A 284,810-nucleotide genomic window follows, 5' to 3' on the forward strand; every position below is an offset into this window, starting at 1 on the left:
CTAATCTGTAACAATATCTTCTGCTGAAGAAAATATATAAACAATCTTCAGATTTTTTCCCTTGAAATTATTTATCAGCAAGTAAACATTTATAAAAATCAAATTAGATGACTGCTCCTTAAAAAAAAAATCATAAATAAAAAGACTTCCAGGGACACCGCTATCCTGTTAACTTACTGATGCCCTGCCAGGGCTGCTAATTTTTTGGGTTTCATTTTGTTTTGTTTTTTATGGTATTTGTTAAGTGATTACTATGTGCCAGGCACTGTACTGAGGTAGATACAACAGCACGGTTCAGTGGAAAGAGCCCGGGCTTGGGAGTCAGAGGTCATGGGTTCGAATCCCAGCTCTGTGGCTGTGGGCAAGTCACTTCACTTTTTGGTGCCTCAGTTACCTCATCTGTAAAATGGGGATTAAAACTGTGAGCCCCACGTGGGTCAACCTGATCACCTTGTATCCCCCAGCACTTAGAACAGTGCTTTGCACATAGTAAGCGCTTAACAAATACCACCATTTATTTTATTTTACAAGGTTAGTCAGATTGGATACAGTCTATGTCCCACATGCGGCTCACTTTACATGTCCCCATTTTACAGATGAGGTAACTGAACCACAGTCTAAATAGGAAGGAGTAGGATTTAATCCCCTTTTAACATCTGAGGAAACTGAAGCACAGAGAAGTGAAATGATTTGCCCAAGATCACACAGCAGATAAGCGGTAGATCCAGGATTAGAACCCAAGTCCTCCGACTCCCAGGCTCTTACTCTTTCCATTGCATTTGAGTTGATTCTGTAGAATGAAAATTTGTAAACTGGATGGCTTTTCACTTGGGTAATCTCAAGCATTCTATAAATTTAGGAACAGCAATTTTTTAATAGTTTGGGGATCTTCAAACTAAAGATATAGCAGCAATAAGATAATACTGAAAAACATTGATTTATCATCATTGACATAAATAGGCCTACTAAATAACCTTATCTGGCTTTGACATAACCTGGACCCTTTGTGTATAGTTTTAGAAAATAAAAACGGCATCATTTATAACAAGAATGTTACGTTGTTAATGTTCATCAATACTGGAGTGAGGAACTCCAATTTTTGAAGGTTTTTATGCTTTGTTCAGTACCTACTACGTGTCGATCATTGCTCTATATCACTGGGGGAAGATAGAAGTATCTCAAGTTGCACACAGTCCCTGTCCTTCTTGGGGCTCACAGTCTAAATGGGAGCGAGTAGGATTTCATCCCCTTTTTACAGTTGAGGAAACCGAAGCACAGAGAAGTTAAGTGACTTACGCAATGTCACACAGCAAGCAGTTGGCAGAGCCGGAATTAGAACCCAGGTCCACTGACTCCCAGGCCCGTGCTCTTTCCACTAGGCCGGGCTTCTTCTCTTGGAAATACATCCCAATTTAATCAGAAGTATTAAAGGATTTCTGTAGGCTAACTGGGCAATTTTGGAAAAGTATACAAATATCCCAGAATTTGATTAAATTGATTAGCTTTCCTTATGCCCTCAAGGAACTCTGTTCTATTTAAATACCTGGATCATCTTCGTCATTATGATAATAATAATGATAATAATATTCATTCATTCAATCCTAATTACTGAGCGCTTACTGTGTGCAGAGCACTGTACTAATAATAATGTTGGTATTTGTTAAGCGCTTACTATGTGCAGAGCACTGTTGTAAGCACTGGGGCAGATACAGGGTCATCAGGTTGCCCCTCGTGAGGCTCACAGTCTTAATGTCCATTTTACAGATGAGGCAACTGAGGAACAGAGAAGTGAAGTGACTTGCCCACAGTCACACGGCTGACAAGTGGCGGAGTCGGGATTCGAACCCATGACCTCTGACTCCCAAGCCCGGGCTCTTTCCACTGAGCCACGCTGCTTCCCTGCTACTAAGCGCTTGGAAAGTACAGTTCGGCAACAGACACAATCCCTACCCGACAATGGGCTCACAGTCTAGAAGGGGGGAGACACAGCACAACAAAACAAAACAAGTAGACGTGGCTCAGCGGAAAGAGCCCGGGCTTGGGAGTCAGAGGTCATGAGTTCGAATCCCGGCTCCGCCACTTGTCAGCTGTGTGACTGTGGGCAAGTCACTTCACTTCTCTGGGCCTCAGTTACCTCATTTGTAAAATGGGGATTAACTGTGAGCCTCACGTGGGACAACCTCATTACCCTGTATCTACCCCAGCGCTTAGAACGGTGCTCGGCACAGAGTAAGCGCTTAACAAATACCAACATTATTATAAGGATGGCATTTGTTAAGCGCTTACTAGGTGCCAAGCACTGTTCTGAGCACTGCGTTAGATACAAGTTAACCAGGCTGGCCGCAGTCCCTGTCCCACAGGGGCCTCGCAATCTAAGAGGGAGGGACAACAGGTATTGGATCCCCATTTGACAGTTGAGGAAACTGAGGCCCAGAGAAGTTAAGGTCACACAGACGCAGAGCAGAACTGGGATTAGAACCCAGGTCCGCTTGAGGCCCAGCCTCACGTTCTCTCCACTAGGCCGTGCTGCTTCTCTGACCGCCGCTCTCCCCTCCTTCAAAGCTTTACTACAATTCCAGCTCCTCCGAGAGGCCTTCCCTGACTAAAACCTCATTTCTCTTGCTCCCCCTTCCTTCCATCTCCCCTCCCCTTAGACTGTAGGCTCGTGGCGGGCAGGGAACTTTTCTGTTTATTGTTGTATCGTACTTCCCCAACCGCTCTGCACACCGTAAGCGCTCAAAAAATACGACTGAATGAAGGAATGAATGAAATTATCCTTGGAGCTGTACCCTTTAAGCACTTGCTATTCACCCCTTCCTTGGCCCCGCAGCACTTATTTGCACATCCATATTTATGCGGGTTTTTTAAGAAATAAATAATGGCATTTAGTAAGCACTTACTGTGCGCCAAGCACTGTTCTACTCCCTCTCTCCCCCACTAGACTGTAAGCTCTGGAGGGCAGGGATCGTATCTATCAACTCTGACGTATTGTACTCTTGCAAGCACCCAGTGCAGTCCTTCGCCTAGGGTGAGCGTTCAATAAATGGCACCGATTGCTTGCATTCATTCGTTCAATCGTATTTATTGAGGGCTCACTGTGGGCAGAGCACTGTACTAAGCGCTTGGAAAGTACAATTCGGCAACGGATAGAGACGATCCCTCCCCAACGACGGGCTCACGGTCTAGAAGGGGGGAGACAGGCAACAAAACAAGTAGATGGGCATCAATAAGCATCAAAATAAATAAATAGAATTATAGATATATATACTATATATATATATACATATACACACACAAGAATTACACATATAATTATATATTATAATCATGATATAGTATATAATGATATATTGTATATAATATATTAATAGTGAGTGTATTTATAAATAATATATTTATATGTGTGTTATAATAATATATTATATTTTCATAGTATATAATTATATATAATATATACACTTGCTATACGTAGATATATATTGCATGTTTAGGTAAGGTCCCGTGGCATTCCGGGACTTGTGTAGTAAGGTCACTCCAGTTAGCCGGGAGATTTTACAGCCAAATCTGAAGCAGCGTTGCCTTGGGGAAAGATCACAGGCCTGGGAGTAAGAGTAGCACGTTTCCCATCCCCGACTCCTCCATTTGTCTGCTGTGTGACCTCGGGCAAGTCACTTCACTTCTCTGTTCCTCAGTTACCTCCTCTGTAAAATGGGGATTGAGACTGAGAGAGCCAGTCCAACCTGGTTAGCTTGTATCTACCGCAGCGCTTAGCGGAGTGCTTGCCACGTCACTGGCTCAGCGGCAAGAGCTCGAGTTTGGGTTCTAATCCCCGCTCTGCCACTTGTCTGCTGTGTGCCCTTGGGCAAGTCACTTCACTTCTCTGGGCCTCGGTGACCTCATCTGGAAAAATGGAGATTTAAAACTGTGCGCCCCACGGGGGACAACCTGATGACCCTGTATCTACCCCAGAGCTTAGAACAGTGCTCAGCTCTTAGTAAGCGCTTAACAAATACCATAGTTACTATTCATTCATTCATTCATTCAATAGTATTTATTGAGCGGTTACTATGTGCAGAGCACTGTACTGAGTGCTTGGGATGTACAATTCGGCAACAGATGGAGACACAATCCCTGCGCCATGACGGGCTTTATTATTAAATGTCATAATTATCTCCTCCCCATTTGGCTCTCCTGAGAAGAGGAATACCCAAAAGTTTGGAATGATGCCTTCAAGACCGACTTTCCGGCAAACAAAAAAGAAAAAAAAATCCTATGATCACCATCTCCGAATAGGAAAATTAATTCTTTCATTCAGTAGTATTTATTGAGCGCTTACTATGTACAGAGCACTGTACCAAGCGCTTGGAATGTACAATTCGGCAACAGAGAGAGACAATCCCTGCCCAATGACGGGCATAAATCTTCCTCTTAGACTAACTACTTTCCAGGACTCTTCCCATTCAGGAGTAGTTTTAAAATCTAAATTCAGGAAGAGGACTCTTGTGCTAACTTCAGGTTCACTTTGAAATAAACATTTTCCCATCAAAATGCCAATGGGAGACTTCGCTTCGAAACAACGAAAGCCCATGTGGAGAGCACAGTTCAATTCCCACCGATACACCCCGCGCATCGGGCCAACCAGGGAATTCATCGGCAGCATTTTTGAGTGATTAGCCGTTCAGTCAACTGACCTCCCCATTCAGGCTCATTTGCTCTTAAACAATGAATTAAGCCCTTCTCTCATCAAGTCAAACTATACCGTGATATTTTCCACCTCCTCCCTCTGGCCTGGAACTCCCTCTCCCTCTATATTTATGCCAGACCACCGGTCTCTCTACCTTCAGGGAAGCAGCGTGGCTCAGTGGAAAGAGCCCGGGCTTGGGAGTCAGAGGTCATGGGTTTGAATCCCGGCTCTGCCATTTGTCAGCTGTGTGACTGTGGGCAAGTCACTTCGCTTCTCTGGGCCTCAGTTCCCTCATCTGTAAAATGGAGAGTAAGACTGTGAGCCTCATGTGGGACCCTGTATCTATCTCGGTGCTTAGAACAGTGCTCTGCACATAGTAAGAGCTTGACAAACTCCAATATTATTATTATTATTATTATTATTGTCACATCCCTCTCCCTTCCATGTCACTTATACACTTGGATCTCTTCCCTTTGAGCACTTAACAATAATAATAATAATAGCATTTATTAAGCGCTTACTATGTGCAAAGCACCGTTCTAAGTGCTGGGGAGAATACATGTTCATCAGGTTGTCCCACGTGGGGCTCACAGTCTTAATCCCCACTTTACAGATGGGGTAACTGAGGCCCAGAGAAGTGAAGTGACTTGCCCAAAGTCACACAGCCAAGTGGCTGGGCCGGGATTCGAACCCATGACCTCTGACTCCCAAGCCCGGGCTCTTTCCACTGAGCCAGGCTGCTTCTCTAGTCACGCCACAGCACTTATGTCCATATCCCAAACTTAAAATTTATTCATTTATATTACTGCCTGTCTCTCCCTCTAGACTGTAAGTTCATTTTCTTAATGGTATTTAAGTGCTTACTATGTGCCAGGCACCTTTCTAAGCACCGGAATAAATAGAAGGCAATCCGGTTGGACACCATCCATGTCATGGGGCTCATAATCTTAATCCTCATTTTTCAGATGAGGGAACTGAGGCCCAGAGAAGTGAAGTGACTTGCCCAAGGTCACACAGCAGACAAGTGGCAGAGATGGGATGAGAAGCCAGGTCCTCCTGACTCCCAGGCCTGGGCTTTCACTGCTAGGCCCCGCTTCTTCTCACTTCAATAGTATTTATTGAGCGCTTACTACGTGCAGAGCACTGTACTAAGCGCTTGGAATGGACAAGTCGGCAACAGATGGAGACGATCCCTGCTCACTGACGGGCTCACAGTCTAATCGGGGGAGACGGACAGACAAAAACAATAGCAGTAGATAGAATCAAGGGGATGTACATCTCATTAACAAAATAAATAGGGTATTAAAAATATATACAAATGAGCAGACGAGCACAGTGCCGAGGGGAGGGGAAGGGAGAGGGGGAGGAGCAGAGGGAAAGGGGGGAAAAGGGGGCTTAGCTGAGGGGAGGTGAAAGGGGGGTAGAGAGGGAGCAGAGGGAAAAGGGGGAGGTCAGTCTGGGAAGGCCTCTCGGAGGAGGTGAGCTCTCAGGAGGGTTTTGAAGAGGGGAAGAGAGTTTGGCGGAGGCGAGGAGGGAGGGCGTTCCGGGACAGCGGGAGGACGCGGGCCGGGGGTCGACGGCGGGACGGGCGAGACCGAGGGACGGCGAGGAGGTGGGCGGCCGAGGAGCGGACCGTGCGGGGTGGGTGGTGGAAAGAGAGAAGGGAGCTGCTTCTCACGGTGGGCGGTGCATTTGTCTATGGATTCTGTTATACTGTGCTCTCCCAAGTGCTAAGTACACTACTTTGTAATCAATCAATGGTATCTGCAGAGTGCTTACTCTGTACAGAATACTGTACTATTTATCTGCTATTGTTTTAATGAGCTGTTCTTCCCCTCGATTCTATTTATCGCCATTGTCCTCGTCTGCCCGTCTCCCCCGATTAGACCGTAGGCCCGTCAGAGGGCAGGGACTGTCTCCATCTGTTACCGAGTTGTCCATTCCAAGCGCTTAGTACAGTGCTCTGCACATAGTGAGCGCTCAATAAATACTATTGAATGAATGAACGAATGTACTAAGCGCTTGGGGGAAGTATGGCAGAATTGACAGGCACTTTTCCTGCACTTACACTCAATAAATACCATTGATGGATTGATGTAACTTCAACGCCAATTTCCACATCCTCAATCTCTGCCGTAACGCAGGTTTTCACCGCCCTGTGTTCATATAATACCGCGAGCCTGACTACGGCACGGGACGGGTGCTTTTTTATGGTCTCTGTTAAGCGCTTGCTATGTGACGAACACTGTCCTAAGCACTGGGTAGATAAAAGTGAATTAGGTTAGACACAGTCCCTGCCAGTCACCCACAGGGCTCACGGACGTCTTGTTTTGTTCCGTTCTGCTTTGTCGTCGGTCTCCCCGGGTGAGACCGTGAGCCCGTCGTTGGGCAGGGATGGTCTCCGTTGCCAAATTGTCCATTCTTAGTGCTTAGTTCAGTGCTCTGCACACAGTAAGCGCTCAATAAGTACTATGAAATGAATGGATGAGCCCAAGGAGAACAGAACTGAGGCCCAGAGAAGTGAAGCGACTGCCCCAGGTCACCCAGCAGGCATTTGGCAGAGCTGGAATTAGAACTCAGGTCGTCTGAGTCTCCAGCCCCCGTCTGGTTGGGCACCCACATCTGTATCAAGCAGCAGCGTGGCTCCGTGGAAAGAGCGCGGGCTTGGGAGTCAGAGGTCACGGGTTCTAATCCCGGCTCTGCGGCTTGTCAGCTGCGTGACTTCGGGCAAGTCACTCACCTTCTCTGTGCCTCAGTGACCTCATCCGTAAAACGGGGATTAGGACTGTGAGTCCCACGTGGGACAACCTGATTATCTTGCATCTACCCCAGCGCTTAGAACAGCGCATCGTAAGCACTTAACAAATACCCTTATTACTATTATTGAGTACTACAGCTTGGGTTTCCTTAACATGGGATTTTATTTTGCAAGAATACAACCTCGAGCAACAGTCAGTCGTATTACCTGAGTGCTTATTGTTTCGCAGAGCGCTGTATGAAGTACTTAGGAGAGTACAGTGAGAAGCAGAGTGGCCTAGCGGATAGAGTACGGGCTCGGGAGTCAGAAGGACCTGGGTTCAAATCCCGGCTCTACCACTTGTCTGCTGGGAGACACTGGGCAAGTCACTTCGTTTCTCTGTGCCTGAGTCACCTCGTCTGCAAAACGGGATTCAAATGGTGAACCCCATGTGGGACAGGGACTGTGTCCAACCCGATTAACTTGTAATTATAATAATGTTGGTATTTGTTAAGCGCTTACTAGGTGCCGAGCACTGTTCTAAGCGCTGGGGTAGATACGGGGTCATCAGGTTGTCCCATGTGAAGCTCACGGTCTTCATCCCCATTTTGCAGATGAGGTAACTGAGGCACAGAGAAGTTAAGTGACTTGCCCAGAGTCACACAGCTGACAAACGGCAGAGCCGGGAATCAAACCCATGACCTCGGACTCCCAAGCCCGGGCTCTTTCCACCGAGCCACGCTGCTTCGACCTACCCCAGCGCTTAGGACAGTAAGAACTTAAGTACCATTATCATTATTACTGTTATTAGATAACAAGATAACAGACACATTCTCTACCCACAATGAACAAGAGAACTAGGCGGGCCCGTTTTCTCTAGGATGAGTGGAAAGTTCGCCTCTTCGAAAGAAAAAAGCAAAGGGTCTTAGAATTCTATTTTATTGAAACCTAGCAGCAAACGACGGAAAACAAATGATACGTCCGTCCAATTTCACGAAATATAGGTTAAGTGCTCAAACAACCTCTCTCTATAAAAATATTTCGACTTGATAGGGAGAAAAAACCACGACAATTATATTTCAAAAAATTATATTTCAATGCTTCTTCTTAAAAGGACGCAGTAAGCTTCGGTATAAAAACCGAGGTGCGAACCCAATTCTTGTTTCGATCCAGAGGACACGGAAACTTTCTCTCCATGCCGCCCCGTTCCGTCTGGAGATAGGCGAAAGGCTCAGAAAGACGTTTGAGGCCCCGCGGAAACCCAGAGGAGTCTCGGCCACCGTCTCGGTCCCAAAGATGATCACTCTCCCAGCAGAGCTTCTTCATCTGGCTGTCTTAGCTCGTAGGCGGTGCATACGGCGAGAAGCGTTCCGCGGAGAGGCCGGCAGTGAAGATCTCAGATAGAACAAGAGACTCCAACTGACTCCGGAGCCAAAAAAATCAAGCTTTTTCAAGGCACTTGCCAGAGCGCCAACGTTCCCGGTCGGTTAAGGTTTTAAGTCGCCCGACGAGTGCCATCTTCGGCTCATAATCTTGTGGCCGGGACCCTGTGGGCCAGAGAACGGAGAAAGATGACAGGCTATCGGTGCTTCCGGCTGACGTTTCCTTTCCCAGGCTCCAGGAAGAGGTGGCCGGGGACAAGCGGTCGGCCGATCCAGATTCGGATTAGGAAGGTAGATGCGGACCTTTGGGAGCCTGGAGTCCAGAGGGGTAGGTCGGGTTACCTCGTCACTCCTACCCCTACTAGTCCTTCATGCCCGCTCCCTAATCCCCCATCAATCAATCAATTGATCAATTGTATTTATTAAGCGCTTAATGAGCGCAGAGCACCGTACCGAGCGCCAGGGAGAGTATTGTATAACAATTCAGCAGGCACATTCTCTGCCCACAGTGAGCTTAAAGATTCGCTCTCTTCACTCGCCAAGATTCTACCTCTTAGAGAGCAGCAGCCAAACAAGGCCATTTTGAACAAGTCTTTCCCCGATCGCCATAATCCTCCCAGAAAGTCTGCCTAAATCAGTGCTGCCTTTTCATTTTTAATTTCCCCAAACATCGGGCCTTTTTTGAGATTCTATTGAAAGGTTCTGTGCACATATGAGGATTTAGAAGCTCGCTGTGGGCAGGGAACCTATCTACCAACTCTGTCGCGTGGTCCTCTCCCAACCGCGTAGTACAGTGCTCTGCACACAGCAAGCCCTCGATAAGTAACCATCGACTGACTGATTACAACTATTGCCTGGCAGTTGTGCGAGGCTGAAACCTTGCCGAGCTGAAGGGTGAGGGAGTTAGAGGGTGGCGACGGGCAAAGACACGCTTTTTATTACCCTATTTATTTTGTTAATGAGGTGTACATCCCCTTGATTCTATTTATCGCGATTAAGTTGTCTTGCTTTTGTCCGTCTGTCTCCCCCGATTAGACTGTGAGCCCGTCGATGGGCAGGGATCATCTCTGTTGCCGAACTGTACAGTGCTCTGCACATAGTAAGCGCTCAATAAATACTACTGAATGACCTGAAGTGCATAAGTAGGGGATGAGTATCCCAAAGTGAGACGGACAAGCACCGTGGCCCGGTGGCTAGAGCCCGGGCCTGGGAGTCAGAAGAATCTAATCCCGTCTCTGCCACTTGTCTGCCGTGTGACCTTGGGAAAGTCACTTTTATTCGTTCATCCAATCGTATCTATTGAGCATTTACTGTGTGCAGAGCACTGTACTAAGCGCTTGGGAGAGTACAACAATAAATGGACACATTACAAAACCAGCTTACAGTCTAGAGGCGGGGAGAGAGTCATCAATACAAATAAATAAAATTACAGATAAATATATAAGTGCTGAGGGGTGAGGAGGGGGAAGGGGCAGAGGGAGCGGGTCAGGGTGACATGGAAGGGAGTGGGAGATGAGGAAAGGCGGGGCTCAATCCGGGAAGGCCTCTTGGAGGAGACGGGCCTTCAGTAAGGCTTGGAAGACGGGGAGAGTCATCGGCTGTCGGATTTGAGGAGGGAGGACGATCCAGGCCAGAGGCAGGATGTGGGCGAGGGGTCCGCGGCGAGATAGGGAGATGGAGGCCCAGTGCGAAGGTTAGCACCAGAGGAGCAAAGTGTGCGGGTTGGGTTGTAGAAGGAGAAAAGTGAGGCGAGGTAGGAGGGGGCAAGATGGCGGACGGCTTTAAAACCAATGGTGAGGAGCTTTTGTTGGAAGCGGAGGTGGATGGGCAACCGCGGGAGTTTCTTGAGGAGCGGGCTGACGTGTCCTGAACGTTTCTGTAGAGAGATGATCCGGGCAGCGGAGTGAAGTACGGACAAGAGTGGGGAGAGACAGGAGGCCGGGAGGTCAGCCAGGAGGCTGACGCAGTCATCCGGGCGGGACAGGACGAGTGATCGTATTAACGTGGTAGCGGTTCGGATGGAGAGGAAAGGGAGGATTTTAGCTACGTTACACGGGTGGGACCGTCAGGATTTAGTGATGGATTGAATGCGTGGGTTGAATGACAGACGTTTCTCTGCCTCAGTTACCTCATCGGTAAAGTGGGGATTAAGACTGAGAGTCCCATGTGGGACAGGGACCGTATCTGATCTGATTAGCTTGTATCTTTCTACCGCAGCACTCGGTACAGGGGTTGGCACATATTAAGAGCTTAAAAGACTTTTTTTTTTTAAAACTAACTCCACGTGGGTAGTTTTTCTGGCTCCATTATTCACTCGGATATAAAGCACCCACCATTTCAAACACAAACGGGCCAGAGAGGACGCCGGGGTACTAGAGAAGCAGCTCGGCATAGCGGATAGAACACGGGCTTGGGAGTCAGAAGGTCGTGGGTTCTAATCCCGGCTCCACTTGTCTGCTGTGTGACCTTGGGAAAGCCACTTGGCTTCTCGGGGCCTCAGTTACGTCATCCGTCAAACGGAGATTGAGACCGTGAGCCCCACCTGGGACGGGGACCGTGTCCGGCTCGATTTGCTTGTATCCACCCCAGCGCGTCGTACGGTAGCGCTTAACAAACACCATCGTTACGATTATTATTCTCGACCTGATTTCTATCCCGCCGCTTGCTTAGAAACTGCCTCGGGGGGCACGAGGCTGTCCAGTTGCTGCCGATGTCCTGTGTCGATCAGCCATTCGTTAAACTTGTTCTCCACCAGCACCTGGAACTCCTTTCTTTGATCCCTGAAATGCAGAAGGTTATTCTGAGAACAGTCGAAGACGAGACAGGAGGCATCTCAAGTAGTAGCATCTATGACTTTACCACCTTCGCACGCCACGGATGTGGTCTCATCATCCTTCCCATTCTTGAAAAAATAATCCCATCCCTTGACCTTTTCCTCTTTTCCAAAACACCGACCCTTTGCGTTCTCTGGCCCTCTGGAAATGCCTGCATACTTTTCTTAAACTACAGAATCTCAATCCGGACATTACGCTGCAATTCAATTTCCCCAGTGCCCTATAAAGTAAGGAGCCTGCTTTCTCCCGCATCTACAAATTGTGTTGCTACCCAAACATCAAAACTTTTTGTGTGTGAAATAATGTACTGAATAAGAACACAGCGCATCCCAAAGGTTTTTTTATGGGAAGCGCACGGTGTAGTGAATAGAGCAAGGACCTGAGAGTCAGAAGGTCGTGGGTTCTAATCCCAGCTCCGCCACTTGTCTGCTGTGTGACCTTGGGCATTTCTCTGTGCCTCAGTTACCTCACCTGTAAAATGGGGATTAACTGTGAGCCTCGCGTGGGACAACCTGATGACCCTGTCACGACTATGTGCAGAACAGTGCTCTGCACATAGTAAGCGCTTAACAAATACCAACATTATTATCATGACGACGACGACGGTCCCCGACCCGAACCGTGCTTCGACTGCAGCCCTCCGATCATCTGCAAACCCACCTGACGGGAACCTGAACCGGATTCTAGCATCAGCGTCCGCGGTTAAGACCGTCGCTCGTGACCGACAGGCCACCGAAGTAGAAATTCCAAGCCCAAAAGCGAACTAGAACTCGGCTCTGGAAACGGACGCCCAGAACTTGCAAAACGTTCCCGCCCGCCCAGCGCCACTTACTTTGTCAGTCCCGCCTCCTTCACCATTTTCTGCCAAATCCGGATCTGTCGTTCGCGCTGACCCAGGGCCTTCTGATAGGCCGGCGGCAGGCCGCCCGGGATCTCGGTCGTGTCCCCTTCCATCTCGAAGGGAACGACGAACACGTAGAACTCACTGGGAGCTAGGAGTCGGAAGTCCCCGGCGCCGTCCTGGCCGTTCTCTCGGCAGACGGTCATTGGGCGGTCCCAGCGGTTGGGCAGCGTGGCGAGGCCCGTCCTGCCCATGTGGTCTTCCAGCATGGGGTAGTGGGTGTGGAAAGGGGCGAAGGTCACGCCCCGGTTACCCGCGAGGATGAGGGGCCGCGTCGGGGTGAGGATGTGAAAGGTGCAGTCCGTCGTGGAAGAGACGGACAGGCGACGGCAGACGGCGATGACTCTGACGTCGTCGCAGCCGTGAAGGTGGACGGCCGTCTCCACGGGGCCCAGGACGAAGGTGCTATTCCTGCACTTCTCGATGGTGACGGATCTGAATGACAATGTTGGCATCTGTTAAGCGCTTACTACGCGCAGAGCACTGTTCTAAGCGCTGGGGGAGATACGGGGCGATCGGGTTGTCCCACGTGAGGCTCACGGTTAATCCCCATTTTACAGATGAGGGAACTGAGGCCCAGAGAAGTGAAGGGACTTGTCCACAGTCACACAGCTGACGAGTGGCAGAGCCGGGAATCGAACCCATGACCTCTGACTCCCGAGCCCGGGCTCTTTCCACTGAGCCACGCTGGAAAGACGGGGAGGACGCGGGCGGTGCTTGGATGAGTCGCCTCGCGGGTCGGAGCTGGCGGAACGGGCTATCGTCCATTCACTCGTTCATTTATTTCATCGTATTTACTGAGTGCTTACTGTGTGAACTGCACCAAGCGCTCGGGAGAGTAGGTTATAACGATTATCGGCCACGTTCCCTGCCCACAACGAGCTTACGGTCTAGAGGGGGAGCTGGACATTAATAGAAATTACCATCTAAAAATAGAAGAAAAACAAAAATGGAAAATAAAATATAAAAATAAAATAGAAATAAATTACAGATGTGGACGTAATGCCGTGCAACTGGCGTGGGGGGAAGAATACAGGGAGCGAGTCAGGGCGCCGCAGAAGGGAGCGGGAGAAGAGGAAAGGGGGGGGGGGCGTAGTCAGGGAAGGCCTCTTGGAGGAGATGGGCCTTCAGTAAGGCTTCGAAGGGGGCGGGGAGAGTCACTGTCGGATCTGGGGAGGGAGAGGAAAACGGCGCAACCAAGAAAAGATCAACACCCCCAAGGAGCTTACCGTAGCGCAGCGCTTACCGTAAAGGGGAGAGCAGGTATATAAAAGACTCGTTGCAGCGGTGGATCTTCACGTGTGCCCCGACGAGGGTATCGGAGCTCTTGGCTAACGTCTGTTTGTACACCTGACTCATCACCACCATCCGCGGCACCTTGGGAACCGCACGGGCACTGCAGGCAATCCTGGCTCTCTTGGTAGCTCCTTCGACTATAAAAAAAAAAGATGATTCAAAAATCAATAAATCAGTGGGATTTCTCGAGGGCTTAAGTGTGTGCAGAGTGAGAAAGCCCTCGGCAGAGTAACGTATAAAATGTAAAGGCATCGAAAGACAGCAGCAGATATCCGTATAGGCAGGGGCGCGTCTGTCTCATGCCGTCGCGTCGTCACGCCACGGACGCGCCTCTCCCGCCACGCCCCGCTCTCCGTCTGCAATCGTTCCGGTAGCGGATCCGGGGACTTTTCTTGGTCAAAGTCCGGAAGCGGTTGACCGCTGCCGCCTTCCGCACTTGGGTCTCCGCCCTCGACTCTCTCCCGTGCCGCCGCCGCCCGGCACAGCGGAGTTTTGACCCGTGGCAGACGGCCTGCCGCTCGCCAGCCACTGGCCGAGCCAGGAACGGAACGGACGGGCCTCGGCTTGGCTCTCCCTCCCCAAGTCGAGACTGGTGGAGGACTGGAAACGCTCCAGGTGCGACCCCGAGAAGGAACACGAGCACATACGTACTCGAAAATGTAAAAACGAGCAGCAGCGTCTTTGGGGCAGTTTCCTCGAGTGAAGGAGATGGGGGAAGAGAACACATCTAGAGGTGACTGGCCGCAGATCAAGCAGTGGTATTTATCGAGCTCTTACGCTGTGCAGAACGCGGCACTAAGTTCGCGGGAGAGTACGATACACCGAGTTGGTAGAAATGTACAGTCTATCGATCGATCGGTGGGATTTACTGAGCGCTTACTGTGTGCAGAATACTGTATTAACCACTTGGGAGAGTACAACAGAACGGAGTTAGCAGGCGCATAGAGTCTATCGATCAACCAGTGGCATTTATTGAGCATTTACTGTGTGCCGAGCACTGTGATGACACTCGGGAGAGTACGAAATAACGGAGTTGGTAATGATAATAATGACGATGGCATTTTTTAAGCATTTACTATGTGCAAAGCACTGTTCTAAGCGCTGGGGAGGATACAAGGTGATCGGGTGGTCTCGTGTGGGGTTCACAGTCTTAATCCTCATTTTACAGATGAGGGAACTGAGGTCCAGAGAAGTGAAGTGACTTGCCCAAAGTCACGCAGCTGACAAGCCGCCGAGCCGGGATTTGAACCCATGACCTCTGACTCCCCAGCCCGGGCTCCTTCCACTGAGCCACGCTCCTTCTCGTGGTAGGAACATATTTAAACAAAAATATTGGACTACGTCTGATGTTGAAGCTGCTTTGGAGGAAAAGCCAGCTATCAAAAAATCCCAATATAACTAATGATGATGATAACTGTGGTATTGGTTGAGCGGTTACTGCGAGCCAGGCTGCAGTGGTACAAACAAATCGGGTGGGACACCGTCCCTGTCCCACATGGGGCTCGCAGTCTCAATCTCCAGTTTACAGACGAGGTCACCGAGGCCCAGAGGATTGACGTGACTTGCCCAGAGCCGCCCAGCAGACAAGTAGCAGAGCAGGGATTAGAACCCACGACCTTCCGACTCCCAGGCCCCTGCTCCATCCACTACGCGACGCTGCTTCTCCGGCACCGGGCCCGCGGGAGCCGCGGCCCCGAACCCTCACCCTCAAGGCCTTTACAACTAAGGGAGGCCCGGGAACTCACGAGACCGCTGAATGCAGGGCCGACAGAAGAACTCACACACAGAATCGGACTACGTAACGCCAACCGTGCCTTCAGCAGGAGGCTCCCAAGTAGCCTGCTGAGTTCCCCGCTGGCTCCGAGGGGCAACGACAGATCCACTTGGGCCGCGGCTTCCGATACGGCCAGTCCCCTCCCCTCCAACCCACCAAACCGACCAGAAGGGGTTTTTTCTCCCACCGGCCAAGCCGTACCGGGCGGCCCCTCTCCTCAAGAGGCCTTCCCTAAACCTTCCTCTTCTCCCCCTCCCTTCTGCGTCCTCCCGACTTGCTCCTTTCATTCGAGGCCCACCGCCATCCCCGCCGCCCAGCCCCATGGCATTCATTTCCCAATCCGTAATTTCTTCGTTTATATTAACGTCCGTCTCCCCCTCTAAACTCACCGTGGGCGGGGAACTCTTATCTACCAACTCTTATCTCGGACTCGCCCGAGGGCGTAGTATGGTGCTCTGCACACAGTCGGCGCTGCCTAAATATGATCGGTAAGGAGGACGATAACGACGGTATTTGTTAAGCGCTTACTGTGTGCCAGGTACATAGGGTGGGGTGGGTCCAAGCAGCGTGGTTCAGTGGAAAGAGCCCGGGCTTGGGACTCAGAGGTCAGGGTTCGAATCCCTGCTCCGCCACCTTTCAGCTGTGGGACACGTCACTTCACTTCTCTGGGCCTCAGTTCCCTCATGTGTAAAATGGAGATTGAGACTGTGAGTCCCATATGGGACAACCTGATTACCTCGTATCACCCCAGTGCTTAGAACAGTCCTTGGCACATTGTAAGTGCTTAACAAATGCCATTATTATTTGTGAAGTGCTTACTATGCGCAAGGCACCGTACTAAGCCTGGGGGGTGGATCCAAGCGCATCAGGTTGGACCCAGTCGCCGTCCCGCGTGGGGCTCGCAGTCTCAGTCCCCATTTTCCAGATGAGGTAACTGAGGCGCAGAGAAGTGACACCCAGCAGGCAAGTGGATTAGAACCCACGACCCCCGCAGCGCTCAGAACAGTGCTCTGCACATAGTAAGCGCTTGACAAATCCCAACATCATTATTATTATCATTATCACAAGCAAACAGGGCTGGGCCCTGTCCCACGTGAGGCTGACGATCTCAGTCATCACGGCCCCGAGAAATGAAGCTATTTGCCTAAAAAAGGTCACCCGGGAGACGAGCGGCGGAGCCGGGATCGGGGCCCCCGACCCCCTGCCGGGCCCGCACTCTAATAATAATAATGTTGGTATTTGTTAAGCGCTTCTATGTGCAGAGCGCTGTTCTAAGCAGTGGGGGAGATCCAGGGTCATCAGGTCGTCCCACGTGAGGCTCACGGTTAATCCCCATTTCACAGATGAGGTCACTGCGGCCCAGAGAAGTGAAGTGACCCGCCCACGGTCACCCAGCTGCCGAGCGGCAGAGCTGGGATTCGATCTCATGACCCCTGACTCCCAAGCCCGGGCCCTCTCCACCGAGCCAGGCTGCTTCTCTCTCCAGCGCCGCTCCACGCTGATCGATTCGGTCGCTAGAAGGCCGGGGGGGGGGGGGGGCGGGCGAAGGAGACCCACCTTGCTGAGCCCAGGCCAGTTTCTTTCCAGACCTGAGACAGGCGGAAATGCCGAAAGGGTTCCCCGTCAGGCAGGCGCGCAGCCAGGTCTCGAGCTTGGCGAAGGAGAAGGTCTCGGTCCTCTTGGAGAAGCCGCTCTCCGCCTGCAGCGGAGACCACAGGGCGAGCTCGTGGAGGGAGTAGATCTTCCCGGCTTGGCCCACCGTCCCCTCGATGAGGAAGCTCAGGGCCCGGACCGCTTCCGGAGAGACCCGACCGGTCTGGGCGCAGTGGGCGGAGGCGCTCAGCTGGTCGGGATCCAGGAGCAGCTCCAGCATATCCGACAGGTGGTTCCGGACGAACTCTCGATGGCTGCAGTCATTCCAGTTCTTGGGGAAAGAACAAGACACACGACAATTAATAATGACGACGACGACGATGTTGGGATTTAAGTTGTCGTTTTTGTCCGTCCGTCTCCCCCGATTAGCCCGTCGACGGGCAGGGATCGTCCCTATCTGTCGCCGAATCGTCCGTTCCAAGCGCTGGGTACAGTGCGCTGCGCAGAGTAAGCGCTCGATAAATACTATTGAATGAATCTGTTAAGTGCTTACTCTGCGCAGCGCACTGTTCTAAGCGCTGGGGTGGATGCGGGGTCGTCAGGTTGTCCCACGTGAGGCTCACCGGCTTCATCCCCCGTTGGACAGATGAGGTCGCTGAGGTCCGGAGAAGGGACGTGACTTGCCCACAGCCACCCAGCTGACGAGTGGCGGAGCAGGGATTCGAACCCATGACCTCGGACTCCAAAGCCCGGGCCCTTTCCACTGAGCCGCGCTGCCTCGTATTCACACGCGCATCGACGCGTGACCCACCTTCGCACCTGCACGGACACATCTTAATCGAGGAATACTCCGCGGGGAGGGGTAAACACGCTGCTAACCCTCTGCCGGGAAGACCGCTCAGCGGGAGACGGCACAGTGTGCGGATACGTCAGCTGCCGCCCGAAGATTTCCGGAGAGGCTCCGATTAGACGCTCTTTACCGCGGAAGGGGACGCAGGGGGATCTAGGGGAAAGAGCCCGGGCCTGGGAGTCGGACGACTGGGGTTTTCGTCCCGGCTTCGCCGCCCGTCTGCCGTGCGGCCTTGGGTGAGTCGTTTCACCTCTCTGAGCCTCAGTTCCCTCGTCTGTAAAATGGGGATCAGGACGGTGAGCCCCATGTGGTACCCGGATTGTGTCCAACCTGATTAGCTTGCATCCGCCTTGGCGCTTGATACAGTGCTTGGCACATAGTAAGTGCTGAACGAAGACCATTTAAAAAAAAATAAATCAGAAATCAATCGTCGCAGCAGACCCCAGCCCGTCTCGCCGAACACGAGGCCTCGACTGCCCATCTTCCCGAATGGCTAAGGATCGGTACGTCGACTTCCGGGGGTTGGATGAGTATCTGTAATCATCACGGCATCGATCAAGGACACGGATTCTCAGGGGGCCCCAGATTCGAGGTTTGAGGGAATTTACCAGCCCGCCGGTCTGCACGTATTTCGGTTCTATTTGCTCAAACGATTCCCCCAGAAAGAAAATAATATTTCTGGATAACGGGCATCCTGAAAGCCTCCGAATCCGTTTCTACAAAGTGGAGAGAGTTGGAGGAGGCGGGATTTGGGACTCTTATTATGTCTCGGACTAAAGCGGGGGATTGAACGACCCGGCTCCGGAGATGAATTCAATAGATTTTTCTCTATCGGGACCGTGGCCACAATGAGACGTTTAGAGAGCGATTTTGCCGCTAGGGCCCAGAGAGCTTTCCCGATACGGTTTCAATCTCCCGAACGGTATTATTTGCAAATGAGGAGGGGGGCGGGTTCCATTTTAGAGAAGGAGCGCGGCTCAGTGGAATGAGCCCGGGCTTGGGAGTCAGAGGTCATGGGTTCGAATCCCGGCTCTGCCACTTGGCAGCTGGGTGACTGCGGGCAAGTCACTTACTTAAATTCTCTGGGCCTCAGTTCCCTCATCTGTCAAACGGGGATGAAGACTGTGAGCCTCACGTGGGACAATCTGATGTCCCCGTATCTACCCCGGCGCTTAGAACGGTGCTCGGGACATAGTAGGCGCTTAACAGATACCAACATCATCATTATTATTATTTTAAAGGCGGAGATGCAGAGCGCACAAGAGGCAGCATGACTTATTGGAGAGAGCCCGGGTCCGAGAGTCAGGAGGACCTGGGTTCTAATCCCAGCTCCGCCACCCGTCTGCCGGGTGACCTCGGGCAGGTCGCTTCACTTCTCCGTGCCTCGGTTCCCTCGTCCGTAAAATGGGGATAAGAGCGCGAGCCCCACGTGGGACGGGGACTACGTCCAGCCTGATTAATCTCTATCTACCCCAGGCCTTAGAAAGGTGCTTAGCACAGAGTAAGCGCTTAACAATTACCATTTAATCCTGGCTGAAGCAAGAGAGTGGGGGAAGGGCACTGCTTCTCATTCCCACTCTGGTTCTCCACCCCAATCGCTTTTGCTTTATTCTTCTATTTTAACAATGTAATGAGAATTTTCTTATATATATATATTCTTATAGATATAAATATATATATATTTATATGACTCTGAAAGAATGTCTCTCTCTCTCTCTCCTTCCCTCTCTCCCTCAGAAACAGTCCTTCCCACAGAGGAGAACACTGGTCTCCAATCCCCGTACCTTATTACGACCGTTTGATCTTCCAATTAGGTCAGGGGATTGAACTGTGCTTCTGGGACATGGCCACTCTTCTCCGATCAGAGATGTCCTCAAAGAAATTTTATTTAACTGCTGAATGAACAGAAACAGCAGGAACTGCAGGGTGTCGACCGAAAGCTGTGAAAGGTAGAAATAAGGACACGTTATTAAGTTTTAAGCGGAAACACCACCCGTAACTTCAACCAAGAGCCCGGGCCTGGAGGTCAGAGGACCTGGGTTCTGCTAATAATAATAATAATGATGCTGGTATCTGTTAAGCGCTTACTATGCGCACAGCACTGTTCTAAGCGCTGGGGGAGGTACAGGATAATTAGGTTGTCCCTCGTGAGGCTCACGGTCTTCATCCCCGTTTTACAGATGAGGTCACTGAGGCACCGAGAAGTGAAGTGACTCGCCCACAGTCACCCAGCTGACGAGCGGCAGAGCCGGGAGTCGAACCCATGACCTCTGACTCCCAAGCCCGGGCTCTTTCCACCGAGCCACGCTGCCCGGCTCCGCCGCTTGTCTGCCGCGTACCTCGGTTTCCTCACCCGTAAAACGGGGAGTCGGTACCCGTTCTCCCTCTTACTTAGACGGTGAGCCCCGTGTGGGACAGAGACTGTGTCCGACCTGATGATCTTGTAATTACCTCAGTGCTTAGTACAGTGCCTGGCCCGGAGTAAACATTCATTCATTCAATAGTATTTACTGAGCGCTTACTATGTGCAGAGCACCGTACTAAGCGCTTGGAACGGACAAGTCGGCGACGGATAGAGACGGTCCCTGCCCTCTGACGGGCTTTTGGTCTAATCGGGGGAGACGGGCAGACGAGAACGATGGCAGTAAACAGAATCTACTACTATGGTATTACAGTCCTCTAGACCGTAAGCTCGCTGTGGGCAGGGAATGTGTCTGTTTATCGTGATATTTTTTAATAATCGTAAGTGTAATTGTAAATATAATAATAATGCTGGTGTTTGTTAAGCGCTTACTCTGTGCAGAGCGCCGTTCTAAGCGCTGGGGGAGAGACAGGGTCCCACGTGGGACAATCTGATGACCCTGTCTCGCCCCCGGCGCCTAGAACGGCGCTCTGCACAGAGTAAGCGCTTGACAGATACCATCGTTATTCTATCCCAGGATGCAACCGTCCATTCTAGAATCGCCGTGGGCTACGGTGTAGATGTTTGATGCCTCGTCCAGGCTTACATCCAATCACCCCGAACTTCTGGCCAACCGCTCCGGGTAAATGAGCTCCCTGCCCCACCTGGGTTTGAGATTAAGCAATTAACAATGACCGGCCCGGAACGTCCTCCCTCCCCCTACCCTCATCAAACTCTCTTCCCCCCTTCAAAGCCCTACTGAGAGCTCACCTCCTCCAGGAGGCCTTCCCAGACCGAGCCCTCCCTTTCCCTCCGCTCCTCCTCCCCTCCCCATCGCCCCTTCTCCCTCCCTCTGCTCTTCCCCCTTCCCCTCCCCACAGCACTTGTGCATATCTGTACATATTCTTTTTTCCTCTATTTTGTTAACGATGCGTCTCTATCTCTGATTCTCTTTATCTACGGGGATGGTATTGATGCCCGACTACTTGTTTCAGGAGAAGCAGCGTGGCTCAGTGGAAAGAGCCCGGGCTTGGGAGTCCGAGGTCACGGGTCCGAATCCCGGCTCGGCCACTCGGCAGCTGTGTGACTGTGGGCGAGTCACTTCTCTGTGCCTCAGCGACCTCATCTGGAAAATGGGGATGAAGACTGTGAGCCTCACGTGGCACAACCTGCTGACCCTGTATCTACGCCAGCGCTTAGAACAGTGCTCTGCACCTAGTGAGCGCTTAACAGATACCGACATTATCATTGGCACGGTACAGTGGAAAGAGTCCGGGCTTGGGAGTCCGAGGTCACGGGTCCGAATCCCGGCTCCGCCCCCGTCAGCTGGATGACGGTGGGCAAGTCACTTCGCTTCTCTGGGCCTCAGCGACCTCATCTGTCAAATGGGGATGAAGACCGTGAGCCTCACGAGGGACCACCTGATGACCCTGTATCTCCCCCAGCGCTCAGAACAGTGCTCGGCACACAGTAAGCGCTTAACGAATACCAACATCATTATTAGTAACGGGCAATCCGAAATTAAACACAGGGAGGCAACGGGGCCAAGTGGAGAAAGCATAATCGTAATCATAATGATGGCATTTGTTAAGCGCTTACTATGTGCAAAGCACTGTTCTGAGCGCTGGGGGGAACAAGGTCATCAGGTTGTCCCACGTGGGGCTCACGGTCTTCATCCCCATTTGACAGACGGCAGGATGGGTCAGGAGACCCGGGTTCTGGATCCCTGTTTCGTAACTTGCCCGCTCTGTGATCTTGGACAGTTCACTTAACTTCGCTGTACCCGTACTTTCGCTTTCAAAACGGGGATGAAAAGACCCATCCTCCCTCCGCTTTACACGGGACGAGGGACCCGGACGTGACCGGTTTTATGACTTTCTACCCGCCCCGGCGCCGGGCACAGAGTAAACACTTCCTACTCGGAGAGGCAGCGTGACCCAGCGGGAAGGACGCGGGCCCGGGAGGCAGAGGACCTGGGTCCTAACCCAGCTCCGCCGCGGGTCCGCGTCGCCCCGATTCGCTCCCGTCGTTCGGCCCCTTCCTCAGCCCCACGGCATTAATGGGCTTATCTGTAATTTATCTATTTATTTATATTAATTTCTCTCTCCCCGTCTACACCGGAAGCTCGCTGGGGGCGGGGAACGTGTCCACCGACCCCGTCGTAGTGTACTTTCCCAAGCCCTTAGCACGGTGTTCCGCACACAGTATCTGCTCGATAAATAATGATAATGTCGGGATTTGTTAAGCGCTTACTATGTGCAGAGCACGGTTCTAAGCGCTGGGGTAGATACAGGGTAATAAGGTCGTCCCACGTGAGGCTCACAGATAATCCCCATTTTAGAGATGAGGTCACGGAGGCCCAGAGAAGTGAAGTGACTCGCCCACGGTCACCCAGCTGACGAGGGGCAGAGCCGGCATTCGAACCCATGACCTCTGACTCCCAAGCCCGGGCTCTTGCCACTGAGCCACGCTGCTTCTCTAATATGACTGATCACTCTGCGTCCTAAAGGGTCCAATCATAAGGATAGTTAATAATGACGATGATGGCAGTTGTTGAGCACTTAGTACGTGCCAAGCACTGTTCTAAGCGCTGGGGGGGGCTACAAGGTGATCGGGTTGTCCCATGTGGGGCTTACAGTTTTAATGCCCATCTTACAGATAATAATAATATCGGTATTTGTTAAGTGCTCACTAATAATAATAACGTTGGTATTTGTTAAGCGCTTACTATGTGCCGAGCACCGTTCTAAGCGCTGGGGGGGGGGGGGGGGGGGGCTACGAGGTGATCAAGTTGTCCCACGTGGGGCTCGGTCTTCATCCCCATTTTCCAGATGAGGTCGCCGAGGCCCAGAGGGGTGAAGAGACTCGCCCAAAGTCACCCAGCCGACAAGTGGCGGAGCCGGGATTCGAACCCGTGACCCCTGACTCCCAAGCCCGGGCTCTCGCCACCGAGCCACGCTGCTTCTCCTACGTTATAACTGTGGTATTTCCTCAGGGCTTAAGATGTGCCAAGCACCGTCCTAAGCACTGGGGTCGATCTAAGATAATCTCTAGGAGGGAGAGGCCGCAAGCTCGTCGTGGGCAGGGAACGTGTCCGTCTGTCGCTCTACCGTCCTCTCCCGAGCGCTTAGTACAGCGTTCCGCCCCCAGTGAGCGCTCGACAAACACGACCCGGCCCCCCCGTCTGCCGTGTGACCTCGGGCAAGTCGCTTCGCTTCTCCGGGCCTCAGTCGCCTCGTCTGGAAGACGGGGATTAAAGCCGTGAGCCCCACGTGGGACAACCCGATCACCCTCTATCTACGCCAGCGCTTAGAACAGTGCTCGGCACACAGTGAGCGCTTAGCAGATGCCATCGGGGAAGCGGCCGGGCTCAGTGGAGAGGGCAGGGGCCGGGGATCAGAGGGCAGGGGCGCCACTCCCGGCTCCGCCGCGTGTCGGCTGTGTGACTTTGGACGAGTCGCTTCACTTCTCTGGGCCTCAGTCTCCTCATCCGTAAAAACGGGGATCAAACGTGAGCCCCACACGGGACAACCTGATTACCGTGTATCCCCCGCCCCGGCCCTCGGCTCTTAGGACGGTGCCTGGCACGTAGTAAGCGCTCAGAAGCAGCGTGTCTCAGCGGAAAGGGCACGGTCTTAGGAGTCAGGGGTCACGGGTTCGAATGTCAGCCCTGCCGCTCGTCAGCTGCGTGACGGTGGGCAGGTCACTTCACTTCTCTGTGCCTCAGTCACCTCATCTGTAAAATGGGGGGTCAGGACCGTGAGCCTCACGTGGGACGACCCGATGACCCTGTGAAGCAGCGCGGCTCAGCGGAAAGAGCCCGGGCCTTGGAGTCGGAGGTCATGGATTCGAGTCCCGGCTCTGCCACTTGTCAGCCGTGTGACTGTGGGCAGGTGCTCCGCACGCGGTAAGCGCTTAACGAATACCAACGTTATTAAGTCGCTTCTCTGTGCCTCAGTTCTCTCATCCGTAAAACGGGGATTGAGACCGTGAGCCCCACGTGGGACAACCCGATTCCCCCGTGTCTACCCCGGCGCTTAGAACGGTGGTCTGCACATAGTAAGCGCTTACCAAATACCAACATTATCATCCGAAGGCACGCCGGCCTAGCGGACGGACCGGTCGGGGCTGGAGAGGGTCGACGAAACCCACCTTATCCCTCTGCTTCTCCAGCTCGTCTTCGGACGCGCAGCCGGACTCCACCTCCGCCCGCTCCAGACGTTCTTCCGGGGACCTCGGCACCAGACCGTCGAACATTTCAAAATAAAGCCAGGCCAGGTCCCGGCCCACCTGCAGCTTCCCACAGGCGATCCGGCGCCACGCGGGCCAGGAGAGACGCGGGAAGCCGCCCTCGCCCGCCCGGGTCCGCGCGTAGGCGGAGACCCTCCGGAGGTAGCGAAGGCCGAACCTGGCGGGAGGCGGGATCGCCAGCGTCCCCACGACGAAAGGTTCCGTTTTCACCCAGAGGCGCACGGCCGCCTCGTCCATTTCCCGAAGTCCCGAGGTCGCTTCCTCCTCCTTTCCAAATCGAGAGCGCCACGTTCCTTTCTACGTTAATCTGAAACCAGAGAGAGAGAGAGAGAGAGAGAGAGATTCCTTCCAAACCTGAAAGACAGAAAGGAGAAAGGTCCCCCAGAGGCACGACGCCAGGAAGCCGCGCACGGTTCAAAATGGAGTACGGCCGTAAAGGTCGGCGGCCCGTCGTCCGCCGATATTTTTCAGGTCCGTCAGCCTAGGGGCGAGTCAGAAATGAACAAAGATAACGCGCCGTCTCGTTGGCGGTGACTCTCCGGGGAGCTGGGAGGGGATTTATTTGCTATCGTTTTAATGAGATGTTCATCCCCTTGATTCTATTTATTGCTACTGTTCTCGTCCGTCTCCCCCGACCAGACCGTAAGCCCCTCGAAGGGCAGGGACCGTCTCTATCTGTGGCCGACCTGTCCGTTGCGGGCGCTCAGTACGGTGCTCTGCGCATAGGAAGCGCTCACTAAATACTACTGAACGAATGAACGCTCTGCACATAGGAAGCGCTCACTAAATGCTATTGAATGAATTGAATGAATGAATGATGAGAAAAACGGGCAGATCTAGAGGATTTCTCAGCGCGGGGTGCCCGGCGTTGGATGACCGTCCGCCGATTCCGTCGCTGGACCGTCCTCTCCCGGGTGCCTGGCACGGTACTCTGCACAGAGTAAGCGCGCCGTCAATCCCTGGGCTGACGGCAGCTGCACTCTGCTCCTCCTCCCAGCCCTTCCCCCTCTCCGGGTGGAGAGTTTTTCCTTTACCTCCGGCTTTTTAAGGGGGGATGAGAGCGACTCCAAGGTGTGGGATTCTCCCGGAGGCGACTCCCCCAGCCCCCCGGGACCGGGGCGGTTGGGCTCAGGTCTCGCCCTGCACGGGCTGGCTCCCTCCCAGGAAGAGGTCAGTCAGTCGATCCATCAGACGTATTTATTGAGCGCTCAGCGTGTGCGGAGCACTGTACTAAGCGCCTGGAACGTACAATCGGGCAACGGATAGAGACCATCCCTACCCGACGACGGGCCCACGGTCTAGAAGGGGGGAGACGGCAAACCGGAATAAGTAGGCATCGACGCCATCCAAATAGATAAACAGAATTACAGATCTACGCACGTCATTAATAAAATCGGGCAGCGTGGCTTAGCGGAAAGAGCACGGGCTTGGGAGTCGGAGGTCGTGGGTTCTAATCCCTGCCCCGCCACGTCTCTGGGCCTCGGTTACCTCATCTGTAAAAATGGGGATGAAGACCGTGCGCCCCACGTGGGACGCTCTGCTGACCCTGTATCTCCCCCAGCGCTCAGAACGGCGCTCGGCACATAGTAAGCGCTTAAACACCATCATCATTATATACAGATACAGAGAGGCGCTGTGGGGAGGGGAAGGGGGTGGGGCAGAGGGAGGGAGTCGGGGCGATGGGGAGGGGAGGAGGGGCGGAGGGAAAGGGGGGCTCGGCCCCCTTCCCCGCTCTAGGTGGAAAGTTCCTTGTTTAGCGATACTGATAATCATTCATTCATTCAATTCATTCATTCAACGGCATTTACTGGGTGCTTACCGGGTGCAGAGCACCGTACCAGGCGCTTGGAGTGTTCAATTCGGCAACGGATAGAGACCGTCCCCGCCCAATGATGGGCTCACCGGTAGTAATGATAGATAACGGATAATCACGACGATAATAACAATAATAATAACAGTCATGATAACGATAGGCAATAATAACAGACAGTCATGATAATAATAATAGATAATAAAAGATAATCCTGATGATGATAGGCGATAATAATAATCACGATAAAATAATAATAGATAGCCACCGTGATCACGATCGGTAATATAATAGATAACGGTGATGGCAATCGAGAATAATAACAGACAATCGCGATAATAATCAGTAATAATAATAGTAGTAACAGATAACTGTGGTTATGATAGGCAATAATAATAATAATCTTGATAACAACAGACAATCGTGATCCCAAATGGATAATAGTTGATCCCGATAATAGAGAATGACAGATAATCACGATGATCGATAACGACATATAATCACGACAATCGCTAATAACAGATGATCCTGACCGTAACAGATCATAATACTAGATAATCACGATATTAATAATAGACAACCGTGATCATAATAGACAACAGTACTAGATCATAACGGATAATCACGATCATAAGAACCGATCATGATAAAGCTAGGCGTTAAGCGCTTATTACGGGCCAAGCGCTGGCCTTCCAGCGACCAGCACCCCCGGGCCCTGTGTTTTCTCCTCCCCGGGGGGTGAGGAAAGGGCTCAGGTCCGTACCCCCGCCCCGGGGGGGGGAAAGGGGTATTTATCGCACACCTACAGTGGGATCTTTAGAGAAGCAGCGTGGCTCAGCGGCAAGAGCCCGGGCTGGGGGGTCAGAGGTCGCGGGTTCGAATCCCGGCTCCGCCGCTTGTCAGCTGTGCGACTGTGGCCAAGTCACTTCACTTCTCTGGGCCTCAGTTCCCTCATCTGGAAAATGGGGATCAACTGTGAGCCTCACGTGGGACAACCTGATGACCCTGTATCTCCCCCGGCGCTGAGAACGGTGCTCTGCACATAATAAGTCCTTAACCCATCACAACGTTATCATCATCTCCCCCAGCGCTCAGAACAGTGCTCTGCACCTAGGAAGCGCCTGACAAATACCATCTTCATTATTATCTCCCTCAGCGCTTAGAACAGCGCTCTGCACCTAGGAAGCGCTTAACCAATCACAACATTATCATCATCTACTCCAGCGCGCTCAGCACAGTGCTCTGCACCTAGGAAGCACTTAACAGATACCAACATCATCATCATCTACTCCAGCACTTAGAACAACGCTCTGCACCTAGGAAGCACTTAAATACCATCAGCATTATTATCCCCCCCAGCGCTTAGAACAGTGCTCTGCACCTAGGAAGCGCTTAACAAATACCAATATCATTATTATCTCCTCCAGCGCTCAGAACAGGGCTCTGCACCTAGGAAGCGCTCAACAAGTACCAACGTTATTATTAACGTGGCTCTGCACCTAGTAAACGCTTAACAAATACCAACATCATTATTATTATCTCCTCCAGCGCTTAGAACAGTGCTCTGCACCTAGGAAGCGCCTAACAAATATCATTATTAATACCTCCAGCGCTTAAAACAGTGCTCTGCACCTAGTAAGCACCTAACAAATACCAACATCATTATTATTATCTCCTCCAGCGCTTAGAACAGTGCTCTGCACCTAGGAAGCGCCTAACAAATACCAACATAATTATTATTATCTCCTCCAGCGCTTAGAACAGTGCTCTGCACCTAGTAAGCACCTAACAAATACCAACATCATCATTATTATCTCCTCCAGCGCTTAGAACAGTGCTCTGCACCTAGGAAGCGCCTAACAAATACCAACATCATTATTATCTCCTCCAGCGCTTAGAACAGTGCTCTGCACCTAGGAAGCGCCTAACAAATACCGACATCATTATTATTATCTCCTCCAGCGCTTAGAACAGTGCTCTGCACCTAGGAAGCGCCTAACAAATACCGACATCATTATTATTATCTCCTCCAGCGCTTAGAACAGGGCTCTGCACCTAGGAAGCGCCTAACAAATACCAACATCATTATTATTATCTCCTCCAGCGCTCAGAACAGGGCTCTGCACCTAGTAGGCGCTTAACACATACCAACATCATTAATATTATCTCCCCCAGCGCTCAGAACAGGGCTCTGCACCTAGTAGGCGCTTAACACATACCAACATCATTAGTATTATCTCCCCCAGCGCTCAGAACAGGGCTCCGCACCTCGGAAGCGTTTAACAAATACCAACGTTGCTGTTAGCGTGGCTCTGCTCTGCACCTAGTCGGCGCTCAACAAATACTACCATTATTATCAGTATCATCTCCCCCAGCGCTTAGAGCAGTGCCGTGCACCTAGGAGGCGCTTACCCCATCGCAACCTGATCAGCACTGCAGTGCCAGGAGGAGAGAGGGAGGGAGGAGAAGGGATCCCGGGGTTGCTTCGCACCTGGGGGGCGGCCCGTCCCGCCAGGCCCGGCGCCTCCTCTTCCTCCCCCGCCGTTTGAAAGCTGCGCTCCCTCCGGGCCGCAGCCAGACACCGCGCATGCGCGCCCCCCCCAACCATAGAGGCCGGCCGCCCCGCGCCGCTAGAGCGTACCGGAAGTGTACCACCGAGGCGGCCCGGCTAGAGCGTCGCCTCCCCGGCCCCCCTCGCGGGAGATTGCCTCGGTCGAGCGCCCTCACCCGCCGTGGTGCTGCCGCCTCTGCTGCTCAGGCCATCGTTCAAGCTTAGTGATGGGGAGCTTACTGAGGGCAGAGCATTCTTCTTTTCTTTTCTTTTCTTTTCTTTTCTTTTCTTTTCTTTTCTTCTCTTCTCTTCTCTTCTCTTCTCTTCTCTTCTCTTCTCTTCTCTTCTCTTCTCTTCTCTTCTCTTCTCTTCTCTTCTCTTCCCTTCCTTCCTTTTCCCTTTCTTTCCTTTCCCTTCCTTTCCCTTCCTTCCTTCCTTCCTTCCTTCCTTCCTTCCTTCCTTCCTTCCTTCCTTCCTTCCTTCCTTCCTTCCTTCCTTCCTTCCTTCCTTCCTTCCTTCCTTCCTTTCTTTCTTTTCCCTTCCTTTCCCTTCCTTTCCCTTCCTTTCCCTTCCTTTCCCTTCCTTTCCCTTCCTTTCCCTTCCTTTCCCTTCCTTTCCTTTCCTTTCCTTTCCTTTCCTTTCCTTTCCTTTCCTTTCCTTTCCTTTCCTTCCTCCTTTCTTTCTTTTCCCTTTCTTTTCCCTTTCTTTCTCCCTTTCTTTCCTTCTTTCTTTCTCCCTTTCTTTCTTTCTTTCTTTCTTTCTTTCTTTCTTTCTTTCTTTCTTTCTTTCTTTCTTTCTTTCTTTCTTTCTTTCTTTCTTTCTTTCTTTCTTTCTTTCTTTCTTTCTTTCTTTCTTTCTTTCTTTCTTTCTTTCTTTCTTTCTTCCCTGCCCCGCCCTGCCCTGCCCTGCCCTTTCCTTCCTTCCTTCCTTCTTTTCTCTTACTATGTGCAGAGCACTGGACTAAGCGCTTGGAAGGGACAATTAGGCAACAGATAGAGACCATCCCTGCCCATGGACAGGATTACAGTCTAATCTTTTCAATAGTATTTATTGAGCACTTACTATGTGCAGAGCACTGGACTAAGCGCTTGGAAGGGACGATTGGGCAACAGACAGAGACCATCCCTGCTCATCGACGGGCTTACGGTCTGATCTATTCAATAGTATTTATTGAGCGCTTACTATGTACAGAGCACTGGATTAAGAGCTTGGAAAGGACAACTGGGCAACAGATAGAGACCATCCCTGCCCCAAGACAGGCTTACAGTCTGATCGATTCAATAGTATTTAATAATAATAATAATAATGTTGGTATCTGTTAAGCGCTTACTATGTGCAGAGCACTGTTCTAAGCACTGGGGAAGATACAGGGTCAGCAGGTTGCCCCACGTGAGGCTCACAGTCTTCATCCCCATTTTACAGATGAGGTCGCTGAGGCCCAGAGAAGTGAAGTGACTTGCCCATAGTCACACAGCTGACAAGTGGCAGGGGCGGGATTCAAACCCATGACCTCTGACTCCCAAGCTCGGGCTCTTTCCATTGCGCCACACTGCTTCTCCACTTACTATGTGCAGATTACAGATTATTACAGATTGCAGATTATGTGCCGATTAGACCGAACCTTGCCCACAACCTCTCCCCGTCCTGGAACTCCCTCCCCTTCACGCCCAACAGACCACCACTCCCCCCTAAAATATCATCTCTCCTCCAAGAAACCTCATCGGCCTCGTCCTTCATTTCCCCCACCCTCTTCTCCTTCCCTTTCTGCCTCGCCTACGCCCTTGAGAGATGACGACGGCGATGACGACTGTGGTATTTGTTAAGCGCCCACTGTGTGCCCGGCACCGTGCTAAGCAAATCAGATCGGACGCAATTCGTGTCCCACGTGGGGCTCACGGGCTTAATCCCTGTTTTACAGAAAAAGTAACTGAGGCCCGGAGCCGTGAAGTGACTCCCCCAAGGCCCCACAGCTGACAAGCGGCGGAGCCTGGATTTGAACCCAGTTCCTTCTGACTCCCAGGCCCGTGCTCTCTCCACTAGCCCACGCCAGGCACTTAAATACTCGCCCCACCGCAAGCAGCGTGCTTTAGCGGCAAGAGCCCGGGCTCGGGAGCCAGAGGACGTGGGTTCCAATCCCGGCTCCGCCACTTGTCTGCTGTGTGATCTTGGGCAAGCCACTTCACTTCTCTGGGCCCCAGTTGCCTCCTCTGTAAAACGAGGATTAAAAGTGGGACAACCCGAGACCCTGTAACTACCCTAGCTCTTAGAACAGTCCTTGGCACATAATAAGCGCTTAACAAATACCAGCGTCGTTATTATTATTTACATACACATCCTTATACTCTATCATTTCCCCTACCTCTAATTTATTTTACTGTCTCCCCCCCCCTAAACTGTAAATTCCTTGAGGGCCAGGGATCGTGACTTCCAACTCTCATCTGTACCGCATTTTCCAAATCATTTAATACAGTGAGCCACGCACAGGGCTCCATAAATACAGGATTGATTGATAGTAATGATAATGATGTTGGTATTTGTTAAGCGCTTACTATGTGCAGAGCACTGTTCTAAGCGCTGGGGTAGACACAGGGGAATCAGGTGGTCCCACGTGGGGCTCACAGTCTTCATCCCCGTTTTACAGATGAGGGAACTGAGGCACAGAGAAGTGAAGTGACTCGCCCACAGTCACACAGCTGACAAGTGGCAGAGCTGGGATTCGAACTCATGACCTCTGACTCCAAAGCCCGGGCTCTTTCCACCGAGCCACGCTGCTTCACTAAACTCTTCAATTTCAACCAGATTTTTTTTAGACAACCAAATGGGACGGATAGGAGGAGAAAGACTCAAAGCAATGATGATGATATTTACTAACCTGTTACTATGCGCTAAGAGATGGGGTGGATATTAAATGCTGTGTTTGCCCCCCCCGTCCCCCTCCCACAGCTCACAGGGGGAGGGTGAACGGGTATTTTTGAACCCCATTTTACAGACGAGGAAAGTGAGTCTCAGAGAAGGTAAGTCGTCTGGCTCCACTCGGCCTCTCTGCCTTCTTTGGAAGACCTGGTAACTATAACTTGGGCCTGGACTGTCACGTGGTTGAAGGGTGTGGAGACGTGTCAGCTCCAGGAAATGCGAAAAAAGAATCATCAGGCTTAGCGTGAATGAATCCGTGACATGATTCACAGAAATAGAGAACGAGGATAGGAAGGGTCTAATCGGTCCTAATTTACCTCTCCCAAAATAGGTTACTTCTCCCATTCGTTCATTCGTATTTATTGAGCACTTACTGTGTGCAGAGCACTGTACTAAGCGCTTGGAAAGTACAATTCAGCAACAGAGACATTCCCTGCCCAACGACGTAAATATATATTTAAGTTGAAACTATTCTCACCTTTCCCCGTCAGAGCATCTTCTACTTAATCTTTTAAAATGGAGGTTGATTTTATGTTTCTATATTATTCTTAATAATAGTGGTGTTTGTTTAGCACCTTACGTGTCAAGCCCTGGGGCAAGTTACAAACCAATTAGCTAGAGTCCCTGTTCCATATGTCGAAGAGAGAGAGAGAACTGACATTTATCCCCATTTTACAGATGAGGAAACCGAGGCGGTACGTAAGTTGCGTGATTATCGTCACTCAGGAGGAAGGTGGCCGAGTCGGGATGAAGACCCAGTTCCGACTCCCAGCCTTGTGTTCGTTCCACTAGGTCACACTGCCGAGGGAAGCAGCGCGGCTCAGTGGAAAGAGCCCGGGCTTGGGAGTCAGAGGTCGTGGGTTCGAATCCCGGCTCGGCCACTTGTCAGCCGGGTGACGGTGGGCGAGTCACTTCAGTTGTCTGGGCCTCAGTGACCTCATCTGTAAAATGGGGATGAAGACTGTGAGCCTCTCGAGCGACAACCTGATGACCCTGTATCTCCCCCAGCGCTTAGAACAGGGCTCGGCACGTAGTAAGCCCTTAACACATACCAACATTATTGATTATATACTGCGTAAACTCAGTCCTGAACGTTTGCCAATCCCCAGCGCTGAGTCTGAAAGTTAAAAGCGGGGAAGGCTCCTGTCCTCCTTTGCTCCGCGGTCGTTATTGTTTTAGGCCGTCGAGTCGTGTCCGACCCATAGCGACGCCACGGACCCAGCTCTCCCCCAACGCCCCACCTCCATCCGCAATCGTTCCGGTAGCGGATCCACAGAGTTTCCTCGGTCAAAATCCAGAAACGGTTGACCACCGCCTTCTTCCGAGTGGTAAACTTGAGTCCCCGCCCTCGACTCTCTCCCGTGCCGCTGCTGCCCGGCACGGGGTGAGTTTTGACTCGTAGCCGATTGCCTGCCCCTCGCTAGCCACTGGCCAAGCGAGGGAGGGAACGGACAGGCCTCCGCTTGACTCTCCCTCCCGTAGTCGAGACCGGTAGAGGACTGGAAACTCTCCGGGTGCCACCCCGAGCGGCGTTTGCCGTGTTAACGTGCTTAGATTCCTTCAGTATCTGTCAGAGGGCTGAATTCTCCTCGAAGATATTTCTGAGTCGTAATATTTTCACCCCGAACTCTGCAGAAATTCACAGAGCTTCCTGAGTTCGGGTTAGGGCATGGCCTATTTTTTCCTAAATGACTCGGGGAATGCGTCTCCCGAACCTGGCGCGCTCTCCCGAGCGTTTAGTACAGTGCTCTGTAAATGTTCAGTGAAAACCAATGATTGGTTAGGTGAACTCTAGGAGACTGTAACTGCAAAGTGAGGAGGAACTGACAGGCTTGTGGGCCAGTACGTTCTCTTGAATCATCATCAGCCTCCTCATCGAAAAGCATTCATTCGCCCTTTGCCGATGCCTGCATTATGTAATAATAATAATGACGTTGGTATTTGTTAAGCGCTGACTGTGTGCAGAGCGCTGTTCTAAGCGCTGGGGGAGATACAGGGTCATCAGGTCGTCCCACGTGAGGCTCGCGGTCTTCATCCCCATTTTACAGATGAGGTAACCAGGCACAGAGAAGTGAAGTGACTTGCCCACGGTCACCCGGCTGCCAAGCGGCAGAGCCGGGATTCGAACCCGTGACTTCCGACTCCCAAGCCCGGGCTCTTTCCACCGAGCCACGCTGCTTCCCTTATTATATCTGAAAAGGACGCCGCAGCATTGGCAAAGGGAAATGAGAACTGGCAGTGGTGATCCTACACAAAAAGCTGAATCTTTTTACTATAATAATAATAATGTCGGTATTTGTTAAGCGCTTACTACGTGCCGGGCACTGTTCTAAGCGCTGGGGTAGACACAGGGGAATCAGGTTGTCCCACGAGGGGCTCACAGTCTTAATCCCCATTTTACAGATGAGGTCACTGAGGCACCGAGAAGTTAAGCGACTTGCCCAAAGTCACACAGCCGACAAGTGGCCGAGCCGGGCTTTAACCGTGTGTCAGACACTATACTGAGCACAGGGATAGAGGCGGGATAAGCAGGCCGATATAGTCCGTGCCCCACATGGGCTCACAGTCTTAATCCCCATTTTTCAGTTGAGGGAACGGTGGCCCAGAGGAGGGAAATGACTTCTCCAAGGCCACACAGCAGACACGTGCCGGAGCCAGGATTAGTTAGAACCCAGATCCTTCTGACTCCCAGGCCCGTGCTCTATCTACTTGGCCACGCTGCTTCTCCCTGTAGGGGCCTGGGTAATAATAATAACAAAAATAGGAATAATAATCATAGCGATACTTTTAAACGGCATTTGGGGAGTGCTTACTATGTGCCAGGCTCTGAACTAAGCACCGGCTTAGATACGAACTAATCTGTCTGGACACGGACCGTGTCCCACGTGGGGCTCACGGTCTTAATCTCCATTTTACAGTTGAGGTAACTGAGGCACAGAGAAGTTAAATGACTCGCCCACGGTCATGCAGCAGATAAGCGGCAGAACCAGGATTATTCATTCTATTGTATTTATTGATTAATATTATTAGGACCCAATTAGGCTAACAACAATAGAATTCTTTGTTATTTGCCAAGTACCGAACGAAGGGCTGGGGTAGATACAAGATAATTAAGTCCCATTTGGGGTTCAGAGTCTAAGGAGGAGGGAGGACAGGGATTGAATCCTCTCGACTCTCTAGACTCTAGTCCTCTAGACTACTCGTTGTGGGCGGGGAATGTGTCTGTTATACTCTTTTATTGTCCTCTCCCAAGCGCTTAGTACAGTGTTCTGCACACAGTAAGTGCTCCATAAATATGACCGATTGATCGAATCCCCTTTATTGCACAAGAGGAAATTTAGGCACAGAGGAGTTAAGCGACTGGCCGGGTGACTTAAGGTCACACAGCAGGTACAGGGCAGAGTGGGGATTAAGCAGCACGGCGTAGTGGATCGAGCACGGATCTGGGAGTCAGAAGGTCATGGGTTCCAATCCCGGCTCCGCCACTTGTCTGCTGTATGACCTTGGGCAAGTCACTTCACTTGCCCAAGTGGGCAACACCCACAAAGAGAGGGACTTTTAAGTATATATCTATAATTGTATTTATTTATATAGCTACAATTTCATTTATCCGTACTGCGGCCCGTGTCCCCCTGCCCAGGATATGAGCTCGTTGTGGGCAGGGAATGTGTCTGCGCTTGCTTTTGTTCATCCAGTCGTATTTATTGAGCGCTTACTGCGCGCAGAGCACCGTACTAAGCGTTTGGAATGTACAGTTCGGCAACAGGTAGAGACAATCCCCGCCCAGTGATGGACTCACAGTCGAAAAGTGGGTTAAAAGACCGTGCCTCCGTCTCTCCCGTGTCGCCGTCCACCCCCGGCCCACCTTCTGCCTCCGGCCTGGGACGCCCTCCCTCCTCAAATCCGACACTGACTCTTCCCCCCATCGAAGCCCTCCTGAAGCCTCACCTCCTCCAAGAGGCCTTCCCACCTCACGCCCCACTTTTCCTCGTCTCCCCCTCCCTTCTGCGTCGCCCTGTCTTGCTGCTCCTTTTGCTCTTCCCCCCTCCCAGCCCCACAGCACTTATTATCCCCTCGATTTTATTTATCGCCATCGTTCTCGTCCGCCCGTCTCCCCCGATCGGACCGTAAGCCCGTCAGAGGGCAGGGACCGTCTCTCTCTGTTACCGATTTGTCCACTCCAAGCGCTCAGTCCGGTGCTCTGCACATAGTGAGCGCTCAATAAATACTATTGAATGAATGAATGAAGGTATATAGCTGTCGTTTTATTTATTGATCTGCAGGTCTGTTTATTTGCCACCCCCCACCACACCCCAGACTGTGAGCTCACTGTAGGCAGGGATCGTCACTTTTCTGTTGCACTGCACTTTCCCAAGCGCTTAGTACAGCGCTCCGCACCCAATAGCTGCTAAATAAACACGACAATGAATGAATAAACGTCGCTCCTCTGGAGCTAACCTCCTCACTGTGCCTCGGTCTCGCCTGTCTCGCCCACATCCCGCCTCCGGCCCGGAACGCCCTCCCTCCTCAAATCCGACAGACATTGACTCTCCCCCCGCTTCGAAGGCTCACCTCCTCCAAGAGGCCTTCCCAGACTAAGCCCCACTCTTCCTCGGCTCCCACTCCCTTCTGCATCACCCCGACCTGTCCCCTTTGCTCTCCCCCCCCCCGTCCCAGCCCCACCGCACTTGGGTACCCTGCTGCCATTTCATTTATTGATATCGTCGTCTGTTTATTTGTATCGATGCCTGTCTCCCCGCAAGGCCCCAGACCGTGAGCTCGTTGTGGGCAGGGATTGTCACTTTTATTGCTGTAGCGTACTTTCCCAAGCGCTTAGGACGGTGCTCTGGAGCCAATAATCGCTGAAAAAGACGATCGAAGGAATGGACGAACGACACGCCTCTGCCGCTACCCTCCTCACGGTGCCCGGTTCTCGCCCGTCCCGCCGTCGAACCCCGGCCCCCGGCCCCCCGCCGTCCCGGAACGCCCTCCCTCCTCACCTCCGCCAAACTCACTCTCTTCCCCTCTTCAAAGCCCTACTGAGAGCTCACCTCCTCCGAGAGGCCTTCCCAGACTAGGCCCCCTTTTCCTCTGCTCCCCCTCCCTTCCGCGTCACCTCCCCTCTCTCCCATTGCTCTTCCTCTCTTTTCCCTGGCCCACACCGCTTAGGGGGGGCTAGCTATAATTCTATCTATTTACATCGATGCCGGTTTACTCGTTTTGATGTCTGTCTCCCCCACTCTAGGCTGTAAGCCCGGTCTGTCTCTCTTTGTTGCCGTATTGTACTTTCCAAGAGCTCTGCACGCCTTAAGCGCTCAGTAAATACGATGGACTGAATGAACGAACGAACGAACGAATGAATGGGATTGTCTCTGTTGCTGAATTGTGCTTCCCAAGTGCTTAGCACCAAGGGCTTAGTACAGTGCTCTGCACCCAGTAAGTCCTGAATAAACACGAATGAATGGGATTGTCGCTATCTGTTGCCGAGTCGTACTTTCCAAGCACTTAGTACAGTGCTCGGCACACAGTAAGTGCTCAATAAAGATGACTGAATGAACGGGATTGTCGCTATCTGTTGCCGAACTGTACTTTCCAAGCACTTAGTACAGTGCTCGGCACAAAGTAAGTGCTCAATAAAGATGACTGATTGACTGACTGACTGACTGAATGAATGGGATTGTCTCTATCTGTTGCTGAATTGTGCTTTCCAAGTGCTTAGTACAGCGCTCTGCACACAGGAAGTGCTCAATAAGCATTGCTGAATTGTCCTCTCCCAAGTGCTTAGTACAGTGATCTGAGCAAAATAAGTGCTAAGCAAGAAAAGGAAGGAAGGAAGGAAGGAAGGAAGGAAGGAAGGAAGGAAGGAAGGAAGGAAGGAAGGAAGGAAGGAAGGAAGGAAGGAAGGAAGGAAGGAAGGAAGGAAGGAAGGAAGGAAGGAAGGAAGGAAGGAAGGAAGGAAGGAAGAAAAGGGAAGGGAAGGGAAGGGAAGGGAAGGGAAGGAAGGAAGGAAGGAAGGAAGGAAGGAAGGAAGGAAGGAAGGAAGGAAGGAAGGAAGGAAGGAAGGGAAGAGAAGGAAGGAAGGAAGGAAGGAAGGAAGGAAGGAAGGAAGGAAAGGAAGGAAAAAGAGGGAAGTGAAGAGAAGGAAGGAAGGGAAGAGAATGAAGGAAAGAAAGAGAAGGAAGGAAGGAGAAGGAAGGGAAGAGAAGGAAGAAAGGGAGAAGGAGGGGGGAGGAGGAAGACAAGAGAAGGAAGGAAAAGGAAGGAAGGAAGAGAAGAAAGAGAAAGAAGGCAAGAAAAAGAAGGAAGGAACGAGAAGGAAGGAAAGAGAAGGAAGGGAAGAGAAGGAAGGGAAGAGAAGAAAGGAAAGAAAGAGATGGAAGGGAAGAGAAGGAAGGAAAGAAAGAGAAGGAAGGGAAGAGAAGGAAGGGAAGAGAAGGAAGGGAAGAGAAGAAAGGAAAGAAAGAGATGGAAGGGAAGAGAAGGAAGGAAAGAAAGAGGAGGAAGGGAAGAGAGGAAGGGAGGAAGGAACGAGAAGGAAGGAAAGAGAAGGAAGGGAAGAGAAGGAAGGGAAGAGAGAAGGAAGGAAAGAAAGAGGAGGAAGGGAAGAGAAGGAAGGAGAAGGAAAGCAAGGGTGGGGGGGAGGAGGAGGGAGGGGGAGGGGGAGGAGGGAGCAGGAGGCGGCAGGTCCCGCCCCCCCCCCCCCCCCCCCGCGCCCCGATCGGCCGCCCGGCGGGAGCGATTGGCGGGCGGCGATTGGCGGGCGGCGTCGGGCGGGCGGTGAAGTGTTCGGCGGCGATTGGCGGGGCGCGCGTGACGTGTCGCGCCCCCATTGGCGGCGCCCGGCTGTCCCTCCTCCCCCGCCCCCCCCCCCCCAGCTCTGCCGGCGGCCGGCCACCCGGGCCCGGCGCTAAACCCTGCGCCCTGCGCTCTGCGCCCTGCGCCCTGCACGGGGGCGGCTGGGAGCGGCTGGGAGCCGAGCGGAGCCGAGCCGAGCCGAGCCGAGCCGAGCGGAACATGGCCCCGCACGGACTGGGCGCCCTCGCCCTCCTCCTCCTCTACCTGGTCGGGGCCGTCGGCGGCGGCGGGTGAGACCGGGCCCCGGGGGGAGGGAGGGGAGGGGGGAGGAGCGAGCGACACCCTGAGCTGCACGTTGGGCCGGGCCGTTCCCTCCTCGTGGCCCCGGGACTGAGCCGTGGCTGGGCCGGGGAGTCCCGGGTCGTGGGTTCGCATCCCGCCCCCGCCGCCGGCCGGCCGGGTGACCCGCCCAAGGTCACTTCGCTCCTCGGGGCCTCGGCGGCCCCATCTGGAAAATGGGGATGGAGACGGGGAGCCCCCACGTGGGACCGCCTCCTCACCCTGGATCGCCCCCCAGCGCTTAGAACGGCGCCTGGCACCCACGAAGCGCTTAGTAAATACCGACATCATCAGTATCATCTCCCCCAGCGCTCACAACAGGGCTCCGCACCTAGCGAGCGCTTAGTAAATACCGACATCATCAGTATCATCTCCCCCAGCGCTCACAACAGGGCTCCGCACCTAGCGAGCGCTTAGTAAATACCGACATCATCAGTATCATCTCCCCCAGCGCTTACAACAGGGCTCCGCACCTAGGAAGCGCTTAACAAATACCAACTTCATCAGTATCATCTCCCCCAGCGCTTACAACAGGGCTCCGCACCGAGGAAGCGCTTAGTAAATACCGACATCATCAGTATCATCTCCCCCAGCGCTCACAACAGGGCTCCGCACCGAGGAAGCGCTTAGTAAATACCGACATCATCAGTATCATCTCCCCCAGCGCTCACAACAGGGCTCCGCACCGAGGAAGCGCTTAGTAAATACCGACATCATCAGTATCATCTCCCCCAGCGCTCAGAACAGTGCTCTGCACCGAGCGAGCGCTTAGTAAATACCGACATCATCAGTATCATCTCCCCCAGCGCTTACAACAGGGCTCCGCACCGAGGAAGCGCTTAACAAATACCGACATCATCAGTATCATCTCCTCCAGCGCTTAGAACAGGGCTCTGCACCTAGGAAACGCTTAACAAATACCAACATCATCAGTATTATTAACAAATACCAACAACATCATCACTATGATCTCCCCCAGCGCTTAGAACGGTGCTCAGCACCTAGTCGGCGCTTAACAAATACCAACAACATCATCACTATGATCTCCCCCAGCGCTTAGAACGGCGCTCCGCACCTAGGAAGCGCTTAACAAATACCAGCATCATCACTGTGATCTCCCCCAGCGCTTAGAACAGTGCCTTGCACCTAGTCAACACTTAATAACAATGTGGGCGTCCATTAAGCGCTTACTATGTGCCGAGCACTGTTCTAGGCGCTGGGGTAGACTCAGGGGAATCAGGTCGCCCCACGTGGGGCTCCCAGTCTTCATCCCCATTTTCCAGATGAGGGAACTGAGGCCCGGAGAAGTGAAGTGACTTGCCCAAAGTCATCCGGCTGACAAGTGGCCGAACTGGGATTCGAACCCGTCATCTCTGACTCCAAAGCCCGGGCCCTTTCCACTGAGCCACTCAATTTCTTACCGTTAGCTACTCCGGCGCTTAGAACAGTGCCCTGCACCTAATAAGCGCTTAACAGATACCAACGTTATTATTAGGATTCTCCCGCAGCGCTTGGAACAGTGCTCTGCACCTAGGAAGCGCTTAGATGCCAACATCATTATCTCCCCCGGCGCTTAGAACAGCGCTCTGCACCTAGGAAGCGCTCAACAAATACCAACATCATCGTTATTATTATTGTCTCACCCTCCCCCCCCCCCCCCCGGCGCTCAGTACGGTGCCCCGCACGGAATAAGCGCACGATAGATGCCGCTGACCGCGCCGAGGTGTGGGGGAGGGGGAAGGGGCTCCGATGAGCCTGCCCCTTGGATCGCCCTCGCCCGGGCGCTCAGTACGGAGCCCCGCACGGAGTAAGCGCCCGACGGCTCCCACCGAGAGCCCTGGGGGAGGCGCCTAAGAGCCGGGCCTCCGGGATCGTCCTCTCCCGGGCGCTCAGTACGGTGCCCCGCGCGGAGTAAGCGCCCGCTAACGGCCGTTGATCGTGCCGAGACCCCGGGGGGAGGGGGAAAGGGGCCGACGGGAGCCGGGCCTCTTGGATCGTCCTCTCCCCGGCGCTCAGTACGGTGCCCCGCGCACGGTCAGCGCCCAGTGACCGCCATCGACTGTGCCCGAGCCGTGCTTCTCGGCTCGTCCTCTCCCCGGCGCTCGGTACAGCGCTCCGCACGCAGTAGGCGCCCGGCGACTGCCGTCGACTGGGCCGAGATCTGAGGGGGCGGTTTAGAACTGTGCCTCGTGCGTTGACCTCTCCCAGGTGCTTAGTACAGTGCTCTGCACGCGGCGAGCGCTCAGTAAGTACCGCCGACGATGCCGAGACCGGAGGGAGCCGGTCGGAGCTGTGCCTCTTTTACCGTATCCTCCCCGGCTCCTCGCGGGCGGGGGGACGTCTCGGCTCGTCCCGTTTCCCTCTCCCCGGCGCTCAGCACGGTCATGGGTTCGAATGCCGGCCCCCCCGCCACGCGTCAGCTGTGTGACTGTGGGCGAGTCACTTCTCTGGGCCTCAGCGACCTCATCTCTAAAATGGGGATGAAGACTGGGAGCCCCACGTGGGACCGCCTGATTCCCTTGCGTCTCCCCCAGCGCTCAGAACCTAGTAAGTGCTCAGCGAATACCGACATGCCCGTCATTATTATCGCCCTCTCCCAAGCGTTCAGTACAGTGCTCCGCCCGGAGTAGCCGCCCCCAAATTGCCGTCGACCTCGCCGGGACCCGGGGGGAGGGGCCGGGTGGAACTGCGCCTCTTGTATTGAACTCTCCCGAGGGCTTAGTACAGTGCCCTGCACACGGTAAGCGCCCAATAAACGCCCGTGGCTGTGCCGAGCCCCGGGGGAGGGGGCCGATGGGAGCCGTTCTCTCGGATCGTCCCGTCCAAGCGCTCGGTACAGTGCCCCGCACGGAGTAGGCGCCCACGAACGGCCACCGACTGTCCCGAGATCCGGGGGGACCGCGCCTCTCGCGTTGAGCTCTCTCGCGGGCGCTTAGTACGGCGATCCGCGCGCGGTAAGCGCTCAACAGATACCATCGATCGTACCGGGCGGTCGGGGGCCTTCCCTCCGGACGGCCTGCTCCTTCGCGGCAGGAAACCTCTCTGCTCGTTCCGTTTCCCTCCCCCGGGCGCTCAGTACAGTGCTCTGCACGTGGTAAGCGCTCAGCATATGCCCCTCCATGGGAGTCAGAGGTCACGGGTTCGAATCCCGGCTCCGCCGCGCGTCAGCCGTGCGACCGTGGGCAAGTCGCTTCGCTTCTCTGGGCCTCAGGTCCCTCATCTGTCAAAGGGGGATGAAAAGCGCGAGCCCCACGTGGGACAGCCCGATCGCCTCGTATCCCCCCGGCGCTTAGGAAAGTGCTTTGCACATAGTAGGCGCTTAACAAACACCACCCTCCTCTCCCCGCGGGCACGGAGGACTCTGGGACGGTAGCGAGCGCTCGCCGTGTGCGTCCGGTACGTCCCAGCCGTGGGGTGGGGACGGCCGCTCGATCGGCGGCATCGACCGGACGGCTCACCGCGTGCGAGACACTGCGCCGAGCGCTCCGTGGACACGTTCCCCGGCCCGTATATATATATATATATGGTGGTATTTGTTAAGCGCTTACTATGTGCAAAGCACTGTTCTAAGCACTGGGGGATACAAGGTGATCGGGTCGCCCCACCTGGGGCTCACGGTTTTAATCCCCATTTTACAGATGAGGTCACTGAGGCCCAGAGAAGCGAAGTGACTTGCCCAGAGTCCCACAGCTGGCCAGCGGTGGAGCCGGGATCGGAACCCGCGACCTCCGACTCCCAAGCCCGCGCCCTCTCCACCGAGCCGCGCCGCCTCTCTAGCTCTAGGGAGCTTCCGGGCTCGGAGGGGGAGCCCCCCGGGTCAGACCCCGGTCCCCGTCCCGCGGGGGACCGACGGGACGGAGGGAGGGCGGTTATTCAATCCCCATTTTTCCGGTCGGGGAAACCGAGGCGCGGAGCGGTCGAGCGACTCGGCCGAGGCCCCCCGGCGGGCGGCAGAGGCGAGATCAGAACCCGAGGCCTCCGACTCGCCGGCCCGCGCCTCGCCTCCGGCCCGAACCCTGAGAGGAAGCTCTTCCTACCTCTGAGCCGGGGTGACGTCCGGCTCCCCCGGCGGATTAGAATGAAGGAGATAATGATGTCGGTATTTGTTAAGCGCTTACTAGGTGCCGAGCACTGTTCTGAGCGCTGGGGGAGATACGGGGGAATGAGGTTGTCCCACGTGAGGCTCCTGGTGCTCAGCCCGGAAATAATAGAGTTCTTTGGCGGTCGTGGTTGAAAACGCTTTTTCGAGGGGCAGTCGCAGCGGGGAGACGTCGAAGAATCCGTCGTGGGCAGGGAGTGCGGAAAGAGCCCGGGCTCGGGGGTCGGGGGTTCGAATCCCGGCTCCGCCACTTAGCTGTGTGACGGCGGGCGAGTCGTTTCGCTTCTCTGGGCCTCGGTGACCTCATCTGGAAAATGGGGATCAGCCGTGAGCCTCACGTGGGACCACCTGATTGCCCTGTATCTCCCCCGCCAGCGCTTGGAACGGTGCTCGGCGCATAGAGAAGCAGCGTGGCTCAGCGGAAAGAGCCCGGGCTTGGGAGTCGGAGCTCGTGGGTTCGAATCCCGGCCCTGCCACTTGTCAGCTGGGTGACCGTGGGCGAGTCGCTTCGCTTCTCTGGGCCCCAGTTCCCTCTTCTGGAAAATGGGGATCGATTGTGAGTCTCGCCTGCGACAACCCGATGACCCTGTATCTCCCCCAGCGCTTAGAACAGCGCTCTGCACATAGTAAGCGCTAAACAAATACCAACATCATCGTTATTATTAGTCACGCAGCTGACAAGTGGCAGAGCCGGGATTCGAACTCACGACCTCCGACTCCCAAGCCCGGCCTCTTTCCGCTGAGCCACGCTGCTTCTCTTTAGTGAGCGCTCAATAAATATTATTGAACGAGCAGTGCTCTGCACAAAGCAAGCGCTTGAATATCTGAGAAGCGGCGTGGCTCATGGGAAAGAGCCCGGGCCTGGGAGTCGGAGGTCACGGGTTCGAATCTCGGCTCCGCCGCTTGCCAGCTGTGCGACTTCGGGCAAGTCACCTCACTTCTCTGGGCCTCAGTTCCCTCATCTGGAAAATGGGGATGAAGACCGTGAGCCCCACGTGGGACGAGCTGTTCACCTTGTATCCCCCCAGCGCTTAGAACAGTGATTGGCACACAGTAAGCGCTTAACAGAGACCAACGTTCTCATTATTATTATTTAGGGGCCGTGTCCCTTCCCTTCAGAGTCACTTTTTAGAGGCAGGGAGGATGCCTACCCGCTCTCCTGTTGTTTTTAAAAAAAGTGGTATTTGTGAAGCACTTCCTATGTGCCAGGCACCGTACTAAGGACGAGGCAGGGCACGGTGGATAGAGCACGGGCCTGGAAGTCGAAAGGGCATGGGTTCTGATCCCGGCTCCGCCTCTCATCTGCCGGGTGACTTCGGGCAAGTCACTTTCGTGCCATCGTATTTATCGAGCGCTCACCATGTGCGGAGCACTGTACTAAGCGCTTGGAGTGGACGGTTCGGCCACAGATAGAGACCGGCCCCGCCCGTTGACGCGCTCAGACTCGGTCACCTCATCTGTAAATGGGGATTGCAACTGAGCCCCAAGTGGGACGGGGACTGTGTCCGACCGGATTCGCTCGCATCCACCCCAGTGCTTTATAGAATACCCGGCGCGTAGTAAACGCTTAGCATGCCATTATAATTATTATTATTATTATTATCACTGAGACTAGGGCAGTTAATCAGGTTGGACCCGGTCCACGCCCCTCATGGGGCTCACACTCTTAATCCTCCTTCACTCATTCAGTCGTATTTATTTAGCGCTTCCTAGGTGCAGAGCACCGTACTAAGTGTTAGACGAGGAAACCGAGGTACAGAGAAGCGAAGCGACTTGCCTCAACTCGCCCAGCAGACGGATGGCGGGGCTGGGATTCGAACCCGGGCCCTTCCGACGTCCAGGCCCTCCCCGCTCCTTAACGGGCCACGCCGCTCCCCCGTGGCATCGATGGGTGATAGTCGAGGGCTCGCCGGGTGCAGGGCATTGTACGAAGCGCTTGGGAGAGTCCGATAAAACGGAGTCGGTAGAACAGCGGGGTTAGAGTGTGGTTTAGTGAGAAGCAGTATGGCGTAGCAGAGAGAACCGTGGATGGAGCCCGGACCCGTGAGTCGAAAGGTCATGGGTTCGTTCAGTAGTATTTCATTCGTTCAATAGTATTTACTGAGCGCTTACTATGTGCGGAGCACCGGACTAAGCGCTCGGAACGGACAAATCGGTAACGGATAGAGACGGTCCCTGCCCTCGGACGGGCTCACGGTCCAATCGGGGGGGATGCGGACGGACGAGAACGATAGCATCGATAAATAGAATCGAGGGGATGAACATCTCATCGAAACAATAGCAGATAAATAGAATCAGGGCGACGGACATCCACTAACGAAATAAATATGAAAATATATACAGTCGAGCGGACGAGTACAGTGCCGAGGGGAGGGGAAGGGAGAGAGGGAGGAGCGGAGGGAAAGGCGGGGAAAGAGGGTTGAGCTGCGGAGAGGTGAGGGCGGCGGTAGAGGAAGTAGAGGGAGAAGGGGAGCTCAGTCTGGGAAGGCCTCTCGGGGGAGGTGAGTTTTAAGTAGGGTTTCGAAGAGGGGAAGAGAATCGGTTTGGCGGAGGTGAGGAGGGAGGGCGTTCCGGGACCGCGGGAGGACGCGGCCCCGGGGGTCGACGGCGGGACGGGCGAGACCGGGGGACGGCGAGGAGGCGGGCGGCGGAGGAGCGGAGCGTGCGGGGTGGGTGGCGGAAAGAGAGAAGGGAGGTGAAGTAGGAGGGGGCGAGGGGATGGACAGCCTCGAAGCCTAGAGTGAGGAGTTTCTGTTCGGAACGGAGGTCGATAGGCAACCACTGGAGGTGTTTAAGAAGGAGAGTGCCAGGCCCAGAGCGTTTCTGCGGGACGATGAGCCGGGCGGCGGAGTGAAGAATAGACCGGAGCGGGGCGAGAGAGGAGGAAGGGAGATCAGAGAGAAGGCCGACACGGTAGTTGAGCCGGGATATTACGAGAGCCCGTAGCGGTAAGGTAGCCGTCTGGGTGGAGAGGAAAGGGCGGATCTTGGCGATGTTATAAAGGTGAGACCGGCAGGTCTCGGTGACGGATCGGATGTGTGAGATTGCCGAGTCGAAGATGACACCGAGGTGGCGGGCCCGAGAGACGGGAAGGACGGTCGGGCCGTCCACGGTGATAGGGAAGTCGGGGAGAGGACCGGGCTCGGGAGGGAAGATGAGGAGCTCAGTCTCGCTCACGTTGAGTTTTAGGTGGCGGGCCGACATCCAGGTGGAGATGTCTCGGAGGCGGGAGGAGATGCGAGCCCGAAGGGAGGGGGAGAGGACGGGGGCGGAGATGTAGATCTGCGTGTCGTCTGCGTAGAGACGGTAGTCGAAGCCGTGAGAGCGGATGAGTTCGCCGAGGGAGTGAGTGTAGATGGAGAACAGAAGAGGGCCGAGAACTGACCCTTCAGGAACCCCGACGGTCAGAGGATGGGAGGGGGAGGAGGCGCCCGCGACGAGACCGAGAACGACCGGCCGGAGAGATGAGAGGAGAACCGGGAGAGGACGGAGTCCGTGAAGCCGAGGTGAGATAAGGTGTGGAGGAGGAGGGGATGGTCGACGGTGTCGAAGGCAGCTGAGAGGTCGAGGAGGATCAGGATGGGGTAGGAGCCGTCGGATCTGGCAAGAAGGAGGTCGCGGGTGACCTTAGAGAGAGCAGTCTCGGTAGAGCGGAGGGGACGGAAGCCAGATCGGAGGGGGTCCGGGAGAGAATGGGAGTTAAGGAATTCTAAGCGGCGAGTGTAGACGACTCGTTGTAGGAGCTTGGAAAGGAAGGGTAGTAGGGAGACGGGGCGATAACTGGAGGGGGAAGTGGGGTCGAGAGCGGGTTTTTTTAGGATGGGGGAGACGTGGGCATGTTTGAAGGCAGAGGGGAAGGAGCCCTTGGAGATTGAGCGGTTAAAGATAGAAGTTAAGGAAGGGAGGAGGGCAGGGGCGATGTTTTTAATAAGGTGAGCGGGAACGGGGTCCGAGGCGCAGGTGGCGGGGGTGGCACTTGCGAGGAGGGAGGAGATCTCCTCCGAGGATACTGCGGGGAGGGATGGGAAAGTAGGGGAGGGGGTCGTTCGGGGGGAGGGGAGAGAGGGGAGGGTTGACTTTGGGGAGCTCAGACCCGATCGTGTTGATTTTCGTGATGAAGTAGGTGGCCAGATCGTTGCGGGTGACGAATGGGGGAGGGGGAGGAACCGGGGCTCTAATCCCGGCTCCGCCCCTTGTCTGCTGTGAGACCTTGGGCAAGTCACTTCACTGCTCTGTGCCTCAGTTACCTCATCCGTAAAATGGGATTAAGACTGTGAGTCCCACGTGGGACAGGGACGGTTTCCTGCCCGAATTCCTTGTATCCACCCCAGCGCTTAGTACAGCGCCTGGTACGTAGGAAGCGCTTAAACGCCGTCATTGCTATTGTTAAGCAGGGAGTGTAGCACTCTGTCCACAGTGAGTGCTCAGTAAATACCACTGATTGTGCGATCGGTGGTTTAGGAGGAGGTGGGTCAAAGCGACTTCAGCCTTAGGGAATCTGGGACAGGGGCACAACTTGAGCCAGACGCTAGGGTCTGGAATAACGATAATGATGTTGGTATTCGTTAAGCGCTTACTATGTGCAGAGCACCGTTCTAAGCGCTGGGGGAGATACAGAGTAATCAGGTCGTCCCACGTGAGGCTCACCGGTCTTAATCCCCATTTTACAGATGAAGTGATTGAGGCGCAGAGCAGTTAAGTGACTTGGCCACAGTCACACAGCCGCCAAATGGCAGAGCCGGCATTCGAACCCACGACCGCCGACTCCCAAGCCCGGGCTCTTTCCACTGAGCCACGCCGCTTAATAACGATGGTGTTTTAAGTGCTTGCTAAGTGCCAAGCACTGTTCCAAGCGCTGCAGTAGATGCAGGGTAATCAGGTTGCCCCACGTGGGGCTCACAGTCTCATTCCCCATTTCACGGACGAGGGAACCGGCAGCGAGAAGTTCAGCGACTTGCCCGAGGTCCCGCGGCAGACGAGCGGCGGGGCCGGGAGTGGAACCCGCGACCTCTGACTCCCAAGCCCGGACTCTTTCCATTATGCCTCTAGTTTGTAATAGGGATAATGATGATGTCGGTATTTGTTAAGTGCTCTCACTACCGATAACGATGTCGGTATTTGTTAAGCGCTTACTCTGTGCCGAGCACCGTTCTAAGCGCTGGGGGAGATACGGGGTCGTCAGGTGGTCCCACGGGAGGCTCACGGTCTTCATCTCCATTGTACAGATGAGGGAACTGAGGCACAGAGAAGTGAGGCGCGGTCCCACAGCCGCCAAGTGGCGGAGCCGGAATTCGAACCCATGACCCCTGACTCCCAAGCCCGGCCTCTTACCACTGAGCCACGCTGCTTCGCTACAGTCTGTAGTTGTGGGAGCCCCGGGTCCAATCCTGGAAACTTCCGGTTCTAGTCCTGGCCCAGCTCCAGGCTTTCCCTGGGGCCTCTCCCCGATCCTTGTCTCCGTCCCAGTTTTCCACTGTGTTACCTGGTGGAGCTTCGGAGCGGCTGACTCTGCTTTCAGTGTGTCTGTAACCGAAAGGCAGTGCAGTGTCAAATAAATGCCCTCTTCAGAGTAGCGAGAGTCTTAATATTTATTTAGAAATGATCGGGTGCAGAGCCCTGTGTAAACCCCGGGAGAGAATGCCCAGGTGGGAATTAGGCACGGTCCGGTCCCGGCCGGGCCTCGCCATCTAAAAGCCGTCGACCGGCCGCTTTAAAGGGAAGGAGTCACCGTTATCGGCGGCGTTTCTTGAATACCCGTTGCCCGTCAAGCTGTGGGCTGGCTGCGTTTTAGGGAAAGCGCGATCGAATAAATACGGATCCCTCTTCGGAAGCTGGGGCGGGGGGAGCTATATTTTTTTTAGTTTATTTCCTTATGCTCAGCCAGCCCCTCAGCCACCATTTGTTACTCTTTCTGATCCTTGTCACCTACTGGGATTGCATTGGTTGAGAGATCTTGATTTTCCGTACGTATATGTAATAATAATGATGATGGTATTTGTTAAGCACTTACCGTGTGCAAAACACTGTTCTAAGCGCTGGGGGCGGGTACAGGGTGATCACGTTGTCCCACGTGGGGATCACAGCATTCACCCCCATTTTACAGATGAGGTAACTGAGGCACTGAGAAGTGGAGTGACTTGCCCACGGTCACCCAGCTGACAAGCGGCGGAGCCGGGATTAGAACCCGTGACTTCTGTCTCCCAAGCCCGGACTCTTTCCACTGAGCCACGCTTCTTCCCCTTATAGGAATTCATCTAGATGAATGTATATGTAAATCAGTTGTATTTATTAATGGTGGTATTTGTTAAGCGCTTACTATGTGCCGAGCACTGTTCTAAGTGCTGGGGGGGGGGGTGCAAGGTGATCAGGTTGTCCCACGTGGGGCTCACGGTCTTAATCCCCATTTTATAGATGAGGGAACTGAGGCACAGAGAAGTGACTTGCCCACAGTCACACAGCTGACAAGCGGCGGAGCCGGGATTCGAACCCGTGACCTCTGACTCCCAAGCCCGGACTCTTTCCACTGAGCCACATTGCTTCCCCATATATGTATTCATATATATGAATGTTTATGTAAATCAATTGTATTTATTGAGCACTTATTGTGTGCAGAGCGCTGTACTGAGGCTTAGGAGAGTGCAGTATAATAGAGTCGGTAGACACATTCCCCTCCCAATGTGAACGGGGTTTTTAATCCTGATATTTAAAATTAGTAAAAAGTTCTGTCTATGCCAGTATTTTTACATCTGAAAGGCTCTTATCTTTTCATTCCATAGTATTTATTGAGCACTTATAATAATAATAATAATAATAATGTTGGTATTTGTTAAGCGCTTACTATGTGCCGAGCACTGTTCTAAGCGCTGGGGGAGATACAGGGTCATCAGGTTGTCCCACGCGAGGCTCACGGTCTTCATCTCCATTTTGTCTTCATCTCCATTTTACAGATGAGGGAACTGAGGCACCGAGAAGCTGAGTGACTCGCCCAGTAATAATAATGTTGGTATTTGTTAAGCGCTTACTATGTGCCGAGCACTGTTCTAAGCGCCGGGGGAGATACAGGGTCATCGGGTCGTCCCACGCGAGGCTCACAGTTAATCCCCATTTGACAGATGAGGTCACTGAGGCCCAGAGAAGTGAAGTGACTCGCCCACAGTCACCCAGCTGACGAGTGGCGGAGCTGGGATTCGAACCCATGACCTCTGACTCCCAAGCCCGGGCTCTTTCCACTGAGCCACGCTTGGGAGAATACAATACAGTACTTAGTACAAATAATAAATACATGCAAATAATAAAAATAAAAGGCGGTTAATTAGACAAGGATACTCTTGGGTGCTAAACTGTAAGCCCTAGCCTGAGTTCATGGGCAGAAGCGTGTCTGTTTTATTGCGCTTTCCCAAGCCCTTAGTAGAGAAGCAGCGTGGCTCATTGGAAAGAACCCGGGCTTGGCAGTCAGACGTCATGGGTTCAAATCCCGGCTCTGCCACTTGTCAGCTGTGTGACTGCGGGCAAGTCACTTCACTTCTCTGTGCCTCAGTTACCTCATCTGTCAAATGGGGGTTAAGACTGTGAGCCCCACGTGGGACAACCTGATGACCCTCTACTCCCCCAGCGCTTAGAACAGTGCTGTGCACATAGTAAGCGCTTAGCAAATACCGACATCATCATTATTATTACAGTGCTTTGCGCACAGTAATAAATACGACCGAATGAATGAAAGTGCCAAAGAGGCTAATGGCGTGACCCGCACAATATAATGGAAATGATTTGGAGAAGGTGATCCGAACAGCCGAACGGAGAGAGGGCTGTCGGACCAATACCAGGCAGGAGGGGACGTGAAGTCGAAATCGTCGGGGTGGCTGGGAGAGGGAAATCTTGTCGACGAAGTGGTTTTTTTAATTTAGAGACAGATGAACGTGGGAGGTGGAAGGCAGGGAGGACTCAGAGATAACCCCAAGGCGGTCGGCTGCGGGGCGGAGAGAGGGTCGAGACTCTGTAGACGGGGATGGGGAAATCAGGAGGCGAGATGACGTTCGGCGTTTAAGGTGCCGGCCTGCGGATCGTCTGGGTGGAGAGGCCCCGAAGAGAAAAGAGCTCGATTGAAGCCGGTGAGCTGGTAGGTCCGGTGAGGTAGAGTTGGGAGTTTGGCCTCGATAATCCCTGAAACCTCAAACTCCCAGTTTTACAACTCCGGGGAGTTCCCTTCGCCGCGCCCCGGTGTCCGACGGGGGTGACCCGTCTCTAAACAGCCAAGATCGCATCTCGGAGGAATTTTGGCTGCCGACGTTTAGCGAAACAGCCGAGTGGAATTAGAGCCGAGTTGGGTCCGTGAGAATAATAATGTTGGTATTCGTGAAGCGCTTCCTACGTGCAGAGCACTGTTCTAAGCGCTGGGGTGGATACAGGGTCATCGGGTCGTCCCACGTGAGGCTCACAGTTAATCCCCATTCGACGGATGAGGGAACTGAGGCACAGAGAAGTGAAGTGAATGGGGCTAAGGAAACCGAATCGATGAGTGAAATTAACTGATGAAACGGTAGTTTCCCATAAGAAGTTATTTAAAGTTCATTAACGAGTGCCCACGATTCAAAGCTTCCTCTTTTGTGCCCTCCCAAGTCCTTAGTTTCCTGGAGTTCTCTAGTAGGCACCCAATCGATACTATTGATTGCCTTTTTAAAAAATAATACCGGTACGCGGACAAATACGAATTAAGTCGATTAGACCGTAGCCCGTCAATGGGCAGGGACTGTCTCTATCTGTTGCCGCGTTGTACATTCCAAGCGCTTAGTACAGTGCTCTGCGTATAGTAAGCGCTCAATAAATACTATTGAATTGAATAACAACAATGATAGTTTTTGTGCTGTATTTTTTTTAACCTATGTAAATGCCTGACTTGACTTTCAAAGTGTTATCTTCTGCATTTTTTTTGTGTGCGAAAAAAAAATAATAATAATAATGTTGGTATTTGTTAGCGCCTACTATATGCCGAGCACTGTTCTAAGCGCCGGGGGAGATACAGGGTCATCAGGTCGTCCCACGTGAGGCTCACAGTCGTCATCCCCATTTTCCAGATGAGGGAACCGAGGCCCAGAGAAGTGAAGTGACTCGCCCACAGTCACCCAGCTGACGAGTGGCAGAGCTGGGATTCGAACCCATGACCTCTGAGTCCCAAGCCCGGGCTCTTTCCACTGAGCCACGCTGCTTCTCAGGCACTGTGCTATTAGCAGCTCTTCCATTTTCTATGCAGAGTTCATTAATACTAAATCTGTAAAGGGCTTGAATCACCATCAAGTTAGTGGAAAGCCTTCAAAGAGAGTGAGGGGGAGGTTGCTTTTTTTGCAGTGTCATTTCAGCAGTGAGGGAGGGCGCCGAGGCGAAAAGGCGTTAGAACGAGATGACCGTATGTGGATGAGATTTCCAAGAGAATGAGCTGTGTAGAAGACCTAGAACGGAAACCTGTGAGTGAGATGATGATAATAATAATAATGGTATTTAAGCGCTTACTCTACCTCTGCTCCCTCTACCCCCCCTCCACCTCTCCGCAGCTAAACCCTCTTCTCCCCCCTTTCCCTCTCCTCCTCCCCCCCTCCCGTCCCACCCCCTCAGCACTGTACTCCTCCCGCTGGACTGTATATATCTTTATCACCCTATTTATTTTGTTTAATGAGATGTACATCGCCCTGATTCTATTTAGTTGCCTTTGTTTTTAGGAGATGTGCTTCCCCTCGACTCTATCTATTGCCATTGTTCTTGTCTGCCCCGATTAGACCGTAAGCCCGTCAAAGGGCAGGGACTGTCTCTGTTGCCGACTTATCCATTCCAAGCGCTTAGTACAGTGCTCTGCACATGGTAAGTGCTCAATAAATACTATTGAATGCATGGTAAGAATAATTATGGGCCTTCGTTAAGCCCTTACTATGGGCCAGGCGCTGTTCTAAACGCTGGGGCGAATGGGGTTGGACACAGTCCCTGTCCCACGTGGAGCTCACAGTCTCAAAGGAGGAGGCGATTAATCATATTTAATAATAATAATAATAATGGTATTTGTTAAGCGCTTACTGTGTGCAAGGCACTGTTCTAAGTGCTGGAGTGGATGCGAGATAATTGGGTTGGACCCTGTCCCAGTCCCACACGGGGCTCCCAGTCTTAATCTTCATTTTACAGATGAGGGAACGGAGGCCCAGAGAAGTGAAGTGACTTGCCTCAGGTCACACAGCAGACAAGGGGCAGAGCCAGGATTTGAACCCATGACCTGACACCCAGACCCATGCTCTATCCACTAGGCCATAAGTGCTCACCCTGTGCAGAGCGCTACACCGAGCACTCGAGGGCGTGCAAGACAGTAGATCCGTTCGTTCCCTGCCCACAAGGAACTTACAGTGTAGTCGGCATAGAATCAATCATTGGTATTTATCGAGTACTTAACGTTGTGCAGAGCGCTGTACTGAGCGCTTAGGAGAGTTCAGCAGAGTTGGTAATCTCAATCTCTGCGCAACAGGAGTTTAGAATCTAGTGGGGAGACAGACATTAAAATGAATTACAGATGGGGGAAGCCACCGAGTATAAGGATATTCTTCGCCTCTAATAATCATAATGCTGGTATTTGTTAAGCGCTTACTATGTGCCAAACACTGTTCTAAGCGCTGGGGTAGATTCAGGGTAATTAGGTTGTCCCGTGTGAGGCTCACAGTCTTAATCCCCATCTTACAGATGAGGTAACAGGCATTGAGAAGTGAAGTCACATAGCAGACAAGTGGAGGAGACGGGATTAGAACCCACGACCTCTGACTCCCAAGCCCGTGCTTTTTCCGCTAAGCCACGCTGCCTCTCGAGACTAAGCTCGGTGTGTGCAGGGAACGCGTGTGATTATTGTTGTATTGTACTCTCCCAGGCACTTAATACAATGCTCTGCACATAATTATAATAATCTTGGTATTTAAGCGCTTACTATGCGCAGAGCACTGTTTTAAGTGCTGAGGGAGATACAGGGTCATCAGGTCGTGCCACGTGAGGCTCACAGTTTTCATCCCCATTTTCCAGATGAGGTAACTGAGGCCCAGAGAAGTGAAGTGACTTGCCCGCAGTCACCCAGCTGACAAGCGGCAGAGCCGGGATTCGAACCCATGACCTCTGACTCCCAAGCCCGGGGTCTTTCCACTGAGCCACGCTGCTTCCCGTAGTAAGCGCTCAATAAATACGACCGAGCCAACACGAGGGCCGTGGCGGCGCGTAGCCAAGTTCTTCAGGTGATGGGTCCAGGGGGACGAGGGGTGGAGACTTCTTAGAAGAGGTGATTTTTGCGGGGCTTTGAAGATGGGGAGATTGGTGGTCTGTCATATTCAATAATATTTATTGAGCGCTTCCTATGTGCAGAGCACTGTACTAAGCGCTTGGAAAGTACAAATGGGCCACAGATAGAGACAGTCCCTGCCCTCTGACGGGCTTACAGTCTAATCGATATAAAAGGGGGAATGAGTTCTAGACGAGAGGGAGGCCGCAATAAGCAGGAGACCAACAACCCGATTTCCTTGTATCCACCCCAGCGCTTAGAACAGTGCCTGGCACATAGTAAGCGCTTAAATGCCATAATTGTTAGATAGAGGCACAATGATTAGGTCTTTGTCCCCCGTTTAGACTGTGAGCCCGTCGTTGGGCAGGGACCGTCTCTCTCTGTGTTGCCGAATTGTGCATTCCAAGCGCTTAGTACAGCGCTCTGCACGTAGTAAGCGCTCAGTAAATACGGTTGAATGAAAGGGAGCAAGGATAGCCGGGAAAGATAGCCGATGGCCTGGAAAATGGTGGGGAGGGGTTTCTGGTGGATGAGGAGGGGGGGTGAACAACCACTGGTGATTCTTGAAGAGTGGGGAGGAAAGGACTTCGTGTTTTTCTGGAAAAATGATCCGGGCGGCAGCCGGCAGTATTTATTGAGCACTTCCTGTGGGCAGAGCGCTGTACTGAGCACTTGGGAGAGCACGATATCGCAGCAGACACTTACCCCGCCCGCAGAGAGCTTACGGTCTAGAGGGGGAGACGGACGTTAATAGAAATCGATTACGGATACGCATACGGTGCTGTGGGGCTGAGTTTGAGGTGAACATCAGGTGCCGGAAGGGAGGAGATCCGAGCGCCTAGGCGATGCGGGAGGAATTAGGGAAAATGAGGACCCAGTTGGGGAAAGTCTCTTGGAGAAGGTGTGATTTTTCATTCATTCATTCAGTAGTATTTACTGAGCGCTTACTATGTGCAGAGCACTGGACTAAGCGCTTGGAATGGACAGTTCGGCAACAGATAGAGACAATCTCTGCCCACTGACGGGCTCACGGTCTAATCGGGGGAGGCGGACGGACAAAAACAATAGCAGTAAATAGAATCGAGGGGATGTACATCTCATTAACAAAATAAAATAATAATAAAATAAATTAAGGCTTTGACGATGAGGAGCGTGGTGGTCTGTCTCATAAAGGGGGGATGAGTTGTAGACAAGAGGGAGGGTGTAACAGGCAAGGGGTCGGTGACGAGACCTTGAGAGACGAGATCAAGCTGCAGTGAGTAAGTTGGCATTAGAGGAATAAAGTATCCAAACCGAGTTGTCGTAGGAGATCAGTGAGGTAAGGTGATAACGGCGATATTTGTTACATGCTCACTATGTGCCAGGCGCTGTTCTGAGCGCTTAGGACGATACAAGGTAGTCAGGTGGGACACAGTCCCTGTCCCACGTGGGGCTGACAGTCTTAATCCCCATTTTACAGAAGAGGTAACCGAGGCCCAGAGAAGTAAAGCGACTTGCCCAAGGTCACCCAGCAGACGGGTGGCAGAGCTGGGATTAGAACCCATGACCTTCTGACTTCCAGGTCCATCATCTATCCAGTAGGAGGGGGTGAACCGACGGAGTGCTTTAAAGCCGATGGTAAGGGGTTTCTGTTTGAGGCAGAGCTGGGTGGCATCCATTGGAGGTTTTAGAGGAGCGGGGAGATGATAATATCGTTGGTATTTGTTAAGCGCTTACTATGTGCCGGGCACTGTTCTAAGCGCTGGGGGAGATACAGGGTCATCAGGGAGTCCCACGTGACGCTCACGGTTAATCTCCATTTTACAGATGAGGTAGCTGAGGCCCAGAGAAGTGAAGTGACTTGCCCACTGAATTTTTCTTTGACTATTTTTTTTTTAATAAAAATGGTCCGGGCAGCAGAGTGAAGTGTGGCCTGGAGTGGGGAGAGACAGGAAGCAGGGAGGTCAGCATGAAGGTGCCCGGGTCAATGTAGTAATAGAGAGGAACGGGTAAATCCCAGCAGTGCGGCGAGGGCAGAAGCGTCGTGATTCGGTGGCGGGTCGAATACGTGGGGTGAACGAGAAACAAGTCGGGGCTATTGCCACGGTTCGGGGCTTGTGAGATAGGAAGGAGAGCGGTGTTGTGTAGAACGACGGGAGAGGCACGGAATGGACGGGGTTTGCGTCGGAGGAGGAGTGTTTGGACGCACGTGGTTCGAGGGGGTCAGTGGGACAGCTAGTCAGAGAGGTCCCGAGGCGGGAGGGAACGTCCAACTGCAGAGGGGAGAAATCAGGACTCGAGAGAGAGATTTGGATCATCCGGCAGAGACAGTTGAAGCCGTGGTACAACCAGGACGGGGGGAGAAGCCGAAGAGTCAGCGACGAAGCTGACGCAGTAATCGGGGCGGGATGTGGGAAGGGCTTGGACCGGCAGGGAAGCAGTTTGGATGGAGAGGAAGGGGAGGATTCTCGGGATGCTGTGACCGAATATGTGATTCCCTAGTATTTACTGAGCGCTTACTATGTGCAGAGCACTGGACTAAGCGCTTGGAATGTACAAGTCGGAATAATAATGTGGTATTTGTTAAGCGCTTATTATGTGCAAAGCACCGTTCTACGCGCTGGGGAGATACAAGGCGATAGGGTCGCCCCACGTGGGACTCACAGTTGTTAATCCCCCTTTTACAGATGAGGCACAGTGAAGTGAAGCGACTTGCCCACAGTCACACAGCTGGCAAGCGGCCGAGCCGGCATTCGAACCCATGACCTCTGACTCCCAAGCCCGGGCTCTTTCCACTGAGCCCCGCTTGAAAGAGAGGGATGAATCGCGAATGGTGCCTCGGTTGTAGGCCGGTGAGATGGGGAGGGCGGTGGTGGCGTTTCCAGTGACGGGAAAAGTCTGGGGGGGGGGGGGACATTTGAAGTGTCGGCAGTACATCCAGGTAGAGGTGTCCCGGAGACAGGAGGAAACGGGAGGCCGCGGAGAAGGAGAGGGATGGATTTGGGAGTCGTCAGTGTGGAGATGGTAGTTGAAGATGTGGGAGGAGATGAGTTCTCCAAGGGAGTGGGTGTAAATGGAGAATAGAAGGGGACCCCGAAACTGAGCTCCGAGGGACCCCGTGGGGTCAAGCGAGACGGTCGCCGGTTTCCCTTGACTCCCACGGCACTCTCCGGTTATCGCCCAAACTCCATTTTACCTTTCCTTTCCAAAGTCCTCTACAAGCTGTTTACACAATGTTTGATAATCGTGCTATTCGTTAAGCGCTCACTGTGTGTCGGACACTGCACTAAGCGCTGGGGGTGGACACGGGCAAGTCAGGCTGGACCCAGTCCCCGTCCCACGTGCGGCTCGCAGCCTCGATCCCCGTTTTACAGATGAGGTCACTGAGGCGCAGAGAAGTGAAGCGGCTTGCCCAGAGCCACACGGCAGACGGGGGCGGAGCCGGGATCGGAACCCATGACCTCCTGACTCCCGGGCCCGTCTCTTGGAGGAGTTGGGACTGGCAGAACTTCCTTCGATGTGTCGTTACGGGTCGGTCTGGGCCTGAACACCCGTTCTCCCTCCCGCTTTGAATGCGAACCCCGCGTTATCTTGTCTCTACCCAGTGCTCAGCGCTTAGGCCAGCGCTCGGCACATAGTAAGCGCTCAACAGATGTCATCGTTATTATTATTACCCCAGCGCTCGGCACTTAGTAAGTGCTCAACAGATCAATCGATGGTCATTTTTGAGCATCTGCAGGGCACCGTACTGAGCGATTGGGAGAATTCAGGCCCCCAGAGTGGGCAGACGTTCCCTGTCCAAAGTGAGCCGACCCTGCCACTTATTGTTTTTCGTATTAACTCTCTTCCCTCTCTAGACCGTGAGCTTCTTGTGGGCAAGCCCGGTCTCTAATACGAGTCGTCGTGCCTGGCGCAGTGGTATTCATTCATTCAGTCATTCAGTCATTCATTCGGTCGTATTTATCGAGGGCTTACCGTGTGCAGAGCACCGTAGCAGCGTGGCTCAGTGGAAAGAACCTGGGCTTCGGAGCCAGAGGTCATGGGTTCGACTCCCGGCTCGGCCACTCGACAGCCGTGTGACTGTGGGCGAGTCACTTCACTTCTCTGGGCCTCAGTTACCCCATCTGTAAAATGGGGATTCACCGTGAGCCCCACGTGGGACGACCCGATGACCCCGTATCTCCCCCGGCGCTCAGAACAGTGCTCGGCACACAGGAAGCGCTTAACAAATACCAACGCCATTAAAAGGCGGGGGCTTTCGGGCCGACGACCTGCCCCGGGTGGAATTTTCATCAGGGCAAAGCAGTAATCGGATGATGTGATTTTTGTCTTTTTTTTTCCAGGCGGGATTTCTATAAGATCCTGGGGGTGCCCCGCAGCGCCTCCGTAAAGGACATTAAAAAGGCCTATAGGAAACTGGCCCTCCAGCTCCATCCCGACCGGAACCCCGATGATCCACGGGCGCAGGAGAAGTTCCAAGATCTGGGTGCCGCCTACGAGGTCAGTGGGGAGGAAGGATGTGACGCTATTCATTCATTCAGTAGTATTTATTGAGCGCTTACTATGTGCAGAGCACTGTACTAAGCGCTTGGAGTGGACAGTGCGGCGACGGATAGAGACAGTCCCCGCCCAACCGCGGGGCGGTGTCACTGGTGAGATCTAGACTCCCGGCTCTGCCGCTTGTCAGCTGTGTGACTGTGGGCAAGTCACTTAACTTCTCTGGGCCTCAGTTCCCTCATCTGTAAAATGGGGATTAAAAGTGTGTGAGCCCCACGTGGGACAACCTGATTACCCCGTATCTCCCCCAGCGCTTAGAACAGTGCTCGGCACCTAGTAAGCGCGTAACGAATACCAACATTAGTATTATTATCGTTACAGTGCCTAGCACACAGGAAAGGCTTAACAAATACCACGATTATTATTATTATCATCCATAATTTATTTTTATTAATGTCTGTCTCTTCCCTCCAGACTGTAAACTCGTCGTGGCAGGGTGCATTTCTACGAGCACCTTGTACTCTCCCAATCAGTGCCCTGCACAAAAATGCTTGAAAAATACCATTGATCGATTGATTGATCGATCACACGTCCAGGGCGGTGGCTTTTCCGGTGGAGAGGAAGGGGTGGATCTGGGAAATGCGGTGGAGGATGAACCAGCGGGATTTAACAACTGATGGAATGTGACAGCCGGAGGCGAAGTTGAGGCTGCCGTCGAGGATGAATTCTGGGACAGGGAGGGTGGTGGGATTCTGAGAGATCGGAAACGCAGGAGGAGAGGAGGGGTATTTGTTAGGCGCTTACTAGGTGCAGAGCACTGGCTAATCAGGTTGTCCCACGTGAGGCTCACAGTCTTAATCCCCATTTTCCAGATGAGGGAACTGAGGCCCAGAGAAGTGAAGTGACTCGCCCACAGTCACACAGCTGACAAGTGGCAGAGCTGGGATTCGAACCCGTGACCTCTGACTCCCAGGCCCGGGCTCGTTCCACTGAGCCACGCTGCTTCTAAGGCATGGCACCGCCCTGGAAACGGCTGGGCCAAATGACCCTAGGGGCAGAGAGAGCGAGATGCGGGGAATGCTGATGCCCGCTGAACTGGAGGGGCCGTCGAGGCTGGTCTGCCTTCTGCCCCGTGGCCGAGGGGAGGACTCGAGAAGCAGTCGGAAGGATCTGGGTTCTAATCCTGACTCCTCCACTTGTGTGCCGTGTGACCTTGAGCAAGTCACTTTACTTCTCGGTGCCTTAGGTACCTTATCTGTAAAATGGGGATCGAGACGGGAAGCCCCATTTGGGACAGGGACCCTCTCCCACCTGAGTGTCTTGTATCTGCCCTAGTGTTTCTGGTACATATAGTAAGGGTTTAGCAGATACCACAATTATTATTAATATTATTAGTTCATGCTATTCATTCAATAGTATTTATTGAGCGCTTACTATGTGCAGAGCACTGTACTAAGCGCTTGGAATGTACAAGTTGGTAACAGATAGACAGTCCCTGCCCTTTGACGGGCTTCCAGTCATGCTGTGTGGAGCCAGCCTCTTCCTCATTCCTTGCAGAGGGTCATGAGCTCCTGGTCCGGACTTTTTAATTAGTGATATTATCATCACTGGCATCATTATTGCATTTGAACATCCTCTAGACTGTAAGCTTGCTGTGGGCAGGGAAAATATCTACCAACTCCCAGGCCCAGGCGCTTTCCACGTTGCTGCTGCGACCTGGCCGTTCTGCCTCCCCGGCAAGCTATCCCCGGGTGGGCCGGGAACAGGATAAGCGGCCTTCTGTTGTGCGATCCCCTCGGGATTAGATAAATCAAAAGCCGTTGATTATAGTAATCGAGATGAATGTCCAACTGAACCCGTCTCCCAGCAACTGCGGAAAGAAGGCTCTTCCGTAAGGAACCCAGCCTGGGAAGCTCCGTTTAGTGATTGGAGTTCTCCCTCTAGTAGATTATGATACGGTACTTATTCTATTCAGCCTTCTAGGGATCCGATGGGCACAGGCCAGGAGTCAGATCCCGAAATAGATTTCGTGTCCACATTCCTCTTGCCGAGTCAGGATTAATGATGGCATTTTGATTAGCACGTGGACTTGGGGGTGGGGGAGTTAATGAATTAAAGTGCTTGTTTTTTAATGGAAATATAATAACTGGCAGTGGCAAAATGCTGGAATGAAGATGTGTTCTCAGGAAGCCAGAAAGTGAGCAGAAAGAACGTACGACGTATACTGGTCATTATTTAATTAATCCCAGATACTTAGGTCGGGCAGTGAGGGCTTCTCAGTCTATCACCGGTATTTGTCGAACAGGTTACTGTGTGCAGAGCACTGTACTAAGTGCCTACGAGCACCCCGCCCACAACGAGCTTAAAGTCTAGCGGGGGAGAGACAGTAAAACGAATTAAGGTTATATTTGTAAGTGCTGGTGAGGATTCACTCATTCATTCAATAGTATTTATTGAGCGCTTACTATGTGCAGAGCACTGTACTAAGCGCTTGGAACGAACAAGTCGGCAAGAGATAGAGACGGTCCCTGCCGTCTGACGGGCTCACGGTCTGATCGGGGGAGACGGACGGACGAGAACGATGGCGATAAATAGAGTCGAGGGGAAGAACATCTCGTAAAAACGATGGCGACTGAATAGAATCGAGGCGATGTACATCTCATTAACAAAATAAATAGGGTGATGAAAATATATACAGTCGAGCGGACGAGTACAGTGCTGAGATGAGGGGAAGGGGGGGGGAGGAGCAGAAGGAAATGGGGGGAAAAGAGGGTTTAGCTGCGAAGAGGTGAAGGGGGGGCGGTAGAGGGAGTAGGGGGAGAAGGGGAGCTCAGTGTGGGAAGGCCTCTCGGAGGAGGTGAGTTTTAAGTAGGGTTTCGAAGAGGGGAAGAGAATCAGTTTGGCGGAGGTGAGGAGGGAGGGCGTTCCGGGACCGCGGGAGGACGCGGCCCGGGGGTCGACGGCGGGGCGGGCGAGACCGGGGGACCGTGAGGAGGTGGGCGGCGGAGGAGCGGAGCATGCGGGGTGGGCGGTAGAAAGAGAGAAGGGAGGAGAGGTAGGAAGGGGTGAGGTGATGTAGAGCTTCGAAGCCTCGAGTGAGGAGTTTCTGTTCGGAGCGGAGGTCGATAGGGCAACCCCTGGAGGTGTTTAAGAAGGGGAGTGCCAGGCCCAGACCGTTTCTGCGGGAAGATGAGCCAGGCGGCGGAGTGAAGAATAGACCGCAGCGGGGCGAGAGAGGAAGAAGGGAGATCAGAGAGAAGGCTGCCACGGTAGTCTAGCCGGGATATAACGAGAGCCCGTAGCAGTAAGGTAGCCGTTTGGGTGGATCTTGGCGATATTGTAAAGGTGAGACCGGCAGGTCTCAGTAACGGAGAGGATGCGTGGGGTGAACGAGAGAGACGAGTCAAGGATGACACCGAGATCGCGGGCCCGAGAGACGGGAAGGACGGTCGGGCCGTCCACGGTGATAGGAAAGTCTGGGAGAGGACCGGGCTCGGGAGGGAAGATGAGGAGCTCAGTCTCGCTCACGTTGAGTTTTAGGTGGCGGGCCGACATCCAGGTGGAGGCGTCCCGGAGGCGGGAGGAGATGCGAGCCCGAAGGGAGGGGGAGAGGACGGGGGCGGAGATGTAGATCTGCGTGTCGTCTGCGTAGAGACGGTAGTCGAAGCCGTGAGAGCGGATGAGTTCGCCGAGGGAGTGAGTGTAGATGGAGAACAGAAGAGGGCCGAGAACTGACCCTCGAGGAACCCCGACGGTCAGAGGATGGGAGGGGGAGGAGGCGCCCGCGAAGGAGACCGAGAACGACCGGCCGGAGAGGTGAGAGGAGAACCGGGAGAGGACGGAGTCCGTGAAGCCGAGGTGAGATAAGGTGTGGAGGAGGAGGGGATGGTCGTCGGTGTCGAAGGCAGCAAAGAGGTCGAGGAGGATTAGAATGGGGTAGGAGCCATTGGATCTGACAAGAAGGAGGTCACGGGTGACCTTAGAGAGAGCAGTCTCGGTAGAGCGGAGGGGACGGAAGCCAGATCGGAGGGGGTCCGGGAGAGAATGGGAGTTAAGGAATTCTAAGCGGCGAGTGTAGACGACTCGTTGTAGGAGCTTGGAAAGGAAGGGTAGTAGGGAGACGGGGCGATAACTGGAGGGGGAAGTGGGGTCGAGAGCGGGTTTTTTTAGGATGGGGGAGACGTGGGCATGTTTGAAGGCAGAGGGGAAGGAGCCGTTGGAGATTGAGCGGTTGAAGATAGAAATTAAGGAAGGGAGGAGGGCAGGGGCGATGTTTTTAATAAGGTGAGCGGGAACGGGGTCCGAGGCTCAGGTGGCGGGGGTGGCACTTGCGAGGAGGGAGGAGATCTCCTCCGAGGATACTGAGGGGAAGGATGGGAAAGTAGGGGAGAGGGTCGGTGGGGGCGAGGGGAGAGGCGGAGGGGTGACTTTGGGGAGCTCAGACCCGATCGTGTTGATTTTTGTGATGAAGTAGGTGGCCAGATCATTGGGGGTGAGAGATGGGGCAGGGGGAGGAACAGGGGGCCTAGTGGGCTGAGCAACAAGGGAGGCAGCATGGCGAAGCTGATCGAGCACGGGCCTGGGAGTCAGGGGTCATGGGTTCTAATCACGACTCTGCCACTTGTCTGCTGTGACCTTGGGCAAGTCACTTCACTTCCCTGGGCCTCAGTGACCTCATCTGTAAAATGGGGATCGAGACTGCGAGCCCCACGTGGGACAGGGACCGTGTCCAGCCCGATTTGCTTGTATCCACCCCGGGGCTAAATACGGTACCTGGCACATAGTAAATGCTTAACCAATGCCTTTATTATTATGAATATCAAGTGCTCAACGGGCACAGATTCAAATACAGAGGAGAGGGAGTAGGAGAGATAAGCTTAGTCGGGAAAGACCTCTTGGAGGAGATGTGAGTTGAATAAGATTATGAAGATGGAGAGAGCTATGGTCTGTCAGATATGACGGTGTTTCTTTCTACAGAAACGTTCTAGGCAAGTCATCCCCCTCCTCAAAAATCTCCAGTCGTTGCCTGTCAACCTCTGCATGAAGCAGAAACTCCTCTCTTGGCTTCAAAGCTGTCCATCGCCTTGCCCCCTCCTACCTCACCTCCCTTCTGTCCTTCTCCAGCCCAGCCCGCACGCTCCGCACCTTTGCCGCCGCTCACCTCCTCACTGAGCCTCGTTCTCGTCTGTCCCACGTAGACCCCTGGTCCACGTCCTACCTCTGGCCTGGAATGCCTTCCTTCCTCACATCTGCCAAACTAGCTCACTTCCCCCCTCCAAAGCCTTACTGAGAGCTCACCTCCTCCAGGAGGCCTTCCCAGACTGACCCCCCCCCCCCCTTTTCCTCTGCTCCTCCTCCCCTCCCCATCGCCCCAACTCCCTCCCTCTGCTCTATCCCCTTCCCCTCCCCACAGCACTTGGGTATATATGTACATATTTATTATTCCATTTATTTTACTAATGATGTGTATTTATATCTATAATTCTATTTATATTAATGCTACTGATGCCTGTTTACTTTTGTTTTCTGTCTCCCCCTTCTAGACTGTGAGCCCGTTGTTGGGTAGGGATTGTCTCTACCTCTTGACGAATGGTACTTTCCAAGCACTTAGAACAGTGTTCTGCACACAGTAAGTGCTCAATAAATACGATTGAATGAAGGAATATGAAGAGGGAGGGAGTTCCAGGAGACAGAGTGGTCGGCGGCGAGGTAGACGAGATTGAGGTACAGTGATCCGGCTGCCGTTAGAAGAGCGAAGTTTGTGGGTTGTGTTTTAGTAGGAAATCAGCAAGGTGAGGCCGGAGGGGACTTGAGCTGATCGACTGCCATAAAGCCAGTAGTAAGGAGTTTCTGTTTGATGTGGACGTGGATAGGTGACCCTTGGAGGTATTACTAAGATAGGTACTTATATGATTATGGGTTGTATAAGTGCTTAGGTGGTAAGACAATGTGGAAGCGCTAGTTGGGAGACACAGGATAGCAGTTACCTTGGGTAAGTCACTTAACTTCTCCGTGCCTCAATCCCCTCATCCGCAGAATGGGGATTCGATCCCTGTTCATTCATGCAATCGTATTTATTGAGCGCTTACTGTGCGCAGGATGCCGTACTGAGCGCTTGGAAGGTACAATTCCGCAATAGAGAGAGACAATCCTTGCCCACAACGGGCTCACGGTCTAGACTGGGGGAGTCAGGCATCGAAACAAGTAAACAGGCATCAGTATAAATAAAGAGAATTATAGCTATCTACATATATACATAAGTGCTGTGGGGCGGCGGGGAGGCAAAGGGAGTGAGTCGAGGTGATGCGGAAGGGAGGGGGAGATGAGGAAAAGGGGGCTTAGTCTGGTGAAGGCCTCTTGGAGGAGATGAGCCTTCAGTAGGACTTTGAAGGCGGGGGGAGAGTGAATGTCGAGCGGATTTGGGGAGGGAGGGTGTTCCAGGCCGAAGGTAGGACGTGGGCCAGCGGTCGGCAGCGAGACCGGCGAGATGGAGGCACAGTGAGAAGGTTAGCGGCACCAGAGGAGCGGAGTGTGTGGGTTGGGATGTAGAAGGAGAGAATCGAGGTGAGGTAAGAAGGGGCAAGGTGATGTAGAACTTTGAAGCCAATAGTGGGGAGTTCTTGTTTGACACAGAGGTTGAGAAGCGACCACTGGAGATTTCTGAGGAGGCGGGGTGACGTGCCCTGAACGTTTCTGTAGAAGGATAATCCGGGCAGCAGAAGTGGGGAGAAACAGCAGTTTGGGAAGTCAGAAAGGAGGCTGCTGCAGTAATCTAGTCGGGATAAGATGAGAGACTGTACTAACTTGGAAGCAGTTTGGATGGAGAGGAAAGGGCGGATCTTGGCGATGTTGTGAAGGTGAGACCGGCAGGATTTGGTGACGGATTGGATACGTAGAGTGAATGAGAGAGCGGAGTCAAGGATGACACCAAGGTTGCGGGCTTGTGAGACGGGAAGGATGGTGGTGCCGTCTACAGTGACGGGAAAGTCAGGGAGAGGACAGGGTTTGGGAGGGAAGATGAGGAGGTCTGTCTTGGACATGTTGAGTTTGAGGTGGCGGGAGGATATCCTAGTAGAGATGTCCTGAGGGCAGGAGGAGATGCCAGCCGGGAAGGGGAGAGAACAGGGGAGGAGATATAGATTTGGGTGTCATCTGCATAGAGATGATAGTTGAAGCCGTGGGAACGAATGAATTCTCCAAGGGAGTGATTGTAGATGGAGAATAGAAGGGGGTCCAAGAACAGAACCCTGAGGGACCCCTACAATTAGGGGAAGGAAGGAAAAGGAGGAGCCCACGAAGGAACTGAGAATGAACGGCCTGTTCAGTGATCGCTGTTCTCCCTCGTGCTTAGAGAGTGAGCCCCGCGTGGAACAGGGCCTGTGTCCATCCTGATTAACCTGATTGAACCACATCGCTTAGAACTGTGCTTGACACAGTAAGCGCTTAAATACCGTAATCATCTTTAGTTCTCCCACCCCTCTGCTTGTGCCCTGAAAGGCTTTTTCTCGGGAATACTTTCCAAAGGTTTTGCGCTGTCAGTCTTCAGACCCGTCCAGCTCAAGGTAGGGGTAGCGAGGGCTGCTCCATCAGGATATACAGTAGCGCTCATTCATTACTCCTTTCCTCTCCGGAGCCTCAGCTCCATCCTTCCGCTCTGGCCTGTGGAGAACGGCGTGGTCAAACCTGGGTGTGTGCGAGGACCTTTGGCCAGACTGAAAGAAAGATGGACCGAAGTCTATTTCAGACCCACACGGGGCCTGTTCTATCCCTCCCCTCCTCCATCTGCCCCTCAACTCTTTCAGCCTGCCCATGGGTGGCCCCGAACCAAAGGGGATCGTTACAGTTACAGAAGCAGTGTGGATAGAGCACCGGCCTGGGAGTCAGAAGGTCAAGGATTCTAATTCTGGCACAGAGTAAATGCTTAACAAATAACACATGATGATGATGATAATGAGGTAGGTGAGGACACTTCACTTCCAGGGGGCCACTCGAGGACAGCTGGGTGTGAATGGCACCACTTCTTTGGAAGGAAGTGGGGGGCGGGGTTCTGCCGACCACAGCTCGGGCTGAGCGCGGGCTCCACCAAAATCGGGCCGTGCCCGCTGGGACTGGATCCCGACTTCTAACCCAGACTAGCACTCCAGACTTCACTCATTTGTCAAGCGTTTTTCCACTGGGCTAATTATCACAGCTTAGTATTCCTGATGGATGAGACAAGGTGACAGATATAAGGACTCCTCTCAAGTTGGCCGAGTTTTTCAGAAAGGTATAAGCGAGAGGCATGACAAGGATTTGAGTATTTGATTCTGGAAAGGCCTGATTGATCAGACTTAGAGCCAGAGGAGAAATTCGAATTTAACAGTACACATTTTGGAACCCGTCGTATTGTTAATCGATTGGTGATCATTTAGCACTAATGATCAAGTTTGGAATTATCTCAAGTTTGGAGTCCATCCTTGAAAATTGGTCTCCTTTGTTATGCTTTTTTCTCTTCTGTCCCCATAAAAACAGGTTTAGAAAAGTGCAAGCCCTTGCCACTGCACCCTTTTCTATTTTCATTTTTCCTCCCTATTTCTCAGGGGAGGAGGAAGCGATTAATCTACCTAAACAAACAACTTAGTTTCAGAATTTAAAATGATCAGCTGGATTGTATATGGCAGAAAAAGAGTGATGGGAAACGTCATGCACGATTTTAAAAAACTCCTCCTCTGGAAAGGGAAAGTGGATTGGTAGTTCTGTGCATTTAGACCAAAGGAGAAAAGACTACAGGACCCGGGCAGTTTACTAAAAAAAGGCGGGGTGGAGAGGGATCTGCTGTGGTAGAACTATTCTGGTTAAAACCACTTGGGTGACAAGATCGTTTCCCACAGGGTAAACCTAAATGTAGTTTTAATTGCTCTAGAGACAAGCAATGTCAAATTAAAAGGATGGGATGAAATAAACCCCAGAAATCTGCGATGCTAAGAATAAAACAGTTTAGAAGAATGCGACATTCTTCTAATTGCCGCGTGTTCGGTGTTCCAGAGAAGCAGATTTTATTTAAGCTAACATTTTTGAGCAAAACGAGGTTGTGGTTTTGATGCCGCTGGTCTTTTGATAATTGACCATGGACCTGTGAGTCTGGTGACATGGGTTCTAATCCCTGCTTCACCACTTACCTGTTGTGTAACCTTGGGTGAGTCTTTTAACTTCTCTGTGCCTCAGTTTCTATATCGGTTCTCCCTCCTCATACCGTGAGCCTCATGTGGGCTAGGGACTGTGTGATATCTGCCCACTTCTCTACTTGTGGCACATAGTAAGTACTTAAATTCCACAATTATAATAATTCCTTAGTTCACCACTTAGTACAGTGCTCTGCACCCAGTAAATTTGCTCAATAAATACTGTTACTACTAATAATTATTATTATAGTTATGCAGATGCCAAAGTGGTAAATAGAAATATGTCATTACTTGTGGACCAAGTTTTTCAGGACAGAATCCTAATGCTGAGAGAGGGAGGTCAAGAGGGCATCCAGGCTTATCTCCAGGGAAGGTTGTCCTGAAACCATCCCAGATAGGTGGTTGCTTACCTTTTTTTTTTTAAAAAAAAAAAAAAGGTATTTAAGCCCTTACTATGTGCCAGGCACTGTACTAAGTGGTAGGCTAGGTACAAGCTCATCAGGTTGGACACGGTTCTTGTCCCACTTAGGGCTCACTGTCTTAATCCCCATTTTACAGACAATGGAACTGAGGCAGAGATAATAATTGTTATTATGATTTTCATTCATTCAATAGTATTTATTGAGTGCTTACTATGTGCAGAGCACTGTACTAAGCACTTGGAATGTACAAATCGGCAACAGATACAGTCCCTGCCCATCGACGGGCTTACAGTCTAATCGGGGCAGACGGACAGACAAAAACAATAGCAATAAATAGAATCAAGGGGATGAACATCTCATTAAAACAATAGCAATAAATAGAATCAAGGTGATGTACATCTCATTAACAAAATCGGGCACCGTACTAAACGCAGGGGTGGATACAAGCAGATTGGGTTGGACAGAGTCCCCGTCCCACATGGGGACCACAGTTTCAATCCCCATTTTGCAGATGAGGTGGCTGAGGCCCAGAGAAGTGAAATGAATTGCCCAGGGTCACACAGCAGACAAGTGGCGGAGGCGGGATATGAACCCATGGCTTTTTGACTCCCAGACCCATGCTCCTTCTCACTACACCAAGAAGTGAAGTGACTCACCCAAAGTCACACAGAAGACAAATGGAGCTGGGATTAAAACCCAGGTCCTTCTGGCTCCCAGGCCCGTGTTCTATCCATGAGACTGTGCTGCTTCTCTAAGAACCTGTTCCTAAGAACTTTCAGAGGAGCTCTCATAACTAGCAGCGTGGCTCAGTGGAAAGAGCACGGGCTTTGGAGTCAGGGCTCATGAGTTCGAATCCCAGCTCTGCCACTTGTCGGCTGTGTGACTGTGGGAAAGTCACTTAACTTCTCTGTGCCTCAGTTCCCTCATCTGTAAAATGGGGATTAAGACTGTGAGCCCCACGTGGGACAACCTGATTCCCCTATGTCTACCCCAGCGCTTAGAACAGTGCTCGGCACATAGTAAGCGCTTAACAAATACCAACATTATTACCGAGGTCCACTCTAAATTGTTTTACCTGTGATTTAATCTTCATTATTACCCATGAAGTATTCTTTCATTGTTGAATTTAAGCCGTTAAATTCCCCTTTGTCTACTCTCCTCTTGGCTAAATAAAGCTCCTTTCTTGAACCTTTCCTTAAAGTGCTTGGATTCCTTAGTAATTAGGTTTTTATGGTGGCCAAGGGATTAGGTTGCTTTGATAAGCATTGAACCAGTTGAGGTGTCTTTTTAAAAAATATATATATAGTATACCTGCAAAATATATGTGTGCACACCCAGACACATATGTACATACACAGATTTTATGGAATTTAAGTGCTTACTTTGTGTCATGCAGTGTTTAAACGTTGGAGTAGAACAATTTTTACCAGGTTGTACGCAGTCCCTGTCCCGTAGGGACTTCACAGTTTGAGGATTGAAACCCCATTTTACAGTGGAGGAAACTGAGAAACAGAGAAGTTAAATGACTTGCCCAAGGTCACTTCTGCAAGCAGTTGGCAGAGCCGCATTTAGAACCCAGATCCTCTGACTCCTAGGGCAATCTCCTTCTTTTCTCTCTATGTCTTTCACACACATACATATTCTCTCTACCTGTCTGTTCCTCCATGTACTTGTAAATGTCTCAAGACATCTGGGGAATGTACAAGACAGTCCCTGAGTGCAACTCAGAATTCTCACACATCAAGGCCGTGGACCCCTTAAATTCCACGTCCCTGAGGAAGAACCGTGCACCGGCCAAATGTATGAGAACAGACTGGTCCACCGAGCCTGGGGCACTGACCCGGCGCTCCTTTTTTAAATTGGGGCCTGGCTTCTGGGAGTCAGGTAGGGAAGATCATGTTTCAAGGGGCTGTTCATTGGTAGTAGGACCGTCAGGGTCCCCTGGATGGACATGGAAGTCTATAACTTGTGCCAAGAGACGAGGAAGCAAAAGAGAAGAAACGGTGGCAGACGCCACATGCGTCAAACGTGACGACCTTCCTCTGAGCCCATGGTGGCCCGGACCTTGGGTCCCACGTTGGCCGTTTCGGCCACACACCCACTCATTAGCCCAACTTCGTCATCGGTGTTATCTTCTTTGATTAAAAAGGACAGTTACGCCCTCCCTCCGCTCAACCGCCAAACTAACACACTCCCCCCCGCCCAAGCCCTACTGAAATCTCACCTCCTCCAGGAGGCCTTCCCAGACTGAGCTCCCCTTTTCCTCTGCTCTACCCCCTTCCTGTCCCCCAGCACTTGTGTACATTTGTACATATTTATAATGCTATTTATTTATATTAATGATGTATATCTATCGTTCTATTTATATTACTGCTATTGATGCCTGTCTACTTGTTTTGTTGTCTGTCTCCCCCCTTCTAAACCGTGAGCCCGTTGTTGGGTGGGGATTGTCTCTGTTGCCGAATGACTGGAAGAGTACAAAGCACGTTTGTTGCCAAATTGTACTTCCCAAGAGCTAAGTACAGTGCTCTGCACAGAGTGAGCGCTCAATAAATTCGATTGAATGAATATAATGCAACTTGGTAAGCCACTGTGGTTCCTAGCAGCGACTGACCCCCACTCCTTCCACCGGCCTAAGTCCGATCCACTTTTCAGAGGCTCAGACCCATAAATAGTTCTCCACTGGGGCTCCCCTGAGTTGGATATTGTTCCGGTCTCGGTTGAAGTCCCGACAGGACTCTGAAAGAGTCCATCCTTGAAAAGCAAGGAGGAAAACAGCCTGGTTGAATCCCTTCCTCCTGCTGTGATTATTGCCCTGTTTGCCCGTCAGCTCTCCCAACTTCAGAGCCTTAATAAAATCACACCTCCTCCAAGATGCCTTCCCCGACTCAGCCCTCCATTTTCCCTACTCCCCGCCCCTCCTCTGTCGCCTGTAGACTTGGATCAGTACCCTTGAAGCACTTGATATTTGCCCCACGCGTGGCTCTTCCCACTCAGTGGGAAGAGCCCGGGTTTGGAAGTCAGAGGTCAGGGGTTCGAATCCCGGCTCCGCCACTTGTCAGCTGTGTGACTGTGGGCAAGTCACTTAACTTCTCTGGGCCTCAGTTCCCTCATCTGTAAAATGGGGAATAAAACTGTGAGCCTCACGTGGGACAATCTGATCACCCTGTATCTACCCCAGTGCTTAGAACAGTGCTCTGCGCATAGTAAGCGCTTAACAAATACCAACATTATCTGTAATTTGAAGTCTATCTCCTCATCTCCCTGTGGGCACAGAATGCCTCCCTGTGGACTAGGAATGTGTCTACCAAATATCAATCAGCACTGTACTGAGCTCTTGGAAGAGTACAGTACAGCAGTGTTGGGGACGTGTTCCCTGACCACACCGAACTTACAGTCCTAGAGACTCTGAAGGTGCATTCCTTCAGTCGTACTTATTGAACGCTTACTGTGTGCAGAACACTCTACCAAGCGCTTGGAAAGTTCAGTACAGCGATAGAGACAATCCCCGCCCACAACGGGCTCACGGTCTAGAGGCGGGGGGAGTTAAAACCCTGTGAAATGAGAGACATACACCACATAGGGCAGAGGGGTGAAATTCAATAGAAAAAAGCCCAGTAGTCTGTCAAAGACACCATATAATAATAATTATTATTATGGTATTTGTTAAGTGCTTATTATGTGCCAAGCACTGTTCTAAGTGCCGAGGTAGATACAAGGCGATGAGGTTGTCCCACGTGGGGCTCACAGTTTTAATCCACATTTTATAGATGAGGTAGCTGAGTCACATAGAAGTAAGTGACTTGCCCAAAGTCACACAGCTGATAAGCGGCGGATCTGGATTAGAACCCATGACCTCTGATTCCCAAGCCCGGGGTCTTTCCGCTAAGCCATGCTGCTTCTCCTATCTCTTTAGAAGCAGCGTGGCTCAGTGGAAAGAGCACAGGCTTTGGAGTCAGAGGTCATGAGTTCAAATCCCAGCTCTGCCACTTGTCAGCTGTGTGACTCTGGGCGAGTCACTTAACTTCTCTGTGCCTCAGTTACCTCATCTGTAAAATGGGGATGAAGACTGTGAGCCCCACGTGGGACAACCTGATTCCCCTGTGTCTACCCCAGCGCTTAGAACAGTGCTCGGCACATAGTAAGCGCTTAAGAAATACCAACATTAGAGAGGGAGATACTGGAAAGGGGAAGGATCTACAAGGACACAAAGACTGAAGGCATTGCCCAAGTCTGAAAAGTAAACACTAAATACCAAACACCTATTTTGAAGTGGAAGTTGGATTTCTTTTAAATCCCGCAATTGCAATTTTTATTGGTTTCTAAAATTGGGAAAGAGGAGTTTCCCGTGTGGTGGATTTTTGCCCAAATTTCAAAGAGTTTCGTAGATTGTAAGCTCTTTGAGGACAGGGATCGTGTCTTCCAATTCGGTTGTACAGTACTGTGCTGAATGTTCTGCACGCGGTCAGCACTCAGTGAATACCACTGATTGACATGTTCCCTGACCACAATGAGCTTATAATCTTAGAGACTCTGAATGTTGTGCACACAGTAAGCTCTCTATGAATACCACTGATGGATAGTACTTGATACTAGATTATCATGTATCTGCCCCAGCTTGGTGCATAGCAAGCACTTAATAAATACCCACTTATTAAGTTTTGATAACAGTCCACTTTAAGTCACTTGAAATCACTGTTGGATCGAAGCCGGTTGGTTCAAACTTAGGTGGGCTAGCCTGTCCTCATCTGTTTCCCTGTCTCCTTTTCCTACAGGTGCTGTCGGATGAAGAGAAGCGAAAACAGTACGATGACTATGGCGAGGAGGGATTGAAAGACGGTCACCAAGGCTCCCATGGAGACATTTTCTCACAGTAAGGAGGAATTTTCATGCTTGCAAATGCTGTCCTCACTGGAAAGCCTTCTCTCCGATCTCCCTTCCTCCCGTCTCTCCCTGCTCCAGTCTATTCTTCATTCCGCTGCCCGGCTAATCTTCCCACAGAAACGCTCGGGGCCTGTCACTCCCCTTCTTAAAAACCTCCAGTGGGTTGCCTGTCGACCTCCACATGAAACAAAAACTTCTCACTCTGGGCTTCGAGGCTCTCCATCCCCTGGCCCCCTCCTACCTCTCCTCCCTTCTCACTTTCCACCGCCCACCCCTCATGCTCCGCTCCTCCGCCGCCCACCTCCTCACCGTCCCCCGTTCTCGCCTATCCCGCCGTCGACCCCCGGGCCACGTCCTCCCGCGGTCCTGAAACCCCCCCCCACCACCTCTGCCAAAGCCCTACCTCCCTCTTCCCCTCTTCACAGTCCTACTGAGAGCTCACCTCCTCCAAGAGGCCTTCCCAAGCTGCGCTTCCCCTTTTCCCTCTGCTGCCTCTCTGCCCCCCCTTCACCTCCCCTCAGCTAAGCCCCCTTTTCCCCCCCTTCCCTCTGCTGCTCCCCCTCTCCCTTCCCCTCCCCTCAGCACTGTGCTCGTCCGTTCATTTGTATATATTTTTATTACCCTATTTATTTTGTTAATGAGATGTACATCCCCTTGATTCTATTGATTGCTATTGTTTTTGTCTATCTCCCCCGATTAGACTGTAAGCCCATCAGTGGGCGGGATTGTCTCTATCTGTTGCCGAATTGTACATTCCAAGCACTTAGTACAGTGCTCTGCACATAGTAAGCGCTCGATAAATACTATTGAATGAATGAATGAATGAATGGAAAGGTTCATTTAATTGTAAAAGGGATTTTCTGTCACGAGCTTGTTAGCGTTAGCCTACTTCTTTTCTATCCGAAGTGTGGGAGCTGTGGGCTGAATCTGAACAGTGGCAATACCTGAAGAGGGGGCGAAAGAGGAGAGGCCCCGTACCACCACCACCACCGTTTGAGTTTTGGGGAGCTAAAATGAGGACCTCTCTTACCCTCAACTCTTTATTTTCAGGGCTGAAAAATGGTCCTTCTGCTTCCCCGGCCCCTATCGTGCCCTTTTGCTGTATCTCATTCAATCGTAGTTATTGAGCACTTACTACGTACTTACTTACAACTACTTACTACATACTTACTTAGAAAAGCAGCATGGCTCAGTGGAAAGAGCCCGGGCTTGGGAGTCAGAGGTCATGGGTTCCAACTCTGGCTCTGCCACTTGTCAGCTGCATGACTGTGGGCAAGTCACTTAACTTCTCTGTGCCTCAGTTACCTCATCTGTAAAATGGGGATTAAGACTATGAGCCCCATGTGGGACAACCTGATTACCCCGTACCTACCCCAGCACTTAGAACAGTGCTCTGCACATAGTAAGCGCTTACCAAATACCAGCATTATTATTATTATTATTACATGCAGAGCACTGTACGAAGCGCTTGGAAAGTACAATTCAGCGATAAAGAGAGACAATCCCTGCCCACACCGGACTCACAGTCAAGAAATGGGGAGATTCTGGGTTCAGAGTCACTCGTTGGGGGAGTGAAGACAATTCAGGATGTGATACAGACTGACGCTGCCTAGTTTGACGTGACCTTATCTATATCAGCGAGCATTAAAACGGCAAGGAGTCCCAGAGACCCACAGAAGCCCATAGCAGCGTTCGGGCGGAGACAGTTGAATCTTCATGGATCCCGCTTCTCGGATTTCAGTGCAGTGGGACAACTTTTCATCCGGAGTGTGGGTGGGAGGTTTAACTTGAAGGAAAGGGCATAGCTTTCCCTGGCCAGTGCGTGATCTGAAAACTCTTACACTGCCTGAGAGATTGCGTGAGGCGCTTGAGAACAACCCTGAACTCAGATTTCTTGTCGCCTTCTTTCCTGCAGCTTCTTCGGCGACTTTGGCTTCATGTTTGGAGGAAACCCACGCCAGCAGGACCGAAACATTCCAAGAGGAAGTGACATCATTGTGGATCTAGAAGTTACCTTAGAGGAAGTGTATTCTGGAAATTTCGTGGAAGTGAGTGGAAGAAACAGTTGTCGCCCCTGAGCCTTGAAATTGACCAAAGAGGGGATATTGAATCTTTTTCCAGCCTAAGATGTGACCCTAGTTCTAGGTTTTTCAGGAAAGGGGTTTGGACGATAGAGAAATCTGGCTGCTTTGTGAAACAGACCTATTAATGTGTGCACCAAACCAAGGAATATCTTTCTGACCCTAAGGGCCCAGGGTATCGGATTTAGAGAGAATTGAAAGCCTGTATAGAGGGAAATTAATGCATCTAATCCTGAGTGTTTTGGTGCCTGAACTGAATCAGAACTGTGGGATAATAATATTGTTGATATTTGTTAAGCGCTTACTATGTGCAGAGCACTGTTCTAAGCCCTGGGGTAGATACAGGGGAATCAGATTGTCCCACGTGAGGCACACCGTTAATCCCCATTTGACAGATGAGGTAACTGAGGCGCAGAGAAGTTAAGTGACTTGCCCACGGTCACCTAGCTGACAAGTGGCAGAGCCCAGGATTTGAACCCATGACCTCTGACTCCCAAGCCCTGGCTCTTTCCACTGAACCATGCTGCAGACCTTTAGACCAGACGTTCTTTAACACGGTTGCACTTTCTTCAGATTATCAGTGGAGCTAGATAGCTTCGGAACATTACCCAGGTTAAGCCTTTAACTGACCTTCTGAAATGATTGCTTAAAAATCTTCACGGTCCCCATATTTCTTAAATGCATTGTCATTTCCGTGATGTGTCTTAGAGGTACCTTGATATATGGTAGTGGTGATTTTTTTTATGGCATTTAAGCATTTACTGTGTGTTAGGCACTGTATTAAGCGTTGGGGGTAGATACAAAATGATCAGGTTGGACACAGTGTCTGTCCCACATGGGGCTCGCCTTCCCCATCTTACAGATGAGGGAACTGAGGCGCAGAGAATTTAAGTAGCTTGCCCAAGTTCACACAGCAGACAAGTGGCAGAGCTGGGATTAGAACTCACGTCCTCTGACTCCCAGGCCCGTGCTCTTTCCGCTAGGCCAAGCTGATTTTAAGGTAGAATTTTCTCTGCTGCTTTTTCTAAGACAGGGAGAGAGTTGGTTAGTTGGTTGAAAGGCTGCCGTCGTAATTGTTTAAATACTTATCGTGCACCCGCAACATCTTGTGAGTGGAGCAATAAAATGAGAAACTGACCATGGGAATTTGAATCACGCGAGACTTGCAAAATCGAGCTAAAGTTAGAAAATGCGTCTCTTGCGCCCTGTTTGGGAAGTCTTTTAAAACCACTCCGTTAAATTTCTGGGTGACGGAGTTCCGTCTCTTTAAAGCAAAGCTCCTCTCCTTCTCCACCCTCTCTTCTTCCTCCAGTCCTCGGACATTCATTCTTCCAGGTGCCCAGCTTGGGGACGGATCCTGGAATGGCATCCTAAACCGAGATAAATAGAGCGAGGAAAAGCAATACAGCTCAGGGAGATGGGGCTAGGCAGGGAACGCGTCTTTCTGTTCTTCTCTTGTACTCTCCCAATCGCTTAGTATAGTGCTCTCCACACGGTAAGCGCTCAATAAATCCGATCGATTGATCGGCCCTGCATGAATTCGGCTCGGAGCCAAAGCAACCGACAGGCGAGCGTGGAGGAAGAAGAATCTTGGTCCAAGGCTGGAACCCGCGTGGCTAACCGGGTTGGTGATGTGTGTCTTCTAGGTGGTTCGAAACAAACCAGTGGCAAGGCAGGCCCCCGGGAAACGGAAATGTAACTGCCGGCAGGAGATGAGGACCACCCAGCTAGGACCCGGCCGCTTCCAGATGACCCAAGAAGTGGTCTGTGACGAGTGCCCCAATGTCAAGTGAGTGCCCGCCTCAGCCCCCCGGCCAGCCCTCGGGAGCAGAATCAGTCGGCCGCTCCCTCGGTCGTATTTATTGAGCGCTTACCGTGTGCAGAGCACTGTACTAAGCGGTTGGGAGAGGACCGTATAACAACATAACAGACGCAGTCCCTGCCCACGATGAGCTTACAATCTAGAGGGGGAGACAGACATTGATGTAAATAATAAGCATGGGGAGCCAGCTCCCTGGGATCCAGAAAATGATTTTCCACTGGTTGCCATTCTTCATTTCCTCTTCCTCTCCTCTCTCCTGCTGCTTACCGTTCTTAAGCATTTTTCCGCTCAGGGGATCCTTTACCGGCAAGGCCAGGGGAAGAAAGAAAAGAGGCTTTGTGGACAGGGAGCATTACTACCAACTCTGTTGTATTCTCCCAAGCGTTTAGTTCAGTGTTCTGCACCCTAAGCTCTCGATACCCTTAATTGATGATTGTTCAAATTTAAATTAGCCCATGTCGCTTCTCGATGTGTGGGCAGGGAATATGTCTGTGTGTTGTTGCATTGTACTCTCCCATAGTAAGAGCTCAATAAATACGATTAAATGATTGCGTGAACATGGGTAAAAGGTTCTGGGGCGGGATGAGGGAAGAAGAAAACCAGAGACTAAACTGGATATTTCTGTGGCTTTTACGAATCCCTCCTCACCTTCACGTGAACACATTTTAGACTGTGTGCCCATTATTGGGCAGGGATTGTCCCTATCTGTTGCCGAATTGTACGTTCCAAGTGCCTAATACAGTGCTCCGCACATAGCGCTCAATAAATACTATTGAATAAATGCAGAACACCCAAGAGTTTGTGGCAGAGGAGCTGGCATTGCTCAAACCAAACAGTAGTTCTCCTTTATTTCCTTGTTCCTTTTATTGAAGAATATCAGACTTTACAGTTTTACATTTAGTGATCAACCGTGCTGCGTTTTTTTTCCTATCAGTTCCAATTACGTTTAGAGGTCTAGTGCAGAGGATTCCCTTTACTTATAAGTCTGATCCACCTAGTCAAGGATTTATTTGCTCTCGCTTCACAACTATCTCAGTTCTCTACCAAAGGATCATCATATGGGATCGTCAAGGAAATGACGCATAGGAACAACTCTGCCTCAGGGAAACAGAAAAAAATCTCAATTTGTTCCTTTTAGGGGCATATTTACCCAGAAAATAGTGACCCTGCATCCTTCTGCCAGACTTTCCATGGTGGCAGTAGAATAGATTAAGTAAGATTAGGGATTTTGTACAAAGAACGGAATGCCGGCACTTAATTTTGTGCCAGATGCGGTTAACTTGCACCGTCAGGTGGGGCGAGTGTTGAAAGCCGTCATAATTAATGACTTTCAACTGCCTCGGAGAAGAAGCGGTGAATTGTTTTAATTGTGGAAAACTTCATTGGGTTTGAAGTGCTTAGTTCTGCAGGGTGTGGGAGAGAAATGATAGTGTTCAGGAAGAAAAAGAGTCAATGGTGTTCAGAAGTATAAGGCTCTTGGTACAGTCCTCTGCACACGGCAAGTGCTCAATAACTACCATTGATAGGTTGATATCAGAAGGTGTTAACACCCCTTCCCTACTTGATATTAGAGTCTGGGTCAAGGGTTCGGATCCCCCCCCCCCCCCCCCGCCTGCTAAATTTTCTTGTATTTTAGGCTTGTAAATGAAGAGCGAACGTTGGAGGTGGAAATAGAGCCTGGGGTGAGAGATGGCATGGAGTACCCCTTCATTGGAGAAGGTGCGCTGTTAATATTTTGCTTCCCTTTACTCTCCGTTGCTCCGTCCCACAGCGGTAACATGTAAGAGAAGCAGCGTGGCTTAGTGGCAAGAGCCCAGGCTTGGGAGTCAGCAGCGTGGCTCAGTGGAAAGAGCCCGGGCTTGGGAGTCAGAGGTCATGAGTTCGAATCTCGGCTCTCCCACTTGTCAGCTGTGTGACTGTGGGCAAGTCACTTCACTTCTCTGGGCCTCAGTTACCTCATCTGTAAAATGGGCATTAAGATTGTGAGCCTCACGTGGGACAACCTGATTACCTTGTATCTCCCCCAGCGGTTAGAACAGTGCTCGGCACATAGTAAGCGCTTAACAAATAACCACATTATTATTATTATTATTAGGTCGTGGGTTCTAATCCCTGCTCTGTTACTTATCAGCTGTGTGACTTTGGCCAAGTCATTTAACTTCTCTGGGCCTCAGTTAGCTCATCTGTAAAAGGGGGATTAAGACTATGAAACCCACGTGGGACAACTTGATTGCCTCGTATCTACCCCAGTGCTTAGAACAGTGCTTGGCACATAATAAGCGCTGAATAAATACCATCTTTTTTTAATTATTAATAATAATAAGCAAGCATATGAACATCCTCGGACACGAGAGCGTCCTTGAAAATTTTTCAGAATATATATAAATGCCGTTTCCGTTAGACAAATGGTATAGCCTTATGTATTGCATTTGTTTTGCAGTTAGTTTAGCACACACGAGTGCACTTGATATAAAAACCTCATTTTCTCACTTTACGGCTAATTTTGTAAGCTCCTTTGTGGGCAGGGAACACGTATGCCAACCCTGTTACATCATACTTTCCGAAGCCCTTCGTATAGCGCTCTGCACACAGCGTTCAATAAATCGATTTTTTTGATATTCCCAAGAAAAGGTCAGACTAGCTGATCGCTACTATTCAAAAGCCCTAGAGCAAAAAAGGTTTATAGTAACAACCATCACACATATAAATGTGTCGTCTCAGCTTTACATCAAAACCCATGCCTACTTTTCCAGTGTGGTGATATTTTAGGGAAAAGACCCCCACAGCCCAGCTATTTTCCACTGACCGCTGACCCTTCTGGTAGAATTGAAGCCTTCCATCGTTTCCCTGGAGTGGCAGCCACAGTGACCTGGCAGTCGAGAGTGGCTCAACTCCCTGGCCCAGTGGAAATGTTGAGAGAGGGAAGCGGTGTGGCCTAGTGGGTAGAGCAGGGGCCCAGGAGCCAGAAGGACTCAAGTCATTTCGCTTCTCCGGACCTCAGTTCCCTCATCGGTAAAATGGGGATTAAGACGGTGAGTCCTATGTGGGACAGGGACGGTGTCCAACCTGAATAGTTTGTATCAACCCCAGCGCTTAGAACAGTGCCTGGCACAGTGGAAACGCTTAAAAAAAGAAAAAAAAAAATGGAGCTGCTGAATTCATTCATTCAGTAGTATTTATTGAGCGCTTACTATGTGCAGAGCACTGTACCAAGTGCTTGGAATATACAATTCGGCCACAGATAGAGACAATCCCTGCCCAATGACGGGCTCACAGTCTAAATGGGGGAGACAGGCAGCCGAGCAAATGTAGCTAGTGGTAATTCAGACTCAAGACTCACTTTTCAGCGTGGCTCAGTGGAAAGAGCATGGGCTTGGGAGCCAGAGGTCATGGGTTCGAATCCCAGCTCTGCCACTTAGCTGTGTGGCTGTGGGCAAGTCACTTAATTTCTCTGTGCCTCAGTTACCTCAACTGTAAAATGGGGATGAAGATTGTGAGTCTCATGTGGGACAACCTGATTACCTTGTATACCCCAGCGCTTAGAACAGTGCTCTGCACATAGTAAGCGCTTAACGAATACCAACATTACTATTGCCACTCCGTCTTGCTCCAGTTCAGCTATTTCCTTGTACCCACCCCAGTGCTTAGAGCGGTGCCTGCCACATAGTAAGTGCTTAACAAATGGCACAATTATTATTATTATTTCCTGCATGAGCACGCCACTGTTCCAGTCTACTTGACAGCCGTGTCCGTAACCCCAACTCTTCGAAACCATCAACTTCCTCCCGAATTCCCCAGTCCTCCCACCACCTCCCTCCATAAGCCCTGCTGACGTCGTGTGTCCAACCCCATTCTGGACCTGGTCCAGGGCGGGAGTGAGTTGGAGAGTCTCATCGCAGTGGCAGCTGGTTGTCCTAGTCTTTCAACTTCGCTCCGTTCCCCGTAAGCTGCTCGATGATGGCCCGCATTTTAGTGGTCTTTTAGGCAGTTGCTTCCTCCCGTACCGTTAGTTTGGGAAATGCGACGAGTTATTCAAACCTAGGCTGAGAGCCTGTGCTGTTTGCCTGAATATTTTGAAGTTCAACACACCCAAAAGTACACCCGTTACAGGGCAGGGACTGTCTCTATCTGTTACCGATTTGTACATTCCAAGCGCTTAGTACAGTGCTCTGCACATAGTAAGCGCTCAATAAATACTATTGAATGAACATAACTGGTATTTGTTAAGCGCTAATTGTGTGCCGGGAACTGTATTAAGCACTGGGGGGGATATAAGCAAATCGGTTTGGACATAGTCCCTGTCCCCTATGGGCCGCACAGTCTCAATACTCAATTTGTAAATGAGGTAACTGAGGCCCGGAGGGGTGAAGTGACTTGCCCAGGGTCACCCAGCAGACACGGGGCAGAGCCGACGTTAGAACCCCCCAACCTTCTGACTGCACCATGCTGCTTGTCTAACACATGAAGAGATATCTGAGTTACCTTCCTACTCAGGAACACCCCAGAGAGGGGGAGTGGGTGAAGCTGATGTTATCTAATAATAATAATGTTGGTATTTGTTAAGCGCTTACTATGTGCCGAGCACTGTTCTAAGCACTGGGGTAGACACAGGGGAATCAGGATGTCCCACGTGGGGCTCACAGTCTTAATCCCCATTTTACAGATGAGGTAACTGAGGCCCAGAGAAGTTAAGTGACTTGCCCACAGTCACACAGCTGACAAGTGGCAGAGCTGGGATTCAAACTCTTGACCTCTGACTCCAAAGCCCGTGCTCTTTCCACTGTGCCACAATCTAATGGTTCCAGTCAGTCTCTTGCCAGTCTCGTTCCTACTCTGCCGTCCCTCTCATCTTCCTATTCTTCTTTTGTGGTTCAGGTGAGCCCCACGTGGATGGGGAACCTGGAGACTTGCGCTTCCGAATCAAAGTTCTCAAGTAAGTAGTTGGAGCTGAAACCACCTCCCTACATCTGGGAGAGAGCAAGGGGGGATTGTAAGCATTTCTGGTGGACTAGTCCCTTGCTTTCAGCAGGGTCTGGATGGGCCCTAACCCTTCCAGAGAGCACTGATCTTCTTGTTTCACAGATATAGCCGACCTCCCCCTGCCCCCCTTCCAAAATCTGGGCGTCTGCTCTGGTCTTGTTGATTTTTATTTATTTAATTTTGGTTGTTGGCTGAGGGTGACGTCCCTTCAACATTCAATCTCAGCTGAATGAAGAACTCTCGAGCTCTACGTTTCCTCAGCCAGATGGGGAGAATTTTCCTTGCTCCCATTATCTCTGTAGAGCATGGCCTAGTGGATCGAGCATGGGTCTGGGAGTCAGAAGGACACTGGTTTTAATCCCAGCTCCGCCGCTTGTCTGCTGTGTGACCTTGGGCAAGTCACTTTACTTCCCTGGACCTGTTACATCATCTGTAAAACGGGGATTATTACTGTGAGCCCCATGAGGGACATGAACTGTGTCCAACCTATTTTGCTTGTATCTATCCCAGAGCCTAGTACAGTGCCTGGCACACGTAAGCACCTAACAAATACCACTATTATTATTGTCATTGTTGTTATTATTGTTTGTGATTATAGCCATCTGGAAAGCTTCTAAATCACCCCCAAGAATATAGAGAAATTAAATGTCATGTTTCTCTCTCTGCAGGCATCCTGTGTTTGAAAGAAGAGGAGACGATTTATACACAAACGTGACAATCTCGCTGGTCGAGGCCCTGATAGGTTTTGAGATGGATGTAGCCCACTTGGACGGACACAAGGTCTGGCAGATATTTTACTATGTTTCCTCTTTATTGTTAGTACCATTAATGGTAACTTCTGCAGGCAAAACACAGAATCCTGTGGGGCTCTGGAGATTTTGACCCCACCTGTCAGTAGAGGAAAGTGAGGTCAGAAGGGAGATGGAATTGTGCTTTTGCTTTAACTTACTTATTGGCAGGAGAGCTGCTGGTGTAATGTGGCCTGAAAATCCAGTGGTGTGAACTGGAGCAGGGGGTGAAAGCCAAATGGGCTCAAAGGCAGAGACCTCCTTGCGTCGGAGAGAGTCTCCGCCTCTGCTGCGGCCCCTGACCGCCCACGCCAGTCTCATCCCCTCCCCACTTGCTTTCTAGGTCCATGTTGCCCGGGATAAAATCACCAAACCTGGAGCTAAGCTATGGAAGAAAGGGGAAGGACTGCCCAACTTTGACAACAACAACATCAAAGGGTCCCTGATCATCACCTTTGATGTAGATTTTCCAAAAGAGCAGCTAACGGAAGAACAGCGAGAAGGTGGGTACTCTGAAATCCCTGGCTCCATCACTCCATCGACGGTATTTGTGGAGCGCGTACTGTGTGCGGAGCTTGGGAGAAGACAATCTGACAAAGTCGGTAGACATGCTCCCTGCCCACGGGGAGCTTACGGGTCCTGGGGTTTCTTGGAGACTAATAATAATAGTGATATAATTATTGTGTTTTTGGTCAAATGCTTACTACGTGCCAAGCACTCTACTAAGTGCTGGGGTAGATGTGAAATAACCAGGTTGGACATAGGCCCTGTCCCAAGTGGGGTTCAGAAATACAACTGTAAAACTGGGGTATTTGCCTTCAGGAGGAAGTAGTGACATCAAGAGTAGGGAAGGTAGGAGCTGTGGAGTGGAGTTAAAGGAAGTGACTGCAGGGAGTTGACACAGGAAAATGGCGCCGGGGCTGGGGGTAATCACCAAATCACCCCCAGGCATGGGGGTAATCTTCAAGATGAATACCGTGTGGTTGGGACAAATGTCTGTAGCCGTGGAAATCGTAGAATAGCTAAGGCTGTTGCATATGAACTATCCCCTTTGTCCTCTCTCCCCCCCACCCCGGACAAGTAGGCCCTCAAGCGCCATTCGTTGTTCCTCTTCCCTGATGGGAAATGAAAGAGCCATAAAGATCGGTCCATTTAACTACCGTCGCATTTTTCTGCTCCTCTTGCAGGTATCAAACAGCTACTGAGGCAAGGATCAGTGCAGAAGGTATACAATGGACTGCAGGGATATTAAGAGTGAATAAAGTTGGACTTTGTCTAAAATGGCAAGTGACGATATTTATTATCTGCAGATGTTTGTGGTTTTTTAACACGCGACTTCTTTATGAGTCTTACGATCTTCAGTGAGGCTTTAAGACTCCGTAGTCCGAGAGAGAGTTTATGAACCGTCAGTGGAAGGTCCGATATCACCTCTCCCTTTGGGGGTTCAGATTCCCGGTGCTGCCGACAAAGTTTTGTAGGAATTGAAGCAGCAAGATGACTCAAGCGAAGGAGAAAAAAAAATCATCTCAAGCGTGCTGGGTTGTTGCTGGTAATTTCACTCAAAGGTGAATCAACTGTCAAGGTCTGTTTTTAAATACATTTTGTTGTCACTTTTTCCTCGGCTCCCGGCTCTTGTTGGTTTTAGCTACCGAGTCGCCGACCCTTTTGCCTTCCCTTGAGGGTTTTCCATTCCTGCCTTTTCTCCAGGTTGTTGAAGCGAGAGGACGACCTACCCTTTCCAAGCGGCGAGCCACGGGCAGATGGGGTCCCTGGGGAAGTGGGTCTGAATGCCTCAAAAGCGAAGGGTTCGAAGAGGCCAGAGAAAAATTAGAATAGAAAACTGATCAAGAGGGGTGGTCTGAGATGGGCCTTTGTTGATGAGCATTAATAATAATAGTGGTATTTGTTAAGCGCTTACTATGTGCCAGGCACGATACTAAGCGCTGAGGTGACTACAAAGCAATCAGGTTGGACGCAGCCCCGTCCCACGTGAGGCTCACAGTCTCGATCCCCATTTTACAGATGAGGTAACTGAGGCCCGAAGAAGTGAAGTGACTTGCCCAAGGTCACACAGCAGACGAGTGGTGGAGCGGGATTAGAACCCATGACCTTTTGACTCCCAGGTCTGTGCTCTATCCACTACACAGTACTCTCAGGGCATCATTTTGTACCCCTGTAAATAGCGTTGGTAACCTTCCTGGCCCTCTGCCTCCATGGCCAAACAGTCCCCGTAGGGGGAGAGATCTGTGGGCTATTAGTTTCCTCATTTCAGCCACCGCTGTAACCGTTGCCAGGCCACCATTTAGCTCTCCCAAGAATCAGGAGTGTGACCAATCCTATTTGCTTGTGTCCACCCCAATGCTTAGTACAGTCCCAGGCACATAATAAGCGCTTAACAAATACCAGAATTAGTATTATTAGTATAGTATTAGTATAGTAGTATTAATATTATAGTATCAGTATAGTATTAGTACAGTATTATTGGGGAAGCAACGTGGCTCAGTGGAAAGAGCCCGGGCTTGGGAGTCAGAGGTCATGGGTTCGACTCCCGGCTCTGCCACTTGGCAGCTGGGTGACTGAGGGCAAGTCCCTTAACTTTTCTGTGCCTTAGTTACCTCATCTGTACAATGGGGATTAAGGGTGAGCCTCACGTGGGACAACCTGATGACCCTGTATCTACCCCAGCGCTTAGAACAGTGCTCTGCACATAGCGCTTAACAAATACCAAAACAAATACCAACATCATTATTATTATAATTATTCATTCATTCAATAGTATTTATTGAGCGCTTACTATGTGCAGAGCACTGTACTAAGCGCTTGGGATGAACAGGTCGGCAACAGATAGAGACGGTCCCTGCCGTCTGACGGGCTCACGGTCTAATCGGGGGAGACGGACGGACGAGAACGATGGCGATAAATAGAGTCGAGGGGAAGAACATCTCGTAAAAACGATGGCGACTAAATAGAATCGAGGCGATGTACAATTCATTAACAAAATAAATAGGGTAACGGAAATATATACAGTTGAGCGGACGAGTACAGTGCTGTGGGGATGGGAAGGGAGAGGTGGAGGAGCAGAGGGAAAGGGGGAAAAGAGGGTTTAGCTGCGGAGAGGTGAAGGGGGGGCGGTAGAGGGAGTAGAGGGAGAAGGGGAGCTCAGTCTGGGAAGGCCTCTCGGAGGAGGTGAGTTTTAAGTAGGGTTTCGAAGAAGGGAAGAGAATCAGTTTGGCGGAGGTGAGGAGGGAGGGCGTTCCGGGACCGCGGGAGGACGCGGCTCGGGGGTCGACGGTGGGACGGGCGAGACCGAGGGACGGTGAGGAGGTGGGCGGCGGAGGAGCGGAGCGTGCGGGGTGGGTGGTGGAAAGAGAGAAGGGAGGAGAGGTAGGAAGAGGCAAGGTGATGTATGAGCCTTGAAGCCTAGAGTGAGGAGTTTCTGTTTGGAGCGGAGGTCGATAGGCAACCACTGGAGTTGTTTAAGAAGGGGAGTGACATGCCCAGATCATTTCTGCGGGAAGATGAGCCGGGCAGCGGAGTGAAGAATAGACCGGAGCGGGGCGAGAGAGGAGGAAGGGAGGTCAGAGAGAAGGCCGACACGGTAGTCTAGCCGGGATATAACGAGAGCCCGTAGCGGTAAGGTAGCCGTTTGGGTGGAGGGGAAAGGGCGGATCTTGGCGATATTGTATAGGTGAAACCGGCAGGTCTCGGTAACGGATAGGATGTGTGGGGTGAACGAGAGAGACGAGTCAAGGATGTCACCGAGATCGCGGGCCCGAGAGACGGGAAGGACGGTCGTGCCATCCACGGTGATAGAGAAGTCTGGGAGCGGACCGGGTTTGGGAGGGAAGATGAGGAGCTCAGTCTCGCTCATGTTGAGTTTTAGGTGGCGGGCTGACATCCAGGTGGAGACATCCCCTCCCTCACAGTGTCCTCTATCTTTGCGTCTCTGGCAAAAATTCCCAAACTAACCTGGAACCAAGCTGTGGAAATTGTAGAGTTCCAAACTCTCTGCATTCCCCCGCTTAGCCCAGACCAGTTACAATCAATTAATAGTATTTGAGCGCTGTGTGCAGAGCATGGTAGTAAGCGTTTGGGGGAGTTCAGTACAACAGAGTTGGTAGACGTATCGCCTGCCTTCTAGGAGCTCACAGTCTAGAGGCATGATAGATTACGTGACTACTCTAAGGGCTGTGAACAGAAACAGAATTTCTGTTATTTATGGAGAAGATCCTTGTTTGGTGCCAGGATGCACCAAGTACAACCGGCCCTGTTTTCACGCAGAACGCTCCTCGTTGACTCTGCACCTCGTCTTTCCAAACGGAAAGACCCCGGGGAGACCGGCACCTGCAACATTTCCTTGCCAGACCCTGAGCATCTGTTGGAAATTTCTATCCTGCACATAGTAAGCGCTCAATAGCAACCAGTGATTTGATTCGGGGCCCTAAAACTGCTCCTTTGGATAATGGCTCAGACCAAATCGGTGGAATGGGTCGTGCTGGGCACGTTCTGCCAGGCTCAGATTTGGAGAACTGACCCTGGTCAAGGAAATGAGGCAACTTCCATGAGGTTCCACTGGAAAGTGGCTTTGTAAGAATCCAGCAGAGGTGTAGGAAGGAAGGGGAGAAGAGTCAAAAAAAAAAATTGAATAAACCCCAAATGTCCCATCCCCCAGATCGTGCCTTCATCATGAAACCCCAACCGGGGCACTTTCCTGGTACATCTGTCTCCCAGATGGAGAAACCCATGCACCTCCAGAGTGAAGGTCTCCAAAATCAGACCATTCCCTCTTCCTGAGTCGCTTTCCTATGGATTGCATCCTCGGTAGATATTTTACTCGAACTCACCCACACTCCCATCGGTTTATCCTACTCTTTAAAGAGCCCTCTCAAAATGAACACTCTTCTGTGGCATGCTATGTCTCATCATAGAAAACGAACCCCGGTGTATGGTGTTCTGCCTCTCCTCCAGGACCTCTGTCCCGAGATCATCCTCCTATGAATCCCCACTTTGGTCCACTGCCGTCCCATTCATTCCTTCAGTCGTATTTACTGAGCGCTCACTGTGTGCAAAGCGTTGTACTAAGCGCATGTGAGAGTATAATAGAGCAATAAACAGGCTCGATCCCTGCCCGTATCCAAGCTTGCCCATATCACGACTTCTACCTGTCCCTGACATCTCAGCTTCTTGGTTCCCACAAATTCCAGGGACGGCGAGACACGGGTGAGTAGGGACCCACCAGAAAGGTATGTATGATGATTCTCAATGCTAGATTTTATTCATTTTTGTCCTGGCAGCTCCCCTCAGACACAACCAACCACAAAAGTCACGAAGCAAATTGGGTAGCGTAATTTGGACTACATTGGATGTATAAACTGACTGAAACAGTTGCCAGAGACATCCGTGTTTCATCACATTTTATTGACTGGTGTGTTCGATGGTTGGCTTCCTTGTGAAATGAACAGAAAACTCAAATCGATTGACTCCAACGATGCTGTGAGCTGAAAGTGGAGAATCTTCTCCCACTATCACATCTGGCAGCCCTCTTCCTGCCTGTTCTGTTATTTGGCCACTCATACCGGTTCCTTTATTTTAAGCTCCATCATGTCGCCCGTTAGTTGAAAGCATAATGGATATAAAAATGAAAAGTTTACTTGTCACCCCCAAAATCATTTTAAAGTGACACCAGTCACCTCAGATCGTGTCCATGTGTAACAGGCAATAACCTGATGATACAGATTTGGAATTAGTACCTAATTCTACCCCAACATATTACACCCAGGAATGTTTTTTCATTTTGGTATTTGTTAAGCGCTTACTAGGTGCCAGGCACTGTACTTAGCACTGGGGTCGATACAAGATAATCAGAGTGGACACAGACCATGTCCCACATGAGGCTCACAGACTTAATTGCAATTTTACCTGTGAAATAACTGAGGCAGAGTGAAGTGACTTGCCCAAGGTCACACAGCAGGCATGTGGTGGATCTAGGATTAGAACCCCGGTCCTCTGACTCCTAGGCCCGTGCTCTTTCCACTAGGCTACGTTACGACTCGAATGCAGAAAACCTGTCACTCTCTGGGTCAGCAGTAGCCTCCACTGAGACCTCTTCTGTAATTTCAGCCTATTCCCTCTTATTCAGTCTTTGGTGGACATGGAGGCCCCCCAAAAACTATTCATATATCTCAAGAGTTGTCATCCTTTAATACGAGAAGCAGTATAGCGTAGCGTATAGAGCACAGGCCTGGCAGTCAGAAGGTCAAGTGTTCTAATTCTGGCTCCGGCATCTGTCGCAATGTGGCCTTGGGCAAGTCACTTCACATATTTGAGCCTCAGTTACCGTGTCAGTAAAATGGGGCTTGAGACTGTGAGCCCCACATGGGACAGGGGCCGTGTCCAACCCGACTTGCCCGTATCCCCCTCAGCGTTTAGTACAGTACCCGATACATAGTAAGGGCTTAACAAATACCATAATTATAATTAGAATAAATATTATCATCTCTTCTGGGCTGAACAATTCCAGTGTCTTTAACTTTGCCCTGTAGTACCTTTTTCCCCCTTTTTCTTCATCATCATCATCATAACGATGGTAATAGTTAAGCGCTTACTAGGTGCCAAGCACTCTTAAGCACTGGGGTAGATACAAGGTGATCAGGTTGTCCCACGTGGGGCTCACAGTCTTAATCCTCATTTTACAGATGAGGAAACTGAGGCACAGAGAAGTGAAGGGACTTATGCAGAGTCACACACCTGATAAGCGGCCGAGCCAGGATTAGAACCCTTGACCTTTGACTCCCAAGCCCGCGCTCTCTTTACTGAGCCACCTGGTTCTCTGCTCCATCATCATCAACAATATTATGAGTAATGATGATAATAATTATGGTATTTGTTAAGCGCTCACTATATGCCAAGCTCCGTTCTAAGCGCTGGGGGTAGATTTAGGGTAATGGGGTTGTCCCACGTGGGGCTCACGCTTTTAATCCCCATTTTATAGATGAGATAATCGAGGCACAGAGAAATTAAGTGACTTGCCCAAGATCACACAGCAGATAAGTGGCAGAGGCAGGAGTAGAACCCCCATCCTCTGACTCCCAAACCCGGGCTCTTTCCACTAGGCCACGGGTGTCTACCGTATCCATAGCCTTGTATTAGAGTTACAGAGAAGGAATGTAAAACATGATCCTGGTCCTTGAGAGAGGGGGAAGACAAATCAACACAAACTGGCAAAATAGTGCTCTGCCCATTAGGTACTCAATAAATGCCTTTGCTAATGTGAAACTTCACGTAACATAACATGATAGATATAGAAGCAGCGTGGCTCAGTGGAAAGAGCCTGGACTTGGGAGTCAGAGGTCACGGGTTCGAATCCCAGCTCTGCCACTTGTCGTCTGTGTGACTGTGGGCAAGTCACTTCACTTCTCTGTGCCTCAGTTACCTCATCTGTAAAATGGGGATTAACTGTGAGCCTCACGTGGGACAACCTGATTACCCTGTATCTACCCCAGCGCTTAGAACAGTGCTCGGCACATAGTAAGCGCTTAACAAATACCAACATTATTATAATGAAAGTGGTTGCCTATCAACCTCCGCTCCAAACAGAAACTCCTCACCCCAGGCTTCGAGGCTGTCCATCCCCTCGCCCCTTCCTACCTCTCCTCCCTTCTCTCTTTCCACCACCCACCCCGCACGCTGCGCTCCTCCGCCGCCCACCTCACCGTCCCTCGGTCTCGCCCGTCCCGCCGTCGACCCCCGGGCCGCGTCCTCCCGCGGTCCCGGAACGCCCTCCCTCCTCACCTCCGCCAAACTGATTCTCTTCCCCTCTTCGAAACCCTACTTAAAACTCACCTCCTCCGAGAGGCCTTCCCACACTGAGCTCCCCTTCTCCCCCTACTCCCTCTACCGCCCCCCCTTCACCTCTTCGCAGCTAAACCCTCTTTTCCCCCCATCTCCCTCTGCTCCTCCCCCCTCCCTTACCATCCCTGTACTCGTCTGCTCGACTGTATATATTTTCATCACCCTATTTATTTTGTTAATGAGATGTACATCGCCTCGATTCTATTTAGTCGCCATCGTTTTTACGAGACGTTCTTCCCCTCGACTCTATTTATCGCCATCGTTCTCGTCTGTCCGTCTCCCCCGATCAGACCGTAAGCCCGTCAAACGGCAGGGATGTCTCTATCTGTTGCCGACGTGTTCATTCCAAGCGCTTAGTACAGTGCTCTGCACATAGTAAGCGCTCAATAAATACTATTGAATGAATGAATGAAAGAAATTACCATCAAACAAGTGAAGAAGAGTTGGGAGGCTATACCAGGAGCAGAACTACTCTCCCAAGAGCTTAGTACAGTGCTTTGCACACAGTAAGTGCTCATAAATACAATTGAATAAATGAATCATGTCAGATCCTTTCAATTTTCTGATATTTTTGAAATATGGCCAAAACAATTTTTTCTTTTTCCATTAGAAAAAAGTCTAACCAGTGCAGATTATAGCTGAAAGCTGTCAGTGCTGTATGTGTCAGTGTCGTGGTGGCTTCTTTAATGAGGGATTGTTCTATTCTTTTTTTAGTGGAAATATGATAAGTTCATTTAAACGTACAGTAACAGTTTTCATGTTTAAGAACATTTCTGAAAGCCTCGAGTCCTACCTTAAAGCACATTTTCAAACAACCAAATCCTCACCTGGTGAAACATGCAAACCTGGAATGAAATGTTTTTTAACACAGAAGGGAGCCTAAAGGTACATTTGGTTCATTTTCTTCATTTGCTTTTCCAACGTGCAGCTCCTTTCTTGCATTTAACCAACCTCGTGGAACTAGGGGGACGGCTGTAAGACCGTGCTAGCGAGCGGAGACCGAGTTTGAGAGGAGTCGTCCGGGTTAATCCCTTCTCCGGGGGCGCCGATGCCTGGTGCCACCTGGAGTGAGGAGAACCGTAGCCTCAAGATGACTCGGCGAGTGGTGTCGGGATTTCACAGCTATGTTCAGGCCCCCTCTTTCTGGCCGGGCCCCGCCGGGCCCGGCCCCGACCACGGTGGGGAAATTTGGGGGTGCGGCGAGCCGCGTCAGGGAGTAGCGGGTCCCGACGGTAAGCGGTCCGACTGCCGTCCGGCCGAGTGGCCAGAGGGCCACCGCTTCCTTCCCTTTGCTCTTTCCATTTCCACCTGGTGATGCTGGAGGGAGTGGCTCTCTCCTAGTCAATCGCCAGTCAATCGTATTTATCGAGCGTTTACCGACTGCAGAGCTCTAAACTAAGCACTTGCGGGAGTACGATAGAGCAATATAACAGACACGTTCCCTGCATGCCCCAGGCCCCTCTCCTGCTTTCAGTCCATCCGTAGAGCTGCAAGCTGCACTTCTGACACCTCTATTCCACTTTACCTCCTTCTTATCTGACAATCCGCCCCCCTCAAAACCCCACTGAAGGCACATCTCCTCCAAGAAGCCTTCCCTGCCTATGTCCGTTCCTCTTCTCCCACTCCCTTCGGTGTCCCCCTGATTTTGCTCCCTTTATTCATTCCCCGCCACCAAGCCCCACAGCACTTACGTACATACACGTAATTTGTTCATTTATGTCGGCGTCTGTCTCCCCTTCTGGACTAAACTCGTGAACAGGGAGCGTTTCTGTCCTATTGTACTCTCCCAAGTGCTTAGAGCAGTGCTCTGCACACAGTAAGCAATCAGTAATTACGATTGACTGATGGATTGATCGGTCTGAGGTCCTGAGCGCCTCCTGAACGTAGCTGAGAGGGATACGGATCCACTGGTGTTTAGGGGGAGGTGGGGCGGTGTGAACTAGGACCGCAGCTTTTCCTGCTGCCAGGAAGGCCTGGAGTTGCCCAAGAGACGGGGACAGGAGTATGGGCCGAGCCGGGGCGAGTCTCTCCAGGGTCAGGAGCTCAACTGGGCTTGCACTTGGGTCTGGGCCTCTCCCAGCCCCGGCAAGAATCCAGACTCAAACCCAGCAGCACATTACCACATTTTTTTTTGTATGGTATTTGTTAAACACTTAACTATGTGCCAGACACTGTACGAAGTGCTGATAGAGTCAGCGTCCCACACGGGGCTCACGGTCTTCATCCCCATTTTACAGATGAGGTATCCGAAGCACAGAGAAGTGACGTGACTTGCCCAGGATCACACAGCAGACAAGTGGCGGAGCTGGGATTAGAAACCAAATCGTTCTGACTCCTAGGCCCGTACTCTATCCACCATGCCTTGCTACTTCCCATGCGTGCTTTCATCCACTGCCGCAGAAGTCTGGCCACTAAAGTATACACACGTGTTTATTCACATAAAGACACACGTATATCAGGATCCATGCAGGAAAACGGATGAGGAAAAAAATGGGTGTCGCTCTTCCTTTTTTTTTTTCCCCCTCATGGTCTGTGTTCAGCATTTCCTATGCATCAAACACTGTTCTAAGCGCTGGGATAGGTAACAAGTTAAGTAGGTCGGGCACGGTCCCCGTCCCCCATGTTCTACAGTCTACGTAGGAGGGAGAACAGGAGAACTGAGGCACAGAGAAGTGAAATAACTTACTCAAGTTTGCACAGCAAGCATTTGGCCAAACTAGGATTGACCCAGCTCCTCTGACTCCCAGGCGTGTGCTCTTTTCACTAGGCTGTGCAGAAGGTGGAGAGCGTGACAGAGAGGAAGGAGCCGGTTTGCAGGGCCAGATGGAAGTTTGGTAGGTGTGCAAGTTGGAAAAATGGATGTGTTCTCTCAGACCAAGGCTACTTCTTCCTCTTTTACCATGCTCCATTTTCACCCGCTCTCTCCCTCCTGATCCCTCCCTGGGCCTGAGAGCTAGGAATTCCAAGCACTCACTGGAATGACTCTGGGCAGGGATTGCTTTTTTTAATTCCTCATTATGGCCCCCCAGTTAGTGCCCCCAAATTCCTGGAAAGGAAGGTACACAGACCTACTTATGTAACATTTCAGAAAAAGACTATTCCTAGCCACGGTTCTGTCTTCTTAATGGCTATAACACATCTAAACTCTCCCTTCTTCCGTGTTCCTTGAGCTAAGTCCGTGCAATTTTCTGCTTATTCACCCTATCACCCTGCAATCCTGGTACTGCACCTGTTCTGTGGGGCGTTGTTTTTTTAAATGATATTGGTTAAATGCTTACTTTGTGCTATGATTGTACTAAGCGCTGGGTTAGATAAAAGCTAATCAGCTTGGACACAGCCCTTGTCCCACATGGGGCTCACAGTCTTAATCCACATTTTACAGAAGAGGGAACAGAGGCACAGAGAAGTGAGTTGATAATAATAATAATAATAACGGCATTTAAGCGCTTACTATTTGCCAAGCACTGTTCTTAGCGCTGGTAGACACAAGGTAATCAGGTCATCCCACGTGGGGCTCCCAGTCTTAGTGCCCATTTTGCAGAGGAGGTGACTGAGGCACAGAAAAGTGAAGTGACTTGCCCAAGGTCACCCAGCCGACAAGTGGCAGAACCAGCATTAGAACTCAGGTCCTTCTGACTCCCATGCCCAAGCTCCAAACCCTAGGCCATGCTGCTTCTCATTTTTCTTTTATTCTCGAGTTCCCTTTCCCAACACTCCCTGGAATAAGAGGTAGACGCTTAGCAAAGAGCTCCTCGCGAATGTGACTTACTCATCCATGGGAAGGTCCCTGTCTGGGCTCCGCTTCTCCATTCCTGCACCCTCCCCCCTTTGGCCTGGCATCATCCGTTCTTGGCTCTCAAGCCCTTTATCACCAGTGTTCCCGGTGCGAGGTTCTGCTCCATCCATGGGCAGGTCCCCATCGGGGCTACGCTTCTCAATTCCTGCACCCTCTACCCTCGAGATTGGCCTCTGTTCTTCCTGGCTTTCGGGCCCCCTATCAGCAACGCTCTCGGTGGAGACAGATTGTTCAGGGTCCCCGGGGTGGTACCGGCCTTCTGCATCTTGCCCCATCGTCCCGTTTCTGCTGCCCGGACTGACTGGTGGGGGGCCACAGATTCCCTGGGGGGGCCCTGAGGAGGTGCCAAAACTCAGTACCTTGAGCCACTCTTCCAAGAAACTTAGCACCTCGATCGTCTCCCGTTCCAAGCTTTCTTTCGGTGCAAAGGGACCTATTTGCTGTGGCCCATCGGGTCCTTGAACTGGGTTCGTCTCTGGGGACCTCTCTGACTCCAAGGGATCCTTTTGGTGGATACTGTCAGGGCGGATCCATCGGGGGCTGGGATGTCCTAGTTCCTCTCTGCTCTTCCCTCCCCCACCAGAGAATTCAGTGGGCTGTGAGGACTCCCTGAGGTATCCCCGAGGCCTAGATCCCCCAGTATACTGTGAGCTTGGGTGGTCGAGAGTTAGCACGTATTCTGACATCTCTGTGGGATTTCCCTGGAGATTACTCAAAGGAGACTCCCTGTCTGGGCTCCGCTTCTCCATTCCTGCACCCTCTACCCCGTTGCCTGGTATCATCGTTTCTTCCTGCCTCTCGGGCCCCTTATCACCAGTGCTTCCGATGTGAGATTCTGCTTCACCCATGGGAAAGTCCCCATCTGGGCTACGCTTCTCAATTCCTGCACCCTCTACCCTTGAGATTGGCCTCTGTTCTTCCTGGCTTTCAGGCCCCCTATCAGCAGCGCTCTCGGTGGAGACAGATTGTTCAGGGTCCCTGGCGTGGTACCGGCCCATCAGGTGGACTTCTTTTTCTTGCCCCATCGTCCTGTTTCTGTTGCCTGGACTGACTGGTGGGGGGCCCCAAGTCCCCTGGGGGAGTCCTGAGGAGGTGCCAAACCTCTGTGCCTTGATCCACTGCAGTTCCGAACTGTCTTTCTGTGCAAAGGGACCTATTTGCTGTGGCCCATCAGGTCCTTGTACTGGGTTTGTCTCTGACTCCAAGGGATCCTTTTGGTGGATACCGTCGGGAGAGATGCCTTGGGGGCTGGAATATCCTAATTCCTCCCAGCTCCTCCTTACCCCACCAGAAAATTCACTGGGAGGTGAGGCCGCCCTGTGGTATCCCTGAGGCCTAGATCTCCGAGAAGGCTGTGAGCTTGTGCGGTTAAGAGTTAGAAAACATTCTGACATCTCTGTGGGATTTCCCTGGGAATTATTCAAGGGAGGCTCCCCGTCTGGGCTAGGCTTCTCCACTCCTGCACCCTCTACCCTTTTGCCTTCTGCTCTTCCTGATTTCTCAGCCCCCTTATCGCCAGTGCTCCCCGTGTGAGGTTCTGCTTCACGAGAGTGTCGTTTTAAGTGCTGAAAATCTCCATTAGGCTTCACTGTTGTCTTCCTGGGCTCGGTCATCATCACCGCTGCACCAGTTCTCTCTGCTCTTGGTTTGAATCTGAAATACAGTGGGGAAATTAATCTCTTCTGGCTTCCTCCATGTTTCTTCCTCCCTCCTTTCCTGACCCAGGGTGGGTGTTTCAACTCTGGTCCTCCCTTGCTGCTCCTTCCCAGCAACTCTGTCCGGATCTCACGCCCTCAGACTTTTGCTCGACAGAATTCTCTTCTTTCCGGTCTCTACTGCTCCTCTGTGTTTCACCTCTGACCTTCTTTACATCCAATTTTCACTTCTTTTCATTCATTCAATAGTATTTATTGAGCGCTTACTACGTGCAGAGCACTGTACTATGCTTGGAATATACAATTCGGGCAACAGATAGAGACAATCCCCGCCCAGTGAAGGGCTTCTTGTTTTCAAGTTGGCTAAGCTCGCACTTTAAACTTTAAAACCTTTCAAAATTCTTCCTTCTGGGGGGACGGGGAGGAAATAGGCCTGCACTATGCATCCATCATGCGACTCCGATTTATCAGAGTAGTACAAGCAGCGTGGCTTAATGGAAAGGGCTTGGGAGTCAGAGGTGGTAGGTTCTAATCCCGGCTCCGCCACTTGTCAGCTGTGTGGCTTTGGGCGAGTCACTTCACTTCTCTGTGCCTCAATAACCTCATCTGTAAAATGGGGATTAAGACTGTGACTGTAAGACAACCTCATAACCTTGTGTCTACCCTAGCTCCTAGAACAGGGCTCGGCACATAGTAAAATACCATCATTATTATTATTATTATTATCCAAGCTCAGCCTTGATTTCAGATATTCCTATAAGGGGGTGGACTGGATTTTATTCGTATTTATGTTGTCTTTGTGTTTCATTTCATCTCTCCTTAATTGTAGTTGGAAGTAACGGAGTATAAGGATACGTAGTCCTTACCATCGGCTTTAAAGCTCTCAATCATCTTGCCCCCTCCTACTTCACCTCACTGTTCTCCTACTACAGCCCAGCCCACACGCTCCGCTCCTCTAGCACCAGCTTATTCGTAGATTCATCTCATTTATCTCACCCCCGGTCCCTTTTCTACACCCTCCCCCTAGCCTGGGACCCCCTCCCCCTCCATTTATCACTCTCCCAAACTTAAAACATGATTGAGGTTACATGTCTTCCAAGAGGCCTTACCCAATTAAGCCCTCCTTTTGCAAACTTGCTCTCATTCATTCATTCATTCAATAGTATTTATTGAGCGCTTACTATGTGCAGAGCACTGTACTAAGCGCTTGGAATGTACAAATCGGTAACAGATAGAGACAGTCCCTGCCCTTTGACGGGCTTACAGTCTAATTGGGGGAGACAGACAAGAACAATAGCAATAAATAGGATCAAGGGGATGAACATCCCATTAAAACAATAGCAAATAAATAGAATCAATATCTCCTGCATCATCTGTGCACCTGGGCATCTCTGACCTCTGGGCATTTGATATTCGTCCCACCCTGAACCCCACAGGACTTAACATACATATTTGAAAATACACATTATAAATTACATTAAAGTCATCCTCCCTCTCTAGACTGTCATGGGCAGGGAACATGTCTAACTCTGCTATATTGTACTTGCTCGATAAAGTGCTCTGCAGATAGTAAGTGCCCAATAAATGCCACTGATTTATTTATTTAATTGCTTTGGAGGTGGAGCTGATGTGCAAATCAAAGTATTTATGGGGAATGGCCTAAAGTGCATAAGCAAAGCAGGACAAGGGCAAAGAGGGTGAGGAAATGAGGTGAGTCAGGGATGGCTTCCTGGAGGAGATGCAATTTTAATAGGGCTGTGAAGATAGGCGGAGTTCCAGGCAGGAGAGAGGGTGTGAGCGAGGAGTCGACGGTGAGAGGGAAGAGAGCGAGGTACAGTAAGGAAGTTGGTGTTAAAGGAGTGTAGTGGGAGAAGTTCCAGAGTAAGTAGGGTAAAAAAATCTCTTTTGAGCACCTTGGAGGCAATTGGCAGGAATTTCTTCTTGATGCGGAGAGGTTTTTAAGGAGAGGAAACATTTACGCGTAACTTTTTTTTTTTAGAAAAAAGATATGGGGCAGCAGAGTGAGAAGCAGCGTAGCTTAGTAAAAAGAGCACGGGCTTGGGAGCCTGAGGCTGTGGGTTCTAATCCCGGCTCCGCCGCTTGTCAGCTGTGTGACTTTGGGCAAGTCACTTCATTTCTCTGTCCCTCAGTTCCCTCATCTATAAAATAGGGATAAAGACTGCGAGCCCTACGTGGGACAACCTGATTACTTTGCATCTACCCAAGTGCTTAGAACACTGCTTGGCACACAATACGCACTTAAATACCATTATTATTATTATTATTTATTAAGTGGGTAGAGCACAGGACTGGGAGCCGGAGAGACCTGAATTCTAATCCCAGCTCCAGCACATGTCTTCTATGTGACTTTGGACAAGTCACTTCACTTCTCCGTGGCTCATTGGAAAGAGCACGGGCTTTGGAGTCAGGGCTCATGAGTTCGAATCCCAGCTCTGCCACTTGTCAGCTGTGTGACTGTGGGCAAGTCACTTAACTTCTCTGTGCCTCAGTTCCCTCATCTGTAAAATGGGGATTAAGACTGTGAGCCCCACGGGACAACCTGATTCCCCTGTGTCTACCCCAGCGCTTAGAACAGTGCTCGGCACATAGTAAGCGCTTAACAAATACCAACATTATTACTTCTCTGTGCCTCAGTTTCCTCATCTATAAAATGGGGATTAAGACCGTCACCTCCATGTGGGACATGGACTTTGTCCAATCTGACTAGCTGACTTACTACAGTTCCTGGCACGTAGTACGCACTTTACAAAAACCGTTTTTTAAAAGAAGTGTGAACAAGAGAGGTGAGAGACTGAAAGCAGAGAGGTCACCAGAGCCTGTTGTTGGGTAGGGATTGTCTCTATCTGTTGCCAAATTGTACTTTCCAAGCGCTTAGTACAGTGCTCTGCACACAGTAAGGGCTCAATAAATACAATTGATTGAATGACTGAATGAAAGTAGTCAAGGCAGGATAAGACAAGTGCTTGAACAAGTGCGATAGCCGCTCGGATGGAGAGGAAGGGAGTGGATTCTAGAGATGTCGTGAAGGCAGAAGTGACAAGATATGGGGACTGACTGAGTACATGAGGTAAAGGAAAAAGAGGAGTAGAGGATAATGCCAAGGCTGTGGGCTGGTGAGACAGGATTCATCAATCAATCAATCGTATTTATTGAATGCTTACTATTAATTCTTTCATTCAATCATATTTATTGAGCACTTACGATGTGCAGAGCACTATACTAAGCGCTTGGGAGAGTACAATGCAGCAGAATTAGCAGACCCGTTCCCTGCCCTTAACGAGCTTCCGGTCTAGAGGGGGAGACAGACATTAGTATGGATAATTTATAATATATCATTTAAAGAGAGGTGCCAAAATACTGAGGGGTTGGGGTGGGGTGAATATCAAAGGTCCAAAGGTCTCAGATCGAAGTGCAGAGACGACGCATCTCATCTATCTCGTCACCAGCCCCCTGCCCCCGTCCTTCCTCTGGCCTCAAACTCTCTCTCCCTTCTCATCCAACAGACCACACTTCAAAGCCTAATTAGAATCCCATCTCGCCAAGAAGCCTTCCCTTGCTAAGCCCTCATTTTCCCGACACTCTTCCCCTTCTGTGTCACCTAGGCGCTTGATATTTCCCTCCCCTTCAGCCCCACAGCACTTACGTACATATCCGTAATTCATTTCAACGTCCATCTCCCCACTATCAATCGGTCAGTGGCATTTATTGAGTGCCTAACTGTGTTCTAAGCTCTGGGAGAGGACGGCACAACAGACTGAAAGCTCACTGTGGGCAGGGAATGTATGTTTCATTCATTCATTCAATTGTATTTATTGAGTGCTTACTGTGTGCAGAGCACTGTACTAAGCACTTGGAAAGTATAATTTGGCAACAAATGTGTTTTGTACTCTTCCAGTCACACGCTGTCCGGCCCAAGGCGGCAAACCCGGGACTCAGTGTCGGGAGAGCCAGTCTGTGGTCAGCAGCTCAGCAAATCACCTTGGGCAAATCACTTCTGCGAGTTCACTGCTCTCGACACAGTAAGTACTCGGTGAATACCCCTGATTTTTCATTTTTGTGGGCGGGCAGTTTACTTCTCGTCAAGTTCCGATTCAAGATTACGTTTCCAAATAAAATCCCTATCCAAAGAATATAAACGGCCGACCGGAGTTCTTTCCCTTCAATTCTCTGCAATTCTCTCCTTCCTCCTATCACAATCCCAGATGGCAGGGTGTCCGCTCCCTCCTAATTCAGATTGAGATACCAAATCTCTAAACTTTCTACGCGCATCCTTAGCTGAGTCCAGTGATCGTCTCTCGCTGATTTCTTTTACCTCCCCTTGTTTTCTCGACAACTCCAAGACTGGACAGAAGTATTCATACCTTCTTATCCCTAAAAGCTAAAGCCCAAAATATCACTGACTATTTGTGCTCTCCTTAGAAACGAAGGATTGTAGAGCTGAGATTTTGCTAATGCCGGAACTAAACACACACGTTCACCTCTAGACTATAAGCTCCTTGTGGTCAGGGACCGTATCTAACGACTTTGTTATACTGTACTCTCCTAAGCTCTTAATACAGTGCTCTACGCTCAGTAAGCGCTCAATAAATGGGATTGATTCTCCAAAAGACCTGGTTTCTACGTGGTAGGGTGCAAGGTGAAGGTGCCCCCAGTGTAAGATTTCCAGAGGAGACTGGCTTCTAAAGGAACCGTTCCCAAATTCCGAGACCAGGGAATCTCCCTCACTCACCTGTCCTGGCGATACATCAGCAAATAAGAGGACCTGTCAGGGAGACGGATGGAAAATGGTTACATTCCGGCCGGCCAGTTTCCGCTGATCCATTTCCCCGGGAGGCTAAAACGTCTACTCCAGCAGTGAGGCGTGGGACTGGGGAGGGTGGGGAGATTGTAAGCAAGTTTCCAGGTGACTCTCTGCATCCAGACTGGGGTTCGTCGTTATCGTTTTGGGCGTTTTTTATGGTATTTGTTAAGCACTTCCTAGGTGCCAGACACTGCACTAAGTCCTGGGGTAGATACAAGCTAAGTGGGTTGGACACAGTCCATGTGCCACGGGGAGCTCACAGTCTTAATCCTCATTTGGAAAATGAGGGAACTGAGGCCCAGAGAATAATGTTGGTATTTGTGAAGTGCTTACTATGTGCAGAGCACTGTTCTAAGCGCTGGGGTAGATACAGGGTCATCAGGTTGTCCCACGTGAGGCTCACAGTCTTCATCCCCATTTTACAGATGAGAGAACTGAGGCCCAGAGAAGTGAAGTGACTTGCCCCCAGTCACCGAGTTGACAAGTGGCAGAGCTGGGATTCGAACCCAGGACCTCTGACTCCCAAGCCCGGGCTCTTTCCACTGAGCCACGCTGCTCCCCCATTTGCTTGTACAAGCTTTGATTTGCTTGTATTTGTCCCAGTGCTTGTACAGTGCCTGGTAAAAATAATAATAATGATGGTTAAGCGCTTACTATGTGCCAAGCAATGTTCTAAGCACTAAGGTAGATAAAGGGCTCACAGTCTTCAATCCCATTTTACAGATGAGGGAACTGAGGCACGGAGAAGTTAAGTGAGTTGCCCAAAGTCACACAGCTGATAAGTGGCGGAGCCGGGATTAGAACCCACGACCTCTGCCTCCCAAGCCCTTTCCACTAAGCCACGCTGGTCCGTAGTAAGCTTTAACAAATACCACAGTAATTATTATTATTATGTAATCAATCAGTTGGATTTATTGAGCGCTTACCGTGCGAACAGTACTGTGCTAAGCACTTGGAAGAGTACAAAATAAGAGTGGATGGACACATTCCCTGCCCACAGTGAGCTGACATTTTGGAGTGGGAGGCAGACATTAAAGAAATAAATTGCGATACGGACATAAGTGCCGTGGGGCTGAGGGAGGGGTGAATAAAGGGAGAAAGTCAACTAACCAAGCCCTGGCTATGTATTTATTACCTTTTGTACTCTTCTTCTGCAAACTGTTCACTCTAGGGACAAAGGAAAAATGAAATTAGTATCACTGCCATATTCATTCATTCAATAGTATTTATTGAGCGCTTACTATGAGCAGAGCACTGTACTAAGCGCTTGGAACGGACAACACGGCAACAGATACAGACAATCCCTGCCCAACGACGGGCTCACGGTCTAATCGGGGGAGACAGCCGGCGGAGCAAAACAGAACAAAACAAAAACAAGACAGCATTATCACGATAAATAAAATCGAGGGGATGTACATCTCATTAACAAAATAAATAGGGTAATAAACCTGTGCCCCTCGTGTTGTCTTACAGCAACAGCAGGGTAGCCTAGTGGGTAGAGCACGGCCCTGGGAGTCAGAAAGGCCTGGGTTTTAGTCCCATATCATGCTAGAATCAGAAAGCTTATTGTTGGGCAGGGATCCTCTCTACTTGTTGCCAAATTGTACTGTCCAAGCGCTTAGTACAGTGCTCTGCACACTGTAAGCGCTCAATCAATCCGATTGAATGAATTCAATCGGATTTAATTGTATTTAAATCCCAGGGAGAACCGATGCAGGACATCTCCGTGGACTGAAAGTCCAACGTGGACAGGGATTGTCTCTCTTTATGGCTGTATAATACTTTCCAAGCACTTAATACAGTGCTCTGCACACAGTAAGTGCTCAATACATATGATTGAATGAATGAAGAAAGACCACGGCTGCTTCATTTCACGCTGGGAAGCAGCGGGGCTCAGTGGAAAGAGCCCGGGCTTTGGAGTCCGAGGTCATGGGTTCGAATGCGGGCTCTGCCACTTGTCAGCTGTGTGACTGTGGGCGAGTCACTTCACTTCTCAGGGCCTCAGTTCCCTCATCTGTCAAATGGGGATGAAGACCGTGAGCCCCACGTGGGACAACCTGATTCCCCTGTGTCTACCCCAGCGCTTAGAACAGTGCTCTGCACATAGTAAGCGCTTAACAAATACCAACATTATTATTCATTTGGAGAATTACACCAAACCCTCACCCTGCCTACTTCTCACGGCCCCTACTCCCTGAGTGCCCTGGTCACCCCCGTTCCCCACTCTTCTTGCTCTCCCATCCTCCTGCTCCCCCAGTCCCCAATCTTCACTGCCCCCTGAATCTGTCACCTCCCTTTTCCCTGTGCTCCAAGATCCCCCCCATTGCAGCTCTGAGGAATGTGGGGTGCAGGGGGTAGGAGGGGCTGCCCTGGTGACCAAACAATAGCCGGGCACCCAGCCCACCTGCAGATCTCTGCCCCGCACCCTCCTCCGCGGCTCACTCTGCTCCCACGTTGCCGACCACCATTATTACTATTATTATTATTAATACTAACAAACCAGAATAATGTTTCCGATTTGATTCTATTTGCTATCTTGATTCTATTTATGTGCTATTGTTTTAATGAGATGGTCATCCCCTTGATTCTATTTATCGCCACTGTTTTCGTCCGTCCATCTCCCCCGATTAGACCGTAAGCCCGTCAAAGGGCAGGGACCGTCTCTATCTGTTGCCGATCTGTACATTCCAAGGGCTTAGTACAGTGCTCCGCACATAGTAAGCACTCAATAAATACTAGTGAATGAATGTATAGGCATGTTGGGAGGTGACCATCAGAAAGACTTCGATTTTTAACAGAAAAAGTGCTAACGTTGAGATGTTTCAATAGTACAGTGCTCTGCACACGGTAAGTGTGCAATAAATACGATTAAACGAATGAATGAGTGAATGAACAAATCAATAAAAAATAAAATGACTAATCAAACGCTTCTCTGAATGGCCGAGAAGAACCATCTGAACAGAGATCACAGTGGAGGTAGGTCGAGGACCATGAAAGACTTAATTTCAACTAGAAAAGATTTTTTTTATCACTTGTTTTGCAAGGACAAATACTTCATCTTTAAAAAAACGAATGCTCATTCCAGGCAAAAATCGATCTTAAAGCCATTACTTGAAATTATTTAAAAAGTGTGACGCAGAAACAACTTGAAGGATGAATTGAGAATGAAGAGTGAGGGTGGGAAGAGTTGGTGAAGGATTCCAAGCACGGCTCTCATCTCTCTGCCAGTTGTGTTCCCTCTGGGATATGTCACTTGGTCAACTGGGTGCTTATTGGGTGCTTACTGTGAACCGAGTACTGTACTAAGCACTTGGAAAGTCCAATACAGCAATAGAGACAATCCCTGCCCCCCGACGGGTTCACAGCGTTATATGATGATGATGATGATGATGATGATGGTATTTGTTAGGCACTTACTATGTGCCGAGCACCATCCTAAGCGCTGGGGTAGGTACAAGGTGATCAGGTTGTCCCACGTAGGGCTCACGGAGGATTTGAGGATTTGATAGAGGATTTGGGTTCTAATTCCCGCTCCCTCCGCTTGCCCGCCGCATGACCTTGGTCAAGTCCTTGTCTTTTCTGTTCCTCTGTTTCCTCTCCTGTAAAATGGGGACTCAATACTGGTTCTTCCTCCTACTTAGAATAATGAGCCCCGTGTGGCTGATTATTTTGTGTGCATCCCAGTGCTTGGGAAGCAGCGTGGCCTAGTGGATAGAGCACAGGCCCAGGAGTCCGAAGGACCTGGGTTCTAATCCTGGCTCCTCCACTTGTCTGCTGGCTGACTTTGGGCAAGTCCCTTAACTTCTCTATGCTTCAGTTACTTTATCTGTAAAATGGGCTCACAGTCTTAATCCCCAATCTGGGACAGAGACTTTGTCCAATCCGATTATTTTGTGTTCATCCCAACGCTTAATACAGTGAACATGAAAAAGTTGTGATTACTTACCGCAGTAACGCTCTGGTCATTGAAATGATACCATCTGTTATGTTGAGCAGGACGGATGTGGGCTGTGTAGTGGCCGCCAACGTGAGTTCCATGATGATGGCAAACAGCAAAGAGCTTGTACTGTTTCGTTTCCTGGAAAAGACGGATGTGGACGCAAAGAAACAAACTTTTTCTGCTTCTGTAGAGAGGAAGACCGTGTCTGCAGCCAGCTCTGCTGACTGCGTCCAGTTTGAAGTCCTCAGCTTGAGAGAGACCCGAGAAGTCACATGGCCTAGTGAACAGAACCGAGCCTGGGAGTCAGAAGGACCTGAGTTCTAATCCTAACTCCGCCCCTTGTCAGCAGGGTGACCCTGGGCAAATCACATCACTTCTCTGGGCTTCAGTTACTTCATCTGTAAAACAGGGAATGAGCCCTGTGTTGATCATGGACTGTGTCCAACCTGTTAAGCTTGTATCTATCCAGCGTCTAGTACGGTGCCAGAGACATAGTAAGTGCTTAACAAATATAAATAATTCAGTGATGATGATGATGATGATTAGTATAGTTCACCTCATCTTCACAGCCCTCCTGATATCACATCTTATCCAGGAGGCCTTCTCCAGTTCATTTTTCTTCTCTCCGGCTCTTCTCCTTCCAACTACCTACGTCCTCGACGCTGTTTGGTTACCTCCACACTGTGGCCACTCATAACCTCCCTTACCACATCCCTCCATACCAACTTACGCACCTCCTGAAAAGGACGCAGAACTGGGACAGGCAATGATTTTCCTCCTCTTCAAAGCCTTATCGAAAGCCCAGCTCCTCCAGGAGGCCTTCCCCGACTAAGCCCTCCTTTCCTCTTCTCCCACTCCCTCCTGCGTCGCCCTGACTTGCTGTCATCCCTCACCAGGGCACGGGTTCGGGAATCGGCGAGAGTGAGAGACCGGGCCTGGGCTGAATTTATATAAATTATTTTCCGCGTGGGGAATTGAACTTCCTTTTCGGGAAGGACATTATTTAATTATTTCGGATGAGGCGAATCGAACTTCCCTCCCCGGAGGAATACGATTAATTATTTGGACGTGGCGAATCGAACTTCCCTTTTGGGAGGAATAAGACTATTTAATTATGTTGTAGCTTTCCTATAGGGAGGAATATACTTACGCTTTACTTGCACGTGGTGAAACATCTAGCCCCCGTCCACGAACGCTTCCCCTCCTGGAGGGATCCACTCGTGCCTTGTTCGTACATGGCAAAGCACCTACCTTACCTACGAAAGCTTCCCACTCGGGACGGATACATTTATATGTTCCACGCCTGTGGCGAAGCACCCTAACCTCCAGCCCCACGAGCGTTCAGAGGGACACTCACCCGTCCCACGGCTCTTCGCTTGGTGCGGGCAGAGCGGGCATCCCACGATCTGGGCAGATGCGGCACGCAAACGGCTGTGGGAAATCTCAGTCTGCTATCGGGAAGGTCAGAGCCCACAGGTATTTATCACCCGGGGGCCGTTCCAGCTTCCTCCTCTCGTCCATTCTCTGCTCTTCCCTCTCCTCTATAGCTTATTTGGTTGGCACGGGGGCGAGGGACACCTCTGTATTCATTCATCCAGTCGTATTTCTTGAGCGCTTATTGTGCGCAGAGCACTGTACTAAGCCATGGGGGTGAATGAGAGATATCCAAGGGAGTGGGGGTAGATGGAGAATAGAAGGGGACCCAGAACTGAGCCTTGAGGGACCCCCACAGTTAGCGGGTGGGAGGCAGAGGAGGAGTCCACGAAGGAGACTGAGAAGGAGCGGCCAGAGAGAAAGGAGGAGAACCAGGAGAGGACAGCGTCAGAGAAGCCACGGTTGGATAATGTTTCCAGGAGAAGGAGATGGTCGATAGCGTCGAAGGCAGCTGAGGTGGAGGAGGAGGAGGATTAGGAGTAGAGGCCATTGGATTTGGCAAGAGGGAGATCACTGGTGACCTTCGAGAGGATGGTTTCTGTGAAGTGAAGGGGACGGAAGCCAGATTGGAGGGGGTCAAGGAGAGAATCGGAGGAGAGGAATTTGAGACAGCAGGTGCAGACGAGTCCCTCGAGAAGTTTGGAGAGGAAGGGTAGGAGGGAGATGGGGCAATAACTGGTGGGAGCTATGGTTTTTAGTATAAAAGAGACATAGGTATGTTTGAAAACAGCGGGGAAGAAGCCACTGGAGGAAACAGTTGAAGATGGCTGTTAGGGAGGGAAGCAGGGAGGGGGCGAGAGTTTTGCTAAGGTGCAAGGAAATGGGGTCAGATGTGCAGGTGGAGGGGGTGGCTTTTGAGAGAAGGCAGGAGGTCTCCTCTAGAGATCGTGCCGGGAAGGATGGGAGAGTTGAAAAGGGGAACAGAATGGAGAGGGAGTGAGAAGGAGCCGGGGAGATTTTAGGGGGCTTACGCCTGATGGTGTCGATTTTCTTAATAAAGAAGGTGGCCGGGTCGTTGGGGGCAAGGGATGGGGGAGGCCGGGGGACGAGGGACCTGAGGAGAGAGTTAAATGTCTGGAACAACCGGCGAGGGCGATGGGCAGGGGTGTCAATAAAGTTGGAGAAATAATTATGCCGGGCAGGGGAGAGGGCAGAGTTAAAGCACGCGAGGATAAACTTGAAGTGGACGAAGTCGGCCCGATATTTAGATCTTCGCCAGCAGCGCTCTGCTGTATGAGCACAAGGGCGAAGGAGGCGGACTGGGCAGGTGATCCAGGGCTTAGGTTAGCGGTTCGAGATCGACAAAGGGATAAGGGAGCGAATGAGTTGAGTAGAGAGGGTGGTGTCAAGAGCGTTCATTTCATCATCGAGGGAAGGTAGTTTGGGTGTGGAAGCTAAGTGGGGCATCCCAAGCGCTTAGTACGGTGCTCTGCACACAGTAAGTGCTCCATAAATATGATTGACTGACTGGGGGCCAGGAGACCCGGACTCTGATCCAGCTCCTCCACTTGCCTGCCCTGTGTGACCTCGGGGAAGTCACTTCACTTCTCCGGGCCTCGGTTTTCTCCTCTGTAAAATGGGGATCCAGTACCTGTTCGTCTCCCATCTTAGACTGTGGGGAGAAGACTGTGAGAGTGCAGAGGTGGTGGGGTTTGCTAGATAGATTTGGGAGAATATTATTTACATACTAAGATGAGGTAACCCATATAACACAGCAACCAATATGTTATTCAGTCTTGATTACCCTGTATCTCCCCCAGAACTTAGAACAGTGCTCTGCACATAGTAAGCGCTTAACAAATACCAACGTTATTATTCAGTCATTGGGAAAGTATTTCAGCAGTGGAATTGAACGGTTCCGAATGGCTCTTCATTTGCACAGGATGGCTCAGTTAGGAACTGGTCATCCACAATCCCAAACATGTCTACCAACTCTAAGAGAGTGAACTCACCCCATTGCTTAGTAAAATGTTTTGCACACAGTAAGCACTTAATAAATATCACTGATTGGCTGACTGAGCACGGTGTAGTGGCTGAGGTCCGGGCCCGGGAGTCAGAGGGTCATGGGTTCTAATCCCGACTCCACCACTTGTCTGCTGGGTGACCTTGGGTCACTTCACTTCTCTGGGCCTCAGTTCTCTCATCTATAAAATGGGGATTCAGACTGTGAGCCCCAAGTGGGACAACCTGATTACCTTGTATCCACCCCAGGGCTTAGAACAGTGCTTGGCACATCATAAACGCTTAACAAATACTATAATTATTATTTCCCCTCCCTGGAAATGTGAGCACCTCACCCCTAAGTGTCCGGGAGGATCAAGCTCCTTGGGGATGAAATGTGTTGCATTACCTTCTCGATAGTTTGAAGCTCTAAGGTTTGGGAGGTTTCAACGGGAATGTTTGATTTCTGAAGTCTCCCATCTCTCATTTCAAATCTCCTGAGCTGTATGGCCAGAACCGGAGGGACTGCCGTGAACGTCTGTTTCTGTGGAGAGAGAAAGCAGAGGTAGCCGCCCCACCACATTTATCCCAAACCGACCTTACCGACTTTGTAAAACTGATTGCCTAAGATAGGAGGCGGAAGGACGGAGGAGAACGGACGATACGATCGATTGAGATCAGTCTCGGCCCCTGGGTTACGCCTCTGCCGTACTGATGATGATGATGATGGCGTTTGTTAAGCGCTCACTATGTGCCGAGCACTGTTCTAAGTGCTGGGGGACATACAAGGTCATCAGGTTGTCCCACGTGAGGCTCACAGTCTTATTCCCCATTTTACAGATGAGGTCACTGAGGCACAGAGAAGTCAAGTGACTTGTCCAAGGTCACACAGCTGACAGGTGGCAGAGCCGGAATTCGAACCCATGACCTCTGACTCCCAAGCCCGGGCTCTTTCCACTGAGCCAAGCTGCTTCCCCTAGGACTGCAGCCCTAACTGCTTCTTGCCGATAGTGTTTACCTACTCTGTCGTGTTGTACTCTGCCAAGGGCTTAGTACAGTGTTCTACACTTAAAAGCACCGTGACTTAGTAGAAAGAACAAGGGCATAGGAGTCGCAGGTCGTGGGTTCTAATCCCGGCTCCGCCACTCGTCAGCTGTGTGACTCTGGGCAAGACACCACTTCTCTGTGCCTCAGTTACCTCTTCTGTAAAATGGGATTTAAGACTGTGAGCCCCACGTGGGACAACCTGATTATCTCGTATCTACCCCAGTGCTTAGAACACTGCTTGGCACATAGTAAGCGCTTAACCAATACCATTATTAGAGAGAACACTCAATAAATAACACCGATCGATCGACTGATTGATTGGTCGTCTCTTCCCTCTGGCATCTAGAATATCCACTTTCCCCCACCGCTGTTGAGACGGCAGATGGAGGGATGGAGGAGAATGGTGGATTTGACCATTCTGGGCCCCCAGGCCTTGCCCTGGCTCTTCTCAGACTGCAGCCCTTACTGCTCCTCGGCGATCGTGTCTACCAACTCTGTTGTATTGTTCTCTCCCGGGTGCTCAGTACAGTGCTCCGCACACAGTGAGCGCGCAATAAAAATCATTGTCTGACAACCGACTGGTTGTCTCATCCCTCCGGAATCGAGAATATCCACTTTCCCCCACCGTTGCTCCTCCCCGACGCCTCTTCCTCCTCCGTCTCGCCGTCTTCCTCCTACCTCCTTCCTCCTCTCCTTCCTCTTTCCCCTCAAACCTCCTCTTCTCTCCTCCTCTCTTCCTCGCTGGGGGTGAGGGTTGGGGTCTGGGGGTGTGGCTGGAGGGAACGGCCCCTTCCTCAACTGGGCCCTAAGAGACAGGGGCCAACCTCCCCCTCCCCCCCCCCCCCCCAGCCGGCCCATTTCCCAGCTGGGAAAGGGCCACGGAGGGATTGTGCCCAGCTGGCCTGGGATTCCCGAGTCCAGGGTCTCCCGGAGACAATCCCTCACCGGCAAGGCCGGGGAAGCTAACTTCCCTTCCAACCCACGGGGACTTCTCAGGAGTTTGCGGAGAGGAAGAAGCAGTGCGGCTTAGCGGATAGAGCCCGAGCTCGGGAGTGGGAAGGACCCGGGTCCCGGTTCCGGCTCCACCACGTGTCTGCTGTGTGACCTTGGGCAAGTCAGTTCACGTCTCTGGGCCTCAGTTACCTCATCAGGAAAAGGGAGATCGAGACCGTGAGCCCCTTACGGGACAGGGACTGCGTCCACCCTGATTACTTGTATCCGCCCCAGTGCTTAGAACAGTGCTTGGCACATAATAAGCGCTTAACAAATGCCACAATTATTTTTAATAATAATGAATAAGCGTGATACTTGTTAAGTAATAATAAGCACCACTTAAATACCATAAATGTTATGATTATTAATAATAATTAACTATGATACTTGTTAAGCAATAAGCGCTTAAATACCACAATTGTTATGATTATTAATAATAATTATGATACTTAAGTAATAATAAGCACTTAAATATCAAACATTTTATTATTATCAATAATAATAACTATGACACTTGTTAAGTCATAATAATTGTGTTATTTATTAAACTCTTACTATGTGCCAAGCACCGTTCTAACCACTGGGGTAGATACAAGGTAATCGGATTGTCCCACGTGGAGCTCATTTTCCAGATGAGGTAACTGAGGCACAGAGAGGTGAAGTGACTCGCCCAAGGTCACACAGCGTTTCGGGAACCACAGGCGGAGGAGGGTCTACCCACCCAGGGTCTCAACTCTGGAAAGGGGTTGAGTTGTGTTGAGAGGACAGAGACCCTCCCACTGACCCACCCATCGCGTCCATCCCAAGACCAAACTCCGACGTCCCCACCGTTGCGATCCCGCCCCCAGCCGCAGGCAGGGAGTCAGAGAGGCTCGCCGAGGCTTTGCAGATAAGCACGTGTGTGGGCGAGGTGACGTGCGAGGAAGGCTGAGGCCAACGGGGATGAGAAGCGTATCCGGAATAAGGACGCTTTTTTTCCGCCTCAACACCAGGCCGGGCCTAGACCAGGGAAGTGAAGAACCGACCAGATCTTCCCGGATTTTCCCATCTCTTTCAGAGAGGGGGAAATGGACCGAGCCGGGAGGGGTAGGCTACCTCGTACCATGTTTGCTGGGGTTTTCCGATCACACTGTCCACAGTAAAACATGTTGTCCTGATCCCCAAAAGTCGTGTCTTGGAGGAAATTGTCGAGAGCTGCTTTCTGCCAGAAAAATGTAATGTACTTTATATGTCAAAACCTGCACAGGATATCCAAGGCAAAATGAACATTCCTAGAGGCAACACACTGATTCCGAGCGACCCGGGGGGACGTGGATAAGATTCGATTAGGGGGTGCGGCCTCATATTTTGAGGGTAGAGCTCGGGCCTGGGAGTCAGAAGGTCATGGGTTCTAATCCTGACTCCGCCGCTTGTCTTTTGTGTGGCCTTGGGCAAATCACTTCACTTCTCTGCACCTCAGTTCCCTCATCTGGAAAAGGGGGATTAAGACCGCGAGCCCCTTGCGGGACAGGGACTGTATCCGACCCGATTTGCTTGTATCCACCCCAGTGCTTAGAACAGTGCCTGGCCCCTAGCAAGCGCTTAACAAATACTACAATTATCATTACTATCGGCACATGGTAAGCGCTTAACAAATACCAACATTAAAATGGCGGCTAGACATTAATATAATCCGCCAGGTCATGACGTACAGTAGAAGAGCCGTGGTCAGGTTAGGGGATCGAAGATGGATGCTTCCTAGGAGCCAGGAGTTTTTATAATAATAATAATAGTGTTGGTGTCTGTTAAGCACTTACTATGTGCAGAGCACTCTTCTAAGCGCTGGGGTAGATAAAGGGTCATCAGGTCGTCCCACGTGAGGCTCACGGTCTTAATCCCCATTTTACAGTTGAGAGAACTGAGGCCCAGAGAAGTGAAGTGACTTGCCCACAGTCACACAGCTGACAAGTGGCCGAGCCGGGATTCGAACCCATGAACTCTGGCTCCCAAGCCCAGGGTCTTTCCACTGAGCCACACTAGAGATGCCTCTCCCCTAGGACCGTCCCGTCCGGAGAGCGGCGGGCAGTGGAGGTGGCTGGCTGTGGTCTCGCTGACTGGAGGGATGCAGGGGTGGGGGGCTCCCCGTGCCCCCGGAGAGGTGGGGAGGGTGGTGATCGGAGCTCTTCACGCCCCACTTCCCCTGGGCCCTGGAGGTAAGAAGCAGCGTGGCTCAGTGGAAGGAGCCCGGGCTTGGGAGTCAGAGGACGTCGGTTTGAGTCCCGGCCCCGTCACTTGTCGGCTGTGTGATCTTGGGCAGGTCGCTTCACTTCTCTTGCCTCAGTTACCTCATCTGTAAAATGGGGATTAAGACTGGCAGCCCCACATGGGACAACCTGATGACCTTGTATCTGCCCCAGTGCCCGCAATCTCGGTGTCATCCTTGACTCGTCTCTCTCGTTCACCCGACACATCCTATCCGTTACCGAGACCTGCCGGTCTCACCTTTACGATATCGCCGAGATCCGCCCTTTCCTCTCCACCCAGACGGCTACCTTACCGCTACGGGCTCTCGTTATATCCCGGCTCGACTACCGTGTCGGCCTTCTCTCTGATCTCCCTTCCTCCTCTCTCGCCCCGCTCCGGTCTATTCTTCACTCCGCCGCCCGGCTCATCTTCCCGCAGAAACGCTCTGGGCCTGGCACTCCCCTTCTTAAACAACTCCAGGGGTTGCCTATCGACCTCCGCTCCAAACAAAAACTCCTCACTCTAGGCTTCGAGGCTCTCCGTCACCTCGCCCCTTCCTACCTCTCCTCCCTTCTCTCTTTCTACCACCCACCCCGCACGCTGCGCTCCTCCGCCGCCCACCTCCTCGCCGTCCCTCGGTCTCGCCCGTCCCGCCATCGACCCCCGGGCCGCATCCTCCCGCGGTCCCGGAACGCCCTCCCTCCTCACCTCCGCCAAAATGATTCTCTTCCCCTCTTCGAAACCCTACTTAAAGTTCACCTCCTCCAAGAGGCCTTCCCACACTGAGCTCCCCTTCTCCCTCTACTTCCTCTACTGCCCCCCTCTCACCTCTCCGCAGCTAAACCCTCTTTTCCCCCTTTCCCTATGCTCCTCCCCCTCTCCCTTCCCATCCCCTCAGCACTGTACTCGTCCACTCAACTGTATATATTTCCATTACCCTATTTATTTTGTTAATGAGATGTACATCGCCTCGATTCTATTTAGTCGCCATCGGTTTTTTCGAGATGTTCTTCCCCTTCACTCTATTCATCGCCATCGTTCTCGTCTGTCCGTCTCCCCCGATTAGACCGTAAGCCCGTCAGACGGCAGGGACCGTCTCTATCTGTTGCCGACTTGTTCATCCCAAGAGCTTAGTACAGTGCTCTGCACATAGTAAGAGCTCAATAAATACTATTGAATGAATGAATGCTGGGTACATAGTAAGCGCTTAACAAATGCCAACATCATTATTATTATTATTATTATTATCCCAACCCAGAGTTGCTCTCAGATTTTGTTCTCATGTTTATTCAATCAATCCATCAATTGTATTTATTTAGTGCTTACTATTTGCAGAGCACTGTACTAAGGACTTGGGAAAATACAGAACAACAGAATTAGCAGACCCATTCCCGTGCCAATAATGAGTTACAGTCTAGAGAGGGAGACAGACTTTAATATGAATAAATAATTTATAATATAATAATAATAATGTTGGTATTTGTTAAGCGCTTACTACGTGCAGAACACTGTTCTAAGCGCTGGGGTAGATACAGGGGAATGAGGTTGTCCCACGTGAGGCTCACAGTCTTCATCCCCGTTTTACAGATGAGGTCACTGAGGCACAGAGAAGTGAAGTGACTTGCCCACAGTCACGTAGCTTGAGAAGCAGCTTGGCCTAATGGAAAGAGCAGGGGCCCGGGAGTCAGAGGACCTGGGTTCTAATCCTGGCTCTGCCACTTGTCTGCTCTGTAACCTTGGGAAAGTCACTTCACTTACCTGTGCTTCAGCTTCCTCATCTGTAAAATGGGGATTATTTCCTAGTCCCTCTTACTTAGAATGTCTGTCTCCCCCTCTAGACTGTAAGATCCTTGTAGATAGAGAACATGTCTTCTAATTCTGTTTTATTGTACCCTCCCAAACTCTTAGTACAGTGCTCAGCAAACAGTAAGCACTCTGTTCTTGTCTGTCCGTCTCCCCCGATCGGACCGTAAGCCCCTCCGAGGGCAGGGACCGTCTCTGTCTGTTACCTATTTGTCCATTCCAAGTGCTTAGTACAGTGCTCTGCACATAGTAAGCGCTCAATAAATGCTATTGAATAATAAATCCCACTGATGATGATGATGATGAGTATGATTAAACTGGGAGCCCCTTGAGGTACAGGGTCTGCATCCAACCAGATTATTTTGTATCTACCCCAGTGTTTACTACGGTGCCTGGTGCAGAGTAACCACATAACAAGTACTGTTATTATCATTATTAAAACGGTGCCCGGTGCAGAGTAACCACATAACAAGTGCTATTATCATTATTATCATTGCTATTATGTTTCTGAACGAGTCCAAATGGGGCCCCAGGTTGGACGATTCTGGTCACCCCTGATCACCATCTTCCCCGACAGGATAATCGGCACTCACCACACTGACAGTGTCTCCGTTTATAGGCAGAGAGACGAGAAGCGTTTTTCTTTCGGCTTCAACATTCTCAGCGTACTGACATTCCTGACACACGATGGTGTTCATCAGTGTGCTCTCGAACACCTGAAAAGGAGAACAAGAGAATCCCGGAGAAGGTCACAAGGGAGAGAAGACGGTCACAAGGTCACGGGGGTGAGGGACAGAGGCTGGATGACTGACAGCTAGGGCAGGGGGCCGCCCAATTCCCTGTGACGGAGGGGAGAGCCCCTCTCCTTCCCCTGGGGTCCAGGATCCTGGAATCGACCCTCCTCCTCTCCCCCAGTTCCCCTGCTCCTTCTCCGGCCGTGGCCGGACCCTTCTTCTGGGCCCGACTCTGGGGAGGAAAGAGGACGAACAGTTCTTACAGCTGGCAGAAGTTGGGAAGATCCCTTTTCTGGGCCTCGATCACCTCACTATTGGTTAGAGCACAGGCGTGGGAGTCAGAAGGACCTGGGTTCTAATCCTGGCTCCGCCACTTGCCTGCTGTGTGACCTTGGGTAAGTTACTTCATTTCTCTGGGCTTTGGTTACCTCATCTGTAAAATGGAGACTAAGAGTGGGAGCCCCATGTGGGACAGGGACTGCGGCCAACCTGATGAACTTGTATCTACCGCAGCACTTAGAACAGCGCTTGGCAGGTAGTAAGCACTTAACAATACCGTAATTATTATTATTATTTTTATTATTATGGGGATTAAGACCGCAGGCTCCATGCGGGACAGGAACTGGAGCTTGTATCAGACCCAGTCCGGGATATCAGCGTGGCTCAGTGGAAGGAGCACGGGCTTTGGAGTCGGGGGTCATGAGTTCGAATCCCGGCTCTGCCACTTGTCCGCTGTGTGACGGTGGGCAAGTCACTTCACTTCTCTGGGCCTCAGTTACCTCATCTGTCAAATGGGGATGAAGACTGTGAGCCCCCCGTGGGATGACCTGATCCCCCTGTGTCCACCCCAGCGCTTAGAACAGTGCTCTGCACATAGTAAGCGCTTAACAAATGCCAACATTATTATTATATCTGAATATCTGAAGTGCTTAATAAATACCATTAAGAAAAAAAGTTGTGAGTGGCCCTGCCAGGGAGGACCTGGAAATAATAATAACTGTGGTATTTATCAGGTGCTTACTATGTGCCAAGCTCTGGGGTAGATACATGATAATCAGGTCCCACATGGGACTCACAGTCTATATAGGAGGAATCTCCACGTTGCAGATGAGGGACCTGAGGCTCAGAGCAGAGCTGGGGCGAATACAAGGTCATCAGGTTGTCCCATGTGGGGCTGCCAGTCTTAATCCCCATTTTGCAGATGAGGTAACTGAGGCACAGAGAAGTGACTTGCCCAAGTGCTCACTGCAGGCAAGTGGCAGAGCCCGGGATTAGACTCCAAGCCCGTGCTCTACCCTCTAGGCCATGCCGCTTCTCCGATCCCCTGACCGGAACGTGCTGTTGCTCGTCCTGAAGTCCGTGTTTTGGGAAGGGGATGGTTTTACTCCATCATGTTGATCTGCTGTGCAGTCTGATCTCCCCCGATTAGACTGTGAGCCCATCCCTGGGCAGGGATTGTCTCTATCTGTTGCCAAATTGTACATTCCAAGCGCTTAGTACAGTGATCTGCACCTAGTAAGCGCTCAATAAATACGATAGAATGAATGAATGAATGAATGAATGAATGGTGTGCCTCCTGCCGATTCTCCTGCATCTGCTCCATCCCACCCCCAGTTCCACACTGCAAGCCCTCCTTGGGCCTGGTACAGTGCTCTGCACACAGTAGAAGCTCAATACAGGGCTCTGCCCATAGTACTAAGATAGATACCGTTGATCAATTGATTAAATAAATGTTACTGATTGAGTAGCTGATAGAGACAGTATCTGAATTGTTTTCCTTGTGCCCTTCCCTCGGGGTTACTGACGACCTTCGCAGGACATTGGCGATGTGACTAAATAAGTGGAAAAGAGCCTGGGCTTCGGAGTCAGAGGTCATGCGTTCGACTCCCGGCTCCGCCACTTGTCAGCTGGGTGACTGTGGGCGAGTCACTTCACTTCTCTGGGCCTCAGTGACCTCATCTGTAAAATGGGGATTAACTGTGAGCCTCACGTGGGACGACCTGATGACCCTGTATTTACCCCAGCGCTTAGAACAGTGCTCTGCACATAGTAAGCGCTTAACAAATACCAACATTATTATTATTATTCAGTATCAGAATAATTTCTGACAAATTATATTCAGTTAAAGTCCCCATTTTTCACTGAGAGAAGTCTGCTTCTTTAGCTGTGTGACTTTGGGCAAGTCACTTCACTTCTCGGTGCCTCAGTTCCCTCATCTGTAAAATGGGGATTAAGACTGTGAGCCCCACGTGGGACAACCTGCTTCCCCTGTGTCTACCCCAGCGCTTAGAACGGTGCTCGGCACATAGTAAGCGCTTAACAAATACCAACATTATTTAGACATTTTTACATCCTTTGCCCTATCTTGTTTCATTGTAAATGTCCCCAACGGGCAACTGACTCGGGGGCATCACGTGAACTCCTGTCACTCAATCAATCATTATTTATTGAGTGCTTACTGTGTGCAGAGCACTGTACTAAGAGCTTGGGAGAGTAAAGGATAACAGAGTTGGTAGACTTGCCCCCTGCCCTCAGCGAGCTGACAGTCTAAAGGGAGAGACAGGCATTGATATAAACCAATACACTCCCTGTAGACTGTAAGCTCTTTGTGGGCAAGGATCAAGCCTACCCACTCTTTATATTCTCCTTTCCCGGTGCTTAGTACAGTGCTTTGTACACATTAACTGCTCAGCAGGAGGAGGAATATATTATTATTATTATTATTCTTAGTAAGCACTTACTATGTACCAGGCCCTATAGTGCTGGAGTAGCTACTAGATCAGGAGAAGCAGCGTGGCTCACTGCAAAGTGCAAGGGCTTTGGAGTCAGAGTCATGAGTTCGAATCCCAGCTCTGCCGCCTGTCAGCTGTGTGACTGTGGGCAGGTCACTTCACTTCTCGGGGCCTCAGTGACCTCATCTGTCCAATGGGGATTAAGACTGTGAGCCCCCCGTGGGACGACCTGATTCCCCTGTGTCCACCCCAGCGCTTAGAACAGTGTTCTGCACAGAGTAAGCGCTTAACAAATACCAACATTATTAGATCATCAGGTTGGACACAGTCCACGTCCCATATGGGACTCACAGTCTTAACCCCCATTTTACACATCAGGTAACGGAGGAGTTAAGTGACTTTCTCGAGTCACCTCCCCCAACCCCCCAGACAAATGGCAGAGATGGATTTAGAACCCAGTTCTTGACTCCCAGGCCTGTGCTCTATCCACTAGGCCACGCTACTTTTCATCCCCTCCACCAAAGGGAATTATCTACCAACCCCACAGAACAAGAAGCTATAAGAAAATCCATTACCTCCCTTAAATCATCTCTATCCAGGTAGAAGAGTAAAAGATGAAAGATTTCAGTGACGTCCCTTTGAAGGGTAGCTGAAAATAAAGGAGGAAGATGAGCGAAGTTGTTGTTCTTTTTTAAAAAAAACCCTTTCTGCCTCCCTCTCTAACCCCCTCATCACTGGCAAGTTAATTTGGGGATTGAGCAAGCTCGCTTTTCTAGAAATAACATGAGGTAAAAAAACTGAAACAAGGCATTATAGGAATACTCCCATAATCTCACCATCACCTATACAAAATTTACTCACACACATACATTTTTCTCCAGGCCCACTTACTCTTAGGCTGTACGCATATGCACCTAGCAAAATGAGATGAGGCTTCTTTGTCATCCCCATAATAGAAGCAGCGTGGCTCAGTGGAAAGAGCACGGGCTTGGGAGTCAGAGGTCATGGGTTCGAATCCCAGCTCTGCCACCTGTCAGCTGTGTGACCGTGGGCAAGTCACTTCTCCGTGCCTCAGTGACCTCATCTGTAAAATGGGGATGGAGACTGTGAGCCTCACGTGGGACACCTGATTACCCTGTATCTCCTCCAGGCTTAGAACAGTGCTCTGCACGTAGTAAGTGCTTAACAAATACCAACAAAAAAAAAAAAAAAACAGACAACACTACTTGCTCTGGGCAGGTGGGTGAAAGGCCATTTTCCTCTTTAAGAGCACAAGCGAATCAGCAGGGAGTCTATTGTATACTTTCTCCCACTAGATAATAATAACGGTGGTATGTGTTAAATGCTTAACGGTGGGCTCACAGTCTAGAAATGAACTTACAGTCTCAAGGGGGAAACAGAAAATAATATAAATAAATAAAATTACAGGAAATAGACCAGCAGAGTGTAATACTATCAAGAAAGGCATAGCTCTTTGGAGCCTTGTGAAGAACAAGAGAAGAGGAGTTAAAAGAGAAAACAGCATCAGACACAGCAGAAATTAAAAGTGACCACACAAGGAGTGGACTTCTAGGGCAAAAAATGTAGCCAGGTGTGTGGGTTCTGTTTTGGCCTTTTCAGCCCCACCTGTACTCAGAGGCGAACTTCACTGTCAGTGATATTTCCTCCAGATGAGAAGGATCGAGGAAGGTGTGTGTATGTATTTGTGTGTGTGCGTTTGTGAGAAGCAGCGTGGCTCAGCGGCAAGAGCCCGGGCTTGGGAGTCAGAGGTCATGGGTTCTAATCCCCACTCTGCCACTTGTCAGCTGTGTGGCTTTGGGCACTTCATTTCTCTGGGCCTCAGTTACCTCATCTGGAAAATAGGGATGAAGACTGTGAGCCCCACGTGGGACAACCTGATCACCTTGTATTACCGCAGCGCTTAGAACAGTGCTTGGCACATAGTAAGCGCTTAATAAATACCATCATTATTATAATTGTGTGTGTGTACACTTGTGTCTCTCTTGCTAGAGAAGCAGCATGGCACAGTGGATCAAGCACGGACCTGGGAATCAGCAGTTCATGGTTTCGAATCCCGGTTCCACTGCTTGCCTGCCGTGTGACCTTGGGCAAGTCTTTTCACTTCTCTATACTACCTCTGTCCCTTTCTCTTTAAAATGGGGATTGAGACTGTGAGGCCCATGCGGGACAGCGACTGTGTACAACTCGAGTTGCTCGTATCCACTTAGTACAGTGCCTGGCACGTGGTAAGCGCTTAACAAATACCACAGTTATCATTATTTAAACAATCAATATATAGAGTTACTGCCCTGGGTCAAGAACTCGTCAAAACACCATTAGACTCCCCGCTGGCTTCCTTGCCTCCATTCTTCTTCTTCCTTTAGGTTTCGCTTCTCAAATCCTCTCTGGTGGTTGTTCCTCCCTTGGCATCAAGCAAAGACTCCTCCCCATTGACTGTGAGGCTGTCCACAGCCCTCTCAACTTATTTATCCGCTGTCCTCTCCCCCGACTCCTCCGCTCACACACTTCATCCCTTCCGAGCCTGCTGACATCTTGGTCTACCTCCCTCGTATCTACCGAGTGCTTAGATTACCTCGAATCTACCCCAGTGCTTAGAACACGGCCTGGAACAAATACCTTACAAAATGTGAGAGGATGGGGGTAGAAATTGAGATTAGGAGAAGATGAGCTCCTTCCTACGTACGGCTCAGCTTCAGGCACTGGGTGAGTTCCCGGGTTTCCACAGAAGATTTCTTTTCCTTCAGCTTCCTAAATACCTGGCCGAGTCGCTCCTCAACCGTAGATGACCGAGGAGGCTCCTCGCTGATTCTGTAGACACAAAAACATCCGTGGCACGAATTGAAACCCGAAGCCCTCGCCGATTACTCCCAGGGGTAACTTTGGATCCCTTGACTATAGCACAACTCACTTTTCCTGGAACTCTGGTGTCAGAAAAAGACACTGAAGCAGGGCATTCAAATAGCAGGTCGAACCTTGGTTGATCAATCCAACAAACTCTTTGGAGTCTCCATCTGTCGATGAGTCTTGATCTGAGAAGGAGCCTCTGCCTGAAAGCGAGGGTTGGTCTGGAAACAGATCTTCATCTAGAAATGAGTCTTGGTCTGGAAATGTCAGAAGACCGAGACACCCGGTGAATGTTTGTTCTCTTTCTACAATCCTATCAGACTCCAGGTTGGTCAGAAATGGAAAGATTCTTCCCAGAGCAGGGTGTTTTATCTTTCGCCCGCTCCCCTGGACTGTAAGCTCGTTGTGGGCAGGAAATGTATCCAGAGAAGTAATAATGTTGGTATTTGTTAAGCGCTTACTCTGTGCAGAGCACTGTTCTAAGCGCTGGGGTAGATACAGGGTAATCAGGTTGTCCCACGTGAGGCTCACAGTCTTCATCCCCATTTTATAGATGAGGTAACCGAGGCACAGAGAAGTGAAGTGACTCGCCCACAGTCACACGGCTGTCAAGTGGCAGAGCCGGGATTCGACCTCTGACTCCCAAGCCCGGGCTCTTTCCACTGAGCTACTCTGCTTCTCTAGCCTGGCAAAGTGGATAGAGCACAGTCCTGGGAATCAAAAGGTCATGGATTCTAATCCCAGCTCAGCCACTTGTCTGCCGTGTGATCTTGGGCAAGTCACTTCACTTCTCTGGGACTCGGTTACCTCACCTGTAAAATGCGGATTGAGACTGTGAGCCCCATGTGGGACAGGGTCTGTGTCCAACCCCATTTGCTTGTATCCACCTCAACACTTAGTACAGTGTTTGGCACATAATAAGTGCTTAAATGCCACAATTGTTATCATTATTGTTATTATATTGTACTGTCCCAGTACAGTGCTTTGCACACAGTAAGTGCTCAATAAATACGATTGAATGAATGAAACTGGGGGCCGCATCCGGTTCTCGACTTGGTGGGTTGGGAGAGGATGAACAGTTTAAAATTTGGCCCAGGAACTTGGGGGCCAAATAGGGGGCCCCACCAAACAAGCCCACAATGCCCAGGGCTCGTACCACACAGACCCCCCACCATCTCTACAGTGCCCGACCCCCTCCCCGTAGCCCGCCCAGAAGCAGCAGCAGCAATAATAATAATAGTGGCATTTTTCAAGTGCTTACTATGTGCCAAGCACTGTTCTAAGCGCTGGGGGGAATACGAGGTGATCAGGTTGTCCCAGGTGGGGCTCACAGTCTTCATCCCCATTTGACAGATGAGGTGACTGAGGCCCAGAGAAGTGAAGTGACTTGCCCAAAGTCACCCAGCTGACAAGCGGCGGAGCTAGGATTAGAACCCATTACCTCTGACTCCCAAGCCCGGGCTCTTTCCACTGAGCCACGCTGCTTCTCTTGGCCGTGACCCCTGAGGGGAAGCTGGTCTCCCTGGGGTCCCTTGGATCCATCGCTGCTAGAGGTGGGAAGGAGGGTCGGGGGTGGCCCTCGGGGTGGGACAGGGTGACGCCAATTCCCCTAAGGCCTCCGGCCTGGTCGCCACCCTCAGGAGAGGCTTCGAGGGACCCCGAGGCCTAGTGGGAGCCGAAAGCAGGCCGCTCGGGGCTGCTCGGACGGCCCTCCCTGCACCACGTGGACCCGGGGGAATCCTTGCCCCGTTTTCCCCTGGGAAGCCGTTCCCAACTTTTGGTGGAGGGGGATTCCGGCCCATCCTGGAGGATCCTGGGGGCCGGGCTGCTCTCCGGAGCCAGGAGGGAAGGAGGGAGCGGGGGCACTGGGCAGCAGCGGCAGAGCGGGAGAAGCAGGAGGGGAGGGAGCAGGAGGAGGGCAGAATTGGGGGCAGGGACGGGGCAGAAGCAGCAGGAAGTCAAAAGGGCAGAGGCGGGGACAGGAACAGGAGGAGGAAGCGGGGCTGGAGTAGCAGGAGTAAGGGATAGGAGCAGTAGAAACAAATCTGGCCTAGTGGCTAGAGCACAGGCCTGGCAGCTCTGTGACCTTGGACGAGTCACTTCACTTCTCTGTATCTGGGTCACCTTATGTGTAAAATGGAGGGGGAGACAGTGAGCCGCCCCCCACGGGACACATTGCTCGTATCCACCCTAGCGCTTAGCAGTGCCTGGCACAGAGTAAATGCTTCACAGATACCATTATTATTAGTATCAGGACAGAAATGGAGGCAGGAAGAGGGGCAGGAGCAGCAGGAGGGTAGAAAGAGAGGCAGGAGGGAAAGGAGCAGGAGGAGGAGGAGGGACGGGAGCAGGAGGAAGAGCCGGAGTAGCAGGAGGAGGGCCAGGAGCTGCAAGAGGGCAGAAACAGAGGCAGGAGGGGCAGACAGCAGGTCTTCCACCCTAACCACGCAGTCCTCTCCCCTCTTATCTGAGCAGGACCAACAGGAGTCCTGGTCCTGGAACTGGGATAGCAGAACCAATATTCCCATCCCGCCACCCCACCCCACATATTTAGCTCTGGAGATAATTAGCCAGCAAGAAGAATAATGATGGTATTTGTTACGCGTTTACTATGTGAATACCGCATTGATCTCAACCGTTACGATGGTGCCGTAGGGAAAGGCATCCAGGGTCTAAACTCAGTCTCCTCATCTGGAAATTGGGGATAAGGACAGTGTCCCACTTGATTAACGCCTATCTACTTCCAGCACCCAATACAGCGCCCGGCACGTAGTAAGCGCTTAACAAGTACTATAAAAATGAAAAATAAAAAACAAAACCGTAAACTCAAACAAATTTGCAAGCAACACAGACCCTGGGGCAAAACGCCTCAATCTTCAGGCAGCTCACATGGTTAGGTGAGCAGACTGTGACTCAGCTGAAGCCTCTAGGAAAGAGGAAGAATTTGTCCTCCAAACGGTCCCTCCCACTCCCCATCTGATCCCCCACCCCACAAAAAATGACGGTTAACCTTCTTACCTGAGCGGGGTTGTGAAGTCTTTCCAGATCTGCCGTTAACCTTGTTCCACTTATGCATGTTTTGTATTACTACAAAAACAGGGAAGCACAGAGTTCATTCCTCCTCTCCTTCACGCCCCCAAGCAGTTGAAATCAAATCGGTGTTCCTCGCTTGATAATAATTACGGTACTCGTGAAGCGCTTACTCTGTGCCAAGCACTGTTCTAAGTACTGGGGTGATCTGCAGCTGTGGTTCTCTTTTGATCCCCAGTTTCCACAGCCAGTTTACCCAAAGCCAATTAGTCGTTCTCCTTCTTTCCCCACCTGATAATCAAGCCACTTACGTCTTTTGAAGATGACCTCGAGCAGATTATATAGAAGAGGAAAACACGGGGCATGAGGAGTAAAGGCAGGAATGAGGGAAAACCATGCATCCATCTAGAATCCTGCCCGTTGGTCTCCCAGACGCCGACCCGAAACCGCTTTAGACCTTGGGCCGAGCGCTTCGTTTCCACTTCTGTTTCCCTTTCGTTTTCGGCCTGTAATCAAGAAGGTAAAAGACGGCAGAGGGAGCCAGCGGCCTGGATCGGGATCTGGAGGGAATGTATCTGTTTATTGTTATATTGTCATTTATTGTTATATTGTACTCTCCCAAACGCTTAATACAGTGCTCTGCACGTAGTAAGCACTCAATGAATACGATTGAATGAATGAAAGAGTCTGCACCTCCCACCCTTCTCTGTCGCTCGGCCACTCCAGGTTTGACCTCATCACCTCTTCCCTTCTGAAACTTGGGCAGCTGCTCATTAATCAATCAATCAATCAATTATGGTAATTACTGAAGCGATATTCTAAGCACTTGGAAGAGTACCATACAACAGAGTCGGTAGATATGTTCCCTGCCCATCAGGATCTTACAGTCTAGAGTGGGAGACGGACAGTAATGTCAACAAGTAATTTAGAGTTATGTGCTTAAATGCTGTGGGGCTGAGGGTGGGGTGACATGCTGAAGTGGGAGGAAGAGAAGATCACACTTCTTCCAAAGGGTCTTTCCCGATTAAGCCCTCCTTTCCCCACCTTGCTCTCCCTTCTGTGTCATCTACGCGCTTGGATCTGTAACCTTCGGATATTTGATATTCACCCCAGGCCCACAGCGATCAATCAATCAGTGGTTTTTATCGAGTACTTTCTATGTGCACAGCTCAGTTCTCCCCCGATTAGACCGTAAGCCCGTCTAAGGCTAAGAGGCAGGGACTGTCTCTATCTGTTGCCGACTTGTTCATTCCAAGCGCTTAGTACAGTGCTCTGCACATAGTAAGCGCTCAATAAATACTATTGAATGAATGAATGAATTCTAAGCTCTTGGGAGAATACAGAATGACCAAATTAACAGACGAGTTCCCTGCCCATAATGAATTTATCTCTAGAAGGGCATTTAGGTATATATGTCTTTAAATCCTATATTATGACTTTTTTATATTGATGTCTGTCTCCCCCTCTAAGATTGTTAAAGGCAGAGAACATGTCTGCTGATTCTGTTGAGGGGTGCTCTCCAAAGAGCTTAATACAGTGCTCTCCCCATAAAAAGCGCTCATGGCCTAGTGGCAAGAGCCCTGGATGTGAGAATCAGAGGACGTGGGTTCTAATCCCACCTCCGCCACTTGTCAGCTGTGTGACTGTGGGCAAGTCACTTCACTTCTCTGTGCCTCAGTGACCTCATCTGTAAAATGGGGATCAAGACAGTGAGCCTCACATGGGACAACCTGACTACGGTGTATACCTCAGTGCTTAGAACAGTGCTCTGCACATAGTAAGCGCTTAACAAATCTCAACATTATTATTATTAAAAGGGGGATCAGAACTGTGAGCCCCCTGTGGGAAAACCTGACAACCTTGTATCTACCCCAGCACTTAGAACAGTGCTTGGCACATAGTAAGCATTTAACAAATACCATCACTTACAACCTGACTACCTTGTATAATAATAATAATAATGTTGGTATTTGTTAAGCACTTACTATGTGCAGAGCACTGTTCTGAGCCCTGGGGAAGATACAGGGTGATCAGGTTGCCCCACGTGGGGCTCACAGTCTTAACAGATGAGGTCACTGAGGCACAGAGAAGTGAAGTGACTTGCCCACAGTCACACAGCTGACAAGTGGCAGAATGTGGATTCGAACCCATGGCCTCTGACTCCCAAGCCCGGGGTCTTTCCATTGAGCCACACTGCTTCTCTAGCCCAGCACTTAGAACAGTGCTTGAAACATAGTTAAGTGCTTAGCAGATACTATTATTATTATTATTACTAATAATAAATACCATTGATTGATTGAAGAGAAACCCAAGGGGGAGCATGCTAAACTCTGTAAGCTCATCTCTAGACTCTAAGCTCGCTACGGTAACGTGGCTGTTTATTGCGACAGTGTGTTCTCCCATGCACTCAGTACAAAGAGAAGCAGCGTGGCTCAGTGGAAAGAGCCCGGGCTTGGGAGTCAGAGGTCATGGGTTCGAATCCCTCTTCTGCTGCTTGTCAGCCGTGTGACTGTGGGCAAGTCACTTAACTTCTCTGTGCCTCAGTTACCTCATCTGTAAAATGGGGATTAAGACTGTAAGCCTCACGTGGGACAACCTGATTACCCTGTATCTCCCCCAGCGCTTAGAACAGTGCTCTGCACCTAGTAAGCGCTTAACAAATACCAACATTGTTATTACAGTGCTCTGCACACAGGAGGCACTCAGTAAGTACGATTGAACGAATACATGGACAGATGGAATGCGACTGGGACGAGGGAAGGGGTGAGAAATCGATTCCTGGGGATTTTCCTGGGTGGTTTGGGGTGGCCTTCCCCCTGCTGCAGCCCAAGATGGTCGTTAGACCACTCGAGTTTCTTTTTTGGCCCTCTCTGGCTGGACAGGGATGGAGAGGAAGAAGGCTGTGGGGGCCCGGGGAAGCTCAGCCTTGACGTTTCAGTTTCATTTCTCTAAATTGAGGCTTGCGGGAGTCAGTGAGGGATCTGGCTACCGCCCCAGCACCCCCTCCCTCGCCCAGGCCCAGCCCCCTTGGCCCATCTCCAGGGGTTTGTCCCAGGCTCAGAAACACCCCCCGAGTGGGGTGGGGGTGGAGAGATCAAGATCAAAACCGAAGCCACCGCAGCTGCATTGGAGACCCAGAGCTCCGGGGAGCCACAGGAGGAATCTCCGGTCCCTCGTCCTCGTCCATCTCCTGAAGACGGCAGGTCGGCGGCCCGCACGATGAGCGAACCGCTGCTCTATCCCGAGCCCAGTCCGGTGTTCGTGGCCGGGAGGGATGAGATCACAGGTAACGGGTCTACCAGCCCTGCTTTAATCGGCATAATCACTGTAGTATCTGTTGAGCGCTCGCTATGTGTTGGGTGCTGTACTAAGCTCCGGGGCGGATACAAACCAGTGCGGTTGGACGCGGTCCCTGCCCCGCGTGGGGCTCACGGTCTTCATCCCCATTTTACAGACGGGGAACCGAGGCAGAGAGAAGTGAAGCGACATGCCTACGGTCATACGGCAGACAAGTGGAGGTGCCGGGATCAGAACCCGGGCCCTTCCTCTATCCACTACACCATCCTGCTTCTTATTCTGTTCTGTGTTGTCCTCTCCCAAGTGCTTAGTACAGTGCTCTGCGCACAGTAAGCAGTCAGTAAACGCCAGGCATGGAGTGACCCCTGGCAACCCTTTGGGCAGGGAATGTATCTGGTATATTAATAATAATGATGGCATTTGATAAGCGCTTACTATGTGCCGAGCACTGTTCTAAGAGCTGGGCTAGATACAAGGCCATCAGGTCCCACATGGGGCTGACGGTCTTCATCCCCAATTTACCGACGAGGTAACTGAGGTACAGAGAAGTCAAGTGATTTGCCCAAAATCACGCAGCTGATCAGCGGCGGAGCGGGGATTAGAAGCCACGACCTCTGACTCCCAAACCCGTGCTCTTGCCACTAAGCCACACTGCTTGTATATTGTCATATTGAACTCTCCCAAGCACTTAGTACAGTGCCCTGCACACAGTAAGCGCTCAAAAAATACGATTGACCGACTTTTGCTTTATAATAATTGTAATTGCAGTGTTTGTTAAGTGCCAGTCACTGTTCTAAATGCTGGGTAGATATAAATTAAAATAATCGGGTTGGACATAGTCCCTGTCCCACATAGGGCTCACAGCCTTAATCGTCATTTTACAGATGAGGTGACTGAGGCACGGAGAATTGAAGTGACTTGCCCGGGGTCACACAGGAGACAAGTGGCAGAACTAGGATCGGAACCCAGATCCTTCTGTCTTCTAGGCCCTTGCTCTAACCACTAGGCCGATTCCTGCTCTATTCACCTGCCGGATCTTGGCCGTGGTGAGACACAACTTTTTACACGGGTGAATTGGTAGTTTATTTTCTTCAGGTGTTGAAAAACTGTTGAACAGAAAATGAACGGAATCAGTGGAATTCTGGAATTCATTCGTCTCATTTATCGCACTTGAATCCGTGACCTTCGGGCATTTCATTCATGCAATTGAATTTATGAAGTGTTTATTGCGTACTAAGCTCTGTACTAAGCACTGTACTAAGCATTTGATATTTACCCCACATTCAACCCTGTAACGCTTATGTACAGATCTTTAAATGGTATTTAATCAATTAACTTATTTATTTCTATTACCATCTCCCCCTTTAGACTGTAGACTCCCACCAGCATGGAAAGTGTCTGCTGATTCCATCGTACTGTACTCTCCCATGTGCAGAATGCCCTGTGCATAATAAGTACTCTGTAAATACCACTGATTGATATCATTTCTCATTTGCGAGATGTCATATCGTCTAATGGAAAAAGCACGGGCCTGGGAGTCAGAGGATATGGGTTCTAATCCCACTTGTTTGCTGTGTGTTCTTGGACAAATCACACAACTCCTCTGTGCCTCAATTTCCTCCCTTGTAAATGGGGATTCACTATCTGCACTCCAACTTAATGGTGAGCCCCATGTGGGACGGGGACTGTGTCCAACCCAATTACTTTGTATCTACCCCAGTGCTTGGCACATAGTAAGTGCTTAACAAACACTACAATTTTCACCCTCCCTTCTGCATTGCCTGTGTAATTAAATCTGTATCCTTTAAACCCGTGATATTCACACCATCCTCAGCCCCACCGTGCTTATGTACGTACCCTAGTTCCCTCCCTTTTCCCTGTCTGCAATTTATTTTAATATCTGTCTCCCCATCTAGATTGTAAACTACTTGTGGGCTACCAACTCGACCGAACTGTACTCTTCCAAACCCTTAGTACAGTGCTCTGCACACGGTAAATGCTCATTAAATCAGTCAGCCCGTCAACCATTCATTCATTCAATCATATTTATTCATTCATTCATGCAATCGTATTTATTGAGCGCTTACTGTGTGCAGAGAACTGCACTAAGCGCTTGGGAGAGTACAGTACGACAGTAAACAGACCCATCCCTGCCCTCAGTGAGCTCACAGTCTAGAGGGAGAAAAGACATTAATATAAATAAATAAATTACAGATATGTACGTAAGTGCTGTGGGACTGGGAGGGTGGGGGGATGAATAAAGGGAGCAAGTTAGGGCGACGCAGAAAGGAGTGGGAAGAGAGGAAATGAGGGCTTAGGCCGGGAAGGTCTTTTAGAGGGGATTTGATTGTAATAAGGCTTTGAAGGTGAGGAGAGTGATGATCTTTTGGAGATGAAGAGGTAGGGCGTTCCAAGCCAGAGGCAGGACATGGGGGAGAGTCAGCAGCGAGACAGATGAGTCCGAGATCAGACAGATGAGACGGAGGTAAAGGGATCCCAGTTTTTCTAAGTAAAAGGGTGGTATTCTGTTCTGAAGACAAACATGATTATTCCAATTCTGGGTTTACCGGCTGCCACTATCGCCTTAGGCATGTTACCTGGGTTTGGAATTCTGACACGACCACCAGAGGACTCCTGGCCTCTTCTGCAACATCAGATCCTTGAATTTGGGCACTAATGTAAAGAATATTATTTAAAAAAATGTGCAAACCGTAGTGAGAGACTGAAGTGATAGAAGTGACAGACGATCCCTTCCAGCCCGTGAGCTTCTTCCCAGAATCTCCCTCCCGTTCAAACTCATCCAGGTTTAGAATCCTAATTTATCCATAACCTTCTTCTGCTCCGATGACACTTCCTCCACTTCAGGCGATGAATATGACGGTGTCCTCAGGGTGGAAATGAGTTGCGGACATGCCGTGGACCCCGGAACCTTAACAAGCTGGTGCAGGAGTCTATTAGACCAGGTAAGAGAAGGTCATTTCAGTCAATCGTATTTATTGACTGATTATTATCATCTATGAGCACCTACTCTGTGCAGAGCACGGAACTAAGCTCTTGGGAGAGTACAGTATAACAGACACATTCCCTGTCCACAACGAGCTTACAGACTAGAGGACGAGCTTACAGTCTAGAGAGTGGTAGGGTATGCCCCTTCTAGAAAATGATGATTCTCAGCATGGCTTTCTTTTTCCATATTCTTTTGCTTCTCTTCCGCCCAGTCACAAAAAGATGGAATTTCTTAGAGGGAATTTCCTAAAGGCAGGGTTTTGTAGCAGAGTAGGATGGTTTAGTGGCTCAGTCATCTGGCGATTGCACCTCTTTACTATATTCCTTGCTCAACTACCATCTCTATGTGGATGATTTTCATATCAACATCTCCAGCCCTGATCTTTTGGCTTCCCTTTTTCTATAATCTCATTATTTCCTGCTGCCTTCAGGACAACTCCACTCGGATGTTCCGTCGACACCTCAAACTGAACGTGTCCAAAACAGAACCTTTCATCTTCCCACCTGAAGCCTGCCCTCCCCTGACTTTCCCATCCTCCCCGTCGCAGGAGCCTGTCCTTAACCTTGGCATTAGCCTCGACTCATCCGCCTCATTCAACCCACATATTCAGCCTGTCACCAAATCCTGTCGGTTCTACCTCCTTGGCACGGCTCAAGTCCGCCTTTTCCTCTCCATCCAAACTGCCACCTCGTGGACCCAAGCATTTGTTCTATCCCACCTTGACTATTGCATCGGTCTCCTTGTTGACGTCCCTACCCTCCATATCCCCCTACTCCAGGACCTACTTCCTTTCTGCTACTTGGATCATTTTTCTAAAAGCACATTCAGTCCATATTTCCCCACTCCTCCAGAAACTCCAGTGGTTGCCCATCCATTTCTGCATTAAACAGAAGCTCCTTACCATAGACTTTAAAATTTATAATCACCTTGCCCCTCCTATCTTATCTCACTGATTTTCTACTACACGCCCACTTTGTCCTCTCTATCACCCTCCAGCTCACTGTACTTCGATCTCTCCTGTCTCGCCTCCAACCCCTTGTCCTCTGGCCTAGAACTCACTGCCCCTTCATATCAGGCAGACCGCCACTCTCCCGGCCTTATTAAAATCACATCTCCTCCAAAAAGCCCTCCCTGACTATCCCTCATTTCCCCTACGCCCTCTCTTTTCTGCGTCACCCTTGCACTTAGAGCTGTACCCTTTATTCGTCCCACCCTCAGACCCGCAGCACTTACGTAGATATCCATAATTTATATTACTGTCTGTCTTCCACTGTGGATGCTTAGCTCCTTGCGGGTAGAGAACAGGTCAACTCTGTTATACTGTACTCTCCCAAGTGCTCTGGACAGTGTTGTGCACACCGCAAGCGCTCACGATACATGATTGATTGATTGCCCCGCTGCATTTCCTGGCTCTGTTTCCTGGTCTCTCTCTCACCACTCTAATCCCATCCTAGGCATCTAGTTCCCTCCCAGTTACCAAATGAGGACCAGTGTAGCCCTAGTGGAAATTGCCACCGGCATGAGAGTCAGAGGACCTGAATTCAGCTCTGCAATAAACAGACACTCCTCACCATTGACTTGAAGCAGTCAATCCTCTTGTCCCCTCCTTTCTCACCTCACTACTCTCTTACTACAACCCAGCCCGCCCACTTTGCTGTTCTAATGCTAACCTTCTCCCTGTACCTCGATCTCTTCTATCTCACCGCCGACCTCTCACCCACATCCTGCCTCTGGCCTGGACCACCCTCCCTCCTCATATCCGACAGACAATGACTCTCACTCCCTTACGGAAGGCCCATTTCCTCCAAGAGGCCTTCCCTGACTAAGCTCTCCTTTCCTCTTCTCCCACTCCCTTCTGCATCGCCCTGACTTGCTCCCTTTATTCGTCACCCCTCCCAGCCCACATCACCTGTGTACACAGCTGTAGTTTATTTTATTTATATTAAAGTCATTCTCCCCCTCTAGGCTGTAAGCTTGTTGCGGGCAGGAATGTGTCTGTTTATTGTTGTATTGTACTCTCCCAAGTGCTTAGTACAGTGTTCCCCACACAGTAAACGCTCAGTAAATACAACTGATTGACTGATGAGGTCACAGAGGTATTGTTATCGTTGTTGTTATTATTGCCAAAAAGCAATGGTTTTCTTCTTAAAAGTCGACCCACTACTCTGCTTGGCAGTTGGCGTATTTGAGGGATAATGGAATCAGAATCAGAAACTTGTGGTCCTCTAGACTGTAAGCTCCTTGTGGGCAGGGAGTCTGCCTACCAAATTCCTTATATTCTACTCTCTCAAATGCTTAGAACGGCGTTCTGCACACCGTAAGCACTCAATAAATAGAATTGATTGAGATGGCCAAGGGTGGAATTATCATTTTAGCACCTGTAGATCCTAAATTTTCTGCCACCCCTTGTTTATGACCAAGGAGTCACCACATAGGAACGGCATCTGGCGATTTCACTCCTTTTTTGAATTTAATGCTCTTCTTTCTCTGATATCCAGGGCCACACCACGTTCCACTGCCCGGCCGTTCGAGGTGTAATGAAATGTGGAGCTCAGTGGCCTTATACAGAAGTTCGTCGTCACGCTTCACTGAGCGAGGAAGAACAAAACAGTTTCGAGCAAAAACTTGCCATCACTGCCGCTCAGAAGTATTGCGATTTCAAACAGGTGAGTGTGTTCCCTGCCCTGCAGTGGGGAGAATTCAATGAAAGCCAACTACGGGAGCAGATCTCAAATGGGAATCCAGATCCACCCCACCTCATCCGCACCACCTAAACTGAGGAGGCAGGTCACAGGGGGCCCTGGTCACAAGGGGGATGGTAGAAGCACGGTCCACTTACTCGCTCTTCATTCCCAAAGTCAGCCCTGGTTTTCCAGTGCCGGAGAAAAGCCATGGATCAACGAGTCCTTAAACCGCAAAGTTTGCGATCGATACACCTCCCGGGACAGACACAAACATAACGCTCAAATGCATTTTAAAAGTTTAGCCATCAAGAAAATGTTCAAAAGGCAAACCACTTTGAAAAGGGAGGAGCTGGCTCTGTGCACAGTGGGACTTTGCAGTATCTGAGCAGATAATAAGCCATCAATAAATACCACAATTATTATGTTTCCACATCTCTTTTATTCTTTTTTGCCTGGGTGGGTGAGGGGCCACCAAACCTTCTCATTCTAGAAATCTTTGGCAGATGGCTCCCATCCAACAATCAATGCCTGCTGTGAAGGGTCTAAGGCCCAAACCATTTAGAGTACTAAGGGCTCAAGTTGGATCAATATCTTCAATTGCCCTCAGAAACAACCAGTGGATCATATTTATTAAGCGCTTATTGTGTGCGGAGTACTGTACTAATCCTACTGAGAGCGCACCTCCTCCACGAGGCCTTCCCAGACTGAGCTTCCCCTTTTCCCTCTGCTCCCTCTGCTGCCTCTCTGCCCCCCCCTTCACCTCCCCTCAGGTAAACCCCTTTTCCCCCCTTTCCCTCTGCTCCTCCCCCTCTCCCTTCCCCTCCCCTCAGCACTGTGCTCATTTGTATATATTATTACCCTATTTATTTTGTTAATGAGGTTTACGTCCCCTTGATTCTATTATTTATTACAATTAAGTTGTCTTGTTTTCGTCCATCTGTCTCCCCCGATTAGACTGTGAGCCCATCATTGGGCAGGGATTGTCTCTATCTGTTGCCGAATTGTACATTCCAAGTGCTTAGTACAGTGCTCTGCACATAGTAAGCGCTCAATAAATACTATTGAATGAATGAATGAACTTGGGAGCAGAGTTGGTAGACAAACTCCTTGCCCAAAACAAGCATTTCCCCTTCCCTCTCTAACTCTCTTCTTGTTTTTCCGCACTCAGCATCAGAGTGACTGCACTCCTTATGGCAGCCCTTTCAGGCAACTTTTCCCTGTAATGATATTAATTAATGATAATCATGGTACTTGTTACTGTAGCGCTTACTATATGCCAAGTCCTGCTCTAATGCTGAGGTAATCAGGTTGGACACGGTCCCTGGCCCAGATTGGGTTCACACTCTTAATCCCCACTTTTTATAAATGAAGTAACTGAGGCACAGAGAGGTGAAGTGACTTGCCCAAGGTCACACAGCAGACAAGTGGTGGATCCAAGATTGGAACCCATGACCCTCTGACTCCCAGGCCCATGCTTTATCCACTACACTGCATCTCTGCCTCTCTACACAAATGCAAGCCTTACCCTGGGCAAGTCACTTAATTTCTCGGTGCCTCAGTTACCTCGTCTGTAAAATGGGGATTAAGGCTGTGAGCCGCACGTGGGACAATCTGATTACCCTGCTCAGCACTCAGAACAGTGCTCGGCACATAATAAACGCTTAACAAATACCAACAGTACTATTATTATTATTACCTTGGTTTCCAGAGGAGTGAAACTATGGAGGTGGATAATGTTGATGATAATTCATTCAATAGTATTTATTGAGCACTTACTATGTGCAGAGCACTGTACTAAGCGCTTGGAATGTACAATTCGGCAACAGATAGAGACGATCACTGCCCATCGACGGGCTTACAGTCTAATCGGGGGAGACAGACACAAAAACAAGACAACTTAATCGCAATAAATAGAATCAAGGGGCTGTACACCTATGTGCCAAGCACTGTTCTAAGCGCTAGGGTAAATTCATTCATTCGATTCATTCAATTGTATTTATTGAGCGCTTACTGTGTTCAGAGTACTGTGTTACTAAGCGCTGGGGTGGATACAAGCAAATCGGGTTGGATACAGTCCCTCTCCCAGATGGAGCTCATAGTCTCAACCCCCATTTTACAGGTGAGGTCACTGAGGGCCAGAGAAGGGAAGTGACTTGCCCAAGGCCATAGAGCATCGAACCTAAAGCAGTACAGCCTAGAGGAAAAAACACGGGTTGGGGAGCCAGAGGACCTGGGCCCTAATCCCCGTTCTGCCATTTTTCTGCCATCTGGCCTTGTGGCAGTCACTCTACTTCTCTGGGCCTCAGTTTCCTCACCTGGAAAATGAGGATTCATACTGTTAGCCCCATGTGGGGCAGAGACTGTGTCCAACCTGATTATCTTGTATCTACCCCAATATTTAGTACAGTGTCTGGCACATGGTAAGTACTTCAGTATGATTATTACTACTGTCAGTATTATTATTATTATCAAAGGAGTTTTGCATCTCAATAAAACCCTGAGGTGTCTCACTCCCTGAGAAATTTCCTTTTGTCCTTTCAGTGCCCCGGCTGCAAGAGCTTAGTGGAACGGAAAGACCTGACTAACCTGAGAGTACTGTGTATCATCTGCCAAGTCAAACGGGGGAAGCAGTTTGAATTCTGCTGGCAGTGCCTAAAGCCGTGGACGGGAGCGGGGACTCCGTCCGACAAGTGCGCGGATCCGGGATGCCGGAATGTAAAGGTGGACACCTTAGCTAATTGTTCCCTGAAGGATCTGCCGGGAAGTGAGATCAAAAACTGCCCGTCCATTCGGGCCTGTCCGACGTGCGGGCAGCTCATCGAGCATTCGGAGAAGTGCAAATACATCCTGTGCAATCAGTGTCAGGTCGAGTTTTGCTTCGCTTGTCTCGATTCGGCCGCCAACTGCCGAGCCCGCAAACCCGGAGCCTGGTTTAAATACTGTGCTAAACCACTGGCTCCCCGGCAAACGAAAATTCCCGTGTGGAGCCAAAGGAAGTAGCAGAAGTGCCGGTAAATGACCTGGAGCCCAAGTCCCGGAGATTAGAAATCCAGCAGGCTTGCAGTTGGCCAGTGCAATACGACAGGCAGAAGCTTGGCTTCAGGCAACCCGGGCGGTCATTTGGAAATTGTAGTGCGGTGCTCTGCTCGTAACAAGCGCTCGAGAAGTACGACGGATTGATAGAACTTGCACGACGCCGCCGTCTTTCTGCTAAAAATCACAATACTTAGAGCTTCATTATCCTTAGATGATAATCAGTGGTGTTTATAGTGTGCAGAGCGCTGTACTAAACACCCGGGAGAGTATAATAAATCCGAGAGGGTAGAGGCGTACGACAAATTTACAGTCTAGAGAGCACTGGATAGGAGACTCTCGTGACAGAGGCTGCCTTGGGAGATAACCAGATGACAAGTGGGAAAGCCCATAAGGGATAGATAATTCAGGTGACGGTTAATAATAATGTTGGCATTTGTTAAGCGCTTACTACGTGCAGAACGCTGTTCTAAGCGCTGGGGGAGATACAGGGTAATCAGGTTGTCCCACGTGAGGCTCACGGTCTTAATCGGTGATCCGTGTTCATCTTAGCTATGGAGAGGTAGGTAGATGAGTGAAAATTAAGAGATGGATGAAAATCCCTTTAGAAATTGACTTTTTAAAAATCCACCTTGTGGTCTGAAGTATCCAGAACTATTTAAATAGAGCAAATCAACCGGATAATTGCTCAATTCCCCACTTCTCCCCCATTAGGTAGTAAGCTCCCTAAACATAGGAGTCGTGTCTACTTATTCTTTAATATTCTCCCAAGTGAACGGTAGTTTTCAGGACAGAGTAAATGGTCTATAAATATTTTTGATTGATTGAGCGATCATTTCTACAAACTCCGCTGCATGGCACTCTCCCAAGTACACAGTACAGTCCTCTAGATTGTAAGTTCATTGTGGGAGCCGGGAACATGTCTACCAACTCTGTTTTACTGTACTCTCCCAAGCGCTCTGCACACAGTGAGTGCTAAATAAATGGGATCGATTGATTCTCCGCACCCTGTGTGCGCATAATAAATACCACTGATTGATTGCATATGGCTATGTATTCTCAGCATGGAGTTCAAACAAACCAATAAAGCAACTGGGGTAAAAAAAAAAGTCCCAGATTTCTGCTTGGAAGCTGTTTCTCTGAAGAAGTCCAGGCACGCAGTGTCGAGGCCAAACGAAGCATTCATGAAATCCCTCATGTGCAGGCTGAAGGGGATTGAGGAAGGAGATTTCAGGTTGGGAGTTTTACCGCTTGTGAAGAAAGAGCTTTGGGGGTTGATTCTGACATGTTTTTAAAACACCATCAACCAGATATTAAGAACTACAGCGTGAAGATGGCACTAGGGACTGGGAATGCCAGCTTTCCATTCTGAGTGTAGGGACCAACTTGAGGTAGGGTGATGGGTGGCGGGACACTGAAGATCGGGCATTGGGGCAGAACATTGGAGGATGAGGGGAGAAAATGATGGGGAGAAAGTGGGAAGTGGGAGGGTCATGGAGAAGAGGGAGAGGAGGAGAAAGAAGGGGAAAGCAGGAGAGGGGCGAGGAAAAAAGGAGGAAAGGGAGTCACGCCTCCCTTCCCCGGCCCCCCACGTCACCCCCATCTCATCTAGGGGATCCGTGGTTAGCAAGATGAGGGTCACTGAGGCAACCTATCACTAGGCTATTTTAACGCCTGTCTTCCCTGGTGGACCGTAAGCTCCTTGTGGGCGGAGATAGCGTCTTCCTCTTGGGTTGTATTGTAGCCAATCACATTTACCGAGCGATTATTGTGTGCAGAGCACTGTATTAAGCGCTTGGGAGAGCACAGTATAACAATATAACAGACACGTTCCCCACCCATTGTATTTTTCCTCAGTACAGTGCTCTGGACAGAGCAAGGGTTGGTTGGACGGTCTCCAGGCCGCCGGCCTTTTCGCTTACCACAGCGGGAGAAAGGGCTGAGAGGAATGCGAAGGGGAACTGGGCAGAGACAGATGGGGGAGGGTCGCACGGCAACTCAGGAAAGCCCCACTGCTCACGCAGATCCCTTTGGCCGGCTGTGAACGGGAGACCCCCTCGGGCGGGGGCAGGAGGACCCGCAGACCATCGCCATCACGTCGCTTGCTTTACCTCCGGCAGAGTACGTTTTGACATCATGGTGGCTTTTCAGTGTTTTGCATTTCATCTCCCAATTCTGAAGCCTGGCAATGGAGGTTGTGGTTTGTTTGTTTCGGTGATGTGCAAAATCTAATCGAATAAAAGCTCAGAATGACTTGATCAGGCAAGAATGTGTACTTGACTCGAGTTTGTTGTTCTTTAGAACGTATTTTCGCTTTCACAACATCGCTAAAATCCACCCTTTCCTCTACAAGCAGACTGCTGTTACACCGATCCAAACACTTATCACGTCCGGCCTTGACTATGGCATCTGCTTCCTCGTTGACCTCCCTGTCTCCTGTTTCTCCCCACTTTGGTCCACACTTCACTCTGCTGGCTGGATCATTTTCATGAAAAAAAAAAGTCAATACACATCTCCCCACTTCTTAACCTCCGGGGTTGCCCATCCCATCTACCCATGCCCATCCACCTCCATCAAACCACCAGCTTTGCAGCACTCAACCAGTTCCCCACCCCCTACCTTACCTCACTGATTTAATAATAATTTGGTATTTGTTAAGCACTTACTATGTGCCAAGCGCTGTTCTAAGCGCTGTGTAGATACAGGGTAATTAGGTTGTCCCACGTGGGGCTCACAGTCTTAATCCCCATTTTTCAGATGAGGCCCGGAGAAGTGAAGTGACTTGCCCAAAGTCACACAGCTGATAAGTGGCAGAGCCGGGATTAGAACTCGTGACTCTGACTCCCAAGCCCGGACTCTTTCCACTGAGCCACACTGCTTCTCTAATTCTGATTTCCTACTACAACCCAATCTGCACGCTTTGCTCCTCTAACGCCAACTCACTCACCGTACCTCAGTCTCATCTATCTTGCCGCCAACGCCTCGCCCACATCCTCGGAGAAGCAGCGTGGCTCAGTGGAAAGAGTCCGGGCTTGGGAGTCAGAGTTCGTGGGTTCGAATCCCGGCTCTGCCACTTGTCAGCTGTGTGACCGTGGGCGAGTCACTTCACTTCTCTGTGCCTCAGCTCCCTCATCTGTAAAATGGGGATGGAGACTGTGAGCCTCACGTGGGACAACCTGATTACCCTGTATCTACCCCAGCGCTTAGAACAGCGCTCTGCACATAGTAAGCGCTTAACAAATACCAACATTATTATCCTCCTTCTTGCCTGGAACTCCCTTTCTTGTCACAAACACAAGACCGCCACTCTCCCCACCTTTAAAACCTCACTAAAATCACACCTCCAAAAGGCCTTCCTTGTCTAAGCCTTTATTTCACCTACTCCCTCTCACTTCTGCATCATCCTGGAACTCGGTTTAAGCACTTCACCCCACCCTCAGGCCCCACAGCACTCATGTATATAACCATAATTTATTTTAATGTCTGTTTACCCAACTAGACTCTAAGTTCTTTGTGGACAGGGAACATGTCATTCAACTCTGTTGTACTAAGTGCTGCTTAGTAGAGATGCGGCGTGGCTCAGTGGAAAAAGCCCGGGCTTGGGAGTCAGAGGTCATGGGTTCAAAACCTGGCTCTGCCACTTGTCAGCTGTGTGACTGTGGGCAAGTCACTTCACTTCTCTGGGCCTCAGTCACCTCATCTGTAAAAGGGGATTAACTGTAGCCTCACATGGGACCACCTGATTCCCCTGTATCTACCCCAGCGCTTAGAACAGTGCTCTGCACATAGTAAGCGCTTAACAAATACCAACATCATCATTATTATTATTACAGAGCTCTGCAACACAGTAGCATTCAATAAATACCATTTTAAAAATTAAATGATTTGACAAATTTGGAATATGTAAATTTCATCCTGGTTGAGTGGAAAGGGCACGGGCCTGGGAGACAGGAGACCCTGGGTCTAATCCTGGCTCCACCATTTGTCTGCCGTGTGACCTAAGGCAAGTCACTTCACTTCTCAGGGCCTTAGTTTCCTCAGCTGTAAAATGGGAATTCAAGACCTGTTCTTCCTCCTACTTAAGTGAGTCCAAACGGGGTTGGGACTTCACCAAAGTGAGAAGCAGTGTGGCTTAGTGGCTAGAGCACGGGCCCGGGAATCCGAAGGAACTGGATTCTAATTCTGGCTCTGCCACTTGTCTCCTTGATTCCATTTATTGCTATTATTCTTGTCTGTCCGTCTCCCCCGATTAAACCGTAAGCCCGTCAATGGGCAGGGACTGTCTCTATCTTTTGCCGATTTGTACATTCCAAGCGCTTAGTACAGTGCTCTGCACATAGTAAATGCTCAATAAATACTATTGAATGAATTGAATGAATGTTGGGTGACCTTGGGAGAGTCACTTCACTTCCTTCATTTGTAAAATGGGGATAAAGAACCCGTCTTCTGGACTGAAAGCCCGTTGTGGGCAGGGGTCGTCTCTCTTTATTGCTGTACTGTACTTTCCAAGCGCTTAATACAGTGCTCTGCACACAGTAAGGGCTCACTAAATACGATTGAATGAATGAATCGATGAATGACTGTGAGCCCATGTGGAAAAGGGACTGTGTTCAACACAATTGGCTTGTATCCACCCCAGCACTTAGCACAGTGCCTGGCACGTAGCAAATGCTTAACGAATACCAAAATTACTATTATTTTTATATTATTATTATTACCCCGGCACTTAACATGGTGCTCGACATCTTACTGTAGTTAAGATTAAGTGTTTAAGGGATGTTATCGCTACTATTGTTATTGTTATTACCTAGAGTTTGCTGAAAAGAAAATTAATTCTACCAAATGTTGGAAATCAGAGCAGATTCTGCAGCAATACTGCCTAGTAATTTCCACACGCCGTTGTGAATCCAGTTAAAATTCACTCTTACGTGGGGGTTTAGCGTCAGAGTGGCCAGACACAATCAGATACACTGCAAACGTGAGGTTCGTAGCAATCAGTCCATTTATTGAATGCTTATTATAATAATGACAATAATAATAACTGTGGTATTTGTTAAGCACTTACTGTGTCCCAGGCGCTGGAGTAGATACAAACAAATCGGGCTGAACACCGTCCTGGTCCCACATGGGACTCACAGTCTCAATGCCCGTTTTCCAGATGAGGTAACTGAGGCCCAGAGAAATGAAGTGACTTTCCCAAGGCCACACAGCAGACAAGTGGCAGAGACGGGATTAGATACTGACTCCCAGGTCTGTGATCTATCCAGGAAGCCATGCTGCTTCTTGAGCACTGCACTAATAATAATAATGATGGCATTTGTTAAGCGCTTACTATGTGCAAAGCACTGTTCTAAGCGCTGGGGAGGATACAAGGTGATCAGGTTCTCCCACGTGGGGCTCACAGTCTTCATTCCCATTTTACAGTAGAGGGAACTGAGGGCCAGAGAAGTGAAGTGACTTGCCCAGAGTCACACAGCCGACAAGCGGCAAAGCCGGGATTTGAACCCATGATCTCCGACTCCCCAGCCCGGGCTCTTTTCCACTGAGCCATGATGAATGACCAGATACCCTAATCTGCTTGGAAAAAGAAACGCCTAACAGGTTTTTAATAGTCATCGCCGTGATTTATCACTCTCTCTTCTAGTTCCTTGGTTTCTCAGCCCAGGCTGCTTTCTATAACTCATACTGTGAAGACAAAGGTGTTTTTGATTGGGAAATATATGGAATCAACATAGTCTTAAGGGAGAGCATAATACAACAGAATTAACATCCCGTTGCCTGCCCACAACAAGCTTAGAGGGGGAGACAGACATTAAGATGAAGAGTCACGGCCCATTTAACCCAAATCCCCTAAACAGCCCACAAATGTACTCTCTATGAAAACCTCCTCTCTCTCGGGGTGGCTTTCTAGTTAGCCTCCCCAGTAGCTTCCTGCTTTCTGTTCCACCTGGAAACACCGGCTCGTGGGTTGGGTCCCAGGGGCTTTGAATTCCCTGACAGCCTTGTGAGTCTTCTGGTAAAGGCCGATCCGGGCTCCGGATTTCCTTCCTTCATTCACTCAATCGTATTTACTGAGCGCTTACTGTGTGCAGAGCACTGTACTAAGCGCTTGGAATGTATCCCGGCTCTGCCACTTGGCAGCTGTGTGACCGTGGGCAAGTCACTTAACTTCTCTGTGCCTCAGTTCGCTCATCTGGAAAATGGGGATTAAAACTGTGAGCCCCACATGGGACAACCCGATCACCCTGTATCTACCCCAGCGCTTAGAACCGTGCTCTGCACATAGTAAGCGCTTAACAAATACCAACATTATTATTATAATTTGGCAACAGAGAGACCATCCCCGCCCAACAACGGGCTCACAGTCACAAACGGGACCTGGGGCCTGTCCGACCGGCGAGAAAAACAATCGATGGGGTGAGTTCAGGCTCGGGCAGAATGATGATAATAATAATAATGACAATTATAAATGGGGTATTTGTTAAGCACCTGCAATATGCCAGGCACTCTACTAAGCGCTGAGGTGGATACAGGCATATCAGATTGGGCACAGTCCCTGTCCCACGTGGGGCTCACAGTCTTAATCCCCATTTTACAGATGAGGGAACTGAGGCACCGAGACGTGAAGTGACTTGCCTAAGGTCACACAGTGGACAAGTGGCGGAGCTGGGATTAGAACCCAGGTCCTTCTGACTCCCAGGTCCATGCTCTATCCATTACGCCATGCTGGCCGAGCCGGGATTAGAACCCAGGTCCTTCTGACTCCCATCACGCCACGCTGGCCAACCCTTACTGCCCTTCCTCAGCTCCCAGCTCGGGATGGCCAACGGTTTGGGGCCTCCGCCGTCACCGCCCGGGCTGCTGAAGTCAAAGAAGCTGCGGGGCCCCCACCAGTCTTGGGCTTCATCCAGCTGGCTCCAGGGAGAGGCAGCAGACTCTACTCACAGTTCTTTTTCCGTGGAGCTTCTCATCTGTTGGACTCAATCAATCGTCAGCCTCCTTTCTGATCATCTCCCAAGTTCCTGGCTCTCCCCACTTCAGTCCATACTTTACCCTGCTTCCCAGATCATCTTTCTACAGAGACTTTCTGGGCATGTCACCCCCTCCTCAAAAATCTCCAGTGGTTGCCTATCAACTTCTGTATCAAATAAAAACTCCTCTCTATTGGCTTCAAAGCTGTCCATCACCTTGTCCCTTCTTACCTCACCTCCCTTCTCTCCTTCTCCAGCCCAGCCCGCACCCTCCGTTCCTCTGGTGCCGCTAACCTTCTCACCGGGCCTTATTCTCGCCTGTCCCGCCTCTGACCCCTCGCCGACGTCCTACCTCTCGCCTGGAATGCCCTCCTTTCTCAACTCCGCCAAACCATCGCTCTTCCCCCCTTCAAAGCCCTACTGAAGGCTCATCTCCTCCAAGAGGCCTTCCCAGATTAAGCGTCCCTTTTCCTCAGCTCCCCCTCCCTTCTGCATCACCTCGACTCACTCCCTTTGCTCTTCTTCCCTCCCCTGCACCGCACTTGTGTATACATGTATACCTATTTATTTATATTGATGCCTGTTTACTTGTTTTGATGTATGTATATCTAGAATTCGAATTATTTATATCGATGCCACTTTACTTGTTTTGCTGTCTGTTTTATTGGCCGCCTCCCCCCCGTTCTAGACTGTGAGCCCGTTGTTGGGTAGGGATTGTCTCTATCTGTGCCAAATTGTAATTTCCAAGTGCTCAGTACAGTGCTCTGCACACGGTAAGTGCTCAATAAATATGATTGAATGAATATGATCAATCAATCCTATTTATTAAGTACTGACTGGGTGCAGAGCACTGTTCTAAGTGCAGAGTCTAGCTCTGCTCCTCCCTCTGCAACCGGGCTGACAAATCTCAGTGGGAAATGAAGGAAACCCAAGTTACGGAGGCCTTCTCTTTTCCCTCTACCTGCTGCCCAGTTATACCCCTTCTCAGCTGTCGTCGGCCCCTGCCCTCTCCGGTCGCACTTCATCCTACTTCCCCCACCGTTATTCTGAAAAATCATGCGGCACCCATCTGCCCACTCCTCAAAAATCACCAGTGGCTGTCCATTCCAATCCAAATCAAGCTGAATCTCTTGACTACTGGCTTTTAAGCACCCTACCAGCTTTCCCTGCTGCTTCTCCTCACTCCTCACTTGGGAGGCAGTGTGGACTAGTAGATGGAGCCTGGGTCTGGGAGTCAGAAGGTCATGGGTTCTAATCCTCGATCCGCCACTCCTCTGCTGTGTGACCTTGGGCAAGTCACTTTGCTTCTCTGGGCCCCACCTCTCTCAGCTGTTAAAAGGGGATTAAGACTGTGAGCTCCATGTGGGGCAGAGACTGTGTCCAACCTGATTAGCTTATATCTGCTCCAGTGCTTATCACGGTGCCTGGCACATAGTAAGCGCTTAATAAATACCATAAAACAAACAAGCAAACCCATGTCAAAGACATAGCTGTCTGCTGGGCGTTCAGAGTGGAGGAGATTGTGGAACTGAGAAGCATTACGGCCTGGTGGATAGAACACTGGTCTGGGAGTCAGAAGGTCCTAGATTCTACTTCCAGCTCTGCCACTTGTCTGCTGTGTGACCTTGACAAGTCACTTCCCTATTCTGGGCCTCAATTACATTACCTGTAAAATGGGGATTAAGACCTGGAGCCCCACGTGGGACAGGGACTGTGTCCAACTGATTATTTTGTATCTAGTTTGGTTCTTAGAACAGTGCCAGGAACCTAATAAGAACTTTTAAGAAATTTCATAAAAGAAAAATTTCATGGTGAAGATAAGTATTAACAAAAACCATTAAAAAAAGTGTGTAGGTTTCAGATTCCACTCTCTCTGGCTATTTCTCAGAAATTCCTTGTTTGTAGGTTTCTTTGTCTTCCTCTAGTTTTGGCTTTTGTTTTTGTTTTTCCAGTTCTGTCACGAGCCCCTTCTGGAACCCACCCCACCCACATCCTAGCGTTGGTTTTACTGACAAAGTTCTCTCCTTGTTCTCTTACTTATCCGGCCGATCCTCCGTCTTCTTTCATCCCCTTCTAGACTGTAAACTCACTGTGGGCAGGGAGTGTATCTACCACCTCTGTTGTCCCATGCTCCCCCAAGCACGTAATTCAGCGCTCTACACACAGTAAGCACTCAACACATGCCACTGATGGATTGACTGATTGATTGGGAACTTGCTCCCAATCAATCCATCAATTAGCCAGTGCATGCAGAAGACTGTACTTAGCTCTTGGGAGAGTGAAATACAGTAGAGTTGGGAGACATGATCCTTGCCCTTCTGCTTCTGAGCTGCCCTTGATTAAAGGGAGGAAGAATTTTTGATATCCCTCTTTCTCGCTCTCCCTCCCCATCTCTCTCTTTCTCTCCCTCCCCCCCCCTTCCTTCCTCCCCCCCCACTCTCTTCCTTCCTTCTCTTTTCTCTTCCTTCTGATGCTGCTTTAAAGCTCTCCATCCCCTTGCCCCCTCCTACCTCAGCTCGCTTCTCTCCTTCTACAACCCTGCCCGCATACTTTGGTCCTCTGATGCTAACCTTCTCACTTTACCCCCATCTCACCTATCTCACTGCCGACGCCCATCTCTGGCCTGGAAAACCCTCCCTCCTCAGATCCTCTAGACAATTCCTCTCCCCCTCTTCACAAGCCTTACCGAAGGCCCATCTCCTCCAAGAGGCCCTCCCAGACTAAGCCCCACTTTTCCTCATCTCCCACTTCCTTCTGGTTCATCCGGGCTTGCTCCCTCTGCTCTTCCCCCCCACAGGACTTATGTATATATCTGTAATTTTTTTTATTTATATCAGTGTCTATTGGTATTGATGTCTATCTGCCCCCACACAACCCTCCCCAGATTATGAGCTTGTTGTGGGCAGGGATTGTCAGTGTTTATTCTTGTATTGTACATTCCCAAGCGCTTAGGACAGTGCTCTGCACACAGTGAGTACTTAATAAATACGAATGAATGAATGAATGAATGCTGACTGAGGAACCTCTACAGAGCAGGTTCCAAATGGATAAGAAGACCCTATCCCCTAATTAAGCAAATGAGAATTAAGCCCAAGGAAGCGGGGTTGGGAGGTTTTCCAGGGTAAATCTGACCTCCTTGCGAAGCAGCATGGCTCAGTGGGAAAAGCCCGGGCTCGGGAGTCAGAGGTCATTCTAATCCCGGCTCTGCCACTTGTCAGCTGTGTGACTCTGGTCAAGTCACTTCACTTCTCTGTGCCTCAGTTCCCTCATCTGTAAAATGGGGATTAAGACTGTGAGCCCTACGTGGGACAACCTGATTACCTTATATCTACCCCAGCACTTAGAACAGTGCTCGGCACATAGTGAGCTTAACAAATACCAACATTATTATCCTTGTTTTAAGTATCTCTTTCTGTCTTCTTTCTTCCTATTCACTATCTCTGATTAAAAACTAATTGTTAGCAGACGTGGTTATTCAGAGATTTATAATTCTTCAAAGTACTCAGCCAGCGTTTACTTTCATATTTTGGCCAGATTCCACATGTCTTTTATTCCAACTGAATGCCTGATTGATGGAGGGATATTGTTTCTCAATCAAGGTATTTTAGCCAGGTGTTTCACACCGGCAGATCACAGGAGAGTTTGAAGACAGGAAGGAAGTGATATGTTTAGAAGGGTGGGAAGCTAGAGCAGGCCACTCTCGGTCAGGCAATCCTATTTATTGAGCGCTTACAGTGTGCAGAGCACACTAAGCGCTTGTGAGAGTACAATAGAACAATAAACAGGCACATTCCCTGCCCACAACGAGCTTACGGTCTCGAGGTCTGGCACATAGTAAACGCTTTACCAGTGCCACAATTATTAGGTCCAGGACCAACAAGAAGCCTGGAAAAGTGGTTCCCTCATCTGTGGCTCAGATGACCGAAACGTTCTCTCTGGAGCAATAAGTGCAGCAAGTGAGAAGGCAGCCCAGGTCAGAGAACATTTAGTTCCACCCTAAACCCAGCACTCTGTAGCTTTGGGACCTCTTTCGACTTCCTTCCTTAAGAAAACCCACACCAGATATGAACTGAACAGAGTTCAGGATGGAGTAGGTTGTAGAATTTACGTAAAGATAAACGTTTAAGTTTCAGATTCGATTCTCTACTTCTGGGAAATCCATTGTGAGTAGGTGTTTTGTTTTTTTTTTCTTTCCCGGGTTTGTTTGTTTTTTTCCTTCCTGCCGTCATGACTCCTTTTTGGAAACTCCCAACTGTTCCCTGTCCTCCACCCCTGCCTTTTAGCCTCTGTTGGACAAAGTTCTCTCCTTGTCTTCCTCTTTTTTCTCTGGTTGATTCTCAGTCTCTTTCATCCCCCTTTAAACTTTAAGCTTATGGGCAGGAAATATGCCTGCTAATTCTGCTGTATTGTACTCTCGCAGAGAGGACTGCAATTTGGACCAGGGCGAGGCCGTTTAGGAGAAAAGGAAAGGATGAATACAGGAACTGTTATGGAGAAAGAATCAATCCAACGTATTTACTGAGCATATACTGTGTGCTGAGCACTGTATTAAGACCTTAGGAGAGTCCAATATAACGGAGTTGGTAGACGTGTTCCCTACCCGCAAGGTGGTTTACAGTCTAGAGGGACTTAGCAAGAATCATATAATAACTGTGGCACTTGTTAAGCCCTTACTATGGGACAAGCACTGTACTAAGCGCTGGGATAGATACAAGATCATCAGGTCCCACATGGAGTTCACAGTCTAAGGAGGTGGGAGAACAGGGATTCAATCCCCACTTTGCAGATGAGAGAGCTGAGGCACAGAGAAGTAAAGTGACTCGGCTAAGGTCGCACAACAGGAACACGGGGGAGGTGGAATTAGAACCCAGGTCTTCCGACTCCCAGGCCTGTGCTCCTTCCACTGGGCAGGGCTGCTGCTGTAGAAAAACACAAACACACACAATGAGTGTGTGGGTTTCATGACAAGGTCAGTTTGGGACCCACAGTCCCAGCCATATGGGACACACAAAAACACTGTCAGTTGTTATGCTTAATGTTTGTTACACCTGGTGTTTCTCTTTTGCCTCCTCGTCTCTCTTTCCTTATGAAGCTTCTACTGGAAGAGATCACAGTCTCTAGCCTCACGAACTTTGAAATCCCTCTATCTGATGAGAACTTGCCTCCTCTCCCACACAACTCCTCCCTGTAAATCTGTACTATTTCCCCACGGAGACCTCTGATCTCTCGACCCCATCAACTTTCTCAATTCATCATGCCTCACTTAGTCTCCAAACCCAAACTAACCTCCTTTGATAACCAAATGGACGTTCTCAACACCACCCTCTCTACTGAACTCACTTCACTCGCTCCCCTAACCCTTTGTTGATCTCACACCACTAAGCCACAGTCCCGGATCATCTGCACAGGCCGCCTCCTTTGCTCTTGTGCTCGAGCCGCAGAGCGCTGCTGGCGGAAATCTAAATATCAGGCTGACTTCATCCCCTTCAAGTTTATCCTTACGTGTTTTAACTCTGCCCTCTCCTCTGCCCGGTAAATCTATTTCTCCACCCTTATTGTCACCCATGTCCACCGCCAGTTGTTCCAGACATTTAACTCCCTCCTCAGGCCCCCTGTCCCCTGGCCTCCTCTATCCTTGGTCCCCGGTAACCTGGCCGCCTACTTCATTAAGAAAATTGACATCATCAGGTGTAAACTCCCTAAAATCTCCCCTGCCCCTCCTCATTCCCTCCCCATTCTGGCCCCCTCTTCAACTCTCTCCCATCCTTCCCAGCACTATCTTTAGAGAAGATCTCCTGCCTCCTCTCAAATGCCACCCCCTCCACGTGTACGTCTGACCCCATTTCTTCATACCTTCTCAAAACCCCCTCCCCCTCCCTTCTTACCTCCCTAACAGATGTTTTCAACCGTTTGCTCTCCAATGGCTTCTTCCCTACTACTTTCAAACATGCCCATGTCTCCCCTATCCTAAAAAAACTCTCCTATGACCCCAAGGATCCCTCCAGTTATCGCCCCATCTCCCTCCTACCATTCCTCTCCAAACGTCTTGAGCGAATCGTCTACACCCACTGTCTCAAATTTCTCTCCTCCAATTCTCCGCTTGACTCTCTCCACTCTGGCTTCCACCCCCTTCGCTCCACAGAAACCGCCCTCTCAAAGGTCACCCGTGATCTCCTTCTTGCAAATCTAATGACTTCTACTCCATCCTGATCCTCCTTGACCTCTCAGCTGACTTCCACGCTGCAAACCACCCTCTTCTCCTGGAAACGTTATCCAACCTTGGCTTCACTGACTCGGTCCTCTCCGGGTTCTCCTCTTATGTCTCTGGCCGTTCATCCTCAGTCTCCTATGCTGGCTCCTCCTCTGCCTCTCCCCCTGGAACTTTGGGGATCCCTCAAGGTTCAATTCTGGGTCCCCATCTATTCTTCATCTACACCCCCTCCCTTGAAGATCTCATTCTCTTCTATGGCTTCAGCTTCCACCCCTATGCAGCTGATACCCTAATCTACATCTCCAGCCCTGATCTCTCTCCCTCTCTCCAGTCTCACATCTCCTCCTGCCTTCGAGCCGTCTCTAATTGGATGTTCTCAAACTTATCATGCCCAAAACAGAACTCCTTATCTTCCCACCCAAACCCCGTCCTCCCCTGACTTTCCCATCACTGTAGGCGGCACCACCATCCTTCCTGTCTCACAAGCCTGTAACCTTGGCATAATTCTTGACTCCTCTCTCTCATTCCACCCACATATTCAATCCATCACTAGAGCTTGTCAGTCTCACCTTCACAACATCACTACAATCCTCTAATCAGCCTCCTTGCTGACCTCCCTGCCTCCTGTCTCTTCCCACTCCAGTCAGTATTTCACTCTGCTGCCCGGATCATTTTCCTACAAAAACATTCGGGACGTATCACTCCACTCCTCAAAAAACTCCAGTGCTTGCCTATCTACTCCGCATCAAACAAAAACTCCTCACCATTGGCTTTAAAGCACTCCACTATCTTGCCCCCTCTTACCTCACCTCACTTCTCTCCTTCCACAACCCAGCCTGCACACTCGGTTCCCTCATCTGCAAAATGGGGATTCAATCAATTCCTGTTCTCCTGCTTAGACTGTGTCTCGTGCGGGACATAATAATAATAATAATAATAACAGTGTTTGTTAAGCACTGTACTAAACAGTGAGGGGAGGTGGTAGAATACAAGCAAATCGGGTTGGGGACAGTCCCTATCCCACATCGGGCTCACCATTCATTCATTCAATCATATTTATAACGATGGTATTTGTTAAGTGCTTACTATGTGCAAAGCACTGTTCTAAGCGCTGGGGTGGATACAAGGTGATGAGGTTGTCCCTCGTGGGGCTCACAGTTTTATCACTAGAAGCAGCGTGGCTCAGTGGAAAGAGCCCGGGCTCGGGAGTCAGAGGTCATGGGTTCCAATCCCAGCTCTGACAGCTGTGTGACTGTGGGCAAGTCACTTAACTTCTCTGTGCCTCAGTTACCTCATCTGGAAAATGGGGATTAACTGTGAGCCTCACGTGGGACAACCTGATGACCCTGTATCTACCCCAGCGCTTAGAACAGTGCTCCTGCACATAGTAAGCGCTTAAGAGATATCAACATTATGATCACAATCATATTTATTGAGCACTTACCATGTGCAGAGCACTGTACCAAGCGTTTGGGCTCACAATGGATGATCTTGTATCTAGTGCAGTGCTTGGCACATAGTAAGCGCTTAACAAGTACCATTATTACTATTATTATTGTTGTTATTATCATCATCGTTCGGCAGACGGTGTTCTCCCGCTCGCATGCTCCACCTACTGCAAAGCCAATAAGTGGGCAGGAATAGAAAGTGAAAGCACTGCGGAGAAGTGGAGTGGCTTTGAGACGAATACGTCTTTGCCGAGAGAGAGGTTCTAATCCTCACTGCTCTTCACTCGGAGAGTGGTCTGAGAGAGAAATGCGCTTCCAAATATGTCTCATTGGCGTGGAAAGCAAGATCAACATCATCGACATCGCCTCCACCGAAGAGGAATTCAAAAGAACGACCGTGGAGAACTTCAGAAACATCGTGTCTGAAAAAGTCCTTCGTAATAAAGGTAAGGAGAGATTCCACTGCGAATCCGTTTTTTGGCTGAGCGGGACCCAAGTCCCTTGCCGATTCCTTATTGGGTTGGCACAGGGACTATCTAGATGGAGAGAAGGAGTTTAATTTGGGGAAGGGGAATCCTTTTTCTGTTTATCTTTTTTTGTTTTTAAAGTTTGGCTATTACTGACCTTAAATCCTAACTGCCCCCAAGCTGAGTTACCGCCACTTTACTCGTTGTCTGGAATACACTGAATTCTTTAGGTAATAGTGTCAACGATAATAATAATTAGTTATTGTGATAATAATTTTTTAATTATTAGCTCTATTACCTAAAGAATGCACTTTATTCCAGACAGTGAAATCATCATTATTATTATCATCATTATATTTGTTCAGTGCTTCCCATGTGCCAAGTATTATACTAAGCACTGGGATAGATACAGGACATTCAGGTTGGACACAGTCCCTGTCCCCCATGACGCTCACAGTCTAAGTAGGAAGGAGTGGGATTTAATCCCCATTTTTACAGATGAGAAAACCGAGGCCCTACGGCACTAACCACTGGGGTAGATACAGCACATTCAGGTTGGACACAGTCCCCGTCCCCCATGAGGCTCACGCTCTAAATTGGAGGGAGTAGGATTTAATCCCTATTTTCAGATGAGAAAACTGAGGCCCAGAGAAGTGAAGTGACTTGCCCAAACTCGCACAGCGGACAAGTGGTGGAGCCGGGATTAGAACACAGATCCTCTGACTTCCAGGCTCTATCCACGAAGCTCCACTGTTTCCTTTAGTTAGCAGAGAGCCGGTAAGAGAGGTTGGACCTGAATGCCAGGGTGACGGGTTGGAGTTTTCACTCTCTTTTCCTGGCTTGTGGGGAAGGTTCATTCAGAACTGTGGCTATGGCAAATTAAATTCTTGGGAGAACTGTGCTAAACGCAGTTGCACGCGATCCATCAGTGGTATTTATTGAGCACTTACTGTGAGTAGAGCTCATACTCGGCTGAATACTAGAGTTGCGCTTGCTATTTCTTTCTTTATTCCCCCACAAACCCCGCCTCGCCCCCTCGGCACTTATTTTGTATTAACGTCCATCTCCCCTTCCAGACCGTGAGCTCATTTTGGACAGGAGACCCGTCTCTCAACTCTGCTGTAGCGTATTCGCCAAAGTGTTGAGCACAGTGCTCGGCACATAGTAAGCCCTCGATAAATACGACTCGTTCATTCATTCGCTCCATTGTATTTATTGAGCGCTTCCTGTGTGCTAAGCACTGTACTCAGTGCTTGGGAGAGCACAATATAAGTACAAACAGACATATTCCTGACCACAACGAGTTAACGGTCTAGAAGGGGAGACAGACAATAATATGAATAAATAAATACATATATATGTAATACGTATATACGCACAGATATATACATATGGGCGTGGCTCATTGGAAAGAGCCTGGGCTTACGGAGTCAGGGGTCATGGGTTCGACTCCCGGCTCTGCCATTTGTCAGCTGTGTGACTGTGGGCAAGTCACTTCACTTCTCTGTGCCTCAGTTCCCTCATCTGTAAAATGGGGATGAAGACTGTGAGCCCATGTGGGATGACCTGATTACCCTGTATCTACCCCAGCACTGAGAACAGTGCTCTGCACATAGTATGCGCTTAACAAATGCCAACATTATTATTATGGGCTGTGGGATGGGAGGGAGGATGAATGAAGGAGCAAGTAAGAGCGGCGCAGAAGGGAGTGGGAGGAGAGGAGAGGAGGCCTTAGTCAGGGAAGGCTTCTTGGAGGAGATGGGCCTTCGACAAGGTTTTGAAGTGGAGGAGAGCAGTTATCTGTCTGATGTGAGGAGGGAGGGCGTTCCAGGCCAGAGGTAGGACGCGGGCAAGAGGTCGGCAGCCAGATAGACCAGATCGAGGTACGGTGAGAAGTTTAGTATTAGAGGAGCAAAGTGGGTGGGCTGGGTTGTAGTAGGAGAGGAGCGAGGTGAGGTAAGCAGAGGACAAGGTGAGTGACTACTTTAAAGCCAATGGGGATGGATGGATGGATGGATGGATGGATGGATGGATGGATGGATGGATGGATGGATGGATGGATGGATTTCTCTCGGGGAGCTTTATGGTCTGGTGGGGACACTTGCAGAGTTAGGGCCTTCCTGGGCCTTGCGTGTCTGAGAAGGAGTGTGGCCTAGGGCCTGGGAGTCAGAAGGACCTGCTTTCTCATCCCAGCTCCACCACTTGTCTGCTGTGTGACCCTGGGCAAATCACTTCACTTCCCTGTGGCTCAGTTCCCTCATCTGTAAAATGGGGATTAAGACTGTGAGCCCCACATGGGACAGGGACTGTGTCCAATCCAGTTTGCTTGTATCCACCCCAGCGCTTACCACAGTGCTTGGCTCATAGTAAGTACTTAACAAATGCCATAATTACTATTTGTTATAATTGTCATTATTGTGCTCTAGAAAAGCTGCTTTAAGCAGGGTGAGGAGGATTTCATGCTGCTTCCCATGCTACTTCCCGAAACTGAGGAAGTTCAGCTGTCTCACGAAGCCTCTATTCCAGAGTTACAAACACATCACCCTGAGATGAATAATAAGGAACGTAAAGAGGGTATTTGTTAAGCGCTTACTATGTGCTAAGTCCTGTTCCAAGTACTGGAGTAAATAAAAGATAATCAGATAGGGCACAGTCCTTAGCCTATGTGGGCCTCACAGTCTGAGGATCGATCAATCGCATTTATCGTGTGCTTACACTGTGATGAGCACTGTATTAAGTGCCTGGGAAAGTACAACAGTCCGTAGGAGGGACAATGGGTATTGAATCCCCATTTTACAAATGCAGAAACCGAGGCACAGAGAAGTTCAGTAACTTGTCTAAGGTCACACAGCAGGCAAGGGGTGGAGTCAGGATTAGAACTCAGGTCTTCTGAATCCCGAGTCCCTACTCCTTCCACTAGACCGTGCTGACTTGTCATGTGATGAGATGGGGAGGAGCATTTCCTAAGAGGACATCAACTGCCCAATCCAGTGAAGTTGAAGGAAGTCTTTGTACATGAATAAGTCCCCAATCCACCAGGGATAATAATAATAATAATAATGGTATTTATTAAGCACTTACTCTAGGTGCCAAGCACTGTTCGAAGCACTGGAGCACTGTTCTAAGTGCTTAAACTCTCACAGTCAAACATTTTCCCTCCTTTTATCATCTTAGATGCTCAAAACTTCACGCTGATGTTTGCTGATCAACCGCTGGAGATGAAGAAAACATTCCAGGATTATCAGATCATGAATAAATCGACCATTCTTATGATTGTTCAGTTGCCCGGAGGGGGGGGGTGTCAAGAGATCCCACAACCAAAGTGAGAGTTTTCCCAGAAAATCAAGTCCACCTGTGACCCGCCTTCTCCGGAACTCCACCAGCCTCTCCACAGAAAGACCAAGCTGCGATCTTCGATGGTTGCGGTGGGTTACGACTGTTGGTATGGAATCCTGAAACAGATTCATTCAATGGTATTTATTGAGCGCTTACTGTGTGCAGCGCACTGCACTAAGCGCTTGGAATGTACAATTCGGCAACAGATTTCACCACTAGTTTGAAAACTAGCGGGACACTAAGGTTTTGGTTGATTTCTTTCCTTTCTGGTTCTTTAATTCTTTCCTTTATCCTTTTGCCTTTTTTTAAAAAAAACTTAAAACCTCCCAGCCAAGTCTGCACCATCTGTTATGTCAAAAGATTGTTCTGTTTTCCACTGCCACACTTGAAAACCACCTAGTTCCCTTGAGACAAATAATCTAACGCCTCTGGAAATAGGTCTCCTCCTCAAGACTGTGAAAGTCAATAAAGTGAAAATGGAAGCTCTTCCGGTTGAGTGCAGTTATTTCCAGGTTTGTTTGCTCCTTTCCTCTCCCCTCCCCTGAGAACACGGCAATTTCTGGGGGACACAACTTCCTTCCACTCCCACCTCGGGGTGGGGATCAAAGCAGAACTGCGCGCCGGGATGATAAGCAGCGTGACCTAGGGGAAGGCGCACAGGCCTGGGCGTCAGGTGACCCGGGTCCTAATCCTCGTTCTGCCACTTGTCCTGGTTGACGTTGGGCGACTCGCTTCTCTGTGCCTCCCTTCCCTCATCTGGAAAACGGGGATTCAATACCTGTCCTCCCTCCTCCTGGGACCGTGAGCCCTCTGCGGGACGGGGACTGGGTCCAGCCTGATTAGCTTGAATCTACCCCGGTGCTTACTACAGTGAGAGCTTAAGAAATAACATTTTTTTTAAAAAAAGAAGATGGTAGAGGGGGCGAGTCTGGCTTAGGGGACCCACCTGGCCAGGTGTTTTCAGACGTGCCAAGCCTACCCGTCAATCAGTGCATTAATCAGTGGTATTCATTGAGCGCTTACCTTGTGCAGACCATAGTACTAACCACTTGGGAGAGTACAATATAACAGACACATTCCCTGCCCACAGCAAGCTCACAGTCCAGAGGGGGGAACAGACATTAATATAAATAAATAACTTCCCGAGAGGGACATGAGTACCGTGGGGTGGAGGGAGGAGTGAATACAGGGAGCAAGTCAGGGTGACACAGAAGGGAGTGGGAGAAGAGGAAAGGGAAGGCCTCTTGGAGAAGCGCCTTCAATAAAGCTTTGAAGTCGGGGGAGTCATGGTCTGTCAGATATGAGGAGGGAGGACATTCCAGGCCAGAGGCAGGACACGGGTGAGAGGTCGACAGCGGGACAGACGAGCCTGAGGTAGGTTGGCGACGCTAGGAAGCCTACTAACAGCGGGTCCCCAGAGCTCCCGCGGCTGGACTGGACCCCCGAGGCTGCCCGAGCCTTAGAATAGGCCTGGGAGTCAGGAGGTCGGGGGTTCTAACCCTGGCTCTGCCACTTGTCTGCTGTGTGACCTTGGGCAAGTCATTTCACTTCCTCATTGCCTCGGTTACCTCATTTGCGAAATGGCGGTTGAATCTGAGGCCCAGGTGGGACAGGGACTGTGTCCAACCCAATTTGCTTGTGCACGCTACAGTGCTCAGCACAGTGCCTGGCACATGGGAAGGGTTGAAGAAATACCATAATTATTATCATTATTATTATTAGACCTCGAGGATCTGGTCCCTGCCCTGCCGTTGCTGTTCTGCTCACAATCTCCTGAGCAGGGGCTGGTTTGAGAGCAGGGTCGCCATTCATTCATTCAATAGTATTTATTGAGCGCTTACTATGTGCAGAGCACTGTACTAAGCGCTTGGAATGGACAAATCGGTAACAGAGACGGTCCCCGCCCTTTGACGGGCTTACAGTCTGATCGGGGGAGACGGACAGACAAGAACAATAGCAATAAACAGAATCGAGGGGATGAACATCTCATTTAAACAATAGCAAATAAATAGAATCAAGGCGATGTACATTTAACAAAATAATTAACAAAGTATTTACTGAACGCTTCCTGTGTGCAGAGCACTGTACGAAGCACTTGGGAGAGTACAATATAACCACAAAGATGCCTTCCCTGCCCACAACGAGCTTACAGTCTAGAGAGGGAGGCAGACATTAATCTAAATAAATTACAGATACGGACATGAGTGCTACGGGGCTGAGAGAGGGGGGATGCATAAAGGGAGCGAGTCAGAGTGACGCAGAAGGGAGCGGGAGAAGAGGAAAGGAAGGCTTAGTCAGGGAAGGCCTCTTGGAGGAGATGGGCCTCCAAAAAACCTTTGAAGGTGGAGACAGTAATTGTCTGTCGGATACAAGGAGGGAGGGCGTTCCAGGCAGGAGGTAGAACGTGGGCGAGGGTCAGCGGCGAGATGGACGAGATTACCGTGAGAATTTCGGCATTAGAGGAGCGAAGCGTGTGGGCTGGGTTGTAGTAGGAGAGAAGCAAGGCGAGGTAGGAGGGGGCAAGGTGACTGACTGCTTTAAAGCCGACGGTGAGGAGTTTCTTCTGGATGTGGAGGTGGAGGGGCAGCCATTGGAGGTTCTTGAGGAGTAGGAAAACACGGATTGAACGGTTCTGTAGAAAAATGATCTGGGCAGTAGAGTGAAGTACGGACTAGAGTGGGGAGAGACAGGAGGCAGGGAGGTCAGCAAGGAGGCTGTTACAGTAATCAAGGTGAGATAGGATGATCTTATTAACACTAGGTCATAGAGCAGGTACATGGTGGAACGGCATTAGAACTCGGGGCCTCTGACTCGCATGAAGGCATGGGAGTCAGAGGAATTTGGGGATAATACAAACATTATCTGCAGCAATGAGGGGGTCATGTAGTTTTGGTTAATTGCACTGTTTGTTTGCCGTTGTGCCTCTTTGAAACAAATGCAGAGGTTTCTTTTTCTCTACCTTTCTGGTAAGCCCCGTCGACGCGATCTTTACCTTTACACAGTCTGTTGTGAAACTGGATAGTTGTTAAAGTCTTTCTGTGTCATCTGGGCTGCGAATCAGAGGAGGGGCCACGGTGGTCACCAGATGACACAGTGATGTTCTGAAATCTGAAAAAACAAAGTTGCCCAGAAGGCTTATCTGGCAAGCGTATAATCGTTTTGCAAGCCCCACCCATGACAGTCAGTCAGTGGAATTTATTGAGCGCTTACTGTATGCAGAGCACTGTACTACGCACTTGGGAGAGTACAATTTAGCAGTAAACAGACACATTCCCTGCCCACAGTGAGCTTACAGTCTCGGGGCCTGTGCTCTCGAGGCACGCATGCCCTTCTTGTCCGTCGTGGGAGAAGACAAAATGTCCAATCTTAAGACGCTCTGAGATCCCGGAAAATAATATAAGACACGAGATGGGGGTAACGGGGGATCTCTCCCCACTACCGGCCTTAGTGTCCCACAGGTACTCTCCTGGACGGTTTTGGGGTGTGAGGCAGAGAGGGCTCTCTGTTCGTCGTGTGTCTTCCAAAACGGTAGCGGGATAGAGAGTTTGGAGTGTCACTATTGCTTTGAGTGCGAGTCACCGATTCAAGCGTCTGGAAACAAACGATAGTTTTGAGTGCGAGTCACTGATTTAAGCATCTGGAAACAAACGACAGACTAATAATCGTAACGATAACGGTACTGGTTAAGTGCTCACTATGTACCGAGCACTGTTCTGAGCACTGGGGTAGGTACGAATTAATCAGGTTGGACACGGTCTCTGTCCCACTCTGCCCTCCCACATGGGGCTCGCAATCTTAACCCTTGTTTTACAGATGATGTAACTGAGGCCCGGAGAAGTGAAGGGACTTGTCCGAGGTCACCCAGCAGGAGTGTGGCGAGGTCAGGATTAGAACCCAGGTCTTTCTGACTCCCAGGCCCCGGGCTCTGTCTACTAAGCTACGCTGCTTGTCTAGAAGCAGCAATACCAAGGTCCTGCCTTCGAGGAACTTGCAATCTAATGGATTGTGAGCACCCAAGCAGCGGGTCTGTAGCTCTCAACCTTTTTACCCTTCCTGTGACTCCCTCACAACTTATAACACACCTCACCACAAACATGCCCAGATAGCCCAGCCTCGACTAAACAACTTCTATGAGCACTGCAGGTTTATAGCGGAGTTGGGGGTTATTTTATTTTTTCGTGGTACTTGTTAAGCCTTACTCTGTGCTAAGCACTGTTCTAAACGCTGGGATAGGTACAAGGTAATCAGGCTGGATACAGTCCCTGGCCCACATGGGGCTCGCAGTCTCCATGTACAAGGGAGAACAGGTATTGAATCCCCATTTCGCAGTTGAGGAAACTGAAGCACAGAGAAGCCAAGTGACTCGCCTAAAGTCACACAGCTGGCAAGGGGATTAGAACTCAGCTCCCCTGACTCCCAGACCGGTGTCTTTCCTTTAGGCCGTGCCGCTTTCCTAAGTTTGAAGACTGGAGGGAGACAATATGGGTCAGAAACTGGAGGAGCCCTAGGGTCTGCTCTGAAACCAGTGCTCTGCAGCTTTTGTGACTTTAACCCCCCTGGAACTGCCCTGTTTGGGATGATCCTGATTAAAGACGCAGTTTTCTGCCCCGGAGGGGGAGCAGGGGTGGAGGAGGCTGTGGAATTCACTCAGAAGAGAAGTATTTCAGTTTCAGGTTCGTTTCTCTGTAGCCCATCATTCCGGGAAAGGCCGTATTTATTTAGAGGCTGTTTTTCCCTCCCTCCTGTTTTCTTTTCCTCTTGGCGGCCCTGCCCTTTTTTCTTCCACTTTTTCTCCCCTTACTCACCTTTCCATCATCCTCTCTCCTTTCTCTTCTTTATCCTACACCCACCCCCGCATCCTATTCCCTTTGTAGTAAACTTGGTATTGATCCAGTCCTAACGTGGCCCTGAGTGCTGAGGTGATGGGATGAAGAGAAAATGAGCAAATCCAGAGGTGACCGCTGGCCTCCTGCTTCCCCGACCCCCCCGGACCCTCTCACGCTTAGAATTCGAGAATCGATGACCAGTGTTATTGATTGAGTACTTACTTTGTGCAGAGCAGCAGTGTGGCTCGGTGGAAAGAGCCCGGGCTTGGGAGTCAGAGGTCATGGGTTCGAATCCCTGCTCTGCCACTTGTCAGCTGTGGGACTGTGGGCAAGTCACTTCTCTGTGTCTCTATTACTTCATCTGTAAAATGGGGTTGAAGACTGTGAGCCTCACGTAGGACGACCTGATTACCCTGTGTCTACCCCAGCGCTTAGAACAGTGCTCTGCACATAGCGCTTAACAGATACCAACATTATTATTATTATTATTACTAAGTCCTTGGGAGAGTGCAGTATAGCAGAGTTGGTAGGCCTGGGCCCTGCCCAGCACTCGCTGTCTAATAATAATGTTGGTATTTGTTAAGCGCTTACTACGTGCAGAGCACTGTTCTAAGCCCTGCGGGAGATACAGGGTAATCAGGTTGTCCCACGTGAGGCTCACAGTTAATCCCCACTTCACAGATGAGGTAACTGAGGCACAGAGAAGTGAAGTGACTCGCCCACAGTCACACAGCTGACAAGTGGCAGAGCCGAGAGTCGAACCCATGACCTCTGACTCCAAAGCCCGGGATCTTTCCACTGAGCCACGCTGACAGTGAGGCAGAATTTAGTATAGGTAAATAATTATTTATATTGCTCATTATTTGTATTTTTGTATATTATAGTTCATTCTTTATCTCTGTATTCATTCTTTCTTTCTTTATTTATAGAGAGAAGGAGGCCAGGGCCTGAAGGTGTACAGAGAGGTGGATGTTGGCAGGGTGGCCTGGTAGAAAGAGCAGGGGCCCTGGGTTCTAATCCTGACTCCACCACTCGCCTGCTGTGTGACCTCTCTGTGCTTCAGTTTCTTCATCTGCAGCGTGGGGATTCAATACTTCATTAATTCATTCAATCGTATTTACTGAGCGCTTACTCTGTGCAGGGCACTGTACTAAGCGCTCGGGAAGTACAGGTAGTGACAATCCCTACCCAACGACGGGCTTACAGTCTAGAAGCGGGGAGACAGACAACAGAACGAAACAAAACAAGTTGGCAGGCAGCAATAACATCAACGTAAATAAATAGAATTATAGATATATGCACATCATTAATAAAATAAATAGAATAAAAAATATGTATCTATACCTATCCTTCCCTCCTCTGTTGAGTGGGAGTCCCATTGTGGGACAGAGACTGTGTCTGACCTGATTATCTCGGATCTAGCCCAGCGCTTAGTACGGTATTTGGAACATAGTAAACACTTAGCAACCACCATCATTTTCATTCACCTATTACCAGCAGGCCGTTTGAGCCTTGAGAGAAAAACATTCAATATTTAGGATCCTCTGGAATCCGGCAGTGCTTTCTAGCTTCTCAGTGATGCTAGAAAATGTCCGGGGAAGCCATTTCCGCTAAGCCTCTAACATACGCTCCGTATGTCCTGTTCCTGTGGTGTTTTCCCCGGTGCTTATTACTCAACAGGAGCCCGATAAACGTCATCGACTGATTGAATGATTGGGCTTCAGAACAACCGTCTGCTGAGAAGACAGAGACCGTCTACCCCTTGGGACGGCTTTATTAAAATCCCGTACTACTTTTCTTCTCCAAAGAAAGGAATTCTCAAACCAGCTTTAAAATGAGCTCGGAGTGAGGATGTTATCCCTCCTTAGTAAAACTCCGGGGGCACTTCCCTCTTTCTCCATGGTGACAAATCCATTTAATCCTTGAGGAATAAAGTAATAATAATAATTATGGTATTTGTTAAGCGCTTACTATGTGCCCAGCCCTGTTCTAAACGCCGGGGTGGATACTATTTATCTTTTTGGATGGTATTGATGCCTGTCTACTTCTTTTGTTTTGTTTTGTTTTGTTGTCCGGCTCCCTCTTCTAGACGTCTCCATTCTGTTGTCTCTATCTGTACTTTCCAAGCAGTTAGTACAGTGCTCTGCACACAGTAAGCGCTCAATAAATACGACTGAAGGAACGAATGAATAAATACAAGGTAGTAATAATAATAATGGTGGTATTTGTTAAGCGCTTACTATGTGCAAAGCACTGTTCTAAGCACTGGGGGGATACAAGGTGATCAGGTTGTCCCCCATGAGGCTCAACAGTTTTCATCCCCATTTTACGGATGAGGTCACTGAAGCACAGAGAAGTGAATCCACTTGCCCAAAGTCACACAGCTGAGAAGCGGCGGAGCCGGGATCAGAACTCATGACCTCTGACTCCCAGGCCCGGGCTCTTTCCGCAATACAAACAAAAGAGTCCACATAAAAAATGGAACGTACAATTGGATGCCACGGGCTTGTCCGTTCAAAATCTCGTGCCCTCAGGCTAGCACGGAAATATTTCCTCCCTTTATTTGGCAAAGGTAGAAAGCAAGTTGTGTGACATTCACACTACAAGCAGTTTTCTTCTATTTTTCCAAATTAAAACAGCCATTTAAGAGCTCCACATTGTTCTTTCTTGGAAATCAAAGGACAGTAGAATAACCTAGAGAGAAATGTAGTTTTCCCGGACCAGTTTTTTCTTTTCTTTTTTTAGATTTGGCCTCAGCTGCTTTAAAAGCCAGGGGAAGCAGCGTGGCCTGATGGCTAGAGCATTGGCCTGGGAGGCAGAAGAACCTGGGTTCAAGTTCTGACTCTGCCATTTGTGTGCTGTGTGACCTTGAGCAACTCACTTAACTTCTCTGGGCCTCGATTACCTCGTCTGTAAAATGGGGAGGAAATCTACGCGCCTCCACGAGGGATATGGACTGTGTTCAACCTGATTAGCTTTTATCAGTCTCAGCGCTTAGTAGAGTGCCTAGCACCAAATAAGCACTTAACAAATAACATTAAAAAAACGGCCATTCCCTTGGCCCCGTATTAGCTTGAGAGGCCCCTGTCCAAGCAAGAGAAGCAGCGTGGCTCAGTGGAAAGAGCCCGGGCTTGGAAGTCAGAGGTCAGGGGTTCGAATCCCCGGCTCCGCCACTCGTCAGCTGTGTGACTGTGGACAAGTCACTTAACTTCTCTGACCCTCAGTTCTCTCATCTGTAAAATGGGGATTAAAACTGTGAGCCCCCACGTGGGACAATCTGATCACCCCAGCGCTTAGAACAGTGCTCTGCACAGAGTAAGCGCTTAACAAATACCAACATTATTATATCTTTTGGTCACAAATGCGTGGGCTTCCATGATAGGCAGATCAATCGTATTTACTGACCGCTTACTGCGTGCAGAGCACTGTACTAAGGGTTTGGGAGAGTACAGTACAACAATACGACAGACACGGTCCCTGCCCACAACGAGGTTACGGTCGAGAGAGGGAGACAGATTAATATAAACAAATCTCAGCTGTGTACACAAGTGCTGTGCTTTCAGTAAGGCTTTCAAGTGGGGGAGAGTGATGGCATGCTGGCTATAAGAACGATGATTTTTTAAGCGCTTTCGACGTGCCAAGCACTGTTCTAAGCTACGATCTTAGCAGCCCATCAGCTCCCCCCTGAAGGCCGTAGCTGGCTTTCTCTCCCGCTTTCAGTTTCCATTTCCCTGGACTGCCACCGATCAGCATTCAGCTACCAAAGGGCAAGTTGGGACATCCGTAGGGCAGTGAACCCCCTCTCACAATCGATCGGTGGTATTTGTATTAGTGTAATAATAATAATAACAGTATTTGTTAAATGCTTACCTTGTGCCAGGCACTGTACTAAGCTCTGGGGTGGATACAAGCAAACTGGGTTGGACACAGTCCCTGTCCTATGTGGAGTTCACTGAATCCCCATTTTACAGATGAGGGAAATGAGGCACTGAGAAGTCACACAGCAGACAAGTGGCAGAGTCTGGATTAGAACCCATGACCTCTGACACCCAGGACCAGCCTCTATCCATTAAGGGATGCTGCTTATCTCCTCCTCTAGACTGTAAACTCATTGTGGGCAGGGAACATAGTAATAGTAACAATAATGTTGGTATTTGTTAGGCGCTTACTATGTGCAGGGCACTGTTCTAAGCGCTGGGGTAGATACAGGGTCATCAGGTTGTCCCGCGTCAGGCTCACATGTCTACCGACTCTGTTTTATTGTACTCTCCCGAGCACTTACTGCATTTTAGGGGAGTTTTTTAATGGAATTTGTTAAGTGCTCAGGTTGGACACGGTCATGTCTCACATGGGGCTCACAGTCTTGATCCCTATTTTACAGGTGAGGTAACTGAGGCACAGAGAAGCTAAATGACTTGCCCAAGTTCACACAGCAGACAAGTGGCAGAGATGGGACTGGAACCCAGGTCCATCTCACTCCAGGACCTGTGCTCTGTCCACCAGGCCACGCTGCTTCTCAGGTCATGGGTTCTAATCCCGGATCCGCCACCTGTCAGCTGTGTGACTCTGGGCAAGTCACTTCACTTCGCGGTGCCTCAGTGACCTCGTCTGTAAAACGGGGATGAAGACTGTGAGCCTCACGTGGGACAACCCGATTACCCTGTATCTCCCCCAGCGCTCAGAACAGTGCTCGGCACGTAGTAAGCACTTGACAAATACCAACGTTAGTATTATTACCAGATGCCTTTGATTATGATACCATACTCACCCACGAGCTTACTGTACACAGCGGATGCTCAATAAATACTATTGATTGATTGATATGCCCAAATGGCTAGTTCAGTCCTGTACACAAAGTAGGTGTGTAAGCAGCGTTTGGAATGGTAATAGGATCAGTATTGGAAAATTCCAGCCTTTTTCGTTAGCGCACACTCACAGACCTTGGAATCGTGGCTCAGTGGAAAGAGCACGGGCTTTGGAGTCAGAGGTCATGGGTTCGAACCCCGGCTCGGCCACTCGTCAGCTGTGTGACTTCGGGCAAGTCACTTCACTTCTCAGTGCCTCAGTTCCCTCATCTGGAAAATGGGGATTAAGACTGTGAGCCCCACGTGGGACGACCTGATTCCCCTGTGTCTCCCCCAGCGCTTAGAACAGTGCTCGGCACATAGTAAGCGCTTAACAAATACCAACATTATTATTAATAACAGAAACCAAGGAAGCGATTAATCTCCTCTGGGAAGAAATGGAAAGTAGAGGCAGCCTGGGGGGAATCAATCCCGACTCTGTCACTTGTCAGCTGCGTGACTGTGGGCAAGTCACTTCACTTCTCTGTGCCTCAGTTTCCTCATCTGCAAAATGGGGATGAAGACTGTGAGCCTCATGTGGGACAACCCGATGACCCTGTCTCTAACCTAGCGCTTAGAACAGTACTCTGCATGTAGTAAGCGCTTAACGAATACCAACAAAAAAATAAATACATATAATAAGAAGAGCCCTGATTACTCCCTCCGCCTGCCGCTGCAGCGTGGCTCAGTGGAAAGAGCCCGGGCTTGGGAGTCAGAGGTCGTGGGTTCTAATCCCGGCTCTGCTGCCTGCCAGCTGTGTGACTGTGGGCAAGTCACTTCACTTCTCTGGGCCTCGGTTTCCTCATCTTCAAAATGGGGATGAAGACTGTGAGCCCCATGTGGGACAGCCTGATCACCTTGTATCCCCCAGCGCTTAGAACGGTGCTTTGCACATAGTAAGAGCTTAACAAATACCACCATTTATTTTTAACCTCCTTACCCCTTCATCATTTAATCAGCATGAGTACTCCCAGTGTGCAGAGCACTGTGCCGAGCACTTAGGAAAGTAGAATATACTAGAGTTGGTAGACATGATAATAATACTCGAGGCGTTTGTTAAGTGCTTGTTATGTGCCAGGCACTGTACTGAGCAGTGGGGTGATAGAAGCCAATCAGGTTGGACAGAGTCCCCGTCCCACGTGGGGTTCACAGTCTCAATCTCCATTTTACAGATGAGGTAACTGAGGCCCAGAGAAGTGAAGTGACTTGTCCAAGGTCACACAGCAGACAAGTGGTGGAGCCTGGATTAGAACCCAGGACCTTCTGACTCCCAGGTTTACCCACTACGCCATCCTGCCCTCAAGGAGTTTACTGTCTAGAGGAGACGGACAAGAAAATAAATTACAGATAGGGGAAGCAGCATAGTATAGGAATATAAGTGATCACGAGTCCCCAGAGCCCTTATGGACATTATTTGGGAGATCAGAAGATGATGGATTATTACTTCCTCTTATTTGTAATTTGTTTTCATGCCTATCTCCCCTACTCCTTTATAAGCCCTTTGAGGATTGGGATCATTCCTGCTAACCTTACTGTACTCTCCCAAGCACTTAGTACAGTACTCTGCAACCTGGTAGACGTTCAGAGTCAATCAATCAGTTACTGATCAGTTGGATTTATCGAATGCTTACGGTGTGCAGAGCACTGTACTAAACGTATGAGAAGCAACGTGGCTTAGTGGAAAGAGCCCGGGCTTGGCAGTCGGAGGACGTGGGTTCTAACCCCGGCTCCGCCACTTGTCTGCTGTGTGACCTTGGGCAAGCCGCTTCACTTCTCCGGCCTTCAGTTCCCTCATCTGTAAAATGGGTATTACCCACGTGGGACACCCTGATTGCCTTGTATCTATCCCAGTGCTTAGGACAGTGCTTGGCACCTAGTAAGCGCTTAACAAATACCATTATTATTATTACTGGGAGAGTACAACAGATATTTACGTAGGCAAGATCCCTGCCTTCAAGGAGCTGGCGGTCTACAGGGGCAGATTGACATTAGAATGCATATATTTTTATTACCCTGTTTATTTTGTTAATGAGGTGTACATCCCCTTGATTCTATTTATCGTGATGATGTCTTGTTTTTGTCCATCTGTCTCTCCCGATTAGACCGTGAGCCCGTCATTGGGCAGGGATTGTCATTATCTGTGGCCAAATTGTATTTTCCAAGTGCTTAGTACAGTGCTTTGCACATAGTAAGGGCTCAATAAAGCAGCGCGGCTCAGTGGAAAGAGCCCGGGCTTAGGAGTCAGAGGTCATGGGTTCTAATCCCGGCTCCGCCACTTGTCGGCTGTGTGACTGTGGGCAAGTCGCTTCACTTCTCTGGGCCTCAGTTCCCTCCTCTGGAAAATGGAGATTTACTGTGAGCCTCCCGTGGGACAACCCGGTTGCCCTGTACTTACCCCAGCGCTTAGAACAGTGCTCTGCACATAGTAAGCGCTTAACAAATACCATTATTATTATTATTATGAATGAATGAATGGATTAGGGCTAGGGGAGATCGGAGAACATAAGAATATTTACAAAAATATTCTGTTCCCAGGCCTACACCAACCTCAGTCACGTTGGTATGGGGCAATATTGCCACCTACTGACTCGTTTGCTTTCTACTGTGGTTTGTCTTTAAAAAAGAGGGCCATTTTCCTCAAATTCATCGATCGATGGTATTTATTGAGCACTTCCTATGGGCAAACCTCTGTATTCAGCACTTGGGAGGGTATAATACAACGAATTAGCAGACCTGTTCCCTGCCCACAGGTGCCATGCTCAGAGCTAGTGAAGACGGTGGAGAAGCAGCGTGGCTCCGTGGCAAGAGCCCCGGCATGGGAGTCAGAGGTCGTGGGTTCTAATCCTGACTCCGCCGCTTATCAGGGGTGTGACTTCGAGCCAATCACTTCACTTCTCGGTGCCTCAGTTACCTCATATGTAAAATGGGGATTAAGACTGTGAGCCTCACATGGGACGACCTGATTACCCTTTATCTACGCCAGGGCTTACAACAGTGCTTGGCACATAGTAAGCACTTAACAAATACCAACATTAGTATTATTATTATTATTCTTTTCTGGGCCTCAGTTACCTCATCTGTAAAATGGGGATGAAGACTGTGAGCCCCTCGTGGGACAACCTGATGACCTTGTGTCTACCCCAGCACTTAGAACAGTGCGTGGCACATAGTAAGCGCTTCACAAATACCAAGTGCTTAGTACAGTGCTCTGCACATAGTAAGTGCTCAATAAATACGATTGAATGATTGAATGAATGGAATGAGCTGACAAAGTGCTCTGTGAACCTCTAAGCAGATGGTTTAGGGAAAGGGCTAAAAATGTTTGTGGGGAGGGTCGACCCCAGCAGTATTCTGCACACCTTCTCCTAGGTTTATTTCAGTGGTGTTCACCCTCCTCCCCTCCAAGAGAAGCAGTGCGGCCTAATGAATAGAGCATATGGGCCTGGGAGTCAAAGGGACCTGGTTTCGAATCCTGCTACACCACATGTCGGCTGTGTAAAATTGGACAAGTCACTTCACTTCTCTGTGCCTCAGTTACCTCATCTGGAAAAAGGGGATTAAGACTGTGAGCCCTTTAGAGGAGTGCCTGGCACATAGCCAGCGCTTAACAAATACCGTAACAAAAATTGTACTTCTCTGTGCCTCAGTTACCTCATCTGTAAAATGGGGATTAAGACTGTGAGCCTCACGTGGGACAACCTGATTGCCCTGTATCTACCCCAGCGCTTAGAACAGTGCTCGGCACATAGCGAGTGCTTAACAAATACCAACATTATTAAAGTCGGTTGTCTCTCCTACCTGTGGTTTATTTGTGTGTCTCTCCTGCCGGATCGTAAATTCTTTGGGGGAAGGGATCTTGTCTATTTCATTCAGTTGTATTTATTGAGCACTTACCGGGTGCTTTATTGTGCACTTACCGTGGTTTTGGAGGAGGGGAGTGACACGCCCAGAACGATTCTGTAGAAAGATAATCTGGGCAGCGGAGTGAAGTACAGACTGAAGCGGGGAGAGACAGGAGGATAGGAAATCAGAGAGGAGCCTGATGCAGTAGTCCAGTTGGGATATTATGAGAGATTGTACCAGCAAGGTAGCAGGTTGGATGGAGAGGAAAGGTCGGATCTTGGCGATGTTGCGGAGGCGACACCGGCAGGCTTTGGTGACGGATTGGATGCGTAGGGTGAATGAGAGAGCCGAGTCGAGGGTGACTCCAAGGTTGAGGGCTTCGGCTTCACAGACGCTGTCCTCTCCTGGCTCTCCTCCTATCTCTCTGGCCTCTCATCCTCAGTCTTGATCCTGGGCTTCTCCTCTGACTCCCCCTTTAACTGTGGGAGGCCCTGAAGGCTTAGTTCTGGGTCCCTTTTTCCCCCTTTTATTCTTCACCTACACCCACTCCCTCAGAGAATTCATTTGCTCCCATAGCTTCAACTGCCGTCTCTACGTAGATGATTCCCAAATCTACATCTCCGGCCCTGATCTCTCTCTTTTTCTGCAGTCTCGTATTTCTGTCTTCCTTCAAGACAACTGTACTTGGAGTCCCACGGATACCTCAAACTTAACATGTTTAAACCGGAAATCCTTATCTTCCCACCCAAACCCTGTCCTCCCTCCCACTTTCCCATCATTGTAAATGACACCACCAACCTCCCTGTATCACAAGTCCATAACCGTTATCCTTGACTCTTCTCTCTCATTCGATCCACATATTCAGTGTCACCAAATCCCATGAGTTCAGCCTTCACAACATTACTAAAATCTGCCCTTTCCTCTCTATCCAAACGGCTACTATACTAATTCAAGCACTTACCCTATCTCGCCTTGATTATTGTATCAGCTTCTTTTCTGACCTCCCCGTCTCCTGTCTCTCCCCACTCCAGTCCATACTTCACTCTGCTGCCCGGATCATTTTTCCACAGAAATGTTCTGTCCATGTTTCCCCATTCCTTAAGAACCTCCAGTGGCTGTCCAACCACCTCTGCATAAAACAGAAACTCCTTAGCGGGGTCTTCAATGCAGTCGATCACCTTGCCCGCTCCTACCTTACCTTGCTGCTCCCCTACTACAACCCAGCCTCCTTCCAGCCACTTCACTCTTCTAATGCCAACCTACTCACTGTACCTCAATCTCATCTATTTTACCACTGAACATTCACCCACCACCCGTTCTCTGGCCTGGAACTCCATCCCTCTTTATATCTGGATTTTCCCGTCCTTCAAAACCTTATTAAGAGCACAAGTCCTCCAAGGGGTCCAACTAAGCCCTTATTTCCTCTTCCCCACTCTTTTCTGGGTTACCCTTGCAACTGGATTTTCTCCTTTTATTCACCACTCCCTCACCCCCACAGCACTTACGTAATTGACGTCATTTATTTTTATATTCGCCAATGTCTATCTCCCCCTCTAGACTGTAAGTTCACTGTGGACAGGGAGCATGTCTACCAACTTTTGTTATATATTGTCCTCGCCCAACTGCTTAGTATAGTGCTCGAACAGTAATCACTCAATTAATACTATTGAATGATTGCTCTGGTGGGCAGCAGGGTGCTCAGAGCAGACAGCAGCATCTCGGAGATATTAGCCGGAGAGAAGACAAAGAATAAAAATAATTGCGGTATTTGTTAAGCGCTTACTATGCACAAGAACCATACTAAAGCACTTAGGTGAATACAAGCAAACCGGGTTGGACACATTCCCTGTCCTTTATGGGGCTCACAGTCTCAATCCCCATTTTATAGATGAGGTAACGAAGGCCCAGAGAAGTTAAGTGACTTGCCCAAGGTCACACAGCAGAGAGGTGGAGGAGCCGGAATAAAAACCAGTGACCTTCTGACTCCCAGGCCCGTGCTCTATCCATTACGTCATGGATGTGGCCTCTTTTTTGTCTTATGCCTCCGAGTCGCCTTTGACCCGCAGCAACACCATGGACACATCTCTCCCAGAAAGCACCGCTTCCACCTGCAATCATTCTGGTAGTGTATCCAGAGAGTTTTCTTGGTAAAAATACGGAAGTAGTTTACCACTGTCTCCTTCCGGGCATTAACTCGAGTCTCCGCCCTTGATTCTCTCCTGTGCCGCCGCTGCCCAGCACGGGTGAGTTTTGTCTTGTGGCAGATTGCCTTCCACTGGCTAACCACTGGCCAAGTTAGGAATGGAATGGACGGGCCTCTGCCTGACTCTCCCTCCCATAGTCGAGACTGGTAGTGGACTAGGAGCTCTCCAGCTATGAGAGAGGGGAAGCTATAGCCTACAGGCTTAATAATCGTCGCATTTGTTGATGTTTATTACTATATGCCAAGTGCTGTATTAAGCACTGGAATAGTCTCCCCCCATTAGACTGTAAGCCCATCAGTGGGCAGGGACTGTCTCTATCTGTTGCCAATTTGTACATTCCAAGTGCTTAGTCCAGTGCTCTGCACATAGTAAGCGCTCAATAAATACTATTGAATGAATGAATGTTCCTGTAGTGCTTGAGGCCCATAATCTACCACGAAATTGAATCCCCATTTTATGGATGAGGAAGCAAAGAACTAGAGCAGTTAAGTGACTTGTCCCAGCTCACTCAGCTGGCAAGTAGTGGAGCCAAGATGAGAACCTAGGTCTCCTGACTCCCTTCCTCTTTTTGCTGTTTCAATAGGTGGACCCCAGGAGGGCTTATGCAAGGGGAGGGTAGTGAGAAATTGGGTTACAGACCACTAGAAACCTTTCTCATCTTGCCTGACTTCAGATCACCAAGGCAGCAAACTCCTTGAGAGCAAGGATTGTGTCTGATTACACAATAAAGGCTCAATAGGTACCCCTGCTGGCTTGACTAATTAATAATAATAGTAATGATGATGATGACGACGGTATTTAAGTGCTTACTATGTACCAAGCACCGTTCTAGCTACAAGGTCATCAGATTGTCCCACGTAGGGCTCGCAGTCTTAATCCCCGTTTTACAGATGAGGTAACTGGGGCCCAGGGAAGTGAAGTGACTTGCTCCAAGTCACACAGCTGACAAGTGGTAGAACGAGGATTTGAACCCATGACATCTGACTCCCAAGCCCATACCCTTTCCACTAAGTCACGCTGCGATCACGCCAACGAGCAGAAGGAAGAGACTGGTTAAGGCACTGTTGGGCTCTACCTGAGGCAGATGATTGTGGGCCTGTGGGGATGCAGCAAGGAGGGAGGCGAGACTTTCTCCCTATTCTACCCTGTAACGGGCCTGGACCAGTCAGTGACTGCCACAAAGAGTCACAGCTGCCTCGACTAAGGCAGATAAAAGGTGCTCGTTTTGAATGCCAAGAAAGCATGAAAAGGGGCAAGCAAAGAAGCACGGAGAGAGATAGAAAGCAGCACGGAGGCACGCTGAGACAGAGAGAGGCAAGCATCGGGGCAGGAGAGCACTTGGAAGCAGAAAGAGTAAGCAACGGCAGAACGGGCTCCTTTGACCACAGACTGGTATCGGACCCTTGGTGGAGTGGAGTGAGTGAGTGTGTGTATGTGTCACGCCTTTGCACTCTGGTAAAACTAAATAAAAAACATTCCACAGTCACCTTGGTGATCAGAGGTGTGGTTTGATGCCTGTCTACTTGTTTTATTTTGCTGTCTGTCACCTCCCTTCTAAACTGTGAGCCCGTTGTTGGGTAGGGATTGTCTCTATCTGTTGCCGAATTGTACTTTCCAAGTGCTTAGTACAGTGCTCTGCACACAGGTGCTCAATAATAAATGTGATTGAATGAATGAATGAATGAACTCTCCTTCATGTCACTGAGGCTCCCCCGGTCCAAGAAGGTCCTGGTTGGTACGAAAGGGGGGCGGCTTGTGATAATGATGAAGGTCAGAAGTTCATCCCGCTATGGGCATTTTTTTAAAAAAAATGAGATTTGTTAAGGGCTTACTATGTGTCAAACACTGTTCTAGGTTCTGGGTTAGGTACAAGTTAATTTGGTGGGACACAGTCTCTGTCCCACATGGGGCTCATTGTCTAAGTCAGTTATCCCCGTTTTACAGTTGAGGAAACTGAGACATAGAGAAAGGAAGTGAGAATAGGGCTCGGCACATAGTAAGCGCTTAACAAATACGATAATCATTATAATAATAATAGTAATAATGTTGGTATTTGTTAAGCGCTTACTATGTGCAGAGCACTGTTCTAAGCGCCGGGGGAGGTACAGGGTCATCGGTTTGTCCCACGTGAGGCTCACAGTTAATCCCCATTTTACAGATGAGGTAACTGAGGCACCGAGAAGTTAAGTGACTTGCCCACAGTCACACAGCTGAGAAGTGGCAGAGCCGGGAGTCGAACCCATGACCTATGACTCCGAAGCCCAGGCTCTTTCCACTGAGCCACGCTGCTTCTCTAATTATTAATTATTATAGTTATATATCATTATTTGTCCAAGATCACACAGCAAGCAATGGGCAGAGTGGGGACGAGAACAGGTCCTTCGGACTCCCAGAACCTTGTTCTCCGCTAGGCCTCACTGCTTCACACTGAGCTTTAATCGCCAGTTTTGCCCCATTTATTCCCTGTTGTGGTACATAAAATGTGAGCAGGATAGAATTGGGGCTGATTTCAGGGAGGAATGAAGAAGACAGAGGGTTCTGTGAAGGCCAAAAATGGTGATGATGATGATATTTGTTAAGTGTTTACTATGTGCCAAGTATCGTTCTAAGCAATGGGGTAGATACAAGGTAATCAGGTTGTCCCACATGGGGCTCACAGTCTTGATCCCCATTTTACAGATGAGGGAACTGAGGCACAGAGAAGTGAAGTGACTTGCCCAAAGTCACCCTGATAAGTGGCGGAGTCGGGATTAGAACCCGCGACATCTGACTCCCAAGCCCGGGCTCTTTCCACTAAGCCATGCTGCTTCTCTAGAAGGACACACCTGACCCTTGAGACAGTGACACCACAGCACTTATGTCCATATTTGTCACTTATTTTTCCATTAATGTCTGTCTCCCCCCACCCCGGCTACAAACTGTTAGCTCATTGTGGTCGGGAAATAGGTCCGTTCACTGTTGCATCATACTATCCCAAACACTTAGTACAGTACTTTGCACACTGTAAGCACTCAATAAATACAACTGACTGAATGAATGAATGGAGGCGTGTGTGTTGTGTAGGGGGTTGGGAGGGGGAGCGTACTGCTGCTGCCTTTAATAATTAATAATAATATTGATGGTTATTTGTTAAGTACTTACTTTGTGCCAAGCACTATTCTAAGTGCTAGCGGGGGATACAAGGTAATCAGGTTGTCCCACGTGGGGTTCACTGTCTGAATCCCCATTTTACAGATGAGATAACTGAGGCACAGAGAAGTGAAGTGTCTGCCCAAAGCCACACAGCTGACAAGTGGCAGATCGGGGATTAGAACCCATGACCTGTGACTCCCAAGCCCGGGCTTTTTCCACTAAGCCACGCTGCTTCTCTGCCACACTGCTTCTCCGGGGAGCTCAGGGGAAAGGACACCTATACTTTTTTAGTACCAGAGCCTTGTTGTTTTTTTGGTCGTTGGTTGTTTTTTTTAATGCTTTTCTTAAACTCTTACTATGTGCTAGCCATTGGACTAAACCCTGGGGTACATAGAGAAGCACTGTGGCGCAGTGGAAAGAGCCCGGGCTTGGGAGTTCCGAGGTCATGCGCTCGAATCCCGGCTCTGCCACTTGGCAGCTGTGTGACTGCAGGCAAGTCACTTCACTTCTCTGGGCCTCAGTGACCTCATCTGGAAAATGGGGATTAACTGTGAGCCTCACGGGGGACAACCTGATTACCCTGTATCTACCCCAGGGCTTAGAACGGTGCTCTGCACATAGTAAGCACTTAACAAATGCCAAGATTATTATTATATAAACTAATCAGGTTGTACGCAATCCATGTCCCATGCCGGCCTCACAGTCCTAATCCCCTTCTAGACTGTAAGCTCGCTGTAGGCAGGGAATGTATCTACCAACTCTGTTATATTGTATTTTTTTATGCGGTTAGTACAGTGCTCTACCCACAGTAAGTGCTCAGTAAATAAGGTCGATTTTTTGATTAATCCCTGTTTTTCAAATGATAGCTGAGGCACAAAGAAGTTCGCTGTTGCCTGGGGAAGTGCCTCCTAGCTCTTAGTGCAGTGCTAAGCGCGTAGTAAGCACTGAATAAATACCATTGATCGATTAAATGACTTGCCCAAGGTCTCACAGTGGATCTGTGGAGGAGGCAGGATTAGAATCAGGTCTTCTGATTCCCGGGCCTAGGCATTTTCCACTTGGCTGCTCAGCTTCCCTTGTTTGACTCAGAGTCTGGGAACGGGATAAAAAAACTGTAACTAATGTATTCTTGGAAACAGCTTTGGAGTGTTTTTCCAGGGTGTTTATTTCCTGCATTTTCAAGGAACGTAGTCCTTGAATTTTATCGACAACTCAGAAAAACATCCACGATCCTTCACGTTCTGAAGAATGGAACAGATCGGCCTGTATATATTCAAATCTAGATGTCTTTTGTCATTGAACGGAAGGCTTGTACCTCAAGCTTCCAGGGAGGGGGTCAAATGCCACAGATTTGATTTCTATTTTGGTGATTTTCCATTTGTTTTTGCCATGTTGTACAGCGTTAATTCCGCTAATCGATCAGTTATTTATTTGGGCTGCTTATTGTTTGTAGACCAGTGTCCTAAACTCTTGGGAGAGGACAATACAACAGAATTAGTAGACAAGCTCCCTGTCTACAAGGAGTTTATGGTCTAGAGGGAAAGACAGATGTTAATGTCAATCAATAGGTAACAAAGTGTTCCTCCTTTAACCACTGTACTAGATGAAAGACTCTCTAACTAAATTACACTTCAACTTGGATTGTAGACCTGGCAAAAGGAGTCAAGATTCCTGGAATTCTGAAAAACGAATTTATTCAGTGGGAGCATATCACTGTGAATAAAAATTTTAACCATTTTGGCAATGGAAACTATACCCAAAGCACTTTTGTTCCTTATTTACCACCATTAATAATAATAATAATAATAATGTCGGTATTTGTTAAGCGCCTACTATGTGCCGAGCACTGTTCTAAGCGCTGGGGTAGACATAGGGGAATCAGGTTGTCCCACGTGGGGCTCACAGTCTTAATCCCCATTTTACAGATGAGGGAACTGAGGCACAGAGAAGTGAAGTGACTTGCCCACAGTCACACAGCCGACAAGTGGCAGAGCTGGGATTCGAACTCATGAGCCCTGACTCCAAAGTCCGTGCTCTTTCCACTGAGCCACGCTGCTTCTCTAATTCGTTAATTCGTTAATGTAAAGGACTACGAGGAATAAATGACTGACAGTCCTTGTAATTTAATGCTTAAATTTTAGAAGAAAAAGCCTTATGGTGCAGGAATGTATGTTTAGATCTGTTTATTTATCCCGAAGTCCCGTAAGCAAAGAATTTACCTCTAGTAATTGCATGAAATAAAAGACCTAGGTAACGATACCCAAACTCTCATCGGTTACCCATTATTACCAGCTATTTTCACGGTAGTTCATTTCTATAAAGTGTAACTATTTTAAGATAGACTAGTCCAAACAAGTAAACAAAATTTGTTTTTCTTTTTGCCTTATAAGCTAAATGTAGCATCCATTTTATGGGGACCAAGCATTTTGAGCCTCAAAACCAGTGAACCGCTTTAAGGTCTGTCATAAGAAACTACAAGCTTTATAGCAAGTCGATTATACATAGACTGCAAGAGCATGCCGGCTCTAAAAACTACATCCCATTTGATTATGATTTTGTTGTCTCTAAAATCTCTACCCCCCGAAGGCTCCGTAAACACTTTTTGCCTATCTGACTAAATTTCTACGGTGGACATTAGTGGTGCAATTTTCTGTTAATGTTTTCTTACCTTCCCTCATCTTAGTTGTTGCCATCCTCGGGCCGTGCCCTATAAAATGGTTATTTTCCCTGGAGATTTGCAAGCACTCCTCAAATGACAGTGAAACAGCGCTTGTGGCCCAATGGAGCTGGCATAGCTATTAAAATAAATGCAGTTTCTCTTCCCTGCAGGTGGGCCATTTGAGAGGGGGAAAAGCGCTTAATAGAGAACCTGCAATTTTGGCTCCAGCCCCGGGGTTCTGCGGAAGCGATGGAGGCTCTGGTTGCCATGGCGATCTTGGCAGTGGTCGGTCCCCCGGAGGCGGTTGCCATGGGAACCGCAGATGACCGTGGTCCACTTCTTTCTTTCATTCATTCGATCGTATTTATTGAGCGCTTCCCGTGAACAGAGCACCGTCCGAAGCTCTTGGGAGAGTACACTACAACAATGAACAGGTACATTCTCTGCCCACAACAAGCGTACACTCTAGGGGGGGAAGACAGACATTAATAGAAAAAAATAAATTATACTTCTCCCCCTCTCCTCCTCTTCCTCCCTCTCCCTACCCTCCCACAAGGCGGGCACCAGGCTCGGCCATGGAGCCAGGCCCTGAGTTCCTCTGGAGAATAATAATAATAATGATAATGGTATTTGTTAAGGGCTTCCTATTGGGGCAAGCACTGTGCTAAGCCCTGGGGTAGATCTAAGGTTATCAGGTTGGAAGCAGTCATTCATTCATTCAATCATATTTATTGAGTGCTTAATAATAATAATAATAATAATAATGTTGATATTTGTTAAGTGCTTACTATGTGCAGAGCACTGTTCTAAGCGCTGGAGTAGATACAGGGTCATCAGGTGGTCCCACATGAGGCTCACAGTCTTAATTCCCATTTTACAGATGCGGGAACTGAGGCACAGAGAAACTTAGTGACTTGCCCACAGTCACATAGCTGACAAGTGCTGGAGCTGGGATTCGAACCCATGACCTCTGACTCCCAAGCCCGGGCTCTTTCCACTGAGCCACCTGAGGGGAGAGCACTTGGGAGAGTACGATATAGCCATAAACAGACATATTCCCTGCCCACAACATGCTTATATTCTAGAGGGGGAGAGAGACTTTAATGTAAGTAAATAAATTATAGATATGTACATAAGCTATAGGTCTGTGGGCGTCGGGGGCGAGGGAGTGAATAAGGAGAGCGAGTCAGGGTGATGATGCAGAACTCTCCCACTTGGGGCTCCCAGTCTTAATCCCCATTTTACAGATGAGATAACTGAGGCATAGAGAATAATAATAATGTTGGTATTTGTTAAGCGCTTACTATGTGCCGAGCACTGTTCCAAGCGCTGGGGGGAGATACAGGGTAATCAGGTTGTCCCACGTGGGGCTCACAGTCTTCATTTTACAGATGAGGGAACTGAGGCCCAGAGAAGTGAAGTGACTTGCCCACAGTCACACAGCTGACAAGTGGCAGAGCCGGGAGTCGAACTCATGACCTCTGACTCCGAAGCCCAGGCTCTTTTCCACGAGCCAACATTCACAGGGAAGATAAGTGGCAGAGTCTGGATTAGAACCCAGGTCCTTCTGCCTCCCAGGCCTGCACTCTATCCACTAGGAAAAGCTCCTTCTGTCTGCTTGCTTTGTCTACTTGCCTATCTTCAACCCTCCCTCAGCGCCCTAACACTTACTGGGCAGGGATTGTCTCTATCTGTTGCCGAATTGTATATCCCAAGCGCTTAGCACAGTGCTCTGCACGTAGTAAGCGCTCAATAAATACTATTGAATGAATGAATGTTCTTATCTGGACTTTATTCATTTACATTCATGTCCGTCTCCCTCTCTAGGCTGTGAGTTCCCTGTGGGCACGGAACATGTCTACCTGCTTTCTTATTTTGTACTCTCCCAAGCACTGAGTACAGTGCTCTGCACACAGAAAACACTCGATAAATATGATTAGTTGATGGCAGCCGCGTGGCTTAGTGGAAAAAGCCCGGGCTTGGGAGGCAGAGGTCGTGGGTTCTAATCCCAGCTCCACCACTTGTCAGCTGTGGGACTTTGGACGAGTTACTTCACTTCTCTGTGCTTCAGTTACCTCGTCTGTAAAATGGGGATTAACTGTGAGCCTCACGTGGGACAACCTGATTATCTTGTATCTACCCCAGCTCTTGGCACATAGTAAATGCTTACTTATTTTAATTTTTTTCAAATTTCAGAATATGGGACGGAGATTCAGAAGGACATGGGTCCTAATCCCAGTTCTGCCACTTGTCTGCTGTGTGACCTCGGGCAGGTCACTTAAATATTAGCGGCAGCAGTAGTCCCTCACTGAAATTCAGAGTCTCTTGCTCTTCTCTGTAATGTTCCCATCCCCAAAGTCCTCTCCCGGCTGCCTTCTCTCACCCCAGAGAGGGAAAAGAAATCTCCCCTTCCACGGCTCCGGTAACAAACCTATACAGACACACGTTCAACCCTGCCCTCTTACGTGGCTCAGTGGAACGAGCCCGGGCTTGGGAGTCAGAGGTCATGGGTTCGAATCCCGGCTCTGCCACTTGGCAGCTGTGTGACTGTGGGCAAGTCACTTCACTTCTCTGGGCCTCAGTTACCTCATCTGGAAAATGGGGATTAACTGCGAGCCTCACGGGGGACGACCTGATGACCCTGTGTCTATCCAAGCGCTTAGAACAGTGCTCTGCACATAGTAAGCGCTTTACAAATACCAACATTATTATTATTATTTACAAATATTCATCTACAAATACACACGCTCGAAATAAGGAAGGGATAAAGAAGGAGAAGAGCAGAGAGACACAGACATAAGAAAAATACCAGAGACTGAGTAGCCTGGTTAGTGAAACCGTGGGTGCTGTGTGAGAGAATTGGTGGAAGCAGTAGGAATATCAGGTATTAAGTGCTTACTTTGGGTTTTTTTTTAACAGTATTTGTTAAACGTATAGTATATGCTAGGCACCGTACTAAGCGCTGGACTAGATCTCATCTTGGCTTCACGGACTCCGTCCTCTCCCGGTTCTCCTCTCATCTCTCCGGCCGTTCATTCTCGGTCTCCTTCGCGGGCGCCTCCTCCCCCTCCCATCCTCTGACCGTCGGGGTTCCTCGAGGGTCAGTTCTCGGCCCTCTTCTGTTCTCCATCTATACTCACTCCCTCGGTGAACTCATTCGCCCTCACGGCTTCGACTATCATCCCTACGCAGATGACACCCAGATCTACATCTCCTCCCCTGTTCTCTCCTCCTCCCTCCAAACTCGTATCTCCTCCTGCCTCCGGGACGTCTCCACCTGGACGTCTGCCCGGTACCTAAAACTCAGCATGTCTAAAACTGAGTTCCTTGTCTTCCCTCCCAAACCCTGTCCTCTCCCTAACTTCCCAGTCACTGTGGGCGGCACGACCATCCTTCCGATCTCACAGGCCCGCAACCTCGGTGTCATCCTTGACTCGGCTCTCTCATTCACCCCACACATCCGATCCGTCACCGACGCCTGCCGATCTCACCTTTACAACATCGCCAAGATCCACCCTTTCCTCTCCATCCAAACGGCTGTCATACCGGTACGGGCTCTCATAGTATCCCGGCTGGATTATTGTGTCAGCCTTCTCTCTGATCTCCCTTCCTCCCGTCTCTCCCGGCTCCAGTCTAGTCTTCATTCCGCTGCCCGGCTCATCTTTCTGCAGAAACGCTCGGGGCCCGTCACAACCCTTCTTAAAAACCTCCAGCGGCTGCCCATCGACCTCCGCACGAAACAAAAACATCTCACTCTAGGCTTCGAGGCTGTCCATCCCTTTGCCCCCTCCTACCTCACCTCCCTTCTTTCTTTCTACTGCCCACCCCATACAATCTGGTCCTCTGCCGCTCACCTCCTCACCACCTATTCCGCCGTCGGCCCCCGGGCCACGTCCTCCCACTGTCCCGGAACGCCCTCCCTCCTCACCTCCGCCAAACTAACTCTCTTCCCCTCTTCAAAGCCCTACTGAGAGCTCACCTCCTCCAGGAGGCCTGCCCACACTGAACTTCCCCTTTCCCTCTGCTCCCCCTCCCCCCTGCCCTCTGCCCGTCCCCTTTCCCCTCCTCTCAGCACTGTGCTCATTTGTATATATTATTAGCCTATTAATTTTCTTAATGAGGTGTACATCCCCTGATTCTATTTATCTTGATGATGTCTTGTTTTTGGTTTGTTCCGTTTTGCTTTGCTGTCCGTCTCCCCCGTTTAGACTGCGAGCCCGTCACTGGGCAGGGATTGTCTTTATCTGTTGCCGAATTGTACATTCCAAGCGCTCAGTACAGTGCTGTGCACATAGTAAGCACTCAATAAATACCATTGAATGAATGAGTGAATACAAGCTAGTCAGGTTGTAGTCAGGCTCACAGTCTTAATCCCCATTTTACAGATGAGGCTGCTGAGGCCCAGAGAAGTGAAGTGACTTGCCCAAGGTCATACAGCAGACGAGCGGAGGAGGTAGAATTAAAACCCAGGTCTTTCTGACTCCCAGCCCCACGCTCTATCCATGAGGCCTCGTTGCTCCCAGGTGCAAACTAAAGTCAATTTCAGATTCCGCTTTCCAGCATCTTCTCCTGGCGCATTTTCACAGTTTCTCCAGTGTCCCCCAAGCGTTCATTCATTCATTCAATTGTTTTTATTGAGTGCTTACTGTGTGCAGAGCACTGTACTAAGCCCTTGGGAGAGTAAAATACAGCCTTAAAAATAATTAGATTCTCCCAAGGGCTTAGTACAGTACTCTGCACCCAGTAAGCGCTCAGTAAATACCATCGATTTGGTGGAGGGAGAGACGGACATTAATGTAAATTACAGAGCAATACATCATAATAATTGTATCTGTTAAGCACTCACTATGTCCCAAGCACTGTTCTAAACGCTGGGGTAGAATCAAGGTAATCAGGTTGTCCCACGTGGGGCTCACAGTCTTAATCCCCATTTGACAGATGTGGTAATAGAGGCACAGAGAAGTTAAGTGGCTTGCACAAAGTCACCCAGCTGACAAGTGGCAGAGCCGGCATTAGAACTCGTGTCCTGTGGCTTCCAAGCCCTTGCTCTTGCCACTAAGCCACGCTGTGCTGGGGGGCTGAGGGTGGAGCCAGTAAAGGGTACAAATTCAAGTGTAAAAGTGAAGCCCAAAGGAAGAGAGAGTAGGGGGAATGAGGATTTAGTCAGGAAGGCCTCTTGGAGGAGGTGTGATTTTAATAAGGCTTTGAAGGTGGGGAAAATGCTGGCCTGTCGGATATAATAATAATAATGATGATGGCATCTGTTAAGCGCTTACTATGTGCCAAGCATTCATTCAATAATACTTATTGAGCGCTTACTATGTGCAGAGCACCGTTCTAAGCGCTTGGAATGTACAAATCGGCAACAGACGGAGACAGTCCCTGCCCACCGACGGGCTTACAGTCTAATCGCCGGGCTTACAGTCTAATAGAAGCACTTTTCGAAGCGCTGGGGTAGGTACCAGGTGATCACGGTCTTAATCCCCATTTTGCAGATGAGGTCGCAGAGTCCCAGAGAAGTCAAGTGACTTGCCCAAAGCCACGCAGCCGATAAGTAGCGGAGCCGGGATTAGAACCCACGACCTGTGGCTCTCAAGCCGGTGTTCTGTCCACTAAGCCGCTCTGTAGTTACGATATGAAAGGGGGGGGGAGTTCCAGGCCAGAGGGAGGACGTTTCCCTACTCCTCAAGACCCTCCAGTCAGTGGTTGCTCATCCACCTTCGCAGCAAACAGAAATTCCTGATCGTCGCCTTTGGAACACTCACTGAGCTCTCTCCCTCCTACCTCACCGCACTGATCTCCTACCACAGACCAACCCACCCACTTGGCTCCTCTAACGCCAGCTTGCTCACTGTATCCCCATCCCAACTATCTGGTCGCCAACCTCTTTTCCATGTCCTCCCCCCGGCCTGGAACTCCCTTCCCCTTCCATCCCCACCTTCAAAACTTTATTAAAATCACACCTCCTCAAAGACGCCTTCTAGGTCTTTCATTCATCTATTCAATCGTATTTACCGGGTGCTTACTGTGCGCACTGACTATGTGCCAGGTGCTGTACGAAGCACTGCGTGGCTCAGTGGAAAGAGCACGGGCTTTGGGGTCAGGGCTCACGAGTTCGAATCCCGGCTCTGCCACTTGTCAGCTGTGTGACCGTGGGCAAGTCACTTCACTTCTCTGTGCCTCAGTTCCCTCATCTGTCAAATGGGGGTTAAGACTGTGAGCCCCACGTGGGACAACCTCATTCCCCTGTGTCTACCCCAGCGCTTAGAACGGTGCTCGGCACATAGTCAGCGCTTACCAAATACAAATACCAATACCACTGGCGTAGATACAAAGTAATCAGGTTGGAGCCAGTCCCCGTCCCAGCTGGGGTTCACAGTCTCACGGATTACAGATAAGGTAACAGAGGCACTGAGAAGTGAAGTGACTCGTCCAAGGTCACACGGAAGACAAGTGGCGGGACTGGGATTAGAACCCGGGTCCAACTAACCTCTCTCTAATCCATGCATTTATCCAAATCCTCCTTGTACCTATCGGTGTTTATGGTATTTGGTTTTTGGTCTTTGCAACTTCTTATAACACATTTGATGTGTTATGTCAGTCTGCACTGGGGAAAAAAAAATTTCCATCTCTTTTTAAATGGTATTTGTTAAGCGCTTACTATGTGCCAGGCACTGTTCAGAGCGACAGGGCAGCTCTGTGACTTCTAAAGAAGGGTCCCGTTCTCTGTTCTCTGGTCCTGTTTTTCCGAGATTTGGTGAACTCCTCAATCTTACGTCCTCAGTCATCTTTCCTGAGTGAAGAGTCCTAATCTCTTCATTATCCTAATTGCACTTCCCTGTCCTCTCTCCCCTCCAACTTGGATTTACTGAAGTGTGGTAATCAGATCTTTAGGCAGCCCGCAGGCCTGCTTGGCTCTGACTTCCTAAGCTGCTAAGAGCAACGTAAAAGAAAACTCCTTCACGTTCATACGTTCGGCAAATTCCAAATGCAGAGACTTCCGATGGATCTTGTTTCTTGTATTTTTCGGTACTTTTATTTGCAGTGACTCTATACCGTTTTATCGTCTGGGCCATCAGTGACTCTTACCCCCATTTTTTCAGATCTCTATCACGTTAAAATATCATTTTTGCCAGCGCGCTGGTGATGCGGCATTCTGAATTCAGAGGAGCACTGGGTACTTCAGTGTCCATCAATATCTTCAGCGCACATCCAGCAGAAATGAGGAAAAACACTTTTTAAAGTCAAACTCTTGACTTTGGGGAAGCAGCGGGGGCTCAGTGGAAAGAGCCTGGGCTTCGGAGTCGGAGGTCATGGGTTCGACTCCCGGCTCTGCCACTTGTCAGCCGTGTGACTGTGGGCGAGTCACTTCACTTCTCCGGGCCTCAGATACCTCATCTGTCAAATGGGGATTAAAACTGTGAGGCCCCACGTGGGACAATCTGATCACCCTGTATCCCCCTCCAACAGCTTAGAACAGTGCTTTGCACATAGTAAGCGCTTAACAAATACCACCATTATTAAACTCCAGGAGTACTTTGTAGATGAAAAGAATTTAATGAGGAAAAATCCTCATAAATATTCATTTTCTTACGTACAAAATAAAATTACATTTTATTGCAAAATATCAAACATCTTTGTGGATATGTAGTCCTTTGTGCTCTTCGAGGTTTTCAAAGGGCCTTGAAGCGAGATCTTCTAGTGCTCACCCTGGTAGGTTGAGGGTTTCCAAGTGCCCTTTCTGGGATGAAAATAATAATATGTGGCCTAGAGGAAAGAGCATGAGCCTTGGAGTCAGAGGATCTGTGTTCTAACCCCAGCTCCGCCACATGTCGGCTGGGTGACCTTGGACAAGTCACCTAAATTCTCTGTGCCTCAGTTTACTCATCTTTAAAAGGGGGATTAACTCTTACTCCCTCCTACCTAAACTGTCAGCCCCTTGCTGGATAGGGACTGTCCAAACTCATAACTTCATATCTACCCTAATGCTTAGAACAGCGTTCGGCACATAGTAAGTGTTTAACAAATAATAATAATGGTGGGACTTGTTAAGCCTCTACCATGTGCCGAGCACTGTTCTAAGCACAGAGGCGGATATGAAGTTATCAGCTGTTGAACAAATATTATTATTATTACTAATAATAATAATGGCAATCATAACCAAATAATTACAGTACCTTTTAAGTGCCTACCATGCGCCAAGCACTGCACATGCAAGTCAATTAGGGCAGACATAATTAATCGATCAATTGTATTTATTGAATGCTGACTGTGTGGAGAACACCGTACTAAGCGCTTGGGAGAGCAGAAGATGACAAAGTGGGTAGACATATTCCCTGTCCAGAGGGAGCTTCCAACACATCCCACGTGGGATTCACGGTCTAACTAGGAGGGAATAGGATTTAATTCCCATTCTACAGCTGAGACAAGTAGGGCACGGAAAGGTTAAGTGACATTCCCAAAGAAATATAGCAGACAAGCGGCGGAGCCGGGTTTAGAACCCAGTTCCTCTGACTCCCAGACCTTGCTCTTTCCACTAGGCCATGCTGCTTCTCGAGAGGGAGAGAGGCAGACGTTTAGGTAAACTTGGTCGAGTCAGTGGGAGGAGAGAGAATCAAAGCGCAGGACTCTAGATTCTAGTCAGAAGCTTTCATCATTACACTTCATTCATTATTTCCGCAATTCCCCAAACAAGCTCTTTGAAAACTTCCCTAGGTTTAGCATGAGGAGTTATGGTCTCAGTTTCAAAATGGATTCACCGCTGGTGAGAGTGTTGGCATTTTGTAGCTTTAAGCCCAGCCGAGGTTTGAATTCACTCAGTTGGGAGTTCCACTCTTGTAGAAGGAATCATCGGTCAAGCAATCGGCGGCATTTATCGAGTTCTTGCTCTCCACAGAGCCCTGTACGAAGCACTTGGGAGAGTTCAGTGGAGGTAGCAGGCAAGAACCCTGTCTTCAAGGAGCTTACGGTGGAATGTTTTTTAGGGTTTAAAATCTCTAGCATTTTTATGCGATGGGTATAACCGTGAGCTCCACGTGGGACGGGGACTGAGTCCAGCCCAATTTTCCTATATCCTCCCCACCCACGGTGCTTAGTACGTTGCCTGGCGCATAGTAAGCGCTTAAATGCCATCATTATTTTCCAGCTCACCGAAACCCGTCATACTCAAAGTGGACATCTCTTTTATGGTCTCGGTTAAAGTATTCCAGGCTTTCCTCCTGAGGGGCTGGGAGAACCCATCTCTGTATCCCTAACTGGGTGAGCATGGTCATTCGAGGCAAGCCATCCAGCAAGTGCCCGAACCAGGCCCCCCCCGGCCGAAACGCCGAGGGGCAAAGGCTGACGTCCAGCTCGTTCAGTTCTTTGAGGACCAGCACAGCCCGGCTGAGCGTGGCCCAGCCTGCGTCGGAGATGCTGTCGTTGTAACTCAGGTCCACTGTCTGCAGTTTGGCCAGGTGGCCCGCTTGGATTACGGATGCTGAAAAACGAAACCGATAGGAGCTTGAAAATAGCCTCAAAAAAACCCCCCAAAAAGCACAACACAGACGCAGACACACACGCTTCTCCCTCTCCCTTCTGCGTCACCCTGACTTGCTCCCTTTATTCATCATTTATTTCTATTAATGTTCGTCTCTGCCTCTAGGCTGTAAACTCTTTGTGGGCAGGGAATGTGTCGGTTTATTGTCACAGTGTGCTCTCTCAAGCACTTAGTGATAATGTCGGTATTTGTCAAGCGCTTACCGTGTGCCAAGCACCGTTCTAAGCACTGGGTAGATACAAGGTCATTAGGTTGTCCCTCGTGGGGCTCACAGTCTTCATCCCCATTTTACAGATGAGGAAACTGAACCACAGAGAAGTTGAGTGACTTGCCCAAAGTCACCCAGCTGATAAGTGGCGGAGCCGGGATTAGAACCCACGACTTCTGACTCCCAAGCCCGGGCTCTTTCCACTGAGCCACGCTGCTTCTCATACAGTGCTTTGCACACAGTAAGCGCTCAATAAATACTACTGAATGAATGAATACACAAACACACACACGGATGGGAAATTTCAGAAACCTGAATGGTTATAGCCCTTTTTAAAAATTTGTTAAGCACCTACTACGTGCCAGCTGCTGCACTAAGTGCAGGGACAGATCTGAGACAATCAGGTTGGATGCAGTTCTGCCCCCCATGGGCCTCAGGGTCTTCATTCGCATTTCACGGTGAGGTAACTGAGGCTCAGAGCATTTAAGTGATCTGCCCAAGGTCACACAGCAGAGCTGGGATTAGAACCCAGGTCCTCGGACTCCCAGGCCCGTGCTCTTTCCACTGAGCCGCTCTGCTTCTCATTTCTGCTCCCTTCTACATTCGAGAAAGTGGGCAGTTTCCACTCATAGTTCGAGGCCTGGTGGCTAGAGCCCGGGCCTGGGAGTCAGAAGGTCATGGGTTCTAATCCCGGCTCCACCGTTTGTCTGCTGGGTGACCTTGGGCCAGTCACTTCACTTCTCTGGACCTCAGCGACCTCATCTGTACAATGGGGATTGAGACCGTGAGCCCCACGTGGGACAGGGACTGTGTCCGACCCGGTTTCCTTGTATCCACCCCAGTGCTTAGTACGACGCCTGGCACATAGTGAGCGCTCAACAAATATCACAGTTATTATTAACTATATGCACATCTGCAAACTCACATTTACGCAGCAGGTTTACCCTAAATAGGAATAGCTGACCTACTTGCCACCGGTCTTAATAATAATAATAATAACAATGGTGGTATCTGTTAAGCGCTTACTCTGTGCAGAGCACCGTTCTAAGCTCTGGGGGAGATACAGGGTGATCGGGTTGTCCCACGTGAGGCTCACAGTCTTCATCCCTATTTTCCAAATGAGGGAACTGAGGCGCAGAGAAGTGAAGTGACTTGCCCACAGTCACACGGCTGCCAAGTAGCGGAGTCCGGTTTCGAACCCATGACCTCCGACTCCCAAGCCCGGGCTCTTTCCACTGAGCCACGCTGCTTCTCAGTCTTCAGTGCCCGTCTTTCCTCCTGCTTAGACCGCGAGCCCCGTGTGGGTCGGGGTCTATGTCCGACCTGATGATCTTGCATCTACCTCAGTGCTTAGTACAGTGTCTGGCACACAGAAAATGCCTCACAGATGTAATCAGTCAACCATATTGATGAAGGGCTTACCGTAGACTGTACTAAGCTCTAGACTGTGAGCTCACCGTGAGCAGGGATTGTCACTCTTTATTCCACTTTCTCACATGCAGAAGGGAGCAGAAATGAGAAGCACTGTGGCTAGAGAAGCAGAGTGGCTCAGTGGAACGAGCCCGGGCTTGAGAATCAGAGGTCATGAGTTCAAATCCCAGCTCCCCCCGCGTGTCAGCTGTGTGACTTTGGACAAGTCACTTAACTTTTCTGTGCCTCAGTGACCTCATCTGTAAAATGGGAATTAAGACTGTGAGCCCGCCCCCGTGGGACAACCTGATTACCTTGTATCCCACCCAGAGCTTAGAACAGTGCTTGGCACAAACCATTGGCGCTTAACGAATGCCATTATCATTATTTCCCATGCGCTCAGTTCAGTGCTCTGCACACGGTAAGCGCTTAATAAATACGAATGAATGAATGAGAGTATGACATAAAAGTACAACAGACACATCCCCTGCCCATAAGGAGCTTCCATTCTAGGAAGGGAGATAGACATTAATGTAAATAAATTAATTACAGCTATAATAGTAATACTGGCGGTGCAACGGCTTAAAGCACCAGACCTGGGAGAAGCAGTGTGGCCTAGTGGATAGAGCACGAGCCCGGGAGTCAGAAGGACCTGGGTTTTAATCCCACCCTCTCCGCTGGTCTGCCGTGTGACCTTTGGCAGGTCACTTCTCTTCTCTGGTCCTCACTGACCTCATCGGTAAAATGCGGATTAAGACCGTGACCCTCATGTGGTACAGGGACTGTGCCCAACCTGATTACCTTGTATTACCCCAGCACTTAGAACAGCGCCCGGTAATAATAATGATAATGTTGGTATTTGTTAAGCGCTTACTACGTGCAGAGCACTGTTCTAAGCGCTGGGGGGGTAGACGCAGGGGAATCGGGCTGTCCCACGTGGGGCTCAGAGTCTTAATGCCCATTTTACAGATGAGGTAACCGACGCACAGAGAAGTGAAGTGACTTGCCCACAGTCACGCAGCTGACCGGGGGCAGAGCCGGGATCCGAACTCATGATCTCTGACTCCAAAACCCGTGCTCTTTCCACTGAGCCATGCTGCTTCTCTATGTAGTCAGCGCTTAACCAATAGCGTAAAAAGAAATACAAACCTAGGAGAGACATATCCTCGGTCTCCAGGTTACAGCTCCTCAGCCTCAGGACCCGAAGGGCGGATGAAAGCTTTAACGTCTCCCAAAGCAGCTTTAGGTTTCCACCAAGGCACTTATTCCAAGAGAGGTCAAATGTCTCCAGTGCGGGAAGGTGAACAGAGGCCTCAGCTGAAAAGATTAACACCGACAACCCCTGCTTACCGGGAGAAATCAAGGGGGCAACGATTAGAGGGAAAGACGCGAGGAGCAGAAGGTGAAGCAATGTGATCCGGTCTAATTTAAGCCAAGAGAGCTGTTACTCTACCTGTCCTCCCGAATCCTACGTTAACTATTTTGGGATGGAATGCTCTCCCACATACCATTCTGTATTAATAATAATAATTCTGGTATTCGTTAAGTGCTTACTTAACAGGGCCGAGCACTGTTCTGAGCGCTGGGGTAGATAATAATAACGTTGATATTTGTTAAGCGCTTACTATGGGCCGAGCACTGTTCTGAGCGCTGGGGTAGATACAGGGGAATCGGGTTGCCCCACGTGGGGCTCACAGTCTTCATCCCCATTTTACAGATGAGGGAACTGAGGCCCAGAGAAGTGAAGTGACTTGCCCACGGTCAGCTGACAAGTGGCAGAGCCGGGATTCGATCCCATGACCTCTGACTCCCAAGCCTGGGCTCTTTCCACTGAGCCACGCTGCTTCCCCTATAATAATAATAATAACGTCAGTATCTGTTAAGCGCTTACTATGTGCCGAGCACTGTTCTAAGCGCTGGGGTAGATACAAGGTAATCAGGTTGTCCCACATGGGGCTCACGGTCTCAATCCCCATTTTACAGATGAGGCAACTGAGGCCCAGAGAGGTGAAGTGACTTGCCCAAGGTCGCACAGCCGACAAGTGGCGGAGCTGGGATTAGAACCCATAACGACATCCTCCAGGGTGAATAGAGCAGGGGCCTGGGAGTCAGAAGGACCAGGGTTCTAATCCTGACTCCGGCACTCACTTGTCCGCTCCGTGACCTTGGGCAAGTCACTTCTCTTGGGAAATCACTAATATATTCTGGCACTCTGCCCTGGTGGCTTGTCTCTCTACAGTACCACATCAGGCAACCGAAATGGGGTGAGGAAGAGATGGCATGGCTTAGCGGGTAGAGCAGAGGCCTGAAAGTCAGAAGGACCTGGGTTCTAATTCCGCTCTGACGCCCGTCTGCTGTGTCACCCTGGGCAAGTCACTGCACTTCTCTGTGCCTCAGATACCTCATCTGTAAAATGGGGATTAAGACCATGAGCCCCATGTGGGACAGGGACTGTGTCAGTGTGGCCTAGTGGATAGAGCAAGGTCCCGAGACTCAGAAGGACCCGGGTTCTAATCCCGGCTCCACCGCTTGTCTGCCGGGTCACCTTGGACCAGCCATTTCACTCCTCTGCGCCTCAGTTCGCTCACCTGTAAAATGGGGTTTAAGACTGTGATCCCCATGTGGGACAGGGACTGTGTCCCACCTGATTACCTTGTATCCGTCTGTCTCCCCCTTTTAGACTGTGAGCCCGTCGTTGGGCAGGGACCGTCTCCACCTGTTGCCGAATTGTACATTCCAAGCGCTCAGTACAGTGCTCAGCACAAAGTGAGCACTCAATAACTACGGCTGAATGAATGAATATCTACCCCAGTGTTTAGAATAGTGCCTACCACATAGTAATTGCTTAACAAACACCATAATCATCATTATTATTATAGTAAGCCCTTAACAGTACCACACTATTAACAGTGCTTGACACATAGTAAGTACTTAACAAATACCATCATCATCACCATGAGAGAAACACATGGCATTTGACTCACGGGGCCTCCCTCCGTAACGACGGAGTAATCGCTGCCTGCAACAGGTTTTGATCCCGACATTCCTAAAGAGATGGACGCTTAAGTTCTCCCCCCAGAGGAAATCGCTTACCCGCGGTCGGTCGGGAAAGTGACTTACCCAGAGCCGCCAGAGATTCGATCCCTAAAGCACATTTGTGGATCAACACCGTCTTCAACTCGGGTAAAAAGCGGAGCCGGCTGAGAAGGGTTTCCAAAGAGCCGCCCGGGTTTCTGTTCGCCGATAAATTCAAGCTCCGGAGACTCGTGAGCAGCGGTATGACCTGGGCTTTAAAACGAGACCCCGTTGACAAACTCGTCGGACACTGGCTCACAGAAATCGCTGGGTTGGTTGGTGCCCCAAAGCTACCGTTTTGCTTTTCTATAAATAACAACGAAAAGACGATTGGGCCAAAAAAAAGTTTCATCTATTCTGCATGTGTTGGGAAGGCAGAATCTATTTTCATTTCCTGCCCTTCTATTATTGAGCAGAATGAGAAAAAGGATCTCCGGATAATTGTCGAGTTTCCCACAGTCTTTCCGTTCACCATAAAAGCTATCCGGTAGCGACTGGGCTCAGGCCAGTTGGTTTTTAAGAATACATTCTGTCAGGATAGTGACAGGCCTCTGGAAAATTACACCGTCCTCTTTTAGGAAGACAGCGAGAACATGGATTCAACGCAGATTGTCTTCTTAGTTTGAGGAAGGCTTGAAAATGCTAGAATGGTGATGCCACAAGAGCTAAGGAGAACTTGACTCCAACTCATCCGTAAACCTCGACAAGGAACTCACGTCTGGTTTTGTTTTCAGGTTTTCCGAAGAGATGGGGGCTTTTCTTTGCAACTGTGCCCGCAGACCCTTCCGCAGAGCTCCCTCAAAAGCCTACGGAGCCTGAATGAAAACATTCTGGGTTTGAGATCCCACGGCTCGTGTCTCGATCCCACGGTCCTCTAGACCGTTAGCTCGTTGTGGGCAGGGAACGTGGCTACCAACCCCGTTCTACTGTATTCTTCCAAGCGCTCGGTACAGTGCCCACAGTCCGAGCTCAATAAATGCCATCGATTGATTGATTAGAAAGTCTGAGAAGAGCTCAGCAATGAAGGATGAAAGTCAACGCCACAGGGCATTTATTGCCGTCTTGTCTTTCACGTTGCTTCTGTGGTTTTCTATTTCACCTTTCCTTATGTATTTGCAATCACCAATCCCCCTCAATTTTGGATGGTGAGCTCTTTGGAGCCAAAGACCGGGTCTAATTCTTACCTGTGTCCTTTTTTCCCTGACGCTTAGAACACAGTAGGCTCTCTTACCACTATTAGTATCAGTCAATTAATGGTATTGATTTTGAGTGCTTCTTGTGTGCACAGCACTGAAGAACTGCTTGGAATAATAATAATCATAATGATAATTGTGGTATTTGTTAAGCACTTACTGCATACCAGGTCCCTGTCCCACATGGGGCTCACAGTCTTAATCCCCATTTTCCAGATGAGGTCACTGAGGCCCAGAAAAGTGAAGTGACCTGCCCGAGGTCACACAGCAGACAAGTGGCAGAGCCAGGATTAGAAATTAGGTCCTTCTGACTCCCAGGCCCAAAGGGGTTACAGTGTACAGGGTGGAGAGAGGCACTGAACGACCTCTACTGTCCCCGGTGCAGGGGATTGGGGGAAAAGGAGTTGGGGGCTCATATGCTTTGGGGAAGATGCAAAGAAATAAATTTTGGCTTAGGGATGTCCTCAGAACCCAGCTCATCGGGGTCCTTCTCTGGCTCTGCCTCATTGAATTCCCATGGAAGACAAAGGCATCTTTACTAGGACAAGAAGCAGCATAGCCTAGTGGTAAGAACACAAGCCTGGGAGTTAGAAGGACCTGGGTTCTAATCCCGCCTCCACCGCTTGTCTGCTGTGTGAGCTTGGGCAAGTCACCTACCTTCTCATCGCCTCGGTTCCCTCATCGGCAAAATGGGGATTCAGTGTCTTGTCTCCCTCCTACTTAGACTGTGAGTCCTTTGCGGGATTATCCTGTATCCATCCCAGAGCTTAATTCAGTGCTTGGCCTATGGTAATAATAATATAATTGTGGTTGTCAGTGCCAGGCTCTGTACTAAGAGCTGGGGGATACAATCAAATCAGGTTGGACACAGCCCCTGTCCCACGTGGGGCTCAAAGTCCCAATCCCCATTTTACAGACGAGGGAACTGAGGCCCGTGGAAGTGAAGTGACTTGCCCAAGGTCACATAGCAGACAAGTGGTGGAGCGGGGATGGGAAGCAGCATGGCGTAGGGACTGGGAGTCAGAAGGTCAGGTGTTCTAATCTCGGGTCTGCTGTGTGACCTTGGTCAAGTCACTTCATTTCCCTGGGCCTCAGTTACCTCATCTGTAAAATGAAGATTGATTCTGTGAGCCCCACGTGGGACAGGGACTGTGTCCAACCCGATTTGATTGTATCCACTCCAGTGACTGGTACACTGCCTGGCACATAGTAAGTGTTTAACAAATACCATAACAATAATAATAATAAGAAGAATAATAACCTTCTGACTCCCAGGCCCCTTCTCTATTCACTACGCCATGCTGCATCTCAAAGTAAGCGCTTAACTAATTCCACAATTATGATTGTTATTATTATTACACTGTCACCGAAAGAACAGGTCACATGCGCCCACGACTGAGAGCCTCACGGGGGACAAGCTGATTACTTAGTGTCTACCCCAGCGCTTAAAACAGTGCTTGGCACATAGTAAGCCCTTAACAGATACCAAGATTATTATTATTAAGATAGGGGGCTTCCTCTACCTGTTTCTTTTCCTGCCCTTGCACATCCAGGAATATAAAGCTCGATCACTCTGGATTTGCCCTGCCTTTCCTCTTGCTCTGCACACCTCCATAGCAGAAGCACCTGCGAGCTAATCTCAGGCTGTAGGTCAGTGTTTACTAGACATTGACTTTTTTAAAAAAGGCTTCAATTTGCAAGGCGGAAATAGCCTCTGGACTGTAAGCTCCTTGTGGGAGGGGAACGTGTCTACCAGCTTGGTTTTACTGTACTCGACCAAGCAACGGTGATCGTGATGGTATCTGTTAAGAGGAGCAGCGTGGCTCAGTGGAAAGAGCCCGGGCTTGGGAGTCAGAGGTCCATAGGTTCGAATCCCGGCTCTGCCACTTGGCAGCTGTGTGACTGTGGACAAGTCACTTCACTTCTCTGGGCCTCATTTACCTCATCTGTAAAAATGGGGATTAACTGTGAGCCTCACGTGGGACGAACTGAGTACCCTGTATCTACCCCAGTGCTTAGAACAGCGGTCTGCACATAGTAAGCGCTTAACAAATACCAACGTTATTATTATTAAGCGCTTATTATGGGCCAGGCACTGTTCTAGGCGCTGGGTAGATACAAGATAGTTGGGATGGATAGGGTCCCTGTCCCTCGTAGGGCTCACGGTCTTAATCCCCATTTTACAGATGAGGGAGCTGAGGCACAGAGAAGCTAAATGACTTGCCAGTGTCACACAGCAGACAAGTAGAGGAGCTGGAATTAGAACCCATGACCTTCTGACTCCCAGGCCTATGCTCTTAAATCCACTAGATATAAGATATCGTTTAGACTGTGAGCCTGTCGTTGGGAGGGATTGTCTCTATCTGTTGCCGTAATTGTCCATTCCAAGCACTTAGTACAGTGCTCTGCACATAGTAAGCGCCCAATAAATATGATTGAATGAATGAATCCACTAGGCCATGGGGCTCTGCACACAGTACGCGCTCAAAAAATAGGACTGATTGAGAGTCTTACTCAGAGAGTCTATGTCTTCTTCTGACAAGCGACACCGGTGAAGATCCAGAACTTGGAGGTGCTTCAGTTTGGCCAGGTGAGTTGTCGACTCTTTAAATCCTCCTCTCACCTTTTTGTTGCACGAGAGGTCCAACTTCCTTAACTCAGGCAAGTAACCCAAAGTGGAATCTGAAAAGAAAATGTAAATCTCATTGCCTTGAAATACACATGCCAGAAGGAAATTGAGATAGGAAATGAAACCTAGTCAATTTTAGGTCTCAAAAGAGAAATGGGGGAGTAACCCTGTTTTCTTTTTTTTTTCCCTCATCAATCATTCATTATAATGGTGGTATTTGTTAAGCGTTTACTATGTGCAAAGCACTGCTCTAAGCGCTGGGGGGATACAAGGCGAGCAGGTTGTCCCACGTAGGGCTCACGGTCTTAATCCCCATTTTACAGATGAGGTAACTGAGGCACAGAGAAGTTAAGTGACCTGCCCGCCGTCACAGAGCTGGCAAGCGGCAGAGAGTATTCACTGAGTGCTAAGCACTGTCCTGAGCACTTTGGAATCTGTTCCTTGGCCAGGTCCTCAAGACTGTAAACTCACTGTGGGCAGGGAACGTGTCTGCCAACTCTGTTGTAATGTACTCTCCCAAGCGCTTAGTACAGTGTTCTTTCCATTGTAAGTGCTCAATAAATACCACCGATGACAAAGGAGCCAACCATCTAATTGAGGAGGCAGACAAAATGATCTCGAAATATTGGGAGTAAGAAAAAGGAAAAGGATTTTCATCTCAGCTCCACCACTTGTCTTCTGTGTGACCTTGGGCAAGTCACTTAACTTCTCCATCCCTCAGTTCCCTCACCTGTAAAATGGGGATTTAGACTGCGAGCCCTCTGTGTCCAATCCGATTATCTAGTATCTGCCCCAGCACTTAGAACGGTGCCTGGCACACATTAAGCACTTAACAAATGCCATAATTATTTTCATTATTGTTACCAACAAGAGGGTATTTTGACTAAGTCCGGATGAAATAGCTGAATAATATATACATAAGTACAGTGGATGAGCATAATCGATCAATCAACTAATCGGTGGTATTTGCCGAGCACTTACTATGAGCAGAGCACTGTACTAAGAGCATGGGAGAGTACGGTGCAAAACAGTAGATATAGACAATCCCTGCCCATAAGAAGATTACAGGGCTATAAAGGGGGAGCCTCCAGATTAGAGAGGCATAATCAATCAATCTTATTTATTGAGTGCTTACTGTGTGCAGAGCACTGTATTCCGTGCTTGAGAAAGTACAATATAACCGAGTTGGTAGACAGGTTTCCTGCCCACAAGAAGGAGAGCACACAAAGACTAAGGACGGCTGTTTCGTTGAAGCGATTTGAGGTGTTGGGGATTTATCAAGGGTGGGAGGTGGAGTAGGGGTTTGAAGATGAGAATCATCTTGAGGTTGATCTTGCTCTTGATACCGATCATCTGGAATCATGATCTTGTGGATTGGAGAGGCAGGGAGTGGGAGGGACTTCCAGGCCGGGAGAACAAGGTGAGCGAGCTGTGGGAGGTGGGAAAATCGAAAGGGCTTTTGCTCGTCGCGGTGGGAAATGGGCAGCGACTGGAGATTCTTGAGGAGTGGAGGGACGTGTGCAGCGCGACGTTTCAGAAAAATGATACGGGCGGCATTGTGGAGTATAGCTGAAGGGAGAAGAGGCTGGAGTTGACTGATAGACTAATCGAACTGCTCTATGATAAGGGCGAAAACAAGGAACGTGTCCATTTATCGTTATAGTGTACTCTCCCAAGTGCTTAGTACAGTGCTCTGCGCACAGTAAGCACTCAGTAAATACAACTGACTGACTGGCTGGAGAATGGTGAATCTAGGAGATGTTCGTGAGATCCATGTGAGACAGAGATGGTACCCAACTGGGTTATCTCTTTCCTACGCCTGGGCTTAGTACAAGGCTTTGTACATTAGTCAGTGTTGGATGAATATCACAATTATTATTAGTATTATTATTAGCAGTAGTAATAGTAGAGTAGGTGTACAGTTGTTATTTGCACAGTGCTCCGAAAACAGTAAGAATTCAATAAAGACCAACGATCGATTGATTACTGGGAATGTGTCTACCGACTCTGTTATATTGTAATAATAATAATGATGATTATGATGGCATTGGTTAAGCGCTTACTATGTGCCAAGTACCGTTCTAAGCACTGCGGTAGATACTAAGTAATCAGGTTGTCCCACGTGGGGCTAACAGTCTTAATCCCCATTTTATTCATTCATTCAATAGTATTTGTTGAGCGTGTTTTATGTGCAGAGCACTGTACTAAGCGCTTGGAGTGTACAATTCGGCAATAGACAGAGACAATCCCTGCCCAGTGACGGGCTCACGGTCGAAACGGGGGAGACGGACAGCAAAGCAAAACGGAACCGAACGAAACAAGCAGTCTGGCGCAGACATTTACAGCTGAGATAACTGAGTCCCAGAGAAGTGAAGGGACTTGCCCAAAGTCACACAGCTGAAAAGGGGTAGAGCCGGGATTAGAACCCACAACCTCTGACTCCCAAGTCCATGCTCTTTCCACTAAGCCACTCTCCTTCTCCCAAACAGTGATTAGTACCCAGTAAGTGCCCAATTAATACCACTGATTGATTAATTGATTATCATCGTTATGACTGGGTAGAATGTCAGGATTTAATTGACCGTGGTAGTGCGAATGACACCAAGGGTGGACTTCTGGGCCAGAGAGGGTGATGGTGTTAATCGGCGGAGATGTAAATTGGAGGTAGAGGAGTGGTTTAGGGAGAAGAACGGAAAGTTTGGCTTAAAATACGTCGTCGTTTTCCATCAGCTTCATATGTCATTATTGGTTGGCATGATATTCCTTTAAGATATGAATGAGGGCAAAGAAACGACAGCACAAGCAGCATGAGAAGCGGCGGGGCCTAGTGGAAAGAGCACGGCCCTAGGAGTCAGAGGACCTGGATTCTAATCCTGACTCTACCATTTACTTGCTGCTTGACCTTGGGTAAGTCACTCAACTTTTCTGTGCCTCAGTTCCTCAACTGTAAAGTGGGGATAAATTCCTGTTCTCCCTCCTGTTTAGACTGTGAGTCCCACATGAGACAGGAACTGTAGCCAACCTGATGAACTTGTACCTACCCCAGTGTTTAGAACAGAGCTTCACACGTATTAACGGTTTAAAAAATATCGTAATATCATAAATAGCTTAATAATAAAACATCATAATAAAAGGTTCCCTGACATTCATTCATTCAATAGTATTTATTGAGCGCTTACCATGTGCAGAGCACTATACTAAGCGCTTGGAATGTACAAATCGGTAACAGATAGAGACAGTTTAGGGGACACTCAATCCTTAAAATAGCCGATAAACTGACAGACAGATGGGGGGTTGTGGAAGAGGCAGGAGAACCATGGTTTCCCTTTCTGTTGCTATTTTGAGATTCGGGGGGTGTCCGAAATGGCACCAACTATTTTCTTGGCCTTCAGAGTCCTGATCTCCTCTCAAGATGGCAAAATGAACTGTGACGGTCTGTTTCAAGCAAAGGGGAAAGGGATAAATTCAGCAAACCGACGGGCAAAAACCCCCTCTCAGGGTCGCACCTGGAGAGTTTCCGGTCCTCTCCCAGTCTCGACTACGAGAGGAAGAGTCAGGCAGAGGCCTGTCCGTTCCATTCCTAGCTTGGCCAGTGGCCGGCGAGGGGAAGGCCACCTGCTACAAGTCAAAACTCACCTGTGCCGGGCAGCAGCGGCACGGGAGAGAGTCGAGGATGGACACTCAATTGAACTGCACGGAAGGAAGCAGTGGTGGTAAACCACTTCCATGTTTTCACCAAGAAAACTCTCCGGATCCACTACCAGAACGGTTCCAGATGGAGGCGGGGCGTTCCGGAAGAGATGTGTCTACGGCGTCGCTGTGGGTCGGACACGACTCGAAAGCATAAGACAACGACAGCAACAGGGAAAAAAACCTCTTCATTTTACTCCTACCTAAACGGACCCCCATATTTTTTGCTGTTTTGGATTTTGTTTTATTTTTTCTCCCTTTGTTGGTATATTCCCAAATCTCTAACCTTTAATAAACTCACCTTTTCGTGGTATTTGTTAAGTGGTGTGCCAGCCACTGTTCTAAGCACTGGGGTAGAGACAAGGTAATCAGGTTGGACGCAGTCCCTGCCCCACGCGGGGCTCACAGTCTTAATGCCCATGTTACAGATGAGGTCACTGAGGCCCAGAGAAGTGAAGTGATTTGCCCAAAGTCACACAGCAGACAGGTGGCAGAGCTGGCATTAGAATCCAGGTCCTTCTGACTCTCGGGCCTGTGTTCTATCCACCGGGTCACACTGCTTCACCACAGCTCATAGTGGGCAGGGAAGATGTCTACCAACTCTGCTGTATTTTACTCTCCCAAGCGCTTAATACAGTGCTTTGCACACAGTGAGTGCTCCTTAAATACCATGGAAGAGAAGCGGCGTGGCTCAGTGGAAAGAGCGTGGGCTGGGAAGTCAGAGATCGTGGGTTCTAATCCTGGCTCCACCACTTGTCAGCCGGATGACTTTGGGCAAGTTTAACTTCTCTGGGCCTCAGTTCCCTCATCTATAAAATGGGCGTTAAGACTGTGAGCCCCGCGTGGGACAACCTGATCACCTTGTAACCTCCCCAGTGCTTATGACAGTGCTTTGCACAGAGTAAGCATTTAACAAATGCCATCCTTATTATGATGACGATGAAAATGACGATCACACAGTGAGAGGCACATTCCCAGGGCCTGGGAGTCAGAAGGTCATGGGTTCTAATCCTGGCTCTGCCACTTTTCTGCTGTGTGGCCTTGGGCAAGTCACTTCACTTCTCTGGACCTCAAGTCCCTTTTCAGTGGAAAGAGCTTGGGCTTTGGTGTCAGGGGTCGTGAGTTCGAATCCCAGCTCTGCCACTTAGCTGTGTGACTGTGGGCAAGTCACTTACCTTCTCTCTGCCTCCGTTCCCTCATCTGTAAAATGGGGATTAAGACCGTGAGCCCCACGTGGGACAACCTGATCCCCCTGTGTCTACCCCAGCGCTTAGAACAGTGCTCTGCCCATAGTGAGCGCTTAACAAATACCAACATTATTAATATGGGGATTAACACTGTGAGCTCCACTGTGAGTCCCACCTGACTGGCTTATGTCCACCCCAGCGCTTAGCACAGTGGCTGGCACGTAGTAAGTGCTTAGGAAATCGTGGGGAGTCCACAACAAGCTGCCTTGTTAGTGGCTGTTTGTGATCCCACAAACAATAAGAAGGAAGAGACTGGCGAAGGCACTGATGGGCTCTACCTGAGACAGGTGATTGCTGGATTGGGGGGGGGGGGACGGAGGATGGAGGGAGGCGGGACTTTCTCGCTCCCTGTTCTACCCTGTAACGGGCCTGGACCAGTCAGTGACTGCCACATAGAGTCACAGCTGCCATGCCTAAGGCAGATAAAAGGTGGCTGCTTGGCACTGTGGGGGGCGTCCCAGCTCTGCCGCTTGCCAGCTTTGTGACTGGGGGGCCAGTCACTTAACTCCTCTGTGCCTCGGTTCCCTCATCTGTAAAAATGGGGATTAAAACTGTGAGCCCCACGTGGGACAACCTGATCACCTGGTACCCCCCAGCGCTTAGAACAGTGCTTGGCACATAGTAAGCGCTTAACAAACACCAACGTTAGTATTATCTGGAAGCAGCACGAAGGAGTCAGAAGCACGCAGAGAACCCAGAAAGGAGCACGCTGAGAGCAGCACTTGGAAATAGAAAGACGAAGCATCGGCAGAACGGGCTCCTCTGACCACAGGCTGGTATCGGACCCTTGGCGGAGTGGAGTGAGTGTGTGTATGTGTCACTCCCTTGCGCTCTGGTAAAACTAAGTAAAAGACTTTCCGCCGTCACCTTGGTGATGAGAGGTGTGGTTCGACTCCTTCTACGTGTCACCAAAGCTCCTCCGGTCCAGAGGGGTCCTGGTTGGTACGAGCTGGGGGCTCGCAGCACACAAATACCATAATTTATTCTACGGTGGCACCCAGCAGCGGTCGTGCATTGGTGGCTAGTAGAGATGTTTGGTTAATAATGACGAAAATAATAATGGTACTTGTTGAGGACATACTATGTGCCAAGCACTGTTCTAAGCACTGGAGTAGATACAAGTTAATCGGGTTGGACACGGTCCCTGGCCCACATAAAATGTAAATAAATAAATAAATGTTGGTATTTGTTAAGCGCTCACTATGTGCCGAGCACCGTTCTAAGCGCTGGGGTAGACACAGGGGAACCGGGTCGTCCCACGTGGGGCTCACAGTCTTAATCCCCATTTTACAGATGAGGTAACCGAGGCACCGAGAAGTTAAGTGACGTGCCCAAAGTCACACAGCTGACGAGTGGCCGAGCCGGGATCCGAACCCATGACCTCTGACTCCAGAGCCCGTGCTCTTTCCACTGAGCCACGCTGCTTCACATGGGGCTCACAGTCCTAATTCCTATTTCACAGTGGAGGTAACTGAGGCCCAGAGAAGTGAAGGGACTTGCCTGAGGTCCCACAGCAAACAAGTGACAGAGCTGGGATTAGAACCCAGGTCTTTCTGATTCCCAGGATGGGCTCTAGCCTAAGCCATGTTGGTTTATTGAGCAACTGCTGTCCCCACTGTCCCTTCCAGCTGTAACGCTGGTCACACAGGCCTAAGGCAAGAGAAAACCGTGAGTCAATAATAATAATAATAATAGTGCTATTTAAGTGCCCACTCTGTGCCTGGCATCATATTAAGCGCTGGGATAGATACAAGACAAACGGGTCCCTCGTAGGGCTCACAGCCCAAGTAGGAAAGTGAACGGGGATTGAATTTCTATTTTGTGGATGATGAAACCAAGACCCAGAGAAGTGAAGCAACTTGCCCGAGGTCACCCAGCGGACAAGTGGCGGACTGAGATTAGAACCCAGGCCCTCTGACTCCTGGGCCCGAGGTCTGTCCACTAGGCCATGCTTCTTCTCTATTCTGCCCTGAATCTAAATCCTGTATCGCTAGGGAACTCCGAATCAGCTAGTTGCAGGGGAGGTGCTTGATCAATCAATCAATCAAGGTGGCATTTACTGAGTGCAGAACACTGTACTAAGTGCTTGGAAGGGTACAACGTGATAGAGTTTGTAGTCGGACTCCCTGCCCACAAGGAGCATGATGACAGAACAGCCCTATTTATAAATATATCGGTCAACGTTTTGAGAAAAGCCCTAGAAAAGTTTCCCTAATAATGATTAACAATAATAACGATATTTGTTAGGCACTTACTATGTTCCAGGCACTGTACTGAGCACTGGCTACAAGCCAATCAAGTAGGACACAGTCCCTGTCCTACATGGGGCTCATAGTCTCAATCCTCATTTTAAAGATGAGGTGACTGAGGCACAGAGAAGTGAAGTAATTTGCCCAACATCACACAGCAGGCGAGTGGAGGAGCTGGAATTAGAACCCATGACCTTCTGACTCCCAGGCCCGTGCTCTAGCCACTGAGCCATGGTGCTTCACATGATACCCTAATGTGTGTCCTTCCCCCTCTTCATCGCCCTTGCCCCAGCCCACAGAGGGGCCGAATCTCATCATCAGCCTCAGTGTGTCCAGCATGGGTATAAGCACAGGTCTGGGACCCCGGAGATATGCGTTCTAAATCCCCGTTCTGCCACTTGCTTGCTGTGTGACTTGGACAAATCGCTTAACTTCTCGGGGCCTCGGTTTCTTCAGCTGCAAAATGGGGATTCAATGTCTGTTTTCCCTCACCCCCTAGGGCTGTGAGCCCTGAGTGGGGAAACAGAGACCGCGTTTAGTAGTAATAGCATTTCAGAGAAGCGCCGTGGCCAAGTGGATAGAGCATGGACCCGGGAGTGAGAAGGATCTGGGTTCTAATCCCTACTCTGCCACTTGCCTGCTGTGTGCCTGGACAAATCACTGCACTTCTCTGGGCCTCAGTTCCCTCATCTGTAAAATGGAGATTAAGACTGTGAGCCCTGTGTGGGACAGGGACTGCGTCCAACCGGATTACTTTGTATCTACCCCAGTGCTTACATCAGCGCCTGGGCACATAGTAAGTGTTTAACAAATACCATTTTTTATTATTATTATTATTATTAATGGGTAGGAGCAGTAATAGTATATATTAAGTGCTTACTGTGTGCAGAGCACTGTACTAAGTGCTTGGAAAGAATATACAGATGGGAATTACACCCAGACCCTGGTCCCTGAGCAGTTTACAATCCACGATCGGATTGTATAGCATCTACTGCTGTGCTTGGCAGTGATTATTATTATCATCTCTGAACACGAAGCCCAGATTTAAAGTAGGTGAATCACCCTACTCCAGGATGGAAAAGAATCCGGGTGTTTTTCCAGGGAATAGCCCAAGCAAATGATGTCAAAAATCCCCGGAGACTTCAGTTGTAGAACAAAAGGTTCATTTTCTCATCGACTGCCAGTTTTGAACCTGAAATTTCCCGACTGTTGTACGGGGAAAGCACCATAAACCGTTCAGCTCTTGGCAACTAACCTAAAACTTGAATGCTGTCTGGAGTTAATCCACACATTTGTAACTTTAACACTTTCAGGCCTGGGGTATTTTTCAGCTCTCGAGCTATTATCTTCATACCGCTGCCGATGTTTCTGTTCATGGAAAGATCTAGAACTTCAAGGTTCTGGAGGGTGAGCAGCGCCTGGCCTGGAGAGAAAGAAAGAACACAGGGGAAGTGCAAATCTGTTTGTGTATTGACTGAACAGCTTATTTTCATTTTTATCATTTATAGCTAAGCTTTCTCTTCAATCAATCAGCGGTATTTATTGAGCACTTACTGTGTGAGGAGTACAGTACTAAGTTCTGAGAAAATACAGTACAGCAATAAAGAGAGACAATCCCTGCCCAGAACGGGCTTCGAGTCTAGAGGCTGGGGGAGACAGACATCAAAATAAGTAAACAGGCATCAAAATAAATAAACGTGGGACAGGGACTGTGCCCAACCTGATTTATATACAGAGTGTTGTGGGGCGGGGAGAGGGGGAGAAGAGCAAAGGGAGCGCGTTGAGGTGACACGGAAGGGAGGGGGAGCTGAGAAAAAAGGGGGCTCAGTCGGGGAAGGCCTCTTGGAGGAGGTGTGTCTTCAAAAGGGCTCTGAAGGGAGGGAAGAGTGATGGGTGGATTTGACGATGGAGGTCGCTCCAGGCCAGAGGTAGGATGTGGGCCAGGGATCGGCAGCAAGACAGGTGAGATGGAGGCACAGTGAGAAGGTCAGCACCAGAGGAGCGGGGTATGCGGGCTGGGATGGGGAAGGAGAGAAGGGAGGTGAGGTAGGAGGGGGCCAGGGGATGGACAGCTTTGAAGCCAATAGGGAGGAGTTTTTGTCCGATAGAGGTTGATAGGCAACCACTGGAGATTTTTGAGGAGGGGGGGTGACATGCCCGGAGCGTTTCTGTAGAAAGATGATCCGGGCAGTGGAATGAAGTATGGACTGAAGCGGGGAGAGGCAGAAGGTGGGGAAGTCAGAAAGGAGGCTGATGCAAGTGTTTGGGCAGGTACAATACAAGAGTTGATGGACATGTTCCCTGCCCACAAGTATTTGCAATTTGTACCTACTTGTTTTGAGGGTGATGACCTTAACAGATACCGACGTTATTACTATTAATACAATATAACGGACATTCCCTGTCCATGACGAGCTTACAGTCCAGAGAGAGCTCACTCTCTAGAGGGAGTTTACAGTCTGTTTCTCTTACTGGGGGATGGGCTGAGGAAAACCGCTTGAATCAGTGAAGTCTTCTCCTTGGCATTCATAGTGCCCTTTGAATGTTCTTTTGGGTGGACATGCCAACTAACGGATTCCTCATAAATGAAACTCTCATTGGCCCAAAATTACACTTTCATTTTGCCTTTTTTATTCCGATAAACAATTGGAGATGTTTCCCATGAACATGTCTTGACCCCCATTCACTTGGGCTTTTGGGCCCACGGTAAAGGGGTATTTTGGAGCCCTAGGTTGGTCAGTAATGATAATAACTGTGCTATTTGTTACGTGCTTACTACGTGCCAGGCACAGTTCTAAGTTCTGGGATAGATACAAGATATTCGGGTTGGACACAGTCTCTGTCCCACGTGGGGCTCAAACTCTTAATCCCCATTTTACAGACGAGGGAACTGAGGCTCAGAGAAGTTCAGTGACTTGCTCAAGGTCACACAGCAGACAAGTGGCAGAGCTGGGACTAGAACCCAGGTCCTTCTGACTCCTGGGTCCGTGCTCTGTTCACTGGGCCACGCTGTTTCTGAGAGACTGGGGTCCCAACTGGCAGGAAGAGGGAAGGATCACCTTTCCTTGCTGTTTCTATATCCTCTAGGGTCTTTCCACCTAGATGACTTATCTCACTGTGAGCAGGGAATGTGTCTATTACATAGCAATGTAATAAATTGTACTCTTCCAAGTGCTTGGTACAGTGCTCTGCACACAGTAAGTGCTCAGTAAATCCCATTGATTGTACAATTGACTGATTGACCTCCTGGCAGCCAGGCTGACCAACTTGGAATTGAAATCCTTCCTAGCGATATCATTCATGAGATTACTAAATAAACCAAGATCTAGGTGAGCAGTCTGTCTCTGTGGAAAGAGTACAGGCCTGGGGGGTTTGAGGACCTGGGTTCTAATCCTGGTCCTGGAACTTGTCTGCCGTGTGACTCGTTGTGGACAGGGAATGTGTCTGTTTCTTGTTGTATTTTACTCTCCCAAGTGATTAATTCAGTGCCCTGTACCCAGTAGGTGCTCAATAAATACGACTGAATGACTGAATATGTCCTTGGGCAAGTCACTTTACTTTTCTGTGCCTCAGTTTCCCCACTGGTAGACGAAGGACCCATTGTCTGTCCTCCCTCCTAGACTGTGACCACCATGTGGGACAAGGCCCTCGTCTGACCTTTCATCCACTCCAGCATTTAGTCCTGTGTTTGAAACATCCATAGTGCTTGCAAAATACCATGGTAATTATCATTTTTATCATTATTACTATTACAACAGTGTTTCTTTTTCATTTATTTTTCAAAATCACTTACCAAGAGATTTCCCATCTTCCGATGTGAGGTTGCAGTCTATAAGTTTGAGGGTCTGGAGTTTACTCCTTTCCTGGAATTTATGGAAAATCTGAAGTAGATTTCCTCCTATGCTACTGTTCCAGGACAGGTTCAGTTCTTCGAGGTCAGGGGTGGCTTCAAGGGCATTTCCTGAAATGAATTATTCATAAGGTCACTGTGGGCAGGGAACTTGTCTACCGACTCTGTTTTACCGTACTCTCCCAATGCTTTTAATACAACGCTCTGCATGCAGTAAGCGCTCAATAAATACACCAGCGGATTGATTTCATTAAGTTCAGGGCAACCCACATCCTTCTACACACTAGCTATATCCAGAATGGCACGTGTTATGGAAAGGCAAAAATCATTCGGTCCCTTGAATCAAAGCCCAGAGCTTGTTTATGGGTTGTTATTTTTTAAAGCTGGGCACCAGCTTGGGCATTTTGTCTGCAAATACTTCCATTTCTTTTTTGGGAGAAAGTTGTGAGATTTATGTGTCGCTAACTGTATAATCACCAGTTCTAAACCAAAGGGAGATAAAGAGAAGTACCTTAAACACTGCAAACGGAATAAGAGCATTCACGTGTTACAGAAGCTGCGTGACCTAGTGGAGAGAGCACGGGCCTGGGAGTCATAAGGATCTGGGTTCTAATCCTGGATCTTCCACAAGTCGGCTTTGTGACCTTGGGCAAGTCACTTCTCTTCTCTGTGCCTCAGTTACCAGTTCTTTCAAATGGGGATTAAGACTGTGACCCCATGTGGGACAGGGACTGTGTCCAACCTGATTGCTCTGCATCTAACCCAGTGCTTAGAACAGGGCCTAGCTCATAGTAAGCTCTGCTAAATACCATAAAAAAGTAAAGAAATCAATCAGGTTGTCTAGTGATCAGCAAATGAACCATCATAATGCCTGAAATTCTGGTCTGAGCAGCTGCTTTGGGCTGCAAAGGTTTTTTGGGGTTTTTTTTTTCCATTTTCAGCATGTTGTTGTCTCAGCTATGGAGTCATGTCCGACCCATTGCAACCCATTGCATTGTAATAACAATGATAATGGTATTTAAGTGCTTACTATGTGCCAAGCACTGTTTTAAGCACTGGGGTGGATCCAAGGTCATCAGGTTGTCCCACCTGGAGCTCACGTCACTCCCAAATGCCCCATCTCCATCTGCAATCATTCCGGTCGGGGATCCGTAGAGTTTTCTCGGTTAAAAATACGGAATGAGGGTTTTATTTTAGCGGGGGAGGATGTATAAAACTAGCATCAGCCTTGCTCTGAATAATTTATGAGGGTTTCACTGATTATGTACAGATGCAATCGTTCCAGCTTGAAGTTTGCAGTCGCTGAGGCAGGTCGGGTTTGCCGAGCACTTCCTTCTAGGGAAAAATCCACCGTACCCAGTGCTGCCACATCTTCTTCCGTCAGTCTGCAGTTGTTCAGCCTGAGGGCTCTTAACTTGGGGATGTGATGGATGCGAAGGGCTAGAGGCTGGAGAGTTCCCCCTATAAATTCATTCCAAGACAAGTCCAACTCCTCCAAGTCTGGCAGAAAAGGCACCATGGCAACTAGAAGGAAATAAAGACCGACAGGTCCTAAAGATTCAATTCACTACTGTCATCGAATGTTTATTGAGTGCGACTGACTTATTTGTATTAATGCCTGTCTCCCCCTCTAGACTGCAAGCTCGTTGTGCGCAGGGAATGTGTCTGTTGTGGTGCTTTATTGGGCTCTCCCAAGCCCTTAGGACAGTGTTTGGCAGAAAGTAAGCACTCAGTAGGTACGACTGACTGATTAAACGAGTATGGGGCGCTGCTAGGAAGTCCGTCACCCAACCAAAGTGTTTTCATTGTCTGCGATTTTTTTAATGGTATTTGTTAAGCGCTTACTGTGTGAAAGGCACTTGTAGTAAGCTCTGAAGTAGATACAAGATAATCAGGTTGGACACACTGGACACAACCCATGTCCCGTGCCACAGTCCATCCCCATTTTACAGATGAGGTAACTGAGGCCCAGAGAAGTGAAGTGACTTGGCCAAGGTCATACAGCAGACTAGTGGTGGAGTCAGGATTGGAACCCAGGTCCTTCTGACGCCCATCCTTAGAGTGTTTGGCGTGGAACCTGGGAAGCCGTGTGGCCTAGTGGAAAGAGGACGGGCCTGGGAGTCAGAGGACCTGGATTCTAATCCCAGCTCTGTGATTTCCCTGCTGTGTGACCTTGGGCAAGTGACTTCACTTATCTGTGCCTTCTAGATTGCAAGCCTGTTGTGGGCAGGGCACGTGTCTATCGACTCTGTAATATCCTATTCTCCCAAGCACTTAGTACAGTGCTCTGAACACAGTAAGCGCTCAGTGAATATGATCGATGGATTTATTACCTCCTCTGTAAAATGTTGATTAAGACTTCGAACTCCAAGTGGGACACGGACTGTGGTCAACCTTGTATCTACCCCAGCACTTAGTACAGTGTCTGGCACATAGTAAGAGCTTAACAAATAATGTTTAAGAGAAAGAAAAAAAACCCTCTATTCTTAACAAATAAACACGATAGTCTTTTGCACCACTCAATATAACACACAAATCATTAGCCCAGTGGCAATTTTTTTTTCTCTGGGTTTGTCTTTTTTGGTTATTGATAGGGACCCCCAGACTCATGGAAGATCTTGGACCTGGACTTAGTTTTAGGTGAGAAATTGGGGGATACGCTTTTGGCTGGCCTGAGGAGAGAAGCTGATAACTTTTGCCTTTAGAGCTATGAAGTTCACCGTTGCCAAAAACCGCCTCTTCAGGGTGGTCCAGTTTAAATAGAGCCTAGTTAGAAACAGATTGCATGAAATCGGCCGCACCGTGCATAAAACCCGACATGGCTCTTTAGGGAAGGATTCAAATGCAGCTGCCTCGGTTGGCTACTTGGGATGCCAAGAGGAACACGGGAAATTTCTAAGTCCCTTTTTCTTTTATTTCAAAACATCTGTGAGAAAAATTAAAACTATGAGGCTCATTTTTAAAAAAAAAGGCAAAAGTTTCTATTGATTTACCGCTTTGCTTCTAGGCACAGAGGTTTTTCATTCTTCTTTCCAAAAATATGAAAAAGGTTGGAAAATAAAATCCTCTCCACCTACAACATCTCTTCATGGAATGAGTTCTTTTATAATAATAATAATAAAGGTATTTAAGTGCTTAGAACAATGTTCTGCACACAGTAAGCACTCAATTAATACCACTGATGGATTGAGCACTTATTGGGTGCCGAGCCCTGGTAAGATAAAATATAGATTAGATACAGTCGCTATACCATATGGACTCACAGTCTAAGGCGGGAGAACAGAGATTGAATCCCCATTTTACAGATGAGGAAACCGAGTCACAGAGAAGTTAGATGACTTGCCCAAAGTCACACAGCAGGCAAAGGATGGGGCTGGGATTAGAACCCAAGTCCTCTGATTCCCAAGCCCGTACTCTTTCCACTAGGCCATTCCACTTCCTTTTGATTCTTCTCCATCCACATTAAATCTCTGAGAAGTAATAAAGAGCAGGAAGTGGAGACGTCTTCCACCTAAAGACACCAAGGCACTGAGCGATGAAGTGACATCACCCAAGGTGATCCAGGGATTCAGTAACGAAACTGATAGTTACACCCAGATCTCTTCTCTACCATGGGCATTGCCTAGTGGGCAGAACATGGGCCTACAAGTCGGACGGTCCTGAGTTCTAGTCACAGCCCTGCCTTTTGCCTGCTGTTTGACCTTGGACGTGTCACATAACCTCTCTGTGTCTGTTACCTCATCTGTAAAAGGGGGATTTAGACTGTGAGCCCCATGTTGGACATGGACTGTGTCCAACTTGATTAGCTTGAATCTCAGCTCGGTACAGTGCCCGGCACATAGTAAGCGCTTAACAAACACCACAAAGAGCAACAGCAACAAAAAAAAAACACAACTCTTCCTTCAATGGGCGGGCCTGAGCGGTTCTCCAGTATTTCTTATGAGGTAGGAAGGAGCATGGCCTAGTGAATACAAGCACATGCCTGGGAGTCAGAAGGACATGGGTTCTATTCCTGGCTCTGCCACTTGTCTGCTGTGTGACCTTGGGCAAGTCACCACTCCCAGCACTTAGAAGAGTGCTTGGCACATAGTAAGCACTTAAGAAATACTATTATTATTATTCTCTGTGCCTCAGTTACCTCACTGCCAAATGGGGATTAATACTGTGAGCCTCATGTGGGACAGGGACTGTGTCCAACCTGATGATCTCGTATCTACCCCAGCACCTAGAACAGTGCTTGATGCATATTCATTCATTCAATAGCATTTATTGAGAGCTTACTATGTGCAGAGCACTGTACTAAGCGCTTGGAATGTACAAATCGGTAACAGATAGAGACAGTCCCTGCCCTCTGACGGGTTTACGGTCTAATCGGGGGAGACGGACAGACAAGAACAATAGCAATAAATAGAATCGAGGGGATAAACATCTCGTTAAAACAATAGCAGATAAATAGAACCAAGGTGATGTACATCCCATTAACAAAATGAATAGGGTGATGAAGTTAAATACAGTCGAGCGGACGAGTACGGCGCTGAGGGGAGGGGAAAGAAGAGGGGGAGGAGCAGAGGGAAAGGGGGGAAAAGAGGGCTTAGCTGAGGAGAGGTGAAGGGGAGTAGAGGGGGAGCAGAGGGAGCAGAGGGAAAAGGGGAATCTCAGTCTGGGAAGGCCTTTGGAGGAGGTGAGCTCTCAGGGATTTGAAGAGGGGAAGAGAATGAGTTTGGCGGAGGTGAGGAGGGAGGGCGTTCCGGGACAGCGGGAGGACGTGGCCCGGGGGTCGAGAGCGGGATAGGCCAGAACGTGGGACGGTGAGGAGGTGGGCGAAAGAGGACCAGAGTGTGCGGGGTGGGCAGTGGAAAGAGAAAAGGGAGGAGAGGTAGGAGGGGGCAAGGGGATGGACAGCCTCGAAGCCTAGAGTGAGAAGTTTTTGTTTCGTGCGGAGGTCGCTAGGCAACCACTGGAGGTTTTTGAGGAGGGGAGTGCCAGGCCCAGAGCGTTTCTGCAGGAAGATGAGCCGGGCAGCTGAATGAAGAATAGACTGGAGCGGGGAGAGACGGGAGGAAGGGAGATCAGAGAGAAGGCTGACACAATAATCCAGCTGGGATATTATGAGAGCCCGTAACAATAAGATAGCCGTTAGGGTGGAGAGGAAAGGGCGGATCTTGGCGATATTATAAAGGTGAGACCGGCAGGTTTCGGTGACAGATCGGATGTGTGGGGTGAACGAGATTGCCGAGTCAAAGATGACACCGAGGTTGCGGGCCTGAGAGATGGGAAGGATGGTCATAGCATAATAATAATAATGTTGGTATTTGCTAAGCGCTTACAGTGTGCAGAGCACTGTTCTAAGCGCTGGGGTAAACACAGGGGAATCAGGTTGTCCCAGGTGGGGCTCACAGTCTTAATCCCCATTTTATAGATGAGGGAACTGAGGCACAGAGAAGATAAGTGACTCGCCCACAGTCACACAGCTGACAAGTGGCAGAGCTGGGATTCGAACTCATGAGCCCTCACTCCAAAGCCCGTGCTCTTTCCACTGCGCCAAGCATCCACAGTGATAGGGAAGTCAGGAAGAGGACAGGGCTTGGGAGGGAAGATGAGGAGCTCACTTTTGGATATGTTGAGTTTTAGGTGGCGGGCAGATCTCCAGCTAGAGATGTCCCGGAGGCAGGAGGAGATACGAGCCTGAAGGGAGGGGGAGAGGACGGGGGCGGAGATGTAGATCTGTGTGTCATCTGCATAGGGATGGTAGTTGAAGCCGTGAGAGCGGATGAGTTCGCCGAGGGAGTGAGTGTAGATGGAGAACAGTAGAGGGTCGAGAACTGACCCTTGAGGAGCCCCGACAGTTAGAGGATGGGAGGGGGAGAAGGAGCCCGCGAAGGAGACCGAGAATGAACGGCCAGAGAGATAAGAGGAGAACCGGGAGAGGATGGAGTCCGTGAAGCCAAAGTGAGATAAGATGTGGAGGAGAAGGGGAGAAAGCATGGAAAGCGCCTAACAAATACCGTCATTATTATTACTATTATTTAGAGCTATGAATCAATGCCTTATCGTGGGAGGAGAGTTTGCATCAGCTAATGAAGCTTAGAGGTATGCCACTGAAAGAGACTCTCTCGTCAGGGTCACCCGCAGTGGAAAGGTCTGAGCCGGAGAGTCAAAGTCGATTCGCCTGTGCTGCGTAGCAGCAGCAAGAGAAAAAGTCAAAGGCAGATAATCAAGTGACCAAAATGTCCATCAAACACGATGGCAGAGACTTAAGTTTTTACCGCACTGAAGGCGGCAATGGCAAACCATATTTTTTACCAAGAAAACTCTGTGGGAAAAGATCCACAGGGTCGCTCTGAATTGGAAACGGCTGGACGGCATTTAAGAAGAAGGAGCTGCCTATAGTTTGACGCAAGGGGTCAGAATGCTTTCTTCAGACAATGATATCATATTTAAACAAAACGATTGAAAAGCTCTCTTTGTTCCCTTGTAATCACACGCGCCGCGTGTACCTGCTGTTCGTTTCAGTGCCGGAGTCGAGGAAGCTGTTCTTGGAACAGATATTTATTGTGTCACGGGCCAACTTGAGCTTAGGTCAAGCAGGTGTTTCTTCCTGGTAATTCCATAGGTGATTAAAATCCATGCCCAAGATGCCCTTAGGTTTCCAGCCAGAGCTTAACCTTATCGATGGATCCAAGGGCTTATTCACCCAGGAGAGCAGCTGTTCTCCAAAGAGCTGAAGGCAATTAGTTCACGGATGATTCAGCAGTGAGAAAACAACAACTCACTTGGACTTTCAACCCGATCTGGCCGAAACCTTATGAAGTTTGGAAAATTTTCAATTTAACTTTTTTTTTTTTTTACCAAAAGTTACATATTTCCCAGCTGCTTTCTCTGATGGAGGTGACTAAGGAAACCAGCTGGGCGACCTAGGGGAAAGAGCATGGGCTTGGGAGTCAGAGGGCCCGGTTTCTAATCCCGGATCAGCCACTTGTCTGCTGTATGACCTTGGGCAAGTCATTCAACTTTACTGTGCCTCAGTGACCTCATCTGTAAAAGGGGATTAAGACTGTGAGCCCTGTGTGCGACAGGGACTGTGTCCAATCATATTAGCTTGTATCTACTCCAGAGCTTAGAACAGTGCCTGACACATAGTAAAGCACTTAGCAAATATCATTAATTTTAAAAAAAAACAACGTTTGGACCACTGAATGATGAACATGACTAAAACTGTAACCTTCGTGCCTCGAGTCTGCTACCTTGGCTTGTCTTATTCTGACAAGTCGTTCCCGACCCATCGCGGCTCCATGGGCACATCTCTCCCAGAACACCCCACCTCCATCTGCAATCATTCCGGTAGTGTATCCACAGAGTTTTCTTGGTAGAAATAGGGAAGTGGTTGACCACTGCCTCCTTCTGTGCGGTCAGCTTGAGCCTCCGCCCTCGACTCTCTCCCGTGCCGCTGCTGGCCAGCATGGGAGAGTTTTAACTTGTAGCAGATAGCCTTCCACTAGCTAGCCACTGGCCAAGCTAGGAATGGAACGGGTAGGCCTCTGTTTGACCCTCCCTCCCATAGTCGAGACTGGTAGAGTACTGGAAACTCTCCAGGTGCGACCCTGAGAGGGTAGTCTGATACCTAAGGTCTAAGAAAGATGAGCGATCAAGGTAGACTGCATACATACTCAGTTCCATTACGTCCGTTGCTGTCAGTCCACAGTTATTCAGATTCAGACTTCTGTCGCTGAACTTTTTGCCCAACTTCTGGAGGAACTGTTGGATTTTCTTCTGATTGGATCCTGACTCCATTTTGGAATCGAGAGGCTGAGGTTCTGCTGTTCAGAGGGAAAATAAAAAGGGGAGGAGGGGGGATGGGGGATTGACTTTATTTACTTTAGGCAGGGTGACCTGACACTTCAAAGAGGACAGGGCCAGAGAGCAGGACAGAGAGAGGGAGAAAGAGAAAAACAGAAGGAAGAGGGGAAAGGGGGAAGGAGGGAATAAGAAAATAGCGTAGAAAGGGACAAAGGGGAATGAATCGGGGGGGTTCCAAGGGAGGGAAACTTATCTTCTCTTCCTCGACCACCACTAGTCAGTCAATCACTGGTATTTATTGAGTGCTTATTCCATACTGAGCACTATACAGTTTGGGAGAGTATGTGCTTATCCTATACTGAACACTACACTAAGCACTTGGGACAGTATAACTGAGAAGGCAGATACGATATCTGCCCTCAGGGAGTTTGCAATCTAGCAGAGGGGACAGACATTAAAAGATACTGCAGGTAGGGGAATGAACCAAGTATAAAAACATGTACATAAGCCCAGTGGGTGTAAGGGTTGGGGAGAGTAGCTAAATGTTTGAGGGGGTTGAACTCAAGGGCATAGGTAACACAGTAGGAAGGGAAATACGATGGAGGAAAAAGGAGGTTATTCAGGAAAGACTTCTGGAAGAGGTACGCTTTTAGTGGGCGTCTGAAGAGGGGGATTACTGGTTCTCTGGGATATGAATCAGTAGGGAGTTCCAGACAGAAAGAAGGGCATGAGAAATGGGTCTATAATAATAATAATAGTGGTATTTGTTAAGTGCTTACTATGTAGCACGCACTGAATTAAGTGATGGGGTGGATGCAAGCAGATTGGTTCGGACACGGTCCCTGACCTATGTGAAGCTCACAGTCTCAGTCCCCACTTTAAGATGAGGTGACTGAGACCCAGAGAAGTGAAGTGATTTGCCTCAAGGTCACCCGACAGACAAGTGCATTCATTCATTCAATAGTATTTATTGAGCGCTTACTATGTGAAGCAATGGAGAAGCAGCGTGGCTCAGTGGAAAGAGCACGGGCTTTGGAGTCAGGGCTCATGAGTTCGAATTCCAGCTCTGCCACTTGTCGGCTGTGTGACTGTGGGCAAGTCACTTAACTTCTCTGTGCCTCAGTTCCCTCATCTGTAAAATGGGGATTAAGACTGTGAGCCCCACGTGGGACAACCTGATTCCCCTATGTCTACCCCAGTGCTTAGAACAGTGCTCGGCACATAGTAAGCGCTTAACAAATACCAACATTATTATTATTATTATTATGTGCAGAGCACTGTACTAAGCGCTTGGGATGAACAAGTCGGCAACAGATAGAGACGGTCCCTGCCGTTTGACGGGCTTACGGTCTAATCGGGGGAGACGGACGGATGAGAACGATGGCGATAAACAGAGTCGAGGGGAAGAACATCTCGTAAAAACAATGGCGACTAAATAGAATCGAGGCGATGTACATTTCATTAACAAAATAAATAGGGTAACGAAAATATATACAGTTGAACGGACGAGCACAGTGCTGAGGGGAGGGGAAGGGAGAGGGGGAGGAGCCGAGGGAATCTCCTCTGTGGTAGAACGGGATCAGCGATACCAGCCTGCCAGGCAGGTAAAATCATGCACTTAAGTGGGAAAACACTAGAGGTGTCAGGTGGAATATCCTTAACCCTGGGGTTGAATGTCAAGGAGGGCAGGTTCTTCCCACTCAGCGGGACGTCGGGCTGGTAAACCACTGCTCTGGCTCAGGATGGCATTTCTAGGTCCCTTCGGCGGGCGTATGCTTCCTAGTGGCAAGGAAGTTGGCTGTGGTCGTCATAATGGAAACCATGGAAACCATAATGGAAACAAGTGGTGAAGCTGGGATTAGAACCCATGACCTTCAGACTCCCAGGTCCGTGCTCTATCCACTACACCATGCTGCTTCTCATCCACGACTCCTTGCTGCTACTCTATGGTAGGTAAGATAAGATCAAGGTAGAGTGAGTAATAATAATAACTGTGGTATTTCTTAACAGCTTACTACGTGCCAGGCACTGTACTCAAAGCTGGGGTGGTACAAGCAAATTAGATTGGACACAGTTCCTGTCAAGCATGGGGCTCACATTCTTAATCCCCATTTTACGGTTGAGGGAACTGAGGCACAGGGAAGTGAAGTGGCTTGCCCAAGGGTACAAAGCAGACAAGTGGCGGAGCCAGGATTAGAGCCCATGACTTCCTGACTCCCAGATTCCGTCAAGCATGGGGCTCACATTCTTAATTGTAAGCACTTAACAAATACCACCATTATTATTATTATAGACCCCTTTCTCATGCCCTCCTTTCTGCCTGAAACTCCCTACTGAATCATAGTCCAGAGAAGCAGCGTGGCAAAGTGGAAAGAGCATGGGCTTAAGAGTCAGAGGTCATGGGTTCTAATCCCACTCTGCCACTTGTCAGCTGTGTGACTTTGGGCAAGTCACTTCACTTCCCTGGGCCTCAGTGACCTCATCTGTAAAATGGGGATGAAGACTGTGAGCCCCATGAGGGACAACCTGATCACCTAGTAACCCCCAGCTCTTAGAACAGTGCTTTGCACATAGTAAGCGTTTAACAAATGCCAACATTATTATTATTATTATTCTTAATCCCCATTTTACAGTTGAGGGAACTGAGGCACAGAGAAGTGAAGTGCCTTGCCCGAGGTCACAGAGCAGACAAGTGGCGGAACCAGAATTAGAACCCATGACCTTCTGACTCTCAGGTGCATACTCTATGTGCTATGCCATGCCGCTTCTCGGGGGTCACTCGACTGATTGGCAGTATGAAAACGAACAGTTTCTGGCGCGTCCAGGTGACGGGTTTCTGGCAGTGCCCGCAACTCGCAGTGATGGCATATTTATTTATAAATATTTATTTGCCATTGTTTTTATGAGACGTTCTTCCGCTTGACTCTATTTATTGCCATTCTTCTTGTCTGCCCGTCTCCCCCGATTAGACCGTGCGCCCGTCAAAGGGCAGGGACTGTCTCTATCTGTTGCCGATTTGTACATTCCAAGCTCTTAGTACAGTGCTCTGCACATAGGAAGCGCTCAATAAATACTATTGAATGAACGAATGAATGAATGGCATGAGCAGCTGGCAACCAACCAGACTAATTCCGGTGTCACCGCTCTCTTCTTCAATATGGCAATAGTTTGTACTGCTGCCCCTGCAGCCTCCACCACCAACACCACTGTGTCTGATGACCTCTAAATATCTGTAATTCTGTATATATCTTTAATTTATTCATTTATATTCATGTCTCTCTCCCCCCTCTCGACTGTGAGCTCGTCGTGGGCAGGGAATGTGTCTGTTTGTTGTTACATTGGACTCTCCCAAGCCCTTAGTACAATTGAACCAATGCATGACTAACGACTTCCCATTTAAACCTTTCATCAATCGGTGGTCTTTATTGAGTGCTTACTGCGTGCAGAGCACTGTACTAAACTCTTGGGAGAGTACAATATAACAATAGAACAGACACATTCCAGTGAGTTTGCTGTCTAGAGGGGGAGACAGGCATTAATATACGTAAATAAATTATGGATATGGACACAAGTGTTGTGGGGCTCGGGTGGATTCATAAAGGGAGCAAATCAAGGTGACACAAAAGGGAGTGGAAGAAAAGAAAAAAGGGATTCGTCAGGGAAGGCCTCTTCTATGTGGCAAGACTGTATCAGTCCTCCCGAAAAGCATGACCGTCCCAGCTAAAACTAGACATCTGGACACCATAAATCATCTGGACACCATAAGTTATTCACCAGTAACACTGGAGAAAAAACGGGGCCTATTGGGAAGAGCGAAGGTCTCGGAGTCAGAAGGCCTGGCTGCTAATCCTGGCTCTGCACTGGGTGACCTTGGGCAAGTCATTTCATTTCTCCATGTCTCTGTTTCCTCATCTGTAAAATGGGAGTTCAACACCGGTTCTCCCTCCTATTTTAGCCATAAGCTTTTCGTGTGATTCAGACTGTGTCCAACCCGATTATCGTGCTAGGCACGTAGTAAGGATTTAATAGGTACCGCAATTATCATTTCTTTATGCACAAATGATAGAGTAGATGAAGAGAAATACAATAGCAACAGGACTTCTATTTTGGATAGCTAGGAAGCTTGGGAGATGGTCGGTCTTTTGAAACATGAATTCGTCTGAAGGTGCTAGCGAATATGATGGACCTAATGGACATTCCTATTGGTATGGGTCAATCAAATATCATAACAAATCAGTGTTATTTACTGAGCACTTACTGTGAGCAGAGCACTGTACTTAGCGACTGAGAGAGCACGATAGAATCTGTAAGCCCGTCAAACGGCAGGGACTCTATCTGTTGCCGACTTGTTCGTTCCAAGCGCTTAGTCCAGTGCTCTGCACATAGGAAGCGCTCAATAAATACTATTGAATGAATGAATACAAAAAATCCCTGCTCCACAGTTTCAAGGGGGACACAGACATTAAGTTAAATTTTAGTTAAGGGAAGGAGCAGAGTATGAGGATATAGGCAAATATGCTGGACCCAGTGGACATTCCTACTGGTATGGGTCAATCAAATATCATAACGAATCAGTGTTATTTACTGAGCACTTACTGTGAGCAGAGCACTTTACTTAGCCACTGAGAGAGCACGATAGAATCGGCAGAAAAAAATCCCTGCCCCACAGTTTCATGGGGGACACAGACATTGAGGTAAATTTTAAGTAAGGGAAGGAGCAGAGTGTAAGGAGGAATATAGTGAGCCTTGGGGAGGAAGAGTTTCAAAGCGGTTAATTGGTAGTCAATCATATTTATTGATTTATTTATTGAGAGATGACAGTTCTGACCGGAAACTGCACTGACATTTTCCGACGTGCCGTCTATGATCTCGGAAAAGCAAGCTCCATCTGAGTTATCAAGCTATACACCTTTGGAAATTAAGTGAGAAGTGTTTTTTTCAGAAGGGAGTGGGAGAAGAGGGGAGGAGGGCTTAGTCAGGGAAGGCTTCTTGGAGGAGATGTGTCTTCAATGAGGTTTTGAAGTGGGGGGAGACCAATTATCTGTCTCATAGGAGGAGGGAGGTGGCGTTCCAGACCAGAGGTAGGGTGTGGGCGAGAGGTCGGCGGCGAGATGGAATAGATCGAGGTAGAGTGAGAAGTGTTCGATGCAGAAGTGGATGGGCAGCCACTGGAGTTTCTTGAGGAGGGGGCAAAGATGTTCTGAATGTTTCTGAAGGAAAAGGATCTGGGCAACAGAGTGGAGTATGGACTGGAGTGGGGAGAGACAGGAGGCGGGGAGGTCAGCAAGAAGGCTGACGGAATAATCGAGGTGGGATAGGATAAGCGGCTGCATTAACGTGAGAGCAGTTTGCACGGAGAGGAAGGGGCAGATTTCAGCGGTGCCGTGAAGGTAGAACTGACATGATTTACTGACGACTTGAATATGCGGGTTGAACGAGAGAGAGGAGTCAAGGATAACGCCAAGGTTACTACAACCCAGCCAGCACACTTTGCTCCTCTAATGCCAACCTACTCACTGTACCTCGATCTCATTCATTCATTCAATCTTATTTATTGAGCGCTTACTGTGTGCAGAGCACTGTACTAAGCACTTGGGATGGACAATTTGGCAACAGATAAGAGGCAATCCCTGCCCAATAATGGCCTCCCCTATGTCTCTGCCTACCTCTTGCCCTTTTCCTGCCTCTGGCCTGGAACAGCCTCCTTCTTCATATTCGACTGACAATAGCGTGGCTCAGCGGAAAGAGCCCGGGCTTGGGAGTCAGAGGTCATGGGTTCGAATCCCGGCTCGGCCACTTGGCAGCTGTGTGACTGTGGGCAAGTCACTTCACTTCCTCTGTGCCTCAGTGACCTCATCTGTAAAATGGGGATGAACCGTGAGCCTCACGTGGGGCGACCCGATTACCCTGTATCTCCCCCAGCGCTTAGAACAGTGCTCTGCACATAGTGAGCGCTTAACAAATACCCACATCATTATTATTATTACCTCCAAAGCCTTACTGAAGGCACGTCTCCTCCGAAAGGCCTTCCCTGACTAAACCCTCCTTTCCTCTCTCCCAGTCCTTCTGCGTCACCTTTTCTCCCGTCATTCATCCCCCTTCCCAGTCCCACAGCACTCAGGTATATATCATTACCCTATTTATTTTGTCAATGAGGTGTACATCCCCTTGATTCTATTTATCTTGATGTTGTCTTCGGTTCTGTTTCGGTTTGCTGCCCGTCTCCCCCATTTAGACTGTGAGCCCGCCACTGGGCAGGGATTGTCTCTATCTGTAGCTAAATTGTACATTCCAAGCGCTTAGCATATAATAATCGCTCAGTAAATACTATTGAATGAATGGGTGAACGAATATCCATAATTTATTTGTTTATATTCATGTGTCTCCCCCTCTACACTGTAGGATCATTGTGGGTAGGTAATGTGTCTACCGACTCTATTATACGGTCATATTGTACTCTCCAAAAGTTCTGCACCCAGTAAGCGCTCAATAAATAAGATTGATTGTTTGATCTAAGGTCACGCCCGCACAAGAACCCTGGTGCTTCGGACTTCCAGGTGCTTGATCTATCCACTAGGTAACACTGCTTCTCAGTGGGATCTTGCGCTAATACTGGGTGAAGCAGGTGAAATTATTCTCACCCAAAATCTGGAAGTTAGAGTGACAAGGAGGCCTCGGAGCAGTGTTCCCGGGGGCTGCGGAGGGAATGGTTTAGCTGATGGCAAATATAATTTGACGCCATCTCCATCTAGAATAATAATACTGTTGGTATTTGTTAAGCGCTTACTATGGGCAGAGCACTGTTCTAAGCGCTGGGGTAGATACAGGGTCATCAGGTCGTCCCACGTGAGGCTCACAGTTGATCCCCATTTACAGATGAGGTAACCGAGGCCCAGAGAAGTGAAGTGACTTGCCCCCCAGTCACACAGCTGACAAGCGGCAGAGCCGGGAGTCGAACCCATGACCTCTGACTCCGAAGCCCAGGCTCTTTCCACTGAGCCACACTACTGTTATTACTAATGATCAATCAATCAATTTTATTTATTGGGTGGAGAGCACGGTACTAAGCGCTTCGGGGAGAGTACAATACAACAGAGTTGGCAGACTTGCTCCCTGCCCTCGAGGAATTTTCGGACTAGTGAGAGTCTTACAATCTACTGCTACTATCCCTTCAACTAATAATAATAATAACAATACTCTTACCGTGCACTTGGGAGAGGAAGTAGAGCTACTAGATGTGATCGGAGACAGAGCATGGCCTAGTGGCAAGAGCCCGGGCTTGGGAGTCAGGGGTCGTGGGTTCTAATCCCGGCTCTGCCGCCTGTCTGCTGTGTGACCTTAGGCAAGTCACTTCACTTCTCTGGGCCTCAGTTACCTCATCGGTAAAATGGGGATTGAGACTGTGAGCCCCATGTGGGAGAGGGACTGTGCCCAACCTGATTAGCTTGTATCTACCCCAGGGCTTAGACCAGTGATTGGCACATAGTAAGCGCTTAACAAATACCACAATTATCCTTATTATTATTATTATTCAAGGTGCTTAGAGTCTAACAGGGGAGACAGACACAAAAATAAAATACAAGTAGGAGGAAGCAGTAGAGTACTGAGATATGTCCATTAGCGCCATGGAAAAGAAGCACCAAAGTGGCAGGGAGGAGGAAATAGCAGCGTGGCTCAGTGGAAAGAGCATGGGCTTTGGAGTCAGAGGTCATGAGTTCGAATCCCGGCTCTGCCACTTGTCAGCCGTGTGACCGTGGGCAAGTCACTTGACTTCTCTGGGCCTCAGTTACCTCACCTGTAAAATGAGGATGAAGACTGTGAGCCCCACGTGGGACAACCTGATTCCCCTGTGTCTCCCCCAGCGCTTAGAACAGTGCTCGGCACGTAGTAAGCGCTTAACAAATACCCACGTTATTATTATTATTAAATAGGATGGGGCTATGTGAGATTAATCTGGGATGTAGCCGGGAATCCAGGAATGTGTCACCTGGAAAATCCCCGCCACACTCGCACACTCTGTCCAGGAAAATAGAATAGAGCACCTCTTCTGGCATTTTGTCATTTGAAAATGGCATTGCTCAGACACATCAGCGGTTAGCGGGAGAATGGTAAGTCACTTGGTCTACCGTCTCTGTTATTTTGTACTCTCCCAAGCTCTTATCACAGTGTTCTGCACACAGAAAGGGCTCGATAAATATGACTGACGGGCTGACTGAAAAGCTTCCACGGGTTTGGTTCTCCAGTTGGGCGCCTTGAGAAAAACAGCCCAGTTGTGTGTCCTGTAAGGCAGCAGCAACGGCAATTCAAACAGCGTAGCTCAGTGGAAAGAGCCCGGGCTTGGGAGTCAGAGGTCATGGGTTCGAATCCCGGCTCTGCCACTTATCAACTGTGTGACTGTGGGCAAGTCACTTCACTTCTCTGGGCCTCAGTTACCTCATCTGTAAAATGGGGATTAAGATTGCGGGACAACCTGATGACCCTGCATCTACCCCAGCGCTTGGAACAGTGCTCGGCACATAGTAAGCGCTTAAAAAATACCAACACTATTAATTCCCAAGGCGAAGACAGGCTCTGGAGACTCTTCTGCATTGTAGTCTCCCAATCACTTAGTACAGCGCTCTTCACAGAGTAAGCGCTTGGTAAATACCACAGATTAATTGACCGACCAAGGGGATTCAAAAGTTCAATAAACGGCAAACCTTTCGCAGTAGTGATTTAGAGAAAGTAGAGGGCTTGGCAGTTAAGGTTTAGTCAGTTGATGCTATTAATAATAATAATAATAATAATAATGTTGGTATTTGTTAAGCACTTACTATGCGCAGAGCACTGGTCTAAGCGCTGGGGTAGACACAGGGGAATCAGGTTGTCCCACGTGGGGCTCACAGTCTTAATCCCCATTTTACAGATGAGGTAACTGAGGCACAGAGAAGTCAAGTGACTTGCCCAGTCACACAGCTGACAAGTGGCAGGGCTGGGATTCGAACTCATGACCCCTGACCCCAAAGCCCTTGCTCTTTCCACTGAGCCACGCTGCTTCTCTAGCAGGAAAGCAACGAGGCTTAGTGGAAAAAGCCCAGGCCTGTGTGACAGAGGACCTGAATTCTAATTCTGGCTCTGCCACGTATCTGCCGCGTGAACTTGGGCAAGTCACTGAACTCTGTGCCCCAGTTACCTCATCTGTAAAATCCCACCGTCTCCTAGCTAGACTGTGAGCCTCAAAGAGGGACAGGGACTTTGCATGACCTGATCATCTTGCATCTACCCAAGCAATTTGTACAGTGCTCAGCACGTAGTAAATGCTTAACAAGTATTATTAACAACTATTATTATTATTATCATTATTATTACCCGTACCTCAATTTCCTCATCTGTCCAATGGGCATAAAATATCTGTTATCTCTCCCTTTTAGACTGTGAACCGCGTGTGGAACAGGGACAGTTTCACTGTATCCGCCTTAGTTCAATGCTTCGCACATAGTGAGCACTTAATAAATACCACCATTATTATCTCAAGCCCTCCTTGTGGGCGACAGCTCTTGACAGACGATCCTCACAACTATGACAAAGTTAGTTCCTGAAAGCTGCCTCGAGTCACTCCGTGTAGGATAGGGACTATCTGCTCTGATTACTGTGTATCTACCCCGGTGTTTAGCCCAGTGCTTCTGCCAAGATGGAGACGACTTTTCTCTAGGAACAGTGACATAAATGTCATCCCCAAACCAAGTTTCATTTCCTAGTTTTACCAAATTACCCACAATACTATAGAGAATCAATAATAATAATTGTATTTGTTAGGTTCTTACTATGTACCAAGCACTGGGGTAGAGATACAAGGTAACCTAAGCGCTGGGGTAGATACAAGTAACCAGGGTGTCCCACGTGGGGCTCTCAGTCTTAATCCCCATTTTCCAGATAGGGTAACCGAGGCACAGAGAAGTGAAGTAGCTTGCCCAAGGTCCCCTAGCAGACAAGTGACGGCGCTGGGATTAGAACCCGCGTCCTGTGACTCCCAAGCCCCGGCTCTGCGTGGCTTCCTCAGCTGTAGCCGAGCGACATAGCAAATTGAAAGCATCTACACCGTCGGAGAGTTTCCATGATAGAGTAGCCGATTTTTACTCCACTCCGCCTCTAAATTGTAAACTCCTTTAGGGCAGGGAACATGGACTGCCAATTTTGTTATATTCTACTCTCCCAGTAACATAGCACACAGGAATGATAATAATGTTGGTATTCTCAATGGATGCGATTGACTGATTGTACTTTTACTCCACATAAGTAAAATAATAATAATAATTTTGGTATTCGTTAAGCGCTTACTATGTGCAGAGCACCGTTCTAAGCGCTGGGGTAAATACAGGGTCATCAGGTTGTTCCACATGAGGCTCACAGGCTTCATCCCCATTTTACAGATGAGGTAACTGAGACACAGAGAAGTTAAGTGACTCGCCCACAGTCACACGGCTGACAAGTGGCCGAGCCGGGATTCGAACCCGTGCCCTCTGACTCCTGAGCCCGCGCTCTTTCCACTGAGCCACGCTGCTGGATGCGTCGCCCTTCCCCAGTGACTCTGTCTGGAAATCAGCTATCCCGCCCTTATCCCCATTCCCCAGCTCTGCCGTTTGTCTCCTGTGTGACCCTGGGCAAGTCGCTTCACTTCTCCGGCCTCAGTTTCCTCATCTGTAAAGTGGAGATTCAAAACCCGTTCTCCCTCCTTCTTGGTGAGCCAGGGACTCTGCCCGACCACTTTAAACAGTTCTAGTAAGCACTTAACCAATAGTAGCATTATTGTTAATGACAATAATAATAGGAAAACACATTTTTTAAATCATTACAGAGGAGGAGATCAGCGAGGGGTCACCTGTCTCAGCGGTGGTCTGTCCTCCGGCGGTCTGGACATCTGGCGGGGAATCACCTGTTCCTCCCGGCTCGATTCCCTCGCCGAAGCTGCCAGTCTCAGCTTTCGCTTCTTCTTCTCGTCCTCCGAATAACTTGGTGACAAATGAGGGCCGAGGTTTTTCCCTCTCTTTGGAGGATTTTTGCCCCTGAGTCTGTTTCATGATTCAGGAGACTTTCTCAAGGTCGCACCTTCCGGTTTCCCCACGGCACTTGATTGGGTATCTGAGAAAAGAAATGTAAAAAAACCAAACACACACAGTGACAGAGGCAGAAAGACATTTGCAGAGCAGCAGCTGCCAACCTCCCGGGGAAAAGTATTGTATTTGAGCACAAAGGCTTCTGGCCACCCCCTCGACGATTTCTTCCTTATTGTCTAAAGTCAAACAGGAGAGCTGTAACGCGGGATCAGGTGACGCAGTTGTGCAGAAGAAAATTTAAAAGCGAACTCACTTTTTCTTTCCTAGTGTGGAGTAGAAGTCACTAATCGATCGATCGATGGTATTTGTTGAGTGCTTACTGCGTGCAGAGCACTGTACTAAGCTCTTGTGTGGCCTTCAGAAGCACCTGGGTTCTAATCCCAGCTCTGTCGCGTCTGCTGTGCAACTTTGGGCAAGTCACTTCGCTTCTCTGTGCCTCAGTTCCCTCATCTGTGAAATGGGGATTAAGACTGTGAGCCCTATGTGGGACAGGGACTGGGTCCAACCAAACAAGCGACCAGTCTAGAGGGAAAGACAGATATTAATAAAGCCCTCCCTTTGGCAAGAACAACAAATCAATCGATCAGTCAATATCAGTGACATTTAATGCAGCGTGGCTTAGTGGCAAGAGCCCGGGTTTGGGAGTCAGAGGAAATGGGTTCTAATCCCGGTTCCGCCATTTGTCCACTGGGTGACCTTGGGCAAGTCACTTCTCTTTTCTGTGCCTCAGTTGCCCCATCTGTAAAATGGGGATGGAGACTGTGAGCCCCACGTGGGACGACCTGAATACCTTGTATCGACCCCCCTGCTTAGACCAGTGCTTGGCACATAGTAAGCCCTTAACAAATACCATCATTATTATTACTAGAGAAGCAGTTTGGCCTAGTGGCAAGAGCACAGGCTTGGGAGTCAGAGGACATGGGTTCTAATCCTGGTTCCGCCACTTGTCTGCTACGTGACCTTGGGCAAGTCACTTCACTTCTCTTTGCCTCAGTTACCTCATATGTAAAATGGAGATTAAGAACAAGGAGCTCACAGTCTAGACATGAGTGAAAACATGAGCCAACTCTTGAGACGTTGCCACCCTAATCAGTCATATCACGTTAAAATGGACTACAACCAGGCTTTACTCATTCTTTTCCATCCATCTGTATATAACCACACCCCTAAACTGTTTTATTATGCAGCTGGGCTAACATATCCCATGGATATCACAGACATCTCAAAAGATGACAGAGCCTAAATCGCGGTTCATCCAGATTTGTTCCGGGAAGACGGATTTTCGACTGGCCTGCCCCTCTCCAACACTGATACAGACTTGCACGCCAAGTTTTAAATTTTAAGCTTTGAGCTTCCTTCCCTTAGAAAACAGCGTGCCTAATGGTAAGAGCACAAGACTGGGAGTTGAATAACTTGGGTTCTAATCCTGTATCTGCCGGGCTTGTCAGCTGGGTGAGTTTGGGCAAGTAATGATAAATAATGATTGTGGTATGTGCTAAGCACTGGGATGGATACAAGATAATCAGGTCCCACGTGGGACTCACAGCTTATGCAGGAGGGAGAAGTCGCTTCACTAGCTTTTAACAGATACCATCATTTATTCATTCATTCTCTGTGCTTTCGTTCCATCATCTGTAAAATGGTGATTAAATCTTTATTCTCCCTTCCCCTTAGACTGTGAATCCCATGTGGGGCAGAGATTGCGTCCAATCTGATTTTATTACAATACTTCAACACTTAGCGCAGTCCTTGGCAAAATATAAGTGGTTAACAGTTGCTATTATTATTGTCATTATTGTTAATTATTTTCCCTGCTCAGTGACTCCTGCTGCCTAGTTCTGTGGCTTCAGCATGGCAGTAGCATCGATTAGACCGTAAGCCCGTCAAAGGGCAGGGACTGTCTCTATCTGTTACCGGTTTGTACATTCCAAGCACTTAGTACATTGCCCTGCACAGAGTAAGTGCTCAATAAATAGTATGGAATGAATGAATGAATTAAGCACTTAGTACACTGCTCTGCAATCAGTAAGCACTCAATAAATACTACTGATTTACACGGAACTGTGAGGTGGACGTAATAAGTCCAGAACAAGTGAGGGGATAAGGATCTCTCTCTCTTTCTTTTTTAATAGCATTTGTTTAGCGCTTACTATGTACCAGCCACATAGTAAATACTGTAGATACAAACTGAAAACGGGTTGGACCCAGTCCACGCCCCACATGGGGCTCGCAGTCTTAGTCCTCATTTTACAGATAGGGCAACTAAGGCACAGAGAAGTGAAGTGACCTGTCCAAAGTCACACAGCAGGTGAGCGGAAAAGCTGGGATTCGATCCCAGGTCCTTCCAACTCTGCTGTGTGACCTTGATCGAGGCACTGCACTTCCCTGTGTCTCAGTTACCTCATCTGTAAAATGGGGATTAGGACTATGAGCCCCATGTGGGACAGGAACTGGGTCCCATCTGATTTACTTGTATCTACCCCTGCACTTAGATCAGTGCCAGGAACGTAGTAAATTCATTCATTCATTCAATAGTATTTATTGAGCGCTTACTATGTGCAGAGGACTGTACTAAGCGCTTGAAATGTACAAATCGGTAACAGAGACAGTCCCTGCCCTTTGACGGGCTTACAGTCTAATCGGGGGAGACGGACGGACAAGAACAATAGCAATAAATAGAATCAAGAGTAAATCCCACTATTATTACTATTATTATTATTCCTGCAGGAATTGCCTCCTTGCGTGCAGTCATCTTGAGTCTCCGCCCTCGACTCTCTCCGGTGCCGCTGCTGCCCAGCATAGGTGAGTTTTGATTTGGAGCGGATTGCCCGCCGCTCGCTAGCCACTGGCCGAGCTAGGAATGGAATGGACAGGCCTCGGCTTGACTCTCCCTCCCCTAGCTGAAACTGGTAGAGGACTGGAAACTCTCCAGGTGTGATCCTGACAGAGGGTGCTGGGGTGCATACAAGGTAAAATAATTGTGGTGTCTAAGTGCTTACTATGTGCCAGGCGCTGTACTAAGCACTGGAGTGGGTACAAGCTAATCAGGTTGACAAAGTCTCCGTTCCACATGGGGTTCCCAGTCTTAATCCCCATTTTACATATGAGGTCATTGAGGCATAGAGAAGTGAAGTGATCGCTTAAGATCACAAAGCAAGACAAGTGGTAGAACTGGGTTTAGAACCCACATCCTCTGACTCTCAAGCCCGTGCTCTTGCCACTAGGCCATGCTGCTTCCCTTTTTTAACACTCATATTCTAGAACTGTATTTTTAACCTGTTTCTATTGCTGACTGGATTTTTGCCCTATTTGTATAAGTGTCCTTCCTCTGCTTAGATTGTGAGTCTTTTGTGGGCCAGGAATCAGATGGAAATTTGATTTTTCACATTAAATATACTTTCACATTGAGTAAATAAACTTCAGTATTTATTATCATCATTGCTAATCATCATCATCACTGTGGCATTTGTTAAGCGCTCACCATGTTTCAAGCACTGTATGAAGCTCTGGGGTAGATAGAAGATAATCAGTTTGAACACAGTCGCTGTCTCAAAAAACTAAGTAGGAGGGAGAACAGTTATTGGATCCCCATTTTACAGATGAGTTAATGGAGGCACAGATAAATCAGTTAAATTGCCCAAGGCCACACAGCAGGCCAGTGCAAGAGCCGGGATTAGAACCCAGGTCCTCTGACTCCCAAGCCCGTGCTCTTGCCGCTAGGACAAACTGCTTCCCTTTATATGCTATAAAGGCTTTAAAAATGTTAGGCATTATTGTATTGAACAACCGAGAGAGAGGAGAAGCAGGGGAAAGGTTTAAAGCAGAATTTCCTCTACTTCTGCCTGCCAGAAGCTGTTGCATCCCCTTCCTGCCTCTGAGAACTGAGGAAGAAGCAAGAAGCCGCTCGGAGCTAAACGTGATCTTCATCTGCCCACCCAAGGCACTGACCCCTTGAGATTTTCCTGATGTGACGGTGGACCTGTCCAGCCCAGCTTCAAGCAACTGTGCATTTGCTGCTTTTCTTGATCGTCTACCTGTTTTCTTTTTTATGACAGCTACAATTCTCCCATGGGTCGTGCATGCAGGGGAAGCAGCGTGGCACAGTGGAAAGAGCCCGGGCTTCGGAGTCAGAGGTCATGGGTTCGACTCCCGGCTCTGCCACTTGTCAGCTGCGTGACTGGGGGCAAGTCACTTCACTTCTCTGTGCCTCGGTTCCCTCATCTGTAAAATGGGGATTAACTGTGAGCCTCACGTTGGACAAGCTGATTACGCTGTATCTACCCCAGTGCTTAGAACAGTGCTCTGCACATAGTAAGCGCTTAACAAATGCCAACATTATTATGCATTTTACGCTGGCAGTTCTTGCCCGAGTCCTCTACCAGTCTCGACTACGGGAGGGAGAGTCAAGCGGAGGGATATCCATTCCATTCCTAGCTTGGCCAGTGGCTCGCTGGTGGAAGGCAATCTACTACAAGTCAAGACTCCCCCGTGCCGGGCAGCAGCGGCATGGGAGAGAGTCGAGGGCGGAGACTCAAGTTGACTCTGCAGAAGGAGACTGTGGTAAAACACTTCCGCATTTTGACGGAGAAAACTCTCTGGATCCACTACCAGAACGATTGCGGATGGAGGTGGGACGTTCTGGGAGAAACGGGTCCATGGCGTCGCTCTGGGTCGGAGACGACTGGACAGCCTAGGTCCAGACATTGGCCATGATTTCCTTTAGGTCACACAGTCTGGGATATTCTCAAGTGAAGTGGATAAGGAGAAGACGGTGGAAAAAGACAAGGTGATTATTTTCAAAACATAATCTTTTTAATCTATGCTCATCCCTTTGGGGATTCATCTACTCCCGTGGCTTCAGTTAGCAGCTCCCAGCCAAGGAGTCATAAATCTATCTCTGAGCCCCCATCTCTCTCTTTCTCTGTATTCTTTCATTTCTTCCTGGGTGTAATAGGAGGATTGAGACTGTAAAGGTTCGTTTAGACTGTGAGGCCGTCATTGGGCAGGGATTGTCTCTATCTGTTGCCAAATTGTACATTCCAAGCTCTTAGTACAGTGCTCTGCACACAGTAAGCGCTCAATAAATACTATTGAACGAATCGAATGAATAGTAATAGTTGCTATATTAATAATAACCCCTCTCAGGGTCCCACCTGGAGAGTTTCCAGTCCTCTACCAGTCTCGACTACCGGAGGGAGAATCAAGCAGAGGCCTGTCCATTCCATTCCTAGCTTGGCCGGTGGTTAGCCAGGGCAGGCAATCAGCTACAAATCAAAACTGCCCCGTGCTGGGCAGCAGCGGCACGGGAGAGAGTCGAGGGTGGAGACTCAAGTTGACTGCGTGGAAGGAGGCAACGGTAAGCCACTTGTAGATTTTGACCAAGAAAACTCTCCGGACCCCACTACCAGAACGGTAGCCGACGGAGAGCCGGGGAGTTCTGGGAGACATGTGCCCGTGGCGTCGCTACGGGTCAGAGACGACTCTACGGCATGAGACAAGACAAGATTAGTAATAGCGGTAGAAATAATAATACTAGTAGTAATAGTAACAGTGACAAAAGTAATAATAATGTTGGTATTTGTTAAGCGCTTCCTATGTGCCGAGCTTTGTTCTAAGCGCTGGGGTCGATACAGGGTCATCAGGCTGTCCCACCTGAGGCTCACAGTCTTAATCCCCATTTTACAGATGAGGTCACTGAGGCACAGAGAAGTGAAGTGACTTGCCCAAAGTCACACAGCTGACAGGCGGCAGGGCTGGGATTAGGACCCATGACCTCTGACCCCCAAGCCCGGGCTCTTTCCACTGAGCGGACGCTGCTTCTCAATAACAGTTACAGTAATAGTAGCGTCACATTTACTGAGCACTCGTTTGATGCCATCGAGAGCAAGGTATGGTTATACGGTAAGCTTGGAAGGAGCAGAGAGAGAGTTTGGGAGTAGCAGGTGAAGAGAGTTGATATAAAAGATGTGTAGCTGGCAGAGGCCTTGAAGCTGATCTCGAGGCATTTTGGCTGAATGTCAAAGAAAAAGGGGAAGCTACTGTAGATTCTTGAAGAGTGGAGAGATGATTGAGCGCTTACTGTGTGCAGTACTCAGTGCCTTGGGAAAGTACAACGGAACTGTCAGGTGGGATCTCTGCCCACATGGAGTTTACAGTCGGCAGGAGAAGTCACATATTAAAATAGATTAGGGATATTCATTCATTCATTCATTCATTCAGTCGCTTACTGTGTGCCGAGCACTGTACTAAGCACTTGGAATGTACAAATCGGTAACAGATAGAGACAGTCCCTGCCCTTTGACGGGCTTCCGCTCTAATCGGGGGGAGACAGATAGAAACAGTAGCAATAAATAGAATCAAGGGGATGAACATCTCATTAAAACAATAGCAAATAAACAGAATATGTGTAGAACACCATTCTAAACCCCACAGTATATATAAGTTATTCAGGTCGGACACAGTTCCTTTTCCACATGGGGCTCACAGTCTGAGTAGGAGAAAAAAGATGTATCGAATCTCCATTTAACAGGTAAGGAAACTTGGCCACAGAGAAGCTAAATGCATGGCGTAGTGGCTAGAGCACGGGCCTGGGAGTCAGAAGGTCATGGTTTCTAATCCCGGCTCTCCATTTGTCTGCTGTACGACTCTGGGCAAGAAACTTCACTTCCCTGGGCCTCGCTTTCCTCATCTGTAAAATGGGGATTGAAACTGTGAGCCTCAGGAGGGACAGGGACTGGGTCCAACCAGACTTGCTTGTATCCGCCCCAGCGCTTTGTACAGTGCCTGGCACATAGGAAGCGCTTAACAAATACCATAATGATTTTAATCATCACACAGTAGACAAGTTTCGGAGTTCGAATTAGAACTCAGATCCTCTGACTCCCAGGTCTGTGCTCTTTCCACTGGGTCACAGTGACCACCTGTGCTGGGCAGCAGCGGCAGAGGAGAAAGTCAAGGGTGGTTACTCAGGTTTACGGTGCGGAAGGAGACAGTGGTGTAAACCACTTCCGGATTTTGACCCAGGAAACCCTATAGATCCACGACCAGAACGATTGCAGAAGGAGAGCGGGGAATTCCGGAAGAGATGAGTCCACAGCGTCGCTATGGGTCGAACACGACTGGACGGCAAAAGGCAAGACACTGACGCTCACTGATCCAAACTCCATAGTTTTAACTGCAACCTGTACTGTTTCTATTCATCTTCATTTATTTTTTATCTTCATGTCCATCTATAAGAACACGCATTTGGTCCAAAATTACCAAATAGTCACCAAACCACCAAGTATTGTAGGCTCTTGGAAAACAGAATAATCTAGAAAGAACACTACGGCAGGATGATTACACCCTTCTTTGAACAAGGAATTCCAATCCCATTCTCAAACAGAAACCACAAAGGAGCCTTTTGCCATTCATTCATTCAATTGTATTTATTGAGCACTTACTGTGTGCAGAGCACTGTACGAAGCACTTGGAAAGTACATTTCAGCAACAGAGACAATCACTACCCAACAATGGGCCATGATTCTGTCTACCAAGCCCCCGTCAAGCCACTGGGTATCGTGGCCTAATAGAGCACAGGCCTGGGAGTCATAAGGGCATGGATTCTTATAATAATAATGACTGTGGTATTTTTAAGCACTTACTACATGCCAGGCCCTGTACTGAGCACTGGGGTGGTTACAAGCAAATTGAGTTGAACACAGTCCCTGTCCCACATGGGGCTCAGAGTCTCAATCCCCATTTTACAGATGAGGTAACTGAGGCACAGCGAAGTGAAGTGACTTACCTAAGGTTATACAGCAGACAAGTGGCAGAGCCGGGATTAGAACCCAGGTCCTTCTGACTCTCCCTCACTACTCATCTCGACTCTCTCGCCCCCCTTTCCCTCCGCCGCTCTCGCGCCACTAACCCACAGCCCTGGATCACCTCCTCCGTCCGCCTCCTACGCTCCTATGCTCGAGCTGCTGAGCGCCGCTGGCGAAAGTCCAAGCACCAAGCCGACCTCACACACTTCAAATTTATCCTTTCCTGCCTTAACTCTGCCCTCTCCTCCGCCAGGCAAAGCTTCTTCTCCTCCCTCATCGACACCCATGCCCGTCACCCCCGCCGATTGTTCCGGACCTTTAACTCTCTCCTTAGGCCCCCTGTTCCTCCCCCTCCCCCATCTCTCACCCCTAATGATCTGGCCACCTATTTCCTCACGAAAATCAACACGATCAGGTCTGAGCTCCCCAAAGTCACCCCTTCGCCTCTCCCCTCCCCCCCAACAACCCCCTCCCCTACTTTCCCATCCTTCCCTGCAGTATCCTCAGAGGAGATCTCCTCCCTCCTCGCAAGTGCCACCCCCTCCACCTGCGCCTCGGACCCCATTCCCTCTCACCTTCTTAAAACCATCGCCCCCTGCCCTCCTCCCTTCCTTAACTTCTATTTTTAACCACTCAATCTCCAAGGGCTCCTTCCCCTCTGCCTTCAAACACGCTCACGTCTCCCCCATCCTAAAAAAACCCGCTCTTGACCCCACTTCCCCCTCCAGTTATCGTCCTATCTCCCTACTACCCTTCCTTTCCAAAATCTTAGAACGAGTCGTCTACAATCGATGCCTAGAATTCCTTAACTCCCATTCTCTCCTAGACCCCCTCCAATCTGGCTTCCGTCCCCTCCACTCTACCGAGACTGCTCTCTCTAAGGTCACCCGTGACCTCCTTCTTGCCAGATCCAATGGCTCCTACTCCATTCTGATCCTCCTTGACCTCTCTGCTGCCTTTGACACTGTCGACCATCCCCTCCTCCTCCGTACCTTATCTCACCTTGGCTTCACGGACTCTGTCCTCTCCCGGTTCTCCTCTTACCTCTCTGGCCGATCATTCTCGGTCTCCTACGCTGGAGCCTCCTCCCCCTCCCATCCTTTAACTGTTGGAGTTCCTCAAGGGTCAGTTCTTGGCCCTCTTCTGTTCTCCATTTACACTCACTCCCTCGGTGAACTCATCCGCTCTCACGGCTTTGACTACCATCTCTACGCAGATGACACGCAGATCTACATCTCCGCCCCTGTCCTCTCCCCCTCCCTTCAGGCTCGCATCTCCTCCCGCCTCCGGGACGTCTCCACCTGGATGTCTGCCCGCCACCTAAAACTCAACATGAGCAAGACTGAGCTCCTCATCTTCCCTCCCAAGCCCGGTCCGCTCCCAGACTTCTCCATCACCGTGGATGGCACGACCATCCTTCCCGTCCCGCAGGCCCGCAATCTCGGTGTCATCCTTGACTCGTCCCTCTCGTTCACCCCACACATCCTATCCGTTACCGAGACCTGCCGGTTTCACCTCTACGATATCGCCGAGATCCGCCCTTTCCTCTCCACCCAAACGGCTACCTTACTATTACGGGCTCTCGTTATATCCCGGCTAGACTACTGTGTCAGCCTTCTCTCTGACCTCCCTTCCTCCTCTCTCGCCCCGCTCCGGTCTATTCTTCACTCCGCTGCCCGGCTCATCTTCCCGCAGAAACGATCTGGGCATGTCACTCCCCTTCTTAAACAACTCCAGTGGTTGCCTATCGACCTCCACTCCAAACAGAAACTCCTCACTCTAGGCTTTGAGGCTCTCCATCACCTTGCCCCTTCCTACCTCTCCTCCCTTCTCTCTTTCTACCGCCCACCCCGCACGCTCCGCTCCTCTGCCGCCCACCTCCTCGCCGTCCCTCGGTCTCGCCTATCCCGCCGTCGACCCCCGGGTCACGTCCTCCCGCGGTCCCGGAACGCCCTCCCTCCTCACCTCCGCCAAACCGATTCTCTTTCCCTCTTCAAAACCTTACTTAAAACTCACCTCCTCCAAGAGGCGTTCCCAGACCGAGCTCCTCTTCCCCCTCTACTCCCTCTGCCATCCCCCCTTTACCTCTCCGCAGCTAAAGCCTCATTTTCCCCTTTTCCCTCTGCTCCTCCACCTCTCCCTTCCCATCCCCACAGCACTGTACCCGTCTGCTCAACTGTATATATTTTCGTTACCCTATTTATTTTGTTAATGAATTGTACATCGCCTTGATTCTATTTAGTTGCCATCGGTTTTTACGAGATGTTCTTCCCCTTGACGCTGTTTAGTGCCATTGTTCTTGTCTGTCCGTCTCCCCCGATTAGACTGTAAGCCCGTCAAACGGCAGGGACTGTCTCTATCTGTTGCCGACTTGTTCATCCCAAGCGCTTAGTACAGTGCTCTGCACATAGTAAGCGCTCAATAAATACTATTGAATGAATGAATGAATGCTCTATTCACTAAGCCACGCGGACTCTGCCGCTTGTCTGCTGTGTGACCTTGGGCAGGTCACTTCACTTCCCTGGGCCTCAGTTACCTCATCTGTACAATGGGGATTAAGACTGTGAGTCCTATGTGGGACAGGGACTGTGTCCAACCTGATTATATTCTATCTAACCCAGCGTTTAAAACAGTACCTGGCACATGGTAAGTGCTTAACAAATACCGTAATTATAATTATTACTACTAATTGAAGCCACCAACTTGGATTTTAAAAAATGCCTCAAAGACAGATCTATTTGTAGCACAGCAAGTATTACATCAGCATTCCATCAACTTTGTCTGGCGGCAGCTCGGATTCTGGAAAATGGAAATCCGCCAATGACCACCAGATTAAGTAATAATGATGGTATTTGTTAAGCGCTTACTAGGTGCAGAGCACTGTTCTAAGCGCTGGGGTAGACACAGGGTCATCAGGTGGTCCCACGTGGGGCTCACAGTCTTCATCCCCATTTTACAGATGAGGGAACTGAGGCCCAGAGAAGTGAAGCGACTTGCCCACAGTCACACAGCTGGCAAGTGGCAGAGCCAGGAGTCGAACCCATGACCTTTGATTCCAAAGCCCGGGCTCCTTCCACTGAGCCACGCTGCTTCTCTAAGTCAAGCTAAGGGACGTTCATTCATTCAGTCTGCAGCCCAGAGCGAAATCCGATTCACTCTCCCACCTTCAAAGCCTTACCGAAGGCCCATCTCCTCCAAGAGGCCTTCCCAGACTAAGCCCCACTTTTCCTCATCTCCCACTCCCTTCTGCGTCGTCCTGATCTGCTCCCTTTGCCCTTCCCCCTTCCCAGCCCCTCAGCAAATATGTACATATCAGTTATTTTATTTGTACTGACGTCTCTCTCCCCCACTCGAGACTGTAAGCCTGTGGCGGGCAGGGAATGTGACTGTTTCTTACTTAATTGTACTCTCTTCACAGGAAGTGCTCAATAAAAACGAACGAATGAATGAATGAATGGAGCTTCCAGTCTACGGGGGAAAGACAGACATTAAAATAAAGGGCATAAAGGGCAAATAGTAGAGTATGAGGAGCTGGGGTGAGTATTAAAGTGCTTACGGGGTACACGGGCAATACAGAGGGGAGGATTTCTACTCTTCACTATCACGCCGCCGCCAGAGAGAAAAGCAGTGTCCGGCCTCGCACAGTCAAGGAGGGAATCCTGAAGGGATGCCGCACGACATTTAATATTTTCCTAAACACGCCTTCAACTACCTAAGAGGAGGCTCTGCCAAGCCAAATACTTGAATTTCAGGCCAACATCTCAAGTTTAAGGAAAAGAATGGCGAAGGCCCTGATGGGCTCTACCTGAGGCAGGTGATTGCTGGACTGTGGGGGTGGAGCATGGAGGGAGGAGGGACTTTCCCTGTTTTACCCGGTAAGGGGCCTGGTCCAGTCAGTGACTACGATGGAGAGCCACAGCTGTGATGCCTAAGGCAGATAAAAGGCGTTCATTTTAGCTGGCAAGGAGGCCCGCGGGAAGCAGCCAGAAGAGATGAAGTAGAAAGCTTTCCACAGTCACCTTGGTGATCAGAGGTGTGGTTTGATTTTACTATGTGTCACCAAGAGTCCCCCGTTCCAGGAAGGTCCTGGTTGGTATGAGCTGGGGGCACGCATCAGTCCGAAAGAGAACAGCGTGGCTTAGTGGGCAAAGCAAGGGCCTGGGAGTCAGAAGGTCATGTGTTCTAATTCTGCCTCCAACATGTCTGCTGTGTGTCTTTGGGGAAGTCACTTTACTTCTCTGTTTCAGTGCCCTCATCTGTAAAATGAGGATCGAGACTGTGAGCACTGCAAGGGACAGGGACTGTGTCCAACACGATTTGCTTGTACCCACCCCAGTGCTTATTACATTGCCTGGCACTTGTAAATGCTTAACAAGTACCACAGTTATTATTATTATTAGACCTCCTCATCTTCCCACCCAAATCCTGCTCTCCCCCTGACTTTCCCATCATTGTAATAATAATAATAATGATATTTGTTAAGCGCTATGTGCCAAGCACTGTTCTAAGCGCTGGGATAGATACAAGGTGATCAGGTTGTCCCACCTGGAGCTCACAGTCTTCATCCCCATTTTACAGATGAGGGAACTGAGGCTCAGAGAAGTGAAGTGACTTGCCCAAAGTCACACAGCTGGCAAGCGGCGGAGCTGGGATTAGAACCCATGACCTCTGACTCCCAAACCTGCTCTCTTTCCACTGAGCCACGCTGCTTCTCACTGTAGAAAACACCATCATCCTTCCTGTCTCACACAACCTTGGTGTTAGAAGCTGTGTTGCCTTTCTCATTCCCCTGCTAGTTTTCATGGACTCCCGTCAATGGGCAGGGACTGTCTCTATCTGTTGCCGATTTGTCCATTCCAAGCGCTTAGTACAGTGCTCTGCACATAGTAAGTGCTCAATAAATGCTATCGAATGAATGAATGGACTCTGGAGTTCCCTGAGGGCTCTTTCAAGTAGCAGAGGGGTGAGCGAAGCCAGGTCAAAGGTTAGTTTCTGATTTGGGGTTGTTTTTTTTGTTGGGGGGGGTTGGTATGGTATTTGTTAAGTGCTCACTATGTGCCAGGTACTGTACTAAGCACCAGGGTAGATAAAAGCTAATCAGGTTGGACAGAGTCCCTGTCCCACATGGAGCTCACCGTCTTAATCCCTAGAGAAGCAGTGTGGTTCAGTGGAAAGAGCCCGGGTTTGGGAGTCCGAGGTCATGGGTTCGAATCCCTCTTCTGCTGCTTGTCAGCTGTGTGACTGTGGGCAAGTCACTTAACTTCTCTGTGCCTCAGTTACCTCATCTGGAAAATGGGGATTAAGACTGTGAGCCTCACGTGGCACAATCTGATTATCCTGTATCTGCCCCAGCGCTTAGAACAGTGCTCTGCTCATAGTAAGCGCTTAAATACCAATATTATTATTGTTATTTTGCAGATAACTAAGGCATTAAGAAGTGAAGTGACTTGCCAGTGGTCACACGCAAGTGCCTAGTGGATAGAGTCCGGGCCTGGCGTGGCTCAGCGGAAAGAGCCTGGTCTTCGGAGTCAGAGGTCATGGGTTCGACTCCCAGCTCGGCCACTTGTCAGCTGTGTGACTATGGGTAAGTCACTTAACTTCTCCGTGCCTCAGTTACTTCATCTGTAAAATGGGGATTAACCGTGAGCCTCAGGTGGGACAACCTGATGACCCTGTATCTATCCCAGCGCTTAGAACAGTGCTCTGCACATAGTAAGCGCTTAACAAATACCAACATTATTAGAAGAACCTGGTTCTAAACCTGGCTCCACCATTTATCTGCTGGGTGACCTTGGACAAGTCACTTCACTTCTCCGGGCCTCATTTCCCATGCCTATAAAACTGGGATTAAGACTGTGAGCCTCATGTGAGACAGGGACTGAGTCCAAACCGACTGTATTCCATCTGCCCCAGGGCTGGGTTCGGTGTCTGGCGAATTGTAAGTGCTTTATAAATACCATTAAAAAAGTGCAGTGAGACTGAGGGTGGGGTGAACGCCAAATGCCCAAAGGGTTGAGATCCATGTGCGAAGACGACGCAAAAGGAGATATTCCACATGGGGCTCACAGTCTAAGTAGGAGGGAGAATCTCCATTTTGCAGATGAGGGAAGCGCAAAGAGAAGTCAAGTGACTTGCCCCAGGTCCTACGGCTGACGCTGGCTGCGCTGGTATTGGAACCCAGGTCCTCTGACTCCCACGCCTGCGTTCTTTCCACTAGGCCACGTGGTATTTGTTGAGCATTTACTCTGCGCAGAGCAGTGTACTGGGCACTTGGGAATGCACCATCGAGTTAGCAGACGGGAATTCTGTTCTCATGGAGACAGAATTACTATCTGGCAATTAGTAATTAAAATCTAGTAGGAAAGATAGACACTGAAATCCATGCACATCAGTACATAAAATCATTTATTATTCATTCAATAGAATTTTTTGAGCACTTATTATGTGCAGAGCACTAAGAGGTCATGGGTTCGAATCCCGACTCTGCCACTTAGCTGTGTGACTGTGGGCAAGTCACTTAACTTCTCTGGGCCTCAGTTCCCTCACCTGTAAAATGGGAATTAAGACTGTGAGCCTCCTGTGGGACAACCTGATTACCCTGTATCTACCCCAGCGCTTAGAACAGTGCTCTGCACATAGTAAGTGCTTAATCAATACATTATTATTATTATTACAATACGGCAACAGATAGAGACAATCCCTGCCCAGTAACGGGCTCACAGTCTAAATGGGGGAGACAGCAAAGCAAAACAGAGCAAAACAAAACATCAAGTTAAATAGAATTATCATTGACATTGAGTGCTTACTACGTGCAGAGCACATTATGACACAGTAGATGTATTCCCTGTCCACAACAAGCTTACAGTCCAGAGGGGAAGACAGACCTTAAAATTCATTAATTGAATTACAGGGTTGTACATAAGTACGGTGGGGATGAGGGAATTCAAGCAATTTCAAGTGTGAGGATGACAGAGAAGGGAACTGGAGAAGAGAAACTGAGGGCTTAGACAGGGCTTGTGTTTTTAATAAGGCTCTGAAGGTGGGGAGAGTGATGGTCTATCCAATACGGTCCATCCGATGGATCTCTTGATGCCAGGGTGAGATTTGGTATTCTCTTAAATCAGTGTTGGACAAGTCCTAAGAATGTTCATAAATCTGCTGTTCATGATCTCTGCTCTTAAATGATAACCCATTCTTGCAGCTCGGGAGTCAGAGGTTGCGGGCTCTAGTCCCGGCTCCGCCACTTGCCAGCTGTGTCACTTTGGGCAAGTCACTTAACTTCTCTGTGCTTCAGTCACCTCATCTGTAAAATGGGGATTGAGTGTGAGCCCCACGTGGGACCACCTGATAACCTTGTGTGTATCCCAGTGCTTAGAACAGTGCTTGGCACATAGTAAGCGCTTAACAAATGCCATCATTATTATTTCACCTTTACAATATCGCCAAGATCTGCCCTTTCCTCTCCATCCAAACGGCTATCGTGCTGGCACAAGCTCTCGTAATATCCCGACTGGATTATTGTGTCAGCCTGCTCTCTGATCTCCCTTCCTCCTGTCTCTCTCCACTCCAGTCTATTCTTCACTCCGCTGCCCGGCTCATCTTCCTGCAGAAACACTCTGGGCCTGTCACTCCCCTTCTTAAAAACCTCCAGTGGTTCCCTATCGACCTCCGCACAAAACGAAAACTTCTCACTCTAGGCTTCGAGACTCTCCATCCCCTCACCCCTTCCTACCTCTCCTCCCTTCTCTCTTCCCACCGCCCACCCCGCACGCTCCGCTCCTCCGCCGCCCACCTCCTCACCGTCCCTCGGTCTCGCCCGTCCCGCCGTCGACCCCTGGCCCACGTCCTCCCGCTGTCCCGGAACGCCCTCCCTCCTCACCTCTGTCAAACTCATTCTCTTCCCCTCTTCAAAGCCCTACCGAGAGCTCACTTCCTCCAAGAGGCCTTCCCAGACTAAGCCCCCCTTTTCCCTCTGTTCCCCCTCCACCCTCTGCTCCTTCCCCTCACCTCAGCTGAGTCCCCTTTCCCTCTGCTCCTCCTCCTTCCCCTCCCCTCAGCACTGCGCTCATTTGTATATATTATTTATTACCCTATTTGTTTTGTTAATGAGGTGTACATCCCCTTGATTCTATTTATCGTGATTATGTTGTCTTGTTTTTGTTTTGTTCTGTTTTGCTCTGCTGTCCGTCTCCCCCGATTAGACTGTGAGCCCGTCGTTGGGCAGGGATTGTCTCTATCTGTTGCCGAATTGTACATTCCAAGCGCTTGGTACAGGGCTCTGCACATGGTAAGAGCTCAGTAAATGCTATTGAATGAATATGAAGAGGGTGGGAGTTTCAGGCCAGAGGCAGGATGTGGGTGAGGGGTCAGAAGCAAGATAATAATAATGTTGGTATTTGTTAAACGCTTACTATGTGCAGAGCACTGTTCTAAGCGCTGGGTAGATACAGGGTAATCAGGTTGTCCCACGTGAGGCTCACAGTTAATCCCCATTTTACAGATGAGGTAACTGAGGCACAGAGAAGTGAAGTGACTCGCCCACAGTCACACAGCTGACAAGTGGCAGAGCCGGGACTCGAACCCATGACCTCTGACTCCCAAGCCCGGACTCTTACCAAGTAGATGAGACTGAGGTACAATGAGTAGGTTGGCATTAGAGGAGTGAAGTATGCAGGCTGTTATAGTAGGAAATCGGGGAGGTGACTCTATGGATACGCTACCAGAATGACTGCAGATGGAGGCGGGGTGTTCTGGGAGAGAGAGACTCATTCAATAGTATTTATTGAGCGCTTACTATGTGCAGAGCACTATACTAAGTGCTTGGAATGTACAAATGGGTAACAGATACAGTCCCTACCCTTTGATGGGCTTACGGTCTAATCGGGGGAGACGGACAGACAAAAACAATAGCAATAAATAGAATCGAGGGGATGAACGTCTCATTAAAACAATAGCAGATAAATAGAATCAAGGCGATGTACATCTCATTAACAAAATAAATAGGGTAATGAAGATATATACAGTTGAGCGGACGAGTACAGTGATGAGGGGGTGGGAAGGGAGAGGGGGAGGAGCAGAGGGAAAGGGGGGAAAAGAGGGCTTAAGGGGAAGAGAGATGTACCCATGGCGTCGCTATGGGTCGGAGAAGACTCGACGGCATATGACAAGACAACGTAGGGGTGGGAATGGTGAGCGAGTGTTCTAAAGCCTGAGGTAAAGAGTTTCTGTTCTTAGTGCTATCCTTCTCACTGTGCTTCGGTCTCGTTTGCCTCACTGCCGACCCCTGGCCGATTAGACCGTAGGCCCGTCAGAGGGCAGGGACTGTCTCTATCTGTTGCCGACTTGTTCATTCCAAGCGCTTAGTACAGTGCTCTGCACACAGTAAGCGCTCAATAAATGCTACTGAATGTCCCCTCTCTGGCCTGGAACACCCTCCCTCCTCAAATCCCACAGACAATTCCTCTGCCCCCGCTTCAAAGCCTTACTGAAGGCCCATCTCCTCCAAGAGGCCTTCCCTGACTAAACCACGCTTTTCCTCATCTCCCACTCCTTTCTGTGTCACTCTGACTTGCTCCCTTTGCTCTTCCCCCTCCCAGCCCCACAGCACTTCCGTATATATCTGTCATTTTATTTATTTTTGTTGATGTCTAGCTCCCCCCTTCTAGACTGTGAGCTCTTTGTGGACAGGGAATGTCACTGTTTATTGTTGTATTGACCTTTGCCAAGCGCTTAGTACAGTGCTCTGTACACAGTAAGCACCGGATAAATACGATTGAATGATTGAACGTGGAGGTGGATGAACAACCACTGGAGGTTCTTGAGGAGTGTATATATCTATTTATCTATTGTGTTGCTACTGATGCCCGTCTACTTAGAGAAGCAGCGTGGCTCAGTGGAAAGAGCACGAGCTTGGAAGTCAGAGGTCATGAGTTCAAATCCCAGCTCTGCCACTTGCCAGCTGTGTGACTGTGGGCAAGTTGCTTTACTTCTCTGTGATTACCCTGTATCTCCCCCAGCGCTTAGAACAGTGCTCTGCACATAGTAAGCGTTTAACAAATACCAACATTTTATTTGCTTATTTTGGTTTGTCGTCTGACTGCCCCTTCTAGACTGTGGGCCTATTGTCGGGTAGGGATTGTCTCTATCCCTTGCCGAATTGTACTTTCCAAGCGCTTAGTATAGTGTTCTTCACACGGCAAGTGCTCAATAAATACACTTGAATGAATTAATGACTGAATGAGTGAGTGGGGAAACATGGACAGAATGTTTCTGTAAAAAAATGATCTAGGCAGCAGAGTGAAGTATGGACTGAAGTGGGGAAAGACAAGAAGAGGCAGGGAGGTCAGCAAGGAAGCTGATGCAGTAATAATAATAATGATGATAATAGTATTTGTTAAGCACTTACTACATGCCAGGCCCTGAACTAAGCATAAGACAAGATAGGATAAATACTAGAATTAACGTAGTAGCCATTTGGATGGAGAGGAAAGGGCATATTTTAGCGATGCTATGAAGGGATTTTTTAATGTTATTTCTTAAGCGCTTACTATGCCTGGCACATAGTGAGTTAGATGCAATCTTATCAGATTAGACACAGTTCATGTCCTACATAGGATTCACATTCTTAATCCCCATTTTACACATGAGGTAATTGAGGCACAGAGAAATGAAGTGATTTGCCCAAGGTCACATAGCAGACAAGTGGAAGAGCGGGGATTAGAACCCAGGTCCTTCTGGCTCCCAGGCCTGTGCTCTGTCTACTAAGCCAATCTGCTTCTCAGCAGGTTGAAGCAGAAGGTTGAACCAGCAGGATTTAGTGACAGATCGAATATGTGGGCTGCCTGAGAGAGAGAGAGGTTGATGGTGCCTTCTACAATCATGGGAAATTCAGAGCAAGAACAGAGTTTTTAGAAGGTGTCTGTAAAATAATACATAAATCCGAATCATCAGTGGTCTTTCATCCTAGGTGCTTCTCGCTCCCTCTCGGCTCAATCTGAAAGGCAAATATAGTGATACGTTTCAAAATCCTCCACTTTCAACATTTCTGATCATTCTAATCCTTTACATTTGTCATCTGTTTCACCTACAAATTATGAAAAGATGTCTTTTTCCAGATCTTGATGAATTGTTTGACAGGCTTCAAAAGAGAGAGCTTCTTTACACTTTATTAATGCTGCATTGATTCTGCATCTGCCAAGTTCCACAGGGCTTTCAAAGGAGAGCAAGATATTTTAGAGGTCTTTATTCTCGCCTCCTTCAAATGCCAAAACCAGTGCTGAAAATCTGGGCTAGGACAGGTGATCACTTTTACGAATGACCCGCTAGATTTATTGTTGCAATCCAACATCAGTGAAGGAATATGAGCAAGGCAGGGTAGCACGGCATCGACTGTTCTCCCCCCATTAGACTGAAAGCCCCTCAGTGGGCAGGGACTGTCTCTGTTGCCGATTTGTCCATTCCAAGCGCTTAGTACAGTGCTCTGCACATAGTAAGCGCTCAATAAATACTATTGAATGAATGAATGAATCGCAGGGAGAGATGGGACCCAGCTTGATTTGTAAAATGGGGTTCAATTCCTGTTCTCCCTCCTATTTAGACTGGGATCCCCCTGTGTGACCTAATTATCTTCTATAACAATATTCAATCAATCATATTGATTGAGCACTTACTGAGTGCAGACCACTGTACTAAGCGCTTGGGAAAGTACAATACAGCAGTAGAGAGACAATCCCTGCCCACAATGAGCTCACAGTTTAGAGAGTGTTTTGAGGTGGTGCTTTTTTTTTATTATTACCAGAGTACCTTACATTATTTAGTTATTTACTCCTCATAATAATAGAGATGATGGTATTTGTTAAGCGGTTACTATGAGTCAAGCACTGTGCTAATAAGCATTGGGGTATATACAAAATGACCAGGTAGAACATAGTCCTTGTCCCTCATGGGGCTCACAGTCTTAAAACCCATTTTTCTGATGAGGTAACAGAGGTACAGAGAAATTAAGCGGCTTGCCCAAGGTCACATAGCAGACCAGTGGTGGAACCAGGATTAGAACCAGGTCCTTCTGACTCCCTATCCAGTGGGCCATGGTGCTTTCCTACACTAGAAGAATCTATCCTACAGCTTAGTACACTGACTTTCCTACGGTATTTGTTAAGTGCTTACTATGTGCTAGGCACTGTACTAAGCGCTGTGGTAGATAGAAGCTGGGGTTTGTACAAAATAGCCAGGTTGGACAAAGTCCCTGTCCCACATAGAGCTCGCATTCTTAATCTCCATTTTACAGATGAGGAAGCTGAGGCACAGAGAAGTGAAATGACATGCACAAGGTCGCTTAGCAGACAAGCGACGGGGCCGGGATTAGAACCCAGGTCTTTCTGACCCCTAGACCATAGAGAGTGCTCTCTCCACTAGACCATATTGCTTCTCTGCACATAGTAAGCACTTAAACAAATACCACAGTTACTGACCCCGTTTCCATTCCAGCAGATCTTCACGGCTTCAGGGCTTGGGCGGGCAGCATTGATTTGAAAATGGCAGGTCAGAGGAATATGGAGTCTTTTCAACTGCCATGATTAACGGTCAACCAGAAGGCATTCATTCATTCATATTTACTGAGCGCGTACTGTGTACTAAGCACTTGGGAAAGTACAATGGACACATTCCCTGCTCCCAACGAGCTTACGGTCTTGAGCGGGAGAGAGATATCAATATAAATAAATAAATGACAGCTATGTACCTAAGTGCTGTGGGGCTGAGAGGAGGGAAGAACAAAGGGAGCAAGTCAAGGTGACACAGAAAGGGATGGGAGAAGAGGAAAGGGGGCGGCTAGTCTGGGAAGGCCTCCTGGAGGAGGTGTGGGAGAATACGAGATAATAGAGTCGGTAGACACATTCCCTGCCATAACAAGCATACGGTCTAGGGACGAGCTTACGGTCTGGAGATAGGGGAGTGATAGCGAAGCGCTACCTGGAGAGTGTGAATCTCCCCTTTTGAACCTGAAGAAACAATCCCCGCGAAATACTCTCCTGCTGTGTCAAATCCCCAGAAAGGCTGTTGCAGGGCCCAATGAAGGGACCCAACCTATTTTCTCAAATTAGTTATCGTCTATATAGCCAAAGAGTCCACGGGGTATTCTGCCTTCCGTAACCCCTGCAGTGTTTCAAATAATAATAACTGTGGTATTTGTTAAGCAATTCAAATATGCCCATGCTTGTTAAAAACCCTCCCTTGACCGCATGGCTCCCTCCACTTATTACCCCATTTCCCTCCTACCTCCCACTCCAAACTCCTTGAGAGAGTTGTCTACACCCACTGCCTCCGGTTCCTCTCCTCCAATTCTCTCCTCCCTCCAGATTGGAAGTTCATTATAGGCAGGTAACGTGTCTGCTAATTCTGTTATGTTATACTCTCCCAAGGGCTTAGTACAGTGCTCTAGACTAAGCTCACTGTGTGCAAGGAATGGGTGTTATATTGTACTCTCCCAAGCGCTTAGTACAGTGCTCTGCACACAGTAAGCGCTCAGAAAATACAATTGATTGATCTTCACAGAGTAAGCGCTCAATTAATAACACTGATTGATTGATATCCTCCGATCTGGCTTTCACTCCCGCAGAAACTGCCATCTCGTTCTTGCTGAATTCTACAGCCTCTCTCCATCTTAATCCTCCTCGACCTCCCAGCCGCCTTCCATACTGTCGACCGTCCCCTTTCCCTGGAAATATGATCCAACCCTGGCTTCATTGACACTATCCTCTCCTGGTTCTCTTCGCATCTCTCTGGCCACTCCTTCTCAGTCTCGATCCCGGGCTTCTCCTCCGCCTCCCACTCTCAAACTGTGAGATTCCCTCAAGGCTCAGTTCTGGATCCCCTTCTATTCTCCATCTACGCCCACTCTCTTGGAAAACGCATTCGCTCCTACGGCTTCAACTACCATCTAATAATAAAAATGGTGGTATTTGTTAAGTGCTTACTATGTGCAAAGGACTGTTTTAAGCGCTGGGGGATGCAAGGTGATCAGGTCATCCCACGTGGGGCTCACGGGTTTTAATCCCCATTTTACAGAGGAGGTAACCGAGGCACAGATAGGTTAAGTGACTTGCCCACAGCCACACAGCTGGCAAGCGGCGGAGCGGGATTCGAACCCATGACCTCTGACTCTCAAGCCCGGGCTCTTTCCACTGAGCCACACTGTTTCTCGCATGGATGATTCCCAAACCTACCCAGCTTCGACCTCTCTCCTTTTTTTACCGCCTTGCGTTTCCTCCTACTTGGATGTCTCACCAACATCTCAAACTAAACATGTCCAGAACACGGAACTCCTCATCTTCTCACCCGAGACTGTCCTTCCCTTGACTTTCCCATCACAGTACCACCATCCTCCCTAACTCACAAGCCCATAACCTTGACATTTTCCTCAACTCCTCTCCCTCATTCAACCCTCATATTCAGTGTCATTAAATCCTTTCAGCTCTACCTTCAGGTCATCGCTAAAATCCACATTTTCCTCTCCATCCGAACTACCATCATGCCCATTCAAGCACTTATCGTATGCCACCTGGACTACTTAATCAGCCATTTTGTTGACCTTCCTGACTCCTACGTCTCCCCACTCGAGTCCTTTCTTCAGTCTGCTACCCAGATCATTTTTCTAAAAAAAATTCATTCCATGTCTCCCCACTCCTCAAGAACCTCCAGTGGTTGCCCATTCACCTCCACATCAAACAAGAACTCCTTTGGGTTGGCTTTAAAGCACTCCGTCATCCCTCCCCTTCCTATTTTAGCTTACTGATTGCCAACCACAACCGAACCTGCACACTGTGCTCCTCTGATGCCAAACTGCTCACCGTACTTCCATCTCATCTGTCTCACCGCCAACCCCTTCCCCACATCCTCCCTCTAGCCTGGAACTCCCTCCCCCTTTATATGTAACAGACCCCCACTTGTCCCACCTCAAAGCCTTTTTTGAAATTATTTAATGGTATTTGTTAAATGCTTACTCTGGGTCAATCCTCCCCCGATTAGACCGTAAGCCCGTCAAAGGGCAGGGGCTGTCTCTATCTGTTGCCGACTTGTACATTCCAAGCGCTTGGTACAGTGCTCTGCACATAGTAAGCGCTCAATAAATACTATTGAATGAATGAAAGCATATTGTAAGCACTGGGAGTAGATAGAAGTTAATCAGGCCAAATACAGTTCCTGTCCCGTATTGGGCTCCCAATTTAAGTAGGGAACAGGTATCGAAGCCTTACTAAAGTCACAGCTCCAAGAGGCCTTCTCCAACTAAGTCCAAATTCCCCCTGCTTCCTCTCCCTTCTGCGTCAACTGTACCCTTTAAGCAGTTGATTTTCACCCACCTTCAGTCCCACGACACTTGGGTGCATATCTGTAATTTATTTTAATGCCTATCTTCCCCTCTAGACTCTAAGCTCTTTCTGGGCAGGACAGGCCCTGGGGAGAGTATAGTATCAAAGAGTTGGTAGACACATTCCCTGCCCTCAGTGAGTTTATAATCTAGAGGCGCATCCACAGATGGGACAGCTATCCTAGTTTATAATCTCTGGGAGAGTGATTATATAGTCCACTGCTGTCTTTAATATAGTGGTTTGTGGCATAAACTCCTTAAGGTCCTTCCAGCCCTTCAGTTCTTCAGAAATGCTCAGAGCCAAACAAAATTCTGCCTAATCTGAAAAATACCTGCCCTTTGGTCCCATTTTTGAACTCAATCAATACTATTTATTTGAGCAGCATGGCTCAGTGGAAAGAGCACGGGCTTGGGACCCAGAGGTCATGGGTTCAAATCCCGGCTCCGCCGCTTGTCAGCCGTGTGACTCTGGGCGAGTCACTTCACTTCTCTGTGCCTCAGTTACCTCATCTGTAAAAGGGGAATGAAGACTGTGAGTCCCAAGTGGGACAACCTCATCACCTTGTATCCTCCCCAGTGCTTACAATAGTGCTTTGCACATAGTAAGCGCTTAACAAATGTCATCATTATTATTGGTGTGTGCAGAGTGCTATACTAAGTTGAGAGAGCACACTCCAACCGATTTGGTAGACATGTTCCACAGTGAGTTTAGGGAAGTAGCATGGCCTAGTGGGTAGAGCACGGACCATGAGTCAGAAGGGCCTGGGTTTTAGTTCCGGCTCCACCACCTGTCAGCTGGGTGCCCTGGGCAAGTCACTTCAGCGCTTAACAAATACCGCAATTAAAATTATTATTCTTACAGTCTCTAGGGGGAGACAGAAATTAATACAAATAAATGATTTATAGATCCATTCATTCAATAGTATTTATTGAGCGCTTACTATTCATTCATTCAATAGTATTTATTGAGCGCTTACTATGTGCAGAGCACTGTACTAAGCGCTTGGAACGAACAAGTCGGCAACAGATAGAGACGGTCCCTGCCGTCTGACGGGCTCACGGTCTGATCGGGGGAGACGGACGGGCGAGAACGATGGCGATAAATAGAGTCGAGGGGAAGAACATCTCGTAAAAACCGATGGCGACTAAATAGAATCGAGGCGATGTACAGTTCATCAACAAAATAAATAGGGTAATGAAAACATATACAGTTGAGCGGATGAGTACAGTGCTGAGGGGATGGGAAGGGAGAGGGGGAGGAGCAGCAGAGCACTGTACTAAGCGCTTGGAATGTACAAATTGGTAACAGATAGAGACAGTCCCTGCCCTCTGATGGGCTTACAGTCTAATCAGGGGAAACAGACAGACAAAAACAATGGCAATAAATAGAACTGAGGGGAAGAACATCTCATTAAAACAATAGCAAATAAATAGAATCAAGGTGATGTACATCTAATTAACAAAATAAGTAGGGTGATGAAGATATATACAGTTGAGCGGATGAGTACAGTGCTGAGGGGAGGGGATGGGAGAGGGGGAGGAGCAGAGGGAAAGGGGGGAGAAGAGGGTTTAGCTGCGGAGAGGTGAAGGGCGGGGTAGAGGGATCAGAGGGAAAAGGGGAGCTCAGTCTGGGAAGGCCTCTTGGAGGAGGTGAGCTTTAAGTAGGGTTTCGAAGAGGGGAAGAGAATGAGTTTGGCAGAGGTGAGGAGGGAGGGAGTTCCGGGACAGCAGGAGGACGTGGCCCGGGGGTCGACGGCGGGATAGGCGAGAACGGGGGACGGTGAGGAGGTGGGCCAAAGAGGAGCGGAGCGTGCGGGGTGGGCGGTAGAAAGAGAGAAGGGAGGAGAGGTAGGAAGGGGCGAGGGGATGGAGAGTCTCGAAGCCTAGAGTGAGAAGTTTTTGTTTTGTGCGGAGGTCGATAGGGAACCACTGGAGGTTTTTAAGACGGGGAGTGACATGCCCAGAGTGTTTCTGCAGGAAACACAGCCGGGCAGCGGAGTGAAGAATAGACTGGAGTGGGGAGAGAGAGGAGGAAGGGAGATCAGAGAGCAGGCTGACACAGTAATCCAGCCGGGATATTACGAGAGCCTGTAGCAGTAAGATAGCCATCTTACTATGATCTATGCATAAGCGCTGTAGGGCTGAAGGAGAGGCGAATACCAAATACCCAAAAGAGCACAGATCCAGATGGAGACTGGTGTTTGGAGGTTTCTTCTGTCCTTTCTTAACTATGATAACTCAGGAGTGACTCATTTGGGTCCTAAAAGATGGTTTCTGTATTTCAAGCAGACGAGATTGAGGAATTAGGTTTTCGCCTTTTGTGCAATAAGCCGAGGAAAACCAGAATCTTTTCTAAAGCTCCATAGTTTAAGTAACACCCCTTGCAACATCTTCTGTGGAGAGATTAATTTAGATTTTTGTACTTTGCCTCACTGTGACTCCTTAATCCAGTATAGATTCCAGAGGAATAATACCATTAGAAGATTAGTGCCACACATTGATTTTGAAGGGGGAATAAAGGATTCACTAACCCTGAACTGGCCTAGCCCAAGTAGCTGCTTGTCTTGTCTTATGCCGTCGAGTCTTCTCTGACCCACGGCGACGACCTGGACACCTCTCTCCCAGAACGCCCCACCTCCATCTTCAATCATTCTGGTAGTGGATCCGTAAAGTTTTCTTGGTAAAAATCCAGAAGCGGTTGACCATTTCCTCCTTCCGTGCAGTATATCTGAGTCTCCGCCCTCGACTCTCTCCCGTGCCGCCGCTGCCCAGCACGGGGGAGTTTTTGACTTGTAGCGGATTGCCACTCACTGGCTAGCCACTGGCCAAGCTGGGAATGGAATGGACAGGCCTCTCCTTGACTCTCCCTCCCATAGTCGAGACTGGTAGAGGATTGGAAACTCTCCCGGTGCCACCCTGAGAGGGGCATGTAGTTGCTAGCTAAAGTCAATTGGGAGGATTCCCTCCTACTCTTTGGGAAATCCATTCTAAAGAAAGGGAAGCGCTATTAACCCTCTTCAATTCAGAGCTACCTTTGGAGCAAATTCTGACTTGTTCTTGCAAATATATTTTCTAGGGCTTCATCCTGCCTCTTCTTCTGCTTCAATAACAATGAAAAATGGTATTTTTTAAACCTTTACTATGTGCCAAGCAACTGCACTAAACCCTGGAGTGGATATAAGCAAATCAGATTGGACCCAATCCCCGTCCTACATGGGGCTCAAAGCCTCATTGCCCATTATACAGATAACTGAAGCTCAAAGAAGGAAGTGACTTACCCGAGGTGACACAGTAGACAAGTCCTGGAGCCGAGATTAGGACCTATGATCTTCTGATTCCCAGACCTGGGCTCTACCCACTATAACATGCTATGGGCAGGGAACGTGTCTACCAATGCTGCTTTGCTATAATATTCCAAGCTCCTAGAACAGTGTTCTGCACACAGTAAGTGTTCAATAAATACGATTGATTGATGGATTAATGTCTGTCTTCCCGTTCAGACTGTAAGCTCTTGTGGACAGGGAAGATGTCTACCAACTCTGTTGTGTTGTACTCTTCCAAGAGGTTAGTTCAGTGCTCTGCACACAGTCAGCGCTCAATATATACCACTGATCAATGGATTGGATTGATTTCCCAAAATAACAAAGTAAACTACACATATGCTCAGCTGGTAGTGTCTGTGTTCTGTAAAAACTGCCTTTTTAGTTAAGTTGCTTGAGCAAAGGCAAAATGTGAAGGCCAAGCTTTGTAACTGAGCAAACTGATCAGAACAGTATTCGCACAGATCCTACTCTTCCAGCTGTGGCCAGAAATTATGGCAAACTCCAAAACCACCAATTGTACTTTTCTTCCTAAATGCCTAGAAGTAGGTGGCATCACCTACCCCCCAAAATCCCTGTAATATTGCACTGTTTGTCGTTAATGGTATTTGTTAAGCGCTTACTATGTCCCAGCCACTGCACTAAGCGAAAGGGTGGATACAAGCAAATAGGATTGGACAAAGTTTCTGTCCCACATGGGGCTCACGGTCTCAATTCCCACTTTACAGATGAGGTAAATGAGGCCCAGAGAAGTGAAGTGACTTGCCCAAGGTCATACAGCAGACACGTGATAGAGCTGGGATTAGAACCCATGACCCTCTGACTCCCAGGCCCATGCTCTATCCAGACCCAAGCTGCTTCCTTAGTGAAAATGGAACTAACAGAATGTAAGCTTGTATGGGCAGGGAAGGTGTCTGCTTATTCCGTTGCATGGTATTCTCCCAAGTGTTTAGTACAGTGCTCTGCACATAGTAAGTGCTCAATAAATTTCATTGATTTGATTGATGGTTGAATCAAATTGGTTTACTATGTTTCCCAAAGAATTCTTAGACATTCTTAACACATTCTTGAATAATCAGCTCTCTTATAATTTCTTTTAAGGAAGAGACTTTAAACAGACTATTTTTTAACACACTCTGGTCTTGTCATGTGAAAAACATGACAGTAATTGTGAAATTTTTAAGTGCTTACTATGCACCAAGCACTGTAATAAGCACTGGGGTGGATACAAGGTAATCACTGTCCCTTTTCCATATGTAAGTACGAGGAAAAACAGGTATTTCATCCTCATTTTACAGATGAGGTAACTGAGGCACAGAGAAGTGAAGTGACTTGCCCAAGGTCACACAGAAGACAAGCAGCAAAAGAGGGAGCAGAACCCAGGTACCTTTACTTCCAGGCCCATGATTTTTTTTAAAGAAAGAAAATGGGAGATTAGGAATTCACCCAGAAAAACATCTTACTCCCCAAATTTTTCAACAGAAGTTGGTGTAGAAGGCCAATTTGACACTTTATTTAAGTTTATTTTAAATAATTATGATGGGTAATAAAAATAATAGTCAATGGGGCATTTAAGTACTAACTATGTCCCAACCACTGTACTAAGCTCTGGGGTAGATACAAGTTAATCATGACCCCGTGGGCCTCACAGTCTAATTAAGTGGGAGAAAAGTTATCGAAATCCCGTTTTGCAGGTGAAGGAACTGAAGCACCGAGAAGTTAAGTGCCTTGCCCAAGGTCACACAGCTGGCACGTGGTGGAGCCGGGATTTGTTGAGTCCTTACTATGTGTCAACCACTATTCCAAGCATTTGAGTAGATACAGATAATCCAATAGAACACAGTTCCTGTCCCACATGGGGCTCATGATCTAACAGTAATAAAAATTGTGGTGTTTAAGTGCTTATTATGTGTCAAACACTGTTCTAAGCTCTGGGGATGATAAAAGATAGTCGGGTCAGACACATCCCCTGTACTCGTCCGCTCAACTGTATATATTTTCATTACCCTATTTATTTTGTTAATGAAATGTACATCGCCTTGATTCTATTTAGTTGCCATTGTTTGACTCTATTTATCGCCATCGTTCTCGTCCGTCCGTCTCCCCCGATTAGACCGTAAGCCCGTCAAACGGCAGAGACTTTCTCTATCTGTTGCCGGCTTGTTCATTCCAAGCGCTTAGTACAGTGCTCTGCACATAGTAAGCGCTCAATAAATACTATTGAATGAATGAATGAATGAATGAATCCCTGTCCCAAATGGGACTCACAGTTTAAGTAGGAGGGAGAACCAATATCGGATCCCCATTTTACCGATGAGGTAACTGGGTCTTAAAGAAGCTGAGTGACTTACCCAAGGTCACACAGCAGGCAAGAGGCAGAGCTGGGATTAGCACCCACAGCTTCTGACTCTAGGCCCATGCTCTCTTATCATACTTTTCGATTTTAAACTCCCTGATGCAAGTGTTAGTTGAAGTGATTTCCAGCAAAAAGTTAATGCTCAACTCTTTTTCTATGAATGTAGCTTCAACTTACTTTATTAAAATAACTCAGGGCTAAATCAACTAATTTAAAGAACTATTCTGGGTTTGTCATAGCAGCTTATAAGAGTTGGAAAGTCCTTATTGGTTAAATTTACGCAGGAAGATCATCCCCTTTCTGCTAGTCACTTTCTTGACCGGGTTTTCTGTTGAATTCACGCAAGGCCTAGAAACTATTAATTACGGAAGCTAACGAGAAAACAGCCCAGCTGGAAGATCACCGTGATTCTGCGGTGTTTGTGATGCTGCACTATCTGTGTCTGCTTTTTGTTATATTGCACTTTCCCAAGCGTTTAGTACAGATCTCTTCACACAGTAAGTGCTCAATAAATACAATCGAATAGTTGAATGAATTAAAACATGCTCTGACTTTGTATGACCCGAGCGGAGCAGCTCGATGCACTTAATGCCTCCTGCCCAGCTGAAGCAACGATGCTGGGCTTTTGGTCCACGCCCAAAGCCTGCGGGACCTCACTAATAACTGTGGTATTTATGAAGCACCTACTCTATGCCAAGCATTGTACTAAGTACTGGGGGAGATACAAGATCATCAGGTCCCACATGGGGCCCACAGCCTAAGTAGGAGGGAAGGCAGGTATTGAATCCCCATTTTGCAGATGAGGGAACTGAGGCACAGAGAGGTTAAATTATTATTGTTACTGTGGCCGTCGTCGTCGTTAAGCGTATGCTATGTGCAAGCCCTGAACTAAGCACTGGGGAAGATGTAAGATCACCAGAGAAGCAGCGTGGCTCAGTGGAAAGAGCACGGGCTTTGGACTCAGAGGTCATGGGTTCGAATCCCGGCTCGGCCACTTGTCAGCTGCGTGACTTTGGGCGAGTCACTTCACTTCTCGGTGCCTCGGTTACTTCATCTGTAAAATGGGGATAACGACTGTGAGCCCCACGTGGGACCACCCGATTACCTTGTATCTACCTCAGTGCTTAGAACAGTGCTCGGCACACAGTAAGCGCTTAACAAATACCAACCGGGTCCCTGGCGCGCGGAGGGACCTGAACCGAGGACGGCCACCTGGAAGGGTCCGGGAGGGGGTGGGCCCTCATATACTTTCCCAAGCTCTGCCCATGGGAAGTGTTTAATAAATAATTCGAACGAATGAATTAATAGTAGCCGTCAAACGGCAGGGACCGTCTCTATCTGTTGCCGACTTGTTCATTCCGAGCGCTTAGTACAGTGCTCCGCACATAGTAAATGCTCAATAAATAGTATTGAATGAATAGTAATGATTGTGCTATTTGTTAAGCACTTACTGTGTGCTTACCAAGCGCTGGGGTGGATACAAGCAAATCAGGTTAGATGCAGTCCCTATCCCACCTGGGCTCACTGTCTAAATCCCCATTTTACAGATGAGGTAACTGAGGCACAAAGAAGTTAAATCGCTTGCCCAAGGTCACATAGCAGACAAGCGGCAGAGCTGGGATTAGAGAAGCAGTGTGGCTCAGTGAAAAGAGCGTGGGCTCCGGGAATCAGAGGTCATGGGTTCGACTCCCGGCTCTGCCGCCTGTCAGCTGTGTGACTGTGGGCAAGTCACTTCACTTCTCTGGGCCTCAGTCACCTCATCTGTAAAATGGGGATTATCTGTGAGCCTCACGTGGGACAAACTGATTCCCCTGTATCTGCCCCAGCGCTTAGAACAGTGCTCTGCACACAGTAAGCGCTTAACAAATACCAACATTATTAACCCATGACCTGGGGACTCCCAGGCCCGATCCACTAAACCATGCTGCTTCTCTGGAGGGACGACAGGTGACGAATCCCCATTTTTCAGATGACGGAACTGAGACACAGAGAGGTAAATTATTATTATAGTGCTTGGAATATACAAATCGGCCACAGTTCCTGCCCACTGAAGGGCTTACAGTCTCATACTTAGCTTTCAGTGGATCAAAACTATTAAAAGGAGAAGGAACCGTAGACGTCACACGTCTGAGTTAGGGAAAGTGGCTTTACGGAGAATTTGGGAAAATGGGTTTACTGTACTGGATTCGGGGCACGTGGAGTGTTTTTAGATTTGCAAGAGACCAGATTGGTTTTGGCCCTCGTTGGGGTACGTCTTCGCTGTTAGACTGTGTACTCGCTGTGGACTATTCTGTTATATCGCACTCTCAGCGTCGCTCAGTGGAAAGAGGCCGGGCTTGGGAGTCAGTGGTCATGGGTTCTAATCCCGGCTCTGCCGCTCGTCAGCTGTGTGACTGTGGGCGAGTCACTTCACTTCTCTGGGCCTCAGTTCCCTCATCTGTAAAATGGGGATGAAGACTGTGAGCCTCACGTGGGACCACCTGATGACCCTGTTTCTACCTCAGCGCTTAGAACAGTGCTCTGCACCTAGTAAGCGCTTAACAAATACCAACATTATTATTATTGTTATTATTATCATTATTATTATTACACTGGTTAAACTCTTACTATGTGACAAGCACTGTACTAAGTGGTGGAGTGGGTAAGATAATCAGGTTGGACAAAGTCCCTGTCCCAGTGAGCTTTAGAGTCTAAACCCCATTTTATAGATGAGGAAACTGAGGCATGGGGTTCAGTGACTTGTCCAGGTCTGTGCTCTTTCCTCTAAGCCAAACCGCTTCCCAAGTTAAGCAAAGAAGCAGCGTGGCTCAGTGGAAAGGGCACGGGATTGGGAGTCAGAGGTCACGGGTTCAAATCCCGGCTCTGTCACCTGTCAGCTGTGGGACTGTGGGCAAGTCACTTAGCTTCTCTGTGCCTCAGTTACCTCATCTGTAAAATGGGGATTAAGACGGCGAGCCTCATGTGGGACAACCTAATTACCCTGTATACCCCAGCGCTTAGAACAGTGCTCTGCACATAGTAAGCGCTTAATAAATTATTAACATTATTATCGTTATTATTAAGTGAGTTTCCCCTCCTAATTTAGCAGGTAAGTGGCGGAACCGGGATTAGAAGCCAGGTGCTCTGGCTCCCAGGCCAGCGGTCTTTCCGCTAGGCCAAAGTGCTGCTCCGTAGCTGGACGGGAGTCCTCAGGGCTGAGCCAAGGCTGCTCTGGCTCCTGGATTTATTAGTTGGTGTGACGTGGCCACTTCTCAGATCTCTTGGTGAGCTACTACCAAAATAATAATAATGATAATATTTGTTAAGCGGACACTGTGCTAAGCACCGGGGTAGATACAAGATGATCTGGTTGGATACAGTCCCGGTCCTACACAGGGGTCCCGGTCTTAATTTTACACAAGTGAACCGAGACTCAGAGAAGTGAGATGACTTGACCAAGGTCAAACATCAGACAAGAGGTGGACCCAGGACTAGAAGCTAGGTCCCTCTGACGCCGATGCCCACGGTCTAGGCACCGAGAAGCAGCGTGGCTCAGCGGAAAGAGCACGGGCTTGGGAGTCAGAGGTCATGGGTTCGAATCCCTGCTCCGCCACTTGTCAGCTGGGTGACCTTGGGCAAGTCACTTCACTTCTCTGGGCCTCGGTTCCCTCATCTGTAAAATGGGGGTGAAGTCTGTGAGCCCTACGTGGGACAACCTGATTACCTTGTATCTACCCCAGCGCTTAGAACGGTGCTCGGCACATAGCGAGAGCTTAACAAATACCAACTAGGCCATGCTGTTTCCCTACTGAGTACTTACTGAGCGCTGCATTAATTCTGCTCTCTAATTGCCCTCATTCCCCCTCCTCAGAGGACTCTGCCTGAATGCCGTGGATCCGGAGGCCAGTTAGCCGACCGGACCCGTGTCCCCTGGTTTCTCTGGCTGCTGCTCGAACAGAACCGGAAGTGTCTTCCTCAAAGGTGGGGCCTGGGGCTCTCATTCGTTCATTCATTCTGTATGCAGAGCACTGTACTGAGCGCTTGGGAAAATCCAACAATTAACAGTGACATTCCCTGCCCACGACAAGTTCACAGTCTAGAGGAGGGGAGACAGATATCGATACAAATAAACAAAATGAGAGATATGGACAGAAATGCTTTGGGGCTGGGAGGGGGAAGAGCAAAGGAATTAAGAAAATGACAGAAGGTGCAGAAGAGTTTGGGGACTGGGAAGGGAGGAAGAGCAAAAGGAGCAAGTCAGGGTGAGGCAGAAGGGAGTGGGAGATGAGGAAAAGTGGGGCTTAATGTGTGGGAAGCCCCCTCGGAGGACGTGTGTCTTCAGTGAGGCTTTGAAGCCGGGGAGAGTGGTTGTCTGTCGGCCCTGAACCGCTCTGGCTTCCCTGCATTCACGCTCCCCTCAGCACTGAAGGTCTTAAAATGTCCGTTCCCCAATCAATCAACCAATCAGTGGTGTTTATTGACCACTGACTGTGTGCCGAGCACTGTACTAAGTGCTTGGGAGAGTACGACAGAGCTGGTAGGCACATTCCCTGCCCACGGTGAGCTACAGGTCGACCAAAATGTCTCCCGTCTAGGGAGCTTCCCGGTCACTGGATTCCCCTCACTGCATCTCTCACGCCGAGGATTCAACAAACGCGATGCCACTGACAGGAGGCCTCCAGGAGAGGCGACGGCTCGGACCGTCAGTCAGTCGGTCAGTCGTATTTATTGAGCTCTTACTGTGTGCAGAAAACTATACTAAGCGCTTAGGAGTATACAATATAGTAATAGGACACATACCCTGCCCACAACGAGTTTACAGTCTAGAGGGGGAGACGGATAACAACACCCCGGCTGCGCCACGTGTCCGCTGTGTGACTTGGGGCAAGTCACTTAACTCCTAAGTGCCTCAGTTATCTCATCTGGAAAATGGGGATTAAGACCGTGAGGCCCCTGTGGGACTATATTCAACCCAATTACCTTGTAATAATAATAATAATAATGTTGGTATTTGTTAAGCGCTTACTACGTGCAGAGCACTGTTCTAAGCGCTGGGGGAGATACAGGGTCATCAGGTCCTCCCACGTGAGGCTCACAGGCTTAATCCCCATTTTACAGATGAGGGAACTGAGGCACAGAGAAGCGAAGTGACTTGCCCCCAGTCACACAGCTGAGGAGTGGCAGAGCAGGCATTCGTGTACCTACCCCGGAACTTAGAACAGTGCTTGGCACATAGTAAGTGCTTAACATTATTACCCTATTCATTACCCTATTTATTTTGTTAATGAGGTGTACATCCCCTTGATTCTATTTATCGTGATAACGTTGTCTTGTTTTTGTTTTGTTCTGTTTTGCTCTGCCCTCGGTCTCCCCCGTTTAGACTGTGAGCCCGTCGTTGGGCAGGGACGGTCTCTATCTGTTGCCGAATTGTACATTCCAAGCGCTTAGTAGAGTGCTTTGCACATAGTAAGTGCTCAATAAATACTACTGAATGAACAGGTACCATGATAATTATTATTGATTATTATTATCAATGTAAATAAATTACAGATACGTACTGAAGTGCTGGGGGGCTGGGAGGAGGAGATGAATAAAGGGAGCGAGTCAGGGCAATGCAGAAGGGAGATTGAAGGAAAGGAAAAGAGGGTTCTTACCCCAGAGGCTAGTGAGTAATTCCCTGGAACAATAGTTGCTACAGAGAGAGCAGCTGTGTGGTCTAGTGGAAAGAGCACAGGCCTAGGAGTCAAAGGACTCTGCTTCCACTTGCCTGCTGTGTGACCCTGGACAAGTCATTTCTCAGTGTCACAGTTTTCTCCTCTGTAAAATGGGGATTCAAACCCCCTAGACTGTTGGTTGTGGGCAGGGAATGTGTCTACCAACTCTGTTATATTATACTTCACTCATTCATTCAATCATATTTCTTGAGCACTTACTGTGCAGAGCACTGTACTAAGTGCTTGGGAAGTACAATTCAGCAACACTGGACACAGTAAGCACTCAGTAAATACAAATTATTGATTGATTGTGATCGACTGATTGACCATTCTCCACCTTAGACTCTGAGCCCCATGTTAATAATGTTTGTATTTGTTAAGTGCTTACTATGTGCAGAGCACTGTTCTAAGCGCTGAGGTAGATACGGGGTAATCAGGTTGTCCCACCTGAGGCTCACAGTTAATCCTCATTTTACAGATGAGGTAACTGAGGCACAGAGAAGTGAAGTGACCTGCCCACGGTCACACAGCTGACGAGTGGCGGAGCTGGGATTCGAAACCATGATCTCTGGCTCCCAAGCCCGGGCTCTTTCCACTGAGCCCCATGTTGGGCAGGGATTGTGTCTGACATGCTGATGATGGTATATATGAAGTGCTTACTATGTGCCAAGCACTTTTCTAAGCCCTGAGCACTGACATGATTAACTTGTATCTACCCCAGTACTTAAGTAATAATAATAATAATAATGTTGGTATTTGTTAAGCGCTTACTATGTGCCGAGCACTGTTCTAAGCGCTGGGTGGACATAGGGGAAGCAGGTCGTCCCACGTGGGGCTCACAGTCTTAATCCCCATTTTACAGATGAGGGAAGTGAGGCACAGAGAAGTGAAGTGACTTGCCCACGGTCACACAGCCGACAAGTGGCAGAGCTGGGATTCGAACTCATGAGTCCTGATTCCAGGGCCCGTGCTCTTTCCACTGAGCCACGCTGCTTACTTGGTGCAGAGAATTTGTTTGTTGCCGAACTGTGCTTTCCAAGTGCTTAGTACAGTGCTCTGCACGCGGTAAGCACTCAATAAAGACAACTGAATGAAGGAATGAACGAAGTACAATATAACAGAGTTATTTTTCTTTGGAAACATTTAGCCCATGTTTCCCCACCCCTCAAGAACCCCCAGTGGTTGCCCATCCACCTCTGCATCGAACAGAAACGCCTCACTGTCGGCTTCAAAGCATTCAGTCACCTTGCCCCCGACGTACCTCACCTCGCCACTCTCCTTCTGCAACGTGGCTCAGTGGAAAGAGCCCGGGCTTTGGAGTCAGAGGGCATGGGTTCGAATCCCGGCTCGGCCACTTGTCAGCTGGGTGACTCTGGGCAAGTCACTTCGCTTCTCGGTGCCTCAGTTACCTCATCTGTAAAATGGGGATTAAGACTGTGAGCCCCAAGTGGGACAACCTGATTCCCCTGTGTCTCCCCCAGCGCTTAGAACAGTGCTCGGCACAGAGTAAGCGCTTAACAAATACCGACATTATTATATTATTACGATTAACCCAGCCCGCACGCTTTGCTCCTCTAATGCTAATCTTCTCACTGTACCTCCGTCTCGTCTATCTCACGGCTGACTTCTCGCTCAAGTCCTGCCTCTGGCCTGGACCGTCTTCTCTCCTCACATCAGCCACGCGATTGCTCTCCCGGCCTTCAGAGCCTTATCGAGGGCACGTCGCCTCCGAGAGGCCTTCCCTGACTGATCCCTCTTTTCCATTTCTTCAACTCCCTTCTGAGTCGCCCTCACTTGCTCTTTACTCATCCCCCCTCCCAGCCCCACAGCACTTACATACATAACTGTCATTTTATTTATATTCATGTCAGTCTCCCCCTCTAGATTTTAAACTGGTTGTGGGTATGGAATATGTCTACTGTATTGTTATATTGTACTCTCCCAAAGGCTTAGTACGATGCTCTGCACACGGTAAGCGCTCAATAAATATGATTGACTATGAAAGCAAGCTTCGTCTTGCTGCCTACTCCCACGCTGGCCCGTCTCTAAAATTCCATACACTTTCATGCATGACATGATGGGTTGAATGGCCTGTGTCTGGGACTGTGTCAGGGACTGTGTCTAATTCCCATATTTTTTTTTAATGGTGTTGATTAAGCACCTCCAGGCACTGTACTAAATACCAGGGTGTAGAGAAGGTAATCAGTTTGGACACATTCTGTGTCCCACATGGGCCTCTCGGTCTCCATCTACATTTGAGAGATGAGATAAATAAGGCACGGAGAAGTGAAGTGACTTGCCCAAGGTCACGCAGCAGACAAATGGTGGATCTGGGATTAGAATCCGGGTCCTTCCGACTCCTAGGCCTGTACTCTATCCACTAGGCCACGCTGCTTCTCACCCATGTATTCGCTCCAAACACTTAGTAGTGCTTTGCCCACAGTAAGTGCTTAATAAATACTATCACTAATACTTTATTATTACCCCTCCTACTTTATTACCGGTAATTATTCCCTTGAAAAATTCCCAAATTTAGGGACTGGGAAGCCATAGGCTATAAACTCCAGGCGGGCAGGGAACGTGTCCTCCGACTCTGTTGTGCCGCACTCTCCCAAGTGCTTAATACAGTGCTTTGCACACAGTAAGCATTCGACAAATGCCGATGAACCTCCAACTCTTTTCCTAGAAAAGGAGAAAGACAATCCCTCCTTTAAAACTTCGAGAGAGAATCGGCGTCTGTTTCCTGATCCATAAACAATCCTCAGATCCCAACAAACTCCACGTGTGGAAAAAGAGTGGAACTAATGTACTCCTCGCCCGGCAGTCAGACACTAAGTTCCTAACTGGGGCCAGGGGCAACTCGGTCACATTTGGTGTTGAGCGAAGGCTCAAGTGACTTCCCCACCCTGCCCTCCAAAAGCGCCTCTGTTGGAAAAAAACAAACTTCTTTTGCCAAACATTTTTTTACTCCCGATTTTGAAACCCATGTTTATTTTAAGGGAGATCTAATCCATACGTTTCTGATTAATTTGCACGTAATGCATCAAAATGTTTTCAAATAAAAATTTTTGAGTTTTCCTCCCTGCGTCATTTTTTTTTTTTTGGCCCCAGAATTTAGAGGAAAAAGGCAGGAGAGTTTTTATGAAGTTTAAGGTGTCCTAGTTTGCTAATTCCACAGTTTCAACCTCTCCTACCTGTGTCTGTCCCGGCCTGATTCACTAACCATTTTCCTGCTCGTGTGTCTAGTTACGCGGAAGACAAACAGCGTGGCCCAGTGGATAGAGCATGGATAGAGAGTCAGAAATGCAGTGGAAAGAGCACGGGTTTAGGAGTCAGAGGTCATGGGTTCAAATCCCGGCTCCTGCACCTGTCAGCTGTGTGACTTTGGGCAAGCCACTTCACTTCTCGGTGCCTCAGTTCCCTCATCTGTAAAATGGGGATTAAGACTGTGAGCCTCACGTGGGACAACCCGCTTCCCCTGTATCTACCCCAGCCCTTAGAACAGTGCTCGGCACATAGTAAGCGCTTAACAAATGCCAGCGTTATTATTATTACCCGGATTCTAATTCTGGCTCTGTCACTTGTTACTGTGTTACTTTGGGCCAGTCACTTTCTTCTCTGTGCCTCAGTTATCTCATCTGTAAAAAACCGTGAGCCCCCAGGGACAGTGTCCGACCTGATAAGCTTGCACGAAGCTACCCCAGTGCTTAGTCCAGTGCCCGGCACACACTAGGCACTTGACAATTTTACCACAAAAAAGCTCTGTATTTTTTGTTACGTTTTTCTCTGTTTTGCTTTTCCTTGCTTTTTTTTGCATTTCCCCTGGTTTTCACAAATGGAAAAAACCAGCCCCTTCCTAACCTACTCAGGGTAGTCACTCCCAAGTATGTTAAATGACTCATCCCATGCCTGACACTGGTCACATGCAATGGTAACGAATCCCTCCTTTTCCTACCCTGTTCTCCCTCCCTATTGCATCACCCATTGCATTACTTGAATCCCTACTCCCTAAGCACATAAGCACTCATCCCACTCCCACAGCACTTTGCACACACACCCAAAAAAGTTGGTATTTGTTAAGGGCTTACTATGTGCAGAGCGCTGTTCTAAGCGCCGGGGTAGATACAGGATAATCAGATTGTCCCACGTGAGGCTCCCGGTCTTAATCCCCATTTTCCAGATGAGGGAACTGAGGCCCAGAGAAGTGAAGTGACTCGCCCACAGTCACACAGCTGACAAGTGGCGGAGCAGGAATTCGAACCCATGACCTCTGACTCCCAAGCCCAGGCTCTTTCGATTGAGCCGTGCTGCTTCTCTAGTAAGTACTCAATAAATAGGATTGATTGATTAATGGTATTTATTGAGCTCCCACCAGGTGCGGTGTCCTGTACTAAGGACCGAAAAATAAGATGTTCTTTTTTTATGATATTTGTCAGCATTTGCTATGTGCCAGACCCTGTACTAAGAGCTAGGATAGATGCAAGATCATCTCCCAAAGTACAGTGCTCTGCACATAGGAAGAGCTCAATAAATATGATTGATCGACTGATTGAAAATGAATGTGATTGATTGGACGCAGTCACTGTCCCACATAGGGTTCGCAGTTTTAATCCCCATTTACAGATGAGGTATCTGAGGCCAGAGAGGTTAAGCGACTTGCCCAAGGTCACACAGCAGACTAGTGGCAGAGCTGGGATTAGAATTCAGGTCCCCTGAATCCCAGGCCTGTGCTCTTTCCACTAGGCTACGTTACCTCTCTTTTCTTTTCTGGGGAAGCGGCGTGGCTCAGTGGAAAGAGCCCGGGCTTGGGAGTCAGAGGTCATGGGTTCGAATCCCGGCTCTGCCACTTGTCAGCTCTGTGACTGTGGGCAAGTCGCTTCACTTCTCTGGGCCTCAGTTACCTCATCTGGAAAACGGGGATTAACCGTGAGCCTCAGGTGGGACAACCTGATGACCCCGTATCTCCCCCAGCGCTTAGAACAGTGCTCTGCACATAGTAAGCGCTTAACAAATCCCAACATTATTATTATTATTATTCTTTTCCCAGAAGGAGTTTACACTCTAAGAAAGAATGTGTGCACAACTATTTTAGTAGTAGTAACAGTCTTTATTAAGCACTTGCTGTGTGCAAAGTCCCGTGGGCTGGGAACGTGTTTACCAATTCTGTTGTATCGTACTCGCCCGAGCTCTTAGAACAGTGCTCGATAAATACTAGTGAGTACTAATCCTATACTGTGGGAAGCAGCGTGGCTGAGTGGAAAGAGCACGGGCTGGGGAGTCAGAAGTCATGGGTTCGAATCCCGGCTCCACCACTTGTCAGCTGTGTGACTGTGGGCAAGTCACTTCACTTCTCTGCGCCTCAATTACCTCATGTGTAAAATAGGGATTAAGACTGCGAGCCTCACGTGGGACAACGTGATTACCCTGCGTCTACCCAGGTGCTTAGTGCTCTGCACATAGTAAGCGTTTAACAAATACCAACATTATTATTATACTGGTACTCATAGTAAGTACTCAATAAAAACTATACATTGATTGATTACTAAGCACTGAGAAAAAATACACAGGTTAGAATTAGACCCACTGTCTGGCCGGCAACAGGTTCACAATCTAAGATTAAGCGCTCAGTATAGTCCAAGAGGTTAGTACAGTGTTCTGCACCCAGTAAGTGCTCAATAAATACGATCGAATGAATGAATAAGCGGGGAAAGCCGAAATGGGCAACAGATATATAAGAAGCATGAGACACAAAGTCAGTGATAAATGCAAAAAATAAAACCAAAAAGAGCTATGGGATACTCTGGCTAAAGAAGCAGAGTTTCAGAATTTTCAGTCTAGAATGGGAGACTCAAATAATAGGAGTTAGAAAAAAGTCATAGATTATAATAATAATAATAATAATGTTGGTATTTGGAGTCTTCATCCCCATTTTACAGATGTGGGAATTGAGGCGCAGAGAAGTGAGGGGTTTTTTAGTGGTATTTAAGCGCTTCCTCTGTGCCAGGCACTGTACAAAGCACCGGGGTCTTGTCTCATGTTGTCGAAATGTGTACGACCCATAGCAACGCCATGGACGCATCTCTCCCAGAACGCCCCGTTCTCCATCTGCAATCGTTCTGGTAGTGGATCCAGAGAGTTTTCTTGGTCAAAATCCGGCAGTGGTTTACCGTTGCCTCCTTCCGCACAGTCGACTCGAGTCTCCAAAGCAGTGGGATAGATGCGAGTTAATTAGGTTGGATACGGTCCCTGTCCCTTGTAGGGCTCCTAGTCTTAATCCTCATTTTACGGATGAGGTAACTGAGGCCCAGAGAAGTGAAACGGCTTGCCCAGTGGCCCACAGCAAACAGGTGGCAGTGCTGGAATTAGAACCCAGTCCTTCTGACTTCTAGGCCCGTGCTCTATCCACTAGGTCACGTTGCTAAGACTAGGGCTAGTATTACTATTACTAAGAATAATAATAATAATAATGTTGGTATTTGTTAAGCGCTTCCTATGTGCGGAGCACTGTTCTAAGCGCTGGGGGAGACACAGGGTCATCAGGTTGTCCCACGGGAGGCTCACAGTCTTCATCCCCATTTTACAGATGAGGGAACTGAGGCCCAGAGAAGGGAAGTGACTTGCCCACAGTCACACAGGTGACAAGTGGCAGAGCCGGGATTGGAACCCGTGACCTCTGACTTCCAAGCCCGGGCTCGCTCCACTGAGCCACGCTGCCTCTAATAATAGTGGAAAGCACACGGGCCTGGGGGTCAGCAGACCTGAGTTCTAATCCCAGCTCTGATCCTTGCCTGCTGTGTGACCTCAGGCACGTCGCTTGACTTCTCTGTGCCTCAGTTGCCTCATCTGTAAAGTGAGAATTAAATACATGTTCTCCCTCTCCCCTAGATTGTGAGTATGGTAAGGAACAGACATCTGACCTGATGATCTTGTATCTACCCCAGTACTTAGAACAGTGCTTGGCTCAAAGTAAGTGCTTAACAAATACCACTATTAATAGTAACTTATCCCCCTGCCTTCCTGCTTCGGATCTACCAGATCACAGGTCAATCAGTCATTCAGTCAGTGGTATTTATTGAGCACTTACTGTGTGCAGAGCACTGTACTTAGCGCTTGGGAGAGTACAATACAACAGAATTGAGAAGCAGCGCGTTTTAGTGGAAAGAGCACGGGCTTGGCAGTCAGAGGATGTGGTTCCTAATTCCAGCTTCACCATTCATCTGCTGGGTGACCTTGGGCAAGCCGCCTCACTTTTCTGGGCCTCAGTCACCGTATCTGTAAAATGGGGATTAAAACCTTGAGCCCCACTTGGGACAACCTGATTACCCTGTATCCACCCCAGGGTTTAGAACCGACTGTGAACCCATCAAAGGGCAGGGACTGTCGTCTTTCTGTTACCGATTTGTCCATTCCAAGCGTTTAGTACAGTGCTCTGCACATAGTAAGCCCTCAATAAATACTATTGAATGAATGAATGTGCCAAGCAATAGTAAGCGCTTAACAAATGCCATAACAGTAATAATAATTAGTGGACCAGGTTCCCTGCCCATATTGAGCTTGCAGATCTCCTGGTCTCCAAAGGCCTGTTGAAATCCAAGTTCTTCCAGGAAGCTTTCCCTCACTAATTTCCACCACCACAGGTCATGTCAGTCCAAGTGCCCTTAGATCTTTCATGCCTAACTTAAAATGTTGGCTTGACTAATCCTCAATCTTTCAGGGAACCAATTCTCCAACAGCACAGATGTTCCTTCTTGATGAACTCCCCCCTCTCAGACTGAGCACCCCCTCTTTATTTCCCTCTGCTCCCTCTACCCCCCCCACCTCTCCGCAGCTAAACCCTCTTCTCCCCCCTTTCCCTCTCCTCCTCCCCCTCTCCCGTCCCACCCCCTCAGCACTGTACTCATCCGCTCGACTGTCTATATCTTCCTCACCCTATTTATCCTGTTAATGAGATGTACGTCACCCTGATTCTATTTATTTGCTATTGCTTTAACGAGATGTTCTTCCCCTTGACTCTATTTATTGCCATTGTTCTTCTCTGCCCGTCTCCCCCGATTAGACTGTAAGCCCATCAAAGGGCGGGACTGTCTCTATCTGCTTCTGATTTGTTCATTCCAAGCGCTTAGTACAGTGCTCTGCACATAGTAAGTGCTCAATAAATACGAATGCATGCATGAATGAATGAATAATGAATGAATGAATGAACGAACTCCGCACCCAGACACAGTCGTTACCTCCGTTGCTGCACTGTGTTGTTTCCAGACAGCCATGTGATGTCTAAAGAAATCACTTTATTTGCCCCTTCTGTTCCTATCTGAAATTCATTCATTCGGTCATATTTATTGAGCACTCCCTGTATGCAGAGCACTGTACTAAGTGCTTGGAAAGTACAATTCAGCAATAAGGAGAGACAATCCCTGCCCGCATCGGGTTTACAGTCTAGAAGGGGGAGGACAGACATCAAAACAAGTAAACAGGCATCAATATAAATAAATCAAATTATAGATATATACCTATATACCTAAGTACCGTGGGGTGGGGATGGGGGGGAAGAGCGAAGGGAGTGAGTCGAGGTGACGCGGAAGGGAGGGGGAGCTGAGGAAAAGGGGGGCTTAGTCTGGGAAGGCCTCTTGGAGGAGGTGAGCCTTCAGTAGGGCTTTGAAGGGGGGAAGAGTGATTATTTGGCGGATTTGAGGAGGGAGGGCATTCCAGGCGAGAGGTACGACGTGGGCCAGGGATCGAAGGAGGGACACACGAGAATGAAGGCACAGTGAGAAGGTTAGGGGCAGAGGAGCAAAGTGTGCAGGCTGGGCTGGAGAAGGAGAGAAGGGAGGTGAGGTAGGAGGGAGCCAGGGGATGGAGAGCTTTGAAGCCAATAGGGAGGAGTTTTTGTTTGATAAGCATAGCGCATGCTTATCAAAATATGCCTACTGAAATACATAGCGATAACAATGACAGTATTTATTAATAGCTTACTATCTGTCAAACGCTGTGCTGAGGGTCGGAGTAGATACACAGATCAGACACAGGCCCCCGTCCCACATGGAGCTCACAGTCTAAGAGACAGGGAGAACAGTGGGGGAAGCTGGGGCCCAGAGAGGTTAAGTGACTTTCCCAAGGTCACACGGCAGGCAAATGGAGGAGCTGGATCTAGAGTCCGGGTCCTGAAGAAGCAGCATGGCTTAGTGGAAAGAGCCGGGGCTTGGGAGTCAGAGGTCGTGGGTTCTAATCCCGGCTCCGCACTTATCAGCTGTGTGACTTTGGGCAAATCGCTTCACTTTTCTGAGCCTCGGTTATCTCATCTGTAAAATAGGGATTAAGACTGTGAGCCCCACTTGGGACAATTTGATAACCTTGTATCTCCTTCAGCGTTTAGAACAGTACTTGGCACATAGTTAGCGCTTAACAAATGCTATCATTATTATAGAGAAGCAGCAGGGCTTATTGGAAAAAGCCCGGGCTTGAGAGTCAGAGGTCGTGGGTTCTAATCCCAGCTCTGCCCCTTATCAGCTGTGTGAGTTTGGGCAAGTCACTTAACTTCTCTGTACCTCAACTATCTCATCTGTAAAATGGTGATTAAGACTGCAAGCCCCATGAGGGACAAGTGATTCCCTTGTATCTACCCCAGTGCTTAGAACAGTTCTTGGCATATAGTAAGCACTTAACAAATACCATCATCATCATCATAAATCTCATGCTCTTTCCACTAGGCCTTGCTTATGGAATGAGAAGAGAACAGATCTCGAAGTCGAACTCCGCCACTTGCCTGCTAGGTGAACTTGGGCGATTTACTTAACTTCTCTGTGCCTCAGTATCTTCATCTGTAAAATGGGTTCTCCCTCCTACTTAGACTGTGAGCCACATGGGACAGGGACTGGGTCCAACCTGATTATCTTGTATCTATCCTAATACAGGCCTTGGTACAAAGTAAGCATTTAATAAATTCCCTAATGAATTACAATTTTTACTGGAGAACTGACTGTATACAGATCTCTACACATGCAGTTCTCCCATCAGCTGGGAGTTGCAGTATTGCAAAACCTCATGTTAAGGAAAACATGCAGTGCAATAACCGCCCATTCCAACTGAAGGCCCATCTCCTCCAAGAGGCCCTCCCAGACTAAATCCCACTTTTCCTCATCTCCCACTCCCTTCTGCATCGCTCTGACTTGCTCCCTTTGCTCTTCCCCCCTTGCAGGCCCACAGCACTTATGCACATATCTGTCATTTTATTTATTTTAGTTGATGTCTATCTACCCGTTTCTAGACTGTGAGCTCACTGTGGGCAGGGAATGTCACTGTTCATTGTTAATGATGTTGGTATTTGTTAAGCGCTTACTATGTGCAGAGCACTGTTCTAAGCACCGGGGTAGATACAGGGTAGTCAGGTTGTCCCACGTGAGGTTCACAGTTAATCCCCATTTTACAGATGAAGTAGCTGAGGTCCCGAGAAGTGAAGTGACTTGCCCACAGTCACACAGTTGACAAGTGGCAGAGCCGGGAGTCGAACCCATGACTTCTGACTCCAAAGCCCGGGCTCTTTCCACTGAGCCATGCTGCTTATTGTTGTATTGAACCTTCCCAAGCGCTTAGTACAGTGCTCTGTACACAGTAAGCTCTCAATAAATATGACAGTGAATACTGCACACAGCAAACAAACCATTTTTTTCTGCCACCATGGCACCTGCTTAGAGGGTTATGTTGTCAGGTGGATATTTCCCAATTCTCAACAGTGTTCTAGCCAAATTGCATCATTACGGGCAGAGTACACGTCTACCAACTCTGATGTATTATTCCCTCCCAAGTGCCTAGTACAGTGTTCTGAACATAATAAGTGCTTAATGAATATCATTGATTGATTGAAAATAATGATGTCCAAATTGAGACTACGTTACATATTTATTCATTCGTGATTATTCAGTCAATCGTCTGAGCACTATGTTCAGAGCACCGAGTCAAGAACTTGGAAGAGTTCACTGTAATAGAGTTGGTAGACAGGATCCTTTCCCACAAGGTGCTTACAGACATGGAGGGGAGCTAGACGTTAAATTAAATTGCAGGTAGAGATGGAGCAGAGTGTAAGGAAATGTACGTTAGTCCTGTAGGGCTGGGGGGGGGGGGGGCGAGGTGAGTGATGAAATAATAATAATGATTATATATTTGTTAAGCGATTACTATGTGCCAAGCACTGTTCCTAAACACTGGGGGGGATACAAGGTAATTAGATTGTCCCACATAGGGTTCCCAGTCTTAATCCCCATTTTACAGATGAGGGAACTGAGGCACTGAGAAGTGAAGTGACTTGCCCAAAGTTACGTAGCTGACAAGTGGCAGAGCCGGGATTAGAATCCATGACCTCTGACTCCCAAGCCTGGGCAAGGCCTTGCACTTTCCTTGCAATTCAGCTGGCTCTTAGAAAGTGTCACTAACTGCTAATGTTATGGAGTTTTTAAAGAGGTAATAACTGTAAGGAAAACCATTTTTCCATCTCATAAAATCTTCTCTGGGATTTCTCGTTGTGTCTCTTTAAAATGGCAGCGTGTTATTTCTGAACCTTAAAATAAAGCAAATTACCACCACGGAAGATTTTAGGAGCAGCGTGGTTTAGAGGAAAGAGCCCGGGCTTGGGCGTTAGAGGACATGGGTTCTAATCTCTGCTCCACCACTTATCAGTTGTATGACTCTGGGCAAGTCACTTGCTTCTTTGTGCCTCAGTTACCTCATCTGTAAAATTGGGGTTAAGACTGTGAGCCATACGTGAGACAACCTGATAACCTTGTATCTCCCCCAGTGCTTAGAACAGTGATTGGCACATAGTAAGTGCTTAACAAATACCATCATTTATTTTTTATTTTATCTGCACTCCCAAAGAGTTTCAATCCTATCATGAGCATCATCAATAGCATTTTTTGAGTGCTTATAGTGCAGAGCACTGTACTACGTGTCCGGAGAGTACCGACAGCTAGGGTTGGTAGATATCATCTTGCTAAAATAATGTAATTAAACAGCTAACTTGCTCCGTTCAGAAGTTAGCTCTCTTTTAGGAGTGGATGAGAGCAAGTCGTTGAATTAGTTTTCCTGAATCTTCTCAGTGAAGTGAATCAGAGCTTCTCAGAAGGAAAAGCTCCACAGAAATGTAAGACTATTAGTGCCGAGAGTTTATCAACATTTCCCTGGTAAATCTACTTCTCAGGGCTTTGAAATCTGGAGTTCAGCCATGAAAATCGGCTCTGGGCTGAAATTTGGCATTCGTGATCCCAACGTGCTTAGGATTTTTAGGCGGTAAGCCTGCTAAGCAGAAGAGAAGGGTTTGTCTCCAGGTCTAAGCAAGCTGATGTTACTCAACCAGTATTTACAAAACTATAAATCTCTTTTTAAAAGTCTGTCAGTTTTTGGATACGGAGACACACTTCAATATTTCATTTCTTAGTCAGTGGTATTAATTGAACCCTTAATATGTGCAGAGCACTGTACTGAGTCTTTGGGAGAGTACGATACAACAGAATTAGCAGACACGTTCCTTGCCCATTACAAGTTTACTGCGTACTGAAGAAAGAAAGGTGTTGGGGGTAGAGGGGGAAGAAGGAAAAGAAAGGGGAGACAGGGAATGAGAGAGTGAGTGTAGGGAGAGAGAATTGAAGTGAAAGGGGGTGCCTTAGTTCGATGATTCTACTCACTGTCTAATAGGTGGTTAAAGGAGCCTTAGGGTCTAGGTTCTAGGGATTTTAATTCTTTGAGTGAAAATATCATGGGCTATTAGATAGTCGTGAGAAGGATTGGAATTCCTGTACGGTTTTGCCCTAGTTGAATTCGGTTGCAGTCCAGGAACAGGATTCCAGGCCTGGGACACCGGAAATCCCGTCTCCGCCACTTGTCTGCTGTGTGACAAGTCACTTCACTTCTCTGGGCCTTAGTTTTATATTCTATTTTATATCTGTAAAATAGGGATTGAGACTGTGAGCCCCATGTGGGACAGGGACTGTGTCCAACCTGATTTGCTTGTATCCACCCCAGCACTTACTACAGTGTCTGGCACATAGTAAGCACTTAACAAATACCTTTATTATTATTATTATTTCCCTGAATTGAGATAAGAGGCTTTCAGGAAACCGGCCCATCAGGCCTTCGGCCACCTTCCCCCTCCTTTAAATAATAATTATTATTATTATAATAATTCTGGTGGTTAAGCACTTAATGTGTGCCAGGCACTGTACTGAGCCCTGAGGTGGATACAAGCAAATCGGGTTTGACACAGTTCCTGTCCCACATGGGGCTCACAGTCTCGATCCTGTTCATTCACTCATTTAATCATATTTAATAATAATAATAATGTTGGTATTTGTTAAGCGCTTACTATGTGCTGAGCACTGTTCTAAGCGCTGGGGTAGACATAGGGGAATCAGGTTGTCCCTCGTGGAGCTCACAGTCTTAATCTCCATTTTACAGATGAGGGAACTGAGGCACAGAGAAGTTAAGTGACTTGCCCACAGTCACACAGCCGACAAGTGGCAGAGCTGGGATTCGAACTCATGAGCCCTGACTCCAAAGCCCGTGCTCTTTCCACTGAGCCACGCTGCTTCTCCGCTTACTGCGTGCAGAGCGCTGTACTAAGCGCTTGGAAAGCACAATTCAGCAGCAAATAGAGACAATCCCTACCCGACAATGGGCTCACAGTCTAGAAGGGGGGAGACAGACATCAAAACGAGTAAACAGACATCAATAGCATCAATATAAAGAAATAGAATTATAGATTTATGCACATCATTAATAAAATGATGCAGCGTGGCACAGTGGAAAGAGCACGGGCTTTGGAGTCAGGGCTCATGAGTTCGAATCCCAGCTCTGCCACTTGTCGGCTGTGTGACTGTGGGCGAGTCACTTCACTTCTCTGTGCCTCAGTTCCCTCGTCTGTAAAATGGGGATTAAGACTGTGAGCCCCACGTGGGACAACCTGATTCCCCTGTGTTTACCCCAGCGCTTAGAACAGTGCTCTGCACATAGTAAGCGCTTAACAAATACCAACATTATTAAAATAAATAGAATAATAAATATGGACATATATACACAAGTGCTGTAGGGTGGGGAAGGGGGTAGAGCAGAGGGAGGGAGCAAGGGTGATGGGGAGGGGAGGAGGAGCAGAGGAAAAGGGGGGCTTAGTCTGGTAAGGAAATTGAGGCATAGAGAAGTGAAGTGACTTTCCCAAGGCTACATAGCAGACAAGAGGCAGAACTGAGTTTAGAACCCACAACCTTCTGATTCCCAGGCCTGTGCTCTATCCACTATGCTACGCTGTTTCCCCTAATCATTAGGGTATTTATTAAACACTTATTATGTGCCAAATCTAAATTCTGGGGTTGATAGGATATAAGCAGATTAGATGGCGTTCCTGTCCTCCCTGTTCCTGTCACCACCAAGTAGGAGGGTGAACAAGTATTGAATCCCCATTCTATAGTTGAGGTGCCTGGGGCCACAGAAGTTAAGTGACTTGTCCAAGGTCACACAGCAGGCAAGGGGCAGAGCTGGGATTTTAAATCAGGTGTCCAGCCCCCTCGAAGCGGTGTGGCTCAGTGGCAAGAGCACGGGCTGGGGAGTCAGAGGTCAGGCAGGGGTTCAAATCCCGGCTCAGCACTTGTTAGCTGTTGGACTTTGGGCAAGTCATTTAACTTCTCTGTACCTCAGTTCCCTCATCTGTAAAATGGGGATTAAGACTGTGAGCCCCACCTGATCACCTTGCATCCTCCCCAGCGCTTAGAACAGTGCTTTGCACATATTAAGCGCTAAACAAATGCCATTATTATTATTATTATTCTTAGAGGAAACTCTCAGAGAGGCTGAAGGGGCTTGGCCCTGTGGGGAGGTCAGGACACTGCTGTGCGCCTCCGGGTGCAGAGTCGGTGACTTCTCAGTGCCTCAGTTACCTCATCTGTAAAATGGGGATTAAGACCGTGAGCCCCACGTGGGACAACCTGATTCCCCTGTGTCTACCCCAGCGCTTAGAACAGTGCTCGGCACATAGTAGGCGCTTAACAAATACCAACATTATTATTATTATTATTACCTTTGAGCCGCGGAGCCCATGGAAGCCAGATGGGAGCTGTAGTTATGGTTGGGACTGCCCTGGCTGTGGTTGTGGGTAATAATAACAATAAAAAAATAATAATAATTATGGTACTTGTTAAGCACTTTCTGTGTGCCAGCCACCGTAATAAGCACTGAGGTGGATACAACAAGCAAGTCGGGTTGGATATAGTCCCTGTACCACATGGGGCTCACAGTCTCAATCCCCATTTTATAGATGAGGTCACTGAGGCCCAGAGAGTGAAGTGACTGACCCAAAGTCACATAACAGACGAGTGGCAGAGTGGGGTTTAGAACCCATGACCTTCTGATGTCCAGACCCTTGCTCTGTCCACCGGGCCATGCTGCTTAGGGCCCGTGGTTGGGATTGGGGCCGGTCTATGGTCTGGGGAGTCGGGGAGGACCTCTGTTTGAGGGGGCCAAGGTGGGCCTTCTGCTTTGGATGGGGAGGGCCCGGCCTGGGGCCCGGTGCCCAGGGCCTGGAGAAAGGTGGGGGGAAAGGAGGGGGACTCCGGCTGGGATCAGAGGCAGGGCCCGGGCCGTGTCTGTGATCCAAACTTGGTTTCATTAACTCTGTCCTGTTCTGGTTCTCATCATCTCTCTGGCTGTTCATTCTCAGTCTCCTTCATTGGCTTCTCCTCTGCCTCCCACCCCCTAACTGTGGGGGTCCCTCAAGGTTCAGTTCTCCGTCCCCGTCTATTCTCCATCTTCACCTTGGAGCACTCATTCACTCCCACAGTTTCAACTCCCACCTCTATGCAGATGGTACCAAAACTACATCTCCTCCCCTGAACTCTCTTCCTCTCTGCAGTCGCACATCTCCTCCTGCCTTCAAACCATCTCTACTTGGATGTCCCCCCGCCACCTCAAACTTAACATGTCCAAAGCAGAGCTCCTCATCTTCCCACCCAAAGCCTGTCTTCTCCCTGACTTTTCCTTCACTGTGGATGGCACCACCATCCTTTCTGTCTCACAAGCCCCTCACCTTGGCATTATCCTTGACTCCTCTATCTCATTCAATCCACATATTAAATTAAGCAGAGAAGCAGCTTGGGAGTCAGAGATCATGGGTTCTAATCCCGGCTCCGCCACTGGTCAGATGTGTGACTTTGGGCAAGTCATTTAACTTCTCTGTGCCTCAGTTCCCTCATCTGTGAAATGGGGATGAATACTGGGAGCCCCACGTGAGACAACCTGATAAACTTGTATCTATTCCAGCGCTTAGAACAGGGCTTGGCAAATAGTAAGTGCTTAACAAGTACCATCATTACTATTATTATTAACAGTAAATCCTGTCGTTTATACCTTCTCGACATTGCCAGAATCCGCCCCTTCCTCTCCATCCAAACTGCTACAACAGTAATGTAACTACTTATCCTACCCCACCTTGATCATTCTATCAGCCTCCTTGCTGACCTCCCTGCCTCCTGTCCCTCCCCACTCCAGTCCGTACTCCACTCTGTTGCCCAACAACATTCAGACCATGTTTCTCCACTCCTCAGGAAACTCCAGCGGTTGCCCATCCACCTCTGCATCAAACAGAAAACTCCTCATCAGTGGCTTTAAAGCACTGGATCCCCTTGCTCTCCACCCCCCACCTCACCTCGCTTCTCTCCTACTAAAACCCAGCCCGTCCACTTGGTTCCTCTGATGCTAACCTCCTCACCGTACTACCATCTCACCCATCTCACCGCTGAGCCCACATCCTACCTCTGGCCTGGAAAGCCCTCCCTCCTCATATCAGACAGATAATTCCTCCCCCCTATTCCAAAACCTTATTGCAGGCCCAACTCCTCCAAGTAGCCTTCCCTGACTTAAGCCCTCCTCTCCTCTTCTCCCACTCCTTTCTGCGCTGCTCCTACTTGCTCCCATCCCCACAGCACATATGTATTATATCTGTAATTTATTCATTTACATATCTATTCATTTATTTTATTAATGTCTGTGCCCCCCACCCCGACTATGAGCTCGTTGTGGTTAGAAATGTGTCTCTTTGTTGTTATATTGTACTCTCCCAAGCGCTTAGTACACGGCTTTGCACACAGTAAACGCTCAATAAATATGATTGAATTGAAAGAATGAAAGTGGGGCCTCTGCTTTGGCCGGGGGTGATGACATAGACTGCGTCTAAACTGATGATCTTGAATCTACCCCTGCACTTAATACAGTGTCTCGCAACATCGTAAACGCTTAACCAATATCATTTAAAAAAAACGCACTAGAACTGCAGTGCAAAAAATCTGATTTAGCACGAACAGGATCTCTAGGTACCCGTGCTTGAAATGTGAGGCTTCAAGGGGAAGTCTTCACTGTCTTGGCCTAATTTAAAATGCTGGCTTGACTAATCTAAATCATTTTCTCTTTTAACTTCTATTATGGGACTGAGGTTCTCCCTTTGCAGGGAATTTCAACTGCCTAGTTAAACCTCTCCCCCTAATCTAGGCAGAGTCTGGGCAGAAAAATGTGACAGAAGCTTATTTACCTTTTATCACCTTGTAATGGAAGTTTATAATGATTACTGCTCTTTACCACCCACCTTTGCAAGCATTATTATTACAGACCTTTTATCACCTTGTAATGGAAGTTTATAATGATTATTGCTCTTTACCACCCACCTTTTGCAAGCATTATTATTACAGAATTTAAGTGTGCTCCAAGACCCTGAAGGGGATTACTAAACAACCATGAATGCTGTTCTTTTTTTAAAAAATAATCGTATCTGTTAAGCACTCACTATATACAAGACACTCTACTAAACGCTGGATCGGATACAAGTTAATCAGGTTGGACACAGTCTCTATCTCACGTGGAGCTCACAGTCCTAATCTCCATTTTATACATGAGGTAAATGAGCCACAGAGAAGTCAAGGGACTTGCCCAAAAGCATTAAACAGACAAGTGCCAGAGCTGAATATAACTGCTAGGAAAAAAAAAAGAAAGAGGCACCTAACCAAACACTAAACAACTTGCTTATTATGGAACACAACCTCTCAGCGATTCTGACAATTCCCGACTGCGGCTCTTCTGAATTTAGACTTGACAGTGGACAGTTGTGGAGTGTCGTTCTTGAGGAACTGGCAAGTAGTGATTGCATCCACGGGGTAGCTAAGTCTCTGAGAGTGTTTATAGGCACTCTTGAGAGACTATCTGTTTTCAAATGAGATGAAATTACAGGCCTCAAAGTTCTTTATTTCCCACCCCTTTGGCCTTCCCATTTTCTGAAACCCTCGCTGACTGCCTTTTGGAAGCATTTTTGCTGGCTTAATAAATGCCAAAATATATCTAGAATTTCCTTTTAAAAAAAGTAGTAAATTGTGAGGAGCCTTGGAACATGTTCTTAGTGTTCATTGAGCATTTATTTTGATTGTATATTTCCCCCAGCCATACTAATAATAACCGTGGTACGTGTTAAGTGCTTATTATGGGCCCACTGTACTAAACAAAGGGATTCAAGTTAATCAGGTGGGACTCAGTCCCTGTCCCACATGGAGCTCCTAATAGGAGGGAGAATGACATAATAATAATATTAATAACAATAATGATGATATTTGTTAAGCGCTTACTATGTGTCAAGCACTGTTCTAAGCGTTGGGGTAATTAATGTTGGTATTTGTTAAGCGCTTACTAGGTGCAGAGCACTGTTCTAAGCGCTGGGGTTGTCCCACGTGAGGCTCACAGTCTTCATCCCCATTTTACAGATGAGGGAACTGAGCCACAGAGAAGTGAAGTGACTTGTCCACAGTCACACAGCTGACAAGTGTCCATATAAACTAATCAAGTTGGACACAGTCCCTGTCCCACAGAGGGCTCACATTCATTCAGTCCTATTTATTGAGCACTTACTGTGTGCAGAGCACTGAACTAAGCGCTTGGGAGAGTATAATGCAGCAAGAAACAGACACATTCCCAGCCCACAACAAGTTCACTCACAGTCCCAGTCGTCATTTTACAGATGAGTTAACTCATGGGAGCTGCCCATTTAGTTGGGCAGCATTCCTCAGCTGGGATCTCAGGCCGTTTGGTCCAAGCTAAGGATTTGAAAGGAAACAGAAGGCCCGGGATCAAGGGAGCCGAATCTAAAGTGGGGAGCCGTGTGGCAACCAGTCGGATTATTGGCAGGGAAGAGTGTCCTTGATGGGGCCGTGACAATTTGGGAAATTCTACTGCTACTGGAAATAAGATTGTGTCATCCCACTCTGGGGCCTTCTGCCTGGCCCCACCGGCTTCTAAGCCTGGGAGAACTAACTCAGTCTCCCTGGAGCCAGAACCTGAAAGTCTCCCTGTATGGATTCGGCTGTGTCTCACCATAGATTTTCTCTCATTCAACCCACGTATTCAATCTGTTACTAAATTCCTGTCCGTTCTACCTTCACAACATTGCTAAAATCCTTTCCTCTCCAACCAAATTGCCACCATATTAATCCAAACACTTAACCTATCCCTCCTCGATCACTCTATCAGCCTCCTTGCTGACCTCCCAGCCTCCTGTTTCTTCTCACCCCAATCCATACTTCACTCTGCTGCCCGGATTATTTTCCTACAAAACCATTCAGACCATGTTTCGCCCCTCCTCGAGAAACTCCCAGTGGTTGGTTGCCCATCCGCCTCTGCATCTTCACCGTTGACTTTAAAGCTCTCAATCACTTTGCCCCCTCCTCCCTCACCTCGCTTCTCTCCTTCTACAACCCAGCCCACACACTTCGCTTCTCTAACGCTAAACTTCTCAGTGTACCTCAATCTTGCCTGTCTCGCCACCAATTATCTCCCACGTCCTGCCTATGGCCTGGAACACCCTCCCTCTTCGTATCCGACAGACAATTACTCTCCCCCCCCTTTCAAAGCCTTATTGAAGGCACTTTTCCTCCAAGAGGCCTTTCCTGACTAAACCCTCCTTTCCTCTTCTCCCACTCTCTTCTGCATCACCCTGACTTGCTCCCTTTATTCATCCTGCATCCAGTCCCACAGCGCTGATGTTGTTGTCTTACGCTGTCAAGCGTGTCCGACCCGTAGCGACGCCATAGACACATCTCCCCCAGAACTCCCCACCTCCATCTGCAATAGTTCTGGTAGTGGATCCAGAGAGTTTTCTTGGTAAAAAAAAAGCGATTTACCATTGCCTCCTTCTGCGCAGTAAACCTGAGTCTCCGCCCTCGACTCTCTCCGGTGCCGCTGCTGCCCAGCATAGGTGAGTTTTGATTTGGAGCAGATTGCCCGCCGCTCGCTAGCCACTGGCCGAGCTAGGAATGGAATGGACAGGCCTCGGCTTGACTCTCCCTCCCGAAGTCAAGACTGGCAAAGTACTGGAAACTCTCCAGGTGCCACCCTGAGAGGTGAGCACTTATGTACATATCTATTATTCATTTATTTATTTATTTTAATGTCTGTCTCCTCCTCTAGACTGTAAGCTCACTGTGGGCTTGGAATGTGTCTCTTTATTGTTATATTGTACTCGCCCAAGCGCTTAATACAGTGCTTTGTGCACAGTAAGGGCTCGAGAAATATGAATGAATGAATGAAAGCATTTGGTACGATGCTATGCACACAGTTAGCACTCAGTAAATACCATTGATTGATTGTTTGGTCACAGTCCCTGACCCATTGCCTCTCAAAATCTAAATGGGATTTAGTAAACACTTAGAACAGTAGCTGGGGGAAATATAAAAAACTACAAAATCAACAGTTCAAGATCACGTAAAACAAGGTAGCTAAGACGTGAAGAAGGAGCGTTGCCTAGTGGAAAGAGCACAGGCCAGGAAGTCAGAGGACCTGGATTCTAATCCTGTGACTGCTGTATGACCTTGGGCAAATCATTTCACTGCCCTGTATCTCAGTTACCTCATCTGTAAGATGGAGAGTCAATACCCATTCTCCTTCCTCCTTAGACTGTGAGCCCCATGGGGGGCAGGGATTGCGCCCAGTTGATTAACTTGTACCTACACCAGAGCTTAGAACAGTGTCTGGCACATAGGATGTGCTTAACAAATACAACAATAGCAATAATTATCATTATTAGATAAATAGTGTTCTTAGAGAGAGGTGCTCTCGCATGAACAGGGCTTTAGGCCAGTTTTTATCCCCAAACTGAGGCTGCTTCCCCATCTCCTGTCCCACAGCACTTCAGTACATATTGGCAATTTATTTATTTATATTAAAATCTGTCTCTACTCCTCTAGACTGTAATAATAATAATTATGGTATTTGTTAAGCGCTTACTATGTGCCAAGCACTGTTCTAAGCACTGGGGTAGGTACAAGGTAATCAGGTTGTCCCACGTGAGGCTCACAGTCTTAATCCCCATTTTACAGATGAGGTAACGAAGCACAGAGAAGTGAAGTGGATTGTCCAAGGTCACACAGCAGGCAAGTGGCAGAGCTCTTGCTCTTGCCACTAAGCCACGCTGCTACTCAACATTTGTGGACAGGGAATGTGTCTCTTTTTTGTTGCACTCTCCCAAGCGCGTAGTACAGTGCTCTGCATACAGTAAGCGTTCAATAAATGCCACTGAATAAATGACTGAATGAATGAACAGTTCTGTAGGTGGGGGATGGGGCTCCTGCCTCGTGTTGCTCTGGAAGGACACGGCAAGGTTAAATCGACACTGGGAGGGACGCCAGAACTCCCGCTCTTACCAATAAATCAGTGGCATTTATTGAGCACTGACTATGCTCAGAGCACTGTACTAAGCGTTTGGGAGAGCGCAATGCACCAGAGCAGCCTGACACGTCTCTGCCCGTGAGGAGCTTACAGTCTAGAGTGGGGCTGGAGTATTGAGCCATTTGTAGTCTGTCGGTACTGAACCCTGCTTCCATAGGGCAGCGTAGGCAGTAAGGCGTGGTGGGTAGAGCCTGGGCCTGGTAGTCAGAAGGTCATGGGTTCTAATCCCGGCTCTGCCACTTGTCTGCTGTGTGACCTTGGCCAAGTTACTTCATTTCTCTGGGCCTCAGTCACCTCATGTGTAAAATGGGGATTGAGACAGTGAGCCCCACTTGGGACAGGGATTGTGCCCAACTCGATTTGCTTGTATCCACCCCAGCACTTAGTAAGGCACCTGGCAAAACCTGTTTTGTTTTTCTGTCTGTCTCCCCCTTTTAGACTGCGAGCCCGATGTTGGGCAGGATCGTCTCTATCTGTTGCCCAATTGTACATTCCAAGCGCTTAGTACAGTGCTCTGCACGTAGCAAGCGCTCAATAAATACGATTAAATGAATAAGCGCTGAACAAATACCATCATCATCATAGCGTGGCTTAGTGGAAAGAACACGAGCACTGGGGATGGTTCTAATCCCAGCTTTGCCACTTGTCAGCTGTGTGACTTTGGGCGAGTCACTTCACTTCTCGGCGCCTCAGTGACCTCATCTGTAAAATGGGGATTAACACTGTGAGCCTCAGGTGGGACAACCTAATTGCCTTGTGTCTACCCCAGCGCTTAGAACAGTGCTCGGCCCATAGTAAGCGCTTAACAAATGCCAACGTTATTATTATTACTATTAGCCTCTCTGGGCCTCAGTTCCCTCATCTGTAAAATGGGGATTACGACTGAGAGTACCTCGTGGGTCAACCTGATTACCTTGTATCTATCCCAGCTCTTAGAACAGTGCCTGGCACATAGTAAGGGCTTAATAATGGGGAAGCAGCATGGCTCAGTGGAAAGAGCCTGAGTTTCGGAGTCAGAGGTCATGGGTTCGACTCCCGGCTCCGCCACTTGTCTGCTGTGTGACTGTGGGCAAGTCACTTCACTTCTCTGTGCCTCAGTTACCTCATCTGTAAAATAGGGATTGACTGTGAGCCTCATGTGGGACAACCTGATTACCCTGTATCTACCCCAGCTCTTAGAACAGTACTCAGCACGTAGAAGCAATTAAATACCAACATTGTTATTATTAGTAGTATGGGCTCATCATCATCATCAGGTCTTCTGGCCCATTCAGAGCCATGCCCGATGAAAGCCAAATAAAGAGTGGAGCCATCAATTTAGCAGCTCCAATTCTACTCAGGCTCCATGTACTCCAAAAGCGACTAGATTTGCCTCTGTAGTGCCAGTCTGTCCCCGCGTCTATTCCCGCCTTTATCCCCAGTCAGAAAAACCCAGAGGAGAACACCGGGAATAGATGGACACCTAAGCCCCGGTACACAGAGGGCACCTCACTTACCTGGTGACCCTTCAGGAGCCTTCAGGAACCCCCCCCCCCCCAGACTGTAAGCTCATCGTGGGCAGGGAATGTGTCTGTTTATTGTTGTACAGTGGAAAGAGTACAACATCACAATAAACAGACACAGCCCCTGTCCACAGCGAGCTTACGGTCTAGAGGGGGAGACAGACATTAATATAAATAAAGAAATAAGTTACAAATACGTACATAAGTGCTGTCGGGCTGGGTAAGGGGATGGGTAAAAGGAGCAAACCAGGGCAACTCAGAAGGGAGTGGGAGAAGCAGAAATGAGGGCTCAGTCAGGAAAGGTCTCTTGGAGGAGATGCGCCTTCAATATGTTTTGAAGAGGGGGGGAGTAATTGTCGGATATGAGGAGGGACGGCGTTCAAGTGCTTAGTACAGTGCTCTGCACACAGTAAGCACTCAATAAATACGATCGAATGAATGAATCCCCCAGATCCCTCAACTCTCCTGGCCCTGTCTGCCTTACCCTTCAATCACCGACGCTAGCTCAAAGTCTGTCATCTGTATTTCCGTTTGGAATCTGGAGAATGATGATGATGATTATGGTGTTTGTTAAGCACTTACTATGTGCCAAGCACCGTTCTAAACACTGGGGTAGACACAAAGAAATCAAGTTGGATGAGTCCCCATCCCTCGGGGGGCTCACGCTCTTAATCCCCGTTTTACAGATGTGGTAACTGAGGTCCAGAGAAGTTAAATGACTTGCCCAAGGACACACAGCAGACATGTGGCACAGTCAGGAATAGAAACCACATCCTCTGATTCCCTGGTCTGTGCTCTTCCCACGAGGTCATGCCGCCTCTCGCGACTAGATGCTAGCTATTCTTTAAATGAAAGATCACACCAGGAAACATATGAAAAAGAATATCTTCTCAAAGATGTATATATGAAAAAATTATATTTTCTTAGACAATGATGAGCAGAGACTGGATAATGTTTTGTTTGTTTTTACCTTCTGTATTTATTGCTATTATAATGCTCCACATGGCCCCCATTGAACTGTCTTGGATTGTTGTCAGAGACAGAAAGAACTTCAGAAAGAAATGGTTTTTTTCTTAAAAAGTGCCCTGAAAGCAAGTTTTAAATCAGAAAATGTGATGTAACTAAGGCTTCATCTAAACCAGAAAATTCTCTAAATACTTCAAGTCCACCAATTCATTGTGGCCTCAATTTTCTGGATATCACAGGACCCCAACACTTATGACAGAGTTATTGGATAAATGAAGTCAGGTTATAGGTCTTTATTAACTGAAGAATTTGCTGGGATAAGCCCATCCTAAAATACAGTAGAGATGGGAGTGAATCAATCTTTTTTTTAATGGTATTTTTTAAGCACTTACTATGTGCCAGGCACTGTACTAAGCACTGGGGTAGAAACAAGCTCATCAGGTTGGACACAGTCCATGTCCCATGTGGGGGGTCACAGTCCTAATCCCCATTTTAGGGATGAGGTAACTGAGGCCCAGAAAAGTTGTGACTTGTCCAAGGTCTCAGAGCAGACAAGTGGCAGAGCTGGGCTTAGAACCCAGGTCCTCTGACTCCCAGGCCTAAACTCTTTCCACTAGGCCACACTGCTTTCTAATCAATCGATCGATGGTATTTTTTAATGACTAATGAGGGCCAACGATACTGGTTTGAAAGTTTTCATTAATCCTCCGTTATTCTTTTTAAAAATTTGGATGAATTTCTCTTAACATCCATAAAGGTGACTAGGAGACGGACCAAAATGGGAAGCATTGGTCTTTCTTCCCTAGGCAGCCCCTCAGCCTGGGAGGTGTTGGCTAACTGGCTGAGAATTAAAGAGCGGACCAACGGCTTAAAGAAGCCCGCCTTTCTGATCCATGTGTTAGTCTCACAATATGCTTAACACGATTTTCATCCTCCATTTCCTCCTGCTCCATCGTGAGCATTTCCCGTAATTTGACATTTTGTCTACTAGATGAGAAAGAAGTTGTATCTAAAGATCTTTGGGGAATATGTAAGTGAACTCTAGCCCTGTCAAACACAAGTTTTTAGGGAGTTCTACCTCATTTTTCTTTTGTATCAAATTGAACGGTGATATTAAGTGAATGCGCAAAGCATCTTAAAGGCTAACAAAAGATTAGCGTGTTAAGCTTTGAAATGGTTTTATGTGCTCTCCTGGTAATTACATTTTTTTTTTTTTTAACAGCCTGGTAGGGGAAGATATTGGAGAGGGTTTGGTGATGTCACATGGGAAGGGCGTGCATGCTTGAGAGAGAGTAAAGCAAGTTAAATCGAGTTTGTATTTCAGCAAAGTTGTGGGTTTAGATCATTCTTGCCGTGCTGATCTTTGGGCACTTTATAATCTGCTAGTCCTGTACTAAAGATTCTTGAAATGAAGGCTTGAGGCAAAGAAAACCTCTTAGCTGATCGTTTGGTTCTTGAAATGTCAGAACTACAAAAATCGTCTTAACTTCATACTTCCGTGTAAGTATACAACTGACTAGGGTAAGCAAGATTGGAAGCTAGTTATTTAAATGTTTGCCTTTCAAGCTTTCAGGATGAAAAATATTTCAGTGTTTTCCGTTTTTAAAAATGCTTAACACGGGGATATTGAGGGTAAAGGGGGTGAGGTAATAATGTAATCATTAACTTTTAGGGGGTTTGCAGTTTTACCAATCACCTCAATGAGGCTGTGTTATTTAAAGCAGCACTTTTAAAACTTAACTTTATATAGAAATGATAAAGAAAAATATTCCGGTTGAGGTTGTTTCATCTTCAGAAATTTTCATTAACAACTTTGGAAGATTTCTTTTATCTTGATTGGCCAGCGATTTCTTTTTCAAAAGGAAATAACTTGAGAATAAAAACAATGTGTAACTAATAAGTAAACAGATGTTCCTTTTATTTTTTATATGGTTTAAGTTGAAAGAAAAAAATACTTGGACAAAAGTTGAATAGTGTGTGTATTATGTAGTTGTTTGTAAATATCATTTTTGTCAGTCATCCCAAATAGATTCGTTCAGCTCCTACCTATGCGATTCTTTCCAAACACCGAATTTAACCATTATTTACTCTATATTGGCAAAGAAATGTTCCTTGCAACATTTTAAAAGTAATGCTTGGGTTTCATCAGGGAAA

The 284,810-nt window shown here is 49.1% G+C and overlaps 5 protein-coding genes, 2 long non-coding RNA genes and 1 other non-coding gene across 17 annotated transcripts; 3 read left to right on the forward strand and 5 right to left on the reverse strand.

Moving 5' to 3' along the window:
* Positions 1 to 8,344: 8,344 nt before the first annotated feature.
* On the reverse strand, positions 8,345 to 29,104 carry TBCCD1 (TBCC domain containing 1). 4 transcript variants are annotated; one of them, XM_029071386.1, is made up of 9 exons: positions 28,926 to 29,014; positions 24,861 to 25,010; positions 24,605 to 24,686; positions 19,836 to 19,991; positions 17,166 to 17,532; positions 13,785 to 13,971; positions 12,470 to 12,973; positions 11,447 to 11,583; positions 8,345 to 8,968 (listed from the first exon to the last, which is right to left on the reverse strand). In XM_029071386.1, the coding sequence occupies exons 2-8, from the start codon at positions 24,938 to 24,940 to the stop codon at positions 11,454 to 11,456; spliced, it is 1,506 nt and encodes a 501-aa protein (XP_028927219.1). In that variant the 5' UTR covers positions 24,941 to 25,010; positions 28,926 to 29,014; the 3' UTR covers positions 8,345 to 8,968; positions 11,447 to 11,453. The 4 variants fall into 4 exon arrangements, with proteins under 4 accessions (XP_028927219.1, XP_028927203.1, XP_028927198.1 ...); XM_029071370.2 differs by having other exon boundaries at positions 24,605 to 25,010; positions 29,005 to 29,104; XM_029071365.1 differs by having other exon boundaries at positions 24,605 to 25,010.
* Positions 29,105 to 38,853: 9,749 nt separating this feature from the next.
* On the forward strand, positions 38,854 to 84,728 carry DNAJB11 (DnaJ heat shock protein family (Hsp40) member B11). The gene is made up of 10 exons (XM_029072596.1): positions 38,854 to 39,062; positions 58,823 to 58,979; positions 73,335 to 73,432; positions 75,359 to 75,491; positions 77,171 to 77,313; positions 78,983 to 79,065; positions 82,222 to 82,279; positions 82,995 to 83,106; positions 83,458 to 83,617; positions 84,302 to 84,728. Exons 1-10 carry the CDS (start codon positions 38,992 to 38,994, stop codon positions 84,364 to 84,366), a joined length of 1,080 nt encoding a protein of 359 aa, XP_028928429.1. The 5' UTR covers positions 38,854 to 38,991; the 3' UTR covers positions 84,367 to 84,728.
* A 6,942-nt stretch (positions 84,729 to 91,670) lies between these two features.
* Positions 91,671 to 124,485, reverse strand: LOC100680559 (ubiquitin carboxyl-terminal hydrolase 47-like). Of its 6 annotated transcripts, none has more exons than XM_039913041.1 (13): positions 124,292 to 124,485; positions 123,969 to 124,037; positions 121,015 to 121,207; positions 120,790 to 120,914; positions 118,661 to 118,734; positions 115,213 to 115,335; positions 111,696 to 111,794; positions 111,422 to 111,592; positions 108,963 to 109,097; positions 105,185 to 105,316; positions 102,374 to 102,405; positions 101,167 to 101,199; positions 91,671 to 92,027 (listed from the first exon to the last, which is right to left on the reverse strand). In XM_039913041.1, the coding sequence occupies exons 1-13, from the start codon at positions 124,383 to 124,385 to the stop codon at positions 91,871 to 91,873; spliced, it is 1,437 nt and encodes a 478-aa protein (XP_039768975.1). In that variant the 5' UTR covers positions 124,386 to 124,485; the 3' UTR covers positions 91,671 to 91,870. The 6 variants fall into 6 exon arrangements, with proteins under 6 accessions (XP_039768975.1, XP_028924684.1, XP_039768968.1 ...); XM_029068851.2 differs by lacking the exon at positions 91,671 to 92,027 and adding an exon at positions 94,635 to 96,414 and having other exon boundaries at positions 124,292 to 124,477; XM_039913034.1 differs by lacking the exons at positions 91,671 to 92,027; positions 123,969 to 124,037 and adding an exon at positions 94,635 to 96,414 and having other exon boundaries at positions 124,292 to 124,478.
* A 2,580-nt stretch (positions 124,486 to 127,065) lies between these two features.
* LOC114814616 (probable E3 ubiquitin-protein ligase RNF217) lies at positions 127,066 to 138,267 on the forward strand. The gene is made up of 4 exons (XM_029073223.2): positions 127,066 to 127,266; positions 130,143 to 130,240; positions 132,783 to 132,950; positions 135,510 to 138,267. The coding sequence occupies exons 1-4, from the start codon at positions 127,200 to 127,202 to the stop codon at positions 135,966 to 135,968; spliced, it is 792 nt and encodes a 263-aa protein (XP_028929056.1). The 5' UTR covers positions 127,066 to 127,199; the 3' UTR covers positions 135,969 to 138,267.
* A 46,309-nt stretch (positions 138,268 to 184,576) lies between these two features.
* LRRC31 (leucine rich repeat containing 31) lies at positions 184,577 to 223,935 on the reverse strand. 2 transcript variants are annotated; one of them, XM_029059920.2, is made up of 9 exons: positions 223,687 to 223,935; positions 212,699 to 212,848; positions 206,388 to 206,555; positions 204,975 to 205,142; positions 202,437 to 202,604; positions 193,881 to 194,048; positions 190,219 to 190,386; positions 188,248 to 188,415; positions 184,577 to 185,420 (listed from the first exon to the last, which is right to left on the reverse strand). In XM_029059920.2, exons 1-9 carry the CDS (start codon positions 223,883 to 223,885, stop codon positions 185,089 to 185,091), a joined length of 1,689 nt encoding a protein of 562 aa, XP_028915753.1. In that variant the 5' UTR covers positions 223,886 to 223,935; the 3' UTR covers positions 184,577 to 185,088. The 2 variants fall into 2 exon arrangements, with proteins under 2 accessions (XP_028915753.1, XP_028915925.1); XM_029060092.2 differs by lacking the exon at positions 223,687 to 223,935 and adding an exon at positions 214,491 to 214,610 and having other exon boundaries at positions 212,699 to 212,845.
* On the reverse strand, positions 212,505 to 212,642 carry LOC114817135. The gene has a single exon (XR_003764984.1). It is a non-coding gene; the product is annotated as a small nucleolar RNA SNORA7 (small nucleolar RNA).
* LOC114810133 lies at positions 214,713 to 227,945 on the forward strand. The gene is made up of 4 exons (XR_003757861.2): positions 214,713 to 214,777; positions 225,109 to 225,304; positions 226,649 to 226,723; positions 227,771 to 227,945. It is a non-coding gene; the product is annotated as an uncharacterized LOC114810133 (long non-coding RNA).
* A 14,664-nt stretch (positions 227,946 to 242,609) lies between these two features.
* Positions 242,610 to 244,267, reverse strand: LOC114807819. The gene is made up of 2 exons (XR_003755875.2): positions 244,197 to 244,267; positions 242,610 to 242,719 (listed from the first exon to the last, which is right to left on the reverse strand). It is a non-coding gene; the product is annotated as an uncharacterized LOC114807819 (long non-coding RNA).
* Positions 244,268 to 284,810: the final 40,543 nt, after the last annotated feature.

The sequence above is a fragment of the Ornithorhynchus anatinus genome, chromosome 1 (genome assembly GCF_004115215.2).
Source record: "Ornithorhynchus anatinus isolate Pmale09 chromosome 1, mOrnAna1.pri.v4, whole genome shotgun sequence".
Lineage (NCBI taxonomy): Eukaryota > Metazoa > Chordata > Mammalia > Monotremata > Ornithorhynchidae > Ornithorhynchus > Ornithorhynchus anatinus.

What these genes read in the sequence shown, in the direction of transcription:
- LOC114814616 (XM_029073223.2), top strand. Translation starts at nt 127,200, where the DNA reads ATGAGCGAACCGCTGCTCTATCCCGAGCCCAGTCCGGTGTTCGTGGCC. An exon ending in GCAGGAGTCTATTAGACCAG is followed by an intron (nt 130,241 to 132,782) that starts GTAAGAGAAGGT and finishes TCTGATATCCAG; the next exon opens with GGCCACACCACGTTCCACTG. An exon ending in AGTATTGCGATTTCAAACAG is followed by an intron (nt 132,951 to 135,509) that starts GTGAGTGTGTTC and finishes TTGTCCTTTCAG; the next exon opens with TGCCCCGGCTGCAAGAGCTT.
- LRRC31 (XM_029059920.2), bottom strand. Translation starts at nt 223,885, where the DNA reads ATGAAACAGACTCAGGGGCAAAAATCCTCCAAAGAGAGGGAAAAACCT. An exon ending in GGAAGATGGGAAATCTCTTG is followed by an intron (nt 202,605 to 204,974) that starts GTAAGTGATTTT and finishes CTTTCTCTCCAG; the next exon opens with GCCAGGCGCTGCTCACCCTC. An exon ending in CGAATCTCTGGCGGCTCTGG is followed by an intron (nt 188,416 to 190,218) that starts GTAAGTCACTTT and finishes TAATCTTTTCAG; the next exon opens with CTGAGGCCTCTGTTCACCTT.
- DNAJB11 (XM_029072596.1), top strand. Translation starts at nt 38,992, where the DNA reads ATGGCCCCGCACGGACTGGGCGCCCTCGCCCTCCTCCTCCTCTACCTG. An exon ending in ATCTGGGTGCCGCCTACGAG is followed by an intron (nt 58,980 to 73,334) that starts GTCAGTGGGGAG and finishes CTTTTCCTACAG; the next exon opens with GTGCTGTCGGATGAAGAGAA. An exon ending in GTACCCCTTCATTGGAGAAG is followed by an intron (nt 79,066 to 82,221) that starts GTGCGCTGTTAA and finishes TTTGTGGTTCAG; the next exon opens with GTGAGCCCCACGTGGATGGG.
- TBCCD1 (XM_029071370.2), bottom strand. Translation starts at nt 24,940, where the DNA reads ATGGACGAGGCGGCCGTGCGCCTCTGGGTGAAAACGGAACCTTTCGTC. An exon ending in TGGAGAAGCAGAGGGATAAG is followed by an intron (nt 19,992 to 24,604) that starts GTGGGTTTCGTC and finishes TACCTTTCACAG; the next exon opens with CTTTCGGTCGACACCCTGCA. An exon ending in AAGGAGGCGGGACTGACAAA is followed by an intron (nt 11,584 to 12,469) that starts GTAAGTGGCGCT and finishes TCTGCATTTCAG; the next exon opens with GGATCAAAGAAAGGAGTTCC.
- LOC100680559 (XM_029068851.2), bottom strand. Translation starts at nt 124,385, where the DNA reads ATGGATGCATGGTTTTCCCTCATTCCTGCCTTTACTCCTCATGCCCCG. An exon ending in ACACCAGAGTTCCAGGAAAA is followed by an intron (nt 120,915 to 121,014) that starts GTGAGTTGTGCT and finishes TTGTGTCTACAG; the next exon opens with AATCAGCGAGGAGCCTCCTC. An exon ending in ATGACCAGAGCGTTACTGCG is followed by an intron (nt 102,406 to 105,184) that starts GTAAGTAATCAC and finishes CTTTGTCCCTAG; the next exon opens with AGTGAACAGTTTGCAGAAGA.